This window comes from Lampris incognitus, chromosome 2 (genome assembly GCF_029633865.1).
Source record: "Lampris incognitus isolate fLamInc1 chromosome 2, fLamInc1.hap2, whole genome shotgun sequence".
Lineage (NCBI taxonomy): Eukaryota > Metazoa > Chordata > Actinopteri > Lampriformes > Lampridae > Lampris > Lampris incognitus.
This window is the reverse complement of record NC_079212.1, coordinates 117689768-117978125: the sequence shown is the minus strand read 5'-3', so window position 1 is coordinate 117978125 and position 288358 is coordinate 117689768. Positions and strand designations below refer to the sequence as shown.

The 288358-nt window shown below is 42.4% G+C and overlaps 5 protein-coding genes across 5 annotated transcripts; all 5 read left to right on the top strand.

Moving 5' to 3' along the window:
• Nucleotides 1-33687: 33687 nt before the first annotated feature.
• On the top strand, nucleotides 33688-35704 carry setmar (SET domain and mariner transposase fusion gene). Its single transcript, XM_056275116.1, has 2 exons — nucleotides 33688-33829; nucleotides 34841-35704. The coding sequence occupies exons 1-2, from the start codon at nucleotides 33725-33727 to the stop codon at nucleotides 35633-35635; spliced, it is 900 nt and encodes a 299-aa protein (XP_056131091.1). The 5' UTR covers nucleotides 33688-33724; the 3' UTR covers nucleotides 35636-35704.
• An 18001-nt stretch (nucleotides 35705-53705) lies between these two features.
• Nucleotides 53706-216515, top strand: itpr1b (inositol 1,4,5-trisphosphate receptor, type 1b). Its single transcript, XM_056275415.1, has 59 exons — nucleotides 53706-53797; nucleotides 63523-63593; nucleotides 73840-73955; nucleotides 75979-76065; nucleotides 78320-78478; nucleotides 80646-80744; nucleotides 84026-84109; nucleotides 84380-84526; nucleotides 84891-84986; nucleotides 85253-85297; nucleotides 85928-86082; nucleotides 91861-91960; nucleotides 92053-92213; nucleotides 92407-92548; nucleotides 92642-92800; nucleotides 92890-93062; nucleotides 93520-93655; nucleotides 93761-93924; nucleotides 94157-94408; nucleotides 94503-94644; nucleotides 94742-94895; nucleotides 95567-95760; nucleotides 95848-95974; nucleotides 96103-96157; nucleotides 96261-96426; nucleotides 96846-97013; nucleotides 97206-97277; nucleotides 97380-97517; nucleotides 97751-97876; nucleotides 98137-98337; nucleotides 98524-98775; nucleotides 101264-101389; nucleotides 101631-101759; nucleotides 102921-103041; nucleotides 103157-103341; nucleotides 136969-137117; nucleotides 138623-138734; nucleotides 141653-141688; nucleotides 149376-149423; nucleotides 150144-150277; nucleotides 152601-152778; nucleotides 161138-161321; nucleotides 162164-162426; nucleotides 163261-163461; nucleotides 165459-165569; nucleotides 165743-165838; nucleotides 165911-166045; nucleotides 167169-167276; nucleotides 167915-168107; nucleotides 171801-171923; nucleotides 195476-195651; nucleotides 198551-198715; nucleotides 198993-199182; nucleotides 199539-199631; nucleotides 201787-201911; nucleotides 202076-202241; nucleotides 203348-203508; nucleotides 213984-214145; nucleotides 216429-216515. Exons 1-59 carry the CDS (start codon nucleotides 53706-53708, stop codon nucleotides 216513-216515), a joined length of 8190 nt encoding a protein of 2729 aa, XP_056131390.1.
• Nucleotides 216516-221566: 5051 nt separating this feature from the next.
• On the top strand, nucleotides 221567-225351 carry bhlhe40 (basic helix-loop-helix family, member e40). Its single transcript, XM_056273403.1, has 5 exons — nucleotides 221567-222022; nucleotides 222185-222248; nucleotides 222380-222487; nucleotides 222859-222970; nucleotides 223162-225351. Exons 1-5 carry the CDS (start codon nucleotides 221946-221948, stop codon nucleotides 224022-224024), a joined length of 1224 nt encoding a protein of 407 aa, XP_056129378.1. The 5' UTR covers nucleotides 221567-221945; the 3' UTR covers nucleotides 224025-225351.
• Nucleotides 225352-227838: 2487 nt separating this feature from the next.
• Nucleotides 227839-233144, top strand: LOC130107820 (N-acylethanolamine-hydrolyzing acid amidase-like). The gene is made up of 11 exons (XM_056274584.1): nucleotides 227839-228206; nucleotides 229272-229436; nucleotides 229609-229732; nucleotides 230831-230921; nucleotides 231069-231154; nucleotides 231237-231409; nucleotides 231544-231606; nucleotides 231932-231998; nucleotides 232182-232210; nucleotides 232507-232576; nucleotides 232722-233144. The coding sequence occupies exons 1-11, from the start codon at nucleotides 228031-228033 to the stop codon at nucleotides 232740-232742; spliced, it is 1065 nt and encodes a 354-aa protein (XP_056130559.1). The 5' UTR covers nucleotides 227839-228030; the 3' UTR covers nucleotides 232743-233144.
• An 8424-nt stretch (nucleotides 233145-241568) lies between these two features.
• Nucleotides 241569-248078, top strand: LOC130106636 (ADP-ribosylation factor-like protein 8B). Its single transcript, XM_056272818.1, has 7 exons — nucleotides 241569-241774; nucleotides 243997-244077; nucleotides 244276-244349; nucleotides 245218-245311; nucleotides 245899-245966; nucleotides 246067-246137; nucleotides 246269-248078. The coding sequence occupies exons 1-7, from the start codon at nucleotides 241652-241654 to the stop codon at nucleotides 246316-246318; spliced, it is 561 nt and encodes a 186-aa protein (XP_056128793.1). The 5' UTR covers nucleotides 241569-241651; the 3' UTR covers nucleotides 246319-248078.
• The last annotated feature ends 40280 nt before the right edge of the window (nucleotides 248079-288358 follow it).

Sequence of the window (288358 nt, the reverse complement as noted above, 5' to 3'; positions counted from 1 at the left end):
CAACGCAACCACAGGAACTGCCGCGGCCGGGAAGCGAACCCGTATCGCCCGCACCGCAGGAGGCATCGCTAACCGCTCGACTAAAGGGTCAGACTCGCGAGCCAGCGGCCAGCGTGTCTTCTTATCCATGCACGTTACAATATGGCTTACCTTTCAAATTACAAGTGAGACAAAAATTGATATGCAATAATTAATAAAGTTTGCTAGCAACCAAATATTTACTTTTTTTCTTTTTATTTATTTATGTATCCCCCCCCCCAATTACCCCACTCTTCCGAGCTGTCCCGGTCTCTGCTCCACCCCCTCTGCCGATCCGAGGAGGGCTGCAGACTATCATATGCCTCCTCCGATACATGTGGAGTCCAAACATTTAGTTTCGTCTGCCATGTTTCTTCATATATGACATCACAAGTCGGCAAGTCGCGCGCCATAATTTTTGCGGACTTTCCGAGATGTTATTCCGATTTAAGGGGGGGGGGGGCGTTCACGTGAATTTTCTCAGTCGGGAACTCATTTTTCCGATTATTCCGACACCACGTGAATGTACGACGTTAGTAATTACTGTGATAAGTTTCAGTCCTATGGAGCTCCTGAGTGGCCACATCATATATTTTTTTTTCTAGTTCATGCGCTCGTTTTACCAAATCGTGCGCACGTTTTACTAAATCGTGTGAACGTTGTACTTATTATGGGTGTGGTCATATCATACCTTTTTTTTCTAATTCGTGCACTCATTTTACTAAATCAACTGTCCTTAGAGTTCGATAAAGTTGGATATTTATTCACAGATTTGAACTTCCTGGATCAATGACTCATAAGCAGACTATTGTTGAAACACAAATGTTTCTTACCATAGTAAGGTAGAAACGAGCTAAAACATTTTCACCAAAATGAGCTGTCCTCCGCAAATCAATGGGAGACAGGTCTGGACTGCAGGCAGGCCAGTCTAGTACCTGCACTTTTACTACGAAGCCACACTGTTGTAACACGTGCAGAATGTGGCTTGGCATTGTCTTGTTGAAATAAGCAGGGACGTCCCTTAAAAAGACGTCGCTTGGATGGCAGCATATGTTGCTCCAAAATCTGTATGTACCTTTCAGCATTAATGGTGCCTTCACAGATGTGCAAGCTACCCATGCCATGGGCACTAACACACCCCCATACCATCACAGATGCTGGCTTTTGAACTTTGCGCCGACAACAATCTGGATGGTCCTTTTCCTCTTTAGCCCGGAGGACGCGACGTCCATGATTTCCAAAAACAATTTGAAATGTGGACTCGTCAGACCACAGCACACTTTTCCACTTTGCGTCAGTCCATCTCAGATGAGCTCGGGCTCAGAGAAGCCGGCGGCGTTTCTGGGTGTTGTTGATATATGGCTTTCGCTTTGCATGGTAGAGTTTTAACTTGTACTTGTAGATGTAGCGACGAACTGTGTTAACTGACAATGGTTTTCCCAAGTGTTCCTGAGCCCACGTGGTAATATCCTTTACATAATGATGTCGGTTTTTAATGGAGTGTCGCCTGAGGGGTCGAAGGTCACAGGCATTCAATGTTGGTTCTCGGCCTTGCCGCTTATGTGCAGAGATTTCTCCGGATTCTCTGAATGTTTTGATGGTATTATGGACTGCCGATGATGAAATCCCTAAATTCCTTGCAATTGTACGTTAAGAAACATTGTTCTTTAACTGTTGGAATATTTGCTCACGCAGTTGTTCACAAAGTGGTGAACCTCACCCCATCCTTGCTTGTGAACGACTGAGCCTTTCGGGGATGCTCCTTTTATACCCAATCATGACACTCACCTATTTCCAATTAGCCTGTTCACCTGTGGAATGTTCTAAACAAGTGTTTTTTGAGCATTCCTCAACTTTCCCAGTCTTTTGTTGCCCGTCTCAGCTTCTTTGGAACGTGTTGCAGGCATCAACTTCAAAATGAGTGGATATTTGCAAAAAACAATAAAGTTTATCAGTTTGATCATTAAATATCTTGTCTTTGTAGTGTATTCGATTGAATATAGGTCAAAAAGGATTTGCAAATCATTGCATTCTGTTTTTATTTAGGTTTTACACAACGTCCCAACTTCATTGGAATTGGGGTTTGTACAACACAAGAAGCATCACATGTATTATAAACCATAAACATTACACCCATCAAAATTGACTGTCAGCTTGAAAGGCATGTTTCTTATAGTATGTACTAACAGAGATAATAACAAAACCCAGGCCTATATGTTAAAGTGCCAGTTGAATTTTAAAACCATCAAGGTCATTTAAATTAGATATCAACTTAGGAGGCAATAGTTTCTTGTATGCACTAATGTAAGTGATAATTAACAACAAGCAATGTGTTCCGTGTTCAAGTGCCAGTTGAATTTAAAATGTTATGAATTCACAATGTTCATTATGTGTTCATTACGTGTTCATCACAGAACCCCATATGCACCCGAAAGGCACAGCATATCTAATGTTCTGCATGAGGGGGAAAGGGCTGGGAACAAATAAACCCTACTGCTGTGAGAAAACTGAGACAAAAGTCACACACTAGCAGTCCAGCGAGGAGCAGAGCAGGGGAAAAAGGCAGCTCTCCATTTGCCGACAAGCAGCACACAACCAAATCCCTTGATATGCCTGTGAAACAGCCTCGCACAGCTGCCACAGGAAGTAAACAAAATGCAACTGTGTTAATTGTGTTAATCTTTTTAATGCGTTAAATATTTCAAATTAATCGCAAAAATTAATGCATTAATTTTGACAGCACTACAGTTGATATTCAATTCTACAATTGATCACTACAGCTGATCTTTTTCTTTTGGCTGCTCCCGTTAGGGGTCGCCACAGCGAATCATTCGTCTCCATCTCCACCTGTCCTCTGCATCTTCCTCTGTCACGCCAACCACCTGCATGTCCTCCCTCACCATATCCATAAACCTCCTCTTTGGACTTCCTCATTTCCTCTTGCCTGGCAGCTCTATCTTCAGCATCCTTCTCTCAATATACCCAGCATCTCTCTTCTGCACATGTCTAAACCATCTCAATCTTGCTTCCAAAAAACCCGCTAACATCCCCCTCCATTGTACAGGAGGATGTTAGCGGGTTTTTTGGCCAGTGTGAAAAAGGTATTTTGCTTCAAGCCGTCCATCCTAAGCTGTCCCTCTAATATACTCATTCCTAATCGTGTCCATCTTTGACACTACCTACGAAAATCTTAGCATCTTCAACTCTGCCACCTCCAGCTCTGCCTCGTCTTTTTGTCTGCCAATCCATACAGCATAGCTGGTCTCACTACAATATTGTAAACCTTCCTCTTCACTCTTGCTGGTACTCCTCTGTCGCAAATCACTCCTGACTCTCTGCTCCACCCATTCCACCCGGCCTGTACTCTCTTCTTCACCTCTCTTCCGCACTCCCCATTACTTTGAACGATTGACTCCAAGGATCTGAACTCAACCACCTTCACCACCTCTACTCCTTGCATCATCATCATCATCATCCCGCTGTCCTCCTTCTTGCTCACACATATGTATTCCGTCTTGCTCCAACTGACTTTCATTCCTCTTCTCTTCAGTGCATACCTACATCTCTCCAGGCTATCCTCAACCTGCTCCCTACTCTCACTACAGATCACAGTGTCATCCACGAACATCATAGTCCACAGAGACTCCTGCCTGATCTCGTCCGTCAACCTGTCCATCACCACTGCAAACAAGAAAGGGCTCAGAGCCAATCCTTGATGTGATCCCACCTCCACCTGGAACCCGTCACCCCTAACACACGCCTCATCCTTGTCACATTGGCGTCATACATATCCTGCACCATTCTTACATACTTATCTGCCACTCCCGACTTCCTCATACAATACCACGCTTCCTGTTTCGGCACCCTGTGATATGCTTTCTCTAAATCCACAAAGACACAATACAACTCCTTCTGACCTTCTCTATACTACATCAACACTCTCAAAGCAAACATTGCATCTTCAGTATTTTTACAGGGATGAAACATACTGCTGCTCGCTAATCATCACCTCTCCTCTTGACCTAGCTTCCACTACCCTTTCCCATAACTTCATATAACTTCATGCTATGGCTAACCAACTTAATACCTCTGTAGTTACTACAGCTCTGTACATCACCCTTATTCTTGAAAATCTGTACCCGTACACTTCTTCCCTCCCCAGGCATCCTTTCACTTTCCAAGATTGTGTTAAATGATCTAGTTAAAAACTCCACTGCCATCTCTCCTAAATATCTCTATGCCTCCACATGTATGTCATCTGGATCAACCACCTTTCCACTCTTCATCCTCTTAATACCTGCCCTCACTTCATCTTTGCTAATCTAGCGCACTTCCTGATTCACTCTCCCCACATTATCCAACTTCCTCTGTCTCTAATTTTCTTCATTCATCAGCCCCTCAAAGTACTCATTCCTCCTTTTCAATATAGTCTCCTCACTTGTCAGCACATTTCCATCTCTATCCTTTATCACCCTAACCTGCTGCATGCACAACCTTCCTATCTTGCTCCCTCTCTCAAGCCAATTGGTACAAGTCCTTTTCTCCTTCCTTTGTGTCCAAACTCTCACATGGCTCACCATGTGCTTTTTCTTTGCCTTTGCCACCTCTCTCTTTGCTTTATGGCACATATCCTTGTACGCCTGTCTACTTTCTTCATCTCTCTGACTATCCCACTTCTTTTTTTGCCAACCTCTCCCTCTGTATACTTTCCTGTACTTCCTCACTCCACCAACAAGTCTCTTTGTCTTCCTTCCTCTGTCCAGATGATACACCATGTACCTTCCTAGCTGTCTCCCTCACCATTTCTGCAGTAGTTGTCCAGCCATCTGGCAACTCTTCACTACCACCCAGTGCCTGTTTTAACTCCTCCCTGAACTCCACACACAGCCTTTCCTCTTCAACTTCCTCAATTTGATCCTTGGCTCTGCATTCACTCTCTTCCTCTTCTTGATCTCCGAAGTCATCCTACAGATCACCATCCGATGCTGCCTAGCCACGTTCTTCCTTGTCCCCACCTTGCAGTCTCCAACCTCTTTCAGATTGCATTTCCTGCAAAATATTTATTCCACCTGTGTGCACCTTCCTCTACTCTTATATGTCACCATGTGTTCATTTCTCTTATTGAAATACGTATTCACCAGTTTCCATACTTTTAGCAAAATCCACCAAAATCTGTTCTTCCAAATTCCTCTCCTTGACACCATACCTACCAATCACCTCCTCATCACCTCTGTTCCATTCACCAACATGCCCACTGAAATCCACTCCAATCACCACTCTCTCCTCCTTGGGTACACTCTCCACCGCTTCATTCAACTCACTCCAGAATTATCAGGCATGAAAATCACTCACCTTTAGGTGAAATTCGCCATTTTGAATCCAAAATAGGTGACCTACGTGAATCGTGTAGATCCGATGAAAAAAATATTTGGGGGGGGGGGGGGGGTGTGGACCGGACATGGAGTTATACACGAGAGCGCGGAGCCATGGGGAGCTGGCCTATCGAATTCGAATTCGCCTTTTTCATTGACAAAAATATTCCCCCTACGAGCGCGAGGGGCCTCGCGTCACCAGTCTTCTCTGGGAAGGTACCGCTACCCAATTGGTTCGTGAAGTGCTCGTGCAGCGAGTGTTTGTGCTGACCAAGGCGATTATTGGAGCAGCGCGTGGGGCTGAGCATTCCATGGGGCTGAGGGAAGATGACTCTTTGGACTAACGTTAACTGACTGATGCCTGCCTGACTGAATTTGGTGAGCGTTTCAATAATTTCAATATTTTCTGATGAATAACGTTACTCAGGAGCTCTGTTGACATAGCCTAGTCCTACATGATTTCAGGTAGCTAATCTATCACTAGCTAGAGATTTAATAAAGAATCCACGTGTCATCGACGCATACGTTAGCTATATTCCACACAGACAGGTGGAGAGATTTGCGTCTTGTGGAAAATTGTTAGCTAGCTAGTTAGTAGGGTAACGTTAGCTAACGTTAGCTTACACCGTGTACGTGGCAGATTAGGTTGTATAGCTAACGTTATCCCACAAAAAGAAACACGATGAACGTTAACTGTTGGCTAATTCTCAAAATCTCTAAAACCCATTTCAGGACGTGTGGACTGAGGAACTGGTGCGGTGGGAGGCTGAGGTAATGTTAACGCTAGCTAGCTAATGTTAGCTATCTTTTTGTGTTCTAAGTTAGCTAACTCACATTGTAAAATCTGAGTCAACAAATTAGCTAACGTTAAGTTAGCGAACGTTAACAATATCATAATTTCACTGTCCTATGTGTATGTGTCACAGGACAGGCTTATATCAAAGAACTGGACTGTAACCGTCGATTTATGAGTGGCGCAAGCCTGGGGGCTCTCTAGTGCCTGGCTGTTCCAGGATCACGCTAAAGCGCAGGCGTGCGTAGCGAAATACATCATGTAAGTTTACATTCACAGAATTATGTTGAGTAATGTTAGTCAGTGGAAGGGATGTAATGTTACTTATTAACCTACTATATTGTAACTGTAAATACCAGATACCTTTTAATCTGAAATCCAACTATGTATGTAGGCCTAACGTTGTGTGTAAAACAATTTTAAATTTTACTCTGTGGGTTAGGGTAACATTAGGCTTATAGTCTAAGTTACTTATCTGAACTTGTGAAACACTCGTTTACACATCTGATTTCAAGTGGACAGATATCTGTATAACATGTAATGTCAGATCCAAGTGTGAACAACCACCACTTATCAATTAAGCTAGAAGTCAACCCTACTAACGTTAACATTGTTTTTCCAGAATGAGTGTGTTAGGAGAGAAAGATGCTCTTCTTGTGAAACAAGTGGATGCAGGCATCAAATGCAGCTGGAATTGGTCGTGGCTTAAACTAGAAGGGAAAATAAGAGTGAAAGAACAAGAGCTCTGATTCCATCTGTCAGATGTCTTCCGGAAGATCAATGAACAAGGATTTGCACGGTGCATTCTCTGCCAAAAAGATATAAACTACACCCATACACGTTGTTAGTATTCCTATCTTGTTTTGCCACTATTACCCTATATTAAAGCTGCGTTCTTGCGCATTTCATAAGAGAAGTTGTCAGTCTCATTTATATAGCATAATGTGAACATATACATACTGTCTTGTAATTACGCTTGATTTTTCTCTCAAAGTGCACCAGATTGATGCATTTAAATATAAAATGTTCAAAATTTTCTTCCGGGGGAGCATGCCCCCGGACCCCCCTAGAGGGTCATATCCTTCTCACCTTTTTCACCCCTGACCCGTTTTCATGCCTGATTATTCTTTCTCTTCCATCTCACACTCAACTTGTGCGGCGTATGCACTGACAATATTCATCATCACACCTTCTATTTCCAGCTTCATACTCATCACTCTGTCCACAACTCTCTTCACCTCCAACACACTCTTGACATACTCTTGCTTCAGGATTACCCCTACCCTATTTCTCCTCCTATCCACACTATAGTAGGAGAGTTTGAACCCACCTCTGATGCTCCTGGCCTTACTACCCTTCCACCTGGTCACTTGCACACACAGTATATCTACCTTCCTTCTCTCCATCACATCCGCCAGTTCTCTCCCTTTACAGACATAGTGCCCACATTCAAAGTTCCAACTCTCACCTCCACACTCATACCCTTCCTCCTCTCCCGCTGCTTCTGAACATGCCTTCCCCCTCTCCTTCTCCTTCGCCCAACAGTAGCATAGTTTCCACTGACGCCCTGCTGGCCAACAGTACTGGTGAAAGTCATTGGTATCCTGGGCCTCCACTGTTCTGGTATGGTAATCTGATTTCTGATCTGCATATTTGCTTTAGCAAAGGCTTTATGCCGGATGCCCTTCCTGACACAACCCTCCCCATTTATCCAGGTTTGGGACCAATACTAAGAATGCACTGGCTTGTGCATCCCCAGTGGCAGTACTAGTTGATATATCTATCAAATTACTATTGACACTGTCCAACTCCTTAATCTCAGCAGCTCAAGGCCATCTGACCTTTGGTTTTTGTCCACTACCCTTTTCCCTTTTATGCTGGCTAGGTTTCCATTTTCTCTACCATCCTGCACTGCAGTACTCAAACATGCCTCCTCTGCAATAGGGGTTCTGATATCCTGCAGACTTTGGTGTGAACCCTGCTGCTGGACTTCAAAAGACTGAGCTGACATACTTCTCTACAAGTACTGATCAATGTGGGGCCCCTGTACTCTTCCATTCAAGCACTTTTATCTTCCCTTTGCTGAGGTTACCTTTCTCTATCCACATGCATAGATCCACTGCTTCTTGTCCTCTTACCTGACTGCCTTTCTCCCACTTCTTGTGACCACATCCATTCCAAGGTCTAAAGCCATGTTGTCCACATGTAAGTGATATTCCACCCCTGCTCTCGCAGACTCTCAGGGGTATCTCAACATGTAATTCTGTAGCCTGCTTGGCTGCATCCAACTGCTTATATTAACAATGGAAATTGCCACCATGAGTTGCCAGCCTGTGACATCCCCATCAAATGAATTTAATTTATTTTTGTGCCCATGTATGCTATTTTAAACTTCACAGGTAAAAATTTAAGAACATAAATCTCAACTCAGACTACTCCACTGCATTCAATATATCGACCAAAGTAACACAAGATAAATGATCTTACTGTACATTATTGTTTTATGTCAGGATATCATTATAATTAGTTTGATGGTGAACATGGTTAAAATATGAATTTGGAGAGAGAAAGGAAAACACATACCATAGTTTTTTGGACTCGGCAAAAGCCACCAGAGCATTGTTAAAATTTTGGACTTCAGTTACTGCATAAAAAGCCTCTAAAACATGTTGCAATCCAAAAACAGAGAAAATAGTCCTTCAAAAGTCCTTTTTTTTTGTAGGCCGTGCAACCCGATCGTGCCCATCGTGACTTTTAATACATCAACCCTTCCCCATCACAAAGCATTAGGAATAAGGGAGAGCAGGGAGTATGCCAGAAGGACATAATGTCACTGAGACAAGATCAAAGAAGGTGCTGATTACGGATAATAGGCACTGATAGCAAGCACAGACTGCAGCTTTATTTGACAGTAAGCAGCTCTGCCATAATGAACCAAATGATAGCGGCTACATATTCCCTGCACCATTTATTATGTAGCTTGAAATTTATAGCAGAGATTCAAGCTTGTAGATTGGCCATAACTGTGTTACATTTTTCTAATCTAATGCATTGTCACAAATGGTATGTCTCGTCTTTGGTGGAAATATGAAGCAATTAGGAAAACAGATTCTTTTTTTTGGAAACTAAACATTTTGCAATATGAGGGATGATGTTAAATTTCTGAATTTTAGAGAGCCAAGACTTCATCTAAGGCTAAATCCCAATCTCTTTGCCTCAGTGTCTGTGAATGTGGATCTCCACTGGGACGTGAGCACTCCGGTTTTTTTTTATGTTGACTGACAGCTTTGGGCTTTGTGGTACAATCAAACAATCTGCTTCTATTTTCTCCTGACAACATGGTTATTTTTCTGTTCTCCTGCAAGGTCTCTCTGTCCCCATTCTCCTCCAACATTTGGTGAAATTGAGACAAGTGTAGAGACAATAGCATAAAATTCATCATGCTTTGCTAATTATGGATGTGTTGACATACACTGTTCTGCTTGTTCTATTATTGTTCCTCCATTGTTCAATTTAACATTTTGTAGGAATGGATCTCATCAAAGGAATGCCACGTGTGTGGAGGACTGTTAAATCGGTGGTGATAAAGATAATAGACAAACTGAAGTAATCAGAGTGAATATCTCTGATATGTTTTATCATCTCCTTGACAGCAATGTTATGCTGCTGTTTGGGGGGGGGGTGTAGAGAACCAACAGCTCCCACTAGCAACAAGTTATGAATTACTCCTCATGCTTGATGATGGCACTTTTAATATTTGTATACTGAAACCTGAGCAATTATGAATCAGTAAAGGTGGTTTCAAAATGTAATTTCACTTATGCAAGGTACCAGCACTTGCTGTTGGTGAACCAGGGTGCGGTAAAACCCTTACTCATACTTCTGATTTTCTCTTCCCTGAGATGCCAGTAGGATACTGCAGGAAAAATGTCTGTGAATGTCACACAACCTTTTGGGAGACGTGCATTCCACACTAAGCGTGATGAACAGAAGACGATGCAGCAGTTTGTTGGCTTTGTTCAAATCTGTACATTGATATTGCAACAACCTATCTTCTTCCCTTTATCCATAAGGACAAGCCTTGGACAACCCTTAGTATTGTCTCCATTGGTGGCTTAGTAAAAGACTAGCAGCCAGCTCATTGGGGCAGTTATCAATGAAAGCTTTTCACAACTTGTGCAGGAGTCTGCAGCATGTCCCATCTCAGTGGCCTGTTTCCATGACAACCCATCCCTGCCTCCACTTGCGGAAGTTGGCAGCTTTGTGGAAGAAACCCCTAGGCGCAAAGACTGAAATAACACTGACAAGGTCAGCACCCCACAGGTGGGAAACAACAAAAACATCATGTCCTCTTTTAGAGGTGTGGCAAGAAAAATCTCTTATCACGGCACTGAAGGTGAGGTAGAAGGACAGTAAATGTTCAGGGCCAGACGTCATGCATCTCTGCATTCTGGGAACGCAAAGAACGAACAAGATACAATTTCATGGGTAAAAAAAACAGGGCAAAAACTATGCTGATGCAAAATTAAAATTTAAAGTTCCCCGCTAGACATTTTTTAAAGTTTAAAAATGCCCTGAGATGATTAACATATTGTTTAATATGGTTTTCCCACATAAAAAGTAAAAAAATAAAAACTCTGAAAAGGGACTGGAAGCATGTCTTCTCTTTCTCCCTCATTGAGAAATTCAGGATCTATGAATACCACAAGCAAACACCGGAGAGATTCAGCCATACATGTTTGAGCCTCAGTCAGACCCAGACTCAGACTCTGCTGTGCACCACAATCTGCAACTAGCAGATGTATCAGAATGGTAAGTGTAGTTAGCATCTTTTATTTGTTCATGTTGTTTGTTAGTTTGGCAGTGGCTGACACAGCAGTGGTCGTGAAACATACAATAATACCTGCTACAATGTTACAGTGTGTTCACATTGTCAGGTTGTTATTACGTAATTACCAGAGGTCTAATCAAAGTATGTAGAAAGATATGTTCTGTCTGGCTGAGATTTTTATATTACACTTAATATCTGTTTACCTTGATAGCCAACCACGTTTGCCTAGGAACTGTCTCGTTGGCAGTTGTCTAAAAGCCAAAACCACCGGGACGTCAGGGCGAGGTGACCCGCACCGCACTTAAGTTTGTGGTTCCGAGCCCAGAAAGCACCGGAGGTGAGGGGCACCGACGGCTTCCGACGCCGCTGCCACCGCTCCGTCAGCCCTCGGAGCAGACGACGACGGACGCCTATCGGGATCGAAGTCCAGACTAGAACAGAGGCCACCGTCATCGTTTCATGTGGCTGAACTTTGAAACATTAGTTAAATACATAGTTTACTTTTACTTTTACCAAACAGCTAGCAGCAGCTAGCAAAACCTAAAGCGCATCCCACTTCTGACACCAATGTAGCGAATTCGGGGGGCAGCCCGGCCGGACCGTCACAGCCGGGACGCGAACCCGGGTCTCTCCCCCGGTAGCCAAGGGCTAACGTGTCTACTTATTCGTGTACGTTACACTACCCCCCTCCTTCGGGAAACGCTGCCGATGGCCTCACGGTCCTTCAGGATCTCACCATCCCATTTCTGGCACCAATGTAGCGAACTGGGGGGGGGGGGGCAGTCCGGGAACTGCCGCAGCCGGGATGCGAACCCGGGTCTTCCGAAGGAAGGGGGCAGTGTAACGATCACGGATGGATAAGCTCCCGAAGGACGGGGGCGGGTCGGATCCTTTAGTCGACTGGTTAACGTTGTCACCCGCGGTGCGGAATACACGAGTTCGCGCCCTGGCTGTGACGGTCTGGCCGCGGACGCTCTTCCCGAAGGAATTAAGGGGGCAATGTAACGATCAAGGATGAATAGGCTCGGTAGCCCTTGGCTAACAGGTCGGACCCTTTAGTCGACTGGTTAACGATGTCGCCCGTGGTGCGGGAGACCCGGGTTCGCGTCCCGGCTCCGGCGATTCCCGAGCTGCCCCCCGAATATGTTCCAGATGAAGTTGAAGTAAACAGCTGAAGCTCAGTAACTCGCATAAAATTCACCAAAACTCACTAAAGTGCATCAAACATGTTACACGAATAACAGTGCAAAATATATTACAACATGTGAATCCACATTATTAGTACAAAATGGCGTCTGCACTCGGCAAAACAACAGGTTGCTTTGTTAAAGTGTGGGGGCGCGTTCTCTCTCACACGTCATACAGATACTTAACTAAGCTCGTCAAAATTCGGCTATAATTTGCTCAAAATATCACAATAACAATACCTGAATACCTTTAACATGTTAGCTAGTTACTAAAGTCACATTAACTGTTCATACTCCACAACATACCTGAAAAAGGGGTGAAATCACTAAAGTGATAAGTCGTGTGCTTCCTCGATGAGTATTTTATTGGAATGAGGAAATCACCGAGAATTATCCTTGAAAGTGGGTGGAGACAAAAGCAATCGAGCTCAGATTACCAGATCAAGACCACTCTGTAGATCACAGTTAAACACTATTACCGCTCAAATTGCACAACAGAACAAAGCAAGCAATGATCATGAACTTACTGTATTGCTAATTTGCAACAGACCGTGAATGCGCCATTCATCTCTCCAACCTGTCACAGTTACACTAACTTGCCTGGGGTACATTTTGAATCTCAGATTTTAGGGAAGTGCACAGACAGCTCCTCCTCCAGTAGAGGAATGTGAAAACACTGCTCTAGTGACAAACTTTGCACAGATACAAGTCAGAATAGTCAAGGCCATACATTTTAGGGGACACAAACGTAAGAAAAACACATTTTTGAGTGGCGGGGTATAATAAAGTTTTGTATTATTAAATTTTCATGCATTTCCCAATTTCAGGTTGGTTTTAGTTAACTGAAGATATGGTTTTTATGTTCAGTGTTTCCATTTCTGCAAGACTTGAGCAAAACCTAAGTCTCCCTTCTCACACTGGAGAGAAATGGGTCAACTTAAGAAATGCTGTAACACTTAGAGGTCAACTTTAAAAATATACATTAAGCAAGGGTCAGTGCCACCAGCTATCAGGTTTAACAGCCCTTTCTAGCCAAGTCATTTGACTGATTCATTGTGATCCATTGGTGGGAGTATAAATGTGGAGATTTGTCTTTTCTATGCATCACCCAAATTTTCCTTTTTAAGGCAGGCTTGTGATGGGCTGATGATGGGGTACCCCCTGAAATTGTGTGACCTACCTCACCTAACTGTTCTGTTGGCAGGTTAGAAATCCCAGCTGTTAATAGCCCAGGGTGAACTCTGTCTCCATTTCAGGGCTTTCAGCTCCTTTCAAGAGAAATTAATCAACATTTAATCTATATCCAATATGAAGGAAAAAGGAAAGTCTGAGCCAAAACCTAACATTCTCCATTTAGATTCCAGTCAAAGCCTAAGAAATGGAGCACCCGCTTGAAGAACTAAGAATGAACAAAAATGATTTAAATGGAGTATCAGGTTTGAGTACTACTGAATAACCTTGAATATATATGGACTGCTATTGAAGTCCAACTGTTACAGGTCTGAGTACTCTGCATGCACCAGTATACCTGAGGTTCATATGCTCCTTCCCTGAGAGAAGCTGAGAGCTTTCAGCATCACATTTTACCTTTATTTCAGAATGACCAGTTTTTGTAATACGATGAAAATTTTTTAAGCCATTTTATTTTTTTCATTGTATTGTTACAGAGAATTGTATTCTTACAACGAATTTGTCTTCTGCGTTTAACCCATCCTATTATATAGGAGCAGTGGGCAGCTGCAGCGCCCAGGGACCAACTCCATTTCTTCTTTCCATTGCCTTGGTCAGGGGCACAGACCGGATTATTAACCCTAACATGCATGTCTTTTTGATGGTGGGAGGAAACCGGAGCACCGGAGGAAACCCACGCAGACACGGGGAGAACATGCAAACTCCATACAGAAAGGACCTGGGATTGTCTGGGGTTCGAACCCAGGACCTTCTTGCTGTGAGGCAACAGTGCTAACCACTGGGACACTGTACCTGTTTTACCATTTCTTTGTGATCAGATAGGATAAGGAAGTAGACCTGTAGTGCTATAATGGATCGTTTCCACTTTAATTAGTCAAACTATATTTTTAATGAACTCAGAGGGTTGGTCCAACTGCAAGAAAGTAAACACAATTTGAGAGGAACCCGTATGTTAAAAAAAAACACCAGTCAGGACAGATGCAAAACAGTTCTGTGTTACAACCAAGGGAGTTGGTTTGTGGAGTAACTACAGTGATGAGCTGAAAACATGTAGGACTTTCTCTCAACTAAAAAGACTATTTAGAAACAAAATATTGAACGAATTATGAGATGGAGCAGTGACCAGTTTTTTGTTTTGTTTTGTTTTTTGTTTTTTTTCCGAATGGGTTGATTTGTTTGAGTCGACTGAGCTAGATATCACAGACACTGGTGGCTGTAAATTGAGCTTTCATTATCTATTATCATTAATTATCTATTATCAATGCATTATGCAGTCATGAATAATATCTGGGGGTAGGATTAGAAAAGTTCTCAACTTCTTCTTACCCCTTTTGAACATCCATCCATCCATTATCCAAGCCACTTATCCCAATCGGGGTCGCAGGGATGCTGGAGCCAACCCAGCAGTCATTGGGCGGCATGCAGGTGGGGAGACACCGTGGACAGTCCGCCAGTCCATCACAGGGCCCCTTTTCAACATGACCGGTATTATTTGAGCTGCTTACGTGCATGGATAAGTAGACACGTTGGCCATTGGCTAACGGGTCGGACCCTTTAGTCGAGGGGTTAGCGATGTCTCCTGCGGTGCAGGAGCCCCAGGTTCGCGCTGTGGCGATTCGCGGGGACGCGAATCTTGAAGGAAGGGGGCAATGTGATGAATAGGCTCAGTAGCCCTTGGCTAATGGGTCGGACCCTTTAATCGACTGGTTAACGTTGTCGCTTGCAGAGTGGGAGCCATGAGTTCGCATCCCAGCTACTGCGGCCCCCGAACTAACCCCCTGAATTCGCTACATTGGTGTCAGAAGTGGGATACGTGCGCACGCGCTTTCCCGAAGGAGGGGGGTAGTGTAACGTGCATGGATAAGTAGACACGTCGGCTGTTGGCTAACGGGTCGGACCCTTTAGTCGAGCGGTTAGCGATGTACACGGGTTCGTGTCCCGGCTGCGGCAGCTCCTATGGTTGCCCCCCGAATTCGCTACGGTATACGTATTTTTTTTTTTCAAGGAGAATCAAATCAATGATTAAGACATTCTTCCTCCGTAGGCGGTTTAACTGTCCATTGGTTTACAACAGTAAAAATTTTCACTTTTGATTAAGACTGAAAGAAAAAATTGAATAATTTGATTTTTTTTGTTTTCTTAATCGCTAAACTATCTCTTTAACATCATTCATTCATGCTTGTTATGTTGTCATTCATTCATGTCATTCATCCTCTTTCATTTATAAGTCATAACTTACAAATTACAGAATTTTTTTTCCCTTGTGCGTTTACTTAAAACAAAAGGTTGACATTTATTTGAGGGAGGATATGGTGCAGTCCATTAGTTAATTATTTGGACTTCGGTAGCATATACCAGACCCTGGAATAAATTTCCTGTTACAGTACAATTTAAATCTGGTCTCATGTTGATTTATTTCTATTTAAAGAGGGACAAATAGATACTTGGTTACATATTGGGTACATAAAAGAGTATTGGAAATCAGTGAAATACAACACAAATACATGCAAATACATCCCTGTTTATGACCAGTTGAAAATGTATTTTCCTAGCAATCGTTTCCTGGGAGTAGTTAATCCATAAACAATGCATTTCTCCAATGAGAGCAGGGTTGTTTTTTTTTTGTTTTTTTTAATGAGGTTGTCTCAAAGACTTTCTAAAACAACCCCTCCAGTGAAACTGATGTCTGTAGTAACGGTCTATGAAATTGCCTGCCGGCTGAGGAAAAGGCTACGCTAATTCGACAAAGTGAGATTGACACAAAACCAATTTTTATGAAACACATTTTATTAGCTTCACAGACATTTGTTTTCATGGCAAAACCATAAAGTTGTCTATAAACCTGTCAACTCTGATAGAGATTTCCTTGAAACAAAACATCTCAAAATTGCCAAATAGATTAACTTTCATGATGCAATAAGCGACAGAGAAATTGTTCATTTACTTTTCTTTTTTTTTTTAATGGGGTGTGTACCCAGCAGATGAATTTTGATTTATTTTATCGTCGCTGAAAAACACCTACTCACATAAAAAGAAACAAACAGTCGACCAGCATGACTCAAACTATATCCATCAGGGATAGATCTTTATGGTATTTCCAACGTCCTCTTGATTGTATTGATAAGCTGCAGTACCAAATGTTACTTTTAATGATAAACTGTTGACATTTCTTCCTTTTTCTCACTGGAGGATGCTTTTTTTTCTCAAGGGGCATGCCACCACTTGTTATCAGTGGATAACCAAATTAAGTCATTAACGTCACTGATTTCTTGAAAACGAGAGCTTTTGTACAATATTCACAGGGTGTCAGTTATTTGGCTTCATTAAAGACTGATTTTCTGATGGGATTTATAGCATACCACGGAACGGTTTCTCAAGCGGAAGGACACAGTAACGTTGGACTTCAATGCTGAGAATAATGGTTAGTGTTTCCAAAGTGCTGGCTATGAATTGGTTTGTGGTAAATTATACAGCAGCACACACTGAATTTCAGCACTCTCTTATTTTGCACAAACGTTCACCTTTCAAGTGCCTTTCAGTTCAGGTTTCATCAAATTGCAACAGACACAGAGAGACATTTTCAGGTTTTCACAAGAACACACAAACTTTTGTCGAAGGTGGTTTAAGTTGTCGGCAATTGAAAGGGTGCCACTTTACGATAAGATTACACTTATAAAGGCTTCATGAATGGCTTATATTTAGTTGATTACATTGTGAACACCTTGTAAATCATCAATAAGTGGTTACAACACATTAGATAAAAAGGGCAACAGTGACCTGTACCTTGTCAAATACTGAGCCCATTTATCTGTACTGTCAAGCCTCAGATCTCACTGGTTACTTAGCTAGCAACTAGCAAGATTCCAGATTTAACAGCATAGATAGATAAAACGTGCAGCAGTATGAGGGCGTCCAGGTGGCGTGCGGTCTGTTCCATTGCCTACCAACATGTAGATCACCAGTTTGAACCACCGTGTTACCTCCGGCTTGGTCGGGCATCCCTACAGACACAATTGACCGTGTCTGCGGGTGGGAAGCCGGATGTGGGTATGTGTCCTGGTCGCTGCACTAGTGCCTCCTCTGGTCGGTTGGGGCGCCTGTTCAGGGGGAGGGGGAACAGTGTGATCCTTCCACACGCTACGTTCCTCTGGCGAAACTCCTCACCGTCAGGTGAAAAGTAGCTGGCGACTCCACATGTCTAGGAGGAGGCATGTGGTAGTCTGAAGCCCTCCGCCGATCAGCAGAAGGGTGGAACAGCGACCGGGACAGGTCGGAAGAGTGGGGTAATTGGTCGGATACAATTGGAAAAAAAACAAATGTGGGGGTGGGGACAAAGTGCAGCAGTAACTTGATCTTGCCAAATAGTGAGCCCACATCGATGTATAAAAACTGTGTTATAACTGGTTTACAATTGTTTATTAATGTGTAAATTGATTACAACCTAATCAATAACCTTATTATATACATTTACAAATCCTATGTAAGGGTAGTCTTATTGTAAAGTGGTACCGTTAAACGTGTCTGAAGCAGGTGTAAGAAAATCGAAACTATTTTTACATCCAAGAAGGGATCAGCTTAGAAGAGTGAAGGGTGACATGGACCCTCTCCGTCTATCTTGGACTACGTAATGGCCTCCGCTCCTCCTAAAAAGTGCTCATCAACTCTGCATCTGTCAAGTTCAGTGGAAGGTTTTCGCAGATGAATTGTTTATCCAGCAGGGTGTGAAGGCTTGCATGATTAAAGTTATCATGGCTTGTTTAAGTAATGCATCAGCCTTGCACAGCCTTGAGTTTTGTTTCAATGCCCCTGGATTGGTACGGGGGTGATATCGCACCCCACGCCAAGAGGAACTGTCTCTCCTGTAGAGAGAGCACCTGTCAGCTGATTCCTCTCTTCTTTTCCCTTCTCGCCCTCCTCCCATCATCCCTCTTTCTCTTTCAATCTGTTGCGCTGCCTTTCTCTAGCTTTTCTAACCTCTCTTGCTCTCCCACCAACACTCTGAGGATTGTGAAGAATATCCAGAGTAGACGAGGCAGGCACGTAGCCAGGTAGGTGGTTTTCGTGTCTGAACCCCCCCCCCCCGAAACCCCACGGCCCGTCTGAAATGGCACCAATAATTATTTAGTTATCGTTTTGATTATTTGTCACCGCCCCTCTAGCCTACTCATACACTGCATCTATCGTGACTGACAGGCGTTAAACCTGTCAGTTAATGTTTCCAAACATGATGTATCTTATTGGTCTGTTTCGTAAAACAAAAAAATCACACGCTTTTGATTGGCTCAGGGGTCTGACGAGTCAGCTAAGCAACCTGCCACAGAAATGTGATCTCCAACCTCTGCTCCTTACTGCCATATAAGGTCAGCATGCTGAATGACAGCTCAGCTCACGCGCTCTCCAACCTGTATCCTGATGAAGTGTCACCGCATCTGGAAGTTGTAAAGTCAGAAATTGACACCTGGCGGGATAAATGGACAGATGCAATTTATGTTCCACAAAATGCCATTGAGGCATTAAATGCCTGTAACAGTGAGTTGTTTCCAAGCATCTTCAAGCTTCTCCGCGTTTTGACCACGCTTCCTGTCACCAGTGCCCATGTCGAGAGAAGTTTTTCCCGTCTGGGAAGGATCAAGGACAAAATGCGCAGTACAATGACGGAAAGATGGCTTAATGGACTGACATTGCTCTCGGAGCACAGAGACATTGTGGTGACGCCGGAAGAGGTACTGGACATCTTTTGCAGACAAAAAAAGACGATTGGACCTGCTTTTATAAGGTAAGACCCACTTTTATTTATTAATGCATTGATGATTATCTATGGGCCATTAATACGTTGAAATTTACCGTACGGCTGGGTATTAAGCTATAGTATACAGTGTGGGAATTTTATTTACCGGTAGCTTTCGGCAGTGTTGCCCGACCCCCCCCAAAATATGTTTCTGGCTACGGGCCTGAGACGAGGTGTATTTTTCTGGCCCTGTTAGACTCCTCTCAATCCCTTAATGGAAAAAATGCAGACAAAGCTATTCAGACATATTGCGTCCATTTGGTAAGCTGTTCCTGTGGTCAGTTTATGTTAGTTTACAGATATGGAAATGGAGCTGTGTGAGAAATTTTTCAAATCATACATCCATTTCAGTTATTAGATGTCAAAGACACGTGTATTCCAACAGCATCGTGCCATTTTATTCTTAGAAGAGAGATGACGTATCTCTAAAAGAAAAGAGTCCTTTATCCTTACAGCTTGAGCATCTGCCATAACACTGACCCCAACTTTCAAGGCGAATGCTGACACAACGGCCTTAACTGTCATTTTTACATTTTTAACTATAGGGTTTTTACTCTATATATTGTGCTGTCCGTTTTCTTTTTACAGAGAGTTCTTAACTGTTGATTGTAAATTGTATATTGCAAATTGGAGTGCGTGTGTACCCGTTGTACTTTGTTTGCACATCTCGGAGCTCATAACCTTTCATTTCACTGCACTTGGGACTTGTGTGTACATGACAAATAAAACTCTTGAATTTTGTATCTTGAATAATTTAATTTAAGGATGACCCATATATCCTCTACAGTACCGCTGTAGATAGGAATAATTTACTTAATTTTTGTGCAATAAACATCAGTTGGCTTGCTATTAACATGCAATATAGAACTGTGCAATGACTACAACCTGTGCAATAATTGCACGTGAACATTCTGCCACATTTTTCTTAATATACATCTGCTATATTTTCATTTTTTTCTTACGATGAGCCACATTGCTTTTACATATAAATGTACATCTCTATTCTATTTCATTGGCACCAAGTAGGCAGTTTAGTTCTTCACATTTTGCATATTCTCTATAGTTTTTTTTTATATTCTTGCTATTGTATTTTTTTATATTGTGTGCTTTTGGATTATGTGAGCTGTAATGGCACGAATTTCAATAAAGTGTCCATCTATCTATCTATCTATCTCCAAAGGACACGGAAGCCAGTTTGATGGCTTATGGTGGGTAAACACCCTCTGCATATACTCTATGTTGGTGCTTATTTTGGCAGATGCTTGCATAGTGAAATTCAGTCCCATCCAGTAAACCAGTTTGTTCTGCACAGAGACAGTCAATCGCCTGGGTGTGAGTAGTTCAACATGATGTTTTTGCATTATTACGTTTGCTGATGAGATTGTTGCATCAACACCCTGTGAACAACAGACCTTTACTGAGTACAATTACATTGGAAATAGACGCCAGTGTCAGAGTGTGGCAACAATGCATCTCAGCAACGTTAATCATCTGTTAAATGCATAATGAATTGCTGGACGAATTGTGCTAGTGATTTCTCCCAGGGTCCAATTAAAAACCTTGGCTTTTTGCCTGCAGTGTATTTGTGTGTCAAGTCTCGTTAATCACACAGCGGCTTGAAACTCATTTACATCTCTTTACACATGGCTCCTGCAGTCTTGATGCCTCTTTATTGAAAGAGCGATATAAGAGCTGAGCTGTAAAGGTTGTCTAACTCAACGGGGGGAAAAGTCCAAATACAGAAACAGTATACCTATAAGAATAAAACCAAGTAGACAAACAGGCCCCTTCCCTTCTCCAGAAACAGTACCTGACATGCGGGCTTTAACAGTGTTAAATAAAAATATCTTCAGAGATGGCTACACTCCATTGAGGTTTTGATGGCTTAATTGTCAAGACAATACAAATTTTAACATAAACCACCTCATAAGGCATGCATTTTGAGCTTGAATTTTTTTTTTTTTCCATATTTTGTAAACGGGAGGGTTCATCCGGTTATCTGTTTAGATATAGAATAAGGGGTAAATTACCTGATATTTAGTGTTTTCACTAATAAAGACAATAAGAAAATATACTGTATTATTCCCTATAAAGGAAATTCATCCTCTGCATTTAATCCATCCTAGCTGTGCAACTAGTGGACAGCTGCCGTGCAGCGCCCGAGGACCAACTCCAGTTCTTTCCATTGCCTTGCTCAGGGGCACAGACAGGAGTATTAACCCTAACATGCATGTCTTTTTGATGGTGGGAGGAAACTGGAGCACCTGGAGGAAACCCACGCAGACACAGGGAGAACATGCAAACTCCACGCAGAACGGCTGGACGTGGGACGGCCTGGGGTTCGAACCCAGGACCTTCTTGCTGTGAGTCAACAGTGTTAACCACTGGGCCACTGTGCCCCCCCCCCCCCCCCAGGTAATAATGTTCAGTATGACAGTTTTTGTCTCCAGTTATCCAGAATCAGAATCATGTTTATTGGCCATGTAGGTTTGCACATGCATGGTATTTGACTCCAGTTCCGTGGCTCTCTATGTACTTAAAACAATCTCAATATATATATACACATACACACACACACATATATATTGACTATATAGATACAGGCGAAATAAGGTGATAACGCGCAATGGTGCAGAGAATATATCAGAGATGCTGAAATAGTTAGCAGGTTACTTACATATACATGCCTGAGGTAGACAGACATGACAGAGTGTACCAGTATACCTACAATGTATAGTACAGTATATACAAAATGGTTGGATTTACTTGACAGTGTCAAATGTTCATTTAAATGACAGGCCGTGGAGAGAAGCCGTTATCCTCCCGTGTGTTTGGTGAAAACGGACTTCCCACAGCCAGTCTATTTCATTCTTGTGTACATCCTGAGGGTAGTGTGATGAGACTGAGGAAAACCAGGAGTGAGTGATTGCAAGCGATGAATGGAGTGATGAGTATGTATATCACGCAAAACTTGAGCACTGACTGCATACGTTTCCCCTCGTCATCAACGACAGTGAATACACGAGGCAGCCGCTGAATAACTGGAACATACTGTATAAATAACGAGATGGCTCAAACCTGGACTTCTCTGCATTTTGTGTTGATGCAGCGAAGAAAACCACGATTGAAAAGAAAGTGGAAATACAGGGTTCAGAGAGAGGTGAAACACATCGTTTTTTCACTTACCCAGTGAGGCGGGGAGGTGAGCCCAGGCTCATTTCTGGTGTCAAAGATCAGCTACACTTCAGCTTCTCACCATTCTTGATAAGTGGTCAGCAGCTTTGGATAGAGGGGAGTCAGTTGATTGCAAATATATGGACTTTAAAAAAGCTTTTGATAAAGTTCCTCATAAAAGACTGCCGTCAAAATTAAAATCCTATGGCATAGACGACAGAGTTACAGGCTGGATACATGATTTTTTACATAATCGGAAACAGCAGGTGTTGGTAAATGGGGCCACTTCAAAATGGAAACCGGTGACCTCTGGAGTGCCTTGCCCCCGGGGCAAGGCATCCTAAAACAAAGAACTGCAATCTTGTCATCTTTATTCCAAACAAAAATGCTAATAGACATTGTCAACACCTCACCTGAAACTCTGTTCCTGATTCATCATCAGCCTGCTCTACGTTTGTTGCTTCATGCTGCCGTTTTTCCTGGGTGCAGTGATTCATAGTTACTATCAGTTATTCACTAGTTTAACCCTTGTAATTGCTAACATTGGTTCAAAGACTAGAGGGGACACAGTTAGCTTTACTACTACCCTCGAAACGTATTAGCTACCAGTTATTTTTTCCACAGTAGAAGACTGGTGATATTACGCTAGCATGTTTGCATTTGTGTGGGACCGCATCCACGTGTCTTTAAATCGATCGGCAAATAGTACAGAACCCAGTCAGCTAGCTACAATACTAGCCTTAATTACATTCACTACACTAACACCTTAATAACACTTTTCCATAGTAGACTGGGTCTTAACGTTAAGCTAGGAGGCTTGCATTTTGTGGGTAGTTAGGAGCTAACAGCCGAGCAGCTAGTCTACTACTTACTCTCTGGGTGGTGAAAAAGCTTCGGATGTCTCTTCTCTTTTTCGGTGGCATTTTCTATCTACCAAGCAAAAACACGGACAAAAATGTTGAGGCCAAACGAAAAACTAATGAGGATTTACTTTCATGATTTCCTGGTGTATTTACGTCAACCAAGTCTGCAACAGCCAGCCTGATATCTTACCGTTAGTCCAGCTACCTTGCAGCAACTCTGCCACACACAGCGCGTCTTCTTCGGGAAAGAGGCGACGAGAGGGGCTTCGATACGTTCATGTGCTGAGAACGTGATAACCCCTCAGCCAATCAAATGGCAGCATATCTAAACGCGTTGCCTTGCAGGTTACACTGAAGATTGCGATGAGAGGGCACGTCGGAAAAATAGTTCCCTACATACTTTAATACGACGAATGAGTTTGCGAAAAAATATATTCAATGCATCATGTAAAAAAAATCGTTATATTAAAATATTGGTAGGGACAACTCTGCCTTTCCCAAACTTGGGTTGTGATATGTCCCTATGCAAACTTACGCTCGTGGTAGTTTGCCACGCCATGGGCAGGAATGGAGGAGCCAAATACACGACTCAGACAGACAGGGGCGGATCTACAGGGTGGCAGCTGCCACCTCTGGGACAGTCTTGCCACCCCAGGAAAAAATCTCTAGATCCACTACTGGAGACAGACTGGGCTACAACAATGCTTTAATAAATCAAAATAACTTCGATAGCAGGGAAAGCTCGAAACAGGACGTGGCGCACCCGGCGACCAAGAGTCCATATGTGTATGTCTCAGACGATCCGACAAAGCGCCCGGGCAATCAGGGGGAATATATAACCTGAGACCGCCAATCAGGGAAACGGGGAACAGGTGGACAGGGCAGGGCAGGAACGGGCTCGTCAATTAGGGAATGGGGAACAGGTGAGCAGGGCAGGCACCGCAAGCCAAATAAGGGGCTGGGGATCAGGTGAGTACCGCATGGGCATCAGGCAAATGGGGCACAGGTGAGCCGAAATACCAATCACGGGATGGGGAACAAGCGAGCTCCGATGACCCAGATCACACAACCATGACAGGACCCCCCCCCCCCAAGGGACGGATTCCAGATTTCCCAAATGAACAGACCATGAGCACCAAGCAGGGTGGACGGAGGGGGTCTGGGGGAGGGCTTCAGGACCAAGTGGTCTAGGAGAGGATGAATGCGACCGATGTGGAGGGTGACGAGGATGCAGGACCGAAGGGCAGAGCAGCTCCGGCGGACCGTCGGCTGCTCGGGGGCACAGGCATCAGAGGCGGCCCGACGGCTCGGGAAGAGAGTGGTCGTCGGCAGGGAAGAGACTGGTCGTCGGCAGGGGCGGCCGACGGCTCGGGAACATTAAGGGTCTCCACAGCGTGGCGCTGGGCAGCTGACACTCTGGGGCGCCGGGCAGCAAAGACGTTGGGGAAACATGGGAGGCCGAAATGCCAGGTTTGGGAGGATCAGGGACCGGGTCACTAAAGTACTGCCACATGAAAAGGGCCGTTTCCCGGGCAACTCAGGGTCCCTCTTCCAGATGGCAGTGAAGAGCTTAATGAAACCCGGCTCTTTGTTTCAGGAAATTGTCCATCGACACACGGAAATCCTCTCAGGTAAAAGGCAAGCTGAGCAAATCTGCCAGCCGAGAAGCAATTGCTTCGGTCGGAGCGAGCCGGACCAGGAGCTGCTGTAACTGACCGGCAAGTGCACTCACCTGGTTAGTCAGCGAGCTCTGAAACTCTGCGTGACGAGCATCCATCTCCCGGAGGCCGTGACAGATGACGATCAGCTGTTCTTCAAGCGGAGTGAGATGCCCGTCTTGAGAGTCGCTTCTAGCGTGGCAGAATCGGCTGGGTCCATAATTTGGTCGAATCGTACTGTTACACCGGGGACAGTAATGGAGGAACCAAATGCACGACACATAGACAGACTGCGCTAGAATAATGCTTTAATAAATCAAAAGAACTTACAGACAGCAGGGAAGGCTCGAAACAGGACTTGGCGCACCCGGCGACCAAGAGTCCATATGTATGTGTATCTGTGTGTGTGTCTCTGGGAGACGATCCGACAAAGTACCCGGCCAACCAGGGTGAATATATAACCTGGCATAGCCAATCACGGAAATGGGGAACAGGTGAGCAGGGCAGGAAAGGGCTCGCCAATTAGGGAATGGGGAACAGGTGAGCAGGGCAGGCACTGCAAGCCAAATAAGGGGCTGGGGATCAGGTGAGTACCGCATGGGCAATCAGGCATAGGTGAGCCGAAATATCAATCAGGGGATGGGGAACAGGTGACCCCCGATGACCCAGATCACACAACCATGGCATAGTTACATTTATTATTATTACTGCATTATTATATTTATGATGTTTTAGGTAATATATACGACATACTAAGACAAACATTTGACTAATTGACGCTAGATGTGAACTGTACGTAACTGTTCCGACTTAAATACAAACTCGGTTTACGAACAGACTCAAAAACAGAACTCGTTCGTAATCTGGGGGCTACCTGCATAGGATGAAACAGGAGGCAATATAGGAAACAATATAGGAAGCAATATCGGAGGAAATATAGGAGGCAACATATAGGCAACCACCCTCTGTTTCACATCGGGCAGCTCTTTACTTCCACAGAGTGTGTAAAAATTCTTTAACGCTCACTTTTGAGTGGATTACCTCACTTACACCAAGGTCACTTACCAAAGAATTAAAATAAAAGCATTCACATATTTTTCGTTGGACATTTTGGACTCACAGGCTAGCTACTAAGCTAACTTTGAATGTTTACCGCGTTTGCTATTGAATCAGTGTGTTGCTATGGTTACATAGCAACTTTGTGGCGAGCGCATGAATTTAGAAGCGTGATTAAACTTTAGATGAACTACGTGTGTGTCATACGGTTTTATATGGTCCAACACCATATGTATATATTGTATATATAACAAATATGATACTATATTTATACACAACCATATTTACCTCAGCCGCTGTACTATTCTTCTGCCATTTTTAATTTTTTCACTTTTTCACTCATATTTTTCTACCCTCATTGTTACTTTATCGTAGTTTATCGTACATTTTAGACTGTCAAATGTTACATTTTACATTAAAATTTTAGATTTTAGTTGATTTTAAGTTAACCTGTAAATACTGTTAAATCTTATATTTCAGATTTTAGAAATTCGTTTATATCTAAACTTAAATATTGTGTTTTTGTTTGTTTTGGTTTTTTTGTGCTTTTTTGAAGTTCGCCTGATGCTTAAGCATTTCATTGCCAGCAATGTCTGCCACTGCTGTATTGTTGTGCATTTCATAAACTTTAAACTAGATTTTACCATGAAAAAGTTATCACATGGTGCTTTAAGGTCTCTGCATCTGCTTCCTAGCCACGACAACAACCCTGCCTCTCTTTCAAACTCAGCTTCCGTCCCCCTTTGTGTTTGGTGGCCATACTGCGGACCTACATAAAATGCTTCTCCATCAACTTTCTATGAACTTTCCTGGGATATGAGCAACTACAAAATCATGAATTTGACAACTGTGGGTAAGGAAATGCCTTAAGTGTCATGGCCAAAGGAAGAATCAAACAAGACGTCTGTTTGGCTGTAAAACATTGGGACTGTAACTTGTAACATTTAAGGCAGGAATCCAAAAACGTGGGGGGTTCTTTGGCAGTAAATTCACTGAGTCACAAGCTTGAGAAATTTCTTGATATGAGCAAATCTGCCTTTCTGAGTTAGCAAAAGTTTAATTTAAATATTTGAAAATGTATTTATCAATACATTATGCACAAAAATTGATAACTTTAACAGAAGGTTCAGTTTCCAGACCAAAAACTGAATCGCTATAGCTCAATTCTAACCTTACAGCAAATTCACATATAAACTTGGGACAAATGTATGATATTGTTGTCATCCCATAGTTTTTAATTCGCTTCCCTGAAATAAATGTCTCCTACTCTCCTTTTTTCTACACTCAGCCACATAAAGAGCCGATGCTATTTGGAGCAACAGCAATGGTTTCCATTGTCATCTACTCCTCTTACTTCTTTGTGGCAGATATGCATCTGGAAAATGGCCATTTCTGCTGCCAGAGTAGGAGGTCCTAACCAGCCAGTCAGAGGTCAGCTAGATCTTAGATGACTACTTCCTGTAAACCTGTGTTTTTTGTGAAAAAAAAACCCCAAAAACTGTTGTGTTCAGATCTAGTTTATCTATTGCAGGGCGCAAAAGTGCCACATTCAGACGAAGAAAAAGCTCCTCCATTTGCAGATCTCCTTTTTTGACGCAGAGCCACGTCCAGTCATCTCTAAGACTTCACATTTGGCTCTCTCTGCATATTTAAGCTAAAGCTGATGCTTCACAGACAAGGGTGATGACCTAAGTGTGTGTTGCCCCCCCCCCCCCCCCCGGAGGCTGGTGAATACTCCTGACTCCCCTTAATTGTTTTGCAAAAAACTTGTCATGTGGGTGAATCACAGCATGGCTGCTGTTGCCTGGCAGCTGAGGAAGACACCCAGGAGTCTTATGAGATGTCTGTGACAGGGTGTGCAAATGCAAGCTGCAGTCATTCTACTGTGGAGCTCGCTTCACTAAAAATGGTGTGGGTGGTGTGTAAGGGGCTGATTTGAATGCAATAAATGCTATATGTATCAGTTAACCAGCTTGATTATCTTTCTTTCTTTCTTTCTTTCTTTCTCTTTCTTGGTGTTAGGGTTATACGTATGTTGTATGTGATTAATGTTTTTGGCTCTCAACACTTCTTCATGAGCAGTTTCTCTGGTATGTTTGTGTCCCTGTTCATTTTATTGTCTACACTGGACTTTTCAACGAACTCAGTAGACCGGTCAGGAATGCCCCCCTTTGAAATCCCTGTCAGGTCCTTATTATAGTCAAGCCTACATAGGCTGACAATGGCAGATGGGGGGGGGGGTGAGCTTTATTTTTCCCCCCAGTGTAAAGCTAGATAAGGGTGCAGCCATTATGCTTTTTTCCCCCCAATAAACTTATACAAGCATCAAAGGCAATTTGAGATCGAGTTGATCAGCGCAGTAGCAGAGGAAGTTCTGCAAGGTTTTCATGATCTCCCCTGAGTTCATGTCCTATCAAGCCTTCGGTTCATTTACACTCCATCCAATAGTAGTCTTCCCTCAAACTTTATACCCTTTGTGACGGTGAGTGTTCTCATTAAAGCTTAAGGGCCTCTGACAACACTACCCATTGGGGACCCCCAAACCTGTCTCTGAGAAAGGAAATGAGTGTATGTTTGTGTGTGCATGGGGGATGGGGCAGATTCTCACCCTTTTCTCATCCCCCCTTACTATGAATCAAATTTTCAAGTCATATTACACATTTTAGGGGGAGTCAACCTAAAATTAATTCATTTGAGTATAACTGTAACTCAGTAAGTTTGATTCTCTACCTCAGTTGTAGAACCAATATCCACCCGCTATATTCGCTGTAATGTTAAAAAGGTATGGCATACATAGCTATTCAGATATTATATATACATACACATACATATATACACACACACACACACACACACACACACATATATATATATATATATACACACACACATGTATATACATACATACATACGTACGTATGTAGTATGTATGTGTGTGTGTATATATATATACATGGCAGCACAGTGGTTAACGTGGTCACCATACAGCAAGAAGGTCCTGGGTTTGAACCCCGGGGTAGTCCAACCTTGGGGGGGGTCATCCTGGGTCATCCTCTGTGTGGCGTTTGCATGTCCTCCCCGTCTCTGCATGGGTTTCTACCGGGGGCTCCAGTTTCCTCCTACAGTCCAAAGACATGTAAGTCAGGTGAATTGGCCATACTAAATTGTCCCTAGGTATGAATGTATGTGTGTGTGTGTGTGTGTGTGTGTGTGTGTGTGTGTGTGTGTGTGTGTGTGTGTGTGTGTGTGTGTGTGTGTGTGTGTGTGTGTGTGTGTGTGTGTGTGTGTGTGTGTGCGTGGGTGTGTGTGTGTGTGTGTGTGTGTGTGTGTGTGTGTGTGTGCGTGAGGGCCCTGTGATGGCCTGGTGGCCTGTCCAGGTTGTCTCCCCGCCTGCCACCCAATGACTGCTGGAATAGGCTCCAGCATCCCCGCGACCCTGAGAGCAGGATAAGCGGTTAACATAATGGATGGATGGATATTTATATATATATATATATATATATATATATATATATATATATATATATATATATATAAATATCAGATATATATATATTCATGTAGTGCATGAAAATCAAAAGCTGAAAAATGCTATCCTTTAAGTCAAATGATGCCAAGGAAGTATAATACACATCTCCCCGTATCAACAAATGCTGAAGAATGTGTTCAACAAGTTTTCAGTTTCTTCAGATATTTCCTTCAGATAGATTTCTTCAAAAAATACCTATGTGGAATATTTCTTCTTGACATCACGTTTTGTTATATATTGTCAATTAAATTAAAACTGAGGAAGTGCCATTCTAATTCCAGCTGAAGTAAAATTCAAATTGCAATTTGCTGTTAGTTCTGATGACATCGATCAGATATGTTCCCATATTTGTTAACAGAAAGCACAGATATTTATTTGGTAGTTTGTTCAGTGGCACATGTTAGGGAAATCTCTTTTCCAAAATTAGATTAAACAGCATAACAGTCATGTTCCGCTTCACTTTAATTCTCCAAAGCTGGCTTAAATACAATGTAGTGTTCAGCATCTGCAGCAACATAGCTAGATGCAAAAATAACAAAATTAGTTTTTAGGACACAGGGAAACAGGCAGGTCAGCTCTCAAAGGAAAATCCTTTTGTCACTTGTATGCACTTTTGAAATCCCAACTGACACTTTGACCTCACCCCATCTGCTCCACTCAGCCACAAAAGAATGCACCTCTGTACATCAATTATACATGACAACATGGAAAAGACATCACGGCAAGGCCTGAATGAGCTATGCAACCCACTGTGTCCCCATCTAAAAGAATGAAACCGCAACAAAATGACTTTTATTTCCTGGCTGAGAGTGCTGTCGGTCACAAAGCCATCAACCACTTATGGGCAGATCAGTTTGGTTTCAAGTTCACTATTTTAATCAGTCCCCTAGGTTTTAGTCATACCGTAATATGTTAAAGGTATGCCATATGTGTGTGTGTGTGTGTGTGTGTATATATATATGTGTTATATTACACTTGACAGAACTTCACTCAGGGGCCTTGGATGATGGCTCTTCTGTTGTTTTCATATTCTCTCCTCTCACCCGATGGACTCTGAAAACAGATGGAGTTTGATGCCTCCAAAGGCTCATCATTAGAGGGATGATGTCAGTGGCAGGACAGCAGTGCAACTGCATCTCCAACTTCCCAGGCAATGGGGAGGGGTGGGGGTGAGTGGGGTTGGGAGGTGTTCTCTCTTATTGCAAACTTCACTCACTCGTCTGGGCTGTTAATATGTAGACGCCATGATGCATTATATGCTCATGTGGATTTGTTTTGTCACTGAATAGATTTTTTTTGTGTTGTTGCAAACTTTAATTAGGCAAAATACATTGTATTCAGGGAATGTATTGACCACTGGTAGAGTGGACAAGAGAAAGGATGAAAGAGACAAATGAACGGATGGATGGACGGGCACACAGATGGACAGACAGACAGACAGACACAGCCAAAGGCGTGGGGAGCTCAGAGACATGCTTACGTAGAGTTTAAGCTCATCAAAATGTGATACCATTCATTGCATTAAATCTACAAGAATGTGTTACTTGCAAAATTGCATTTTACCCGAATGTCCTAAAGTGTTTCAAGTAATTCCCCATTCCTTGAGACTAAACACATTTACATTCGCCGTCTTAAGGTGGGAGGTTTTAATTAAGACCTTTACTTTGGTTATTCAGCATCGCCAGGAGTATTTAGCTTCTGAGGTCAAATGAATTGCGGTGAAGACGGTTTTAATCTCATGTTGCCACCTGCTGGCCATATTCTGATATTGCAGTTTGGTGAATTTGACCCCGCATGCTTAGAGAGTTAGACTCTGGGCAGAATCTGTACTTTCAGTGTTTACATCTAAAGCTGGAATCCTGTTCATGGTAACAAAAGCTTGAAGATAATGCATTCCCCTGAAGGAAGAAATGGCTTCATCTGCTGCTAGGAAGCACGATGGTAAACTGATTCAATTTTTTTGCAAAGCAATTGAGGTGAGTGAGGTGTTTTTTTCCCCCACCTCATGAAGGGAACAACACGTTGAGTCTAAAGCACCAATTTAACCTTTGGAAAAAAAAGAAAAAAAGAAAAAGAAAAGAAAAAAGAAAGGTAAATCACAAAGGCTGAATGACTGGCAATTGCACTTCAAAGAATAAGACAGAAACAAAGGAATATTTCTATCTTAACATTAGGTTTTGGGATGTAAGGGATGAAAATTGATCCGAACACCAGTGGACTTCTGGCTCTAAAGCCTCACTACTAAACCACACTGTTCAGCTTGGCTGAGGCTTAAGGACTCAAGCAGCCATTTCACAGCTTTATTTCCACCACAAAGAGCAACGAGGAGGTGCAAAGCAGCTGCAGATGATAATGGAGCCATTTCTGTTGCTTTAAATAGTTTTTCCTCTTATGTGGCTGAGAATAGAAAAGATAAGATTTATCTTAGTGTATCATACCTAACACCGTTGGATGACAGCAATTCCATGTTATAGATTCATGAAATTCATACCTGCAAATTGTAAAATGAAAAAAAGAAGTTATGATTGCTTGTGATTACATATTGTAAGCATGTATGTGAGTTTTAAATTTCTTCCTCCACCATTTCTTCAGTCATCTGAGAATGTGGCTTTGGGTCTGTCTGCACATCATAATTCTTTCTGTTGAGTATCCATTGTTAAAATACGATTAAGAAAAGTTAAACTCTTGACTTTAAGCAACAACAAAGGCCCATTGAAAGAAGTTCAAGTTGATCAAGATAAGCTGATCAAATAGCGCTACATGCAGCACCCCTTAGTATTCATCTAAGGAACAGTATTTATTAAAATAACAAGTCTTGGCAAAAAAAAAAAATAGAATAAATGCACCTTACCTTAACTTTCATCACCCAGTTCCTTCATTCACCATTAACGTTTGCTGATTTGCACTGATTTGCACTAATTATGCCATAAATGAAAACATGAAAGAAAAATATTTAATGCTTAAGGCCAAATATATGAACTAGAGAGAATCCCATTTAGTTATGTGAATGAGAGCATTTCTCTCTCTCTCTCTCTCTCTCTCTCTCTCTCTCTCTCTCTCTCTCTCTCTCTCTCTCTCTCTCTCTCTCTCTCTCTCTCTCTCTCTCTCTCTCTCTCTCTCCTCTCTCTCTCTCTCTCTCTTCTTTTAAACCTCAGGGACTGTATGTAATTTCCCTCTTAGAGCTTCATCTTTCATGACATACTCACATATTGTCTAGATTCGGACATACACATTTGCAGCCGAGACCACACAGCGCTGCTCCTGGAACAGTTACCCATCAAAGTATGACAACCCTACATCTGCTCTGACCAGCTTCACAAATGCTCCATCATGCTGAGGCCATAAATATAATTATATCTGGCTGGCCACATTACTCTAAGGTTAAGTATTTTCCTTAGCTCCTGATATTGCTATTGGTCCGTTCTACATCAGATAAACAATATATTCAGACGTTGTTTGTTGTCACATGATATTGAATCTGTTTTTGAATCTGTTATTGCACTGTAAATATGCTCAGGCATACCCGAATATAGAGGAGGCCTGCCCAATAATACGCCTTAGAAATTATCCAGGGAACAAGCATGCAGTGCATGGAAACCATATATTAGTATTAATATGAACAGTACATTTAACACCAGCCCCAAAGCAGCTGTGTATTTTGAATGTTGGAAGTCAAACAATCGGGGTTTTTTTCAGTGTACTCATTTGGGCCTCATTCACCAATCATACGTACGTACGTACAAATTTGTTCTTACACACCCATGGCTTTTTTTTTTAGCCCTGAAGTTTGTCTCAGAGACCAGTGTAGAACCTGGGTAACCCCTGCATTTAGACACCAATGGGCTAACACTGATGTCTTCGCAGGCCTGGGTGATTGCTCGTTGCAAGAGGTAGACAATAGGTGTTAGGGGAAAGGAATTACTGTCAGACAACGTTAAGAGCTAAAAAAAAATGTTTTAAAAAAATCCATAGGTGCATAAGAACAAATTTGTACGTACGAACGATTGATGACTGAGGCTCATAGTTTTTTGGGGCTTTTTTGTTTGTTTGTTTGTTTGTTTGTTTGACAATTACTATATGACTTAATTTATAGACGTAAAAATGACTTAATGACGTCGCAAGAGGGAGCCAAACTGTAACAAAAGACCGGAAGTCCCGCCTTCTTGTTGTGGTTTGTTACAGAGGGTTTCCGCAACACTGCCGTGTGTTTCATTGTCGTGTATTTCACAACACATTTCGATCTGCACGTTCAGACGAACGTGTCATGAGTTTACAAAATTGCTTTTATCAGGATCTGAGCAACGGTCACGAGAATGTCCCAATTTTAATGAAAGATGATGTCAGCAGAGTTGATTTCCCCGTGTTTCAGGTAAACGTTTACACGTAAAGAAAGCGAACTTATGCTAGCGTTCTGTATTTGTAAATAAGCTAAACCTAGTCTCCAGTCATGATACCTTTCCGGCCTTCCTCTCCTCTTCTCCGGTGCAAGGTTTGATTCCCACCTTCAACTTATCGAGCCGGACCTCAACACACAATTTTAAGACATTTTAACGTCAGGAAGCAGTGACGACAACCGGTGATCAAATAATAATTTAACGGCGCCGCTATACCACTTGATGGCAGCATAACACCGCATATCTTTAACTCGAAGAAGACGAAAACTCAATAATGGAAAAAAAGTTTACCTGCCCACTGTTATAAAACACAACTGGACAACTTGCTGAGCGACTTGGCGTACTTTACAATTCTTTCTCTTGGCTCTAGAGAAATTATTTAACCAATTCCGTTTATCGGAAGGCTCAGTAACTTACAGCCAAGTTATAAACCAGAATCAGGCTTTATTGACATGACTGTGCCTTACACATGCAAGGCCACTGTCCTCCGTTGACAATAACTCTCAATGTATCTTTCATACATGCATACGCACCTGCACTAATGACTCAGAAGGGCATTCAGGTAGATCACAGTGTTTAATATGAATGCATTTTGTTTAAATATATATGAACAACTACTTCACAATAAGGACATTCATGATAATTTTAATGTGTATGTACATTTGCAAGATGAAGTTGAATGGTGTTTTTGTTCACATGGAAATTAATTTGCAAAATAAATACAGATAATTGTAAACAGTAAACAGATAGTATAATTATAACTTCAGTTGTGTTGATGGATATCAGGAAAGACACTGAGTTCTTAAATCTTTCTGCAAATTAATTTTCAGATGTTACTTAATGTTTTGGCATGGGAACAGATCTCGACCTTCAGAGGTAGAACAAAAGAAGTACCTTTTGAGAGAATCTCTTGTGTTGCTCCTGCATGAAATATTTTGGCCCATAATCTAGTACCAAGTATCTCATATACCGATGTCATTTTTCAGTATTCACCAGAAAATGTTCCAGGACCAGGATGTGCCACAGACCCCAGTGAAGTGACTATACCTGGATGCTCCTGCCTTACACATTCCTGCTTGGCTGAGAGCTGCTCCTGCCTGCAGACATATGGGCAGACATATGACAGCTCTGGCACACTCCTAGACATCAGAAGTACAGATGCTACTCACTGCAAACCTGTGTTTGAATGCAATGCACTTTGTGCTTGCAGTGAAGCCTGCTCCAACAGGGTGGTCCAAAGAGGCATAAGGTTCAGATTGGAGGTTTGCCGCACCAAGGAGAAGGGCCTGGGTGTGTGGACATTAGAACCCATTCCCCAGGGGACTTTTGTTTGTGAGTATGCAGGCGAGGTGATCAGTTTTGAGGAGGCCAGACGTAGACAGCTCATTCAGGGGCCTGAGGACAACAATTACATTATTGCAGTGAGGGAGCATGCAGGTCAGGGCGCTATTACTAAGACCTTTATGGACCCGACCATGGTGGGGAATGTGGGGCGCTTTCTAAATCACTCCTGCCTTCCCAACCTGTTGATGGTGCCGGTCCGTGTCCATTCTACAGTTCCCAGACTGGCAATGTTTGCAGCCCGGGACATTGACGCCCAGGAGGAGCTGACATTTGACTATGCAGGATGCCTCAGACACCAACGTACTGTAGAGCTGCCAACACAGAGTGCTTTTGCCTTACCAACTAACACACATGCACTCAAGAGGAAAGCATGCCACTGTGGTGCCCAGAACTGTGCCCAGTTCCTTCCACTGGACCTATCCGTCATCAACTTATGATCACATTTACACCTCAGTTATTTCTATATGCATATTTTTGTCCAGCCCTTCATGGTTGATTTATGTGAAACCTTGGTTTTATTGGGGGGGGGGGGGGCTCATCTCAGGGATATTCTGGTGGCTCAACCAGTGAGGTGGGAACCATGTAGACCCAGACCTGATTGCAGCATCTTGGGTTTGAATCTAGCCACAGGACCTTAGCATTCACCTTGACCCCTGCACTTCCTGTCTGTCTTCATTGTCCTGTTGAGTAAAGGATATAAATGCTAGAAATATATCATTAAATGAATTAGTGCCCTCTGTGTTCTTTAATTATGAAACTATTCATCGCCAATTATTAGGTGCGACAACGTGACGCTGGTGCCGCCACAAATGCAGTTTATTGAGTCATCCCTTCAGCTGTTATAATGTGTCCCATCTAGCCAGTTGACAGCCCAAGAACTTCCCTGATCCCTCACACCAATACTGCTATCACTTATCCACAAGAAAAATTTGTGACTAGTTTTCAAAGACTAGACTTTCTAAAAATCTGTTCCTTGAGTCCAACTCTCTATTTAGTCTATGCAGGGATGCTTGTACTAAATAGGACATGTCTCATCAGACCTAGCAATCATGTCAGTACCATCTTGTCCTTAGCCCATAAAATACCCATTTCAATTCATCAAACAACAATCTGGATGAAACAGGAGCATCACACACCATGCTAGTTAGAGACAGACAAAGTGCTTTGTAATAGTTAAACCAGATTACATGTCTGATACGTATGCCATCCAATCTGCATTTATGTTTTGTGCAAAGACAAGTTGTCGATGAATAAACATAAAATCCATTTCTGCTTTTCACGTAATAGTCACAAATAACCAACATCTTTACAATTCATTCTGTATTCTTCCAATGCACTTTCCTTTTGAAGCTATTCTCAGTTTCTCATTGTACTCAAACCTCAGGAGAAGCAAAGGCAATTAAAGAGGGCCAGAGGGTGTTTTTATATAGCAACGATTCTTATTCCCCTGACAAAGGAGGGTTGAAGGTGTCCCACTTGAGTGTGACCATTCTGAAATCAGGACCCTCTCCTTCCAAACTGTCCCACTTCCAGTCTAGACCTGCTTTCATCTTATTAAAATCCACATCTAGGTTAATTAGAAAGGGAGACCATGTTCCATCCACAAATGGGAGCAGTCCTTTAGTCACGTTGGGGCTTAGCGACTCCGTGTTGGGGAGCAGGAGGCCCTCTGCCTGTCACAGATCAGGTGGATTTGTTTTTGTGTTACCCAGCGGTGATATTAACTGCGCTGGATGTTGTCTTCCTCTTGTATTTTCTCCTCTGAAGATTACCTGGATCGTTCTTTTTTTTCTTTTCTTTTTTTGAGAGGCTGAAAATGAACTGCTTTTTAAAATTCCTCTCATCAAATCTGCATACAGATTTCGGAAACATTTTCAGCGATTAAAGTAATACCTCATAAACTGATCATTAATAAAACTGAAATGAAATGTGACAACTGATGTTTCAATGCCATGATACTAAAGTGGAATTTTATTGCAAAGTGACCAATTATTTTGCATTGAACAAAATTATATTTCCTACCAACAATTCACCCCAAGAGTACCTCCTAGAATGGTAGAACATGTTTCTTTCGGTTAGAGGCTGCTTGCATTGTGCATCTGCAAGGAAAAAACAAACAACTGTTTTACAGTCCTTCAACAAGTCTTATCAATTCAATGACAAAAAAAGAAAAGAAGTCTCCGTTCTATCCATGACCCATATGGAAGTCCGCTGTCTCTCAGATCCTCATGGCAACAAGACATGTACAGTAGGCGAATGGACGGCAGATGTTTGAAGGCGCAAGCAAAGCTGCGCTCCACTCTGACTGCTGCAGAGCAATGCTGGAATTAAATGGCAGCTCTTCAGGACGGTCACCTAGCAACCAGATGTTAATCATGAGGTGAACTTTACTCTTACGGTGGTCGATGTTGTCACAGCAAAAGAAAATGCAGATAGAAATGGTGCCAGCAGTGGTGGGTAGAGTAAACAAAAACGGTACTCAAGTAAAAGTATGGCTACTTTATAATAACGTTTACTCAAGTAGAAGTAAAAGGAATGAAAAGGATTTTCGTGCAAATGATAAGAAGAAACTGAGGGCCACCATGAAATCTATTACAAATATGACTCCCAGCAGGAAAACACTGCACGCAACAGACGACAGTACTATGGCAGGTGACTTGAACAACTTCTACATAAAGTTTGATTCACGTGATATCTCTTTTAAATGTGACAGTGTCATTAACACCATAACAACTGATGATTGTGTTCCAAGGGTAGACATTAGTCCCAAAGAAATCACATGACTTTTTAAAAGAACAAACACCAATAAGGCAACAGGCTCTGATGGTGTCTCAGCTCTCCTTTCGAGAAACAAAAAGTGCAGCGGAACTGACACCAGTCTGGGTCTGTCTGTCAAAGGTCTGTTGATTCACATATAGATCTATCTCTTGAAAAAAGGTAATTATTAGTCCTCTGTCAAAAAAGCCTGTTCCCCAGGAAAACAATGACTAAGACCAGTAGCCCTGACCTCTATTGTAATGAAGTGTCTGGAAAAGAAGATGGTGTGGATGAGGAAGTCAAATATAAGTGGTCAGCTAGATTCTTATCAGTTTGCCTATAAAGACAATCATGGCACTGATTATGCAATGCTAACCATCCATCCATCCATCCATCCATCCATTATCCAAGCCGCTTATCCAAATCTGGGTCGCGGGGATGCTGGAGCCTATCCCAGCAGTCATTGGGCAGCAGGCAGGGAAATATCCTGGACAGGCCGCCAGTCCAGCACAGGGCCAACACAGTCACACCTACGGACAATTTAGTATGGCCGTTTCACCTGACCTACATGTCTTTGGACTGTGGGAGAAAACTGGAGCACCCGCAGGGAACCCACACAGACATGGGGAGAACATGCAAACTCCACCAAGAGGATGCCCTGGGATGACCCCCAAGGACGGACAACCCTGGGGTTCGAACCCAGGACTTTTTTGCTGTGAGGCGACCGCGCTAACCACTGTGCCATCGTGCCACCAATACTAACCATAATATGCTTTATTTTGCAACACCTTGAGAACCCCTAGGCCTATGTCAGACTGCTGGTTGTAGACTTCAGCTCTGCTTAGAACACCCTGCAGCCACACGTCCTTCTCAGTAAGCTCAGACAGATTTCTGTTAACCCAGATATCATTGGGTGGTATCACTCCATTTTGACCAACAGGACCCAACAGGTCCAAGTGAACCAGACAATATCTCAGTCTAAAGTCATCAACACAGGCATTCCTTAAGGATGTGTAAGTTCTCCCATTCAGTTTACATTGTATAAGCAGTCATCCCAGCACATTTGTTGTCAAGTTTTCTAATGATACTGCCATCTTGGGATTTATGGCTACAGACACTGGTATTTCTGGCTTACAGTTAGAGGTTAAAAAGGTTGTACAATGGTGTGATGACCATCATCCCATTGTAAACACTGCACTAAGAAAACAGATGATTTTTGATCCAGGACATCTGGGGGATCATTCTTCACTACTGATCCATAACACTTGTATTACCCAAGTTCATTCTTACAAATACTTCGCTGTACTTATTGATTTCAATCTGTCTGGGCATGTCCATGTGAATGATGTATGTACTAGGATCCAACAGCGACTCTACTTTATACACAGACTCAGGGTGTTTGGGGTTGGAGAGAGGGAAATGATTTTACTTTATTATGCTGTGATAGAGAGTACTACTATATTACGTTTCTGAATTACATATTGGCTTGGCAACATATCAGTTAAGTTAAAATAACAAATAAACAGACTGGCCCACACAGAAATGAAAGTGATAGGTGTGAGGGAGCATCCCTCCCTCCAAATGCTCTCTGAGAAGACATAGCTAAACAGGCTAGGAAAATCATCGCTGACCCGTCTCATGTCCTGTATTCAGAATACGAACCACTCCCATCAGGTAGACACTACAGGGTTCCAAGTGAATACAGGAGAAGATACATGAACAGGTATAAAAACTCTCTCATCCCTCTCTCAGCGAATCTCTTAAACTCAGGACACAAGGAGGGGGTGAAAGGAGGGGCTGTGTTGCACATATATGACTGCACTTTATGTTTGCACTTGTCTTTGCTGTGCACTTTATGTCTGTTACCAATTTTTATGTGGCAGCCTTTATGACTGGGGGAATAGCGTGATCCTACGTCCCCCTGGCGAAACTCTTCACTGTCAGGTGAAAAGAAGCGGCTGGCGATTCCACATGTACTGGAGGAGGCATGTGGTAGTCTGCAGCCCTCCCTGTATCTGCAGAGGGGGTGGAGCAACAACCGGGACAGCGCGGAAGAGTGGGGTAATTGGCCGAGTACAACTGGGGAGAAAAAAGGGGGAAAAATCCACCAAAAAAAAGTATTCTGCAACTATTCTTAGAAGTACAATTTATTTTTATTTATTTTTTTAAATAATCAAGTACATGTAACGGAGTAGATGCAGTGTGTTTACTACCCACCTCTGGATGCCAGACAGGGCCTGGGTACACATGATGTTGACAAGAACATCGATTGTGATTCAAAATTTTGAAGAGCACTCTGAAATCCTAACTCCTCAATAGCACCAATGGCGCTTTATCACCCCAGAGCACCTTGTTGATGATTCTGCCCCACAAACTGTGTGGCGTGTGGATAACCTGTTCAAAACTGTTTGATGGCATTGATATGTATAGATATACCCTCTATTTTATGAAAGTCGAACAGCACATCAATGAACGGAATAGATTCTATTTTAGGGTGAGCGACCGAATAGGAAATGAGGGCTGGCAGTCTGTTTGGTCAGAAATGGAGCGCCTCTCTGATGAGGGAACAGATGGCCTTGCTTTGAATCCCGTGGCCAAATTTTGAAAAGAGGAAAAGAAAAAAGTTACAACAGAAATGAGAGAGTGGCTATCTGCAGAGGCACAGCTGGCAAAGGCATCTAGAAATCCAAGTTTGAGAAACTCACATGTTGTGTCAGGTATTCCAGCCAACCAAACGGCACAACAGGGGAACACAATAAATTAACTGCTTGGTGAAAACCAGCAGGAGTGTTGGTCCCCGAGAACAACTGAAAACCACGGCTCTTAAACTGTGTGTTACACAGCACGATGCATCCTTGGTGTACATATCCAGCAGACACAATTATGACTGAAGATGTAAAAGGTAACCTTTCTGTTGTGGACATAGAGATTTTGTACATGTAAGAATAATGTTGTATACGAGTGCTCGAAAGATTGGCAAATCCCCAGTAATTTCTGCGCAAAACTATAAAAGCTATAAAAATCCCATTACTGCTGCTCCCTCGGCTTCGAGGTGAAGATGTGTCTGAGCCTCGTTTTTGTTCTGGAACATAAATGTAGTTCATCAGTTTATTAAAGATGGAAATCTTACATTGCACAACAGCACATGGCGGAAAATACAAGTATGTGTAAATAGTGCTTGTTGTTGAATAGTGGTGATTAAACTTGAACTTGTTACAGAATGCTTGGATCACGGCTGGTAGTAATTGTTGTGAATTTATGTATGGCTCTTGAGGATTACATGATCATATCATATCCAGATGACTGCTGGGTACACAGACTTATTCAGGTAGCCTACGTACAGTGCATGGTTAAAATGAATCTAGTGTAGCAGTCCACCTGCCTGGCTGATCCTAGGGGATTACTTGCAGTTAAAGGAGATTACAGAAGATGTTCCACAGGTTTAAAAGGTGACTTTGTGATGAAACCCGCCTTGCATGTTGTCTATGTGGGATTTTCTGTAAATGATAATGTGTTTTCGGAGCAGCAGCGGGCTTTCTTATACAGATCAAACACCCGGTACATGATTCTTTCTGGTAACTACATGGACCAACAGTGTGTTCTGTCTCTTCAGCTGTGCTGTAAAGAAAGGGACACGATGAAGTGATGCTTCAATCCACAGACAGTGTTGTTGAAATGTCTGAATGAATAAAGACAGCCATTTAATTCAATTTCCTGTCTTCATAAAACCTCACTGTATGGGTTCATTTTGTGACAGAGGGTTGGCATGACTATCTCATGTCGTAATCTATGAGTGTCCCACCCACTGCCACAGCACACATAAGCACACACACAAATTGCTATCATCATTGATGCACTAAGTCATAGCTTTAGAACAGGACAGAATGTGTCACATATTTTATTTTTCTTCCGCCATGATAACACTAATCAAAGACCTAATTAGAATATCACAGAAGCTAGCCTAATAAGTCTATTTCCACTGGGGATATGGAGACCATTATGCCATTGTAATTGTATTTTATTTTTAGTGGGGTAGAACCTTGTCAGGCACAGTGCGTTGTCTTGACAGCTGGAACTGTGTGAGACTGCTCTTTTGATTTCTGAACTAACAACAAGCAATGTTCAAGAAAAAAAAGGGGGTGTCACAAGGAATAATTAAACGCACGGTGGCCTAGTGGTTAGCACTGTTGCCTCACAGCAAGAAGGTCCTGGGTTTGAACCCCAGGCTGTCCCAAGTCTTTTTTGTGTGGAGTTTGCAGGTTGTCCCTGTGTCTGCATGGGTTTCCTGCGGGTGCTCCAGTTTCCTCCCACCATCAAAAAGACATGCATGGTAGGGTTAATACTCTTGTCTGTGTCCCTGACCAAAGCAAGGAAAAGAAAGAAGAACTGGAGTTGGTCCCCGAGCACTGCAACTGCCCACTGCTCCTATAAAATAAAATGGGTTAAATGCAGAAAACAAATGTCATTGTAACCAAACAACTACAATGACAAAATAAAGTGGCTTTCTTCTCTTCAAAGCATTATGTCAAAACAAATTAGAAAAATATTTGCAAAGAACCCCCACAATGTTGTCCGCATAAACTCTTCTCTTATGCATGGTGGTTATAATGTACCATACGTCCTCCCATCTTACTTCCTGCTCTTTGGTCAAGTCAGCTCTGCAGAGGAGTACCCGAGAGAAGAAGGTTGTTTCAGGACCCTGGTTTCTACAGAGCAACACAACTATGGTTACTCCGACTGTGAATTTCGGACTCTTCTGAAACACCCCCCATTCAGATCTGACCACCAAAGTATGATAAGCTTCGAATGTGCAGCTGACCCTCTACATGAAGTTAAAGGGATTTACTGTCTGTATAAATATGTCATACCAGTAAGAACAAAAGGTTGCTGTAGATAGACAGTTCACTGACTGTTCCATCTTCAGCACACTGACAGCCATTCATTCATTCATTATCCAAACCACTTATCCTTATTCAGGGTCATGGGGATGCTGGAGCTTATCCCAGCAGTCATTGGGTGGCAGGCGGGGAGACACCCTGGAAGGCCGCCAGGCCATCACAGGGCCCACACACACACACACACACACACATTCACACCTAGGGAAAATTTAATACAGCCAATTCACCTGACCTACATGTCTTTGGACAGTGTGAGAAAACCAGAGCATCTGGAGGGAGCCCACACAGACATGGGGAGAACATGCAAACGCCACACAGAGGATAACCCGGGATGACCCCCAAGGTTGGACTACCCTGGGGCTAGAAACCAGGACCTTCTTGCTGTGAGGCGACCGTGCTAACCACTGCACCACCGTGCTGCCCCACTGACAGAGAATATAAGAATATTTATGTGTGGCCATTGCTATCATCACTATACAAGTGGTCCCAGTAGGAATCAAATTCCTGGCGGTATTAGTGCCATACTTGAGAAAATTACTGCTATAACACCAGATGCTTTACCAACTGAGCTACATGGAACCAGATGTGCTAATCTGTCAGTTTCTGTTCATCAAAGTACACAGTCATGAATCTGGTGGACCATTTCACAGGCGGCATCATTTAGTGAGCTAAATATATTAAGTATTTGAGGGTTGAGTCTTCAGGTGCAGGTGTGTCATTGGGTTTATCAAGTGGACTTCTTCCTCTGTGATGCTTTACTAAGTAAACACAGTAACTCAAGAAAATCCAATGTGCTGTTGTGCATTTCCTGTGCATTGCTTAAGTGACAGCTGACCAATTGAGCAAGCCAAGCTAGAGTGGAGAAGTGGGAGGAGTTATGGCGGCGAGGGGGAGGGGTTTCGTTCCCGGAAGAGAAATCCCATTCATTTTTAACCATAGTAATGTCAAGTGAGTGGCTATCCGAGCGTTTCTAGCATTTGGATGGTCGTGAACCTCTCCCAGTTGAACCATTCGTTTAAACAGAACCATTCGCATAAACATCAATATCAGAAAAATTATGGAAATAACAGGCTTTTTGGACATACACAAAAAATGAACTACGAAATTTAAAAAGACAGATCGTTCATTTTCCGTTTTTGTAAAAATGAAAAACTTAACATTTCAAATGGACTATAGATACAGCCGCTCTTTGATTACGTCACTGGCCAATATGCTGTGCTCCTTAACAGACTGACAACTTCATTTGGAGATTTACGTATGCACATTTTACGGTTTTCCCAAAGTTGAAAGTAAGCGATAACGCTGGGTTGCCGTTCACAATGTGGGCTTAGTTTTTGCCATATTGTACACTATCATGAATTCTTGGTACTACAATATAGCAGGCTAATCTCTAATCGCAGTTTTACTACACGGTGTTATTTGTCTTACTCCTCCCACATGAAATTTTACTAGCTACACTCCCTTTGTTGTCTGTTTTCGTGTTTTAAGTCGCTTTTGTTCCTCAAAACACGTCTTGCGCAATTGCCTATGGTCGCCAGACTTTACTGGACAATGTCCAGTGGACATAAAATTATACGTTCCCAACAGCTGGAAGCTGTGGGACATGCCGAGAGAGATGACCTAACACCACCACGGAGCAACAGCTGCAGACAGCGACCCTGAAGTCGAGGTAAACGAGCAATGGTGAGGTTATGACGGCCTCCTACCCGCACCTTGATTCCCATCCAAACTGGTGTCAAAACTCAGAGGTCTTGGTCTGGGGCAACTATATCTGTTATTGGCTATTTGATTTCCTGACAGGCAGACCCCAGACTATGAGAACAGGTAAAACATACACATCCACATTAGTTCTTAGGACCGGCACACCTCAGGGCTGCTGTCTTAGTCCCCTATTGTACAGTCTGTTTACACATGACTGCATTGCTAAATTTGACAACAACAGCATCATTTAATTAGCAGATGACACCACAGTGATTGGACTAATAAGTGACAGTGATGAAAAGGCCTGTAGGAGGGAAGCGGAAATTTTAACCATATGGTACCATGATAATAACCTCTCTCTAAATTTCAATAAAACAAAAGAAATCATTGCTGACTTTAGAACGATCAGAGGAAATCATGTTCCTATTTCCATCAATGGTTCACCTGTTGTTGACAGTTGTAGATTCTTGGTTTACACATCACGGACACCCTCACATGGTCTCTCAGCGCCAATTCCATCCCCAAGAAGGCACATCAAACTGTATTTTCTGAGGCGTCTCAGGAGTTTTGGTATGAGTACCAAAACTCTTATGAACTTTTACTGCAGTATCAGCAAGTGTCTTCACAGGCTGTATCACAGTGTGGTTTGGCAACCTTGACAGCTCAGGACTGCAGACTGCTGTAAAGGACTGTAACGACAGCAACAAAAATCATTGACGTGGAACTACCACAACTTCATAATCACTGCAAAAGCAAAGCCCAAAACATCATTAAGGACACCAGGCACCCCACTCATGTTCTGGTCTAGCTCTTTCCATTTAAAAAACACTACCGGAGCATCAAATCACACACCACCCATCTCAGCTATAGTTTCTTTCCACAGGCAGTCCAGTTGCTGAACAGCTGATGTACCCATGCACCTTACATTGTTGCATTATCATTTGCTGTATATTGTGTATATAATGTATGAATTCACTGTGTACACAGTCGATGTGTTTTGTTTTGGTTTTTTTGGGGGGGGGTGTCCTTGTGTTCTTTGTCCTTGTGTCCCTTGTGTTAAGGCAGAGAGAGACAGAGCACAATAATTTAATTTCATTCTAAATGTTCTAAATTATTCTAAATATGACAACAAAAAGTTGAACTTGAATTCTCAGAACCACTCATTATCCAAACTGTTTATTCTGCTCTCAGGGTCGCAGGGATGCTGGAGCCTATCCCAGTGGTTATTGGGTGGCAGGCGGGGAGACACCCTGGACAGGCCGCCAGGCCATCACAGGGCCTTATGCAGCCTATGCAGACTATGCAGCGATTTCTTATTCTAATTCCACTTGATAGCTATGTCTTTGAAGGCAATATAACAGTATACACATACATCTGTGTAAATATGTAGTTACAACTAGGTAGGGTAAAATCAAATCTTAGTGGCGTTGCTGCTTTAACATCACAATTTAGCCTGAGATATACATATATATCTCAAAAAAAATTCCGTATGGATAATTCAAGCAATTTCTCTCTGAATAAGGAACACAACCACCAGAGAGCAATGCCATCACTTTCCCTCCCAACATGCACAAACATACAATCACAAAGCTTTAAAATTCTGGTTGCCCCTGCTGGTGAAGCTTTGTAGCTACTAAACTCTTCAAATAAGATAGCTTCAGCAGTAATTTTGATCAATTCATTAACAAGAGCTACAGTATATTGTTTTGATCCTGACTGCCGCCACCAATCTGAAAGTGCATCGATGTTCATTTTACAGCTTTCCCTCCACTTATTCTGTGAAGGAGCGGTGGATTCGTCTACTGATGTAGCTAACATTAACTTATGTGTTGTCCTGTTCTCCATAATGGCCTTTGAAGCTCATCGGAACTGTAGTTTTTGACACATGATTTCTCAGAAATGAAGGGGAAACCTTTATAACCGATAGACATGAAATATCCCAAATAGTGTAATTTAATCATCTGGGGGATGCCTGTGTTTCTGTATTGAGTATTATTGCATAAATCTTTAAAAGTAAAATTTCCAACAGGTAGATTAAATGGGAAAAACTTCTGGAAACCAGCTGCTCTGCCCACTTCTCCACTCCATGCTAAGGTTGGTTATAAAACAATACCAGGAGCTCAGACCCATTAACAAGCTAATGTACTTCTGTCCTCAAGTTAAACAAGAGTGAGACAAGAGTGTTTTATTTCCTTTCTGCACATCCTAGATCTCCATTTATGAAGTTTACAGCAGCAGATATCATCATCATCATCATCATCATCATCATCATCAGTTCCGTAACCTATGGAGGTCGTAGGAACACAGTTGATGCATCAACAAGTCTCTTCCACTGTTCCCTATCTATCACAGCTCTCCCCGCCTCCACTACGCTCATCTGTAGCTATTCTCCAATGTTTTTTTACCTAGGTTTTTCTCGGTCTCCCTCTCTTCCTAGTCCTTTCTACTGGACCTTGCAGGATGTCCTTTGCAAGTGTCCTTTCCATTTGGCAAACATACCCAAACCAGTTTAATTTCCTTTTTTTACTATTATCAGTAAACTATCACGGTGACCAGTAACTTCCTTAACTCTGTTCAGCACTTCAATGTTGGTGATGTGCGCTGTGTATGGGATTTGCAGTGTTCTTCTATATGCTCTAAGTTCAAAGGCTTGTATTTTTTTCTCCATAGCTTTTGTTAGGGTCCCGGATTCTGCACCATATAGAAGAGTTGCTATTATGATGGCGCAGAGCAGTTGCATTTTTGACTTAATTTCAAGGTTTTTATCTTTCCAGATCGTGTTGAACTTGGTCACTGCACTTGTTGCGATGGTGATTCTGCTCCTAATTTCTTTTTCCGATCTTCCGTCTTTGCTAATCACAGATCTGAGATATTTGAAAGACGTGACTTCCTCAAGTTTTTTGTTGCCAACAATGATTTCCGTGTTCTGCTCTTCAATCTCCTCAGTCTCTCTCCTCGGGTGATCTTTTGTTGTCATGATTTTGCTTTTTTTGAGTACTGATCGATATACCCATGTCCTTAGCTGCCTTGTCCAGTCTTCTGGTTATTTTAACTAGTTCTTCCCTGTTGCTGGCGATTAGATCTATGTCATCTGCAAAGCGAAGGTTGGTGATTTTTCTCGTTGGTTCAAAACCTTCCAGAGCGTTGGTGATGATCTCTTCAAGGAATACATTAAGAGGCACGGTGACAGTAAACAACCTTGTCTCACTCCTACTGTTCTAGTGAACCAGTCGTTGAGTGTGCTGTCTACTAGCACTGCACTTTTAGAATCTTTGTAAAGAGCTTCAATAACTTGGACAAGGTGTTCACTGATGTTATGTTTTCTCATGATTTTCCATGGAGCCTGTTGCCACACTCTGTCGAAGGCTTTCTATGGGTGACATTTAAACAGAAAATAAGTAATGTGAAAAATTAGTTAACTACATCAAGAAAAAAACATACAGAGATAGCCTTGGCTGACCCCTTGAAAGTAATGATTGGAAAAAAACAAAATGGAAGTGTGTGTCTGCTTTGATTTTTTTGACTCTTAATAATTTATTTTCTTCACTTTCCAAATCAGCTGGTGGTCCTGAGTATGTAAGTGTGTTGGTCTTACTGTGTACTGTGATTGCCTCTTGTATGTTTTTTAATCCTGACTGTGCAACACATTTCCATCCAGGACAGTAAATATTAGACAGTTCTAAAGAGTAGATTAGGAATGTGGTCCATGCAAAGAGCCATCTGGGCCTCAGAAGATAACATCATTGCAAAGGAATTCCTTTGTCTGTGCATACATAAACACACACCCACATACAAATACACATGCAAACACAAAGATATGTCTCACAAACTGCATACCCACACAGATGTTAACAACATTTTATCATCCTCCTCCCTATCTGTTGTGCATTCCACACATGCTTAGTTAATTTGCTGTGGAACAGTGAATACTATCATAAAAAGAGACACTGTCTCCAAATCATAACATGTCACACACCAAACCTCAATCAGCAAAGATTCAGACTAAGAATCAGAATGGGGAGCATCCCTTACCACTGTCACACTGCTGCATGAGACCCAATGTTGGTGCAGTCCTGCACAGTGGGGAGATGGCTTGTCTCAGTAATTCTATAGTGTTTTGCTGGATGTTCTAGACTAACTTGTTGATGAAGAGGAATTTACATACAACAATACTATCCTACAACATCCCAAAGATAAAGAGAACATACGTGTCAAGTAACAGTACACATGGTCTTGTGTTTTTGGAGCAATACAGATCCCCTCTGATTACTGATGTTCATAAGAGAAAGTCAATTACTTAAGACGCTTGCTACTAGTAAATCACAAGTGCGGCTTTTAAAGTGTGAACCCCATTTTTGTGCTGTGTTATAGGGAAGGGGAACAATTACTAAGTCCTCTGAACACTGTATCCATGACAACTGAGAATTCATCATAGTCTGCATTGGACTTCACTGAAGCCTGGAAATGTTTTTTTTATTTTGTTGTGGGGAAAAAGGTCATTCATTCAGATACATATTTGTTGTCTGAGGAATTCTGCATACACAGAATACACAATCTCTTGCTTACAAAATTTGTGTCTAATGTTGTCTGATAACAGTGCGTTCCCCTTCCATCCATTCCCACAGGTTTCGATTAAGGAGGAGGCTTGGTTAATTTTGAATTCTGCATTTGAACTGAAATGCTCTAGTAATAATGGTAAAGACATTTGGATTATCTCGAGTGAAGGATTGTATAACCTGTGAAAGGACAGAGAGAGAGAGAGAGAGAGAGAGAGAGAGAGAGAGAGAGAGAGAGAGAGAGAGAGAGAGAGAGAGAGAGAGAGAGAGAGAGAGAGAGAGAGAGAGAGAGAGAGCGAGCGAGTGAGTGAGTGAGTGAGTGGATGCCACTTGAGAAATGTATATCCTCTCTTACAAACTCACCCAACTCACAGCAATGTTCAATTCTCTGAAACTCACATTGACTTGAATGGAAATAACTAGCACTATAAGACAAAACCTTTTGTGAGAAACATAATATCTATCTATCTATCTATCTATCTATCTATCTATCTATCTATCTATCTATCTATCTATCTATCTATCTATCTATCTATCTATCTATCTATCTATCTATCTATCTATCTATCTATCTATCTATCTATCTATCTATCTATCTATCTATCTATCTATCTATCTATCTATCTATCTATCTATCTATCTATCTATCTATCTGCCTGCCTGTCTGCCTGACTGCCTGTCTGTCTGTCTGCTTGTCTGTCTGACTGCCTGTCTAATCTGTCTGTCTGCCTGTCTGCCTGTCTGTCTGCTTGTCTGTCTGTCTGCCCATCTGTCTGTCTGCTTGTCTGTCTGTCTGTCTGTCTGTCTGTCTGCCCATCTGTCCCATCTGTCTATCTGTCTGCCTGTCTGCCTTACTGACTGTCTCATCTGTCTGTCTGCCTGTCTGTCTGCTTGTCTGTCTGTCTGTCTGTCTGCCTGCCTGCCTGTCTGTCTGCTTGTCTGTCTGTCTGTCTGTCTGTCTGTCTGTCTGTCTGTCTGTCTGTCTGTCTGTCTGTCTGTCTGTCTGTCTGTCTGCTTGTCTGTCTGTCTGTCTGTCTGTCTGCCTGCCTGCCTGTCTGTCTGCTTGTCTATCTGTCTGCCTGTCTGCCTTACTGACTGTCTCATCTGTCTGTCTGCCTGTCTGTCTGCTTGTCTGTCTATCTGTCTGTCTGTCTGTCTGTCTGTCTGTCTGTCTGTCTGTCTGTCTGTCTGTCTGTCTGTCTGTCTGTCTGTCTGTCTGTCTGCCTGCCTGTCTGTCTGCTTGTCTGTCTGTCTGTCTGTCTGTCTGCCGGTGTGGTCAACTGAGTTGAGAGGTGTTAAACTTGTTAGATTGGTGATGACATTTTGTACTGACGCTGATTTGTTGCCTTTTCACCAATAAAATTGTGCTGGGGGTGTGGGGGGGGGGTGTGGGGGGAACAAATGATGGGAAATGGCACATCTAATGAGAAGGGACCCACATGGTAAAGTTTATTAATACAACTTCTTGTGATTATCCTTATTGAAACTTACACACATTTAAAAAACAAAATTGGCTAATCTATGTTAGGGATCAACATATTTTAGTCTTTTGCTTTTTCTTTCTCTTTCTCTGTTTCTCTTTCTCTCTCTCACTCTCTCTTTCCTTCTATCTCTGTCTCTTTCTGTCTCTTCTTTGCGTGTCTGTGTTATGTTCACACACAACATTGAGCTTTTTTAAAAGGGAAATTTAATGTGATAATCTATGAGGGCCAAAGAATTTGAGGAAATAAATGTAAAGTACATATATTATTTGTTTAGTATTCTCCGGCTTATTTACGTTAATAGATAAATGTCTGGAATCAACGCTGGGCTTTCTGGCTTAGAATTCATCTTTTCCATCTGGGATTTGCTTGGTAACCTCGTAATACTTTTAGGTATTTCGGTATAGAGGAGTCTTGTTTCCAATCACAGCTGCTGGAAAATGGCAAGACGTGGTACTGCAAATAAATTAGATTGCTTTAAGCTTGTAGGGCTGACTTTTACAAAACTAACAACCAAAACCTTGGCAACAACATTGTCGGTCCTGTTATCTAACACACTTAATGATGACAAGATGCTTTCTAGTAAGAATAGTTTTATTATGGCTGTTTTTTTTAAATGATGCATTGACCCACAAACTTGTCAACGGATAGGTTGTAATATGGGAACAATGGCGTGACGTAAGTTGAACAGCCTCTAGTTTGTGATTCTCCTGACTGCTAATGTTCATATCACAGTGTTTCTGACAACCGCCTGCCTGCACAGTGTCCACCTTTCTCTCCTTTCCTTTCACGCTTTGACACCCACAGAGTGCAGTTCATTGTAAGGTGGTGTGTGAGCTCCTGGTTTTGACATTGGAAGTCATTGTGTACATAGAATAATGTAAGCTTCGGTGAAGAAAACTCCTGTCACATGGATTTGATCATCCACTGACATGTAAATACCCAACAGCATGTGACATTTCTAAATAAAAATCAGTCCACTTTATGAATAGACAATAGAGTTCTCTCATACAGCTTTAGGTTTGCCACTGGCAAACGAGACCAAAGGCCAACAATACAAAATGCCCCACAACTATTTTAAACATTGCTGGGGCTTTTATAGGAACATTTCATATTAAAATTCTGTTCATTCTGAAGTCTGCATGTCAACATTTGCTTTATAAACAATATTTCTCATACACCCCTGCTGCAATATAAATAAGGATTCTACTCTGTTCTATTCTATTCCCTTTGACCTCTCCACATGACACTTCCCATGTTAATATTTCCCATTCACCCCTGCTCTATAAATGAGTATTCTATTCTATTCTATTCTATTCTATTCTATTCTATTCTATTCTATCTGAACTGTGCATGTTACAATGTTCCATTATACAAACAGCATTTTCCATACATCCCTGTTGCGGTGTAAAAAAATATTCTATTCGCTTCTGTTCTGTTCTGTTCCATTTTATTCTGTTCTGATCTATTTCGTTCTATTCTGTTCTGTTCTAACGGAGCTCTGCGCGTGACGGCGTTTCCCTCTATAAACAACATTTCCCATACGCCCCCGTTGCCGTATAAATAATTAGGAAAGGGGCGTTCCCTCAATGAGCGTGTGGAGGAGGTGAGGAGAAGATTGCCAGTGAGGACGCGTTCAGCTGACGGAACGACACGGCTCCGCTCGCTCCACCTGGACTTTCAATACCATGGAATTAACCAAGATCAGCGCTGTGGAAATTAACATTTGCTGACCCAGCTCTTCCGCCGTCTCGTTGTGTTTACAGCGTCCTTTCTGCTGTTGAGGTAAAAAAGCTTGCCTCGCGATGTACTTACTCAATTAGGCTTGTGCATCTGTCACTGAACAGCAGCATCATGTGGAGGAAGTAGCCCACGCTCTGATAGGTGCTGGCTCTGGTGCTGTGGACGGCGGCGCGCACAGTTCCACATGCGAAGGCCTGCGTCAGGTTTGTTCGCATCCCGCAAAGCGACTCATCAATTAGAAGAAGTATTTTACAGCTTTCTAAAACTTGTCATCGGGAAATAACACCGATACCAGCGTCGCTGCATATGACTTTAGAGGATAGTCAACTCTTTGTGTTGTGTATTCTAATCAGCAGACATGTACATATGGACAAACTAAAGATCCCGTGTATGATGCATTGCACAGCCAAAGATATAACCAAAAAGAAGTTGTCCACAATTTGGACATTATTGCTCTTGTGCAGCTAAAAATGTTGCAGTGAACTGAGCCATCAGTTATAAGCTTGCAACACGAGTATTTTCTGTATTATCTATCACTTTATCACCTACGTTCTCATTTGTGAGGTTTATTTTTATAAGCAGCCAGCGCCCTTTGGCCATTTCCTATGCTTTAAAAAAAAAATAGACTACAGCCTATATGTGAGACACATGACACCATAACAAGAGGACATTACGGCATGTGACACCAAGTGTTTATTCTGATAAGGTAAAAGAAAGGTCACTGTAAATTAATTACAGTGCAAAGCAGTTCTCTTAGAATAGGCCCGTGCAAATAAGGCAGTTTGACCTCAGCCGATCCCAAACATCAGTGTAATCAAGGTGTCTTGCTCTGCTGTTTGCCATGGATCTCGGCTCACAGCACTGTTTCAGCATTGCTGTTTTTTCAGATAGTGGTTTAATATTAATTGAAAGTTCTGTGTGCATGCAAATAAAACTGTTGAAGCAACATGTTGTCTGAGCAAGATAATTTGCGCACAAGATAATGTGCAAATCCATCATTTATGTAAAAAGCGACCTCGTTTTCTTGTCAAGACTGGGTCAGTCAGTTGGTGGAATCATGTACTATGAGACCTACATTGCATTTGACACAGTCTAAACCATTTCACCTTACATCCACTCACTTTGTGGTTTGGTCTTATTGGTTAAGAGTATTGCTATGAGGTATCGTCAGACTTGATTCTGGTTCCTTGAGATTCATTTTAAGATGGATATCAGGATATCCTTATATCTTCTTGCGTTAGTATAGTCAACTTGAGTTTCATAAACAGTTAAATATTTGTGATCTGATTGAACTGGGTTATATTTAGCAATGCTTTATAGTCCTAAATATTTATGCTGAATATTTGCAGGTACAGTCAAGGGTGAGCAACCATGTCAGACAAGATGTCCAGTTTTCTTCATATAGGGGACATTTGTTCCCTGTATGCAGAGGGATCCACCAGTGGATTTATCAGCACCTTAGGGTAAGTCTTTCTCCGTGTCTGTTGCTATGACCTTGTCACCACTTTCCCCCAATACCTCTCGCCACTGTTTTCGCAAAGGACTTGATGCTCACACAAGCTGCAGAATAAATTTTCCCCTGATGTGCAGAGGACATAACTGCATAATGATAAGCCTCAGCAAAGCCCAATAAACAAGTTAAAGCCTATGTATTTACGGACAGTGTTTTCATGTTTTTATTTGCAGAGACGGCTGAAACTGTTGCTTTTCCTAAATTTTATACTTTTCCCGCCTGAAAAGCCTGTGTTGCTGTCACTGAAGTGTTTGGTTGATAATAGAAAGATTTGAAGGCTTGGTCTGATGGCTTTCACCAAAATTCACAATGCAGGCATTTACTGTTTGCTGCTGCATATATTAGCCCAATCCCTCTTTTGTCAAATAAATCTTACCCAACTCCAAGGGGAACTGCTTTTGGTGCCATCTCCTTGCCTGTCTGTTTAACTGTCTCTCTCAACAAGATGATGTGAAATATGAATGGAAGGTGGACCTGATTAAATTCTTGGATGATATCGAATTAAAGTTACAGTCAAGGTCACAAAAAAGGGTTTTACATACTTGAAATTGGCACCAGATTGTTTGACTTTCTATTTTAAAGGCATTTTCTTATCCATTGCTATAGTGAGAAATGCATTTTGACAAGGTTCAGGGATGGTGTTTCCTGACCTGCTTGTCAATACTAAGTTCACCTGCAGAAAACTGTAAACTAAAGGATGGCAGGCTCCGCAACGGCATCCATGACCTTCAAAATGTTGCTGTCTTCAGTGAGAGTTTAGTATCTGTACGAGAAGAGACAGAAAGAGAGACTTACAGTCTTTAGAGACTTATCAGGCAACTAATAGTTGCACTGGAGATGAAAACCGCAGAATGCAAGCGGTGCACCCAGGAGTCTGTCACAGAGTACAAGGATTAGAATCAGCAGCCGGGTGCATAGTTGATATTGGATAGTCCAAAATGATTTTTTTTAATCCTTTAATGTTCCACCATTTCTAACCCAGAGTATTAACTGAATATTATTCAGTCTAATCACTCATACTTTACCTGCACAAATTACCTCGTCATCTTACCAAGTGCTCATACCCATTTTATGAAATAAACTCTGAAGTTCAATAATTTGTAATAATTATTAGAAAAATGAGCAAAGCCCAAAATTCTGTCAGCTGTCTAAAAGTTACACTATGCAATGAGTAAGAGGTACTTAAATGTAAAATCTAATTAAAAAAAAAAGGAAAAAAGCTTCTGATCAGACTTGGTTGTTAATCTACTCCTGTCAGTGCCTATTACGTGTTTGCCAAGATTTCATACTGTTAGTTCAGAGCAGCTCGAGTCACTCCCGCTGCTTGCTTTCTATTCTCTACTCAGGGTGTTTGTTATTTTTCTGCCATGGTGAAAATGAGCATCCCTCTTTCTTTTTTTTAAAAATTTTCTTTTGTTTTATTTTTTAATCACAGATCACAAGCGGTCATTCCAACCTTGCTCAACACACACACACACACACACACACACACACACACACACACACACACACACACACACACACACACAAACACACAGGACCCCTCAGAAAACCTGTTCTTTCACAATTTGAGATCTTGTGTGTCACCCAACATGGTGACAAATGTGTGCACAGTTTTGACGATAGCCACTGTGACAAAGCACAATTGTTAAGTTACTCCTATGGTGTCGTTATGCTTGGTAATCATTTCCCCCTCCATTCCCTGCCAGGAAGGCTCCCTCTTACAGGACGATCTCATTTCATATGGCGTCATTATTCAGAAGAGTTGCTGCTGCGTCTGTTTATGTGACCCCTGAGAGGTTGTTTGATAATTGGCCACCTGGATTGCTGGTTCAGCAAATATGGCACCCAAAGTCACAAGAGTCCAGATGCCGTATTTTGGAAGTCAAGTGCAAGTTTGCTGCTCCCTGCTTAAATTAATGCATCCTTCCTCTTGACCTTGAGTAAGAATTATGCTTGCACCTGTTCTGTATGGGGAAACTATAGCAGCATGTGACCATTACCCAGCACAGCATCACTATGATGCAGGCCAGGATGATTTTTTTTTCTTTGGAGGAAATCCTCCAAATATGAATCAGAATTATAAGACCTATAAATACCAAATGCCCTACAGGACTCAACTTTGGTTTTCTTGTCTCCCGTATGCTAGTAATCTGCAACTCTGAAGGGGAATAATTGTGTGCAGTCAATCAATGGGGTTCTACAATATTTTAGTGCTCATTCGTACGTGTTGTGGTTTTTCAAATATCACAATATTATGACTCTTGCAGTCTGACTTTATGTTTTTTTTAAGGCTTCGTCACCTCTTATCTACAGTAAAGTGAAAACTGCAGTAATCAAAACAAAAATGTACGGTACAATATATCTATTTTAGACCCCACCTGATAGACACACGAGGATGCTTCCTTGAGTAAACATTAAAAAAAATCACATTCAAACATTCAGAGTGATAGAAATCATTGCATCAAACTTTTTCACAGTATCTGTGAACTGTGTTTCAGCATTGTGAGTAAGGGCAAATGCTGCATTATTAAATTCATCACTCGCAATCTTGTGCTGAATTGATTTCGCCCTCAGCCTTCACTCCTAGCAGTCAATGCTCAATATACTCAGGGTTGCCACCTGCAGAAAACATCACTCTTTAGCCACTTTTCGTGGACAATCTTTATTTTAACTCTCACAATTATGTCTAAACTGTGTATTCCCATTTTCTGTCATTTATAATTCTTTTTGACCACTTATCCCTTTGCAAATACTTCCTTTCGTAATACTCCTTGACCATATAGCTTACTCTTTTCAAGCAGAAATTGCAGAGGAAATTACCGGCAAGATTGCTGATGTTCTGTTTATTTTTAGCTTCACAAAGCTTTAGTTAGCCGGGGTTAGCATCGTGGTCACCAGTTCGTCACCAGGTGGCACAGCTGTTTGGATTGATTAATCATCAGCCACCGTGTAACAGTTGAAGCTCATTTGCTCCGTTATGGCATGAAACAAGCTTGTACTGTCTATTAAAGAATTACTTGAATCACTGGATTATTTTGCTCCTTGTTTGTTGAGCACTTCCCTACCATTGAGTGTTTAATTTCATGAAGTTATATATATATATATATATATATATATATCTCCAGTTAGTCAAGTAAATTCTTTATGGGACAGCCTGTTTCATGCCATAAGCAATCATCAGCTGTTATATATATATATTTAAAGCGTTTTTTTCCGAAACCGTCAATGGTGTTATAAGTGCTCAACTAATGAGGAGCGGAATATCAACACAGATACAGGAAAAAGTTTTAATGCATTGCAGTGTGTTGATGTATATACTATATATATATATATAAATACAGATGCAGGAAAAAAAAAGTTTTAATACGTAGCATTCTTTCTAAAGGTAAACATTTCAACAGTGCCCTGGTCCCTAAGTGCTTTTCAAAACAAGCCCCAGTCCCTTACCCCATTGGTGGTAATGTTTTCTACCCAACCGTTCGTTGCTATGCATCATGACTACCTACCCCATTGGTTGTTATCGTTTAAATGTTTCCTCATCTAATTGGTTGCTGTCCAACTGAAATTAGGGGCGTGACGCTGGGCAACGTAAACTGCATGTCTTTCTTTGTTGAATCACATTAGCAGCTTATGAGTGTGCGACGCACGAAACAGGCCTGTACTGCTATGTATTAAAAAATTTTTCCCTGCATCTGTATTGATATTCCACTGCTCATTAGTTGAGCACTTATAACAACACCATTGACGGTTTTGGAAAAAAACGCTATATATATATACACTACCGTTCAAAAGTTTGGGATCACCCAAACAATTTCGTGTTTTCCATGAAAAGTCACACTTATTCACCACCATATGTTGTGAAATGAATAGAAAATAGAGTCAAGACATTGACAAGGCTAGAAATAATGATTTGTATTTGAAATAAGATTTTTTTTACATCAAACTTTGCTTTCGTCAAAGAATCCTCCATTTGCAGCAATTACAGCATTGCAGACCTTTGGCATTCTAGCTGTTAATTTGTTGAGGTAATCTGGAGAAATTGCACCCCACGCTTCCAGAAGCAGCTCCCACAAGTTGGATTGGTTGGATGGGCACTTCTTTGAGCAGATTGAGTTTCTGGAGCATCACATTTGTGGGGTCAATTAAACGCTCAAAATGGCCAGAAAAAGAGAACTTTCATCTGAAACTCGACAGTCTATTCTTGTTCTTAGAAATGAAGGCTATTCCATGCGAGAAATTGCTAAGAAATTGAAGATTTCCTACACCGGTGTGTACTACTCCCTTCAGAGGACAGCACAAACAGGCTCTAACAGGTACTATTTAATGAAGATGCCAGTTGAGGACCTGTGAGGCGTCTGTTTCTCAAACTAGAGACTCTAATGTACTTATCTTCTTGCTCAGTTGTGCAACGCGGCCTCCCACTTCTTTTTCTACTCTGGTTAGAGCCTGTTTGTGCTGTCCTCTGAAGGGAGTAGTACACACCGGTGTAGGAAATCTTCAATTTCTTAGCAATTTCTCGCATGGAATAGCCTTCATTTCTAAGAACAAGAATAGACTGTCGAGTTTCAGATGAAAGTTCTCTTTTTCTGGCCATTTTGAGCGTTTAATTGACCCCACAAATGTGATGCTCCAGAAACTCAATCTGCTCAAAGAAGTGCCCATCCAACCAATCCAACTTGTGGGAGCTGCTTCTGGAAGCGTGGGGTGCAATTTCTCCAGATTACCTCAACAAATTAACAGCTAGAATGCCAAAGGTCTGCAATGCTGTAATTGCTGCAAATGGAGGATTCTTTGACGAAAGCAAAGTTTGATGTAAAAAAAATCTTATTTCAAATACAAATCATTATTTCTAACCTTGTCAATGTCTTGACTCTATTTTCTATTCATTTCACAACATATGGTGGTGAATAAGTGTGACTTTTCATGGAAAACACAAAATTGTTTGGGTGATCCCAAACTTTTGAACGGTAGTGTATATATATATATATATATATAAATAACTTTGTTAGAAGAAACACTCACTCAACAGTAGAGAAAGTGCTCAACGACTAAGGAGCAAAATAATCTAGTGAGTCAAGTAAATTCTTTATGAGACAGTACAAGCCTGTTTCATGCAATAAGCAATCATCAGCTGTCAGTAAAGCTACTCTGGAAAGAACATACCATTTACTGCCTCATCATGCACATCACATACACAACGTCTAATGGGGAAGGGAGAGGTGCGACATTCAAAAATTCAAAAACATGTGATCACTAACGGTCCAATGACAACGGCAAAATAGAGACATACTTTGTCGGTCTAACAGAGGGAATATTCAAAAAAGTTTAATGCACAAATGTGTAGCTTTAGAAACAACCGTTTATGGAATGTAACATTTGGTCATTGGTGGACAGAAACATTAATTATTCAACCACCTGGAAAACCCTCTCAAAGAATAAAGCATATTCAAGCAGTAGTAAAATGTGCAATCTATGTCTAACTGAAAAATATTTTATCATTTGCAAACCAGAAATATCCAAATTGAATAACGGGAATGAATTGGCCAGCAGTTGCAGACATAGATCTAAGCACCTATTTTGTAATTATAAATAAATCATGCCAATACACAACCCCCCCCCCCCATTGGACCCTTAGTGATGTGATCACATGTTTTTGAATTTTTGAATGTCACACCTCTCCCTTCCCTGTTGGACGTTGTGCATGTGATGTGCATGACGAGGCAATAAATGGTATGTTCTTTCCTGAGTAGCTTTATGACAGCTGATGATTGCTTATGGCATGAAATAGGCTTGTGCTGTCTCATAAAGAATTTACTTGACTCACTGGATTTTATATATATATATATATATATATATATATATATACATACACACACACACACACACACACCCATATACCCCAGTTTCTTCATACATGAAAATTACATCTCATACAAATGTATGCATCTCTATATATGCATCGCTATATATATCCACGCATCTACAAGTAAATTCTATTCAAAGGACAGAACTGTTAAGTGCTCATGACTTATGAGCATGTTTTTTTTTACATTTTTCTCTGATTTCTCCCAATTTAGTGGCCAATCGATCCCTATTTTAGTTCAAACACCCACCCTCATAATGCATGCGTTCGCCAACTGCATCTCTCCAGCCGGCAGTCTCGAAGGAGACGCCTCGTCACTTTCGTGACAAGGCGACTCCAGGCCGAATCACTGTCTCCCCCCTCCCGAAGACAGCATTGCCAATTATTGCTGCTTCATTGAGTCCGGCCATAGTCGGATCTGATGAGACCGAGGCGCGAACCCCGGTCCCCAGTGGGCAACTGCATCGACACAAAGCCGATGCTTAGATCGCTACACCACCGCGGACCCGACTTATGAGCATATTTTGAACACTAATAAGTAGGCTACTTTAAATAAGCTGGTGATCAGCTAACAACATTTCATTGCTGTATGGTTTATGAGGGGCTAGTGTCACCAATGCTGTTTTTCTAGACATAACAAAAATAGAGATAAATCATTGTTCTTGATCTCATTTATAAATCAGCCCCACATTTTCTGAAACTTCTCTTGTTTATTTTTAAGAGTGTGTGGGATTCTTTCTAAAGGTAAACATAAAGATAGTTCCTTAAACCCCTGCAATACTTGGACTGCCCATCTTTTTCCATGTTAAAGCAATCACTCTTTTTTGCTTGTAAGTAACTGTGATGTTCAGTATTAGGGGAATACACCTTTAAGGACACAGGGAATTATGGAATAGAAAACAGAGCAGCCACGAGTAGCAGGAAGGTAGACGAGAGGCAGTCGAATTATGTGCACGTTATGCATGAAGCGAAATAAACATGCCGAAGTTCCACGGCTAATTCAGAAACGGTGTTATCATCTGTGAGAGTGAAAATTAGGTCATTACAGTAACATGTTTATAAAGATTTGTTCACTACGTTTTATATTATGCCCACCTGGATAGAGGCCAAGTTAAAAAAAAACAACTTTGGCTCTAACTGTAATTTAATCGATAAAATCTCTTGCATAGTTAGTCTAACATTTTCCCAAAATTCCCTTATTTTGGGACATTTCCAGAAACAATTGAATAGTGTACTTTTACCTTCACCACATTTGGTGCATAGGTATGGAATGATAGTATTAAATTCGTTAAGTTTTTCTGGTGTAGTATGCACTCTCATTAGCCAATTATATTGCAGGAGTTTGGGCTACCTCACATACCTTGCTCCATTGTTCCAGTGTTAATTCTTCCTGTAAGTCAACTTTCCATGCGTTAAGTTTAGAGTCTGAGGATTCTGAAGACTACGCTAACAATAAGTCATAGAGTTCAAATATGATACCCTTCCCAAAGGGGTTTTTGATTAGAACTTTCTCCAATAAAGACAAAGGAGGGACCCCCATGGATTGATTTTGATTAGCTCCAATGAAGCTCCTGAGCTGTAAATATTTGAAAAAGTGCTTATGAGGGATATTATATGTAATGAAAAGTTCTTCCAACATTAAAAGACTCTCATCCAGAGCGCCAAAGACATCTTTCAGATGTCCTAACCTCCTGTCAGCCCATATTTTAAAGCCCCTGTCAGCTTTACCTGGTACAAAATTATTATTACCCAAATTGGACTAAAGCATGGAAGGAAGAAGTTATCTTCAAGTATTTTTTAACTTCATACCATACACTTACGTATGTTTTTGACTATAGGGTTGGATGTTAACTTTTTGAGGTTTTTTTGGGTTATCAGAGTAGATATATGTGGGAAGTGGTAGCTTTAAAGAGTATGACTCCATATCGTTCCATGCTGGAGAGTTTTCTGCTGTGGCGTAAAACATCTATCCATCCATTATCCAAACCGCTTATCCTGCTCTCAGGGTCGCGGGGATGCTGGAGCCTATCCCAGCAGTCATTGGGCGGCAGGCGGGACGACACCCTGGACAGGCCGCCAGGCCATCACATCAATGTTCATAATTGAGCTGCCCAGTAATACCACAGCATGTTGGGACATTGTAACCCTCCTCTATCATAAGGTAAAAATAAAAGTGATAAACATAGTCTGGGGCATCTATTATTCCATAAAAAACTGGGGCCACTTTTCACCGAACTCTCCTTGTCTTTTCAACATGTGTTGCCATGACCTTGGTACTTCAGTGCATTTGTCAAGCCATTTATGTGACACAAATGGAATGTGTATTTCTATCAAAGCTTTTAAGCACATCAGCAGTTTAAAACGACAGGGATTTAAAATTATGGCCGGTTTTTAAACTCTATATTCTGTCAAGATAAATACCCAATTGAGTTATTAATGCATTGCATATGTTAGTACGTCTGTTAAGAAACGACTGAGACCAAAATTAACATTTTAACAACTTTAATACTATTTTTTTTTAAAAATCACCGCTGTCCAACCCCTGTAAATACTGCAACGCCGAGGTAGTAGTTATGGTGCGTCGGAAACGGCGTCTGTAAGCGCGACCGTCTGCAGACTAGTTGGCAATAATCCAAAATCAAGTTTAGGCTATTACTCTGCAGTCTGCACTGGAGAACGCTAGTGTGTTTCTAGGACAGAGCAATGAACTTCGCAAAGGAAATGATGCGACCAACACATGTCGTAAATAGTGACATGACACACAATTACGTGCCGTCATTTTGATGGCTCATGGTCGTTTAAGGTAGATCTTATCATAATTTTTGTGTGCAATTGATCTAAAACTCATTTTAATGCAAATATATGTAATTTTAGGAGCATTCATGTAGTGGCAGGTGTATATCTTTCCCCCCTGCAAAGTTATTAAACTTTGAATATCCAAAACTGTCAAAATGACGACCTTGGTTGTTCTAGTGACAATCAGTAAAAACCGTTGTCTCGTGACCACTATCGTCAACCAGTAAGAATTGCAACAGCATTGGCAGCCGTGCCCTTGAGAGATGATGCAAATGACACAACTGATCAGATTCAGAATAAACTTTAATGGTCAAGTGTGCATGCACACGAGGAATTTGACTGCGGGACTATGCTAATGCTAATAGCAGCTGATCATTTCACAAGTTGCCTAATGCGGAGATCTTGCAGAAATGTCAAGTGAAGAGCTAATCATGTAACACCACATGATATGTATAATTTATCACACTTTGCAATATATGTAATAACAAGAATGCTTACCTGTTCAACAGTAGCCTGGCCAACTCGTCACTGGTTTTAAAACCCTCATAGTCACGAAATGTTTGCCACCTTTTAAACATGATACCTTTATTCTACTTTTAGAGCAGAATTTATGATGTTGTGTTTTGCTGTTGAGTCTTGCTGGATATCTTGTGTTGCAAACTGGAGCCTCCATATTGGAATGTTGAAAGGCACAGCTAAATTAATGTACTGTGGGGACTCAGTTTCGTGGAAGGACATTGGATTGGTAAAGGACGAGGCGCCCTCAACTTGTTTACAAAAAAAAAACAAAAAAAAAAAACCCTGCGTTCCATCCTGGAATGCAGGGATTTGAAAGCCAAAAATCTCAGCACTTGGCAAAGCTATCATTTGCTATGATAAAGTCAAAATTTTACTCATGGTGCCTTTAACCAAAACTGTGAAAAAAGAAAAGAAAAAGAAAGGTATATTAGGTTTGCTATTTTAGCTTTAGTCTGAGCTTTTGATTGACGGTAATGATTACTCTTTCTCTCAAGGCTTGTAGATGACCGATGTGTGGTACAGCCAGACACAGGTGACCTCAATAACCCACCCAAGAAATTCCGAGGTAAGTCCACAATATCAGCATACTTCCTACCTCCTACTTCCTGAAGTCAAAATGTAATTGACAAACACCTATAAAGGTTAATAGGCGGTTCATATGTATACCTTGCTTTTGGGGCTATTTAAAAAGTTGTCATGCAGGTAATTAGGACATGTTATATTAATATTGTTGATCTGCTGTGGCAATACTTAGTGATGAGCCTCTGTAACACTAAATTATGTGATCTAAAATCTTATTTGATGCCATTTTTTCCCCCAATATGCATAAGAACGAGGAATGTGCATAATGGAGATACCATAAACAATCACAGCAAAAAAAAAAAAAAAATTGGACCTTTTTCTTTTACAAACAAGGAAATGTCAAAAAGGACATTATAATGAGTTTTTTATGGTCAGCATTGTAGAATGCTGTGTATAATTATGTTTGCAATGATGGTAGCATGTCTTCAAAATGTGTTGAGAAATACACGAAGGATGATTATGGACTTCTGTCATGATATTAGCTGACTGAATAGCCTTCTCCAGACCCACTGTGTTGCGGTGATCCACCCAAAACAGTGTGTTGGACACCTCTACAATGATGAGGATGCCAAAACGGCTTGCTTCAGTTCTCTGCATTAATTAACAGATTGACCTACAGTTGCCCATTTGATTGGCCTCTGCTTGTTATGATGTGATGCCATTACACTGGTCCTGTGTTACGACAGAGTCTCAGTTTGCATCTCTGTGGGGAATAGATTGCCACTATAATGTTGTTAACATTAATTAACTGTTTGCTTGCCTGCAGCAAAAGGCAACTTAACATTTAATAGATATTGCATGACCATACCCATCCTCCTTTTGTTGGCAACACACTACTTGGATCCGCTTGTGCTTTTCTAGCTGGACCAAAACCTTGTCTGAGGGACCTTAGCTCATTTGGAACGATGTTTTCCCAATATATTGTTTCCTGTCAGACTGTAAAATTTAAATGATAGTTAATATGCGAAATCTCCCAGAGTTTTGACAAATTGATTTTGTGTCAACTGCTTCCTAGATTATGTTAGGGCCATAGCAGAGCTGGAATAGCAAAACTACAAATAATTCCATTTTAGATTGGAAAAGTAATATTTACTAATCATGTTGATTAATTTTTAGCAGCTTTGGTAATATTAGGCAGATTTCTGGAATAGTGCCATATTCATTGGGTCAACATGTTAATCATTAGTTTGTAGTGCCCTCTGCACATCGGTATCTACTTTTGTTCTCCTTTTTGTCATGTTTATCTCATACTATTAGATCTACGTGCGTTTTGTACTCATCTCTCTGCCTATGACGTTTTTTTTCTGAGTAGTGACATCAAATATGTAAAACAAGATGTAACTCAGACATGGATATGCATTACGATGTGTAGACGATGAGATAAACGATAATAATATTCTTACTCCGAAACAATAATACAGAGAAAAGATACAAATTTCCAAAACATGGAGATTTATTTTTGACTGGAATAATGAAACGGGCATCATAAAAACCCTGTTGCCTCTGTGCCTTATAGAACATTTTGCTGGTAACAGTATCGTTTGTTAAGATAATGTCTTTGTAACATTCAAACATGTGTAATGTCTTAAAGTTAGATACAAATGTTAACATTGAACTGGGTTAGTGTTGTTTCACATACTACATAGTATATGACACATTGACAGAGATGGGCAAAGATGTTATAAAATGCAAATACATCTTTGTCAAATGTATCAAAATAAACTACAAAGTACCAGTGTCGAAAAATGAATTTAATCAAAGTACATTTGTACTGGTGGCACGGTGGCGCAGTGGTTAGCGCGATCGCCTCACAGCAAGAAGGTCCTGGGTTTGAGCCCTGGGGTAGTCCAACCTTGGGGGTCGTCCCGGGTCGTCCTCTGTGTGGAGTTTGCATGCTGTCCCCGTGTCTGTGTGGGTTTCCTCCGGGTGCTCCAGTTTCCTCCCACAGTCCGAAGACATGTAGGTCAGGTGAATCGGCCATACTAAATTGTCCGTAGGTGTGTGTGTGTGTATGTGTGCGTGTGTGTGTTGGTGCTGTGATGGCCTGACGGCCTGTCCAGGGTGTCCCCCCACCTGCCGCCCAATGACTGCTGGGATAGGCTCCAGCATCCCCGCAACCCTGAGAGCAGGATAAATGGTTTGGATAATGGATAGATGGACATTTTGTACTTCAGATACCAAAAAAAAAAGCGTCTGGAGTGTTTGAATTTGTCAAAATACAATTTCTTCAGAGGAAGGGTACCTAAATCAGTTTGTGTTATGCACAAAGATAAAGATGATAATTGATTGTGTGAGACATTTTCCTAAAATCCTTTCATTGCTGGCTACATTTATTTAACCCACAATCTTCGGGGCTGTTATCTCCTGTTAGGTGGGCGTGATAAGGTTAATAATTCAAGACGGCATTAAAAAACACATTTACAGTTGATTGTTCAATTAGCTGTTCAATATGACCCCTTTTGTTGAAGCAAATGCACTGTAAAAGGCAGGCTGAATGCAGCCCACTTCAACATCCACACCATCTACACAGCACTGACATCACATCATCATGTGTGATTTGATGGCTAACTATCTTCATATCATTCTTATCGTCACTGTGACTTGGGTGAATAGGCTATAGCTAGAAAAATGATCAGCCGTCTTTGATCTCAAGCTGATCTCTGCTGAAAAGTATTATTTAAGTATTTTCAAGTACTAAATACTACTCCCAAAAGGAACATATTACAAATTACGGTCCAGACTGATAAATACTCAAAAGTAATTAAATATGCATTTCAAATACTTTTTAATTAAAATACTGCACATCTCTGCACACTGAACATGTTAAAAGCTTCTTTTTTTTTTAGGTGTAGCTGCAAATAAGTGCAACACAGTATGCTGCTTTGTAATATGTTTTGTTGTGGAAAAAAACACTATATTTACCTATTTGATTTTCATCAAAGTAAACGTAATCACCACCAACTTCTGTTTCAGTCTTGTTTTGGAACAGTTTGAATCTTGTTTTTCACAAAAAAGTGGAAAAGATTGAAAATATTTCACTTTTACTCACTGAGCTAAACTTTATGCTGTAATCTGCACGCCGTTATTTACAGTAACCTATTGCATGGTATGTTAGATTGATCCTTTAAGTCATGGTTGTTTCCTGCAGCAGTAGCAGCAGCTGCAGCCTCTAAGATGTGATCATTAATTAGCAAACGAGCTTCCAGAGGCTCTGTGCACTACCCTGATGTTTTCATAACTGATCAGTTTTTTTAATTTCAACTCGGCAAGAATCCAACACATGTCAGAGTGAATAATTAATTCTAGAAGAGAAATTACCTGATTACCATTGTCACTTTGATCTACTTAAAACAATTTGTGAAAATTGAATTGACCTTTTTTTTTCCTACAGATTACAAAAGTTTTGCAGGACTTCCCTTCCTTGTCTGAATTACTCCCCTAGCACATGTTCTTGAGTGAAGGGGAGGCGCACACACACGGAAATAGTCAAAGTACATTGACACATATCTTATCATTGATTGCAGATATTTCCTTGTTAAAATGACATGGTCATCTAAAACTACCAGTGACCTGGCTTGACAACTAATCTGTCTGAACAAGTAGAAGAAGAAAAGAAGAATAAGCCACTTCATCAAACATTGTATTCTTCTACAACGAATTTGTCTTCTGCATTTAACCCATCCTATTGTATAGGAGCAGTGGGCAGCTGCAGCGCCCAGGGACCAACTCCAGTTCTTCTTTCTATTGCCTTGATCAGGGGCACAGACAGGAGTATTAACCCTAACATGCATGTCTTTTTGATGGTGGGGGTAAACCGGAGCACCCGGAGGAATCCCACGAAGACAGGGGAAGAACATACAAACTCCACACAGAAGGGACCTGGGATGGCCTTGGGGTTTGAACCCAGGACCTTCTTGCTGTGAGGCAACAGTGCTAACCACTGGGCCACTGTGCTGCCCAGTAGAATAGAAAAGTTTTTGAAATTCAAATTTGACAGGATCAGTTTGATTTTAAAGACATCTTTTTTAAGGGAGGCCTGTAAGTTGAATATTTTTAAATACAACAAGAGTTAATGGAAATATCATACTACATTTTAGTTTTCCCTCTAGTATTATGGAAACTACAAAATTCTGCACTGTAGTGGCATAAATATCGATTTTTAGATACTTTTTTTTTGTTTTTTGGATTTTTCCCACATTTTCTTCCAATTGCCAATAACCCCACTCTTCCAAACCATCCCGGTCGCTGCTCCGCCCCTGCCAATCCGGGGAGGGCTGCAGACTACCACATGCTTCCTCTGATACATGTTGAGTCACCAGCAACTTCTTTTCACCTGACAGTGAGAAGTTTCACAGGGGGACATAGCACGTGGGAGGATCACACTAGTCCCCCCAGTTCCCCCTCAAACAGGCACCCCAACTGACCAGAGGACCCGCTAGTGCAGCGACCAGGACACATACCCACATCCGGCTTCCCACCTGCAGATACGGCCAATTGTGTCTGTAGGGACGCTCGACCAAGCCAGAGGTAACATGGGGATTTGAACCGGCCAACTCTGTTTTGGTAGGCAACGGGATAGACTGCCACGCCACCTGGATGCCCCGATATTTAGATACATTTAACTTCAGTTTTGCTGATCTCTGCATATCAGCTCTTTCTTTTTTCTCCCAAACCTGCACATATTTACATACCAATGGCCGTTATTTAACATCTTTCAACAGGTCATCTGCACCTTATATTCTATGCATGTGATCTCAGAATGACTGGTGTCTTGTCAGGCAGAATCCCCGAGGAGTTGAGCATCACCTCCTCCATAACAACCAACCATTACATCTACCCTCTAACCGACTGGCCCGAATCTGTTGATGGGAACAATAGACAGAGAATGTCGACCAGATAAGGCTAATAATACCTTTTGGTTGTTTCTTTTTCTTTCAGGTTGCTCTTCCTCCCTGCCCTGTGTTTAGCTGAACTGATCTGTCTTTATCTGTAGTTCAAAGAGTTATGTATGGCATCAAACTTACTAACTTGTTTATGTGATGGTGTACAGTATTCAAGAGAAAAGTTTGATTTCATCAGGGACCATAAAACAATATTGGGAATGTTGTTTTATTGGAAAATAGAATGACTGAAAATGGAAGGATCTCATCGGTTTTGAGCCTGAAATAGACATGAAATATCCATTCCCAACCAATTCTGAGTTTCTTTTTACGTTTTCTTTTGGGAGTTGTATCACTTTTATTAACAGATGGTCATATTTTGATCCCTTTTTGATACAAAGCATCACCTCAAGGAGTTCTCTTCCACTGTATCTCTAGTTAGTAAAATTTATAAAGCTCTGCCTTTTGAATCTGCACGCATTCAAAGAAGGAATCTGTTCAGTATTGTGGTCCCTATTCATTGCTTTTTTTTCCCAGTTTTTTTGGTGCGAGTTCTTCATTGAGATGGCAGCTTTAGAGTATGAACAGTTCACGTGGGTTTTGTGGCATTGAGAAAGCCAAAACATGCCTGGCTCAGCAGAGGCACACTTCTTATTGGGTGATGTCACATTGCTACATAGAAAATTCAGATGACAGAAAATTACATTTTGACAAGTTGTTTTCAAAGTATGTGCAGTAGGTACACTGTCAAGCTATCTTTAATTAATGCTGCGTTCCAAACAGTCGTGATATGAGACATTTCCGACTTTCGACCACAAAGTGTTTGGTGTCTGGAGCTCAAAAAGATTACATATACACTACCGTTCAAAAGTTTGGGATCACCCAAACAATTTTGTGTTTTCCATGAAAAGTCACACTTATTCACCACCATATGTTGTGAAATGAATAGAAAATAGAGTCAAGACATTGACAAGGTTAGAAATAATGATTTGTATTTGAAATAAGATTTTTTTTACATCAAACTTTGCTTTCGTCAAAGAATCCTCCATTTGCAGCAATTACAGCATTGCAGACCTTTGGCATTCTAGCTGTTAATTTGTTGAGGTAATCTGGAGAAATTGCACCCCACGCTTCCAGAAGCAGCTCCCACAAGTTGGATTGGTTGGATGGGCACTTCTTTGAGCAGATTGAGTTTCTGGAGCATCACATTTGTGGGGTCAATTAAACGCTCAAAATGGCCAGAAAAAGAGAACTTTCCTCTGAAACTCGACAGTCTATTCTTGTTCTTAGAAATGAAGGCTATTCCATGCGAGAAATTGCTAAGAAATTGAAGATTTCCTACACCGGTGTGTACTACTCCCTTCAGAGGACAGCACAAACAGGCTCTAACCAGAGTAGAAAAAGAAGTGGGAGGCCGCGTTGCACAACTGAGCAAGAAGATAAGTACATTAGAGTCTCTAGTTTGAGAAACAGAGGCCTCACAGGTCCCCAACTGGCATCTTCATTAAATAGTACCTGTTAGAGCCTGTTTGTGCTGTCCTCTGAAGGGAGTAGTACACACCGGTGTAGGAAATCTTCAATTTCTTAGCAATTTCTCGCATGGAATAGCCTTCATTTCTAAGAACAAGAATAGACTGTCGAGTTTCAGATGAAAGTTCTCTTTTTCTGGCCATTTTGAGCGTTTAATTGACCCCACAAATGTGATGCTCCAGAAACTCAATCTGCTCAAAGAAGTGCCCATCCAACCAATCCAACTTGTGGGAGCTGCTTCTGGAAGCGTGGGGTGCAATTTCTCCAGATTACCTCAACAAATTAACAGCTAGAATGCCAAAGGTCTGCAATGCTGTAATTGCTGCAAATGGAGGATTCTTTGACGAAAGCAAAGTTTGATGTAAAAAAAATCTTATTTCAAATACAAATCATTATTTCTAACCTTGTCAATGTCTTGACTCTATTTTCTATTCATTTCACAACATATGGTGGTGAATAAGTGTGACTTTTCATGGAAAACATGAAATTGTTTGGGTGATCCCAAACTTTTGAATGGTAGTGTAAACAAAGAAAATTGCTGCACTTGAGAAGAAAGTGGTTGTTTTGCATGTACATAGACAGCTGAAATATCAAGCGAAAATGCATGCGCCAGCCAATTTGCAGAAGATAAACGATAACATACAATTAGGACATTTGACTCAATAATGCATTTTACTAGCTAAAAACTGTCCAAAGATGATCGTATGCCATTCAAAGTATACTCTGCCCTGTATGCTGCCATGTTTGCGTGACGCCATATCACAGCCTCTTGGTGAAGAGTTGTTGAATACCACCTGAGCTAACTAATTGGAGCTCCAACATTGAGTGGCGTTCATTTGCACTTTTCCTAGTAGGAAATGAGAGATTCTGTATTTCCAATTTCTCTGGAATGCAGCATGAACCACAGTAGCAGGAGACAGATCTTAACACTGTTCACTGTTATGCCAATTGCTCATTCAATTGAAAATAACTCTTGGTAGTACAGAGTGCTAGTTGGGGACTGCCATGATAAAACAGCACCTTTCTGTGAATTTCCCTGTACTCTAGAGGTTTTCAAGTTCAGGTCCTTTGGATGATGCTGTGCAGTCGCAAGGATAACTGAGTGATGTGTCTATTGCCTGCCAATAGTGAGAAGTATGTATGCATGCCTCACTACAGTGTGCACTGGCAATGTTATTACATAATGGCCCCCAAACATAGATATACAGTTGTGTACCAATCATCATACCGAAAGAGCTGTAGACCAGACTGGATGAATCATAAATGGGAAACAGTGTTTAATGGATTTGACCAAGTGCATTTCATTTCCTTTTGATAATGCAAAGAGAGAGCATTATCTTAGCAGTTACTGGGTTATACAAATCGTATGCAAATTGACAAAATTCCACTCAAACTGTACAATAGCTAAGAGTAATGTGACATCTGAATAAGTTTCTTCAATATATGTCATACACTATTGCAAGTAGATTAGAGAAGAAAAAGGTTTGTCGGAAGGACCTTATACCAAAATCCTGCACAGTGCAGCCTACCCAAGAGCCTTTGTTTACTGGTGTAATCCTCTTTTTCATAACCCCTCACAGAGGGGAAGTTTATTTACAGAATGACTCATGGGAAAAGAAATGGAACCTTGTGTCTTGCAGACAGAATTTTCATTTACAACAGAGATTTTGCGAAACCGCACATTGAAAGGTATAGAGTGCAGTAAAACGGGAGAGCAAAGAAAGGCCTCCATCATCACATAATCTAAATTGCATAAAGTTTCTGAGGTTAAGCACACCATCCTCCGTTTAACAAGTCAGACCTAGTGCACATTTTGTGTTGCATTGCAATTTACAAATTTGAGGTGCAATTTCCAAATTGCTGAAAATATAATTTGATTAAATTACAGCCACTTAATTTCCACCATGCAGGGGAAATGAATAGGAACACAATTTAGAGAGATATTAAAATATTTGTATGCAGAAACAGCTAATGCTGTCAGAGAGAATGATACATGTTAATGGCTTTGTTTTAATTCCCAGTCTCGCCATGTCTGTTTTCAACCGGTTTCAAGATACTGTCCAGAGAGCTTATAGCACTTCAGCTGAGTCTCAAGACATCTTCATCTTCTTGCAGATTCAAATTTATAGGACAACCTTTGTACCCTCTTCCCATCTCTCCATTCTCTCCCAGTCTCCTCTATTCTCCAGGTGATCTCAGCTAAATGACTAGAACAACACCATCAGTGAGAGAGAAAGTGTGCCAGGGCTAAGTCCTGAGATCCCTGCTGGGTATTAATAGCCCACTTAATCTATTTAAAAGACCTGGTTTCCTGGGAGCTCTTAGCACAGCATTCTAAACCTTGCTTCTTCCTCTCTGATCTCATGTTAATAACATGCACTGGTAATTGGACTGATGTGTCATACAGTGTGTGTGTGTGTGTGTGTGTGTGTGTGTGTGTGTGTGTGTGTGTGTGTGTGTGTGTGAGATGGGACAGGTAGTGTCTGAAATATTTGACGTGTTGACACTGATCCCTGATCATCACAGAAACATATCATTCATGAGTGCTAATTGACCTCAGAACATGGAAAGTATTAGATGGTCTTAAAGGGTTTGTTTGGGCTGCTTGATGGCCCGTTGTATGGCAAATCGCGTGTTACGTGCCAATGAAAGCAAATATGGTTTCAGCTACGAATCATAATTCGCTTATGTGCAAAATAACATGTTTAATCCAGAGGGGACATGTCAGACAATTTATCAACATGATTTTTGGTGTCCTTATAGTTCAACCTCAACCTTGAAGTTGGATGACCAACTTTCCATTCTTGCATAAATTCTTGTCATAGACTGGTGGACAATGAGAGCCAAAATGCTTTTGATGCAGCATCCAGAATAAAAACAATAACAGTAGGTTCAGTTCACTCAGTAGATGTCTTAAAATCTTAGGGTCATTCATAAAGTGATTTAAAGAGGCCTTATTAAATGTGCAGGAACACTTGAAATGTGTTTTATCTTGTTTAACTAGGAAAATGTCTGTGGGCATTGTATTTGTTGTTTGATTTTTCTCTTTGAATCTAATATATCTATTTGTTTTTGGATCAATGATAATGACACAATGACAGACTGAAAAGAGCAGCAAAAATATTTGTCCACTGTTTTACATATTTCTTATTCCCAAATTATACATAATACCCTTACAACTTTACCTACAAGCACAGTCTGCCGCTGCTACTTATATTTGTCCTGGTTTTTTAGTGTTAGGGTTTCACATTTCTCTCCCCAAACCTATTTGCCCACATCTGTCACATAGGTCCTTCCATGCTTTCCCACTGCCCTATTTTCTCCATTGGTCCCTGGCCTCATCTTGTCCTTTCTTCCTCTCCTCCTCTTCCTATGCTCCTTACCGATTTCACAAGCCAACGCCCCATGACGGCTAATCCCTGGACACCGGCGTGTTGGCCGCATTTCCAGTACAGCTTGCCAGAGTGTCTATTTTTACCACTGTCAAAGCTTATCAGGTCTCCCATAGAAGCTAGCTAGCTAGCTGATAGCCATGGAGATTGATTAGTGTGAGGTGTGCTCCCTGTCAAAACATAGTGTCGCATGGCATAATCAGATCCTATTGGTACCAGTCATTCTATTAAATTTTGAGTTATATCACACATAATTTCATTGTTTGATACAATTCATGACTTTATCGTCTTGGCAGCTTCTCAGATAAGGCACTAACAATAATCAGGGGGAGACCAGGGGGATGGACGGGTTTCTGTCAAGCCAAATTCCAAATTCCAGTTTATAGACAGTTTTTTTCTTAACCTCTTTCTTCCTCTCTCTTCCCAGACTGCCTTTTCAAGCTTTGTCCTATGAACAGATACTCAGCACAAAAACAGTTCTGGAAGGCAGCAAAACCAGGAGGCAACAGCACCACTGATGCAGTGCTCCTGAACAAACTCCATGTAAGTCTCCTCCTCATATTAAAAGATAATTGTGTTTTTGTTTTTTTTACAACCTAGGTATTTTTTTTGTGGTTTTTGCCATCATGCATATCGGTTATGATGTAATTTTACCCACCAAGTTCACTTTATAGATTTTGGATGAGGGAGCACTGCTAGAAATCACATTACAATGGTGTATTTTGGGGCCACTGGATGCTAGCAGGCCTGCCCACAGAAATGGCTGGGCCCCTGAAAAGGTCCAGTGAATGCCCCCCCCCCCCCCCAAAAAAATCTGCTTTACACATGTGAATGCATACATGCACACTTTCTCTGTCCTACTAAACAGATACATGTAAACTGAGAGAGACTTACTCAGTTGTGGGGGCTACACACACACACACACACACACACACACACACACACACACACACACACACACACACACACACACACACACACACACACAAACAAACACAAGTAGAACTCTGTGACGCATTTAAACACACCGAGGTCAACAAAGATCTGCTCCACTCATGGTAGAAATTTCTTAATAGAAATTGCAATTTCTTACCTTATGGCTTCATTTTTGCCTCTTATGCAATGATATTCCTTGTCTTACCGGATGCAAAGTCCTTTATAATGTCTTTAAAGTCCATCTGTTAAGCCAGTTCACACTCAATGGCAAGTATTGCCATTATCATTGTTGTATTTAGGATGAATATGATTGTTGCTGGCTGGCCTCCATGCCCCCCCCCCCAGCAGCTGGACCCCAGAAAGCCCCCCCCCTTATGGGCGGCCCTGGATACAAGCATCAGACCTATTTCAGCAAGTCCATTTTAACCCAGTTAACTAAACCACGAGTTTTGTGTTGTTCACAAACTACTCAGCTCTCCACCCCCCACCCCCTTTTCTCCCCAATTGTACCCGGCCAATTACCCCACTCTTCCGTGCCATCTTGGTCATTGCTCAACCCCCTCTGCCGATCTGGGGAGGGTTGCAGACTACCACACGCCTCCTCTGATACATGTGGTGTTGCCAACCGCTTCTTTTCACCTGACAGTGAGGAGTTTCGCCAGGGGGATGTAGCGTGTGGCAGGATCACACTATTACCCCAGTTCCCCCTCCCCCTTGAACAGGCACCCTGACCGACCAGAGGAGGCGCTAGTGCAGTCAGTGACCAGGACAAATACCCACATCTTGCTTCCCACTTGGAGACACGGCCAGTTGTGTCTGTAGGGGCGCCCAACCAAGTCGGAGGTAACACGGGGATTCGAACCAGTGATCCCCGTGTTGGTATGCAACGGAATAGACCGCTACGCTACTTGGACGTCCCTACTCAGTTATTTTGAATGGCTCTTTATGAATGAAGGGAACAGTCCTGCAACAGGGAGCTGTTCTTTTTTTTTTGTCATTTATGTTTTTTGTTTTTCTTTTCTCAGTGAGTGAGCGCAAGCTGCACACGATTTAAGCAAAACTTTGAAATGCATCAATGTTTGTACTCCAGCCTGGAAAAAAAAAAGCAAAGTGCAATATTTGCAACTGGGAGAGAATAGGGGAGAATTGGTTTGGAGGGGGGACTAAGCTGATATATGGTCCGTGCTCAGATTTTACAGAACTTAGCTTTAAATAAGGACAAAATTAAAAAAATATATGTATATATAGGCTACCGTACATATTTATGTGTTACTATTCATGCTATTGATAGATCTGTTTGTGTAAGCCTGCAGCTGAAGCTCTCTACTGTATTCAGCTAGTAAACTAAGTACTCAGGAATAACTAGATAATAAACTGAGTCAAATGATATCATAACCAATACACATGTTGGCAAAAGGTATGAAAATAAGACCCAGGTTGTAAAAAAAAAAAAGCTGGATTTAACCTTTAAGTTCTGCAGTGCCAATTTATTGTACACATTTTTTGTGTTTTGTTTTGTTTACATCACCAGACCTTTTGTTTTATACTGATGACTGCTGTACTGATGACAGTTGTATGGCTGAGTAATCGCTCACTCACACACCTCTGTTTTCTGTTCTGTCTGTTTCAGCATGCTGCTGATTTGGAGAAGAAACAGAATGAGTCTGAAAACCGTAAACTGCTGGGATCAGTCATCCAATATGGAAATGTCATTCAGGTACTACAGGGAGAGGCCTATGAAGTATTAGGTAGTCAACAGCACTGTGTGCCATGCCTGCCTCACTGACAGTGTTTGCTTGATGTCTGGTATGGATCCCTTCCATCATCAATGTGAAGCTTTGACTAAGTTGTAGAACAGGGCTACAGAGTCGGTGACAAGGGCGTTTATCATTCTCTTTTCATTATATGAGGCCTGGTTTGCAAAGGAATGAGATTATCTTGCTGCTAAGAAAGGAGTTTACCAAAAATGGTTATGGTGGCTTACTTTATGACATCTCCCAGGAATTATACACTACCGTTCAAAAGTTTGGGATCACCCAAACAATTTTGTGTTTTCCATGAAAAGTCACACTTATTCACCACCATATGTTGTGAAATGAATAGAAAATAGAGTCAAGACATTGACAAGGTTAGAAATAATGATTTGTATTTGAAATAAGATTTTTTTTACATCAAACTTTGCTTTCGTCAAAGAATCCTCCATTTGCAGCAATTACAGCATTGCAGACCTTTGGCATTCTAGCTGTTAATTTGTTGAGGTAATCTGGAGAAATTGCAACCCACGCTTCCAGAAGCAGCTCCCACAAGTTGGATTGGTTGGATGGGCACTTCTTTGAGCAGATTGAGTTTCTGGAGCATCACATTTGTGGGGTCAATTAAACGCTCAAAATGGCCAGAAAAAGAGAACTTTCATCTGAAACTCGACAGTCTATTCTTGTTCTTAGAAATGAAGGCTATTCCATGCGAGAAATTGCTAAGAAATTGAAGATTTCCTACACCGGTGTGTACTACTCCCTTCAGAGGACAGCACAAACAGGCTCTAACCAGAGTAGAAAAAGAAGTGGGAGGCCGCGTTGCACAACTGAGCAAGAAGATAAGTACATTAGAGTCTCTAGTTTGAGAAACAGAGGCCTCACAGGTCCCCAACTGGCATCTTCATTAAATAGTACCTGTTAGAGCCTGTTTGTGCTGTCCTCTGAAGGGAGTAGTACACACCGGTGTAGGAAATCTTCAATTTCTTAGCAATTTCTCGCATGGAATAGCCTTCATTTCTAAGAACAAGAATAGACTGTCGAGTTTCAGATGAAAGTTCTCTTTTTCTGGCCATTTTGAGCGTTTAATTGACCCCACAAATGTGATGCTCCAGAAACTCAATCTGCTCAAAGAAGTGCCCATCCAACCAATCCAACTTGTGGGAGCTGCTTCTGGAAGCGTGGGGTGCAATTTCTCCAGATTACCTCAACAAATTAACAGCTAGAATGCCAAAGGTCTGCAATGCTGTAATTGCTGCAAATGGAGGATTCTTTGACGAAAGCAAAGTTTGATGTAAAAAAAATCTTATTTCAAATACAAATCATTATTTCTAACCTTGTCAATGTCTTGACTCTATTTTCTATTCATTTCACAACATATGGTGGTGAATAAGTGTGACTTTTCATGGAAAACATGAAATTGTTTGGGTGATCCCAAACTTTTGAACGGTAGTGTGTGTGTATATATATATATATATATATATATATATATATATATATATATATATATATATATATATATATATATATATATATATATATACATACACACACACACACACGTTTCGGTTAAAAACAAAAGGTGGTCAGTTCTGAAGATCTAAGTGTGTCATCCTGTGGTCAGGAAACTCAAAACACATTTTCTTCTGTAGCATTAAATAACAGCTATCCATGCCCTATTATATGATGCCATTTCAAATTATAAAATATTGTTTCAGCAGATGATGACTTTAAAAGGTCTGAGAATGAAAAATTGGATGAACTTTGTTGTAAGAGGCCAGAAGAATCATTTGTCATTCATTCATTAATTTAGAGCTTCCATTTAGAGCTTTCAAGTACTTGAATAATCCAGAAAGATATCATGCCATAAAACATTCTGAGGATGGATAATATTTAAAACAAAAGTAATGGGGTTATCAGGATATAAAGGGCAGCATCCATTTTATTTCTATACTTCTTTAATTATTAATATTTCAGATGTCCCTCAAGTCCTTTAGAGGTAGTTGTTTCCATTTTTGGCCACTCTATGCTTTGCTACTTTAATTTAGCATAATACAATTGCATTCAAAATGAAATGTGTGCAAATCATTTCTGTATATAAATATACAAAACCCTAATCAGAAATGTAAGAATTGAAAAAATTGTATGGGGCTTGACTGCACTGTCATTCTTAATGTCTGTCTTCCAGCTATCTAACTATGTTCCTTGTTTGGTATACAGCTGTTGCACTTGAAAAGCAATAAGTACCTGACTGTCAACAAGCGTCTGCCTGCACTGCTGGAGAAAAATGCCATGAGGGTGACTCTGGACTCAGCTGGCAATGAGGGCTCCTGGTTCTACATCCAGCCCTTCTACAAGCTGCGCTCCCTGGGTGACAGCGTGGGTAGACTTTGCTTTGGGTTTGTGATGTGGATGAAGTGAACTTGTGTGAACAGGAAATATTCACAGATACCTTGAGCCAATGAAAAATGGGTTGAAGGGCTCCACAGCCAGTAGTTGACTTTAATTGAAGGGGGAATGCAAACACGCAGTGCATACAAAAGTAAACATTAATGCATAGGATGTTGTTAAGTGTCTTTACAGTTTCAAAACATCAATGTTTAAAGGTCCAGATATCCACTTCTCCAAAGTAAACAATTTACAAAAGACACTGGGATGTTTTCATTGTTTTAACTACAAGAAATTAAGTAGAGAGTAGAGTAGTAGAGTAAACTTGATTGTCCCTGAGGGGAAATTTGTCTTGGGCACAGTGGTATGGTCCATAACATAACAAAAACATGAGGAGTATTTGACATGATTCTAAGCAGCGGCTTCACATGTAAAACATCTTAAAAACATAAAAGAGATATTTGACTATACATTTGACATTGACAACATGATGGCTTGAAAAGAAACATTCGTTGCACATTGCTCTATTGCACTAAGATTTAGCATTAGAGCTCAGCAGCTTGATTGGAGGCAGGAACAAGTGATAGCTTCAAGTGGTTTGATTTGCCCTGAGGACACGGAATATTAACTCTGTATGAGCTAATATTCTTCTCTATTATCGTCATAGCTTTTTTCTGCAGGCTGTCAGGCCTGCTTTTGGGTTGCACTGCTAGGTTGCAAAACCATGCTGCAGTTCCATATCTAATGATGTTCTCTAGGGTTGTCTGGTAGAACACCAGCATGATCTGGCTGCTCACTCCATATAGCCTCAATAGGCCTTAGAAAGTAAAGTCTCTGCTGCAGTCTATTGCACAGGTTATCAATGTATATTTTCCAGCAAAAAAGGGTTGTCTATGTGGATACCTAAGTACTTATATGAGGACACCTGAATGATTGTCTGATTTTTGACAACTACTGGCTCATGGTCAGTCACTTGCCTCAAGTCAAAGACCATCTCCTTTGTTTTGGTGACATTTAGAATGAGATGGTTGGTGTCACACCATTTGATGAAGGTGTCTATCTCATTGTGGTACACAGAAGGGTCCATGTCCTTGTGGAGGAGGCTCAAAATCACAGTATCATCAACACATTTTATAATATATTTCATGGGGTGTACTTTCCTGCAGTCATTAGTGAATAATATAAGGAGTATAGGTGATACCACACAACTTTGTGGGACCCCTGTGTTTGGTCTCTAACAGCATCCCATTGACCTTCACTTGCTGTGTCCTATTAGTTAAAAAAAAGAATAAAACTGTCTAATCAGGGTAGTGGTAACACTCATGTCCTTCAACTTCTCTAAGAGTAAGTATTGCTTGATTGATTATTGAGCAGCACATATACTGGGTTTATGTCAGATTAAACTTGAGCTCCAAACTATCGAAGAAACCTTTCCTCGAGGGGCTCGTCACCCCAGAGCTAAGACATTTTATCTTAAAACTACATACGTTAGCCTTACAGCTACACACTACGCACCTCAAGTGTCATCAGTGTTCGTAGAGAATAATAACTTAATGATGCTTTTCTGCTTAAAATGATAGGTACACATCCTCTACTCTCGGTGGCGGTTAGCCCTGATCAGAGCTAGTGCTTTATAGTCACGAGCCGCAAGTGGTGTCCTAATTCTAATCCCCTTCTGACCACCCACTATATGGTCCAGTCTGCCCTCTAGTGCTTATTTCATAGCTACTAATGTGAGGTGATGCATTTAAAAATGTAAACCTCCTGGATTTGTATCACATCTACCAGATCTCAAGCAATTGATATACTGTATAATTTGCATGTCATTGACCGAAAGTTAGTTAGTGCTCAACACTGCATACTCTCCCTCACAGCAGCAGCATTTTATATTGTTGTTTCGTTCCCTTAATGTTCACTCGTCCCTTGCTGTACGAATGCCACAAGTTGATTCTCTGTTTTAAATAATTTGTCTTGAAAGTCTCTTTACCTGTGGTCTGAACAGCACTGACGTATCATTTCCTTTTTGGTCCCAGGTAAAAGCAACAGTCTGTCTGGGAACTATCTAGCCAGAAACAGTTTTGGGCTGGGGCACTGACATATGTGAGAGTTTTGTGTGCAAGCAAATTATTTCCTTTCTGCATTTATTTTTGTTCCTCAGGTGGTAATCGGTGATAAAGTGGTCCTTAACCCTGTGAATGCCGGACAACCCCTGCATGCCAGCAGCCATCAGCTCGTGGATAACCCAGGGTGTAATGAGGTACATGAATACTTAATATACACTGATTACTTTACATGGGGCTGTAGAGTAAATGCCACAGGTGACTGCATCCTCTTTCATTTCTAACAGACGATGGTTAACTTTTGAGAGTCTTATCTCAGCTGTTAAAGACATAGCTAAATACCTTTTTTTACAATCATACAGGATCATAGATATTGTGGCAAATAATAATGTATAAAATAATAATATATAACTTTTTTTAGGGATGGCATTTTTCTTTCTTCAAATATTTTTTATTGCATTTTTGAGCAAACAATTAGGAAATATTGCTTGGTGTACACAACAAGGAGGTTTAGGTGCTGTTGCTAGAAGTTAACAGGGCTGTTCATTAGCCTCATCCACTTGGCAGGTGGTAAAATCACAAAACATTGAAGCAAACTCTTCCCACATTCCTACATTTTATACACTGATTTCACACATTCAGCTGCTATCTTCAAAGGTGTAGGTATGTCTATTTTTTCCCCCACATCAGATTTCCCACTGATAATTCAGTGGCAATACAAACAGTGCAGGGGTTCATGTGCAAGCTGAAAACACAACACACCCTACATATAGCATCAATTCATTTTCAATACAAAATGGATATTGATGCATGGACCCACCACTGAGGATAGATATCAACTGTTTTTGGTTTTTTTGGACCCCCCCCCTCTTTTTCTCCCCAATTGTACTTGACCAATCACCCCACTCTTTCGAGCTGTCCCGGTTGTTGCTCCACCCCCTCTGCCTATCTGGGGAGGGCTGCAGACTACCACATGCTTCCTCCGATACATGTGGCGGCGCCAGCTGCTTCTTTTCATCTGACAGTGAGGAGTTTCACCAGCGGACGTAGTGCGTGGGAGGATCATGCTATTACCTCCAGTTCCCCCTCCCCCCTGAACAGGCACCCTGACTAACCAGAGGAGGCGCTAGTGCAGCGACCAGGACACAAACCCACATCCGGCTTCCCACCCGCAGACGCAGCCAATTGTGTCTGTAGGGACACCCGACAAAGCCAGCGGTAACACGGGGATTCAAACTGGCAGTCCCCGTGTTGGTAGGCAATGGAATAGACCACTACGCTACCCAGGCGCCGATATCAACTTGACAATACCAAGACTTGATGGGCTTTCCACTATGACAACTCAAGAGACAATGGTTAATATGTTAACGATAGTCTGGTCATGTCATATGGCATTACACAATGATGGAGATAACATTAGGTGTGGGATAATGCTTGCTGCATAAATTAACACAGTAAAATCTGAGCTTTGTAAGTTTCAAAGCTGATTCAATGATTCAAGTGTTGGCGTCTCATGGATTGTAGATTACTATCATTCGACTTTACCCGTCAACTTCACATACCTGGCAAATATCATGTAACTTATGTTGAAACAAATCAGAGTGCACTTCTTATCGAAATGGACACTGCAAAGGAAATCCGACACTCAGATGTCACACACTAACACACTTCAGCTCCAACTGAACGAGTTGCACTTTTAACATGCTAAAATCACATGTTTTGATTTTAATCACGTTAATATACACCCCAAACAACCAAGAGAGCTAGAAAATTGTATTTTCCACTGGAATGGGCTGGTCACAAGTCACATAATGTATTTGATACATTACTTTAATATACATACTAAACATATTCACAAACAGAATTGGATGGTTATTCCCCCCATTATTACCCCAAGTCTTGTATGGTCTTCAAATAAAGCAATCACAATTTCAACATTATCTCTCTAAATGTGGTAGGGATAACAGTCCGTTAGCAGCCACAATACTGTGTCTCTGAAAGTCTTTATGCATGCTCAATAATCCAGGTAAGGAAATCACAGAAAGTTGAATCAGTTCATCTGGACACAATGTTATTGAGAGAGAAACGTTTCATAACTCATCAAAGGAACCTCTTCAGTCTCATCTGACTGCAGGTATCCCTGCCCTTATAAACAATACAGTGGCATAATGACAGAAAATAACGATTGGTTTCATATGACAATTGCCGTGAGCATTAATTAGAGTTTCAATGGCCATGTGTACTATTCACAGAGGATTTGGGAATGGTTGCAATCACAGATGGTGATAGATGTAGAACTCCGCCAGGACTCCGCAATCTACATCCATCTACAGGCCAGTGGCCACTCTTTCAAGGATGAGGATGTGCACATCCTTGATAGGGAGGAACGCTGATTTGAACGGGGCGTCGAAGAGGCCGTCTATTGCCTCTATTCCACTACATGGTACTGGCTCAACTTGACTCAGCTTTTTCGTTTTCTATTACTGGAAAGTACCGACATTTTGGTAACTGTTACAACTTTTCTGGTACCACCTTTTCGAGGTTCCAAAAAAACTGGAGCGGGTACCAAAATCAGTGCAGACCAGCTACACTGAGGGGGTACTTTTACGGTAATGGAAAACGACGCTGCGAGTCGAGTGGGGTTGAGCCGGTACCACGTAGTAGAAAAGGGGTTTATGTGAAGAGAGAACGACCATCCCTGGACCGGGGGGGGGGGGGGGGGGGCTAAGAGTACATCTGTTGCCTTTTTACAATGCTGTGATTGCAACCATTCCCAAATCCTCTGTGAATAGTACACGTGGCCATTGTAACCCTAGTTAATAGTCACGGCAATTTGCATATGAAACCGATAGTTTTTGGTCTTTTTGCCACTGTGTTGTCCATAAGGGTGTGGATACCTGCAGTCAGGTCACTTAGATGAGTGATGAAACATTCCTCTCTCAGTAAACGTTGTGTCCAGATGAACTGATTCTACTTCATGTGATGTGTCTCTGAAACACTGCTGAACTTGTGAAAACATACTTCCTAGTTTTCTGTTAGGCTGGAAGGTGTTACTTGCGTTTTCAAATTTTCTTACTCATGACATAGCATTTTTATTTATGCTTTCCATGGGCTTGACGGGACAGGTGTCTGGCCACATGGGATCAGTACTCTACCAGCTCTCTCCTATTCATGAGACAAGGAGGTGTCGCAATACTATTGTAACTGGCCCGCTCTTCAGGAAATTCAATTGGCCATGTAAAAAGCAGATAAAAATTACCATGATATCCAAGATGTTGCCTATGTATCTCCAACAAAATCATTGCAAATATATCTTAAATAGACGATATATCGTTGAGCCCTAACGCATAGCATCACGTTAGGACTACCTGATATGCTCGTTGGTTTGCTGTTATCAGAGACAAAACTGATATGATAAAGGTGATACTATTGAGATCTTCCCTTTGTATGCGTTCAAACAGATTCCTTTACCTTTCAGGTGAATTCTGTAAACTGCAATACCAGTTGGAAAGTTGTTCTATTCATGAAATGGAGTGACAACAAGGAAACTATACTCAAAGGGGTATGTACCTCGATGTATGAAAACAACATAGTGCCACCTCTATTGGCCAGCTTCTCAGGCCGTGTGTGTGTGTGTGTGTGTGTGTGTGTGTGTGTGTGTGTGTGTGTGTGTGTGTGTGTGTGTGAGATAAACATGTTCACTTATATTTGTATTTATTTATGTATATATTATATAAGTGAAAACATCTATACAACATGTATGTATGTTCACTTATATACTATATTGTCCATTTATTTTATATCTTGTTTGTTTGTGTGCGTGTGTTGACAGGGCGATGTTGTGCGTTTGTTCCATGCGGAACAGGAGAAGTTTCTTACTTGTGATGACCACAGGAAGAAGCAGTACGTATTTCTTAGGACAACAGGTCGCCAGTCAGCCACATCTGCAACCAGCAGCAAAGCCCTCTGGGAAGTAGAGGTGAACACGCTATACTTTGATATTTTAAGGTTTCCTAGTTTGCTTTTGGTGTGTGACTCTCACAGCTGAATGAACCTCTCATGAAAGACAGTAATTAAGCACAATGATTGATGTCCCTTTAATGACAATAAACTAAATAACTGAACATGACCACCCTAAACATAATCAGGAAAGGAGCCGATAACGCTGTGTTGTGTGTAACGCTGGTTGGTTGATTTGTTTGAACTTCCCTCAAGATTTGCATGTTATTTGTCAGCATACTAGGTGAACAAAAAAATGAAGTAATATTGATTTGGTGCAAAATTTGTGTAGCTATCACACCCTCTTTTTAATGTTTTTTTTTTCTTCTAATAACCATCACCAGGTGGTCCATCATGACCCGTGTAGGGGAGGAGCAGGCTACTGGAATAGCTTGTTTAGGTTCAAACATTTGGCCACGGGATGCTACCTGGCTGCAGAGGTGGGTGAGGTGTGTGTGGCCCTCTTTCTCTCTTCCTACAGTAGATTATAAATCCATGTACACCTTGGACATCAAAAGTAGGCGAAATCTGATGATACTGTAAAATTGTCTTTGTAAAACCACATACAAATGACCTGAATTTGAGGCTGTTAAAATGACGCAGAGATTGAGTAAACTAATCTTTAGACCTTGTGCATCTAATCAGTAGTGCAGCAATGTTGTTAAGAATCTGAGAAGGATATTTTAGATTTGTGTCTCTTTCCCAGGTGAATTCAGACTTTGAGGAAGAGAATGCGGAGCAGCGGTCCTCAGTAAGTCAAATTGAGATTAATTTTGGTCAGTGAGCTGCCCTATTTGTGCTAAAGATTTTGGTCTAATCTGCTCAATTTTGTACCGGATCTTTCCTTCATTCCTTAGGTGGTGGACTTTACACCCTTTAACTTCCAGGTACTAAAAGAGACTAGCTTTGCTTGGTTATACCCATGCAAACTGTCTGAAAGCTGACTATCAAAGCAAGCAAAAACTAATCATGCCTGCATCCAGCTAATGCAATCATTGACATTGCCTTTTCTATCCATTATCACTCTGCAGTGTTTGGATCAGTATCTCCCATCTTGAGTGCCATATTTCATCCATGATATGCATGCTTTTAGATTTGTTAAGGAAAGATATCGGCTAGATTTTAACAGTATTCAACAGCGACGTTAACAGTAGATTACCACAAGGTGTCATCACGCCATTCATCTGTTGCATGTACTATTAGAAATCATCAAAAGATGGCAGTGTTGACAAACTATTACTGTGGTTACTACTCCGGATAGGGGGAAAAAGTATTTTCATACCAGTGGGCCATAGCCTCTTTATTCTCTGCTTTTTTAAATGTTTGTTGCAATTTGTAGCAACAGTTTGTTCATTCCCATCTGTGTTGTTTATTGATCCAGCTGGATGCAGACCATGAAGCTCTGCGGGCACGTCTCAGGGCTCCCCAGGAGAAGGTTATGTATACCCTTGTGCCTGTACCTGACGGCATGGACATTTCCTCCATCTTTGAGCTGGACCCTACCACCCTTAGAGGGGGAGACTCCATGGTCCCCAGGTAAGAAGCCAAACATGTGACATGAATACACACACACACACACACACACACACACACACACTTTATATGCCTTGTTAGGGAGACAAAAATTTAGTAAAAATAAATTAGTAGAGGTTCAATATGACTTCAGAACTTGCAAGAATTGAAAGGCAACATCTCTCCACATTATACATTACAACCTAATCAAAAAATGACCAGATTTTGCTTCATGGTTAGCCTTTTTTTTTATATCTGTAGTCAGTAGGCCTCCAACAAAAAAGTTTGAACAAGTCCTACTCTGCCAAATATAAATGGATAGTAAATACATGAATGATGATTTGGATAACATACATAGAAGAAAGTAGTACCTATTTGCTTGAAAAAAAAAATAAAAACTACAAATTTCACCCTTGTCTAATAGTGAAAATCAACATGATCTCACCGTTCTGTCATAATTTCAAGAAAAGGCAAAACCCACAGCAAGGACAATGGAGATTTGCATGACCCAAGTTCCCTTTGAATTATAAGAGAAGTTTGAACATAATTTGTGAGTGTCTGTCTCTGACTCAGTAACCGGCAAAAGACTCTGGGTAAATTTAAGTTAGGAGATGTGAAGAAAGGCCTTGATTGCTTGTGGTAGGTCTGTATTAGAGGGAGGGGTGTGCAATATGAACTAGAATACATACCACAATATTTTCTTCTGTCTACACTATAATGATATATCGTGACATATAAGATAAAAATTCTCAAATACATTTTATGAATGTTAGATGGCAAGATTTATATTAACCTTTAATAACCTGGAGGTACATAGCATGCTGATGAAAAATTTTTATATTGTGTAATTTTATTACTACTGTGGTGAAACAGTGCAAAGATATAACATAATTAAAAGCATGTGGATGTGAGAAAATATAATGTAAAATTAAGCAAGAAAATATTTCAAATATTCAGGAGATAAAGAAAATTAAAACTATTATTGGTAAGTGGAAAGTAAAAAAAATTTTCATTTAAAATGTTACAAGCGTAGTTATTTTACAGGTAAACTGTTTTTATATGAATTCAAATTTGTTGAATGGTTGAACTGTAACCTTATCAAAAAAATTGTAGCCTGTAGCAAGTTACCTACAGCAGTTTAATGTTACATCACCATATTTCAATAACCAGAATCCCAGATGATACCTGGTCTCATGTCACGATATTGTTATTATATCGATATATATCACCCTTTCTAATTAGAGGTGTTGGTGCTAATTGATCTTTTTTTTGTCAACTGGATGCTGAAGTGCAGGCCAAGGTGATGAGAACTCTATCCATTCCTTCCTCTTCCATTAGTTCACCATTTGGTAGAGTCTGGCACTCAGTAAGCATGGAAATGTATGGCAGTTAAGCCACCAGGCACAGTGCCAGAGTGTGGGTGCTTGCAGTAAGGGCTTGAGGCGAGTGATTCATTTTGTTCATTACTTGTCAATATTTGATCATTCAGGTGCTCACACTCAATTTCTTGCCATACTTGGGAGACTTTACAAACTTGATCCAGTGCTATGCCTTGTTTGTTTGAGTCATCATTGTTAAAGCATCATGTCACTGATGCAGAAAGTTTCTACAGCACTCCGGTAGCTTTCAAGGCATGTTCATCAATTCACTCACCCAGATGTATCTTTGTTCCTCCCAGCTAATTGTTCCTGTGTACATTCTTTGTTCATTGTTTGTGTCATTTTGCAGTCAATGTGCATGAGACACAAACACAGGTTTGTGCATGTACTGTGTGTGTGTGTGTGTGTGTGTGTGTGTGTGTGTGTGTGTGTGTGTGTGTGAGGCATTTCATGGTCTGTCTGAGTTAAAGTGCGTGATACATGCCTGGGGTGATTGGGAAAGTCCCAGTATGGCTGAAACAGGAAACCATGGTGACCAGGCTGAAAGTAGGCACAAATGGTAGACACAGTTGATAACACATTGCTACATACAGTTTAAAGCGGCTGCAGACAACTTTTCAACTTTCCCCCCCTAGCATTTTCCAATTTTTTTTATTGTTTACGCTGCTGTCGCAAAGACAACCAGATCACTTTCCATTTATTAGCAGCCTGACTACTGTCCAAAGCAAGAAACAACCTTTAGAATCCCAATTTGAACTAGAAACCCTGATCTCAGTGCTATGATAAAGGCAGAATAAAACATCCGGTAGGATTAATAAATAGGCAGGTTGAGTTACTCACTGATCCAGTAGAAAGAATATCAACTGAATGTCTGTTTGGAAACCTCTCAAGTCCCGGGTATTGTATTGAACTCTGATTCCTTGGCGAGAACTGTTTTCCCCTACCCAGAGTTTGATACAACACCTGGAGGCTTGATTAACCCTAACCTAACTTCAACCTAACCTTAACCTAGCCTCAACCTAACCCTAAGCTTAAGCTAACACTTACCTTAACCTAATTGTAACCCATAGCTAACCTGTTTCAATGCGAATGCATTCATCTGGCTAGGGGGAAACATCTCGATGGGGAAACAGAGTTTGATACAACATCAGAGCTTGCTCCATCGAGGGAATGCCCATCCGAGGTTCACTCTTGTTTTATGTCTGTTCCTATCAGACTCTCTCTTCGCCTTCTTTGCCTCCTCCAACAATGGGGTTCTTTTTCTGTTGCCGGGTAGTGTTTCCACCATCACTTCCGTTGTTCTACCGTCCACCATTTTCGCTACTGGGGATGGGTAATGATAGCTACCAGGGAAGACAAAAGCGCTATCCTCTTCCCATTTTGGTTGTGCAATTGTTGACGCACTTCCTTTGTGCCATAAATCGAGCCTTCATTTTCCAGTGAGAGCGTACCTGGTGGCAGACAGAATTGCATAGTGAAAGCAAGGCTTATAGGAAACCAATCTAAATGGTGATGATGTCATTATTCTATAGCCATTACACTGTGCAATCAACATTCACTTCATAATAAGTTAAAGCAAAAAAGCTGTCTAGTCCCACTTTAATGACCCTGTCATATCCTCAAGCTAAATCCAGAAACCAGATGTTGCATTGACAATTCTCTATGCCTCTACACATTGACACATCATTTGGAAGGGATTTCTCATATTTAAGGTCATCTGCTCGTAACTCTTTAAATGAGTATAAAAATCATGATAACACATAGATTTGATGAACTGAAATATATATTTTTTAAATTTATTTCTGATTTTTCCCTTTTTTCTCCCAATTTAGCAGCCAATCGATCCCTATTTTAGTTCAAACACCCACCCTTGTACTGCATGCATTTGCCAACTGCATCTCTCCGGCCGGCAGTCTCAAAGGGGCCGCCTCCCCACTTTCGTGACAAGGCGAATCCAGGCCGAACCACTGCTTTTTCCGACACACACACACAGACACATTGCTGTGACGAACACAAGCCGACTCCGCCCCCCTCCCGAAGACAGCGTTGCCAATTATCGCTGGTTCATCAAGTCTGGCCATAGTTGGATCTGACGAGACCGGGGCGCGAACCTCGATCCCCAGTGGGCAACTGCATCGGCACAAAGCCGATGCTTAAACCGCTACACCACCGTGGACCCCGAACTGAAATATTTTGACAGCAAAAGTGTAGTGGTGTAAAACTGACAAATGCTTTGATTTCTGTAATATTTGTCTTAAATCCTTTTGCAGATAAAATGAGAATTACAAAATTTAAACTGACCACTATAAATACAGTATGGGAGTGAGAGTGTAGGTCTAATTACAATTGTGTGTTTGTCCATGTCCCCACAATCTAATAAGAACAAAGGCTCTCCATTTAGTGTCAAAGCCTCCATTGTGTCATGTCCTCAGATGCATGCCTGCATGCTTCAGGCTACTACTGCCAATGCCTCCCATCACTACCTGAAGTAACCCCTTCAGACATGGACAAGCGCTAGGGAGTGGAGTAATTAATGCCATGTACACAAAGGTAGGCCTGTTAGCCTCAGTGTGGGATTACATAACACCTGCAAAGAATATGGCCAGTGTCTGCTGTCCATGGACTGTGAGGCCCTGAGAAGGTGCACACACACCTACACAGACACATGGGGTGGGTGCTCTGTGTATGAAAGATGTACTCAGGGTAGTCTTTATCATGCATAAAGCTTTAATGCCTCCTGGAAGAGCAGCGGCAGGGAAGGCACAGTACTCACCTGTGCTAGCTGAGCTGTCTGTGGCCATGACACATTCTTCTGCCATTGGAGATGCGATGCTGATTGAGTATAGTAACCAAACCAGAAAAGGAAATACCTTTCAGGCTTGACAGAGCATTAAGTTGATGACAGTCATACAGTGTTGACACAGAATCTCATTAATGCACATTTCATGCAAATCATCATACTTGCACAACATTGACAATGTAAAATATTTGCGACAGAATATGGTATAGGCACTGGATTCAAACCGTCAGTCATTGTATAATTTGTGTTATTTTGAGTTTTATCCAAACATTAATTGTATAAGACCACTAAATTCTATCAGCAATGAAGATGTTAAAGGGAAATTTCGCAGATGGTTTTGTGTATGTGCAATCAGTACTGATGAGTAATGTAGCCAATTGAAGCAATGAAGTCCTCACTGTACTAAATTGATGGAGAAGTCAGTGTTGTCCGGCTCAGTCTTTCCCGCAGTGCCTACACGTACCAGAATGCTTTGCGCATAAGCTTCTGTATCGTCATCCATAAAATCCTCTGTGCTAGTGTTGGGGGCCTCATTTCCACCATCAGAAATGTTGCTTGGTCAAGAGAATGAGGATGTGTTTTTTGAACAGTGAGTTTAGAGCAGATTAGAGTATTAGAAACCCTGCTAGGCTGTAGTTTTTCTGGCTGTCGCGGCAAGAAAAACAAAAAACAAAACTTGATTTCACTGCTGCTACAAAGATGCAGAAACGATCAGGAACAAGGTGGGTTTTCATGTGCTAGCCCAGTCGCAGATTGACAGGGATAAGATTGAAAATCTGAATTTTCCCTTTAACCTAGACAACAGCATTTCATTATTAAAGATTTAGTTAACATTACGAGCTCACTTAGGACACCACAAGACCACATGAAAGAACAAGGTAGATACCATAAAAAATACAATGACCACACTGGCATACAAACCACACAATCAAAATGCATTTCCCCTTTTTATCTGACATTAGGTTTACTTTAGTCTAGAGCTTATCGCAATGCATGTACAGTTGGTATTTCCATATCTTGCACTTTAACTATGCAAAAGGCTATTGATGGAGATATTGGCTTTTGCAGTGGTCAAGTCTGCAACCACTGTATGATAAAGACCAGTGATTGTTAACATGGGGTCCAGCCCCCCCCCCTTAGTCCTTTTGCAGATTCTAGGCATCCCCTTGCAAATGAAGAATGAGTTATTTTATTATTACTTTATACATTTGAAGTTTGGACTTGAAGGCGTCCATCCATCCATCCATTATCCAAACTGCTTATCCTGCTCTCAGGGTCGCGGGGATGCTGGAGCCTATCTCAGCAGTCATTGGGCGGCAGGCGGGGAGACACCCTGGGCAGGCAACATTGTTTTTTCTGGAGGTCTCAATTCCCCCATTGTTGATGAGATCAATAGCAAATCACATCTAGCAGCAAAGGTCTTCTAAAGTGGTGTCCTTGGAACAAATTACTCAAATGGTGACAAACTGATTAAATGGTGGTCTGATGTTTATTGTCTATGTATTTCAGGGTCACTGACATGGAAAATTTGTGTGCCATGGACTAAGCCATTCCACAGTTCATGTTGCTCAATCTATAACTTTTCTCATTTGCACATTTTTTATTTTCATGCTTTTATTTAAGGAGCTCCTATGTGAGGCTACGGCACTTGTGCACCAACACATGGGTTCACAGTACAAACAACCCTATTGACAAAGAGGAAGAGAAGCCTGTTATGTTACGGGTGAGTACTTTAAAGGCATATAAAGAATAAATAAAGCATAACTAAACTTCCCGAAAAAAAACAACAACTATAAAAGCATTGCATTATTCCAGATTGGAACATCGGCAGTAAAAGAAGACAAGGAAGCTTTTGCTATTGTACCAGTACCACCAGCAGAAGTGCGTGATTTAGACTTTGCCAATGATGCAAGTAAAGTGTTGGCATCCATTGCAGGAAAGCTGGAGAGGGGTACAATCACACAAAATGAACGACGGTATGTATAGGAAGGGGGAATCAGCTGCTGACCCCCCATGTGCATTTCATGTCAACATTTTTCATTCTATGGTAAAGTACTAAAGTAATTTTAGATGAAGTCCTCAGTGAAATAACCCATTTTTAATGTTGTCTCAGTACGAGTTGTAAGCGTTGGCTCTGTGTACTTACATTAACAACTCTGTAATGTATAGGTTTGTGACCAAGCTCTTGGAGGATCTTGTGTTCTTTGTGGTGGACATCCCCAACAGTGGGCAGGATGTCCTGGAGATCATGGTTAACAAACCAAACAGAGAAAGACAGAAACTCATGAGAGAGCAGAATATCCTCAAGCAGGTAGAGCTCAAAACTTGATGTTTTCCATGACCTCTTTTACAGTTTGTGTTTATCACCATAGTCAATCATCAAAATTCTTAATTGCTTTTACAGATCTTCAAACTACTCCAAGCTCCTTTCACAGACAGCGGTGATGGTCCCATGCTGCGATTGGAAGAGCTAGGAGACCAGCGTCACGCCCCATTCAGGCATATTTGCAGGCTTTGCTACCGAGTACTACGCCACTCTCAGCAGGATTATAGGAAAAATCAGGTGAGTTGGCACATCAACTCCACTCTGACCCCAAATACTACTAATCTCATTTTTGATATTGATCATCCCAACTTCCCTTCCTTTTGCAGGAGTACATAGCCAAACAGTTCCGCTTCATGCAGAAGCAAATAGGCTATGACGTGCTGGCTGAGGACACAATAACAGCTCTTCTCCATAATAATCGCAAACTTCTGGAGAAACATATCACCGCTGCTGAGATAGACACATTTGTTACCCTAGTGAGGAAGAACCGAGAGCCCAGGTGAGCTTTCCGAAAAAGAGAGGCCCTGGCTGGCTTCATGAATTGGCATTAAAGGACGGGATGTGAGTTAGTTTTTGGAGTCAAATTTGTTTTCCTAGGAGCTACTAATGAATGTAAATATTTGTAAATTTATTCAAATCTATGCATAGTAGAATGAGTAGAAATATTTGTTGGAGACTTTGGCACTGCAAGTAATTTGCTGACACTATGTGCTGCTCTTGAGTTCAGGTACTGTCTACTGTGCTTCATAATCTCGGAACCAGAGTGATCCAAATGTCTGAATAGAGAGTATTTTTCAAGTTTTATGGGTAATGGTGCTGGGAGATGACATTGATAATATATTTGATACACAACTTGGGCTGATGACAACCCCAAGACTCATAGATTTAATTTGTTTGTTTGTTTGTTTGTTTGTTTGTTTGTTTGTCTGTTTGTTTGTTTGTTTGTCTGTCCCCAGGTTTCTGGACTACCTATCAGATCTGTGTGTGTCCATGAACAAGTCCATCCCTGTGACTCAGGAGCTCATCTGTAATGCAGTACTGGACCCAGCCAATGCTGACATCCTCATAGAAACCAAGTTAGCTCCTAACCTTGTTTTATTCGAACAGTTTTATTATTGGATCAAACAAATATCAATGTTTAGCAATGATGTCTCTCTGCTTCTTACCAGACTGGTCCTGTCAAGGTTTGAGATTGAGACAGCAGCAAATGGAGAGAATGCAATGGAGGCAGAGGATGAGGAGGAGGTATGGTTGTTTTGGAAGGACAACTGTAAGGAGATCCGCAGTAAGAGCATTAGAGAGCTGGCCCAGGATGCCAAGGAGGGCCAGAAAGAGGACCTGGAAGTGGTCAGCTACTATAGGTTAGATGCTGGCCATTGTACACACACTAACACGCTAATACTTTCTGGTGTCATATGATCATTGAAGGTTAGACACAGAAAACATGCATGGTCACACACATGATCAAAGATCAAGTTAAGACTGTTTTTTTGGACATTACTCAGAAGGAATGCTGTCATTTAAAATACAATGTAGTATACTCACTCCAGGATACAGGTTTCATCATAACTATGAAATTATTATCTCTATCAGGTACCAGCTGAACCTCTTTGCCAGGATGTGTCTGGACCGCCAATACTTGGCCATCAACAAGATCTCTGGCCAGCTGGACGTAGATCTGATCCTGCGCTGTATGTCTGATGAAGACCTGCCCTATGACTTGCGGGCCTCCTTCTGCCGCTTGATGCTGCACATGCACGTTGACCGCGACCCTCAGGAGCAGGTCACACCTGTCAAATATGCCCGTCTTTGGTCCGAGATTCCTTCAAAGATTGCCATTGATGAGTGAGGAGGATGTTTTTTTTTCTTGTCTGCTTGTTTAACAGATGTGTTGATATCAGTTGAACTACACCATGTGAATATCTTCTGATCTTCTTAGCTATGATAACGATGGAACCACCAGAGATGAGGTCAAAGAGCGTTTCTCCCTCACAATGGAGTTTGTGGAGAACTACTTGCGAGAAGTGGTTTCACAGAATATCCCTTTCTCCGACAAGGAAAAAAACAAGCTAACTTTTGAGGTATAAATCTGTCTCATTGCAAATGGCTTTCATGGATATTAAATCAAGTTTAAATAAATTGCATTTCTTGTATGTTATGTTTCTTGTCTTTACATAGGTAGTGAACCTGGCAAGGAACCTCATTTACTTTGGTTTCTACAACTTCAGCGACCTACTGCGACTAACAAAGATCCTTCTAAACATTTTGGACTGTGTCCATGTCAGCACCGTCTACCCTATCAACAAGATCGAGAAGGGAGAGGAAAACAAAGGTTAACGCCAACTCCCTAATCTTAGCTTTTACTTCAATGAGGCATGTAGGCATTTAATTAATGGTGTTTGTTCCAGAAGTGGATGAAAAGATGTTTTGCTTCCAAACTCTCATTACTCAAGCTGTGAAACTGTCATACATCTATCATATCATATGTGCATAACAAGATCAAGATAGAGATAACTTAATCAGTTTCTTCCCCTGCAAATTTCCCTTAGTTTCCTTTTTAAACTAGTAAATAAATTCAGCAATATATCATAAATGTGATAATTTAAAGCTGAGTCAATAACCCATGTTTTTTTCCACGTGTTATTATTTAAGAAATCATGTGCCCTTCACTGCCTGCAAATGATTTAAAGCTAAGTGTGGTCACAGCTGAATAAGACATTTTACAAGTCTTTGAACATTGTTTTTAATCAAATATGAAAATGTTGCTACTTGAGAACAGAGAGCAATATGTCCATATACTGTTGTCACCAAAACTGGTGATACCATGCAAAACATTTTCTTTTAAAAGGTTCTATTATTTAACATTTCATATCCAAAGCCAAAACACCATGCAGTATGTCACTTCCAAAATTATTTTGGAGATCAGAGCATGAGAATCAGTACTGGGATATTGCCACCAAAACGTTCCACATCTGTGCTGTTTCATTTTCTCTCTATATGTAGCTGGTAGTAATGTGATGAAGTCCATTCATGGAGTAGGGGAGCTGATGACACAGGTGGTCCTACGAGGTGGTGGCTTCCTGCCCATCACACCAGCTCTTCAACCAGAGGGCGATGTGGTCAAAACCCAGATTGAGCCAGAGAGAGAGGACATTATGGTCATGGACACGAAGCTCAAAATCATTGAGATTCTACAAGTAGGTCGGGGAAAAAAAAGATTCCTGAAAAGAAAAAAAAGAAGCTTTTTTTCTGTATTTTAACGTTGCATTTACTTTTCCTTGTAGTTCATTTTGAATGTGCGGCTAGACTACAGAATCTCCTGCCTACTCTGTATTTTCAAGCGAGAATTTGATGAAAACAACCAACAAGCAGACAACACTGCCAGTCAGGATGGTACCAATCATGTGACGGGTCAGAAACCTGGTGCACAACCACTTAAATGACAGATGACTTCACATTTCATTTAGTGTTCCCTATAAGGTTGTTTTTATCTGTTTTTTGAGTTGACTCTTTGTTGGAATTGTTTGAACTATCTTTAGGAAATCTTGACTTTGAGAACATTGAAGAACAGGCTGAGGGGATCTTTGGAGGAAGGTAATCCATCACTAGTTCAACTGAAATGTTAGTCAAAAGCTCATAAGTTGTGTTAATTAAAAAAGATCTGGTTTATACCATTTGTGATCCTGTCTCCTTTTAGTGAGGAGAACACTCCATTGGACCTGGATGATCACGGTGGCCGTACTTTCCTGCGGGTGTTGCTGCACCTGACCATGCATGACTACCCTCCTCTGGTGTCCGGTGCTCTGCATCTACTCTTCAGACATTTCAGCCAGAGGCAGGAAGTCCTCATGGCCTTCAAACAAGTATGACCCAACACACCAGTGCCCTTCATTTTAATTCTTCTATCAAATTTATTAACAATGTTTCAGCGGTCAAGCCTTCATCCGGGTTTATCAAGCTAAGGTCATACAGACGTGTATATATACAGTTGCATTCACAGGTGTAAGCCATCAAACACAAATTGCATTCTGGGTAATCACTGATCCAAACAACTAAGTCACAACCATTGCATAATACAGTAATAAGATTCATTAAGAGCAACAGTTCCAAAACCTAAAAAACAGTACTTTGTCTCATGTATGATTATATTAATACACCAAGCACCTGGACGGATAGTCATAAGTGCACATTTTTATACATTGGGAAAGGAGTAAATAAATACTTTAAAATTAAATTTAAACCCCAAGCTTTAGTAACTCCACACACCTTCCTCTAAACATAGGTCCAGCTCCTGGTGACCAGTCAGGATGTGGACAACTACAAACAGATCAAGTCGGACCTCGACCAGCTGCGTTCCATTGTAGAGAAGTCTGAACTGTGGGTCTATAAGAGGCAAGGAGAAGATGGGATAGATGGAGATGGACCTTCAGAGTCAGACAACAAGAAAAAGGTAGGTTTCAATGAAAGGAGAAGCCTGGGAAAATTTTGCAAACAAGTAACAAAGGCATTTTTGTATGAAAAGTTATAAAGAAAAATGTGCTGCAGTTAGGGAAGCCTGTATCGGGATCAGTCTTTGTCCCTTCCCTGGTACTTACGTTGTATTTTTTTTACAATCTTTTCTTTGCTATCTGTGGGGGCTCAGGGAGATTTGAATGGATCAGATAAAAAGAAGACAGAAAGCACCAGCAGCTACAACTATAGAGTTGTAAAAGAGGTACGCTTGTTTGACTTTTAATGTCCTTCAGTTTGTGATACTGTGATTGATGATTGTGTTAAAAAAAACAAACAAAAAAACTCTCTTCCTGTGTGGATTCAGATTCTGCTGCGCCTCAGTAAGCTATGTGTTCAGGAGGGCTCCTCGGGGAAGAAGAGTAAGAAACAGCAGCAGAGGCTGCTGAGGAACATGGGAGCTCACAGTGTAGTGCTGGAGCTCCTACAGATTCCCTATGAAAAGGTGCAACACTGGAATCCAATATTTCATCATGCATGCAAAATGAATTGAAAACTCTTGTAAAAAAAAAGAAAAAAAAGAAAAAGTGTTTATCTGAACTTTAATCCCTTGTAAATCACCTGTGTTTGGTATAGTACTCCTGTTTATTGTAGACTGTAATAAAGTCACTGTTAGTGTAATTATAAGCATTAGAATGGCACACATTGTTTGTCAACATTAATATTGATGTGCACTAGGGTGAGGATGTCCGCATGCAGGAGATCATGAAGCTGGCTCATGAGTTCCTGCAGAATTTCTGTGCAGGAAACCAGCAGAACCAGACTCTCCTCCATAAGCACATCAATCTCTTCCTAAACCCAGGGGTAAGTTAGTATTCCAGGACTTTGTATCTGGACTTAATCAAACCCGGAGAAGCCATCTCCACTTCTGTCAGCCAGTCATTTCAAAACAATCTATTTCCACCATGCATTCTATGAAGGTGTTTCCGAGAATTTAAATGATCTTTTGCTTTTTTTTTGGAAGAGTATTTGCTGTTTTTTAAAGGGGTAGACATCTAATTTTTGAGTGAAAATGTGCTGACACTGATTTGCTTACAGTGGCATGACTCTTCTCTCTTCCACAGATTTTAGAGGCTGTCACCATGCAGCATATCTTCATGAATAACTTCCAGCTCTGCAGTGAGATCAATGAGCGGGTTGTCCAGCATTTCGTCCACTGCACAGAGACCCATGGTCGACATGTGCAGTACCTCAAGTTCTTGCAGACTATCGTCAAAGCTGAGAACAAGTTCATCAAGAAGTGTCAGGATATTGTCATGGCTGAGGTGGGACTTGGTTTTGTATTGGGTCATTAAGAGATATAGCCGTCATACTGATGGCAATTGAGAGAGTTAAACAGCGAAACTGAAATAGATGTGCTGGTAGTACCGACCATAAAAGAGCACAATTTTCTGTTATACCAACTGGAGGTTTACATGATACGAATATTTTGCTCTGTCCCCCCCATTCAGTTGGTGAACTCAGGTGAGGATATTCTGGTCTTCTACAATGACCGCGCGTCCTTCCAGACGCTGGTCCAGATGATGCGCTCAGAGCGGGACCGCATGGATGAGAATAGCCCTCTGATGTATCATATCCACCTGGTGGAGCTGCTGGCCACCTGCACTGAAGGCAAGAACGTCTACACTGAGATCAAGTGTAACTCCCTGCTACCACTGGATGACATTGTACGTGTGGTCACCCATGAAGACTGTATCCCTGAGGTAAAAATATATATTTTCAAAAGCTTTCTGCAGACATGTTTTTGAAAAAAAAGAAGTGTAGTTCTAAATTGTTGCTGACCAATTACATGCATAAATTGAAGAAAATTTGGAAGGGTAACTTACATTGGGTGTAAAAAAAGAAAAAGATAAAAAAGCATGCGGTCTGTCACTACAATATTCAAGATTCAAGATTTAATTTGCCATTTTCACTATGTACCTGCGCACATAAATAAAAACGAATTGCCGTTTCTCCCAGCCCATAGCAGTGCAATAGAGAAGACAAAAATACGCATCCAAAAAATTCCCTAAAAACGATACCACTAAAAACATAAAAACAGAGAGAACAAAACAAAAAAGCACAAACAATTAACAACACGGTCCATTCAAGTGCAGCACAGTCCATTTAAGTGCCATTTCAGTTTAAATGTTGACAGCCGGTGTCTGTCAATGAGTGACCAGCACTGTTTTTTTGGGGGGGGGGGGTAGAGGGTAGTTGGATGGGCATGACTGTGGGTGGGACACAGTTTGTTATATGTTATATGAGAGAGAGAGAGAGAGAGAGAGAGAGAGAGAGAGAGAGAGAGAGAGAGAGAGAGAGAGAGAGAGAGAGAGAGAGAGAGAGATTTGAGTTTTCAGCCATCAGATTGAGGTAATTTTGCAAAGTGAGGACTATTTAAGATTAAGGGCATGTAGTTCTGATGGTTAAGGGTTGGGAATGAATGTAGTAAATGAGGGGTCCCTATAAAGATAGAAGTGTGTGTGTGTGGGGGGGGTGGGTGTGAGAGTAAAAAGGAAAACTGCTATTCCAATTTTGAAACTTGCATGCATTAGCTCAACCAAGGTCTCATTTAGTAGTTTCTCGGTGGGGACAATCAACAAACAATTGCTTTAAAGTGACTGTTTGGCAACGTCCTAGTTAGAGCAATCTTTGTCAGGTTGACTGCTATTATTCTATATGTGAAGTCTTTATTATGTATTATGTGAATTTTTAACAGCTGTCATTTGGAATGATTAAAATGAACATATATTGCCCCAAAATGGTACCATTTGCAATATGGTGTATAACATAATCGACGGTGATTAAATTATGCCTTAATCTGAAAGGAGAAATGATGAAAACTGTTGAACATTCATGTGTTTATTCTTTAATTCGTTCTCAATACTTTTTTTGAAACCTCATCATGTTCACCAGTGGCAATGCTTCATCATCCCCTCCACCTGTTTCCCTTGGTGTTCCCAGGGACTAGTTTTCAGTCCTATCCTTTTCTATGTGTACATGCTCTTACTGGGCCAGATCATTCTTCAAAAATATATCTCTTCATTCTAATGTTACACTAATGATATGCAGTTATACCTTCTGATAAGGTCCAACAGTTAGTGCTTTTGAACTGGTCTCATACAATGCATTGCAAATATGGAATGCTGAATGGGACGTGATTTTCTTTAACTGAATGAAAACTTTTTTTTAAAGTTTTATTTGGCTCGCCATATTCCATAAACATGATCAATAGAAATCTAGGTCAATTTTCTACTTACATCACATCACATTTGATGAACACATTTATTCTGGTGTGAAATCCAGTTTATGTCAGCTAAAAATTGCATCTGAATTAAGATCTTGTCCTTCTCAGACCTTGTTGTCTCATCATGCCTTGATTATTGCAACTCATTGTAGGCCTATACTGTAGTCACTCCAGCCTCTATATCTCTTGCCTCCAACTTGTTGAAAATGGTGTACTAAATACTCCAGTGGTGGACTGCAGGCCAATCAGATTAGAAAAGAGACAGGCGCCCCGGTAGCCGAATGGTTACAGCGCATGCCACATAACTGCAACGTCCCTGGTTCGAGTCCAGCTAGTGACTTTTGTTGCACATTGCACCCATCTCTCTCACCTTGTTTCCTATCTACCACTTCACTATACTCTATTCAATAAAGGCACAAATACAAAAAAAAAAAAGCAAAGAGAGACAGCTCCTGTTTGTGAATATTTGCACTGACGCCCTATCAGCTACAGAATTGAATCGAAAAACTTGGCTTTTTATCTATGAAGCTTTGCATGGTCCTGCACCTGATTGACGTCTGTGAAATAAGTGCCCATACCATACTTTTATGTCCCTTAGATCCACGGATCAAAGTCGGTTATGGGTTTGTCACACTAAATCTCACCCGAAAGCTTTGGATTTCTTTTCCCCTGAATGTCAGATCAGCTGAACCTGTTGACTCTTTTGAAACACATCTTAAAACACATTTTCTTGATGATTTTGAATTGTCAGAATTCTTATTTCTAGTTTATTCTCATTTTACTGAACATTTGTGTGTGCATGTATATATACGTACTTTGTTGAATTTGCTTGACTTGAACAAATCTAGTGTGGGCCAGAAAACTGATACGTTGGTGTATTTAACTGTAAAATGTTTCAGTGAGTTGGATGGCTAACTGACGTTAAAGGCCTCATCAGAGTTGTATGTCCACACCTTTTACTCCAGGTGAAGATTGCCTACATCAACTTCCTGAACCACTGTTATGTGGACACTGAGGTGGAGATGAAGGAGATCTATACCTCCAATCATATGTGGAAACTGTTTGAAAATTTCCTGGTGGACATTTGCAGGGTAAACACAAATTATCACTCAAAGTACTTCGACATCTCAAAAGTGAGACATGCAGCTTTAAGACAGAGGGATTGGTAGAGAAGGCTGTTTTGAAATACCAAGTCATTATTATGTCATAGTATCAGATGGTTGTGTCAACATGGCACGGGATGAAAAGCTTTTAACTGCTATCATAACGGATACAGGAAGTGCAGTCCAGAGATTGTGCATCCAGCTAACTCTTTATCTATCCGATACCTAGGTGTGTAACAACACCAGTGACAGGAAGCATGCGGACACGATGCTGGAGGGTTATGTAACTGATACAGTCATGAGCATTGTCACGTGTTTCTTCAGCTCTCCCTTCTCTGACCAGAGTACCAGCCTGCAGGTAATCTAGACTGTGGCAGAACATTCACACATTAAATGACCAGCCTTAGATTAAATGACTTTATTTACCTTATGATCTAACTTTACTATATTTACAGTCTTGCCATTGTTGTTCATTTATTCTTAAGTTCTTCTTGCACACATATATTGTAACATATGACATTTTCCTCTCTGTGTAGATGTCTCGTCATATGTATGTAAGTAACAGTGACACTCCCCTGTGTTGGTTTCCCAGCCCTTGGGTGTGGTCTCTTACTGAAAAGCTCTGATAAAGTTTATCCTCATTGTTTTATTGTTTTTTTCTACTTGGGGGGGGGGGGCTTAGTCAGCACACAGCCAGACTCTATTGTTTCCAGTTCTGTAGAAGTGTTGCACAATGTTTTGCTGGAATATGGTGCAGATGCTGCACTGGTGCAACACAGCCACTTTTAACTGTGACTGTGGTGTGCTGGGGTCCTGTAGCCCACCACTTTCCCTGCTTTACCTGTAAATCATTACACTTTCCCCCATAGATTTAGAAATGCCGACTAGAGCGAGTTTGTGGTTTGGTATTACATATCCTAAATCAATCCACCGCCTGTTATATTTATGGTGATATATATGTTTAAGTTGGCTTGATTAGTGTTCCTTGATTTTTATTTTTTTATTTAATACTCCTTCCTGTCTACACTGAGAATTTTGCATAATGAAATCTTTAAATATGGGATGAAATCAAGACAATCTTTCTCCCGTGACAGGCGTCCATTCTGGGAAAGATAACTGAGGTATATATTTCACTGTAGGTCTTTGGCTGGCTCAATGAATGTTCTTTGGTCAAGGTGTTAGAGATGAATCAGTAATCTTTATTAGCCAGTAGTCTGATAAACTTTGTTAGATCACAATACGATTACTGACAGGCTGACTGGACCTGTTGTAGTTCCCTTTACCTTAGGTGTAGTAGTATCCCTGACATGTTGAACACACACTGATTACTGTGTTTTCATGAAGTAGTCCAGGAAATGGTAAAAGGTTTTGCAGTCACATCATTGGTTATTCAATTCTTGGTCCCATTTCTAAATCTCTCACTGTTTGTTCCATTATTCCATTTCTTCTGTTGTCTTTCCCTTCTTTCTTCGTGTTTTAGTGCATTTGTCCTCATCTTTCTCTTTCCTCTGTCTTCTAGACCCGCCAGCCAGTATTTGTCCAGCTGCTGCAGGGTGTGTTTAGGGTATACCATTGTAACTGGCTCAACCCTCTACAGAAGGCCTCAGTGGAGGCCTGCATTAAAGTGCTCTCTGACGTGGGTAAGATGAGAATAAAATTCACCACATGTCCTGTAAATAATGTTTTTATCCTGAAAAAAAAAATGCATGTAAATATCATAAATTAGATTAACATTGCATCCTTCTCTCCATTCAGCTAAGAGCAGGGCCATTGCCATCCCGGTGGACCTCGACAGTCAGGTGAACAACCTGTTTGTCAAGTCCAATAATGTCGTGCAGAAGAGCATTTTAAACTGGAGGTTGTCGGCCAAGAACACCTCACGGCGAGACTCTGGCCTGACCACTTCCAAGGACTACCGTAACATAATAGAGAGGCTACAGGTCAGAGTCTGCATAATTTTATCATAAACTATCAGTATAAACTGGATATCCATAACAGTAATACCAACACTTTTATAGACAACATAAAACATAAGGGCCACAACATGCAATTGCTAGTAGAAACACATTTTCATAGAGTGCATGAACATATTAAACATATTTTGATGGTAGAACAACAAGAATTTAACAATTTGGTGAGACTTTACGTCAATCTGCAGATAAAGTTTACAGATTAATCTTTATGTCTATTACTAATCACTTCATCTTCTCAATCACAAAGGGTTGAGTGAGCCATACTTGAGTTAACTAATGGTTTCAGTTACCAATGGAGTAGACAAAATTCTGTGGAAATGCTTTCCAGTCAAATCCTGGGAACATATTAAAGTCTTCACTGTTTTTTTTTCTTTCTGCAACCTTCCTTGCAATCTATTATGAGTCATTATTCTCTAGAAGTTTTAGGTTCGTGATTTTGTGACAGATTCACCCTATCAAACTCTGAGGTAACATTGTAAATGTTTTCCTGGAAAAAAAGACAATGTCTAATGTCTGATTTATTTCCTGACCAAAATAATAGTAATATAACAATTGTAATACTAATCTTTGTTCATAAAGCACTTTTCAAGCAGAGTTCAAGTGGTTAACGGAAGCATTAATAGGGAGAAATAGTAAGATTATTAAAATAGAATTAAAAAGGTGGTTCAAAACATAATGTAAGATTGATAAAAAAGAGGAGTGAATAATAATAATAATAACAATAACGAATACTTAAGATATGCTAGAAGATAAAGTACATTTTGGGAAGTGATTTTCAAAAGATGACACTGAGTCAAGACAGTAAATCCTGTCAATCCTTTAATTTTTTTACTTGGTATTGATGTGTAATAACTTCTTCTCAAATAATGTTGCATAAGCTCTTTGTAGCTCAATCTCAACCTCCCCTTCACCAGATGGCATTTACAGTAATGAAATCAACACCAGATTATGATGAAATTCATGACAGGGAGCGTGACAGGGAAGTGGGAGCCGGTGACGGTACTGCACATTTTGACTTCCTTGAATTGGCCTATAGAAAACCTTTCCTGCACTGACCCATGCAGCAACCAGAGGAGGTCATTTTCAGTTCACCAGCGTAGGAGTCTGTTGGCAAAATACACCATTCAGCATTTCCAACTGCTTTAAAAGGGAATGAGAGCTGTAGGCTCAACTGTCAGTGAACTGGGTTTTTTTTTTCATTTTTAAATTAACTATTAAGGTGGCACAGTGGTTAGTGCGGTTGCCTCATAGCAAGAAAGTCCCAGGGTAGTCCACCTGTAGTAAATTCAATTGATTGGACATGATTTGGAAAGGCATACACCTGTCTATATAAGGTCCCACTGTTTACAGTGCATGTCAGAGCAGAAACCAAGCCATGAAGTCAAAGGAATTGTCTGTGGACCTCCGAGACAGGATTGTATCGAGGCACAGATCTGGGGAAGGATACAAAAAAAATTCTACAGCTTTGAAGGTCCCGAAGAGCACAGTGGTCTCCATCATTCGTAAATGGAAGAAGTTTGGATCCACCAGGACTCTTCCTAGAGCTGGCTGCCCAGCCAAACTGAGCAATCGGGGGAGAAGGGCCCTGGTCAGGGAGGTGACCAAGAACCCGATGGTCACTCTGACAGAGCTCCAGCGTTCCTCTGTGGAGATGGGGAACCTTCCAGAAGGACAACCATCTCTGCAGCACTCCACCAATCAGGCCTTTATGGTAGAGTGGCCAGACGGAAGCCTCTGCTCAGTAAAAGGCACATGACAGCCCGCTTGGAGTTTGTCAGAAAGCACCTAAAGGACTCTCAGACCATGAGAAATAAAATTCTCTGGTCTGATGAAACCAAGATTGAAGTCTTTGGCCTGAATGCCAAACATCATGTCTGGAGAAAACCAGGCACCTCTCATCACCTTGCTAATACCATCCCTACAGTGAAGCATGGTGGTGGCAGCATCATGCTGTGGGGATGTTTTTCAGCGGCAGGAACTGGGAGACTAGTCAGGATCGAGGGAAAGATGAATGGAGCAAAGTACAGAGAGATCCTTGATGAAAACTTGCTCCAGAGCACTCAGGACCTCATACTGGGGCGAAGGTTTACCTTTCAACACGACAACAACCCTAAGCACACAACCAAGACAACGAAAGAGTGGCTTCAGGACAAGTCTGGGAATGTCCTTGAGTGGTCCAGCCAAAGCCCAAACTTGAACCCCGTTGAACATCTCTGGAAAGACCTGAAAATAGCTGTGCAGCGACGCTCCCAATCTAACCTTACAGAGCTCAAGAGGATCTGCAGAGAAGAATGGGAGAAATACCCCAAATATAGATGTGCCAAGCTAGCTTCATACCCAAGAAGACTTTAGGCTGTAATCGCTGCCAAGGGTGCCTCAACCAAGTACTGAGTAAAGGGTGTGAATACTTATGTACATGCAATATTTCAGTTTTTTATTTTTAATAAATTTGCAAAAATTTCTACAAAACCTTTTTCGCTTTGTCATTATGGGGTATTGTATGTAGATTGATGAGAAAAAAAAGGAATTTAATCCATTTTGGAATAAGGCTGTAACATAACAAAATGTGGGGAAAGTGATGGGGTGTGCATACTTTCCGGATGCACTGTATATATATATATATATATATATATATATATATATATATATATATATATATGTGTGTGTGTGTGTGTGTGTATATATATATATATATATATATGTGTGTGTGTGTGTGTGTGTGTATATATATATATATATATATATATATGTGTGTGTGTGTGTGTGTGTGTGTATATATATATATATATATATATATATATATGTGTGTGTGTGTGTGTGTGTGTGTGTGTATATATGTGTATTATTATTTTTTAAACAGTATCTTTATTTACTTTTTCTTTTAGAACATACATGTAAAAAACACCAACAAACAAGAGAAGTGAAGGCCACAAAAAGGAGGGAGGGTGGACACTACCACTCCTACATAGCGACATTCAGCTACTGTTTGAATTTAGAGCAACAGCAACGATAAAATAAGGAGAGAAAAAAAGAAGAGGACATCTTGTGCCTCAGAGTACAAAATCCAAAGCGAAACATTTATACACACATCAACCCATGGTATTAAATGTCTCTCTTGCAGTCTGTTAAACCCTTTAGTACAATAGCTGCGAACTTTGGACCTAGTATGTAGTTTAGAAAAGGGGATCATATCTTATTAAATACATTTACCTTACACTTAGCTCTGTAAGTCAAATATTCCATAGGTATAAATTCTAATATAACCTTATGCCAACCTGCTATTGTAGGAGGCTTTTGATCTGTCCATTTCAACGCGATATTCTTTCTTGCACAGAAAGAAAGAACACATAAAAACCTTTTGGAGTAGGATCTTTTAACGAGTTTGCTTGGCAGAGCAGAAAGTAGACACAAAGGATATTTTCCAAGTTGATCACCAAAGATTGTTTATCCACAATATTCTTCCAATAGTCATTTTAATGTTGAGTTTATAATGATATTATTCCCAATGATACTTTTAATTTTTTTCCGTTCAAGAGTGAGCAGAAGTACCACCAATGATGTATTGATCTATGATGAGTCTAGAGCTAGCCATATAGATTCTGAATCATTCTTTACCCATTCAGCAATATAATGTAACTGTGAGGCCAGTTGGTAAAGCCCGATGTTAGGGACAGACAAGCTCCCCTTCCCCATCTCCTGCAGCCTCCCCAGTCTAGCTATCCTTATATGAGGCTTCTTCTTGTTCCAAATAAAGGGGCTAAATTGCCTATTTATTTCTTTAATCACTTTAGTTTTAAATAGAATTGGGATCATCTGAAAGAAGTAACAAAACCTTGGAAGAATGTTTATTTTAATTAATGATATCTGTCCATCATACAGCTGTTGTAGTGAAGGGGTTATATATATCCCCAAGTAAGTGAAGCCCTTAGGTGACCACTTCAATGGACAGGATAAGGGAGGAGGTAAATCTCTAAGACCACCCAGGGGGAGTGCCTCTGACATGGTGAAATTAATTTTGAAGCCTGAAAACTTGCTAAAATTACTTATCAGATTCAAGACTGCAGGCATGGATACATCTGGGTTAGTAAGAAATAGCAGGATATCGTCCGCATACAATTAAATTTTATAGTTCCTGTTCCCAACCGAAACACATGAGACAGAGGAGGAGCATCTAATAGCTTCCGCCAGAGGTTTGATAACTATTGCGAATAATAAAGGAGAACTGGGGCAGCCCTGCCTTGATCCTCGACCCAGGCGGAAGTATGAGGACTTTTTGCCATTTGTCAGCACAGCAGTTAACGGGTTATTATACATAAGCTTCACCCAGCTGATAAACCCCTTCCCCAGACCAAATACGTCAAGTGTAGAAAACAAATAGGGCCACTCAATACGATCAAAGGCTTTCTCAGCATCCAAATTGACAGCTAAGGCATCCAATTTACGAAGTTGGGAAAGTTGAATAATACTGAGAAGCCTTCTCATATTGCTACAAGAATTCCTACCAGTAATAAAACCTGTTTGGTCATTCTTTATAATAGAGGGCAAGACTTTCTCTAAGTGTAGGGCCAGGGTTTTGGAGAGCAGCTTAAAGTCTGCATTTAACAAGTTTATGGGCCTATAATAAGTGCATTCATTAGTGGGTTTCCATATTTTAAGGATAAGGCTGACATTGGCCTCTGTAAGTGATCTTGGGAGGGAGCCATTCTCTAATCAATCATTTAGCATTTCAAGTAGGGGTCCTATAAGTAAGAATTTGAACTCCTTATAAAACTTGCACCCAAACTCGTCAGGGTCTGGAGCCTTGCGTGACTGCATAGTTTTCAAAGCGTCCAAAATTTCTTGCTCTATAATCCGTTTATCTCATTCTTCCCTCTGCAAGTCTGTTGCCTTAGGTAAATTTAACACAGAGAAAAAGTTATCTAATAAGGTCTGATTATCTGTGGATTGTTCACTTGTATATAACTGACTGTACAATTGTTCAAAAACCTTATTGATACTGTCTATATCGGTTTTACTCTGCCCATTGCAGTCTTTGATGGATGAAAGGCATTGAGAATCAGGCCTTTTATTCACAAACCTGGCAAGGTACTTACTGGGCTAGTTGTCAAATTTGTACAACGTCTGTTATGCAAAATATAATATTTTGTTCGGCTTTGTGTGTAAGTAAGGAGTTTAGTGAAGCTCTGGTGGCCAACATTGCCTTCAAGATATTCTCTGATGGATTTTTAATATAGCCCTTCTCCAATTCCGAAAGTTCAAGTTCCCTCTGAGCCTCAAGTTATTTCCGTTGCTTACTCTTCACATATGATATTATTAAACCTCTGGCGTATGCTTTGCTTGTTTCCCATAAGATTGAGGAGGAAATGTCAGGTGTCTTATTAATTGTATAGAAAGCTTTGAATTCGGAATTAGAATATAAAATAAAATTTGGATCACTGAGTAACTGAGGATCAAATCTCCATGTCCCAGTACGAGACACATCCCCCTCTTGAAGAAGTTGTAGAAACATTGGGCTATGATCAGATATGGTGATACTTCCAATAGTGCAAGCGGTTAGTAACTAAAGCATCATCTTCGGGGCTAGAAAATAATCTATTCTTGAACTACTCTTGTGGGCATTTGAGAAAAAAGTATATTCTTTCTTTCCCGAGTATAAAGTTCTCCAGACATCTAAGTATCCCATCTCTTCACATGACTCCATTATTGCCCTGGCTCTTTTTGTAGGGTATGTTTCTCCACTGGGAACTTATCAATCTGGGGATCCATCAAGCAATTTAAATTTCCACTTATTATTGAGTGTTCACATTCGAGTTCACCAAATTCTGAAAAAGCTTTAGTAAGCAAATATGTTGGATGGTTGGGTGGGTAATATACAGTTGTGTTCAAAATAATAGCAGTGTGTAAAAAAGTAAGTAAAGCTCAAAATCCTTATAATAGCTTTTATTTCCATACACGCAAATGCATTGGAAACACTGCACATTCTATTCCAAATCAAAACATGAACAAAAAAATTATCAAATTTGTTATTCCTTTACAGAAAGTGAAGAAAAAGGAATATTAGGCTGTTCAAAAAAAAAAAATAGCAGTGTCTGCATTTTTCTTTACAAACTCAAACATTTATGTATAAACTGAAAAATGCTTGAAGATTTAGCTTTCCTGTGAATCACTGACCTAATATTTAATTGTATAACCACTGTTTTTGAGAACTGCTTCACACCTGTGTTGCATGGAGTCGACCAACTTCTGGCACCTGTGAACAGGTGTTCCAGCCCAGGACGATTGGACTACATTCTACAATTCCTCTGCATTTCTTGGTTTTGCCTCAGAAACAGCATTTTAGATGTCACCCCACAAGTTTTCTATTGGATTAAGGTCCGGGGATTGTGCTGGCCACTCCATAACGTTAATCTTGTTGGTCTGGAACCAAAATGCTGCTCTCTTACCAGTGTGTTTGGGGTCATTGTCTTGTTGAAACACCCATTTCAAGGGCATTTCCTCTTCGGCATAAGGCAACATGACTTCTTCAAGTATTTTGATGTATTTAAACTGATCCATGATCCCTGTTATGCGATAAATAGGCCCGACACCATAGTATGAGAAACATCCTCATATTATGATGCTTGCGCCACCATGCTTCACTGTCTTCACAGTGTACTGTGGCTTGAATTCAGCGTTTGGGGGTCATCTGACAAACTGTCTGCGGCCCCTAGACCCCAAAAGAACAATCCTGATTTCATCAGTCCACAAAATGTTGCGCCATTTCTCTTTAGGCCAGTCAATGTGTTCTTTGGCAAACTGCAAGCTCTTCAGCACATGTTGTTTTTTCAACAATGGGACTTTGCAGGGGCTTCTTGCCGAAAGCTTGGCTTCACATAGGTGTCTTCTAATTGTTACAGTGCTCACAGGTAACTTTAGACTTTCTTTGATCTCCCTGGAGCTGATCATTGGCTGAGTTTTTGCCATTTTGGCTATTCTTCGATCCATTCGAATGGTAGTTTTCCGTTTTCGTCCACGTCTTTCAGGTTTTGGTTGCCATTTTAAAGCATTTGAGATCATTTTAGCTGAGCAGCCTGTAATTTTCTGCACTTCTTTATACGTTTTCCCCTCTCCAATCAACTTTTTAATCAAAGTACGCTGTTCTTCTGAACCATGTCTGGAATGACCCATTTTACTCAGATTTTCCGAGAGAAATGTACTAGAACCAGCATGTACAACATTTGCTGCCTTTGTCCTTAAATAAGAGCCACCCATTTCACACCTGCTTTTTCACAGCTGAATGACCTCCCTGATTGAACTCCACACTGCTGTTATTTTGAACACGCCCCTTTCAATTAATGATTCAATTACACAGAATTAGCAGCATGCATGTCATGACTGTTGGGTCTGTTGGTTTTCTATTACTCTACTACACCTACTAGTAAGTTATTTGCCATGTAGAAATATAAATTCTACCAAAAACAGTGATTGATCTGCTTAGTGATGTTGGACTGCTATTATTTTGAACACAACTGTACATTCATAATAGAGATATTTTTCCCAAACAGTGATCCCCTCACAATAACATACTTCCCACCGTTATCTCTGACATTTTTCAAGCTTAAATGGTAGCGATTTATGAATTAAGATGCAAACCCCTCTACTGTTTGAGGTAAAGGATGAAAAAAAACAAAAACAAAAAACACCTGACCCACCCATTCACGTTTTAACTTAAGATGTTACTCATCTTTAAGGTGGGTTTCCTGTAACAGAGCAATTTTCACATCCTCTTTTTTACGGAAAGTTAAAATGTTTCTTTCTTTTTACTGGATGATGAACTCCTCGCACATTCCAAGTACGAAACTTCACAGCAGATGCAGTCATTGTTAGAACGGTGTTAAATCCTAAATCCTTATTGCTGTTGCCCATAATAAATATTCTATCCATTATCCTGCATAATGACCTGCTGAGTGAGCAATCTTGTTCATGGTAACTGAATGTAATTTCCTTACAGAATAGAATTGTGGCCTTCTCCAAATAAAAACTATGTACAACTACTGTTACTAGGTCCTTAAGATATAAAACAAGACAAGTATGAAAAAAACACACTAAACAAAAAAATCTCTCTTCTCACAGGAACGCCCCTGAGGGAGTGACCCTTAACCTTATGCTAGATGCAAGCATAGTACTTTAGAGACAGCACCTCATTAAAAAAACAAAAAACACGAATTAGTTAAAAAATAAATAAAAAAGCAACATAAGTAGAAGGTAAACAAAAAGGGGGCGAATATCAAATGTCAATGATAGTGATAGTGCTTTGAAATGAAGGATGTAATGGTAACATAAGGTATAATAATGATTACGACCATGCCCTTCTAAATTAGGGTATTGTGCAGAATAGGCAACACCCTTGAGGCAAATAAGCAAATAACAAGATAAATAAAATAAGTAGAAGGTAAATAAAATTAAAATAAGAAAATAAAATTAAAGTAAAAAAGTGGCAGAATAATACTAGAATATCAACGTCAATATTAGTGATAGTGCTTTAAAGTGAAGGATGTAATGGTAACATAAGTTATGATACGACCATGTCCTCCTAAATTATGGTATCGTGCAGAATAGGCACTACCCTTGAGACAGATAAAATGTATAGCATTGAAAATACAACAGCTTTATTAAAGTTCAACATGTACAGACGCATGTAAGGTTTCCTGTACATCAGCACAGTGTTTCTGTTCCATGGATGTATCCCGGATGTATTATAGTTGCTTTTTTTGTAAATAATTTTATTTTTTCCAAAATGATACATCTTGTATAGGAGAACTGAGCACACGGTGCAAACACAATTACAACCTAAGCAAAATAAGAAGTAAACAAAAAACAAGCAAAAAAATAAAGGGTCTCTTCTAATAAGTGTAAGGCATCAATAATATTCATTAATTTCTTGGCAATTTTCTTTTCCATAAATTTCAGTGATTTGCAATACAGTGGTAGTTCTCTTGTAAAGACCACCAATAAGGGTTGTGTCTTAATGCATTTACGTTTATGAATAAAACATTTACATAAATAGAGTATTTAACAAAAGTTCAATTTTCTTATCCTCCATTATAATTCCAAATGTAATCTCATTTCTGTTACACTGGGAAAGAGAAAAGATTCTTGGTTCAAGCCAATCATACATGTCACACCAAAAAGTATTGCTATAAAGACAAAAGAAAAATAAGTGATCTGTGGTCTCTATTTCTTCATTACAGAATATAGTTATTGTGATCAAAGTTGAATCTTTGTCGAAGTAGTTCTCCTGAGGGCTATATATCATTAAATACTTTAAAGTGTTGCTCTTTTGCTTTCGGAGGTAAAGGTAATTTTAAGAAGTTAATGTGTAATTTCTTTAAAGTAGGCTGGCTGAAAATATGAGTAGCTGCTATATTGCATAGGATATGTCATTTGTGAAGAAACCACATATCACTTTATTTGGCAACGTTTTACCTGGGAAATCATGTCTATCAATCATCAGAGAAGGGGGATGGGCGGGCAACTATATAATAAAATAAAAGTAGTTGGTATACTTTTAATAACCATATTGTATTGATTACGGTTGCACTGGAAATTAAATCTTAAACAGGATTCCTCAAAGGGTAAGACATTCCCAGATTCATCTAATAAATGGGTGACAGACTAAACATCTTTCTCCATCCATTCATTGAAAAATAAAGACCTTTTTCTAAAAAGAATGAATCTGCAATTCCACATAGGAACATCATGTGGTGTGAAATTGTGTTTGTACAATAGTTTCCAATATAACAGCACTTGTGAATGGAATGAGGATAAATTTATAGGTAACTTTTGAACAGAAAAATCACATCGTAAAAGAAAATCAATTCCACCGATCATTTCAAAAACTTCCCTGGGAACACAATAACAAAAGCTGTTGTTGTTTACAAGATAGGACGTTAACCATTTAATCTTTAGAGTTCCATTTATACAGTCAAAGTCAAGACCCTGTAGACTGCCCTCTTTGTCATTTTTTACCATGGTTGAGATTTTCTTTTCCAAATGTCATCAAAGTTCAATTTGTTAAAGGTTTTTATCGCTTTGTTTGATATGGAAAGAGAACATGCTGGATAAATGCACCTTGATAAACTTTCCATCTTTGCTACGTATATGCGATCAAAAAGAGAAAGATCTCTGTTCAACCATCTAATCGTAAATTTACATTTATCCACTTTGTTCCGTATATTCAAAGTTTCACTTAATTTAGTCTCCTTTGTAATATGCACGCCTACGTATTTAAAGGAATTTTTAATGGGGATACCATATGCTGCCAGAAGGTGGCTGTTATGTATAGCTAGTAATTCACATTTCTTCAAGTTCAATTGTAAACCAGATGCTTTAGAAAATAAATCTATAAGTTGAATAGCCTATGGAACCTGCTTAACATTTTTCAAAAACAAGGTTGTGTCATCTGCCAGCTGACTTACGATTATTTGGTTCTCAAATACATTCAACTGCGCAATATCTGAGTTTCTGATAAAAAAAAATCGTGAGTATTTCCGCTACAACTAAAAAGAGTAAATGAGAGACTGGGCAACCTTGTTTTATACCTCTGTTAATTGTAAATCGAGGGGAAGTACCATCCGATAAAGATATTGAGCTATTAGTGCCACTATAAAAGTATTTGATTACATTCCTGAAGTTCTCTCCAAAACCACAGAGCTCCAACGCCTTGAAGATAAAAGGATGCTGTACCACATCAAAGGCTTTATAGGAGAGATCAGAATGTTTGTAAACAAAGAGCGCCAAGCTACTTCCGGGTGGATTCTAGTAGCTGGGTAGTGCCTAGTAGCTAACGTACATAATGGTTAGATAGCACTAGTTGAACAGACAAATTAATTTTCAAAATGCCGAAATCATGCTGTGTGTGGGGCTGTAATGCCAAGTGTACCCCGGCAAACAAGTGTTTAGGCTTTTTCCGTTTACCATCAGATAAATCTAAATCTACCCAGCAAAGTATGTGGGTACAGAGGGTAAAACGGACGTAGAGCACTGCTAACGTTACAAAGTTAGTGAAATTGCCAGGAGGACTTGCTTGTGCTGAAACCATCCATTCATGACTGGATTTGTGGGAGACATTTTATTACAGGTAAAAATTAATATTGTTGCCGTTGTGTAGGGGGAGATTAATGGTGGGCTAGACTCAGGCTATGTAGGATAGTGTCGCGGTTTTTCTATAGCCCGGATAACTATGGATGGAGGCGGGGACTTTTAGGTGCGACAAACCGGGCTTCACCACCGTTAGCTAGATAGCTGCGCCAATGCTAGGGCTAGCCTGCTAGTTAGCTAGTTAGCCGTGTGCTAATGGGTTAGCAAGCTCACCTTGGGGCCAGGGCTGGTGATGGAACAGGGCGGCTGAGCTCTAGGCGGGGCGGGAGATGGATGGCTGCTCTCCGGGGTGCGTGTCTCTCTCTGTACTCTGGCTCCGGTGTGACCGGGTGAATGTCTCTCTCAGTCTCTCTGGGGAAGCTCTCGGGGGTAGTCAGCTAGCTACAGGTACCGAGGCAGTCTGCTGCTAACACTACCACTGCTAGCCACCGTATCTACTGTCTAGCCCAGGATACGCTAGGTTTCCCTGCTCTATCCCACGCTAAGGTGACAGTCTACGATATGGTTACTAAACAGTTCTGGCGCTTTGTCTCTCCCGCGGTGTCTAATATAGTTGCGTCTGTGACAGCGCGAGCTAACCTGTGATTGGTCCTCTAGCTGCACGAGCCCAGTGCAACATTCCAAGTACATCCTCAGGCATTTCCCACTACACTGCCCCCCTCCAGCACTGTTGAGTCCCTTCAACATAAATGAACAACAGACTACAAAGATCAGTCTGATTAATCTAACACGATAAACGGGACAGAACACCCGCGAAATGAACTAGGCCCGGAACAAAGGGCGTCAAACAAATGTGGGTGGTCGCTATCCATACTGGAGTCTTGTGACTAGCCTAGTAACCCCCAAGTCAACTAGTCACATCCGTCAAAGTTAGTCTAGGAGCCAGGCGGGCCTCCGGACTGGCCGGCCCTGTCTGGTGGTGTACGGGAGATGGGACTCAGCGGCGTCGGCTTCGTCTCCTTCTGGGTCAGGGGCGTTGGACTGCCCGCCCGGAGCACAGGCTGCTGTCCCACGACGTTGGGTGATTGTCGACTCGCCTGAAGAGTAGCTGGCAGCAGTGTGTTGGAGCAGCTGGAACCGAGCCGGGGAGCCTGGTGTGCTGGGTCCTCCATCGTCGTTTGCGTGGAACAGGTCCTCCAGCCGGAGATCAAGGTCTTCATCGATCTCCTCCTGCTCTGTCACTCCTTCGTACTCCTCTGTTCTCTGCGCCCCCGGCTCCTCCATGTCAGCAGCGGGAGGACCTCCTTCAGGTGTTTCCTGCGGCCCTATGGCTGGTGCTGGAGCAGACAACAGAGCATGGCGCCTCCGCTGAATCCAGACCGGCACGTCGTCTGAGAGGTAGGGTAGCAGTCGATCGTGGTGGAGGACTCTCTCCTTACGACCTTCCTGGACTCTGTACAAGACGTCTCCCATCTTCTCTGTGATGAGGCCGGGACCCCTCCACCGTGGCTTCAACTTTGGAGATTGACCCTTCTTCCTGGTGTCGTCCCGGACATACACTAGATCTCCAGGGTGAAATGTGCGTTGTCGAGCACGTAGGTCGTGGTCCTTCTTGTTCCTGAGCTGGGCAGCACGGAGATGCTGGCGCGCCACTTCGTGGGTGTCCCGCATGTTCGCCTCCAGGTCAGCAACGTACTCGGCTGGGGAAGTGCGATGAACGTTGGCTTCCTGCACCCTCAGGGTGAGTCCTTGCGGCTGGTTGACTTCTCGCCCAAGCATCATCCGGTTTGGTGTGTAACCCGTACAGGCATGGGGTGAGCTGCGGTAAGCCCCGGCGAGGAGGTGGAGGTGTTGGTCCCACTCGCTCTGGTGTTTCCCCACGTAACAGCGGATCATTTGCAGGAGAGTTCGGTTGAACCTCTCGACTTGACCATTCGACGCAGGATGGTAGGGGGTCGTTCTGGTCTTGGCCACCTGGAGAAGTTCACAGAGCTCACGAAACAGGGCACTCTCGAAGTTGCGTCCCTGGTCTGTGTGGATCTCCAGGGGTACTCCAAACCTGGAGAGGAACTCCTGTAGCAGCTTCTGAGCGGTGATCTCTGCAGTTTGCTCGGGGATCGGGGCCACCTCCACCCAGCACGTGAACTGGTCCACCATCACAAGGATGTATCGGTTCCCCATCTTGGATACTGGGAGCGGTCCAACCACGTCGATGTGAACCCTGTCCATAGGAGCGCCGGCCTGGTACATCTGCAAGGCAGCTCTGCCTGTTCTTCCAGAGGATTTACACGCCTGACATTCAGGACAGCGTCGGACGAACTGGTTCACACTGTCAGTCAGACCAACCCAGTAGAACTCTCTGCGAACTCGATGGTAGGTCTTCTCACGGCCCAAGTGACCGGACAGCAGGGCGCAGTGACACAAACGTAGGACCTCTTCTTGGAGCGCTGTTGGAACAATGAGACGGAGGATGGATGGCGTGTCAGCTCCTTCGTCCCAGCGGTAGTACAGGACTCCATTTCGCCTTTCTACTTGCGTCCAGACCAACCAGTACTTCCGTGCAGCAGGTCCTTCCAGCGCCATCTCCTCCTGTGACGGTAGCTTCCCCTCATCCTTCCACTGGTGCAACTTCGCTAGCACGGCGTCTCCCCTCTGGCGCTCCGCTAGCTCGTTGGTCGAATACTGGGCTAACCAGTTGATAGCAGGTGGTTCACTCTCTTCAGCACCATTCTGATGTTCATTGACAGGTTGTGACATCGTTAGGCCTCCTGCCTCTCCTCCTGGAGCCGATGGTGGAACGCCCTCTTCTGCCGCTCCGGAGGTGTTCTCTTCCGAGTCAGTTCGACGGATCGCTAGCGGGACCACATCATCCACATCGTCGCTGAACCTTGCCCAATGGTGGTGTTCACGGTGACAGTAGGAGCAACCTCCACAAGGCAGTGAGTCCAGACTCTCCCCAGCATGATAGCAGTCACAGGCGGGTTTGGGTGACCTGGACAGCGCGTCCGCGTTGCTGTGCTTGACTCCTGGCCGGTGTTCGATTTTGAAGTCGTACTGGCTCAGCTCCTCGATCCACCTCGCCAGCTGGCCTTCTGGGCTCTTGAACCGAAACAGCCAAATCAAACTGTTATGGTCCGTCCGGATGATGAACGACCGGCCCAACAGGTAGTGGCGAAACTGCCGTGTGAAGCGGACTACAGCCAGAAGCTCTCGGCGTGTGACGCAGTATCGCTGCTGTGTGCTTTGCAGATGTGCACTGGCGTAGGCTATGACCTTTTCTTCTCCTGCTTGCATCTGTGACAGGACAGCTCCGACGCATGTGTTGGATGCGTCAGTGTCGAGCAGAAACAGTCCATCTCGAGTGGGGTATGCCAGAAGAGGTGCCGTGGTGAGTCTTGCCTTTAACTCCTCGAAGGCTACTTGTTGTGTGTCGCCCCACTTAAACTCCTCCCCCTTTTTCTGAAGTTCGTAGAGGGGGCTGCACAGATGGGCAAATCCTCGCACAAACCGTCTGTAGTAGTTACACAAGCCGAGAAAAGCCTGGAGCTCAGTGAGGTTTCTTGGGGTCCTCCAGTCGTTAACAGACTTCACAAGCTCCGGGTTCGGGCTGACTCCGTCTCCGCTCACGACATGCCCCAAGAACAGGACCTCCCTCCACAGCAGGTGGCATTTAGATGGCTTGAGTTTGAGACCGTACGCCCGGATGCGCTCCAAGACCTTCCCCAGGCTCTGCAGACCCTCTTCGACTCCACGCCCCAGCACAATGATGTCGTCGAGGTATACAAGCAGGTGTCTCCACTGTAACCCTCTCAACACCACCTCCATCGCACGTTGAAATGTGCCGGGCGCATTGCACAGCCCGAAGGGCATTCGGGTGTACTCGAACAGCCCATAGCGTGTTATAAAGGCTGTCTTTCCACGATCATCCGGGTGCACTCCAATCTGCCAATATCCACTTTGCATATCTAAAGTCGAGAATACAGTGGCCCCCTCGAAGGTGTCCAGACACTCTTCGATCCGCGGCAGTGGATATGCATCTTTGAGAGTCAGGTCGTTGAGTCTTCTATAATCTATGCACCACCGCACACCTCCGTCCTTCTTTCTAACTAACACCACTGGAGAGGCCCATTCCGAAGTGGATGGTGTAATCACTCCAGCCTCTAGCATGCTCTTCAGGTGCCGCTCCTCTTCTTGTTGAAAGCCCAGGGGCGTGCGCCGAGCCGGTTGTCGGACAGGTTGGCCTTCGCTAGTGTTGATTCGGTGCTGGACCGCATCGAAGCGCCCCAGGTCCGCGTCACTGGCCGCGAACATGCCCTGGTGTTCAATCAGGAGTTGTTGCAGGGCCCTCCGCTGATCCTCATCCAACCCTTCACTGGCGGACTCATACAGGGACGACAGATGGTCGGGCAGACCCATAGTTGGTGACGACTCCATCCGTCGGACTGTGGCTGGTTCATTTTTTCGGCTCATGTCGTCCTCTTGTGGGGCCTGAAGCTCCTCTTCCGCCTCCACTAGCACGCCGAGGCAGGCTCCTTTCTTCAGCCTAACTTCTTTCGGCATCAGGTTACACAGTCGCACAGGGACGTGTGGGGCAACGTTGACCAACACACTGCCAGATGAAACTCCCTCGGTGAGGCCAGCAGGCTCCAGGACGGCGGAGATACCTGCCTTGGGGCTTTCCACCACACCCCAGACGTCCTGCTCGCTCTCCGCTGATAGTGTCAAAGAGTCCTGCAGCAGTACGCGAGAGACGGCGTACTCCCCCACGGACGTACCCACGATAACTGTGGCCACTGGCTCCCCTTCGACGTAGACCTGGCCTCCCCCGGATACAGTGACATGAGCGGCCAACATGAGATCTAGGCCCAGGAGGAAGGGGTCGCGGATGGGCGCGACGAACACATCCCATTCGATGGTCTTGGGGCCCAAGCGGATGGTCACCCTATACTTCGGGGTTTCAGCCATGTCTTTACCCTCTTCAGCGTTACGCAGAATGGCGATTCCGACGCTCGGCTGGTCGGCCAGATTTAATCGTTGGAATGTGTCTCGGGACATCACCGTGGCTTCGGCCCCTGTGTCAGCGATGCACTTCAGCTGCAGGCTGTTCACGGTGATGGGAATGACGAGACTGGGTCCATTCCCCGAGGCTCGGCCGAGATTGACTGATGGCTGCTCGCTGACCCTCCTCGGAGCCCTCGGGCTTGGTGACCGTGAGTTACACTCTCGCTTGAAATGGCCCTCCTCTCCACACTGGTAACAGGTCCCTTTGCTGCGGGAACTTGGGCTCGGGGACCGCTGCGCGCGTTGCCCCGTGTGCGCGTAGGTAGCCCGCTCAAGCGTCCTTCCCCGTTCCACTCCTACTTGTTCTTTGGCCATGTACCGCTCGATGTTTAAGAGCACCTTGTTAATGTTGTCGATGCCACTGGCCAGGGTCTTGAGCTCGGGGGTGCTCATGCTGTCTCCTACCGGCGGAGGACTTGGAGAGCTATCGCGACGCCGCTCGTCTTCCCATGCTACTCGCCGGATTCTCCCTTTTCCTTCAACCTCTCGCCCCAACGTCGCTTTAAAGTCATACTCGCGTGCCTCAACCTTCCTGATTGCTTCAGCTAGTGTTTTGGGTCCTGCCCCCAGGACTTCATACGCGATGTTTTGGTTCTTCAGCCCGCGCAGAAAGGCTTCTGCAGCGTAGGCCTCCTGCAGTGTAACACCAACCTGCGGGTATGCCAGTGTGACAAGTCTCCTCACTTCCTCGCCAAACTCATAGAGGGTCATCTCTCTGGCCTGCTTAACCTCGCTGAGTTTACGGCGCGCAGTTCCCTCAGGCAGCTCTTTACCGTAGCGGCGGCGTAACTGGGTGATGAGCGCGTGGTAGTCATCTTTTATCGGAGCCGGCTGCGCGATGACAAAAGACATGGCGTTGTCCCTCAGTCGGAGATACAAGGCGTCCAAACAGGTCTCGTCGGTCCAGCCCCTCTTTCTCGCCATCCGTTCGAATGGTCCAACGAAACTATCCCAGTCGCCCTTACCATCAAAAGTGGCGAGGAGCTTGATGTCATTTTCGTGTCCTCGGTCGGGACCTTGTGAGCTTCGGTTGCCGCTCCGACTTTGAAGGTCTCCTGTCTGGCTCTGTTGACCTCTAGAGGAACCTGCCTGCCCTCCAACGCTATCATCCAGCAGGTTTCGGCCGCCGTTGCTGTCCAGGGACATTTGGCCACCCTGCATCCCGTCGGGGGGTGGTACTGCAGTCGCTCCATTTTTTCCACCATGACCGATCGGAGTGCTGGTAAGTGGTGCGGGCTCACTGGGTCCATTTCCTGTATAGCGCAGGGCTGCTGGGGCCGCTTTGCTGCTCGGCCTGGCTGGCGTCTCCTCGTTGCGCCGGTCGCTCAAGTTAGCCACTGCGGCCATAGCTGCTGGCAACAGGTGATCAGCGCCGTCTCGCTGTCTGGCCCCTGGGTTCTCCCGGGCCGGGGTGAACTGCGAGAGTAGGCTCATGTCTTGCACCGTTCTGCTAGTTCGTTCTCCGAGCACAGCCCCTGCCGACCCTACACCACTATCGCTTTGAGGGCTACTAGGAGAAACCCCTTGCTTCACTAGTTGAGCGATGGGCGACAAACCGGGAGGCTCACCTCGGATATCTGAACGATGACGGGCCCAATCGGTGCGCTGAATGGGAGGTGTGGGGGGACGAGATCGCTTAGCCACCGCTTCCGCTAGTCCATCGATACGCGCTGTGAGGGCCTCCATCTGCATCTCTATCTGGCGTTGCATCTTAACCTGGGTCTGGCGTTCCATGTTTTCCATCTGGCGTTGCATCTGAACCTGGGTCTGGTTCATGGTTTCCATCTGCGCCAGGAGGAGCTTCATCCAGGCGTGCTCTCCGGGGTCCTCTGTCCCCACACCAGCACCATCCAGACTCAACTCAGACTGTTCTTTTACATTTTCTTTGTCCTGTGACATTTTTATTTTTCACGTTATTCACAGCAAGTTGAAGATAAAATGAACACAAAAACAATAGTTTAATTTAATCTGCACTCAAAAGTACTTTATTATGCTCTTTATTTCATACACACATGGGACAAACCTTACAGACCCCTTGCTATAGACGCGTTTTGACTCTGCCTTCTGTGTTGTGTAAACATTGCACTCCGCGAAGCTAGCCACCCGGAAGAAGGTTGTTTGTTGTTGTGACGTCACGCTGATCTCGTATAGAAATCAAGAAAGAGAATAAAGCCATTCCACATAATTACTATATTCAAGTAGGTCTAGGACTAGGTGCACATTATTATGTATTGATCTACCTTTCATGAATCCTGACTGAGTGTCACTTATTATCTGAGAAAGTCCTTTGAGACGATTTGAAAATATGTGCATGAACAGCTTGTAATCAGTGTTCAGGAGCATTATTGGTCACCAGTTATCCAACTTTTTTTTTTTATCTTTACCTGGTTTTTGGAATAATAACTATTACACCTTGCCTCATAGTCTGTGGAAGTGATAACATTTCAGTAGTTTCTTTTAGTGTGTCAAAAGTACTTTGATATGTTCCCAAAAATGTTTATAAAAATTTGCTGTAAGGCCATCTGGGCCAGGAGAGTGGTCAGGAGTCAAGCAATGCATTGCTCTCTCTAGCTCCTCGTATGAGATCTATGCCTCACAGGCATTTCTGAAAACTTCATTTATTTGAGGAATGAAAACTTCGATTTTGTCAAAAAAGACTTCTGCTGTATCAGGTGAAAATTTAGAAGAGTACAGATTACTAAAAAAGGAATATGTTTCATTGGCTATCCTCTTTGGGTCAGACCATTCATTGTTATTGATGAACAATGTTCCCATATTTTTTTTCTTGGTGGGTTTTCTCTAATCTGCAAAAATAAGAATTTCTCTCTCCTTTCTCAATCCATTTTGCTTTAGATCTAATGAAAGCCCCCTTTGCTTTCTTTGTGTAAATATCATCCAGTTTGGTATGTAGTGTAAGTAACTTCTTTTTGTCAGCATCGGTAATTGTGGGTTTATTGCAGCACAGACACATTTCTCTCGTCAATCAGGCCTCTTCCAACTGGGTGGAATGTTTCAGTTGTTTACTAAAGGATATGGAAAATTTTATTTTAAATTTAAAAAAATTCCCATTTGGAGATATAAGAAGGCTATTATCTTTAGAAATTTGATTTTTAACCCCCTGACAGTAGACCTCAGAATGTAACAAGCTGGCATTAAACTTCCAATAACCCTTATTTCGCTTGTATTAATTAATAGGTTTCAAAGTTAAACTAATAAAACAGTGGTCTGATAAGGGAGTGGTAGATATAAAACAGTCAGCAACAAATTATTTTATACAATCAGAATGAGCCAAAAATCAACCCTATATTTACTTGAGCCAGCTGGCTTAAGCCAAGAAAATTCTTTTAAATCAGGGTGCGTAAAGCGCCATGGGTCAAATAGATTGTGGCCACTACAAAAATGAACCAAATGAGGATTATATTGATGGCTATGATACTTTGTGGGACAGCGGTCCAACCACTCAGTATGCACCATATTGAAGTCCCCTCCTAACATAATATTATCAGTTGGGTATCTCAGTTTCAGATCCTTAATATTATTATTGATTTCAGAGAGTAAGTTCTTATTCTGGTTTATATTATTGTATCCATACATAGTCCCCAAAATAACAAAGGAATGCTCAATTGACAAAACATAGGATCCAGTGACCGTCCACACTATTTTTGGAAGTAGTAATTTTCCCAGGGAAGCTGTTCAGTAGGATAGCAGTACCTGCAGAACGATTAGTTCCATGACAAAATAACATCTTACCCCCCCATTGGTTGGTCCAAAACTTTTCATCAGTTTCATTAGAATGAATTTCTTGTAGCAGAACACAGTGCTGCTTCTTGCTTTTACATAAAAGAAAAAATGCCTTTCGTTTAATACTATCTCTGAGACCCCTTGCATTAAGTGAAATGAAACAAAAGTCTGAATTAAGAGAGATCAAAGAACAACTTACAACTTAAAGTAGTAACAGACTAACAGGAAAAGGGTTGCTTTGGAAAATAAATTTAAGACAATGTCCCTTTTTAAACATTCAACTGAAATATCCCTCTTAAATATGAGAAAAAAACATTTCAGGTATTAAGTCAATAAAGTGACTTGAGTCATGAATTTAAATGACGAGGTGATTAGGGGACCTCAATTCGTTCACCATTTATGTAGCCAGCCGGTCCTCTGAAGTATGCTCGCCGACCTGCTTCTCTGGCTTGCTTGATTCGTGGCACCCTCTGGCTAGGATGTGCTCTGCAAAACTTAACTTCAACTCCTTGCACACTGCAGAGCCCTTGGTCAGACGCCAGAGCTCATCTCTGAAGTGCCTCATGGTGAACTTTATGACGAAATGGCGATGCCTGCCTTCCTCCTTTTTACCCAGCCGATGTACCGAGTCAACAATGATGTCAACCTTGTCAATCCATTGTGGCGCGAATCTGTGGCGCCTTCTCTCGCTCGTATTTTCATTTTCTTGCTCCTTGAGCCCGCGTAGCTTCAAATTCCAGCGGCGTTTATATCTCTCGTAGATTTGGCATTTTCTTTCTCGATTTTTGTGGCCTATTTTTCCAGAGTAAATATTTTAGATTTACAGTCTTTTATTTATTTGGCATTAAACTCCAAACTTTTGGTCAATTCTGCAATCACGGCCGTGTTGTTTTTCATTTGCACGTTCAGCTCTTGTAGCGTAACAGAAAGATTGTTCACAGCGGCAAATATGGTGGCATTTGACGCCATCTCTTCACCTCTCGTTTTCTTGAGTGAGACTGGAATTTTGGGTGGGAGTATCAGGTAGAGGACGTGTTACCTTCAAGCATGAGGTTTCCATGCCATCTGCGTAAGTGTTGAACATGTGATCTAATGCAGTCTCATCCACGCATTGTCAATGGCCAGCTGTTTGATCCTGTGAGGACCCGTATTGTGTATATAGATCTGCGCATGTGTCAAATAAATATTGTAACGTGCATGGATAAGTAAACACGCTGACCACTAGCTCGCTGGTCTGACCCTATAGTCGAGCGGTTAGCAATGCCTCCTGCGGTGCGGGCGATACGGGTTTGCTCCCCGGCCGCGGCAGTTCCTGTGGTTGCGTTGTCCCCCCCGAATTCGCTACAATATTTTCTTCTCTTGTTCGAACGCAAGAGCACGGTGTGGTTTTGTGTCATTTTCCGCCTGAATGGCACACTTTATGTTTATGTCTTGGCAAGACAATTAATTCGCTGTAGGATGGCTAACGTTAATTCAACAGGTTACGGGTCCAGCACTATGTCTAGCCAACGATTTAGCCGGCTGTTGTTTGACGGCGATGAAAGGTCGTACGAACTGTGGGAAACGAGATTCCTCGCACATTTGGAACCGCGCGGGCTTTCGGCAACAATCAAAGCCGAGCCACAGGTTGGCGAAGATGAGGACGCCAACGCTGTACGAGCAGCCGACGTTGCGAAGAACGCACAGGCATACGCGGAACTGGTGCAAGGGGCATTATGCAGGCAAAGGAAAGCCGCGTGTAGTAAGTTTATACTGCGAGCTCGCGGCCCTCCACATGCAAAGCAACGAGACTGTCACAGAATATATTGTTCGCGCTGAGACAATATTCGCTTCGTTGGCGGGGGCAGACGAGAATATCAGTGACGGGTTGAAAGTTGCGATGGTAGTGAAAGGCCTGCCGGACTTATTTGAACTATTTGTGGTCCATATTACTCAGACGGGCGGGAATCTGACGTTCAGTGACTTCAAGGCAAAGCTGAGGAACTTCGAGGACACCGAAAGATTCAAACCGAGTGACCTGACCGAGGACAACGTGATGCGAGCCGCGGGGACAGCCAGCTACCAGCCACGGTGACGAGGCAGAGGACCAGAGGACCGGATGACAGAGGACCAGATTCGACCAACGTTGAATGCTGGAGATGCCACCGTATGGGACACATTTCCAGGACGTGTCCCAACAACAACCTACCTGACGAGAGGAGACGAGACCACAGGAGTGACACGCCACGCCGGGGAAGACAGCGGGACTCCATGTCGCGGGCGATGGGAGAAGAGCCACAACGAAGAGCCGCACACCAGCATGGGCGAAGACGAGACGCAGACGATGGGGACTGCAGTGATAACAGGTCGTATTGTTTTAAGCTGATCGATAGCGGTAGTCCAGTGAAGAGGACGGTTATTAAAGGCTTAATGGTCGACTGTGGTGCGACATCGCACATGATAAGTGACTTTAAGAAGCTTAAGACTATCGATAAAGCTTTCAGACCTGAGAACCATGTGATTGAACTAGCTGATGGTACTTAAGTTACTGGGGTTGCTAAAGACAGAGGAGAAGCAGACATATCACTTGTAGACAGTAAGGGTCACAAGGTGACAGCACTACTGAAAAATGCTTTGTATATACCAACCTTTCCACAAGATATTTTCTCTGTGAGGGCAGCTACAGGCAACGGGGCAGAATTGCATTTCAAAGAAGGTGATAACTGGATGGGTGTCAATGATGCTACAAGGTTTAACATTGAGGTATGTGGTAAACTGTATTATCTGCCCACGGTTACTGATGAAAACAATGACAAGGTCAAGGTGTGTCATGATATTCAAACGTGGCACAGAATACTTGGACACTGTAACTTTGATGATGTCTCCCAATTGGAGAATGTGGTTGATGGCATGAAAATCAAGGGAAAGTCTGATAAGTCCACTCTCAACTGTGACATATGTATAGAGGGCAAAGTGTTGAGATGAGAAACAGACAGGCTGAGAGCAAAGCTACAGAGATACTAGAACTAGTTCACACTGACCTGTGTGGTCCTATGGACCCAACCGACAGAGATGGGTATAGATACACAGTAGCCTTCACAGATGACTATAGTGGTATGACTTGGACCTATTTCCTTAAGACAAAAAGCGACACATCCAGAGCCACAGAGAAATTCCTAGCTGATACTGCCCATACGGGAAAGTCAAGAATATACGCTCTGACAATGGTACAGAATTCACTGGGAGAGAGTTCCAAGACCTTCTTAGGGAGAACAGGATCAGTCATCAGACTAGTGCTCCTTATTCGCCGCATCAAAACAGCACAGCAGAGAGAAATTGGAGATTATTTGACATGGGCCGGTGCATGCTTATTGAGAGTAAATTACCAAAAAAGCTATGGAGGTTTGCAGTGCAAACGGCTGCACAGATACGCAACAGATGCTATTGCAAGCAACTTGGGCAAACTCCATATAGTGCTTTCACAGGTAAAACTCCCAATATTGCTCACATGATGGTATTTGGTACTGAGTGTTATGCTTATAAGCAAGACAAAAAGAAACTTGATCCAAGGTGTGAAAAGGGCATTTTCATAGGGTATGACAAATATAGCCCTGCATACAACGTGTACTTCCCAGACACAGGGAGAGTGTCAAAGCACTGACAAGTCAAGCCCATATTGAAGGGCAGCCAGATCCAGACAGGTCCACATGACTATTCTGATGATGATTGTTATGATGAAACTGAGCTGAATGGAGCACCAACTAAGATGAGTGAACAGCCCCAGGCTAGTCAGACAGTGCCTACAGAGGCAAGGGGTGAAAGTGGCACATCACCTAGGGTTCAAGGTGATAGTGGGGGCACACGCCGCTACCCAGACAGAAGTAGAAGACCACCAGCATATCTTAGGGACTATCAGTGTAAGACTGAACATATTGAAGATGAACAGGAGGTGGATTATTTCTATAGAGCTGTCTATGATGTACCCAAAACATATACAGAGGCTATTAACTTTGAAAGATCTCAGAAGTGGGTCAAAGCAATGGAGGATGAATTTACCTCATTTGAAGAGAATGACACCTTCACCCTGTGTCCACTGCCAAAGGGAAAAGGAGCAGTGGGGGGGGGGGGTTTGCTGTCAAAGAAAGCCCTGACCAACCCGAGACTTTCAAAGCTAGATATGTAGCAAAGGGGTACAGCCAAGCAGAAGGTATAGATTACAAGGAGACCTTCTCTCCGACTGCTAGCATGACCTCAGTGAGGATTATTATGCAGAAAGCTGCACAGAATGACCTTGTGCTCCACCAAATGGATGTCAAAACAGCTTATTTACACACTCCAATAGATTGTGAGGTTTACATCGAGCAACCTGAGGGATTTGAAGTAAAGTCTAAAACTAATGAACATTTAGTATGTAAACTCAACAAGTCTTTGTATGGTCTAAAGCAATCTGGACGTAATTGGAATAAGCTATTTCATTATCACCTGGTAGAAAATGGTTTTGAACAGAACGCAGCAGACAATTGTGTCTATGAAAAACATTCTACTGGTGTATGGGAACATGGGTGACATTATTTTGTTTTTGTTTTTTTTGTTATTTTAACACTGCTGTAAAGATGAGCCCGAGTGGGGGTGTTGAACATGTGATCTAATGCAGTCTCATCCACGCATTGTCAATGACCAGCTGTTTGATCCTGTGAGGACCCGTATTGTATATATAGATCTGCGCATGTGTCAAATAAATATTTTCTTCTCTTGTTCGAACGCAAGAGCACGGTGTGGGTGTGTGTCATTTTCCGCCTGAATGGCACACTTTATGTTTATGTCTTGGCAAGACAATTAATTCGCTGTAGGATGGCTAACGTTAGTTCAACAGTAAGCAGTACCACAGCAATCGTGCGAGGACATTGCTGTAGCAACATTGTTAGCTTTCGTCTGGTTGGGTTTTGGCATTATAGACAGTGGCAGAAAATGCGTTAAATTAAAAGTCGGCGTTTGATCGTTACACGGCAATATAAAAGGATTTCCGATGATAAGAGGGACTAATTATAAAACTTTTGGGGGACAACGATCGGTGCTCTCAAAATACCGTGCGATCAGTTCGCCATTTTGCCCGGAATTGGACGCTTGTTTGTACTCACGTGATTCTGATGACGCGCGAGATTCAAAAGGTGGGCAGGGAAGTGAAAAGCAGAATGGACGAGATGGTGCTAGTTCAGCCCGAACTGTGCTAGTTTAGACAATATTATGAGAGAAAGGTATAAACAGAAAGTAAGATATGGTGGACATGATTCTTATGTTATAAAGAGTGATTTTTTTTTTGACGAAGTAGTCACTGCACGCACGCACGTTATCCGACTCCTCTCCTGCCCACCACAGACGACGGTTCGCAAGCCATTTTTTTCCGGCGTTTTCGGTCAATTTCTTGCGCCCCCCCTCCTCCTCACGAACAACAACTTTTGGTACTCGGTAAAAAAAAACTCCTTGTGGTTTCTCAGTTAATGACGCCAAACAGGAATTTCGAAAGTTTGTGATAGTGCTTCCTACGTAGAAAATCACTTACTGCCCTCCATCTGTAGTTCTTGACGTCATATATACAGCCATGTTCCGTTCACATATTCACCTGCGGCATTAATATATGTGTGAACAGAACATGGATGTATTCTACTATGCTTCCAGTGCTTATGTCAGATCATTCCCCTGTCATTGTTTCTATCAACTGTATATCGAGATCATCTGGGTCGTAAAGGGGGTGTTTTAACACCTTCATTGCAGAACGCTGAGTTCTTGACCAAAATAAACAAAGAGGTTAAAGAATTATTGGACATTAACTTACAATCAGGAGTTGATCCACATACTTTATGGGAGGCAACAAAGTGTTGCATAAGAGGAGGCGCTTGTCTTTCCTTTTCTTCTCATAAAAAAAAAATGTTGGGTTCACACAGCCATTGTTCATCGTGACATGTGACCAGCCGGGATCTGGGTAATGTAGTTCAACAGTTTGCATCTGTGTGGGCTATGCCCGCCATTCTCTAACAACTACAATTCACAAGCACCATTATCTTCAGTTACTGATTGAACGCAAAGCCTTTGGAATGCCAACCGCCGCAAGAAAAAAAGAAGAGGTTTCAGACTCGGCTGTTGAAAACAAGCCCTCGCCAGACGCGTGTGTTGGCCATTTTATAATGAGTCGATAAAGGCTGTCCGGAAAATTGAGAGTTTTGGTGGCGTTGTTCATGGTTACCCTAAGAGATGCTGGGTAAATCATGCTGTAGCTCCGGGAATACTCTGGAGCTTCTTTTTGACATCGGTATATTCCCTCCGTTTTTTGACTGTCTCTGCGGCAAAATCCTGGAAGAAAGATGTTTTGCTTCCTCACAATTAACTTCTTTCTGGCGTCGAGCAGCATCCATGACTGTCTGTCGAAGAAATTGTGAAATCCCATGATCATAGCTCGGGGTAGTTTGGATGTGGAGGGACCTGGGATCCTCTGAGCCAGTTCAAGTTTTACTCGACCGGTCTTGGTCTCTATGCTCAAAACCCGGGGAATCCACGTTTCCATAAACTTAACCGCGTCGGCACCCTCCATCGTCTCGCGTATACCAATCACTTTCAGGTTTTTGCGGCGTCCTCGGTTCTCGTAGTCCTGTAGGCGCTTCGACATTTCCTTCACCGTTTTAGCCAAGGCACCAATGCGTTTGTCCACCGTAGCTGCAGCCTTCTCCACCGCCAATATTCTTTCTTCTGCTTCTCTGACTCTTTCGTTAACGTCCTTCAAATGTTGAGAAATGTCGTCACTGATACTATGCAACATGTGCTCCAGTTTTTCATCAATCAAAATTGTTCTATTAGCCGTCATTAGCTCCATAGCTTTCGCCAGTGCGGGGTCCAATTCGCGCGTTGCCAGCATCTTGAGAAGTGAAGCATCTCACCGGTAAACTTGCCCCAGAAGTGCTCCAATGTCATAACCTGGAGTCAATACTCCGTTCTGTGCTATCTAAAATGCCGCAAACAAAAATAAATCGTATTAAATTAAATGGAGTTGCTGGAGATCCTGTGGCTACTCGGTTGCTTGCATCACCGGAAGTCCGTCTGAGAATCAGCCCTATTGTCACTAGGTCTGAATCATGGATGTATTATAGACTGGATACACTACGGGAAACGCCCCCCCCCCCCCCCCATTCATTCCTATGAAAGTTGCTCAATGGCGCATGAAGCCAGTGCTCAGTAGCGCATTTAATAGGGACCAAGCTCGGTACTGCACCTGGGGCCAAAAATACTTTTTCACGTCCGCCAGCATGGGGAAAGAGAAAATAATTACGAGAAAGGAAATTGTTTGTGGTTACTAACCAAAGTCGGAATCATCTATGTATATTGTCAGGTTTTGACATCTGAGTGTTTTTTTTTTCTTTTTTAATTCGCCATTTAATTCACCACCTACCTTTAGGAACCTACTTCTGGGCGCCGTTCATGTGCTCGATCTTGCACGAGCCTGCCGGCCCCAGCCTGCATGCACCCGTTAGCTAGCACTAACAAGCTAGCCTACGTTAGCTAGCATGCCGAGCACGCTTTGAAATGACGATTTTAGCTACTTTTTACTTTTTGCCAATAAAATTTCACTTACCAGGACAAAGTAATCTTCGTCCCAGTTTGGGTCGTGCAGTTGAAGGCAGCACAAGTAGGCATTTTCGTCTTTCTTCTCTCTGCATCCTCAAGCGAGTCCAAGTGCACCTGTGTAATTGCCACTGACTGGGGGAAAGGGGGCAGTGACGTAGTGTTGCGGGTATACCTAGCTAGGAGCGCGCAGGCTGGGCTGGGGCCATGGAGCGCGCAGGCTGGGACCAGCACGTTCACAAGCACATTCCACACATTCTTTCTGGCCCCAAACTGCAGTACTGAGCTTGGCCAGTACTACACCAAGCCCCCAGTAATCGCAGGGGGCTTGGTGTGATGTGTCGGCCCTGTGATGGACTGGTGGCCGGTCAGGGGTGTGTCCCCGCCTGTCATTCAACTGATGGGATAGGCTCCAGCATCCCCGCCACCCTGAAAGCAGTATAAGCGATTTGGATAATGGATGGATGGATTAACTATTAATTTTAATCGCCCTTTTGCATGCTAATATAACTGCATTAAAGTGTTTATATGAAACTGTTTGTGGAAAGACGATCCAAATTTACCTGACTTCAGATCGGGGGGGGGGGGCTGATTTTAAAACTAGCCTTTCTATTGAATCAAGTGCAACTGGACTTGGTATATGTCCGTGAAGACGTTCCGCCTCTCATCCAAGAGGCTTCCTCAGTTCGTGCCTTTCTGACTAGACCAAGCTAGTCTGACTGGCTGGTGATGAGACTCAGAATTTATCCTCTATGAGTCGTTGTCAGAGCTATTGATATGCGTGGCTCTTTGTGATTCGATGTTTACTAACGCCCGTCGCTAACAGAGCCATAGATATGAGTGGCTCTTTTGTGTACCGATGTTTGGCCGCGCTCGTCGTTATCGGAGCTATTGATATGCGTGGCTGTCCTGTGCTCCGATGTCCAGCCGCGCCCGTCGCCATCGGAGCTATTGATTTGCATTTGTTTAGCAGCGACGGCCGTTGGGGGTGTTAGTTTCGACTTCATTATTCAGTGGTCATGAGAGTCGTTGGAGCCGTTAGTGACTGACTGTTGTTCTTGGAGGCTAGGCTTCTTGAGTCTCCTGGGTAGAGATGAAAGGACGGTATTGTAAGTGGGAGATAGGTGGTGTCGCAGACCTCCTCCTCTGTTGAGGGATGGTTTTTCCAGTTTCGCATAGATGGCTTCCTTCACCCCTCTTTCAAACCATCTATCTTCCCTGTCCAAAATGTGTACATTGCTGTCCTCGAAGGAGTGTGTCTTCTCCTTTAGGTTTAGATAGACTGCTGAGTCTTGTCCTGACGAGTTTGGCCTTCTGTGTTGGGCCATCCGTTTGTGTAGTGATTGTTTGGTTTCTCCTATGTATAGGTCAGTGCAATCCTCATTGCATTGTACAGGATACACCAGATTGCTTTTCCGGGTGTGTGGTACATGGTCTTTGGGATGAACCAGTCTTTGTTGGAGTGTGTTGCTGGGTTTGAAGTATACCGGGATGTGGTGTTTGTTGAACATTCTCCTGAGTTTCTCGGAGACCCCAGAAACATACGGGATGACTGTGCTATTCCTTCTGTTCCTTTTCTCCTCGTCGCTCACCTAGTTGGTCTTTTTGGAACGTGTTGCAGTTTTCACAAAGGTCCAACTGGGGTAGCCGCAGGCTTTTAAAGCTCCCCTCAGGTGTTTGTTTGTGTTCTTCTCGTTGGGCCTGAGTGCTGCTGGGCACATTGTCAGCTCTGTGTTGCAAAATTCTGATGACGCTCAGTTTGTGTTCCAGCGGGTGGTGTGAGTCGAAAAGAAGATATTGGTCTGTGTGTGTAGGCTTCCTGTAAACCCCAATGTGGAGGCTCCTGTCTTCCCCAATGTGGACGTCACAGTCCAAGAAGGGCAAACTGTTGTTCTTTACGTCTTCCCTTGTGAACTTAATGTTCTTGTCCACTGAGTTGATGTGTTTGGTAAACACTTGCACCTCTTGTGTTTGGATTTTGACCCATGTGTCGTCCACATATCTGAACCAGTGGCTCGGAGGTGTTCCTCTGAAGGAGTTCAGGGCCCTGTGTTCTACCTCTTCCATATATAAGTTGGCCACAATGGACATTACTGGTGAGTCCATTGCACAGCCATGTTTCTGTCTGTAAAACTGGCCCCTGTATTGGAAATATGTAGCGTTCAGGCAAAGGTCCAGTAGTTGGCAAATCGGGTCTGGGCCGAGGGTGGTCCTATTGTGGAGAGTGTCGTCCCATAGCAAACGTTGCCTCACAGTTTCCAAAGTCTCCATGGTTGGGATGCAGGTGAATAGCAAGGTCATGTCGTAGGATACCATGGTTTCATCCGGTTCCAGTTTTACGCCTTGGAGCTTATCCACGAAGTCAATGGAGTTTTGGATATGGTGAGGTGTTTCGCCTACTAAAGGGGCCAAGATGTTGGCTATATGTTTGGCAATGTTGTACGTGACCGAGTTTATGCTGCTGACGATGGGCCTGAGGGGGGTTCCATCTTTATGGATCTTAGGGAGTCCATATATGCATGGAATGTTATCTTGTGGGTAGAGACGGTGGTATTGTATCCGATCAATGGTTCCTCCTTTCTGTAGTTTCTGTAGGTACTCTATTATTCTCCTCTTGTAACCACTAGTGGGATCGCGCGTCTCAGAGGTTCATAGGTGTCGCTGAGTAATGACGTGATCTTGGCGTGGTAGTCTGTTGTGTTGAGGATAACCGTGCATCTCCCCTTATCTGCTGGAAGGATAGAGATGTTTTCGTCCTTGCTCCTTTGGATAACCATGACCTGGATGAATGAGAACATTCACAGACATAGCCTTTCCATTGTACCAGTAAATGTACTATATGAGACATTATTTTTTTCTTCTTCTAGGAAACAGTTTGTTTTGTTTTCACTGTGAGGTTCAGCAAGAGTTATATTTGAAATTGAAATTTCATCTTGGGGACTTTCTTGTCAATTATTTTTACACGTTACCTTAAACGATGTGTTAAACTTATTGAGGCTAAATAAAATATCTCTGTTATTCAGCTTTTTACCAGTACATTATTAAAGAGTAATAGCTATCTGGTGCACATTACTGAAGGTTTTTTTCAGCAGTTAGTAGAGCTGCTCAATTGGGCAAAAAGTTTAGAAAATAACTTCTCCTAAATTTCCTTGAAATATTAAATGTACTTTGACACTCCAAGGACAGCAGCTGAGATAATGGAGGGACAGTATACATAATAATAATCTTGCTTTGGCTGCTCCCGTTAGGGGTCGCCACAGCAGATCAACCATTTTCATCTCTTCCTGTCCTCTGCATCTTCCTTGCTCTCATTCATCATCACACCTTCATTTCCAGCTTCATCCTCCTCACTCTGTCTGACTCTTCATCTCCAACACACTCTTGACATACTCTTTCTGCATCAGGATTACTCCTACCCCATTTCTCCTCCTATCCACACCATGGTAAGAGTTTGAACCCACCTCCGATGCTCCTGGCCTTACTCCCCTTCCACCTGGTCTCTTGCAAACACAGTATGCCTACTCTCTCCCCTTACCAGTTATAGTGCCAACATTCAAAGTTCTGACTCTCACCTTCACACTCTTACCCTTCCTCCTCTCCCGCTGCCTCTGCACATGCCTTCCCCCTCTCCTTCTCCTTCGTCCAACAGTAACATAGTTTCCACTGGCAACCTGCTGGCCAACAGTATCGGTTGTTGTCACTGGTAACCCAGGCCTCGACCGACTGGCATGGGAATCTAATTTATGATCTGCATATTTTATTTGGCAAAGGTTTTATGCCGGATGCCCTTCCTGACGCAACCCTCCCCATTTATCCGGGCTTGGGACCGGCACTAAGAATGCATTGGCTTGTTCATCCTCAGTGGCTGGGTTCCATTGAAATAATAATAATTAATGTGCTGTCAGTATTAGTAATGTGTACCATCTCTTTAAGAGTCTTTTGTTCACTGGTGATGTCACCAGCACCACATTGACAGTACAGGAAGTGCAGTAGTCAAAAGAAAACTTGGTAAAAGCCTCGAGACGTTTTGTTCACGATATTGCTATTCTCTACATACATTTGATGCTTTTGGTTGCACTGTCGTTTTACCCTACTTCCAGTCAACCATTAAAGTAGTGGAACTCAGCTCCCTCTTCTGCATGGTGATTGGAGGAGGAGTTGTCTATCAGCCGGCTTATGCAGGGCGTATGGGGTGGCAGAATAATTAATAATAGAAAAAAACTTTATTTATATAGCACAATTCATGCATAAAATGCAACAGAAAGGGCTTGACATAAAAGCAGAAAATCAAAATATGATGAAACAATAAAAACAACGAAATAGTAATAAAAATGAAAATATTTAAAATGACAGGGTAAGACAAGATAAAACAACCATCAGGTAAAAACACTTCAGCAGAAAGAAATGGTTAAAAGATTTCATTTAAAAGTGTCAATAGATGTAGATCCCCTTAAACCCTCAAGCATACTGTTCCAGAGTTTTGGGGCAAAATTAACAAAAGCTGCATCTCTGTACCTTTTAGTTCTGACCTCAGGAACAATCAAAGCATTTGAACCAGAGGAGCAAAGGCCCTGTCCAATAACTAGGATCTCAGTTTTGTCTTGATTCAGCTGTAAGAAGTTCTGAGTCATTCAGACTTATGTCCGAGATGCATGCAATCAAGTTGTTGATAGAGCTGTAATCATTTGAACTTACAGAGCTTTATAGCTGGGTATCGTCTGTTTAATTATGGAAATTGATATTGCGAATTCTAATAATACTACTGAGTGGTAACATATACGGACTGAAAAGAATTGGGCCTAACATAGAGCCCTGTGGGACACCACAGGGCTCTATCTTAGGAGATTGGTCTGTAGTTAGAGATGACAGAAGAGTCTGTTATCTTTTTTAAGCAGTAGTTTAATTAAAGTGGTTTTAAAAGCTGCAGGTAAGGTGTCTGTGAACAGTTAGTGATTAATTATTTTTAAAACTCTTTTGCCAAACAATTTTTTTTTCAAGTTGGTTGGAATGTGATAAAGAGCACAGGTAGAGAATTTTAACACACAGACAACTTTTTTTGATTATTTCCAAGTCCACTGATGTAAAAGAGTGCATGGTGCATTAGAGGTTTGGGGCAGTACTTTGTGGTACATGGTCCAGCCTTTTCTGAATAATGTTCATTCTGATGGCTGCAATTTTATCCCTAAAATAGGCAGAAAATTCATTGCACTGCTCCTAGCTACACAGATCACAGCTATGATGGGTTAATTTGCAGTAACGGAAATCTCCCCAAGGGGATTAATAAAGGAAACTTAATTATTGAATAACTTAATTAATATCATTGTGTGTCTGAAGTTTTTGTCTTGCTCCATCTCTGTTCAGCTTTGCGACAGTTTCTTTTGAGTTGGTTATTCTGTTTTCTCCATGATGGTTTGTGTTTTTGAGGGATTCATTTGTACCTGACTGGGGCAATATGGTCAATAGCTGATTGTAGTTTTGTATTTAAAATGTCTGCTCAATCATCAACAGATGAGGCGAGAGTTGGCAAAGACATTATTTATATGCAAAATAAAATTTTCTGCCATTTCAGATGTAAGAAATTGTCTTTTTACAGTGCATCTAGAATTAGAATGCAGCACATTAAGAGACACTGAATTCAATTAAGGAGTGATCAGACAGAACCACATCCATAACTGTCAGCAGAAAGTCCCTGTGTAGTGTCAGGGTCTAAGGTATGACCATAGCTGGTTGGTTCAGCAACATGTATGAAGCTCAGATCTTCCAATAGATGTGAAAAATCAGTAGCCTTCTTGTATGTGTTATTGTCAATGTGTAAATTAAAGTCACCAATCATGATTACATTGTCATAGAGCTGATGATGGATAAGAGCTTGGGGAAATCAGCCAAAAAATATTTAGGCAATGCTTTGGTGGTCTATAGACAATAACTGCAAGAATAGGTACCTGACATTTCAGTATGAGCATGATACTCGAATGAACCCAAAAACATAAAAAGAAATATCCCTTGGCCTCAGAGCATGGGTACATATTGTTGCTATCCCTTGAATTACTGGATAGGTTAAGGTTAAAAAAACAGCTTTGGTCCACTGCCTAAGCTCTAGTGTCATGTCTCTCTGGTTCATAGGACATAGTGTCAGCCCTGGAGGATCGTTTGAGGCCTCTTGTCCAAGCTGAGCTCTCAGTGCTGGTGGACGTTCTTCATCGCCCAGAATTGCTCTTCCCTGAAAACACAGAAGCTCGGAAAAAGTGTGAAAGTGGAGGATTCATCTCAAAGTAAGCCCTAAATTACCCACAACTAGTGGACAAAAGTAGAAAAAGCATGCGCACAACATGCGGTCAAAAGGTGTTGGCAAATGGCAAAAGCATAATCATAAATAGAAACTATTTATGATAACCCACAATTAGTGTTTAGGTCATCATTCTACCCAGAAAGCCACATAATTAACAGTTTGATAACATATGCATATGGTTAATGTTTTTTGTTGTTGTTTGTGTGGATTTATTTTAGTCATCCAGATAGTAAAATATCCAGGAGAGGTTAAATCTATTCACTGGACATTGGTTTTCAGTTTGAAGACATTTTGCCATTCATCCGGATGGCTTCTTCAGTTCTGACGGCAGGTGGAGAACTCTGCCGTTGTGCCATACCTCTTTTTGTAAGAAGATGCGAGTGGGGACAGCTGTTCAATGTGCACGTTCTTTCAACTGGGCCTCTAGCCAAAGAGGTGACCCAGGCTGTGACCACTCCTTCTCCCCGTCTGCCCCACTTTCTCTGGACTGGGCCAGGGTGATGTGTTGGGGGAACTGCCAAGGCACTGATGTTATGGCAGCGTTATAAGCAGTGGAAAAATGATGCTGTGACCCCCTCGCCCCCTACATGTGCATTGCTGTACATATGCAAATATTAACACAGACAAAATCAGTGTTGTGTTGTTCCTAACATTACCTGAGATTGGCTTACGGGAGACTAGGCAATTGTGCTGTCCTTTGGCAGGAGTTGTGGCAGGGATTAACCTACAAGTAAAGGCTGCAACAATGGATGAACCCACATCTGGTGTCACTCATTTACAGAAGTACAATGATTTGCTGTACTAGTGAAGCACTGGCAAACATCAGGCTCCATATAGAGCCCTCTGGTGGGTAGAGAACATGTCCATTTGAGAAGAGCTAACAAGATGGACCCCTCGACCAAACTTGCTGGATGCTGATTCATCTGAAGCTTTATGTCTTAATTGGGCATGAGCTCTAATACATGGCTCAATTACAAATGGATGCTTCCATTTTTTTTCTTTTACAATGTTGTACATTAACATTACAGTGTTGAATAGTAAGATGAAGATAAGCAACTTTTTAAAAGATATTTCTCAAGAAATCATGTGACCATCTTTAAGAAAGGTTACAATACTGTTTGTGTGCTTCATTGTCTGTTGCTACACTGTAGTACTGGCCTGCAATAAAAATTAAGGGACAGCTATATCTTGACATTACTTTAGTTGTGCTTCATTAAAGAAAAGAGATGACTAGAAAAGAGAGGAAGAAAATTGAAAGCATTGAGAGAGTGTTTTAGACCCAAAACCAGTAAGATATGTATTTCACTTTGTATCCTTGTACTTGCTCTCCATTCCCTGATAGAAATCAGCCAAAGTAGGTTTGTGTGGTCATCAAAAGACCTAGATTTTAGGGTGCTAGGAAACCACCTGTCTACCTACAGTATATGAACAGTAAACGTTGGAGAAAAACTAGTCTTTTTTTCACTCTTCTTTTTCATCCCCGGCCAGGCTGATAAAACACACCAAGCAACTGTTGGAGGAGAATGAGGAGCGTCTGTGTATCAAAGTACTGCAGACCTTAAGGGAGATGATGACCAAAGACCGAGGCTATGGGGAGAAGGTACCTTCTCTGTTCCTGTTCCTGATTATGCAAAATCCACACGCACTCTTCCCAAAGGTTCCTCCCCACATGGACTTATGGAGAGATGAAGCTGACACATAGGAGATATTTACCCTGTCTGTTACATCGTAGTGTAGGGCTGAGGGGTTGAGACCTGGAATCAGATTTGTTTCAAAAAGAATAAATGCAGAGAAACAAAACACAAATGCAGGTAACAGGATTCAATTCTCTGACAAACAAGTACAGTAAACCACAACTGTTTTTTTCCCCTTAACACAAATCCCTAATCGGTAACACTTTAGTATGGGGAACATAAAAAAACTTAATTACTAGTGAATTAGTAATGATCAAGATGTCACTTTAGTATGGGGAATATATTCTAAGTAACAAAAACTTAATTTAGAGTAATTTAACACTATTAACACTTGTAGTTTTGTGTTTTGTTATGTAAGAACAGACCATATTCATTAAGTGTTAGTAAGGGAGAATAACTCTTCTTGTGGTACTAACACCTTATAAAGTCCATACTAAGCAAAGCATATTGAGATGGTACTACTAATAAGCAATAATTCTGAGGTTACAGAGGGAAAACTCATAGTTAATGGCTTACTGGTTGTATAATAAGGCCATGCAGAATAAGGCATTAATGAGTACGTAATAACCGATTAAGAGCCAATATGTTGCTAATTTGCATGCTAATAAGCACCTAATTAATGGTGACTATGTTCCCCATACTAAAGTGTTACCCCCTAATCATAGCTATCTGAAGAAAACAATTCCACAAAAATAATTCTAAATTTAAAATTATTCATATGCAAGTACATTTTTTATTTTGTATTGAAAGTTTTGAATCTGTGTTTGTGAATAACAAATTACATGTGGATTGGCTCACATTTGTATATGGGTAAAAAGATGCATTAGTGAATCTGAGAAATTGAGCTCATTACAACATTTGCCTCAAAACCCTGTAAACAAATGTGAGCCTGCCCACATGTGATTTGTTCATCACAAATGCAGATTTAAAACTTTAGACACAGTGCAAACACAATTTGATAAATCATAGAAATTAAATTTAGAAATATATTTGTGCATTTTCTTCATATTTATGAGGAGTTTTTTTTTTGTTTTTTGTTTTTTAGAAAAAGTTAGTTGTGGTTTCCTCACTCATTTGCAAGACATGATGGAAATACGTAAAGTTTGTAAATGTTCTCCACATTTATTTATTGTTTTTTCTGGATTTATTTTATTTTAATACAATCTGATTCCATATTACAAAGGCACAAGAGGCTTTGGTCTCCTGAGATAACTTTCATTGCGGATGGTAGGATAAAAGGAAATAACCTTTTAGTCATTAAGTATGTTATTCGATAGGTATGCATCGATTTACTGCAACCAGGGAAACTACTGAATGCTCTTGAGTGCACTAAGTATAGTTTTTCAATGGCAAATGTCGGCACATAAAAAAGTGGATTCCCTTATTGCGCTCCCCAAGTTACTGACTAATTAAAACAAACTATTAACAACATAAGCATGCTCCACACTAATATTATTCACACCTCATTGACACACTGTTAACACACTGTCAATGGCCCCCAGTACTAATCTCAAATTTAAAAAACTCAATCTATCAGTTTGTCCTCTTAATAGTGTTTTAAAGCCTTAATCCACACTGGCAGTATAGTGCCATCCATTTAAGTGCAATCAACCAGTAACGATTTATAAATAAGTAGATATAATTTATTAATAAATGAGTAATCGGGCGGCACGGTGGCACAATGGTTAGCGCGATCGCCTCACAGCAAGAAGGTCCGGGGTTCGAACCCCGGGGTTGTCCAACCTTGGGGGTCATCCCAGGTCGTCCTCTGTGTGGAGTTTGCATGTTCTCCCCGTGTTTGCATGGGTTTCCTCCAAGTGCTCCGGTTTCCTCCCACAGTCCAAAGACATGTAGGTCAAGTGAATCAGCCATACTAAATTGTCCCTAGGTATGAATGTGTTGGCCCTGTGATTGACTGGCGGCCTGTCCAGGGTGTCCCCCCACCTGCTGCCTAGTGACTGCAGGGATAGGCTCCAGCATCCCGCAACCCCGATTGGGATAAGCGGCTTGGATAATGGATGGATACGTAATCAGGCACTTGTAAACTCTTCCAACGCAGTTATTAAAATTAGCAGACAGTTTAGAAATATTAAGTCTTATTCATATAGTTTGGACTATTGTGTCTAGCCTTCCTGGTTTTGCTCCATCTAAAATTGACCTCTTCCCAGTAGCTCTTAACAGACTAGACTGTTTGGACCAAAGTATATACCCAAACCTGAATCATTTAGTACTCTTTGCCAAAACTCAATGTTTTGGCTTGTATTACTGTTATTAGAAAGTATTTAGAAATTATAAGGCTGTTATCATTTCAAGTATCTGCTAATTTCAGCAAGTGTGTTGTGTAAGAGTTCAGAAGTGCCCTATTATGCATTTGTTCATCACTATTTACAGATACTTATTATAAAGCATGAGTGATCAACCCGCTTTTGCTTTTGTTTTTTGTTTGTTTTTCTAGGGGGGGAGGGGTGTTTTTAAACTAGCTTAGAGAGTTTTTAAATTTGTGAAGACATTAATGGACTGCTGCATGAAGTTTTAGAAGAATTCAGAATCCATAAACAGTTTGGGGTGCGTTAGTGGGATAGTAGATTATGGAGATTTGGGGAAAAAAAGTTTGCATTCCATGCTATGGTCAAACTTTTTAATAAGATGTGTGAATAAAGCTGAAATTTAAATAACAAGTTCAGAATTGAGGCTTTAAGATGCTGTTTTTGCCCTGTTTTCACTAACTGTGTGTGTACTGTATGCATGCATTGACCATCTGAGCCACCATGTCTCGCTAATCTAGCTCTACTAACTCTCTGCTCCCTATACTTTTCTCTTCCAGCTGATTGCCTTTGATGATGAAATGGATGTGGCTGAGGTTGATCATTTTCCTTTTTACTCTTGTGGCACACATTTGATTTCTGTCTGCTGCTAGTGCCGTAGGTGTAGCTGTGCTGCAAATAGACTATTTAGCATTACATTTTCTGTTTGATATCTGTCAACAGCTTGATCCATGCCTCACCCCGCCGTGCCTCTAGGAGACCTTCCTAGTCTCCACATCCAGTTAGAAACATACCTTCAGCATGCCTAGCCTGTCTTTTGTGTCTGTGTGCTCGCAGGTTTATTTGCCGGCCTGTTTACTCGAAGCATTTGTATTACATTGTGCTGAGTAACGCAAGCCATAAATCAGAAAAATCCCGTCGAAATCTGCAGATTTAGGAGCCTTTTTTTAAACTGAGAGTTCCTACACATACCAAAGGGTTTAGGCATTGTGCTGAATGCATTCATTTTGGTATCTAACCACTACAAATTCTTATCAGGACAGTGGTTTGCATATTTTTTTTCTATCAAAATCGTAAAAACACTTGCATATAAAAGTCTCTTTAATAGACTAATGTTACCCAATATACAATTTAAGATGATTGCTTTCAGGTCAGGGGTTATTTAAATCATCAGTAGAGAGTGAAGGTCTTTTCTTCTCATATACACATGTACAAATCCAGTTTGTTGTGACTATGTGTAAACAAATCGTATGCATAAAAAAAAAGTAAAAATATTCCTTTTAGAGCTTTAGGGCCCAAGAGTTTGTCTTTTCAGACCCGCTGTGTTTTCTGCTCTGGTCGAATAGGGAAGAATGGCATTGTGATATGTTTGACATATTCAGAGATCGAGATAGATGTACAGATTTACTGCCTAGGTCTGAACATTGATTGGAAAAATTCCTTTAGGTTGTGTTGACCATTTCCTAGATGGTGGTTGGATATGTTAGGTTGTGTGCTTGATGGTGGGGGGTGGATCTAAGAGCCGCGTTAACATGGCATCGGCTCCTCTTGATTGATGGCAGTCAGGGGGAGTGCTCTGTCTCTAAACCCTCTGCCACCATGCAAAAGCAGGTGTGAGTGCATATATAGCCGGCGTTACTCCATTTATGTAGCGCCGGAAACCGAATACAGCCTCACCCCATAGCGACAAGACCGTGAGTATGGTGGTACGTATGACAGACGTGTGCATTTTCTATATGAATGTGTGTGTGTCAATGACTTTTGGCCTAGAGAGGGTGAATACAAGGGACTTCCCCATTCTGGTTTGTGATTGTGAGGAGAGCTCTTAGGAAATACGGGACAACTTTGCCACTGGGGCAGCTGACATTTAGGCATTGGCTTTTAATTGGTGACAGATGCCATAGAACACTCGATCTTCTCAGGAGTGTTCCTGGAAGCATTATTTATCAATTTCTTTATCAGTGTCAGCAAAACACAAAATGATATTTACTGCCTATTCTTTGGCTTAGAAAGATTTGGAACAGAAGGGTGACACTTTGGTTTAAATTCTATCAGAAGCCTACTCATTATGTTTGCTACTAAAGTTGACTGTTTTTCTGCGGAGTATACCACGAGCTGTCTCACTCGATGGTTAAACCACAGCTGGAGGGAAGCATGTGGTTCGAGTATGAACGTGTGCAGGCAGGAAAACAGCGCTAGAGAGTGAAGAATAGACTAGTCATTAGAGTGAGAGAAAAGGAAAAGGTGATTTGAGTTGGGAGGGGTGTGAGATAAACAGTTGTGACTGTTTCTCCGCAGTTGACAGGAAGTGCATAGCACTTATTTTCTCTGTTCATTTCTCGCTCTCTCTCTCTCTCTCTCTCTCTCTCTCTCTCTCTCTCTCTCTCTCTCTCTCTCTCTCTCTCTCTCTCTCTCTCTCTCTCTCTCTCTCTCTCTCTCTCTCTCTCTCTCTCTCTCCCACCATCTCTTATGCTAGTGATGGAAATCCCCAGCTGCGTCTCTTGCCTCACAAAAACGGGATTGTTTTAAGTTAAGCGCTCGCTCGGTCGCCTCACCGACTCCTCCCATATGTAGTATTTTAAGAATGTATGGGTTCTACCTCATTCTGTGAAAAGCATACCGTCTCTCTCTCAAACACGCACACACACACACACACACACACACACACACACACACACACACACACACACACACACACACACACACACACACACACACTGCATATGCACCACTGAATAAAACTTGCAACTAGGGGCCCAGGAAGGGCCTAGGCAACCCTAAGGCTGACACGCAGACAAGCAAGCAAACCAAAGCCCTGACTTACCCCATCTGCAGCAGTTCGAGACGCACTACTGTTCTAGCTGTTATGCAACCCCAGGGTTTAGCCTGCTGCTCATCTCTGACCTACCACAACAGGAGAGCCCAAACACACCCACTCCCCACCGCCAACGAAATGTCCTGATGTGTGAATGAAGCTGTCTATTTATGACACTGTTTGAATGACCCTGGCATGTTTGTGGTTGCATTTTACCTCACGTGCCCTGTCTCCTGGGTGTTTTTTATTTTATTTTTTTGTGTGTCTGTTCATAGCAAGAATCCCCTCTTAGGGCAATTGATTACATTACCAGAAAGAGATGTTAGGCAAAGTGTGGGCCAAGGGAAAGCAAAAATTACTCTGCTCACTTCCCTTTCACTATTTTCTTTTACGTGTTCCTGGGTCATTGTCCAAGTACATGTGTGCTCTTGTTATGATGACCACTGAAGATTTGAAAGGTCAGACAGGGATATGGTACACTCATGTAGCAGTGATGTAATCAGGTCTGTTGAGATAACGTGGCTTTAAAATGGTGATGAGTTTCATGGCCCAGTTATATAAGGGAGATAATTTCTATGCAGGAAGAGAATATGTGTGTGTGTGTGTGTGTGTGTGTGTGTGTGTGTGTGTGTGTGTGTGTGTGTGTGTGTGTGTGTGTGTGTGTGTGTTTCCCCCATTCTCTCACCATGTTTATGCCCGTGCCAGCTGATCACAATCTCCACATTATCGTGACCCACAACTGCCAGCTGCCCTGGTACATTATCTCTACTTGCACTCCTTCTCTTTCGCACTCCACAAAATCTTTGACATTTTTGACTTTCCCTGTCGCCCAGTCAATTTCTCTTCCTTATTTACTTTATTTTCGTTTTGCACCATCTGCTCAAATTGTGTCTATTTGGAGAGTTCCGTGCTACCCGATGTTTCAATGAATTTTGAGGACTCAGTCACGTCTTCACTTAATCTATTCATGTCCTCTTTGCTTCTCCATTCCCCTGTTTTGCTTGCCTAACCTTATTTTCCCTTTCCCCCTCTACCCCTGATATTTTCCGCTCTTGTCAGTCGACGACTCCCTCTGTGTTGCCACTCCCATCTGTGCCTCTGCTAAGTTTTCTCAGTGCATACATATCTGCTTGTCCTCGTCTATCCCCTTGTTTGCCCCTGCGGGTGAATTTGGGAGACCCTGAGCAGCCTTTTTTTCCCCCTCGCACTCAACAGGGGGCGCGGCAGAGGTTCCTCTGGGCTGTGCAGCATTGTCCCAGTTTCCTTACTTTAGTGCTGCATGATTTCTGGGCTCCAGCTCTCAGGCATCAGTTACATAAGTCTTTTTTTTTCTTGGAATTTCAGGTTTCCTGCTGATGTCTGACCTCGTAATTGCCCAATAAATGTGTAGTGAAGTTGTTTTCTAGGAGAACACAGAGGACTGGGCCTGGGATGGTTGGGGTGTTGTTGGCGGGGGGGGGCTTGTTCACATTGGCCCACGCACAACACCTTTTTACAATTTGAGGCCTGTGTTTGTGACAGAGCTGGTAGTCAATGTGTGGTTTTCCGAAGAGCTAAACCAACCATCCTTTCATTTCTCTCTCTCTGAAGAGCTCATTTTCTGTTTGTGTGAGTGCGCGTGTTTTTCTATATTCTTGTGGACGTCATTTTTGAAACCTTCCTCTTCAATGTACGTTTGATAGATCTTGGGTCCTCAAGAATGGAAACACTTGGTTGGTGTAGGAGAAGTGTGAATATCATGTGTGTTTTGTGTGTGGGTGAGTTTGAGAGTTGAGTTTGGGTTTCAAATTGTGTGTACAGTCTGATGTCGATGGAAGGAGGGACTGCTAAGTGCCAGATGCAGGTACCATGGATAAGTGCCCAAGACAGGTGGAAAATCAAAGGAAACGTTGTCTTATATTTCCACTAGCATTCCACGTCAATGATATGACCCAATACTCGCCACAGTTGTGCAGATGAATTCCAGCAGCCGCCTTACTCAACACTAAACACCCTACTCTTTGTGTTTACTTGCCCTGCACCACCACTATGAAAGTTTTCTCATTTACTCTGGTGAGAGGAGCATGTGGAACTGATATCCATGGTCAACTGATCAATAATCACCTTTTGCATATGAGAGAAGCATTTGTGACCATGCCATGGTAGCGAAAAAGGTCAGTTGAACAAGTTTCCCACAATCAATGTCCTGCTGTCTAAAAACTGTCGCACAATGAGCTTTTTTATGCTGTTAAGCCTGTCAGGTTTTGAATTTGGTTGTTGGTGTGTAATGCATGATAAGACACCATTGCTTGGATTTTGACAATGCTTAGGGCAATGAGGCCTCTCACCACTGCACCCCGTGCACTCTGTCATTTTTTCCTTTAAGTCTGATTGTTTTTTGTTTTTGTTTTTTTTGGTTTTTTTTGTTTTTTTTTTTGTTTTTTGCCTTTTTTTCCCCTTTTTTTCTTCTTAATTGTATCCGGCCAATTACTCCACTCTTCCGAGCCTCCCCGGTCGCTGCTCTCCACCCCCTCTGCCGATCCAGGGAGGGCCGCAGACTCCCACATGCCTCCTCCGATACATGTGGAGTCGCCAGCCGCTTCTTTTCACCTGGTAGTGAGGAGTTTCACCAGGGGAACGTAGCGCATGGGAGGATCATGCCATTGCCACAGTTCCCCCTCCCCCCTGAACAGGCGCCCCGGCCGACCAGAGGAAGTGCTAGTGCAGCAACCAGGACACATACCCACATCTGGCTTCCCACCCACAGACATGGCCAATTGTGTCTGTAGGGATGCCCGACCAAGCCGGAGGTAACACGGGGATTCAAACCGGTGATCCCTGTGTTGGTAGGCAATGAAATAGACTGCTACGCTACCAGGATGCCCGTCTGATTGGTTTAAGAAGTACGCCACATTGTTTGAGCTGCCGTTTGTCATCTATATGTATCATGCAAACCATAAGCCACCCCTGATTAAATGTTGATATGGACGGGGGGCAGTTGATGATGCTTACTACTAAGGTCTGGTGCTTTAACATTCATGTTTGCCCACGGGGGCGATACATTAGTTACTTGTTTATTGACCACATCATTGGAGCTATCTAAGCCATCACTGAACCAGTTTGTAAATGGTACATTTCACCATTGCATTCCAGTATTCTATAAGTTACAATAACAAATATTATTGTAAGGTGTCTCCGCTAATTGAAGCGTTTGTTTTTCCAAATCAATTAGAATTAAATGCAATTAAAATCTCTAAGCTCTCTCTTGTCAACCACCAAGTCTTAAGTCTGGTCCAAGTCTGGTCTAAGCTCTGTAGATCTATGCCAAATTTCAGTTGTGTCAATAATTCATCATCTATTTGTCAGTTGAATTGCTTTTGCTTATTCATTTTGCATGTGTTTTTCACATTAACCGTATTTCTACTAGACCACAAAATATTTATCTGTAGTTTTGTTTTATTATTTATTGCTTTTTAAACCTCCTAGCCTCTGCATGTTAACATTAATTGTTCAAGTTTTAAATTCACTTTGAGAATTAAACTTAGATAGAGCTTTTATTCAGTTAGTCAGTGATAACCAACATCAATGAATTTTACCTATGGCCCAAAAAAAAAGAAAAGGGGGCAATATCATTAAATCTATTATATCCGCGCAATGTGCTGCTCCCTAAATGATACTGAAATGATCATATGCTTGTAAAAGTACATTTTTATTTAGCAATAGACACCTCATTTGGCTTTTGAATGTTAAAGTTTGGACAAAACTCTATGCTCTAGGCTGCACATTACTACAACACCATAGACTAGTCTTAGTTCTCCAGTTTCCCTTGTATAAGTTCTACCCTTCTCTTGTATAACCCTAACCCCAAAGCTGAGGATTAGAACATCAACACTTAACCTGGGTTTTGTTACCCAGCTTGACTTTTTCAGTCAGCCAAACACTGGTTATGGGGCTGAACCATCAGCGTTTTTTTTTTTTATATATATACATACACCCATGTTGTTGTTTTTTCTTTTCTTGTTTTATTACATCCCACATCCATAACTTTTGACCAAAAAATAAAAATTTTCCAGCTGCAGGCAAACTCACTGCACTTGTCATCCACTTTGCGCCATACTGTTACCTCCTTGATTGCGATCACCAAGACACAAAACTAAAATCCAATTTCATACCTACTGTAAACATTACATTTTCATAGAGATATCAGATAACAACATGGTTGTTGTCTTCTTTTTGCCCCTTGCTTGCAATATGGCACATATTGCAAACCTGCATATTGCAAGGCCATAACCTATGCCAAATGGCAGAGGGCATGGCATTGCTGCATTACTAGCTAGGAGCCTAGGGTTATGAGTTGTCAGTGGCACCTAAGCTAGGGCACCAATGGAGGCTGCTGCTTTTTGGAGCTCTAAAAGGCAGTGACAGCATGAACCAATTTAACGTCTTTAATTCTTGACTAACAACAACAACCTTTTATTTCCAATCAGCTGGCACCTCCACCTGAGCCTGAAGTACCTGCTGAGGTGTGTTCAAGACTCCTTTTTCTCTCTTGCAAACTGATATGGGTCATTGCTGATCAGAGATCAGCTGTTGTGTCTTCACACTGGTGTTACTCCATTCTATTTCTTTTAGAAGCTAGTAGAGTCAGAACCCTTCCTTACATGCACCCATTTTTGTCGTTCACCTCGCTCCAATACATGGTTTTTTTTTCTCTCCCCTCCTTGAGACCTAAGTTTCATCACAAACTGACCACTGTTTTTGTCCTGTTGACTTCCTTTCCATTAATCTATTTTTCACTCCCTCCATTCATCCGTCCTTCCACCCCTTAGTGTTTGAGTGAAGTCCAGTTTTCTGACCTTCTTTTTTCAGTCGGGGTTTTGGAGTCATGGGTGAGGTGTTTTTCCATGGCAGATTGGAACATGAGGGCTTCCAGTCAGTAGCGTACGGCTCCTATTATGTAACCTGGATAGAGCACCATTTTTTTCATTCCCCCCTGACACTCCCAGTCTCACAGCTTGCATTTCTCCCCCTGGCAGCTGTTCATTCTCTTATGTAATTAGCATCATTTCTTTTGCCACTGTGACTGCAAAGTAATGAGGGAGTCGCCATGTGCCATAGAGTATGTTGTTGGAAATGAGAGCACCCAAAATTCAAAGGGAGGGCTGCATGGTCTTCAGCTTTTATAATGTTTTTAAAGTAAAAGAACAGATAGTGATGCTGAAGTGCAAGTTTTATAAAGAATTGAAAAAAAAATTTTTTTTTACTGTCAGTACAGAGACTCAAGCTCACATCTATCTGACCCAACCACTACCCTCTATTAACTGCATGATCTATTTTGCTCCCAACCCTCTGCATGCGTGATAAACTGACTAATCTGCACTGTGTTAACAGCCTGTTTTGTTTCCTATTTTGTTTCCTGAAATTTCCTCTCCCAACATTTTATTTTATTTATTTATTTTGCTTTCTACTAATTTGCATCACCTTGTAAGGAGCTTGATCCCAACCAGCCACAGAAGCAACTGGAGGATCAAAGGAGGGTAGGTAATAAACAATCTGAGTTTGGTCCTCATCAGGTCTGGTTCTGACTCAATCCTCCTGCTTGCCTCAACACCAGTTGTTCTTGTGCAATTGCAGTCACTTTGGTTTCATAGCATGGCCAATCACTGACAGGGTTTAGCATGTGAGATGATAAAACAGGTACATGTTTGTTTCAGTGTTCTGTACACTGAGAATGTATTATGGGACTCTCCCCAGGTGATCCTGGTGTATAGAGCATTGCAGATGATTCCACATGGCTGTACAACATTGATTTAGTCTAAATGAATACAAGGGCTACTATGAGTCCAGTGAGTGTCCGCATGTTTTCAGAGGTGAGGGGTCAGTTCTCTGGGGCCTTTTTTAATAGCTCTGTCCAGCAAGACCAGAAGGCAGAGGTCAAATAGGAAAATAAAGTGCATTGCTTTGCAAAAGCTCATGCATTGACTCTGACTTGTCATTAGGTTCCGAAGCTACTCAAGCAAGGGTGAAAGTTGAACACAGATCATTGCTACTAAAGAGGGGAGCAGAATGTATTTTGCTTTTTTTTATTTTAATTTGTTTACTGTATTACTGTACTGTCATTACATTTACTTTTTACTCTTAGCTGCCATCAGTTACTAAATTGTTTCAGTGATACTGTTGCTGGGCTCTAGCTATACTCCTTTGTCATGCCATATGGATTGGGACTTTTACCCCCTAATATTCATTACCTGCAATAGGGAGAAGCTCTCCGTCAGATTTTGGTGGATCGATACTATGGGAATTTCAAACCTGGCAGTAGAAGAGATAGCCTCACAACTTTCAGCAATGGTCCCCTCAGTCCTGGAGCACAAGGGAAGCCTCCTACAGGTGTGTTTACCAGTTTTTGTGTGTCACTTTGTTGCCTGGCTATGAATGTTTACATGAGTTGTCATCATTAAATTTCTGCCTTGCTTTCTGTCAGTTGCCCAGTGGGCCCTTTGCCTGAACGCTGCCTGAATCCACCAAATTAAAAAAATTGTAATAAAATGGTTACTATTGACTTGTTTTTCATACCAACGAGAGGCTTCATGACTTTAATCACAAAAATGATCCCTGTCCAGTACTTAAGTCTGAATTTACACTCAAAGCACTAAAGTTGTCCAGGTATGAAGCATGATAGGATACCTGGCAGCGGGAGGGAGGCTGGCGGCTTAGCGAGAAAATGTTGAAATCAGTAAACTTTGACCCTGTCACACAAGAAATTCGCAAAGCAGCAACCAATTGGATTTCAGAGAAAAGTTTGCTGAGCAAATTCTCCCTTGACAAATAGGCTATTCATTTTTAACTTTCTGTCTCACTTATAGTTGTATCTAATGTATCAGAACTATATGTTGTGGGCATCTGGGTGGTGTGGCAGTCTATTACATTGCCTACCAACATGGGGATCGCCAGATTGAATCCCCATGTTACCTCCGGCTTGGTCAGGCGTCCCTACAGACACAATTGGCCGTTTCTGCGGGTGGGAAGCCGGATGTGGATATGTGTCCTGGTCGCTGTATTAGCACCTCCTCTGGTCGGTCAGGGCGCCTGTTTGGGGGGGAGGGGGAACTGGGGGTAACGGTGTGATCCTCCCATGCACTACGTCCCCCTGGCAAAACGCCTAACTGTCAGGTGAAAAGAAGCGACTGCACATGTATCGGAGGAGACATGTGGTAGCTGCAGCCCTCCCCAGTCGGCAGAGGGGGTGGAGCAGTGACTGGGATGGCTCGGAAGAGTGGGGTAATTGGCCGGATACAATTGGGGAGAAAAAAGGGGGAAATCCAAATAAAAACAAAACTATATGTTGTTCTGATGCACTAAAGAAATGCTGTTTGGGGAAAATTGCAAGAAATTGTCAGCATTTCTGGTATGTAAAAATGATGTACAGAGCAATCTTATCCACATTCCATGAATATCGGTCTCATCTAAGTTGTTTATCTGAAGTAGGCTAATTTCATTCATTCAATTTAACATTGTCTATCGGCAAGATGACATGCCTGCAGATGGCAGATAGTAGCAGGCAGGAGCGATGCCAGACTATTTCGCCGCTTCCAATGTATCTTGAGTATTTTAGAGTAAAGAAAAATGAGTCCCTTTTAACAGCCATGGCCTTGTCCTCCATTAAGTCCTTGAACCTTGGCTTTGTCTCTAAGCGGACAGGCTCTCTGAGTCCAAAACAGGCCGTGCTGTTGCCAGGCGACCAGACAGCCATGATTAGACTGAGTTTTGGATACACATGTTTACCTAACCAGAGGAGGCTTGAACAGGAATCATCATTTTTTTCATTTTCTCTGTGTGGCTGGCAACAGTAGAAGGATACACATAGCCACATTTGAGAGATACAGTGCATACAAAAATATATATTCATATAGTTGAAAGGAAGGGCTATACCTGGTGTTTATGCATATCCCAATTCTATAAATGATAGCGTAACTGAATATATTTCTTGTAACATTGTCCTGAATAGGGAAGTGGGCTGTGCCTGGCGCAAACATTCACCAGGGTTGAAGGCTTCATTACCCATTTGGGGTACACCATGTAAAATGCTAGTGTCATATTAATGTAGGACGCCACAGAAAAAGGAACCCACCAAGCAGTAAATATTATATTATAGGAGCAGTTGAACTTCCAAATTATATATTTAGTACCCAAATTTGATTCATCATTTGCAAAATTTCTCCAAGTCCTGCCTCCCCTAGTGACTGCTGCTATATCCAATAATCTTTTGAGATGAAGCTCGGCTGTTATTACTTTTAGTGTCACATCAACATGGTAATTGGACTAGGCTGACTGTTGCCTCTGAGCAACTGTAAGTGGGGAAAGAAATAAAGAAAACATTGCACTCCATGAATTTGTTTTGCAAGTTCCCCCAGCAAGACCTTTTGCCTGTCCATTGGCAATATGTTTTTCTGTCATACACTGTCAAGGCTACTTACTCAGTAAGTGTTGAATATCAGAGAAGGTTGAGATAATTGCTAAGCATTGATTGGTGGATCGCTGTGTCAGTCATTATTTTGCAAACAGTCTGTTATCGCCTAGCCGTCTGTAGTTTTTCTCTCACATTTGCATCTGTCACAGGGTTGAATTGAGTAAGTTGAATTAAGCACTGATGTCGGTAAGATAACCATTTAACTGCCATAACATCTTTTGCTCTGCCCTGTTCACCTAGTTGTCAGCTCAGGAGTTGGAGGTAGGGGAGAATTGAGCTTGGCAGAGGTCCAGTGTCACCTGGACAAGGAAGGGGCTTCTGACCTGGTCATCGACCTCATCATGAATGCAACCAGTGACCGCATCTTCCAGGAGAGCATCCTATTGGCCATCGCACTACTGGAGGGTGGGAACACGGTTATACAGGTAGGCTGGAAGGCAATGGGTTCAAGAACACATAGTATGAACACACAGCAAGACAAGAATGATGGGAAGAGTGAATGAGGAGCCACACTCACATGACTCGCCTACAGATGACTGACACCAAACAAAAACAAAGCTTTCAGGGAGGCATAAGAGGAATCTCAATGTGTAGATGTTACCTCAGGCATTCCCAGCTGTGGGGTGAAGAATGTAGGTCGTTGCGCTGCAGCCAGTGCTTTGCAGTAGATCAGCGGTGGCTAACTATGTGCCATGGAAAGCCATGTGTATCCAGGTTTTCATTCCAACCCGACTCCACACCAGGTGATTTCACTGATACATTCTTCCTCTTTGGTTGAAGGGTTGCTAATCAGTGAAATCACCTGGTGTGGAGTCCGGCTGGAATGAAAACCTGCGTACACATGGCTCTCCATGGCCCATGGTTAGCCACCCCTGCAGTAGATAACTGAAATAACAGCGGATGATCAGATGAAAAAGAAAAGCGATTTAGGACAGACAGTGTAATAAGCCTTTAAAATGTAGCTCTCAAACAATCCAGAGACATTTGAACTCAGACATTTTGAATCGCATCTTGCAGGTTGTGATAGTAGGGAAGAGAAAGAGGAAGTGAGTGTGCACCATATAGAGAAAGCAGGAAGCAAAATCATAGAAGTGGAAGAACCGTAGTCTGCTAGATGAAGTCCAAGCTGTGGAGCCAAGGGCGTCATCACCTCCTGGCAATCAGCCAGTTTTCTAAAGCAACACAACTTAACAGCAAGTTTGAAAAGGGAGGGAACTGTACTGACTGCAAGGCAATTGCATCAGCTCAGTTTTGTGGTGTTTGTGCGTGTTGATGTCTATGTGTGTGTGTGTGGGTGTGTGCATGAATGTGTGTGTTGGTTTTTCTCACAAGTTGTGTATCTGAGTGTTTTGGTTTGTGCGGTTTGCATATGTGTGCTTTTGTGTATTTTCTTGCATAAACAAGCCCATTGCATAATAGCCCCTATTTGCATAGTGTCACTACCTGACAGGGCATGACTTCCCACAGTGTGTACACAAAGGCACTCACATGACTCCAGTTACATAAGCGTTTGCCTATCTCTTTGCCTGAGCGAATAATGCCCAGAGCACCAGACCTCCTTACATTCCTACAGGGCTCTTAACTGGGTCATGCTGTGCCAATGGAAAGGGGGCAATCCAAGTTAGAGCCCTGTTTGGGGCTTCAGGACCATCTAAATCCGATAAACTTAAATATTGCTCTTGGGATTTCTACCTAACAGCCTTTCCCTACTGCCACTTTTCCCATCCCCAGCTCTCTTTCATCGGCATGCCTCATGTTTGATGTGTTGTTTGACCTGTTGGGTCAGCAAGGCATAAATGAGCTAGGTGTGTAGTGCTTAAAGCAGCCTGTGCTATTAATTTCTGTTGTGTGATGGCTATTTTGTGTGTTTTTCAAGTTGTTTTGTTATAGTTGGCTGGGTTTTTCTGGATGTCAAGCCAGGTCAATAGTAGAGAAATTTTGAGCAGAACATATACTGATTGTTCTCTATTGGAAAAGCCAATTCAGAGAATGGATTTATTTTGTTATTTATCAAATGTTCGGTAAATCTGGGATTCCTGGTGGTCTAGATCCAATATATGTTGAATAACATAATAGAGAAAAACATCAGAGGCAGCTGGCTTCCACAATGTACTTCATAGCTGGGGTACTTGATATCTGGCTAACCAACACACGGAGGTCTAATTTTATAGGGCTTCAGAATTTCACAGAGGGTTTTTTTTCCTCCTCTGTAAGTGCTGCAGGGACAATAGTGCTTTGTTAACAGGATCATGTATGATCCAAGGTGAATCTTAAACATATCAGCAGACTCATCACATTTCCCTATCTTACATAACAATGGGTTGCCTGCCCCCCCCACCCCTTTCAAGACAGAAGACTTCTTGTTGTCCAAATAAAAAGCAGGACACAAGCAACCCCGCAGGTTTCTCCATTAACTTAATTTGTTTGTTTTCAAGGCAATCCAAGGTCGTAGTCCTAATAGTTCAGGGAAAGGGTGAGTAAGGCAGAAAGAGGTAGACAGAGATAGTTTTGTGGCTTCAAAATGGATCCACAGCCCCGATCTTTGTGCTGCCTGGCTACAACGAGCTGGATATGGTAGCTATGATGACAATGACTAAGCACATTAGTAAACACATGAAGCAGTGGGCCAGATTGCAGCCATATCAGTCTTATGCAGGGTCATATCTTGCACGCAGCAAGCAAGAGTCTAACTATACCACTGTAATATAGGGCCTTCTTGCTGTACCACAAACTGGAATATTGGCCACATCTCAAATACTTAGAAAAAAATCGTGGAGTCTATCTTTCATATAATCTTGTTTTTGTTTTATTTTTAATGTGTTCAATTCCACGTAATTGCATTTGCTGCGTTCCCGTTAACTCCCTTTATAGCTCTGAACCTGTTGCACAACTTTTCTCTGCAAGCTTCGGAGCAGAAAAAGGAAAACAAACAGAGTATCATGTTGTACACCCATATAATTCGATGCCCTTGATATTTGGGAAACAAACAGAACTGGTAACTGCTTCCTTGACCCAAAAGACCTAAGTGTAATCAGAAAGTAGGTCCTCCTTTGCAGCAAATACGTGTTTGACAGTATTTGCAAAATCACTTTAAGACATGGTGGAGTCAAGCCAGCAAGCTAAATCCCAGTTACTTCCAACCCAGGTACTTCCAAATTGTAACCTGCTTGGTGGGTTTCCATTGCATAGCTAGTAAGCAGGTTACTCTGGAAGTGGTTATGCTGCAGCGGATAGAGACCATGGTATAGTTGCTGTTCTGCCTTAAAAAGCTTAGTTTTTGGGGGGGGTTTGTGTGTGTGTTTGTGTGTATGCATGTGCGTGTGTGTGTGTGTGTGTGTGTGTGTGTGTGTGAGTGAGAGACACTGACAGAGAAGAGGGGAGATGCTCCTCTTTAGCTAATAATGCTGATTTCCCCATCCTTGAGTAGTTTTCATGTCTGTGGAGTTATATCAGAACTTGATTTTACACATTAATTAGCCAATCCACAGAAATAAATTATAACCCACGAAAACGAACCCTTGAAATACATGTAGAAACAAGTAAAGCACAGTGCAACGGCTGACTAAAAGCCTGTGCCTCACATAGGACAGAGAAACCGACCAAAGCAAGACATCTGGAGCACTTGATTAATTGCAAAAAAATGTGAAATGTGCAAACAATTAACTGCTGTTACAACATTGGCGTGTGATGTAGACACTCCGGGTTGCAACGGTAGTTTGTTTGCGCCTATCAAATTATTTTTGCTATTAATCATGTGCTCCAGATGTCTTACTTTATCCAGAAGTAAATGCATTACCTTGTAAGCAATCGTAAAATCTCTTCTTCATAAAAAAAGAAAGAAACATTTAACAATGCTCATAATATAGTGGCAGTCTTTCAACAGGAGCCGAAAAACTGATGTCACATTTGGACTATGAAGAGGAAAGTATCCTCCAATTTCTAGTCAGTCTGTCATTTAGCAGGAGCACATGGCACTCCTTGTGCACCTGTCAGTACCTCTACAACAACAAACAACTCTATCGAACATTTGCTCCTGACCTACGTAACTTGACAGAATAGCCCTCAGATCCTCCTGCACCTAACAACAGATTGGTCTTAAAGTTAGTCATTGGAGAGGCAGCAATCCACCAGCATTACTATCCACCAGTATGTCACGTAAGCCGACATGCTGCGTGCACATCACATGCACAGGCACATATCTTTGTGTGTTTATTTGTTATGTAAGACCTCAGGCTGTCACTGTAGCAGTTCCCTACACCTGGTCGTCCATTAATCCAACCCTTTAGTCCCCCTCCCTGACCTCTGGACGTAACCTGTCACAGAGGCAAACAGGTGCCACTATTCTTGCTCAACAGGCACGCCACAACACGTCGTCACCAGCAGCCACATCCAGTTTAATTTATCCTCCACCTTCTCTGGTTTCAGATTCACTTTACAGCAGGCTCTTGGAAAGCTTACTTAAAGGCCTGGCCTGCAAATGGAACGTTCTGCCATCAGTGTCATTAACATACCAAAGCTTTTTGACAGCAACGGGGGGACAGGAAATCCCCTGATCACAATTAAATGTCACTCTGTAGTACTTGGAAAATGATCAATGTTTCCTCTCACTCCTGTGCTGTTTTTTTTTTTTAACCAGATGCAACTTTCTCTATCTTAACTGCATAATCATTTTAATGTAACGCTAGGTCTGTCATGTGCATCTTGAGCATCTCTATACACTCGCATGAGAGATCCCTCTGGAAAAACACGCACGTTTTCTTTTTTACTTCTCGCTCCATGCAACGTATACATCTGCTGCAATTTGAAAGAGCCAGATCTCAGTGGTTACCAAGTGGGTGGTGGCACAGTATGCCACAGATGCCCTCCAGTTATCGCAGTCACTCACAGAGGTGTCAGTAGGAAAAGGAGGGAGACGAGTGAAGAGAAAAAACGAGCGCAAAGTATAAATAGGTCTTACATAACTGGACCTTGTTGATGCCAAGAGCCATGATGGCAGCGGCGGGGTAAAGGCAGAGAAAACTAGGAATGTAAACTGGCCTTTTTTTCTTTTCTTTTTTTTTCCCCTCTCCATTTTTTCTCCACTGTCCACTTATGTTGACTATCTTGAGAGAGTGTGTTGAGCGAAAGAGGGCTTAATCGCTCTGGGATGTGTAAGGGGGCGAGTGGGCTCAGGGGTTAAGCTGAATAACCAGCATGCTGCCAATTTTCCATGAGGGAATGAATCTGCAACCACTGCTGCGGCAGTTTTTAGGAAATACTCTCTAAAGCTGCTCTCTTTTGCTGTGGCTTATTGTTGCAACAGGTGTGTGTACTGCACCTTGACTACATATTGCTGAAACCTGTACTTGTCAAACTTGTTATCTTTATCTCTTTCCTCATCTCAGATAATGGATCCCAGAACTGCACTCTGAACTTCCATGAACTTTCAATAGCTTTGTCATGGGTGTGTCAGTCAGGAGACATGTTCACAACAAACACACGCCTATGCTTTATTTGTATTTAATTGCAACTGACTTTAGCATCCAAAACATAATTTGACTTAGGCATTTGTTCACAATGAGTGAAAAGGAAACTACAGAACTGTAATGGCAGGCCTACCTCGGGCCCACTCTCTTGTGGCCCTTTGCTGTGAATATGAATCGGTACCTGATGTTACTATAGCACTCATATTAAGTTAAACACCGTTACTACTGAGCCCTTTTCTTCTTTTCTACTTGCACTTGACTATTTAATTTGCCCGTTTTCTGACTTGTGGCAATGTCCATCTACATTATACTTAAGAGTCCTCTGTTCCCTGTCTCTTGATGCTACAAGGTGGACCTACACTAAATGCACTCCACATGACATGCAATCTTGGCTATGATCTGATACTTTGCTACTTAGCATTCTATGATACCAGTTGATAACATGCAAATTTATCTGCATATTGCTGACTCTCTTGCAAGTCGCTTTGGATAAAAAGTGTTAACTAGATGTCAATGTAACGACTTGCACAGATACTCCACATTGATTGTCACAGCATAACTTTTTTCACAGACGGGTGAAAAGCAAATCTCTTCAACATAGTAGTCATTTCCTTCTGATTCTCTGCAGACAGAATACAGGGCAAAAGTTGTAGCAAGCTGTTCCCTCTTCCCGTAGGGTTTCTTATTGTTTTCTGCTTATTGTCATATGGCAGTCAGGTGTTGACTTCAGTATTGTCATGCAACTAACTGGAGATTAAATTGCGTTTATACGATAACAGTCATGAGATCCTATCATTTCAGCACGCTAATGTTATAAAGCTGCTGCTCTGAAGCTCCTGTCTTTGCGTGATGAAGTTGGCCCGCTTGCGTAAGTCTGCTGCTGCTGACTTCAGTCAGATCACAATCAGTGAATGTCCTCATCTTGTCAACAAGATTATGTCAACCGCTTAAAACATGAAAAAAAGCAAACTAGTCAACAGGCAATATTGCATAAAAGGGAGAGGGGAAAACAACTTGGATTTACTTAACTCATTTAAGGCTGGCGTTTATTATCAAATTAACCTCCCAGGAGATAGTCCAAGGTGATCTTCCCTTAGACGTTTTAAAATGCATATGCTTGGCAGTTTATTTTTTATTTTATTTTATTTTTTTATATTTCCCCCTTTTTCTCCTCAATTGTCTCCGGCCAATTACCCAACTCTTCCGCGCCGTCCTGGTCGCTGCTCCACCCCCTCTGTTGATCCGGGGAGGACTGCAGACTACCACATGCCTCCTCCGATACATGTGGAGTTGCCAGCCGCTTCTTTTCACCTGACAGTGAGGAGTTTCACCAGGGGGACTTAGCGTGTGAGAGGATCACGCTATTCCTCCCAGCTCCCCCTCCCCTTTTAACAGGCTTCCCAACTGACCAGAGGAGGCGCTAGTACAGCAACAAGGACACATACCCACAACCGTCTTCTCACCCATAGACACGGCACATTGTGTCTAGGGATGCCCGACCAAGCCGGAGGTAACACTGGGATTCGAACCACCAATCCCCGGGTTGGTAGGCAACGGAATAGACTGCCACACCACCCGGATGCCCTGCTTGACAGTTTACATTAATAATATTCTGTTATTCATTGCATTTTCTTAGTGTTTCTCACTGAACAATCAATGATTGTATTACTGATGGCTTTTTTTTAAATGTCCAAAAAACCCAAAAGATTTGTGCTCAACCTGGAAATGGAGTTACATAACAAGTTTTCAAAACTGCCAAAGAATTTATGCATGTGATAACTCCTGTTTGCCTCTGTCTGTCACTCCCCATCCCCTCCACCCATTTTCCTCCCAACTTCTGCCCCCTCCCCTCTCCACCTCACTCACTTGCTCACGGCGTGCCGTCCTGGCAATGAAAATTAGAGCAGGATTTTCCTCCTCTCTTCTTTCCCGCCCATACCTCATCCTGCTCTCCATTCCCCCCCTCCCTTTGTGAGGCTGATGTAACACTGTTTAAGCTGAGGCGCTGTGTGCCCTCCCTTTAACCACTCAGCTGATTACAGGTCTTATGCAAGGAGGGATTGTAAAGAGGAAAAATGGGACAGGATATACTAGCCATTTGCCTTTTAGAAGGGGAAAGACAAAAAAAACAATGCAAAAACCCAGACCCAAAACCTTAGAAACAATAATAGCCTTTGTGTGCATTCGGCTGTAGGCAGAAAGTCATACCATATCACTACACTGGTCTCTAGAGAGCAAAGTGACCAATTACTTTGCATTTTTGTAAACTTCACATTAAGAGAAATCTGCCATGTACTTTTTTTTTCATATTGCAGGGCAGGAGAGACAAAACTCTGCAGTGTGTGAATCTGTTTCTTGCAGGTGTGTTTTAAATGCTTTATTTTTTTGCCCACCTGTATTCTGACAATTTCTGCATATAGTTGGTTACACTTAGGATTAAGATTTGGGTTTCAGTTTAAGTTTAGATATTGGTTAAATTTAGAGTTAAGGTAAAATAGGGATTAAAGAGTAAGGTTAGGTTAAGGTTAGTTTGTCATTGTGTTGAACAAGGCACTTGATTGTGTACAGGTAAGAAAAAAATACACTAGAATATTTCCTTGTTTGAATACCTGTGTGCGTGTGCGTGTGTGCGCGCGCGCACGTGCACACGCGCGCGCGTGCTTTTGGTGCATTTGTGCCGTCACCCTGTTAGTGTGTTTTTAAGCCTTTTTGGGTGTAACGTGTTGACCTCAGGGTGCCAGAGCTCAATGAGCCCTAGGTGCAGAGCTCAGATGCTGCAAAATCAGGTGAGCACTGTAAAGCCCTCCAGGTAATCTGACTGGCACTGAAAGGGGATGCTTATATAACTCCACTCTGAAGGGAACTTTGGGCTACCACTGCATACAGACAGAAACAACAGGACTGGCAACAAACACAGTATACAGCAGGTCTGCACAGGCAAAATCTAACAACTGCCTATGAATTCAATATTCTTGATAGAGAACTTTTATTCCATGGAAGGTTACAATTGTAAGTTATGATTCTGCTGGACATGTGACTACATGTGCACAGAAGCACACTTATTTACCTGAAAAAAGTCATACTTTACATACTATACATACTACATACATACAAAGTGTATTCTTTCAAAGTATTGCATCTACTTTTGTACCTAAGGATGATAATGTAGCTAATGGTGTGTCGGCTATTATATCATTAAAAACTGCCAGCAATCATTCATTAAACTCCGTCAAATCAAAATGACCTTAAATGTGCCTGGAAGAAAAGGACCAGCTTATGATTTATTGGGTTTTTTTTGTGTGTTTTCCTCCATCCCCAGCGGTCATTCTTCAACCGTTTAACGAGTGACAACAAGTCAGAGAAGTTCTTCAAGGTGTTCTATGAGCGTATGAAGCTGGCCCAGCAGGAGATCAAGGCCACTGTCACAGTTAATACCAGTGACCTGGGCAGCAAAAAGAAGGATGAGGAGCCCCCTGACAAAGACACCCCTGCACGCAAGAAAGGTTAGGGGCCAAGAGCTCAAAAGTCCTGCTCAAAAACAAGTCTTAAGTCTTGCAAAATAATTCATCCATGGTACAATTTAAAGTGGCAATCTCAATGTTTTCCACCGTCTGTTAGATTATTTCGCTAGCTGACTATTTTTGATACTGCTCTCTATTTAGTCCACCAGAGAGGAAGTTCCACCTGATCCCCTCTGGTGGCCCAGTCACTGCTCGCAAGCTAAATAAATGTCTGTTACTATCTTGTGTTGATATTTGTGTTGGACCAAGCTGACCTTCTCTCTGGTTGCTCCACAAGAGAGAAAGTTCTACGTATCCCCTTTTATGGACCAACCACTGTTGACTGAAGTAAAATGCGTCACTACCTGTGCGTAGTTTGGGATTCCCCAACCCCCCCCCCCAACTGTCACCACAGACACCCCACTTCGGTGTGCTTCAAACACAAAGGCTTTCATTATTAGGCTGATAGGCTGAATCATCATAGTGTTACCTTCTATGATGGAAGATAGTATCTTAATGGACATTTACGCATAAATCTTCGAGATTGCGATTCATATTTCGCAGAATTTATGACGGCAAACATGGCAGCTGCTACGTGTAGCTTGAGATTTTTTTGTGGGAAGGGTCGGACCGACAGTTTTTTTTTTAATGCAAATGCTTTCATGAATTGAGAGCGAGCTGAATCATTATTGTTTTACCATTGACGGTGATGGATCATAATGAAATGGACATTCATTTATATGAGAAAGTTCGAGATGACCAGTTTGAACATGCAATGTAATTGTCAGACACATAATGTGAATTGGTGCATTTGAATGCATTTGAATGTTCCGTTTTCATGTCAGTCAAAGATGTCCCAGTGGTCACTGTGGTGACAGAAGAGGCGAAGGAGCAGTTGGTGGAGGCGTCTACCGTCACCAGGAAGGCCTTCACCACTTACCGCCGCGAGGCTGAGGCAGAGGAGCACCAGGCAGCAGCAGATGGGTCCGCCATCCCTACTGCTGACAAGGGCCAGGAGGAGGGCGAGATGAGCGTGATCATCACCATTATGCAGCCCATCCTGCGGCTCATGCAGCTACTCTGTGAGAATCACAACAGGGAGTTGCAGGTCAGCCGTCACACCAGGGGGCACTCTTAATCAACCTTTTTGTTTTTGTTTGCAAGGCTTTTAGTTTGCTGAAATTACCACCCTACCCTGCTCATGGCTGTATTTAATTACCTAGGTCATGAAATTCAATCACCAGACACTGTTCTACAGAAATGAAACCATGTTGAAAAATGCCACTGCTGGTGGAACAATGTGACGCAACTATGTTTCCATATCTGATCTGTCTTGGTCTGGTTTCACTATGAGGGTGTGATTGTGTTTGGCAACAGTCAACTCCCGCGTCCCAGACTTCCTTCTTACAGTGGATCTTGTTTGTATACACAGCCAGAGATACGGCCATATTAAAAGATAGCTTGCTGGCTGCTAAATCACTGGCTCAGCCAACCTGGCCCTGTTGGGTTGGTCATATCGACTTACTGCCAGCAGCATAGCTCAGATAATCAGTACATTGAGACATCCCTTGATATATTATTAAAAATACTGCACATCTCTGCAGTAACAATCTTGGAACCAAATAGGCTGAAGTACTCCGAAAGAAGACTAGAGGAAGAGACTGTATGGGCCAATGGGCCATTGTAGCACAAAAGTTTTCATCTTTTTTTAACATCCAAATTCTCCAGGTTGGCTTAATATTCTGGCACTGGAGCACGAGGATTAAAGAATGGCAAAAGAAATATCTAGCATTCCTCAGCTAGAAACATCAATGAGTAGTTATGGTGCAGAATATCTGTCCTGAAACCACAGAGAGATCTTAACTTTAAGAATAATTGAAATAGAATTACTTATTTCATTCTTGCAGTTATTTTATTCATTGTATCTTTACCCTTTGTCCAGAATTTTCTTCGCAACCAGAACAATAAGAACAACTACAACCTGGTTTGTGAGACGCTGCAGTTTCTGGACTGTATCTGTGGTAGCACCACGGGAGGTCTTGGGCTGCTGGGACTCTACATCAACGAGAAGAATGTTGGGCTCATCAACCAAACTGTGGAGAGTCTGACCGAGTACTGCCAGGGACCCTGCCACGAGAACCAGGTGATTCACACATGCACACATCCCGTGCATACACACATACTCCCCTAGCATAAAACAATGTCTGCATGATACACACTGCCCAAAGTTTCTCATCATCGTTTTGCTCACTGTCACACTCCAAATTTTGAGGTTTGCTTTTATTCACATTAAAATTTCTCTACCCATATTAAAATGTTGTTTTTATTCCCAGATTTGGGGTATACTGATACCGATTTTCAAGAATAAGGGCGATATACAGAACTGTAGCAACTACAGAGGTATAAAGTTGATCAGCCACAGCATGAAGATATGGGAAAGAGGAATAGAAGCTCAGTTAAGAGAAGAGGTGATAATCAGCAAGCAGCGGTGTGGTTTCATGCCACGAAAGAGCACCACAGATACGATGTTTGCTTTGAGAATGGTGATTGAGAAGTATAGAGAAGGCCAGAAGGAGTTACATTGTGTCTTTGTGGATTTAGAGAAAGCATATGACAGGGTGCCGAGAGAGAAGGTGTGGTATTGTATGAAGAAGTCAGAAGTTGCAAAGAAGTATGTAGGAGTGGTGCAGGATATGTATGAGGGAAGTGTGACAGTGTTGAGGTGTGCGGTTGGAAAGACAGATGGGTTCAAGGTGGAGGTGGGATTACATCAAGGATCGGCTCTGAGCCCTTTCTTGTTTGCAATGGTGATGGACAGGTTGACGGACAAGATCAGGCAGGAGTCTCTGTTGCCTATGATGTTCGCGGATGACATTGTGATCTGTAGCAAGAGTAGGTTGCAGGTGGAGGAGAGCCTGGAGAGGTAGAGGTATGCACTGGAGAGAAGAGGAATGAAAGTCAGTAGGAACAAGACGGAATACCTATGTGTGAATGAGAGGGAGGACAGTGGAATGGTCAGGATGCAAGGAGTAGAGATGACGAAGGCATATGAGTTTAAATACTTGGGGTCAACTGTACAAAGTAAGGGGGCATGCAGGAGAGAGGTGAAGAAAAGAGTGCAGGCAGGGTGGAGTGGGGCGAGAAGAGTGTCAGGAGTGATTTGCGACAGAAGGGTACCAGCAAGAGTTAAAGGGAAGGTTTACAAAATGTTTGTGTGACCAGCTATGTTATATGGTCTGGAGACAGTGGCACTGACGAAAACAGGAGGCAGAGCTGGAGGTGGCAGAGTTGAAGATGCTAAGATTTTCATTGGGAGTGACAAAGAAGGACAGAATTATGAACGAGTATATTAGAGGGACAGCTCAGGTTGGACGGTTTGGAGACAAAGCAAGAGAGACAAGATTGAAATGATTTGGACATGTGTGGTGGAGAGATTCTGAGTTTATTGGGAGAAGGATGCTGACTGGAGCTGCCAGGGAAGAAGGAAAAGAGGAAGGCCAAAGAGGAGGTTTATGGATGTGGTGAGAGAGGACATGCAGGTGGCTGGTGTGACAGAGGAAGATGCAGAGGACAGGAAGCAATGGAAGCAGATGATCCGCTGTGGTGACCCCTAATGGGACCAGCCGAAAGTAGTAGTAGTAGTAGCTGTGATCATTTGTTTTCATGGAAGTGATGTTTTCATATCAGTAACAATGGGCCTTGTCATGTTAAGCAGTTACTGCTGTAATTAGGACTGTACTTGACATGTGTCTTTATAAGCCAAAGCAGGGTGCTCGTATTGTAAACAGAGGCCAAGTGATGCAGTCTCTGCCCCTCCTTAACGATCTAACCTGAGTCTTTTCTGGCCTGTTTATGTTCATTTTTGGCAACTGCCACTGTTTTGTCCCCTCACCCTCTGTTACTTCTAATGACTAGATAATCCATCAGTTGGCAACTGTATCTACAGTAGCTCTGTTGGAAATAACCTACACACACACACACACACACACACACACACACACACACACACACACACACACACACACACACACATAAAACACACACATAAAACACACAATAAATAGAGGATCTGTCGACAAGAATCTCTTCACAATAGCTTCCCATTGTTTTCTTTCCATTTCCATTATATCTCCCCCTCAGAATTGCATCGCCACTCATGAATGCAATGGTATTGATATCATCATTGCCCTCATCCTCAATGACATCAACCCTCTTGGCAAGAAGAGAATGGACCTAGTGCTGGAACTCAAAGTAAGACCATCTTCACTTTTTTATTTGATTCTATGATTTCAGCACTCACAAAATACTAGTCCCTTGTAGTTAGAAAATTGAGGGACTTGTTCAGGGACTTGGGACTTGTTCAGAGAATCAGAGAATTGTTCATTCTCTGACACAAAATTCTGTGCTCTCCCATCCCCATTCAGAATAATGCCTCAAAACTTCTCCTTGCTATTATGGAGAGTCGTCATGACAGTGAGAATGCTGAGAGGATACTCTACAATATGAGGCCAAAAGAGCTGGTGTGTATGGCATCATCCAGACCATTCCCAAAACAATAAGTGGACATTGTCTGATAGTCTTCATTGTTTCAGGTGGAGGTGATAAAGAAGGCCTACATGCAGGGTGAGATCGAGGTGCAGGCCACTGAGGATGGTGAGGATAGCGAGGAGGAACACTCTGCTTCTCCACGTAATGTCGGTCATAATATCTACATCCTTGCACATCAAGTAAGCCACCAAATACCTAATTGTTATGGAGAAAGACATGAGTGAATGCTTCCAGCACATTCATTACCACATAAACAAGCGTAGCTTACATATTTTCCGATTTCCTTGACCATTAGTTGTGTCATTTCCTAGTGATTCCACAGGTAAGTTATGTCAGAGGCCTGTTACGGCTCTCCTCTCTTTCAACCTTCAGGCTATGCACCAGATTTCTTTTCATACTGTGGTTAAGTTGACAACAACAGTTGATTATGCAACATCTACTGTCAGTCAAAACCCATGACACCATTTAGCTTTGCAGATGAATGAACTGTGCATCTTGATAAATAAAAACGATTATGATGTTTAACATTATATATATATATATATATATATATATATATATATATATATATATATATATATATATATATATATATATATATATAAAATGTGCGCATTGTAGGGATAACACTCCATTAGTAGCCATAATACTGAGCAGTCTCCTGCGTGTCTCTGATATGCCACCGAAAAAGCTGAGAGAAGTGTCAGTGAATGTGAAACTTAACTTCTTGGTTTGCTGACAGGCTGCCTTGTGTATGAAAATGCGAATAACAGATCTACACACAGCTGTATAATTTAGAGTTCACATTTTCTTCCTCGACTGTATATAGTCTTCACATTTTATTGCAATGCAAACTTTTCAGCAAACCAGGAAGTAACTTTTCATATTCACTGATTGTCTGCCAGTGACATCACCAACGGACACTTTTCTGTACAATTTCAGTGGCGTTTCATAGACAGACGACTGCTCCATTTTATGGCTGTGAAGTGTTATTCATGCAACAAATGTGTCTATATTACCTTGCAACAAATATCTAAAGATCATTTTGAAAATCATTATTGATTGTTTCCCTTTAACTGAAGAGAGAAGGAACCGCTAGTGGCATGTATGTAACCATTATGTAAAATATCAACTTAACTGAACTGAATGGTTCGTCTGGTTGTTGTGCAAACACCCAGTGGTTTTCTGTGCCCCAGTTAATGCAAATCTGTCTGACAATGAAAGAAACTATTATGTATGTTATAGCACATTTCCAGTCGATCTATTTATCACTGACTTGATGATTTAATGGTGATATTTCAGTTGGCCCGTCACAACAAGGAGCTTCAGGCTATGCTGAAGCCAGGAGGGACCTATGGGGAGGGTGACGAGGCTCTGGAGTTTTATGCCAAGCACACAGCTCAGATTGAGGTCAGTCATTTGGGCCTATGAATTTTGAATATGCAGACTTGAAATACATTAAAAAAAAAAGTCATTCGGGCTTAAATCCAAACTTGAACTCTGTTTTGTCAATCCACCACTTCTGTTTTCCTTTCTTTGTGCTGTTGTGTGACTTTGTTTTATAAAATGTATGGCTCTTCCACTACCTGAGATCTGTTTTATCACCTCAATGTCAACTTGACTGGATTGCAACATTTTTTGGCATTGGTGTTTATCTGAACCATGTGATTGTCGCTTTTTATCCTTGACCTGCTTTTGAGTCCCATACTTTTCCAAATGACGAGCAACCTTGGCATGCTCACACGTGTTCTGGTATGTTTCTAAAGAAGGGAGAGAATGTCATAGGTTTTCAACGCTCAAAACTTCAAAGCAAATGAGGGATGATTGGTTCACATTTGTCAGCCTCTAATGCAAAGCTAATAGCCCCACTGTTATTGTTGTGAGTTGACTTTTACACTAGTGCCAAATAACTGAGACCAGCTTACAAAGCACACACATTGCATAGCATTAGCATTACATCTAATAAAACTCACTGCAAGGGAAGAGTGTTGACTGCCCGCCACAGAGAATGTATAATGTATGACTGCTGCTGCTGTGGTTGTGTCCAGATTGTACGACTGGATCGCACTATGGAGCAGATAGTCTTCCCTGTGCCCAACATCTGTGAGTTCCTCACCCAAGAGTCCAAGCTACGTGTCTACTACACCACGGAGCGGGATGAACAGGGCAGCAAGATCAATGACTTTTTCCTGCGTTCTGAGGATCTTTTCAATGAGATGAATTGGCAGAAGAAGCTGCGAGGTACTCAAGAGGCCACCGGTAACGCAAACACGGTTCCCTGTGCGTCCCTTTCCCTACCTCTCTATCTCTTAATGCCTGCTTTACACGCCTTCTCCTGGTACCTCCCCAGGCCCCTCAGAACCCTCTCTGTTTATTGAACTCACATACACATACTTTAGCTAAGTAACTCTGAAACCTGGAAGGAAGCAAGGGGAGAGGGCATGTAAACTTTGCCGAGTTATTTACTAACAAGCATGAGTTAGCCAGTTGCATGAGTTAATTAAAGCCTAAGGTAGGCTAAGAATGTCTGCTCTCTAAGGATGGAATGACAAGTTTTCAAGCCAAACAAGCAATGTGAGGCTAAGACTGTGGCTTCTTGCATTTTAAACATGATCGATGTGTTTAATTTTGCTCATGCTGCAAGCCCTTACAACAATAATAATGGTTTACTTTGGAATGCATATGGCTGCTCTACTGTCTTGGTCCATTTGTTTTTTGTTTTGTTTTGTCTTTTTTTTGTTTTTTTATTTCTCCCCAATTGTACTTGGCCAATTACCCCACTCTTCCAAGCCATCTCCGTTGCTACTCCATCCCCACTGCCGATCCGGGAAGGGCCGCAGACTACTACATGCCTCCTCCGATACATGTGGAGTTGCCAGTTGCTTCGTTTCACCTGACAGTGAGGAGTTTTCCCAGGGGGACGTAGCACGTGGGAGGATCACACTATTCCCCCCATTCCCCCCTCCCCCCAAACAGGCACCCTAACCAACCAGAGGAGGTGCTAGTGCAGCGACCAAAACACATACCCACATCCGGCTTCCCACCTGTGGACATGGCCAATTGTGTCCGTAGGGATGCCTGACCAAGCCAAAGGTAACACAGGGATTCGAACCAGCAATCCCTGTGTTGGTAGGCAACGGAATACACTGCCACGCCACCCAGACACCCTACTTGTTTCCTTTTTTTTTTTTTTTTAAAGGACACTAGGCAGTCAATTCCCTAATCTTTGCTTTATTTTCTTTAAACTGTGATGACCACAGATCACAAGACAATCACAAAGCAGGGGCAACATAACAGAGAAAGTGCTGGTGGAATTTAATTCCAGACAAACGGGTACATATGGTAGCAGAGGCCATAGAATTGAACAGCCCTGATGGTGTTCAGCGACCAGCTGACACCCTCCATTTTGACAAATAAATAAGCATATGCAGAGGTGCAGGTTATGTGATTATGTGTGGTCTGAAGGAGTAGCAGTGCAGATAGGACCATGAGACTTGGCTATGTGATTTATTGGACTGGAGGGTGAGCCCAGGCTGTCCTACCTAGCTGACAGTTTGAGGTCATTATTAGTTCAGAAGTCTATGCATTTTTCGACATATTGTGTGAAGCAGACCTGGTTGGAGGCAAGTCAGGGTAGAGTGCAAGGCAGGGTAGAGTGAACAGGGAGCACCCAATGGAGCACTGTTCCACAGGTGTGATATGGAGAGGAGGAAGCCAAGGCAGGAGGGCCAGCTGTATTGGAACCATGTGGGCCTGAGCACCATCTGGCATAGCCAGTAAATATTTAGAGAGGAGATTTCCAGTAGGAGTAAAATATCCACAACATTCTCTTTGGTAGCTGTTCACACAAAGCCACTTAAGGTCTTGTAAAGTGAGATTGCACATAGTAATCATGTGATGGTCCCCGGTTTTGTTGTCAACAAGTGCTCTAACCCTTATCTTGTTCCCCCTCTGGCAAGGCATGTCCCGTTAGACCCCCAGCTGCCTCTTCCTTAGCCAGTGCACTTGCATGACTGCTCTCTTTGTCTCCTCAAAAGGAGGCGTGTTGTTGCCTGTCCCTTGGCAAAGTCGTTGGGAGGTGGTCTGTGTGCACTATGCCAACACGTGATGTCAACCTCTCCCTTATCTGAGTTACTCAGCACAGCCAAGACCATGTTGTTCCATTGGCATAACCACTAGTCATGAATGTGGTGACTTCTGTTGCTTAAAAGTCCCCACCTTCAGTTCTTCTTTTCTAATGAGCAGGATGATTCAAAATAGCCTCTGCCATGATACTGATTTCTTGATGTGTGTGTGTGTGTGTGTGTGTGTGTGTGTGTGTGTGCGCGCGCGCGCGCGTGCGTATGTGCGTGTGTGTGTGTGTGCGCGCACACACATTTATGCTGATTTTGTAGCATTTATTAAATGTCTTGCTGTTATTTTACTGCCAAATATCAAGAGCATGGTGTTTTAATTTGAAAGCACAATGTCTTAAGTTTGCATACAGATTTCCAATACCCTCACTCACAACCTTGTCCTCACACTCAAATATACCCTTCTCTCACATGGGTTTGCTCTGCCCTTGCTCAAAACTGTATGTGCACACTCAGATATACTCTTGCTAGCACATAGAGCTCCTGTGCTCCTGCTTGGGTTTAATTTGCTTGGTTTTTGCTACTCGCTCTGGGATTTTCTATCCTTGCACTCAGATTTTCTGTAGAACAACACTACCAAAAGTCCACAACAAATAAGAATGTGTTACGGTTTTGACCAATGAAATCACTGCTTCTGTACATTCTCATTGGTAGGGGAAATTGAACCACAGCAGAGCGGGAACACTCCCCACACAAAATGAGTTGGGAGTTAAAAGATGGATCACCCAATCTTTTGTGAATGCCAGCTTTTTTTTGGAGATATATAGATGTAACAACATCAAAATGAATTACTTACTCGAGGTCATTGACTTGGCAATTCATCTTGTTACTACTAATACGGTTTGTCTGGAGAAAGCTCCTGCTCCAATGCAGTTCAGCTGTGACTTTATTGGCCTTTTGGCAGTGTTGTTGCACAGAAAATTCGAGAGGAAGGAGTGAAATCCAAGCGAGAGAACAAATTAAATCCTAGTAGCAGCAGAGGAAATCTCTGTGCAACCAAGAGTGTATTTGAGTGTGTGCATACAGTTTTGAGTGAGAGTAGAACAAATCCCTTTGAGAGCAGTTTATATTTGAGTACAAGGAGAAGGTTTTGAGTGAGCGCATTGGGAACCTGCATGTGTGGTGAAGAAATCACACTCTCGAATCAAAATACCATATTCTCAAAATTTGGCAGGAAAACAATACTTTACCTTAACCCATGAAACCATGCTCTTTGTGTTATCCAGTTATCTAATCCTTTTTTATAGTTCTAGTGGTTTATATGGTACTTAAGATTATTACTTTGTAATTCTCAAACATTTGTGTTTCATTCCAAATTCGGTATGTGTAACTCCAATGAAGAGACCCAACACATGGCTTGTGAAAAACGAAATATGGAAATCTGAGGAAATCTGCAACAAAAATCTTGCTTTTGCATAAAGATATTCAGATGTGGTTTCACTGAAAATAATTGTCTGTGACTAATAAAGAAGGAAAAGGTGTACATTGGTTGACTGATTAGGCATATGTTCTACTATGTTAAATATGTTCTACACAACTACTACAATATAGCTGACCTCATCTCTACATGGCCATCAGAAAAATCACAAATTTTTACCAGTTTGATTTAAATCATGAACTAGTGGTCAAATTTGTGATGGTTAGAATTTAGTTATTTGCTGTGATGTGTTCTGTCTTCAGCTGTATTGCACAGTGAATGTAAGGGTGAATGCATGATGTTCTGATGCTGTCATGTCCCCTCCTGCTCTGGGTGGCTGTACAATGACTTGTGTTACCCTTCTTCAACCTCCTCCTCCTTCAGCCCAGCCCATCCTCTACTGGTGCTCCAGGAACATGTCCTTCTGGAGCAGCATCTCCTTCAACCTGGCTGTTCTCATGAACTTGTTGGTGGCCTTCTTCTATCCCCTGGAAGGTATTCGCAGAGGTCAGTCGGATAACCTTTTCACCTTTTAATGCCTTCTCTTCCCTGTCTTTCCACCACTCCCCATGTGAATAATCAGCAGACTATGACACGTTTGGAGGTCAGATGCTGATCTCTCCCTATTTGTGATCATGTCCTGTGGTTGATGCAGTGACTGTGACTGACTGACTGTTACAAAACGGGAAATGGGAGCAAGTTTCATAAACAGGAACAGCTAAAGCAAGGACAGGGTAACGGGTGGGAGGCTTCACTATATATAGACACACACACACACACACACACACACACACACACACACACACACACACACACACACACACACACACACACACACATACATATATATATAGTGAAGCCTCCCACATTTTTCCCCCAACAAAAAATAAGCAAGAAAACAAAGAAAAACTGGGTTTACAGCTGTTACGGTCTTTTTCCATCCCACAAGTCTTGTGATTGCTCTGTCCTGTGCCATACTGTAATTTTTTTACATTCGGTTGACAAATTCATGGCTACTTGCATAGATTGAGCATAGATTGCATAGATTCTGTGCTACACATCTTAGTTTTCCATTTGAGGTAAAGTAAAGTAGATTTGGGTGGCACAGTGGCCACAGCAAGAAGGTCCTGGGTTCGAACCCTGGGGTTGTCCAACCTTGGGGGTCATCCCAGGTCGTCCTCTGTGTGGAGTTTGCATGTTCTCCCCATGTCTGCGGCGGGTTTTCTGCGGGTGCTCCGGTTTCCCCACTGTCAAAAAGACATGCATGTTAGGGTTAATATTCCTGTCTGTGTCCCTGACCAAAGCAATGGAAAGAACTGGAGTTGGTCCCCAGGCGCTGCGTGAAGGTGGCAGCCCACTGCTCCTAGCGACACAGCTAGGATGGGTTAAATACAGAGAAAGAATTTCCCCATAGGGATTAATACATAAATTCATAAAGTAGTTAAATAAAAGGAAGTACTTGTCACCATTGCTGCAGCATTTGTGGTTGTTTGTGCCAACCAAAAAAGAAGGGGAAACTGTTTATATTCATTTATAATGTTGTTTTTCTTTCTAGCCACCATTGCTTTTAGCCATGCAATGTTTTACATGAGAGCAAAGGACTTCCAACTCTATCAAGCATTTCACTTCCACCGGAGAGCTCGTTGGCTGTTTACCACGGACACGAGAGCACACTTCTGAGACTGGCGAGAAAATCAAATGGATTTGATTTTGTCACAAGTATGTTAGAAGCCGTTAAGAGTGCTAAAACCAAGTTGTCCGGGGTGTCACACTACACAGCTGTCTGACAAGGAAGCACGCTATGACTGTCCTGAAAACTCTTGATTATGCAAATGAAGGCTGAGACTGGACGTTTTTGCGAAAGTCACTCTAGGGTGTAACCTTATCGTGTGACAACACACAGACACACACACACAAAGATAATATTATGCCCAGGGGTGCACATAACTTTTTTGGTCTGGTTCTCAATGGAACATCTGGAGATGTTGCTTGGTACTCAGTCTTTACACGGCATGGTTATCCCACAAGCGGTCATCATCACTACCCTCCTGACTGCTCTCCTCGCTGTCTTCCTCTCTTTCAAACATGGCAGATGAAGATGGAGGCCTACTTCTTTCTCCCTGGTTGAGTCTGCGATTAGCTGTTTGCATCCATAAGTCAACAGCTGGCTTCAGGTCAAAAGTCTCTGTTGTCATCTTAGACAAGTGGATGTGCATCAGGGATGAGAGGCGAGAGTCTGACAGGCAGGATCTGTACTTGCTTTTTATTGTATTGAGATGTGAAAATCCCCTCTCACATGCAGCACTGCTCAAGGGCAATGTAAGGGACAATAGAAGGACTTTATGAATGTTGGAGTAACTATCTGGATTACTTATCTTCACTGTATTGACCAAGTCATACACAGAGGAGGCTGCGAAACGTTTTCCTGCTTGCTTTAAACGCATCCATTCTCTTACAGTGGAGTCTCTGTCAACAAGCAAGCTGGCCTCATATGTCTGGAGGATGTTAGTACATGTTGTGTTTCCAAATCTGTGGAGGTCTTGCATTTCTTGAGGCCAAGCTGAAGGATCCATCCATTATCTTAATTGCTTATCCTGCTCTCAGGGTCACGGGGATGCCAGAGCGTATCCCAGCAGTCATTGGGCGGCAGGCGGGGAGACACCCTGGACAGAACGCCAGGCCATCACAGGGCTGACACACACACACACACACCCATTCATTCCTAGGGACAATTTAGTATGGCCAATTCACCTGACTTACATGTCTTTGGACTGTGGGAGGAAACCGAAGCCCTGAGAGGAACCCCACGCAGACACAGGGAGAACATGCAAACTCCACACAGAGGACGACCCAAGTTGAAGGATAAAAAAAATTAAAATTGATCACATGACTTAAAGGATTCATATCTGCTTTCAAACTCACGAATTAGACCTCTCAATCAATCAGCCTTGTCCCTGTCAGCATCAGCATTTGAAACGGTCTCTTTCCTGTACTTGCCTTCACTGTCAAGCCAGAGTGTCAGCTGTCTAACAGCTACCATGAGCGCATCTTTGCATTCACCAATAGTTAGTTTATCTTGCTGGAACCTGAGGGAGGTGAACTGTAAAATGTTACCAGTGTCAAGCATGTTGGCTAGGAAACACAGAAAACGCTCTGTGCAGATGTTTTAGGTCAGGGGTTCCCAAACTCTTCCATGCCAAGGACCCCTTAATAGCCGTAGCCTCTGGCTGGGGCCCCCCTATTGCGACATGGCTTAAAAAAATTAAATTACACTGGCAAATATAAAAAATCAAACATACAGCTTCTTAATATTTCCTTATTTTTATGAATGCAATATTAATTTAATTTACATTTCAAATAATTTCTCAGTTGTATTATATTCAATATTCTTTCTTTTATTAACCAAACATTTATTGTCATTTGTGCTTTACAATATTCATCAACAGTTCTTTCTTTTAGTATTTTTTTTCTTTCTTATTATTCATTTAATTTCCCCAAATTACTATTCAATATTTATTTCTTTTTTATTGTAAACATTGGACACGTCCGTGCTCTCGTCCAGCTGAAGTGCGAAATACTGGCTGGCTCTCACCTGTTCCAAAAGCTGAACAGACACGTCCTGAGCCACGTCACCTATCCGCCGACTTACGGCATTGTGGGAGAGTGGTACAGTGTTGATTTTGCTGGCGACATCCTCACCAAGCAGTTCTCTTGACAGTGGTAGCTGGTAGAATTAATTCTTCTCCAGTTGTGTGCGGTTTCTTAGCACGGGCAATGTGGTATGAGGTCAAAAAGGACGCCTTCAGTGCCCATTCAGAAACCGTAGCTTGCTGCCCGGAAGTAGCCGACTGCCTGGCCAGATGTTCTTTTCGTTTGAAAAAGTCTACTGATTTGTCGGCCTCTGACAGGTGCTTTTGCTTCAAGTGTCATTCAAGTTTAGACGCAGGGCTCTCAAGTTTTGAACTGAGTTCAGAGTGAGATTTTGGCGGCGGCGGTGGTGGGGGTTTGGTTAGGGTGGGGACGGGAGTCTGATCTGATAAATGACAGATCAGACCCCATGCAAATAAAAATATTTATTTAATTCATCATTTTTTAGTGCAGGTAGAACTGGTGACCTGAACGAGAACAGGAGAATGTCACTTAATATGCGCAGTAAGCCAGTATACATGCTCATTATGAATACAAACGACAGGGTTGATGTCAGGTTACAATCTGTCTTACAATAAAACACCAAGCTCATGAATCTCACTTTTTTGAATATTCCAAATGTATTTCCATGGAAATGGAGAACTCATAACAACCAGAAAAAAAACAACAGTAAATTATATGAAGTGAAAATGAATATATCCCACCATGTACTTATCTCAGATTGTGTTCTTATAAGCTAATTTCCACAGCAAGTGGGAATGAGAGAATGAGGCCATTAACTTCAAAGAAAGACACAGCTGTGTGTGTGTGTGTGTGTGTGTGTGTGCGCGAGAGAGAGAGATAATATTAGTGTTGTTTATTGTAGGTGTTGGTGGCATGTTTTGAGGCCTTCAGCACAGGGGTTGGTGGCTCCCATTTGAAGCACTGTGGTTCCAGGCCAGCCATTTTAACTGCCATGATGGATGACAGAGTTCCATCAAGTGCCAAGCTGTTCCTCGTTTTGGTCTTGTTTAGACCAACCATGGAGAAAACCCTCTCAGCATCTGCATTTGAATGAGGGAGCACTAAAACTAATGCAGCTATCTTGGAAAGCCTCCCAAACTGGCTCAAACCGGTCACCTTTGAAAAAACATAACTTCTGTCACATGAAATGTTATAATAACATAAATGTATAGAAACCTGTAGGTAATCTGCTGCTCTGTAACAGCTGCTGTGAGCTTTTCTATCCTCACCTGAGATTCTGGCTTTCAGTTTGTGTATTTCATGACACAGACCACAGTGACGCTCACACTATCTCAAAAACTTTGTATTATTTTTCTTTCATTCAACTCCTGAACTAAGATCTCAGATCTTTCACCATGGCATCACAGCTCACCTGAGAGGCTGCAGCTCACCTGTCTGTGTGTCTCTGTGCTGCTCAGGCTGCTGCTGACAGGATTTTCAGAATAAAATGATGCCTGATAGTCAAACAAATCAATTGGACAAGCTGTGACTAGTTTAGCTTATAAATAATACTCATGTCTTACTACAATACAAGTAGCAGCACATTAATGTCACATATACTATAATAACTCTGCTCTTGAGCCACTAATGGAAAAGGACGGGTTGGCATTAAATAGTAAATAATTCTCACACTAATTTCAAAGATTAATATTTGGATTAATTACAGAACATTCTCAGTTAATCATGTGTAAACAGTTACTGACACTTTGGTTCTTCTTTAAAAAGGATCAGATGTCTTCATTTGCTTTTGAGAGGAATTTTCACCAACATTAAAGTTGTTTAATTATCAACATGTCTGAGCAACAATCGCAAATTAGCTAACATCACCTAACGCCAGAAATTAATATAATATCAATATCTTAGTTTAGTTTCAGGGGAAGTCGTTTTAAATTCTGTGACGTTTGAAATGTTTAAACTTTAAATACTGACCGCTGCAGATTCTCCACCTCACAGACGCCTCTGCACCTGTTGCTAGGCAACACGTAGCAGTGTCTTGCCATTAACATCGCTGATAAAGCAGCTGGCTTGCTTGAGATCGGTAAAAAAAATATAATATATAACAGTTCAGCAACACGCAAACCTACCACAGAAAACCGGTAATTTTCATGAATTTATAACCCCCCCCCCCCCCCCCAGGACATGTCCGGGGAAAAGAGGCCGTTTGGTCACCCTAAGCTAGCTAGGCTAGTTCACACTGGTTAAACCAACTGCCTGGACACAATATTCATAGAGAGTAAAAAGAGACAATATTCCCCAGCAACGGAAATCAAATGATGAGATAACTTACTGTACACATAGGATATGGTCTTCTCCCACGTCGTTGTCGTCCTACTTCGGATTTTTGACTAAGTTAGTAGAAAGCTGTCCTCTTCTGTCAAGTTGTTGTAGCGGGAATATCTAAATCTTACCCGGATACAGCAATGCTATTATTTGATTGGCTGTTCGGCAGCTATATTCTTTAATTTGATTGGCTGGTGCGTGGCTGGCCCTTCTCAACGCTATGGGGAATCCACTTGATTCCTACCTGTTCCACTGTTATAAAAATAGCGGCGCAACTTGGTGGGCGTTACCCTGGTTCTCTGCGTGAGAAATGCAAGGTGTGGCGTGTGAGCGTGTGAACGAGTTGAAATGCGTGTGTCTCGCGCTCAATACGTGAGACTTGAGAGCCCTGTAGACGGCTTCAAACACTCATTCGAGAGGGTCTCGACGCAGAGAACATATTTAAGAATATCATGTCCGTTTTTACTTGCGGATGTAAAGCCATACTTTATGTACGCTTGGTCGAATCTTCGCGTTTTAGTTGGCCAGGAGTTCCGTGTTCGTGCGTGTTTTGCAGCTGAGCTGCTGCCTCCAATCTGCTCGTCTGACGTTTTTCTCTTCAAAAACGTCTCCATTATTTTAAGCTAGCACACACAATTGGCCGTGTCTGCGGGTGGGAAGTCGGATGTGGGTATGTGTCCTGGTCGCTGCACTGGCGCCTCCTCTGGTCGGTCGGGGCGCCCCCGGGTCGGCGGAGAGGAGGTGGAGCAGCGAACGGGAAGGCTCAAGAGGAGCTGGGTAATTGGCCGGATACAAATTGGGGAGAAAAAGGGAAAAAAAAATTTTAAGCTAGCACCAGCTAACTAGCTAAATTTCATGGCTACAGAAAAAAAGCTAACGTTAGCTCGCTAGCGCAAGCAGCAGTCGTAAGCTAACTTGTGATTTGATTAACACGCTCGGGCAGCAGTTAGCAGCTAAACGTAATGCTTTGACTGACAGGCAGATGGTTAGTTATTTATACGCCCATTTCACGCCGCGGCCATCTTGGATTTAAAAAAAACCAAGTGGTGGGAACTTAGCCACGCCCCCTTCTTACTCAATCGGAAATCAATGCAGCCGGGGCCAGCAGCAAACATGGTTTGGACTACCAACCTCGCGCACCTACCGTCATTTACCACAATATGAAAACTAAGCTGGATCTTTTCTTTTTCGAGTACTTTCTGCCTCTCCTGTGCCAGTGAGGAGAGACACACACACAGGGCTGTATTCAAAGAGGCTGTTTAATCACAATAAAATAAAAAATAAGATACATTTCATTTGTATACTGTACATTCAATATTTATACGTTAGATTGTCCCATCTACAATATTTTAATTCTTTGTCCTTTAACTTTAACAAAACTGTTGGTTCATTTTAAACTAAAATAAGTTCAGTCAACTCTCATTCTGTTGTAGCAATAAACTGGAACTCGCTACCAACTCAAATCATCAATTGTTTACTAAACCAAGATAGTGATTGCTCATCTCAAGGTGTGGGCTAAAAAATGGGACTGTACTGAAATGAAGTTAAATATGTTTCAATCTATCTAAGGTTTGTGTGCACTATTTTCTTGTCAGCTGAATTTAACAAAGGTTTAAAACAGTGGTCCCTGAAAATTTGTTAGGAGAGCACACAGTCCACAGTTGGTTGACTGTTCCACTTAGTGAAAGGGGTATGACTCCATCAAAAATGTGGTACTCCTTTATGCGTCTTATTGACCGTTCGATGTGTATTCTCAAGCCAGCAATACTCTGTGTGTCTGTGAGCTCATCACACCTAAACTGTCCACTTGGGCCTAAAAATGCAGGGATGACAAGTTTTACATCTATTTCATCGAGCAGGTCTTTGATAAGGAAGCCCTTACCAGCCATGACCTCATCACCTGACTCTAAGAGGTCCATAACACCTGACCTCTTAGTTATCTCCTTATCAGAAATACATCCTGTGTATAGATTACTTACCAGGCTAACTGACCCTGAGGGAGTGATCCCAATTAGGGATTTCAGTGTAGTGTTACTTTTATAATGGGAGTATGTCATGGTGTTCAAAACCTTCGAACTAGCTGTCTCGATGCGAATCTCTGTGCAGTCTAGTATCACTCTTGTGTTTGGGTAGAATTCCCTGAATATTGGTGGCATTGGCTCGTCTACTGCTGCTCTACTAGGCCATATTGGGAGGGTCCCTAACATAAAGAGCAAATAGTTGGCCCACATCGTACAGTTCCTGCTGACTGTGGCCTGCGACACATTGAATCGTACAGATAAATCCAGAGCAAAAAAGCCCTGCCTCACACGGCACAAGAACAGGAAAAACTGATCAATCAGCGATAAATGCTCTGCATGGAAGCCAGACACAGAAATGTGTTCTAGGTTATGGCTGTTCCTTTGCTTTTGAGTCCATCACACCATGGACTCTGCAGTAGGCTGTAAAGCTAGGAAGAGTGCTTTGAGGGTGTGGTAATCCTTAAAACCAGTGTAAAACCTGATCAGATTGGGCGCACACTGGAAGCGTTCTAGACCAAAACGCTCACTTTTCAGCATTTTATTTTCGTCCTCCAGGAAAGCGATGTGTTTCTTTACTGCGTCAAGCTGGTCTTCCACAGAAAGGGGCTTCACGTCGTAGTCATGATCAGGTAGAGTCGCCCAAACCTCACTGGACATATGAGGATATGTCATACATGTGGGAAGCAATATAAATCCACACATTTTCCTGTTATCAAGATGTTGTGTCAGAGCAGAGCTATCCACTATTGAAAGATTAGTGAATATATACACTACCGTTCAAAAGTTTGGGATCACCCAAACAATTTTGTGTTTTCCATGAAAAGTCACACTTATTCACCACCATATGTTGTGAAATGAATAGAAAATAGAGTCAAGACATTGACAAGGTTAGAAATAATGATTTGTATTTGAAATAAGATTTTTTTTACATCAAACTTTGCTTTCGTCAAAGAATCCTCCATTTGCAGCAATTACAGCATTGCAGACCTTTGGCATTCTAGCTGTTAATTTGTTGAGGTAATCTGGAGAAATTGCACCCCACGCTTCCAGAAGCAGCTCCCACAAGTTGGATTGGTTGGATGGGCACTTCTTTGAGCAGATTGAGTTTCTGGAGCATCACATTTGTGGGGTCAATTAAACGCTCAAAATGGCCAGAAAAAGAGAACTTTCATCTGAAACTCGACAGTCTATTCTTGTTCTTAGAAATGAAGGCTATTCCATGCGAGAAATTGCTAAGAAATTGAAGATTTCCTACACCGGTGTGTACTACTCCCTTCAGAGGACAGCACAAACAGGCTCTAACAGGTACTATTTAATGAAGATGCCAGTTGGGGACCTGTGAGGCGTCTGTTTCTCAAACTAGAGACTCTAATGTACTTATCTTCTTGCTCAGTTGTGCAACGCGGCCTCCCACTTCTTTTTCTACTCTGGTTAGAGCCTGTTTGTGCTGTCCTCTGAAGGGAGTAGTACACACCGGTGTAGGAAATCTTCAATTTCTTAGCAATTTCTCGCATGGAATAGCCTTCATTTCTAAGAACAAGAATAGACTGTCGAGTTTCAGATGAAAGTTCTCTTTTTCTGGCCATTTTGAGCGTTTAATTGACCCCACAAATGTGATGCTCCAGAAACTCAATCTGCTCAAAGAAGTGCCCATCCAACCAATCCAACTTGTGGGAGCTGCTTCTGGAAGCGTGGGGTGCAATTTCTCCAGATTACCTCAACAAATTAACAGCTAGAATGCCAAAGGTCTGCAATGCTGTAATTGCTGCAAATGGAGGATTCTTTGACGAAAGCAAAGTTTGATGTAAAAAAAATCTTATTTCAAATACAAATCATTATTTCTAACCTTGTCAATGTCTTGACTCTATTTTCTATTCATTTCACAACATATGGTGGTGAATAAGTGTGACTTTTCATGGAAAACACGAAATTGTTTGGGTGATCCCAAACTTTTGAACGGTAGTGTATATATATATATATATATATATATATATATATATATATATATATATATATATATATATTATACAATGCAGTAATCTACATGTTAGAAAAATTGTATTGTACTGACAGTAACAAATCACCTATCTCCCTCATGTTCCTCTTCATGTTCCTCTTCATCTTCTTCTGCTATTAAGTCACCAATGCGACTACAAACAGGAGCAAACATTTTTCAACGTCAAACTTCTGTCTCCCTTCTAATGTTTTAGTCACACTGAAACTGGTCACCCCAATATTATTTAACTGGCTGTACATGGTGCAACCTCTGCAGCTCAATGCATACAGTAACGTTAAATGTACATGCAACCTCTGCAGCTCAATGCATACAGTAGGCCTACATGTACATAATTTCTGTTGCAATAATAGTAGGAGGAGTAAACATTTAGCCATATGGCATCTTAATGTGTCAGTTGAATTTAGGATGGTACACAGCAGTACGACATGTTGCTTCCAGCAGTGTTTTCAATGAAGTAAGAAGGGGGCGTGGCTAAGTTCCCACCGCTTGGTTTTTTTTTTAATCCAAGATGGCCACGGCGTGAAATGGGCGTATTGGCTACGATTGAAAGAAGGGCGTGGTTAAGACCTCATTTCGGTATGGAAGAATTTGTAACAATTGATATTTTATTTTAAAACGGCACAATAATGTTATGAACTGAATTTGAATTGAAATTTATTTTTTGATATATTTAATTTTATTTGTATTATTAGTTTTTTTTAACTGCATTTTTCATTTTCCTCTCCCGGACCCCCTAGCGCCTCCCGGCGGCCCCCACTTTGGAAACCCGGGCCCTAAACCACAAGTATGGAAGAGCTGCTCCAGTCTGTTCACTATGTCCTGTGCCACTCGGTTCACACCCAAATGAATTAATCAAAGGAAATCTGAGGTGAACTCTCCATAGCTAGTCAGAGACACAATGTACACAATTTCTTGCTCCACTTGTGTTATGTCTTCTGATCCTTCAAAGAGCACGACTCAAAATTCAGCTGCCTTCAAATTTTCACTCAATTCTAAACTGATTGTCTGTGCAATGCTCTGCATGATGCTGCCCGCCCTTCTTGTGAATGATATGCACTCCCGACATTAACTAGCCTCTTGAAAAGCGCAATATCCTCCTCATATGAACGCATTGGGCGTGCATGGTTCGCTTTGTGAAAGGCCAACAGAAAAATACCACACAGTGCTTGACACTGTTCTTCATTCAGTTTGTCCTGCCACGTGTCAAGAGGGCGAGTGGATTTCTGATCCTGGCTGCACCTGTTATCAGTAGTTTGCACTATGTTCATGTGCTCTTTACTCTTCTCGTGCTTTTCAAAAGCTGGATGACTGAAATTGTTTGTCCCTATATAAAGCTGCTGCTTTTATCCGCAAGATTGGGATTTTGATGGCATATTTTGCACCACATCTCTGTGCGGTCATCATCTGTTTGGAGTCAGGCTACTTCCTGTAGCCACTTTTCCACGAATACATGTTTTTTATGTACAGGTTCAATCTGGCATTTCTTTGGTGGTGCAATACCAAAGTAATTACTTACGGTAGCCTGCTTCTTGGACATTTTGATGAATAAATGAAAATACTAAAACCAGAGAAAAAAATGTAACGTTAAGCTAGTTGTAACATAAGCTAACTATTTGCTGGAGCTCAAGGTTTAACAGTTAACTTTGTTAACTTTGAAAAAAACCCACATCTACTTAATCAAGAACGAAGGCAAAAAGTTGCATGATTAACAACTGATTATTAAAACTGACGCATTTGTTTTAATGAATTTCTTACCAGTGATATATGGAGAAACTCCTGTTGTTTCAGTCAGTAATTGTATCCCAAAAATGTTGGCACACAAAAGCACCTCTACGTATCATTTATTTTGACCACGCACATGCACCTGCGCACCAGTTATGTGCACCTCTGATTATGTCAAACAAGATGACAGTCTGAACTCGGCTTATGGAAGGCCCTTTGTAGTCATCCTGCGTTCAGGCATCTCATCTGAGAATTGGGAAAGTTCCCATTTGGGAATGTCCCACTTCCTAGTTGAGAGCGTTCACATTACGACAACAACAAACAGGCCACTTGGTATGGAGCCCGGGAAATCTGCTCTATTTCCACGGTCAGAATACAGAAAAGTGGCAATCTCGTCATCACCCATATAAATCAACACAGGAATGAAATAGAGCTCAGGAGGTCAATCTTATTTGTACACTACATTAGTCACTACATTAGTAATATGCTTAAATTCAGTGGGTTTTCTCATTTGATCTGAGGTCGTAGTCGAATGGTGTTTCAGTTATAGTGTGTTTCTCTGCCAGCCACCACTCCTGCTGCCAAAGCAAGAATGGGTCGTAAACTGTACAGTATCTTTTAACATCACAATCACCTGCGCTAATGAGTATGACCTAAATTAACAATGAAGTGACATCCGTTGCCTACCAACATGGGGATCGGCGGTTCAAATCCCTGTGTTACCTCCGGCTTGGTCGGGTGTCCCTACAGACACCATTGGCCATGTCTGTGGGTGGAAAGCCAGATGTGGGGATGTGTCCTGGTCGCTGCACTAGCGCTTCCTCTGGTCGGTCTGGGCACCTGTTCGGGGGAGAGGGGGAACTGGGGGGAATAGCGTGATCCTCCCATGCGCTACGTCCTCCTCGTGAAACTCCTCACTGTCAGGTGGAAAGAAGCGGCTGGCAACTCCACGTGTGTCGGAGGAGACATGTGGTCATCTGCAGCCCTCCCCGGATTGGCAGAGGGGGTGGATCAGTGACCGGGACAGCTCAGAAGAGTGGGTAATTGGCCGGATACAATTGGGAAGAAAAAGGGAGAAAAAAATCCAAAACAAAAACCAATGAAGTGACTTATTTGTGTGCAGAACAAGTGCATTCTTAAATTTCACTACAAATGCTGCCATATTGAGTGACGCCAAACCTACTTTTCAGAGCTCTCAAAAACTTTCCATTTTCCTAGTGGGATGTTCCTAGTGCAATAGGCGTTCAGGTGTATTCTCCCACTCGGCGGTTGGAACTTTCCTACTTCCCAGTCGCTCATGATGCACTAGTCTTTGTTGTGCAGTTAGAGTACTGATGTCCCTTCGAGCACTGTGTATTCTCTTAATGCCTGTGGTTTGGGTGTACCTTGTCACCTTCCAAACTAAATTGAATTTCATCACACATATCTGTTGGTTTGGATCTTAAACTCAGTGTCCTCAGTGTCGTAACGAGAAAAAAAAATCCAATCGCATCTGCCCCCATTCAGGTCATGACCTGATTATTGATACCTTTTCTGAGCTTGACACCCACACATGACTTGACATGAGATTCCCCTTCTCTTGTTAACACTGGTGTCATCTTTAAATCCTCTTTTTCTGCGACTGAACCATCATCTCTATTAATCAATTGTTGGTGTTTATCTGTGTGTGTGTGTGTGTGTGTGTGTGTGTGTGTGTGTGTGTGTGTGTGTGTGTGTGTGTGTGTGTGTGTGTGTGCGCGCGTGCGCGCGCGTGTGTGCACGTGTATGCGTGCGCTGTTGTGGTCCCCACATAAGCCCAAGTTTGCTGTCAGGAAACTCGACACCGTGCCACCAACTGTGACGTTTTGGATACCGTGCAAAGTGACACCTGGCTGAGGACAAGGCTGTTATGTTACAGGCTGCTCTTACGTAATTTCCAATACTGTGTCTTTTATGACTCTGAATAATTTGCATCAGAGCACTGAATGTGCAAGGGAAGTAAGTCACAATGACATTTCACATAAACCAAGTTTGCAACCTAAAGCTCCACTACGATTTAACAACCATGAAGAAATTTTAAACTTTATTCTTTGATATAATAGTTTAGTAACATAGCCTTGCATCTCCATTTTGATACTGATTAACCTACTTTGATACACTGATGGCTACAAAACGAAAACTTGAAAAACTTCTGCATACACACTTAGGTTGCTGTTACAATTAAAAACAAATAATCGGTAGAGGATGATGTGGACTCAAGAGAAAAGATAAATTAACAATGATCTACTAACACTTGTCTGCTCTGTGATGTCTGAGTAATGGATTCACAAAAAGCTTAAAAATACTGATTCAGACTAAGTTAAACAATATCAAATTACAGCTCAGCAAATATTCAGAGAGCCAATACCTACATTAGTCCTTAACATTGAGTGCATACAAAAAGAAAGTGAACAAAAACACTGGTGTTCACTAACGTTAACATAGTAGCATGTATGACAATGGTGAGAAGTAGTTTACCCCCACAGCGGGATGCCTGTATTCCACCTCATTCCCCTGTCCTGTGATCCAGCTCGGCCCTATTAACCCCTGGCCAGCCAGATCCCATCATGTGGACAGAGATTTACAAGGTTAGGCCAGGAAAATCTGTCTAATTTTTGCAAGGTCACAGGATAGAACCCTTTGCCTTAGGGGTATGAATCTCGTGGTTCACAAAACTGACAACGGATGTTGATTTTATTTAGTTTTTTACCAATATAGTTAAGTGAAAACAAATTCTGCAAACGGATTTCTCCAAACCAAAAGAATGATTGACTGAATTTATTATATATTCTACCTAAGATCTGTTTGTTTGCAGTTTGTTTTTGATGTCTCTCATTCCTCAGTTCTTCTTGAAGGCTGTTATTTGTGGGGATGAGCAAAGCACCAGCCATTAGTGCCTCCATTGTTTCATTGCAGAGTTGCAGAGAGAAGACGCACATTGTGACTCACATAAACTTTCAATTGTTCTGTGGGGTCAAGCAGCGAAGTCCCTTTTGTTTGAACTTCCTCAGAACCATAGGGGGAGGGGGAGGGAAATTGTTAGGTTTAGCGCGAGAAACCCTCATGTGGATTCTGGTATCAAAGGTCCCCAGAGAGCTTAGCAGTTCATTCCAGGACATTAAGCCATGTATCATGTGAGCAAGAGAAAAAAACTGACCGTGTCTAATGTTTAAAAATTAAATCTTAAGACACATACATGCGCATGCACAAACACACATGCTAACAATTTACTTTGTTATGGATCCATGTGAGTTCATGTTTTGGTTAATATTTTAGCCATCCCCATATAAACCTGAAAGGAACTGATAAATTACTATGAAATTATAATATAGTGCAGGTGGTTCAGGAAAAAAAAACTGTATTGTCACATTTGTGCAGTTCTTGAAAGACTGCTTCAGAGGCAGACTATAAACGCAGTTTAACTGATAAAACTGTAAACTCAGCTTAAATATTATGTAGGTGCATGACACACTCACATGACAAACTTCTAATCATCCCTTGGAGGTGATTTGTTTGAAGAGAAACTGCAGGCTGGACCGTCGCCCAGCACTGTCCAGACATGCAGATGTCCTAAAAGTGCATTTTATAGAGCTTCAGGCTGTCTACTTCCTGTGGGCTTCTGAAGGTAGCTAAGCCAGCCGGTCCCTAACAGAGTGGAGTGTTTGTGTGGGCCCAGGTTAGCGCAGACTAGCAGAGTTCAGAGTGAGTGCTAGAGACAACACCCACTTGCTGGCCCTGTAGGAATGTGACCACCTGACTAAGAGCAGACAGAGGAACTAGGCCAATTGATGCTGTCTCTCAATACACAGCAGAAAAGAGCTAGCACAAATAACTAGTGAGGAGCCTAACCCTAACTTAAACATGCAGAGTGAAATCCTTGCTTTTGATCTTTGCAGTCAACGATAAGACTGAATTTCCGAAGAATGGAATCAGCCATTCTTACCTAACATGAGCGCTTGGCTGTGAAGGAAGAGTTAAAGGTTATTCTCCTATTTTCCTAGAGTTAGTTGAATGGAATCACAAACATAAAAATGAATGACCTTGTGTAAAAGTGTGTAGGAGTGCGTGATGACCCCAGCTACTGTATCTGCTTTGGTTGCCAAGTCCACATGCCTGAGCAGGCTGTTAGGCTGCCATGCCCAGAGTCATTGTTAGACTGTTCCTCGTGAATGTGTGTTGTGCCAAAGGTATTTTTAGCTAACCAGAGTTACGTAACGGGTATCTGTCATGTGATCTTCCCGCCAAGAGGTTAGGAGAAAGGGGACCCCTAAAGAGAGGAGAGAAGAGATTAGAGGGAGATGGTCTGAGTCTCACCCTTGGTGTATTGGGAAGCATGGTACCTAACTAACACTGTTTTTAACCTGACACGCACACAGATCTATATTCACACACAAAGGGTTAAATTTATAAAGCAGCCATTTCCTCTATTGCACATGGGCCAGGAGTTGGCACTGAGTTAGTGTTTGGAAAGCAACCTTGCTTGGTAATAGTTCTATGAGCTAAAATGCTAGATTTGTCACATTTATGGTTCTGCATAAAGACATAGCGACTGAATATATTGACAGACAGCGAGGGTGTCAAATATTTTTCTTAAAACCAACTTTCATTGTTGGAATAGAGTCAGAGATTTAGGGATGGAACAACACACATCTTGGTTGTTGAAAGTAGTCGTGTTGGGGGAACAGCACCTTAAATGTTAAGAGTTTGAGAGCATGCTAATGACTAGAGTGTTCACCGTTTGAATCCCCCAGATTAAAAACGGGGGAAATTGAGGTTTGTAAGGTGATAAACAAATGCTCTACCCTCCCTAAAAGCTAATTTCAAGGCACTCAACTCAATGTCAACTCCCAACTGCTCTGGTGGAGCTGCAGACTTATCCCCATGGTTGAAATGGGCACCTCTACAATAGTGCGTAACTTAGGGTGACCAGTTGTCCCCATTTTGGATTGTCCTCTGGGACATTTATTTAACTATTATAAATGAAAATTAACAGTACGATTTATTTATTTTTGATTTATTTATTTTCTTTCAGAAAGTTTTTTTTTTAATTATGTGTCAGCCCACTTGACCATGACTCAAATTCCTGTCTCAACTTTCAGTACCCATTTTGCTCCCAAAAACCTGGTCACCTTAAACCGGGATCAAACTACACAATATTTTTTCTTTCACGATGGTCACCATGTCAGGTAAGGCAATCATAGTACCATACATTCTTGCCGTGTCTTGGCCTGGAGATTGGCAACACCCCAAGTATGACCCCCAACCAATCATTGTATGCTGCCTTTCATGATCTTGTGTGAGTTCATAGGTCATCGGGGAGGAGGGCCAGGAAATTGTCAATCATGGCTACAGAAATGCAATATATGATGCTGGCGGTCTTGTATTCTGAAACGAAAAAGTAAAGAAAGAAAAAGCGATTGTGGATGCTGTTGCAGCTAGTGCTACTGGGGAATGGTAACCTAGCATAGTTTAACCAGCTACTCACCGGGTTGCTGAAGCGCCTCTGCTATTTCTCACAACATTCTCACCAACATATCTTTTTTGACTTTGTCATGGTTCTCCCTCTAGAAAACCTCAAAAAGGCAGGGGTATTGTTGCCACTGCTCAACAAACCTTTCCTCAGTTTCATCGTTCCATCTGACAGCAGCAACAGCAGCATCACTTTCTCTTTGCCATGTTTACATATGTGCACCAGAGCGCACTCTGTCATCCTATTGGTCAACATCAAGGAAAGGATGTCAAACTAAGCAGGAAAATGCAAAAAAATTCTGACATGCTAGATTTTCCTTGGGGTGTCGTGGGGTTCCTCAGATGCCACATCGCTGTTCTTCGATTATGTCACCCCACACGGGGTAAAAATGCCTTTTTGTCGTTCCTAACATTCATAATCGGGCCCGACGCTGGACCTTTGTTGGCAACAACAAAATCGTGTCAAAATCGGGCTGAAATCATGTTGTCAGATCCCAGCATTAGTGTATTTAGACGAGTGCCATCCAAACCAATGATGGGTGGAAAAAAAAACCATGCGTGTTCAGTTGTGGATATGCTGGGTAACAAACATAATGCATCTACAGTGGACACCAGTTATTAGTGATTACATCTGTCTAGGTCAATATGATCGCTATAACCAGTCAATCACCTTAAGCAAAGGTTTTTTATTTGTTCTGTTTACTTATTTACTTGGATGAACATAAAATTGATAGTGTACACTAATTAGATAAATAAAATGGAATGAAAGACAATTTCTCTAGAATATAATTGACCAAAAGACACCCTGCCATCAGCTGTTGTACTGTAACAAAATATCAGCTGTTTCAGATGCTTTTAACGGAAACTTGAAGATAAACTATAGGTTACAGTAACATAGCTTGTTGTTGCATGAAATAAATTTTTTCCCCTTTTTCTTCCCAATTGTTCCTGGCCAATCACCCCACTCTCCGAGCCGTTCCGGTCGCTGCTCCACCCCCTCTGCCAATCCAGGGGGGGCTGCAGACAACCACATGCCTCCTCTGATACATGTGGAGTTGCCAGCCCCTTCTTTTCACCTGACAGCGAGGAGTTTCACCAGGGGCACATAGCATGTGGGAGGATCACGCTATTCCCCCCAGTTCCCCCTCCCCCCCCAAACAAGCACCCTGACCAACTAGAAGAGGCGCTAGTGCAGCGACCAGGGCACATACCCACATCCAGCTTCCCACCCACAGACATGGCCAGTTGTGTCTGTAGGGACGCCCAACCAAGCCAGAGGTAACACAGGGATTCGAAACTGCGATCCCCATGTTGGTAGGCAACAGAATAGACCGCCATACTACCCAGATGCCCTACTTTTTTAAAAGCAGTAGGCTGAGGCCTAAAAATGCCCCCTTGACCATGACTCAAATTCCTGTCTCAACTTTCAGTACCCATTTTGCTCCCAAAAACCTGGTCACCTTAAGCTGGGATCAGACTACACGATATTTTTGTCTTTCCCGATGGTCACCATATCAGATAGCAAACACAGTACCATAAATTCTTGCCGTGTCTAGAGGCGCTAGTGCAGCGACCAGGGCACATACTGTTGTAATACAGTAATTTGACAATGGGTGTCGCTAATGTGATGGACTGTCCTCTAGCGTCTGCTTTTAGTTCCGGTTTGACTTTCTGAATAAACACGTGAAAAAGCAATAGGTTGTGGGCCCAGAGCGTCGCTAAAAGGCTGTTTTACACAGAGTTTTGTGTGAGATAAACGGTGTTGTGGAATTCACAATGGAAGATAAGCTGTTTATTGACCAGCTGAGCGGACCAGAGAACTGGGCAATGTGGAAATTTCCGATCGAACACTTGCTGAAAGTGAAAAGGACTATGGGGCATGCTAATGAAGACGGATATCCTAGCCGCAGATGCTAATGCACACACACAAGCTGAATTCAGGAAACGGAGAGAGAAGGCATTCTCTGTGTTAGTGCTGAATGTAAGTACACCGCAGATGTGCCCGATAGTATGCTGCCAGACTCTAAAAGAGGCGTGGAACACGCTGAAAGGACATTTTGAGAGAGACACTTCGGCAAATAAACCGTTCCTGAAGAAAAAATATTTCAGATGTGAAAAGAAGGAAGGAGAAAGTTTAAATGAACATTTAAAATGAATGAAGGAACTGACTGATTAGCTAGGAGCAATAGGTTCTGTGATAGAAGAGGAAGACCAAATTATAACACTCTTGGGTAGTTTGCCACCAAGCTACGCTACAATTGTCACTGCGCTAGAAACAAAGATTGATAATTTGACACTGCAGTTTGTTTAGCAAGCATTAGTAAATGAAGAGCAAAAGCGAGTGAATGCTAATGATAACTCCAGTGGTGCTAGGTCAGTTGGTGAATCAGCCATGTCATCACAATTTCATGGGGCTATGCATGCTAACTCCCAGGCAGTGGGAGCTGAAAGACCAAGCATGTGGAGATGTTACAAATGTGGGAAAGAAGGACATATAAAGTGCGACTGTCCAAGTTGGAAAAAGAAAAAGAAAACCCACAAGGCCAAAAGCATGATGTGTGAAGATGCAGAAGATTCGTCTGAAAGTGCCTTTGTTGCTAAAGAGGCAAACCCGACTGAGAGGCCACAACAGGTCGAATGGTTGATTGATTCGGGAGCATCAAAACACATGACATGTGATAAAGAAATTCTTCAAGACTACCAGCAATTCTCAAAAGCACAGTCTGTGAAACTCGGTGACGACAGGGTGGTTGACGCCCTAGGACTTGGCAATTTCAAAATGAGAATGACTTTCAAAGTAAGTGATGTAAAAAATATCACTGTATGATGTGCTGTATGTTCCAAAGCTATCTGGGAATCTATTCTCAGTGGGAACTGCTGCCAGAAAAGGAAATATGGTGCAGTTCAAGAAGTCTCGCTGCTACATACGTGGGAAAGATGGAACTCTTCAAGGAATGGGAACACAAAGATCTGACGGACTGTATCAGCTGGACGTCGAAGGAAGTCCGTCTGTCTGTCATGGTGCATCAAGTGCATCAGTAGCAGTCAGCCTGTGGCACCAGCACCTGGGTCACACCACCAAGCTGAAGGAACTAAAAGATCTGGTGAACGGAGTGGACTTCTCTGCAGAGAAAGAGGTTCCTTTCTGTGAAGGATGTGTGGAAGGCAAGATGTCTAGAAAGCCATACAAGCCAGTAGGAGAAATCCATTCCAAACACAAGTTGCAGCTGATCCATAGTGACGTCTGTGGTCCCATACAGACTGAGTCTAGAGGTGGAGCAAAATATTTTGTGACTTTTATCGATGATTACTCTAGATGCTGCAAGGTATACTTTCTGAAACAGAAGCGTTACGTCCTTAGCAAATTCAAGGAATTTGAGAAAACATTCTCCAATGAGTGTGGGCAGAACATCACAAGACTGAGAACAGACAATGGTGGTGAGTACACGTCAAAGGAGTTTCAAGAATATTTGAAGGCTCAAGGTATCCACCATGAGATGACTGTACCTCACTCACCACAGCAAAATGGTGTTGCAGAAAGAAAAAATAGGACATTAATTGAAGCAGCTAGAAGTATGCTGTCTCATGCTAAGTTGCCGCAGCTTACATACAGAACAGGCTGCCCACATCTGTCCTGAAGCAAGAGACACCCTATGAGAGATGGTGTGGCAAAAAGCTGGACATGAGTCACATGAGAGTGTTTGGCTGTGTTGCTTATGCACATATCCCAGACATAGAGAGAAGAAAACTGGACAAGAAGGCTGTGAAGCTTTGTTTCATGGGATATGCAAACAATGCCAAAGGCTATCGTCTGTTTGATGAAGAGAAAAAGAGGATTCTAATTCGTCGTAATCAATAATGTCATCTTTAATGAATCAGACTTCGACTGGAAACAGGAAGTGGAAGTGACTTGCTCAGAGAACAAGGTAACCTTGAACACAGATGAGAGTGGAACACCAGATGACGAGGTCACTGTCAATGAAGCCGCTAGAGAAGGCGGCAGAATCAGAAGGGTTCCAAGGAGATATGGATATGATGAGCTTGCTGATATAGTGACTGTTGATCATTATGCCAATGTGTGTCGTGTCATAGAGCCAAGCACACTGAAAGAAGCAATGATGAGTACTAATGCAAAGGAATGGCAGGAGGCGGCTGACTTGGAATATGAGTCGCTGCTGGAAAATGAGACGTGGGACTTAGTGGATTTACCAAGGGATAGAAAGTCCATAGGATCAAGATGGGTGTTCAAAGTCAAGCATCATAGTGATGGACGAGTGGAGAGATACAAGTGCAGACTCATCACCAAGGGCTACTCACAGTTGTATGGTGCTGACTATGATGAAACTTTTTCACACGTAGTACGATTCAGCTCAATTCGTACATTACTATCCATTGCCATCCAGAACAATCTACATGTGCACCAGATGGACATAGTAACTGCATTCCTTAATGGACACCTGGAAGAAGAAATCTACATGGAGCAACCAGAGGGATACATCAAACCAGGGCAGGAACACCTGGTGTGTAAACTGAACAAATCAATCTATGGACTGAAGCAGTCTCCTCGCTGCTGGAGCAAGGCTTTCACGGAGTTCATGATGGAAATTGGATTTAAACAGAGCACATCAGACCCCTGTGTGTTTGTGAGATCAAGACAAGAGCTTGAGATACTCACTGTTTATGTGGATGATCTGATTCTGATTACGGAGTCGATTGCAAGCATGAATGAGTTGAAATGGCTCTCAAGAAGTGCTACAAAATGAAGGACATGGGTGAGCTGTCCAATATCCTGGGCATCTCTGTTGTCCAAGACAAAGAAAAGAACTGTCTTACTTCATCAGAAGCATTACATTGAAGCCATTCTTCAGAAATATGGGATGGATAATGCAAATCCTGTTGCAACTCCTGCTGATGCCAACGTCAAATTGAAAAAAAGTGATGGTGTCAGTAAGCCTATGAACCAAAGTACCTATCAGTCCATGGTAGGAAATCTGCTGTATGCTGCAATGGTTACACGAACAGACATAGCTCAAGCAGTGAGTGCTGTGTCAAAGTTCAACGTAAATCCAGATGCTGCACATCTGACTGCTGTGAAGAGAATACTTCGATAGTTGAAAGGTACAGTGAACCTTGCTCTCAAGTATGAGCGGTCAGAGTCTGGAACTTTGATCGGCTTCTCAGATGCTGACTGGGCCGGTGATAAGGATGACCGCCGCTCAACAACCAGCAACATATTCTTACTGAGTGGAGGAGTAGTGAGCTGGCTCAGCAAGAAACAGGCAACAGTTGCACTTTCAACAGCAGATGCCGAGTATGTCGCACTCAGACAAACTGCTCAAGAGGGTACCTGGCTGAGACGATTACTGAATGATCTCGGAATGGATGCTATGCCCACAGTGATCCTGGAGGACAACCAAGGAGCCATTGCAATCGCGAAGAATCCAGCGGATCACTCAAGGACTAAACACATAGACATTCGCTACCCCTACATCTGTGAATGTGTGCAGAATGGACAAATAGAACTGCAATATTGCCCAACAAATGACATGAAGGCAGATATCTTGACCAAGCCACTGACTAAACAGAAGTTTGAATATCTTAGGAGAGAGATTGGGCTTTTCCCTACGTAATTCTGTTTACTGTAATAGGCACTGTTTTTCTGTTGAAAATGGTAAGAAAGCTGTAAGCAAGGTAAAAGGAGTAAGAAAAGGAATCTTGCAAGTTTTTTTTAGTTTAAAGATTTATTATCTTGACATTATTTATGAAGGAGAGCACGGCTCTTAGTAATATAATTTAGTGTGAAGTGCCTTAATGCCATTGTAAAATTTAGTGGGAGTGTTGTAATACGGTAATTTGACAATGAGTGTCGCTAATGCGCTGTACTGTCCTCTAGTGTCTGCTTGTAGTTCCGGTTTGACTTTCTGAATAAACTTGGGAAAAAGCAATACATACCCACATCCAGCTTCCCGCCCGCAGACATGGCCAGTTGTGTCTGTAGGGACGCCCAACCAAGCCGGAGGTAACACAGGGATTCGAACCTGCGATCTCTATGTTGGTAGGCAACAGAATAGACCGTCATGCTACCCAGATGCCCTACTTTTTTAATAACAGTAGGCTGAGGCCTAAAAATGCCCCCTTGACCATGACTCAAATTCCTGTCTCAACTTTCAGTACCTATTTTGCTCCCAAAAACCTGGTCACCTTAAGCCGGGATCAGACTACACGATATTTTTGTCTTTCACGATGGTCACCATGTCAGATAAGGCAATCATAGTGCCATAAATTCTTGCTGTGTCTTGGCCTGGAGATTGGCAACACCACAAGTATGACCCCCAACCAATCATTGTATGCTGCCTTTCAACCTGCGATTCCCATGTTGGTAGGCAACAGAATAGACCGCCATGCTACTACTTTTTTAATAACAGTCTTCTGAGGCCTAAAAATGAAGGTACGCCTATCCCACATCAGGCTATCTGGCTTTATTTGAGGTAGATTTTCAGAGCGGGGGTGGCGCTGTTTGGTAACATCAGAGCTAGTGCAAAAATAATTGAAAGTTTAACTTTAGATTTCCAGAATTACCTTGGTTTCAAAATAGGTTTTTTTTTCTTAATTTCCCATGTATGAAAGACCCAAAATGATCGTTTTAAGTGGACTGCTTGATAGCAATAACCAGATTTTTCAAATAGTGTCAGTGCTTCCATCTGGCGAGCTTTGATCAATATAAAGAGTTGATCACTATAACCGCGATCACTATAGGCAATTTCCATTGTACTTTTTTGGGAGAAATTCAAAGAATTTAAAAGGTTTCAGTGTTCCGCTCCAACCACCTTTCACCATCCCCACTTTATTCACTTTTCTCTCCTCGTCCTCTTGGTCCTCAGGTAACCTGGAGCCCCATCTCTCTGCCCTGCTGTGGACAGCCATGCTGGTGTCCTTGGCCATAGTCATCATTTTGCCTCAGCCCCACGGCATCAGGGCCCTCATTGCCTCCACCATCCTGCGCCTAATATTTTCTGTGGGCCTGGAGCCCACCCTGCTATTACTGGGAGCTTTCAATGTAAGTGTGTGACTGTGTTTAAATATACATGTCTCCTTTGGTAAAGGTACGCTTTTTGAGTCTCTTCAGAGCAGCCTCCTCTGTCCTGACACAGAGGCAGGGGCACCGCTAGAGATTCTGGGCCCAATGAAAGAATATAATATTGGGCCCCCATCCCCCCCACCCACATAAACCACCCATCAACCCAGAAAACCCAGTTGAATTTGATGTTTGATGAAGAACATGTCATCGATAGAAGATTACTTGACGCACTGCAAGAAATCCATTGAAGGCTATCTTTTGTAAATTTAATATAATACAGTAAATACAGTAATCAACAATCCAGTAAAAAAAAAAACAACCTCAACATTCATCAACTTATTAAATTAAATGAAGATTTAAACACAAGGACAAAAAGTACAATCATACAAAAAGTAAAAATATAAATTCAATGGGGTGGTCTTTTTATCTAAATAACAGAAGCGCTACTATAAAACTATGTGGAGTCCGTGGCTGTTGGTTTACCATACAGCTCTTGGCTGCATGGTCTTGGAAATATTAATCTACACTGTCAAAGGTGAGGAAATACGTTTGAATTATAAAGCTTTAGCCTACTTTACATTCTCCGAAATCATCTATTTCTGGCCTAGTTTATCTCCAGTTTACAATGTAATCAGAAATGGGGAAGACGTAGGCTATTACAATGTAACAATGCTGGGGCAGTTGTTACAGTAGGTCTATAGCTGTGAAACTAAACTTTATTCTCCCAGCCCATGACTTAAATGCCAAAAGCCAAACGCCGGGCCTTCTTGCTAGCAAAATCGTGAATCAAATCCCAGAAGTTAAGTGATAAAGCCAACTTGCTTTTGATTGACAGTATTGCAAGGTTGTTCAACCTCTCCTGAGACATTGTTGATCTCAGATAGGTCTTGATCAGTTTCAGTTTGCCAAATACCCTTTCTCTGCTGGCAACGGTAACCGGGAGAGTGCAAAAAATCCTAAGAGCAATGCAAACCTCTCCAAAAATGATCTGGAGTTGCATTTTATAGATTGCATTCAGGAGAGCAAGAGAGGTACAGTCAGAGGGGAAAGCAGCAGAAAATATTGTATTAAGATGCCTGATTTCACTCTCAGACCGAGGTGTGAGGTCCTTTGTGTACTTCATTATCAGTGGCTGACACACAGAAGCAATATTACGGTCACTCAACTGCCCAACTTTTAAGTATGGCCGCAAATTCTTCGACAGTATTTGCTGTTGTTTGGAAGGGAGTGTCCAAGTCACTTATTATCTGGTCCATGGCAGTGAAAAACACAGTGTTATGAAATGTTGTTTCTGGCCTGTCCTCCTGAACTGTTTTTTCGGAGGTCTCATCATGGAACCTCTTCCACCTCCTCATCTGTGCTGCTGTCACTGTCCTTTGCCTCTTCTTCTGCCTCTGCCTCTTTACCTCTGCTCTCTTCTCTGGCTGCCTTGCTTGAAGAGGGCCCTGGCTCTAGAGTATCCATAAGGTACATCATTCATAATCTGTCCCATAACAGTATTAACATAGTAATACATAAATATATTACACCAGAAGAGCTATCTTAAATGTTATCTAGCTAGCTAACAATCATATTTTAACATGCCAGTGGTCAATGTTATTGCAATTACTGGAAGAACTAGATGAACTAAATGTGACTATTAGCTAAAGTTGTATTAAATGCTTGCTTGCTTGCTTGCTTGCAAGCTAGCTACCTGCTCACATGGTAATACATCATACTTTAAAATATTCAAAATCAGTTTGTATGAGCCTTAAATCCCAAACCCCTCTCCTTCTACCCCTCTCGCTCACCTTCTCCTTCAACTGGGAGGTGGGTTGAGGGAAGGGTTTCTGATCCTGAAGCTTAATCTGTGCATGATGAGGGCAGACGTGATTAAGGAGTGTACAAGCTTGCGAGCATGTAGCGTTATGCTAGTTAGCTAGCCTAGCATACTAGCTGCTGGATATAGGCCACAGATTCACTTTGCTCTAGTTATATTTGGAGCAACGGTGGCAATAAATATTTAACTGAAATTACCCTGACACTGCACTGTAAGTTAACTTTACTTGAAGTTAGCTAGATCATCCACGCAGTGATTAAGCCACACAGAATAGCTATGTTGGCTAAGTTAGCTAGCTACATGTTATGGGCACCAAAGGAAGGGGCCGTGAATAAATACCTTTCTTTTGAAAAGTCTTTGTGGCTCGCTGTTGCCCCTTAATGTCACTCGCAGCTTCTTTTTTTGTCTTTCTTTTCTTTTCTTTTCTTTTCTGTCAACCTGATTTAGGTTTGAACGACATCTCTTCACTCTTCACCTAACGTTATTCTACTGGAATCAACTGTTCTAGGCTAGCGTGCTCTGTAAGACTGAACTATGCAATGCATAGAGAGAGGGGTGAAATAAGGCCAATCCATCCTGATAATTTTGCCAAAAATGGAGAAACAAAACACAAGTTTGTTTCATTTGTAACTTTTTAATCCATAAAATTATAATTTTAAGTACATTCACTTACTTATGATAATAATAATAATAATAAGAGTGTTCTCTGAAGGGCCCCTGTCAGTGCTGGGCCCTTGGAATTGTCCGAACTCCCCCCCCCCCCTTTACGGAGCCCCAGCACGGAGGTTTAATGTCTCTCCAAACTGTTAGGTGTCAGGATGTATGCACCAGGGAGATTCCACATCACTGCAAGACCCACTAACACTGATGTGCTAAGGCTTTCATAATTCTTAAGTGTATTTATTGAGCTATGTGAAAATCCTATTATAACAATGGCCATTCTAACAGCTATAAAAGGTGTCATGCTGCCAATCTCATTTCATAACACATAATATGGTCACTGTGTTTAGATGAAGCGGTAACACAGTTACATTGGCCATGGTGTCCTGCGTTCCTCAGGTGTGTAATAAAGTCATCTTTCTAATGAGCTTTGTGGGTAACCGAGGGACGTTTACGAGGGGCTACAAGGCAATGATCACGGACGTGGAATTCCTCTACCACCTCCTTTATCTGATCATCTGTAGCCTCGGGGTCTCTGTCCACGTCTTCTTTTACAGCCTACTGGTGAGTGTGCACATGGACACACACACACAGGAAAACATATGCACATGCATACAATGTACAGCATGTAGATTTGCAATGTAATACACACAGCCCCACATAATGTTGTTTACATATGTACATGTTTGCTCACAGGTATACACGCTCAAACATGAGGGCCAATCAGTTCAGAGCTACACATGCATACACACATTGTCATCTCCCTCACACTAACCCGGTTTACCGTGCTGATGTCCTTCAAATGTCTGTCTGACTTCTTTTTTTCCCCCCTTCACCTCAGCTCTTTGATCTGGTTTACCGAGAGGAGACCCTGCTAAACGTAATAAAGAGCGTGACACGCAACGGTCGCTCCATCGTTCTGACAGCTGTGCTGGCTCTCATCCTCGTCTATCTCTTCTCCATCGTGGGCTACATCTTTTTCAAAGACGACTTTATTCTGGCCGTGGACAGGATACCCAACAAAACACTGGGTAAGTTCGAACACAATCACCGGTCTTGCCCTGTGTGCTAACTGGAATGAGCATAATTTGGTTGTCCCTCCCTGACCCTGGCCGACACGCTAAGAGACTGAAAGTTGCTGTTTTGTTTTGTTTTTCACGTAAACATGCATACCAATAATGCCTGTCTGCCAGAAAATAAACCTTGATTGACCAGTACTTGTCACAAGAGTTTTGTCTATGTCCAAAACATGGACACATCATGCACCAATAAAAATGAATACCAGATACAAAGCTCTTGTTTGATTACCCCCCCCCAAAAAAAAAGATAACTAAATGTGTTCTTGTTTGAAACTGTACTTCTTATACCATGTGTATCCCATGGATAGAGCATGGTGCCAGTATGGTTGGGGAGTTCCTTTCTGGTGGAGTGTGCCAAAGGGGAAATGGAGAGAACTGCTCAGCAGAGATTATGGAGGATGGTAGGTAGAATAAAAAGAAGTTTTTCTTTAAATGGTGTGCGTGTGCGCATTGGGGTTGGGGTAGAAGGTTGAAACTGGATTGAGGAGGTCAGCAGGTTCTTGAGTTGGAATCCCTATACATGTGCTTGCATGTGTCTCAGAGGTTCCCATGCTTGTTTGTGTCTCTGTGCCCTAGCTTGTATGTGTGAGTGCATGAAGGGCTCTGTGTCCTCACAGACCTCTGCCACAGGAGGAGGAGATTCTTCCCAAAGTCCCATTGAGCTGTAAATCTGAGCACCTGAGCAATCACAGTATTAGATCTGGCAGGGATAACTCGGGTTTTGGTGGGGGAAGTGAGGTGAAACAGAGAGGTCTTAGACATTGCATGTGTGTGTGGTATGACTAGGGCTAAGGCTTAATGTAAGGACCCCAGGGTGAAAAGGTCACAGGTTAATTACTATAAGGCAAAAGCGGGTCAGTGGGTCCATTCATTGAGGCCACTGAGGGCTCAAAAATCCCAGCCACTGAGTTCCAGAAAACCTAATGACCTTCATGCAAGAAAAAAAAAATCAGCAATACATGCATGAACCATCTAAAGGGTTCAAAATGCTCAGACTTCCTTATCCATTACCACCAGGCCTGCTAATGAAGGTGGTCTGGTGACTTGTTTCTATGGGGCTTGTTTGAGAACCTTTGGGATTTTATGGCTGGGTTCATATGATTAATTTTTGAATAGGCTGGACCAATAGATCAATAATGAATTTTTTACGATGAAGTCGCAATTCATATCTACACATTGTACCCAATAGATAAATTGTGCTCTTCTTGGATCAGTTTAAAGGCCAGTTACACTGACACTGCCATAAAGTCAAGTCAGTTTTATTTGTATAGCCCAATATCACAAATTACATATTTGCCTCAGTGGGTGTAACAAAGTGGGTGAGAACACACCATTTGTCCCAGCATCGCAATCACTGCAATACCAGTCTTAACAGATTTGACAATGCTTGTTTGTTTTAGCCATATTTCCATCATTTATCCATAATGTGAATACATATACTATCCCGGGTTTGTTTGTGTTTTTCATTATGTTTGATTATAGTTCACATACATCATTATTTCTGGTTAAATCAAAACAAAGACAAGTATTGTTAAATTTAGTTATTGTTTATTGGTTTAGTTATATGTGTTAAATAGCCTAATTCACACTGGCCAAAAAAACCTGCAAAAAACCCGCTAATGTCCGTCTTTGGTCAATGTAAAAAGGTTAGCGGGTTTTTTTTGTTTGTTTTTTTTTTTTGGCCAGTGTGAAAAGTAAGTGTATCATTTTCTTTGTTACTTACCACCTCCATGTGTTCCAGGGCCAAAAGGAGTATTTGCTCACACACCTAGTTAGACACTGGGTGACATCATTAGTGATGTCACAGGAGTAGATCAAGTATGGGGGGAGGTTAATTGGTTTATTAGATGTTGTTTTATGTTGATTTGTGATTTGTAGGTAAATTTGTAAATCCTTTGATATCTGGTAGGTTAAGTGAAGGCATTTTCAACATTATGGTTGAGAATAAATAACTTTATAAAGGTAACTTTATTTACCTGTTTTCAGGAGAGGTGTTGGCTTTACCTGCCACAGTGGTGCAGCTTAAACTCAGGTGCTGCTGATTGACTCCAGGAGTATTTAAGCAGTTGATTTGGAGTTGTTAGGGTTTTGGGATGTCAGGGTGTAGTTGTGTGCACCCGATGTTAATTTAAGCTCAATTGTTATGAGTTGAGTTTTGTTCAGTTAATTGGAGTTAACTGTTAATTTGTTTCTTTGTACATATTCTTTTATTTCACATGTAGCTACACCCTGTAAATAATCACTTTTGTTAAATGGAAACAGTTTTAAGCCTGCCCCCTATGTTTTAGCCACTCTGGTCAGGCTTCCCCCCAGTGGGCTTTTCAGCAACACAACATCCTGTCCTTAGACCCTCGCATTGGATAAGGCACAACTCCTTAAAAAAAAAAACCTTTAACAGAGAGTGTAACAATGAACTTAAATAGCTGTTTTAGAGACAGATGGAAATGTAGCTGACTGAACAGTTGGGCTTTACATTCACTGCTTATGCCAAAGGACTACTTAAAAATTTCACATGGTCCTGTCCCTCCATAGCTGCCCTTGTCACCCAGCCATCAGCTGTGGTGATTGAGGACAAGGAGCGGACGTGTGACTCTCTGCTCATGTGCATTGTGACCGTCCTGAGTCATGGCCTGAGGAGCGGAGGAGGTGTTGGAGATGTCCTGCGTAAGCCATCTAAGGAGGTACAAAGGGAGACAACACATTTTATTGAATCCCCAGAAATCGAGTGTGAAATAATTGTACCGTTAAACCTAAAATTTGATTTTTTAATTTAAAAAAAAATGTTTTGTGTCATCAATAACTTGATAGGTAATGTTGTGCTCCACATGTACTTCTCCATCCACAGGAACCCCTGTTTGCAGCCAGAGTCATCTATGACCTGCTGTTCTTCTTCATGGTCATCATTATCGTCCTCAACCTCATCTTTGGTGTCATCATTGATACTTTCGCTGACTTAAGGAGTGAAAAGCAGAAGAAAGAGGAAGTCTTGAAGACAACATGTTTTATTTGCGGTGAGGAACCAGACAGAAATGGATTTTCAGTATTGTCCTGTAGAGTGACACTACGGAACAAGTTTCTGCTTTAATCAAGACATCAGGATCTAAGTCTTGACTGGGTGGGTTGAAAATATGACGGCTGCACATTTGGTTAAGGCAAACACCACAAGCACAACTCAACATCATGTCCGAGAATCAGGGCTAATGAAAGTTTGTCGCATGTCATTTCCTCTCTCTCTCTCTCTCTCTCTCTCTCTTTCTCTCTCGCTCTCTCTCACTCATCTTGACTTCACTCTATAATGTGTAAAGAAGCACGAATGCCTAAACATGCGAATAAGTCTAAAGCTGCAATGGGGACTTGGAACAGATCTTTTAAGGTACAGTTAGCATGATGTTTACGGAAAAAAAAAAGGAGTTGTCTGCTCTGAACCTGCTCTTTTGCGAGCATGTGGCTGTTGTGTTGCAGCTTCGCATCAGACAGCCTTGCAAAATGGGGGCTGTTTTTCTGGGTAGTGTAAACAACGAAACGCCTCCTCTTCCCAGAATGGCTCATTAGTCATGGCTGGTGGTGCTGCTGCGGAGGAGTGTCTCTTCCTGTTGCCATACAGGTCTTGACCATGTTAGACTGTACACTTGCATAGACATTTACCAACACTCCAGGCAAAACATAGCATCACTCATGTCCATTGGTTCCCAACCATTGTTGATCATTATTTTATTGTGCCGTCAGTCGCATTGGTGTCGGGTCTCAATAATGAATTGGTTCTTCCTCTTGTAGGCCCACAGGTCTCTGTTAAGTTGAGCGAGATTGGTGTTTGAAAGATTTTAAACTGATTTGAAAACACACAGAGCAGAAACATCTCTAGTCAATCCCTACATCCTAACCCTGTCTATCCCCTCATAACCCCTCCAGTGCTGCTTCTTGGTTTTGTGGTACGATCTTTTCCTTCCTTACTCACAAGAACTATTAAATGAGTAGAAATAATTTCCTCTGGCCAGAATAAGCATGTTTTTCTCCAAGAACAGTTGTACGCCCCATTAATTAAAGGAAAATGTTTGTTTCCGTGTGTTGTGTGTGGTTGTTTGAATGTATCTATGGATGTATATTTTTTCATTTCCAGGTTTGGAGAGGGACAAGTTTGACAACAAGACAGTGACCTTTGAAGAACATATCAAAGTGGAACACAACATGTGGCACTACCTGTTCTTCATTGTCCTTGTGAAAGTGAAGGACTCTACAGAGTACACTGGACCCGAGAGCTACGTAGCTGAGATGATCAGGGTGAGAGCTGGCTTTGATCGACCCATAAATCCTCTGTCCCACTCTACGAATGAAACCCCACCTCTGACCCAACCTAAATGCAACTGTAGATATGATTATAGAACAGTTTATCTATGTCACATAAGATGACTGGGCAGGCAATAATATTTTACAAGCCGTCATTGCAGACCTTCCTGAAGCTGACCTTAACTCCTGATCCACACAGCAGGGTTTTAAGAGAAATGATCACAGTGGCTTTATTGTGTCTTTGCACTAGTAACCGGTTATAAATTGTGTCCTCATTTGCCCTGGAGAGTTAGCATTGCATTTTATAATTGCTGCCTTCATCAGCTTTCTGAATGGATGATTAACTCCCAAATAGTGCTTCCTGTTGGTGTCGAAATTTGTTAGTGCCCAAAGCAGCTGTATATAGCCTTAAACTTTCAACACACACACACACACACACACACACACACACACACACACACACACACACACACACACACACACACACACACACACACACACACACATCTCACACTGAACATTGATTACTTATGGTTAAGCCAGCAGATGCACTCATGATTTCTCTGCTGCGTGTATGGAAAGCCTGTCTATCTCTTAGCCACACTCTAGCCCTTTATGGCTGTCCAGGATGTCTGCTTCACCTTCACTTGTATTTTTATCAAGCTACAGACCACTGAAATATCAATCCACCACACCAAAAAATGAGGAAAATTACTTATTTTCAACACTGACAAAAGGTCATTATAATTGCTTTATGGTTACTTGAATTGCTATAGATGTAATTTCTTGAAAATTGATTTGTATCATTCATACATGAGATTTTTTTTTCTCACCGTGTTATTTTTACATACAACTTGGTTCATAAAGATTAACTCAGTCATACCAATGGATTTTTTATTAAATTATTTAGTTTAAAATTGTTTAAAAAGGTTGTGCATTAAGACATACAAAGTTTTTTTTTTAAGATTTATTACTTTTTGATATTGCAAAGCTAAAAATGAGCATCTGATCTACAATTTACACACCTCCACACGCAGTGCTTCATTTTTCACTGTTTGTAATTAGGAAGACCTCTAGGGAAATGTACCACACAAAAATCGGTTTGCAGAGAAATTAAGCTGTCATATGGCATGGTTTAGCATGGTTTATTTTGTTTTGGAGCAACTGGATAGAGCTTTATGAGTGCCAGACGAAAGCCCTTCCTTACTTTCTTGATGCATTTATACCATCATTCATTAGCACGGGAAGGGGGGGCTGGGGGTCTCCAGCTCCCCCTAGCGGTAGATGCAGCCCCCACCAGTAGTGGCAGGTGGCTGTGTAACATCTTAGACCCAACAGTCTCATCTCATCTCATCTCAACTCATCATCAGCCGCTTCTCCGGGGTCAGGTCGCAGTGGCAGCAATTTAAGTAGGGCACTACAGACATCCCTCTCCCCAGCAACACCCTTCAGCTCCTCCTGGGGGATCCCAAGGCATTCCCAGGCCAGATTGGACATGTAGTCCCTCCAGCGAGTTCAGATCTACCCCAGGGTCTCCTCCCAGTTGGCCGTCCCCGTAAAATCTCCAAAAGAAGGTGCCCAGGAGGCATCCTAATCAGATGCTCGAACCACCTCAACTGGCTCCTTTCAACGCGAAGGAGAAGTGGCTCAACTCCGAGTTCCCCACCCTGTCTCTAAAGCTAAGCCCAGACACCCTATGGAGGAAACTCATTTCAGCTGCTTGTATCCATGATCTCGCCCTTTCAGTTACTACCCAAAGCTCATGACCGGAGGTGAGGGTTGGAACGAAGATTGACTGGTAAATTGAGAGCTTTGCCTTCTGACTCAGCTCCCTCTTCACCACAATGGTCTGGTATAACGTCCGTTTTACTGCTGATGCTGCAGCAATCCGCCTGTCAATCTCCCGCTACATCCTACCCTCATTCATGAACAAGATCCCGAGATACTTGAACTCCTTCACTTGAGGCAACAACTCAACCCCAACCCAGAGGGAGCAATCCACCATTTTCTGGTAGAGAACCATGGCCTCAGACTTGGAGGTGCTGACTCTTATCCTGGCCCTTTCATACTCAGCTGCAAACTGCCCCAGTGCATGCTGGAGGTTACATTCTGATAAAGCGAACAAAACCACATCATCTACAAAGAGCAGAGATGCAATTCTGAGTTTCCCAAAATGGACACACTCCTCACCTTGGCTGCGCCTTGAGATCCTGTCCATGAGTATCACAAACAAAATTGGAGACAAGGGACAACATTAGCGGACTCCGACACCCACCAACAACATGTTTGACTTTGTGCTGAGAATGCAGACACAGCTCTCACTTTGGTTATACAAGGACCGGATGGCTTGTAGCAACTGTTCCAGTACACCACAATCCCACAGTACCCCCCACAGAGTGCCCTAGGGTACATGGTCGTAAGCCTTCTCCAAGCCCACATTTAAATTGGCTGGTCAAACTCCCATGCCTCCCTCAGCACTTCCACAAGGGTAAAGAGTTGGTTTGTTGTTCCATGGCCAGAATGGAATCTGCATTGTTCCTCCTGGATCCGAGGTTCGACAGTCGGTCAGAGCCTACTTGGAGTCCCCAGGCGGAACCCTATCCAGGACACTACCCAGAGACTCCAAGGAGGCTGGATACTCCAAACTGCTATTTGGTGCATAAGCACACACAACAGTCAGAGCCTTCCCCCCAGCAACTCGCAGTCATATAGAGGTGATCCTGTCATTCCTCAGGAAGAACTCCAACATGGCGGCACTCAACCGGGGACTTGTGAGTATCCCCACACCTGCCCGGCGCCTGTCACCTTAGCCAACTCCGGAAAAGTAAAGAGTCCAGTCCCTCTCCTGGAATTTGGTACCAGAGACCATACTATGTGTGGAGGCTAGCCCAACTATATCTAGTTGGTACCGCTCCACCTCCTGCACCAGCTCAGGCTCCTCCCCTGCCAGAGAGGTGAAATTTCATGTTCCGAGGGCCAATTTGTGATGCCAGAAGTCGGCACACCCCAGTCCCCGCCTTTGCCTGCTGCCCAGCCTGCATTGCACCCTACCCCAATGCTCATCCCTGTGAGTGGTGGGTCCACGGGTTGGTGGCTCCATGTTGCTTTTTCAGGCTAGGCCCGACCGGGCCCCATGGGCCAAGGCTCGGCCACCAGATGCTCACCGGCGAGGTCCCTTCCCAGGTCTGGCTCCAAGAAGGGGCCCCGGTTTCCCTTTTTCAGATGAGGTGCTCTAGATCTGCTGTTGTAATTCCATTGGGTTTCTTGGGAATCACTCTTAGTCTGGCCCTTCCCCTGGGACCAATTTGTCTTGGGAGACCCTACCAGGAGCTATTGCCCCCAACAACACAGCTCCCAGGATAACCGGGACACCCAAACCCCTCCACCACATTAAGGTGGTGATTCTCTGAGGGGAGACCCAACAGTATGCCTAACTTGTCCTAATGTACAAATGCAAAAAAATAAAACATACCTTTATTTTGAACAGTGGGCTAGGGTTGCGTGGCATGTGCATTTTTAATAATAAAGTGAGTAAACACTCCATTCCAAATCTGCTACACACACACACACACACCTTACAAACAAAACAATGACGTCAAACTGTAGCGATCAGGGGAGGCGGTCACTGTGACTGTCAGTGGTTCTGCGCTAGGGGAGCGCAATGGCTGATGGGACTGTTAATGTTAGATTTGCAATTGTATTTTAATGATGCGGTGTTCGTGTTGTGGTTATTCTTGTGTTGTTGTTTTGGGGTTCGAGTCAGATTAAGTAGGAGACCGTTTACTGACTAATTGACTGAGGACCGTGACTGGGACTGATGTCGCCACTTGGGACATGGGGGGGACTCGTAACCTTGTTGTCATTTCTGGTCCGTTCTGCCCGGTGTGAATAAAAGAGCACTCCCAGGGTCGTGCAGTATACGGGGCACGGGAGTTGCGATTAAAGAGAGATCTCTGCCTCTCGACTCATTCTTCCATGCCAGTTTGCCACAATACTTAGTTGGCAGCCCCCCTACTTAAAACATCTTCCCATTATGAGACATTCTACTTTAGCGGTTTCTTGATCATCCCATGACCTCCCGTTTTTTTCTGTTCTTTTTTTTCCCTTCTTTTCTGTTTGTTGTCTGTTTTTTTTTTGTACCTGTAATGAAGAAGATATTCACAAATAAAAAATTTGGGGAAAAAATCTTCTCGCATGCCTGCCATCATTGGTGAGTGAATGTTTCTGATTGGGTTCCATTTGGGCCTTTTCTAATCCTTTGCTCTTGTCTGCAGCAGGCTACATTTGGTCTTGTTAAAAATCACCTGATTTTGAATTCAACCCCCTCAGTCCTCTCCCATTGTCCTTACAGCTACACCTATAGGCCAAAGGGTCATTAAAGGCAACCTTTAAGGGCTGCAAGGCCCTGCTGACCCATTAACCGACCTACTAGTCATGCTTAAGGGTTGTTCCCCAGCTTCACATTTAACTCTGACTGGGGATGTGTGGCTAATTAAGTTGTCAAAGTCCCAAGTTTTCACAAACCTCTGCAAAGTTGCCATGTTTATCAATATATCCATGACATGGAGATATATTTTTAAGAAGAAAGACTTAACTCTTCTCTTACTTAAAACTCCCAGGTCTCTTGTGATAGTCTACATTATGTGTGCCGCGTTACGAAAAAAAAAAACAAGAATAAATTCAACTCCAGTTAAGTACATAGTGTTAAATGATCGATGCACTGATTATATCCTTTATTCTTATAAGTAGATGTCTCACTTACTGTGGTTCAAACTCCTGTAGAGTTTTACTGCATTTTCCTTATTTTCACTGTATTGAAGTTTAAACCATGCATACAGTGCAACATAAAAACAGAACAGAGAATAGATCACGTTACAGCAATGGGACAAAAATTGATCAAACTCATAAAATGAGTGTGAAATAAGGAAGATTAAGGGAGGGAAGGAGATAAAACCCAGCACTGATTAAAGACCATCAGTAAGGTAAAGCAAAGTTGAAAGCGTGAACTTGTATTGAGCACTTAAAACCTTCAGCCTAACTTGTTTCTTGCAGATCTACAGGCAGACTGTTCCAAAATCTGGATCCATACCGAGTTAAACAAAAAAAGTTACTGGGGAGGAATTTCAAGTGCCCCTTTAGTATGTGTTTAGAATAACGATTAACGATTTCTGTGATCACATCAGAAATCAATTCTCTGCGATGATGGCATCATTGGTGCTCTGTAGAACGAATTGTCAAACGTGTTACTCACATGAATTCAAGGCAAAATGCCCTTTGGACTGGTCACTTTAGAGGTGCTGTTCACAAATCACCTAACTGCACTTCGTCATAAAAATACCTTTTTATTGATCTTATTAATGCACTAGACACTAGATTTGTGAGCTGTGCCTCTTAAATCTGTTCAACTCCCCTGCACAGTGCCGTGTTTCAGTGCGTTTGATACTGCTGTAAATGTGGGAGAAGCCACAGGAGAGAGCAGGGGGTGTAGAAGTCAAAGCACTCTGAAAATGACTGGGACTGACGTCAATAGCATAGGCCTCTGGCTCAAGTGTCAGGTCGAAGACCTAAATGGATAATCCTTGGCCCAGAAGAACCACATACGGCTGCCCCCCCCCATAATATAATGTTCCAAAACTACAAGATATTGGCATCAAAATTCAGAAGACGCCATTATCAATTGTATGGCTTTTTTTTTTTTCATTTAGGTAGTAGGGGTGTAGAAAACAGTGGGCTGTCAGGTGGCTTGCGGCTTCAGTGTGTCTTTTTCTGTTGCTGTTTAAACCTCAAGTGCATCCTGTTTCTGTCATGGCCCATGTGGTTTTAATAATGAAAAATGTACTTCTGTCACTTCCATTGAACTAACGTGAGGCAGAGTTTTGAGTCGTGACTTCACTCCATAACTTACTGGAAGTGTTTTCGTTTGTAAACAATGTAAAATGAAGGGGGCGGATGCTGATGCTAGGGCTGTTGAAAAGTCTTGCATGCTTCATGGTTGGCTGACCTGAACTTGTGGGGAAGGGAACTTGTCTTTTTCTTGCTCATTTTACTGCTATCTCATCAAGATTGAGTGTAGAGGGTAATATTGACAGAAAGGATTTTCACAATTTGTCAATCTGAAACGGCTTGCAGCAAGCCACTTATGATTAAGCACTCTGTGTGTTGTTTTTTATATATACAGATAGACTTTCACTTTCCAAAACTGGCCATTCTTACTCCGTCTTTTAAATAGTCAATAGCTATGTGAAGAATATGATCAGCAAAGGCTAAACTTTTTTCATATGCATTAGCTTAAAGGGGGATGCAGCAGACAGATTAGGTAAACACAGCATTTGTCTGCATGCAGGAAGTGGAACAGCAGCTCTCTCCTTCTCTCAGAATGAGTGTGTGCTTCTCATCTTACTGTTGTGTGATTCCCCTTGGCTTTCTGTCTGACCCAGTACTGGTTTGTGGTAAGATGTGGCCACCGCACCTACCCCCCACACCTTAAACTCAACCACTGAAATTTAGGGACTTTTCCAGTTTTTCTGCAGCCATTGCACTGATACCAATCTGCTGGCAAGCTGTTCTAAGCAGCATGCTGCTGTCCATTCATCACACCTGTAATAGTTAATCTAATGCACTATAATACTTGGAAATTTAGCATATGGAAGCATGTTTGTGTTGAAAGGAGTTCAAGGACCATGTATTTGGATGACGTTGGATTATTTACACACATGTTGAAACAATGCACAATAACACTGGCATGTGGTGGCCCAGTGCTGGGAAAAGAAGAGTGAAAGAATTTGGCCAAATGGTCTTGAGCTGCCTACTGGTTTGAGCAACATTTTGGGCTTTCACTATCTATAAAGCCCCGATGACACAACGTTTCACTTTAAAGGATAACCTTAGTCAGTCATCTCTCAATAATTAACATAATACAGTAAGGCAGTTGGCTATTCCAGAAATCAAACTAACTGAAAAAAGAGCTCGTTAAATAGAGGATAGTATTTGATAGTATAACATCTGCTAGCATACCCCACCCCCCAAACATCCGACCATGAATTGCAATAAGTGTGCATAACAAATAAATGAATCAATTCATAAAAAAATCAGTGTAACTGAAAAGTTGAACATAGATATGTGATTTGGTTCAGGATAACGTTACAAGTATCATGCATGCAAGCAAAATGCTAGGACTGTAGCTTCATTTCAGGGAATCCCTACGCAATGGTCCAGATAACTCTTGATTTACTCAAGACATAATATTTCTACCCTGGGAGTGAGTTTTACTCATTCCATCTACAGAACAATGCTCTCTCTCTTCTCTCTACAATGATGCTGATGTAGACAGGGTTTGAATGGGACACTTTTTCTTTTTTTTTACCATAGGGGTTACACGGTCATATTAGTGTACTCACGGTTGCTTGTAGTCCAGTGGAATATTCATGAACTCTACGTGTTGCATGTTTATTTAACAGAGGAAAATGTCATTGTCTTAGTATATGTCTTCGTATATTTCTTGATTTTGTCCTGATGACTGAATTATATGGTGTTGTGCCAACATATAATGAGGCTATACATGACAAAACGACCCAAAGATAAGTGAACTATTTGTTAAGAAGGATTTCAAGAGAGTCCCCAACTGTCATGTGATTTTGATAAGGAAAGTCCCTAAAGATTAGTTGAATTAAGCTCTCAGAGTATGCTTGATAACAGTGCACACACACACACAGCACTGGGGCTTATGATTTAAAAAAACCAAAAAAAAACCACGCAGGTTACAGGAGGCTGGGTCTGCCATGTAAGGCAGTAGAGCACACTTGACTGACGTCATTCTGAGTGCATGCAACAGCTAAGGCATTTTCCAGAGAACTGCATCCTGCTGATTCACTTGAAAAACTCACTTCCTAACAAGAGATAATTCCATTTTCTTTTTTTACAAACCTGGTCTTGATTTTGTATTTTCTTTCCCCATCATATCAGTTATACCATTTTACGCATAGGCTTCATCATTGTCAAAATTTTGGATATGGGACCACCACTGGACTCAGCTTATCATTGGCATCTTATGGGGCAACAGAAAATATATATATACAGTGTTTTTTTTCCCCCGGAAACCATCAATGGTGTAGATAAAAGTGCTCAACAAATGAGCGGAATATGAAGATATATATATGTATATATATACACATACGTATATACGTATATATATACGTATATACGTGTATATATATGAAAACGTTCAACGGTAGGGAAAGTGCTCAACAAATGAGCAAAATAATCCAGTGCGTCATAAAGAATGTATTTGACTCACTGGATTATATATACACTACCGTTCAAAAGTTTGGGATCACCCAAACAATTTTGTGTTTTCCATGAAAAGTCACACTTATTCACCACCATATGTTGTGAAATGAATAGAAAATAGAGTCAAGACATTGACAAGGTTAGAAATAATGATTTGTATTTGAAATAAGATTTTTTTTACATCAAACTTTGCTTTCGTCAAAGAATCCTCCATTTGCAGCAATTACAGCATTGCAGACCTTTGGCATTCTAGCTGTTAATTTGTTGAGGTAATCTGGAGAAATTGCACCCCACGCTTCCAGAAGCAGCTCCCACAAGTTGGATTGGTTGGATGGGCACTTCTTTGAGCAGATTGAGTTTCTGGAGCATCACATTTGTGGGGTCAATTAAACGCTCAAAATGGCCAGAAAAAGAGAACTTTCATCTGAAACTCGACAGTCTATTCTTGCTCTTAGAAATGAAGGCTATTCCATGCGAGAAATTGCTAAGAAATTGAAGATTTCCTACACCGGTGTGTACTACTCCCTTCAGAGGACAGCACAAACAGGCTCTAACCAGAGTAGAAAAAGAAGTGGGAGGCCGCGTTGCACAACTGAGCAAGAAGATAAGTACATTAGAGTCTCTAGTTTGAGAAACAGACGCCTCACAGGTCCCCAACTGGCATCTTCATTAAATAGTACCTGTTAGAGCCTGTTTGTGCTGTCCTCTGAAGGGAGTAGTACACACCGGTGTAGGAAATCTTCAATTTCTTAGCAATTTCTCGCATGGAATAGCCTTCATTTCTAAGAGCAAGAATAGACTGTCGAGTTTCAGATGAAAGTTCTCTTTTTCTGGCCATTTTGAGCGTTTAATTGACCCCACAAATGTGATGCTCCAGAAACTCAATCTGCTCAAAGAAGTGCCCATCCAACCAATCCAACTTGTGGGAGCTGCTTCTGGAAGCGTGGGGTGCAATTTCTCCAGATTACCTCAACAAATTAACAGCTAGAATGCCAAAGGTCTGCAATGCTGTAATTGCTGCAAATGGAGGATTCTTTGACGAAAGCAAAGTTTGATGTAAAAAAAATCTTATTTCAAATACAAATCATTATTTCTAACCTTGTCAATGTCTTGACTCTATTTTCTATTCATTTCACAACATATGGTGGTGAATAAGTGTGACTTTTCATGGAAAACACAAAATTGTTTGGGTGATCCCAAACTTTTGAACGGTAGTGTATATATATATTAAGATAAATGTAGGAAAAAAATATCCTGCTCCTCATTTGTTGAGCACTTTTATGTACACCAGTGATAGTTTCCGGAAGAAGAAAAACACTATTATATATATATATATATCGTTTTGTTTTTTTTTTCTTCTGAAACCGTCAATGGTGCTGTTATCAGTGCTCAACTAATGAGGAGCGGAGAAGCAATACAGATGCAGGGGAAGAAAAAAAAAAGAGGCCCCAGAAAACCTCCTGCTTCTCCTGTGGAAGACCCTTGTCAGTTATGTGAACCCAACAATAGTCTGCAGGCAATTTTAATATTTACTGCAATGTATTAAAACGTTTTTTTCCTGCATCTGTATTGTATCTGTATCTGTAACAATCAGTACAAGCACCAGACATGTTCCAATAAGTCCAGTTTGACCCGGTTATCTAAAGCATGTATTTGGAGTTGACGAGTTAAAATTATTCCCTGAAATGTCCAATATTATCAATGGTTGATGGCATTGCTGAGCTGCTTCCTGGTTCAACCTGCAGGGATGACCAGCCTATTTTTACTGCATGTCGTATAACCATCGACTGACTACCAAGCAAGCACAATGGAAAGGTCATGAATAATGGGAAATTATGTACACACGTCTAAGGCACTAGGGTTTTTTGTTGTTGAAAGGACAAGTTCAAGGCTTGTGTTCAGTTGCCTGGTAAGACGCCATTGTAAAACTGTCCAGCAGTAATCCCATGTCTAAAATGAAGCCGGTACATAAAATGATTTCATCACTAATATGATGGGGAAAACTGAGAAGACCCAGGTTGTAACAAAACAAAAAACAAAAACAGAATTATGCTTTAATGAAGTTACATCCTACAAATGCAGACATTGATACAACCCATTTATCACTAATATTTCAACCCTAAGTGTTCTTTATGCATGGATTCTTGCACTGATCACAACTATCTATATTTCTGTTGATCCAGGAGCACAACCTGGACTGGTTTCCACGGATGCGTGCCATGTCCCTGGTGAGCAGCGATGCAGACGGGGAGCAGAATGAGATCAGAAACCTGCAGGAGAAACTGGAGTCAACCATGAAGCTGGTGTCCAACCTCTCAGGCCAGTTGACTGAGCTTAAAGAACAGGTTAGTTGAACTGAACTGAAATTTCCAAGTTTTTGTCCTGTGATTTCCACTCGGCAGGAAAATTGTTATGACCCTGTTGTGGTGTCTATGCAGGTCTAGAATCGCATGGGAAAAGAATTTTAGAAAATGGATGCTAAGATTTCCTCAAAGAAGATGTCTAAAAAATGAAGAAACTGCATAAAATCCTGGAAAAGTACATAAAAAAAATCATTGTGTCCAGGCCCAATACACATGACAATGCACATGTAATTTTCATGTAGCTGTGCTCTTTGCCATTTGATATGTTTTTTGTTGCTGTGAAAAGATATTTTCAGCTACAGAAGTATGTGGCATACATATACAGTAATTTTGTCCTACTACAACTGGCATTGATATCCAGATGAGATGAGATGAGATGAGATGAGATGAGATGAGATGAGAGATAAAGGTCAAGAGAAAAGTGCAATTTTTACATTAAAAACTAACCGGAACCCCAAGTTGCCATGGACAGGGGTAGAAAACGTTGCTTAAGGTTTGTTTGTTTGCTGCTCCTTGCCCTTTAGATGTAGAGCTTACTAAAAGCAGAAGGCAGTGAGTCATAGTTCACAACACAGCTCATGAGGCGCTAAACCTGATTTTATTTGCGTCATTGAGCAAGGGCCCATTTTGAGTTTGCATGCACAGCATTATAACCTTGTTACAGTAGTCAGAACTGGAAAATTGTTGTTTTGAACAAAAACTTTATTGTGAACTTGATGAATTGAGAAAGAATGTCAGGAAAAAAATTCCCATTAACTGTGAAACCACTTGCCTATGATCAGATTGGCTTGTAGGACAATTGGTCTCCCTCGGATGAGTAGCATTTTTTTATTTAGTCAACTGTTTTATACGTCCATTTAACCACAATTACAAAGTACTGAATTGTTTAAATCCGTAGTTTATATCTCTACAAATGCAATAGAAGTCCTTAAACCTATGACTGAAAATGTGTTACTCGAATATCCATCAAATGTTGTATTGACTGACATCTAGGTTCAGTAAATTATCTTGCAGTTGCTGCAATCCACTGCTTCCAGTAGACATAAATAAATAAATTACACTACTGTTTCAATGAGAAGTACCAATGAGGAAGCGAAGAGTGCATTTTGAGCCAGACAAGGGGAAATGATTGCTTTGTGACAAAGCTTTGAGGGAGTCAAAGTATTGGTCACATTTACCCCAAATTATTGATTAATAAGATATGCATCTTATTAATGATTAAAGTAATCGCTAGATGAATTATTATTAAAATAATCTCTAGCCATTACTTTCACACAGTCCTCTTCCCCAGTCTACACTCGCACAAATATCTTACAATTACCAACATGCGTTGATATACATAACTTTGTTAAAAGAAACACTCAACGGTAGGGAAAGTACTCAACAAATAAGGGGCAAAATAATCCATTGAGTCAAGTAAATTCTTGACTCACTGGATTATATATATAAATAAAGATATTAATATTATCTTAATGTTCCGCTCCTCATATTTGTTGAGCACTCTTACCAACACCACTGGTGGTTTCCGGAGGGGAAAAAAATGCTATATATATATATTAAATGCTTGTCCTCTTTTTTTTTTTTTCCTGTCATCTGTAATGATCTTGGGTATGCCCAATGACACAGTGACTACATTACAAACAAGAACACAGTGATTCTGAACAAGGAGGTCAAATAACAGCATATTATGCTGCATCATTTCCAAGCGCATCTTCCTATTTGGTTAATGATGTAAGCAGAGCTCGGATGTTTTATATGTATGAATTAGGTTTTCCTCCTGCTCCTTGCTCGTAAGCAGGACTGTGTCTTTTTACAATGCTTTATTGACTATGCTTATCCCACTTCTGATATTATTGCATTTTAATATCGGGGTGCAGAGCCCCATCCTCGGCTGATTGCGTTAACACTGCAGAACCAGACTTGTTCATACTGTCATAAAGGTTAACTCTGTAATGACTCATGAGCAATGCTTGATCTCTGAAATTTCTTTTAACTGAGTTTCATAATGAGTGGTTTGTAGACTGTGGCATTTTAGATGACTGGGACAGCAAGATTTAAGATCAATCTCTTTTCAAATCAGAATTATGTAGCTCTTGTAGGTACCACTACTTTTCTGTACACTTACAACTCGTAACGCAAGAAGCCGCTACACTGATCTATATTCCAGTGGAAGAGGACATGTGTTAACAGAGACGCAGGTACAGTGATCGATCTGTCTGATTTTTGATGGTCTAAAAGTTTGTGTGTCCTTTCTGTTCTCTTTAGATGACAGAACAGAGGAAGCAGAAGCAGCGGATTGGTCTTTTAGGACATCCTCAGCATATGAACGTCAATCCCCAGCAGCCTGCATAGGGTCTACAGCTCAGATATAGCCCTGTAGTTATTGGAAAAACACAGCACCGGCTTTGTGTTTGCATGCTGGACAAACAGGGCAGAATCTTTGCTCAGAGGAGGTTCCACACAATGTATATTGTAGCTATCCCTGAGTGAGTTTGGGATAAAATAATAGGGAACACTCTGAACTAGTTGATAATGTTATGTGTGGCTAGTCTACCCTGCAGTGGTATTATGCCAATCAACAACACTTACCCAATCCCTTCTATTTATTGTCCAGCTGGGTTTGGTGCCAATTTTTTTCTATGTCAAAGTTGTCTGTATTTTTCATTACATGGCCTTGAGTGGGTGAATTTGAAACATAACAGAGGAAAGAAGACAGGAGGATTTAGCCCCATTTAATTGGGTTTTTTTTAATTTATACTACAGGCATAATAAGCAGCATTTAATTCATATTTTTATATGTTGGGCAACATTCAAAATTAATATGCAACTTTGTCGATGTGTTGATTAAGTTCTGTAAATCATGTTGTACTTGATGAAGTGAGCCTGAGATATTTGTTTGCACTGTTTTGTTTTGTCCATCTGTATAAATTAGGGACTTGTTGGTTTTGATTTAGGGAACTATAGAGATAAGAATTATTATGCTGGCCTTCTTAATTTCACTTGTTTTTGGAAATTTTCTTTCTTAAAGATTATAGCATATTGTGTGTGATACTGTAAACCCAACAGTGTCCTATCTCAATGGTGATTTATGATAAATTTGCCTATTTAGCTGTGAACTAGGAAGCACTTAATGCAAGATGTCTGCTTGTCAGTCAAAGCTAGAACATGTTCAGCATCAATCATGCTGCTACCGTTTGCTCAGGCGTTGTCTCTTGTTCATTGCAAGTTGATGACTTGTTCCATTTGTGCCTGTGTTGTTTTTTTTGTGTCTTGTAATTTATCAGTTTCTTTTTAATTGTTATTGCTGTGTACATATTTTGTTGCTTACGTTACTGCTTTTGTAGAGGGAACTACATTTCTAGAGAGATGATGTGGGGTAAACAGTTCTTGAAAATGGCTGCTCTGATTACTTAATTAAAGATGTAAGCACGGTCAATTTGTATATTAAAGTAGAACTATTTATTAAAATTTATGTAATTATCCTTTATGTCCTGAGTTTTTAGCTTCACATAATGCCACAAAGCAGTGTATAATGTATCCACACATACATTTTTGCTTTGACCGCATCCATGAAATTATACAAATTCAAAAACTGAATATGTATTTAGCCAGAAACTTGCACTACAAGGGCCTAGTATCTTCAAGATTGTGGTTGTCTGAAAAGAAATGCATTTGGAACGGATCACCGTTATGGAACCAAACCTTTTTCAATAACATTACAACATATTAAGTCAAAATTGAACACACGGGGGATGATAATGTCACATCCTTTCCATATGGTATTAAAAATACAGAAAAAAGACATGTAAGGCGTTAAACTCTATACAGTTAAATTAATTTGGGTTTTAGCACGAGCTAAATGTCAACTACAGCCGAAACCCTAGATAGTAACGTATAATATTGGTTTTATTGTTTGTACAGAGCAAAGTGGTAAAACTTAAGAATTAGTTTCTGCTTTTTGAGAAACCAGTCAATTCTGAAAGCCGCAGTTTTACGTTTTAGCAAAAATAGGTAATGTGTGTAATTGGCTGGAACGAAAACTGCACATCCTCATTATATGTGGGGGTTTCCTGAAAGATTCCCTGCATGCCGCGTGCCTAACCAAGTCGTCATAACTCAATCAGCTTCCATAGATAACCTGATTATCCTCCTTAAAATGTTTAACTAAATATACATAGATACAAACCTCGAGTCCTGCAGATTGAGATCAAAGGATTGTACCGCTGTGCTCTTACTCGAGAGTAACTTAGTGGACCCAAGTGTCCCGTCCGTACAAATCAAATGAGAGTAGAATGGACATTTCCATTCAAAAAAACACCTAAATAAACATTGCAGGACGGTCAGCGCGCCGGCCATTTTTATTTGAACCGTTGCCATTGCAAAGAACTGACTGATCCGTACCGGAAACCCGATTTGTTCAACGCATGTGCGAAAATGCGTCCACTTCCTGTGTTGTAGCGGCTAACTTCCGTATACGCCAACTTGGGGCAAGTTGCAGTGGGGTAGTTGATCAATTCTTACAGAGTAGCGACAATATCAGCGTTAACCATTTCAGTTTTACCTTTTTGGCAGGAGGTTTCTTAGGAGTGACTTTTCTCTTCCCACTGGAGGTCGACATAACTTGCTAAAGTTGCCTTAAAAGTTCAGAAAAATAACATTGACAGAGGCGATTCAATATTGGAGCGAATTCGGGGGGAACCGCAACAGCCGAGACTCGAGCTTGTATCATTCCACACCGCGGGCGACAACGTTAACCAGTCGACTTAAGTATCCGACCCGTTAATCCAAGGGCTAACGTGTCTTTGTATACGTTACACTACCCCCACTCCTTCGGGAAACGCTTCCGATGGCCTCCACGATCTCACCATCCCACTACTGACACCAATGTAGGGGCAACCCGGTCGGGCCGTTACGCGAACTTCCCGCACCGCGGGCGACAACGTTAACCAGTCGACTTAGGGTCCAACCTGTTAGCCAAGGGCCACCGAGCCTATTCATCCGTGATCGTTACATTGCCCCCCTTCCTTCAATCGCCGCATCCAGGACGCGAACCTAGGGCTCCCGCACCGCAGGCGACAACGTTAACCAGTCGACTAAAGGGTCCGACCCGCTAGCCAAGGGCTACCGAGCCTATTCATCCGTGATCGTTACAATATTGTTTCTGAAAAAATATATTGTGTGCCGTAGAAAAGCCACTTTCACAAGTCAATGTCGAATTTGATAGCTGCACTCGAAGAAATGTGAAGCGCTTTGAGTAGCTGTTGCACCTAGAAAAGCTCTATATAAAATGCAACTTGATTGATTGATTGATTGATCGTTCACAGCGCCGTTTTTCAGGTCGAGCAGTGCAGTGGTACGATCATTCACAACCCCAGTGACGTATGTTGTCGGCATAACAACTAACAACAATCTCCATTTTCTTTAGAACTACTCAAATGACCACGGTAAACAGTTCAATGTCCGTCCTGCTGTCATTCAATTTCTATGGTCACGTCTTCCCCATACCGGGGGTCGACAGAGAGGTATCAGCGGGGGCCTGGACTTAAAAATGTTTGGGGACCTGGTTTTCCTAACATATCTATAAAGGAGTCTTTACAACTTTGGTCCACGCAATGGGTAGCTAGTTGTAAATAAGAATAAATTCATAATAGGGCACGTGTACGCTTCTTACAACACTTGTTAACATTAGCAGACAGCTTAAACATATCAATAAGGCTTTTTTATCATTACGCATTTGTACTTTGTGCTATTGGGCTATACAAATAAAACTGACTTGACTAATAGTATTACAAGTACATTTGAAAACAAATTTCAATTTGAACCCGACATTTCTGAACCTGAAGGTTCAGTTAGGGCACAAATCCTAAATAGTATAAACGGTCTAGTCTGGTAAGTGCTGTTTAGGAACTGATTAACTTTAGATTTTTTAAAAGGACCCGTATGAGATTTATTTCGCCGTATGTTAACGTTAGCTGTGCTGTGACAGTTTCTACGTTGTCATATCACTCGTCAATTAATCACCATTTGACCAATAATGTAAGGTGTGCTCCATACACTGGTACGATTCAGCTTTTAAACGTGTGTGTAATTGCGCTGGCTATTTATAGTACTGCGCCCCCCACCCCCAACCCCAACCCCACCCTCCGGTCGGCGACAGTGGTCGTCTGGGGACGTCGCCGATAGAACATGGGCTGGCTGGCTGGCTGACGTCAGCCACTTGGATTTGCTGCCCGTATCTCAGGGCCATGAGGAGCTCAACGTGACCGGCTCAGCCAGTAGTCGGTACATCCGGTATCAACAAACCGAGCTGCCGCACCGACACACTCATCTGGCCGCAGGTGCACGTGTAACAGCAAATGGGCACAGTGCGAAATAACACGGTGTCCGCTGCGAGCCCTGGCTGGGCACATGAGACACAAACGGACTGAGTAGGATAAAAGATAAATTTGCAAAGGTTGTCGCTTGTGTGCGACTTATCTCACACGTTTTGTCAGTACAGGCTGCGGTCTGCATCGGGCTTTATTTGATAGAATCACCTGTTCACTGCACATGACGTTTAGTCTGCTTCGGGACATTCAGCCTAAGCCTTTTCAATCATACTTATATATTCGGCTTTATATTGTAGCGAATGCGGGGGACAACGCAACCACCTGCGGCTGCGTTGTCCCCCGAATTCGCTACAATATTAAGACATTGGACTATACCTTACGTTGGAGGCTGTTTGTGCTTTTCGAGTCTCTATAGCCATATGTGCACTATCGCTCGATAAGTGTAGCCCAAAGATAAATTAAACCCAATAACCTGTGAATGTGACCAAATGATCTAAAATCTGTTGTTATTGTTATTATTTCTACAATTATTGTTGTTGACGTTATTGTTATCGTTATCAAGCAGTTGTGGGGGGTATTCCTTGTCTTATTTTGATGATTTCTTAAGATTAAGCGTCTTCGCTGTTGTTTGTGTTAGTCCTCACCACAAGCTACGGTGAAAACGTTCACACATCCAAATAAATCAAAGGGTTTATTATCAAACAATAACATCTGACAGCTCGGGAAAAGGAATTCTGCCCTACTTTCTGTCTATAGTAAACATGATCGGCTCGCACGTTCCGCACGAAGACTTGATGTGGGTGTACATAACCGGAGCATGGTGGTACACGGGACACGTCCTGCTGGAGCAAGAGAGAGGGGAGGGGTGGTGTGTGTGTGCGTGTGTGTGTGTGTGTTTGTGAGAGAGAGAGAGAGAGACAGAGAGAGAGAGAGAGAGAGACAGAGAGAGACAGAGAGGGAGGGAGGGAGGGAGAGCGAGGGGGGGGCATTCCCGTGCAGATCGTGTCGACTACACAGAAATGGGTTGTACTCTGAGCAGGGCTGCAAGCGCCGTCCAACACGTGAGCCTCATGTGACAAGAGCTGGGTCAGTCTCCAACCGAGAGACGTGCCTGTAGTCACAGGGTTTATCTAACACGTAGTCAAAACCACCCTTGCTCTCCTCACACATCTATCCGGGCGTGGATCCTCTCTCTTAGCTAATAGCGAGCCTGGACCTCCGAGTGACAACATCGTGCGAAACCCCGCGCGCTCCGTCGTAAGAAAAGTGGGAGTAGCTACACTCTGAAGCGAAACTGCGGCCGGAATGGTCGGATAGAGGAGCGAAAGTCGTTTTTACACAACCAGCAGCAGGGAACTTTGTATCCTGGCGCCGAGAAGAGCAACTTACACAGACGCGTTTTGAGCATTCTGAAGGTTTCTCTCACAATATCTTAGGAGGCGACGGACGCGAAATGAAGACGATCACCAGTGCGCAACCGCCTCCTTGCATGTCAGACCCGTCATCTTTGGATATAACAGATATGCAAGGGTAAGAAAGTAAAAACACATTTTTTCCAAACATTCTGTCGTTTTCTATTTTATTCTATTCTATTCTGTTTACTCTATTCTATTGTGTTCTCTTCTATTGTATTCTATTTTACTTTATTCTACTACAAAAACGACTAATTTGATATATTTTCTTTTCCAACAGAATGGGTTTTCCATTGTACGTGTACAAACCCAGGAGGGGCATGAAGCGTGGAGATGACAGTAAAGTAAGTAAAATTAAATTGGTCAAAACTTCAATGTCCAATTTAATGCCTTCGGTACTAGCCACATATTATAGGGTCCATTTCTGCCATTAAAAGTGGGTAACCTGGAATGTATTGTTTTCCACCCTGCTCAGGAGACATACAAGTTGCCGCACCGACTGATTGAAAAGAAAAGGCGTGACAGAATCAACGAATGCATTGCCCAGCTGAAGGACTTGTTGCCAGAACATCTTAAGCTTACAGTGAGTATATTATCTGCTATCCTTGGCATGTCATATAACAGCCAAAAAATGTGAGATGCCACATGGCTCCACCAAAATGGTTTGTTTACCCCTTTGCCTCAGATCTTTAAATCAGCAGATATATGTTTTGGCTTCTCAAATATCAGAGCAAGGGAGGGGTTGAAGATCATTTCACAAAGTCGATATTTAAAAGCTGTGATTTTTATCCACCCGTGTTTTTAAAATTGTTTTAGATGATGCTATGCTTTGCTGTTATTTAGTGTGCATGGATTGTCGGGCTTCCTGACCCATAGAGGCCTGTCCTCTGTTCAGCTGCTGAATGTGTTACATAAGAAAGATCAACATGCTTATCGAAGGTCTTCCTGTTTTAGACGCTGGGTCATTTGGAGAAAGCTGTGGTGTTGGAACTCACTCTCAAGCATGTGAAATCCTTAAGTGCACTCCTGGAACAGCAGCAGCAGCAAATTATTGCACTGCAGAATGGTAAGTTTGACAACATTACAGCGTCACACAAAATATTAGATAACGCAAGATTATCTCTTAGAATTGCATTGCATTTAACATCAACAGACTGACCCACTTGGGGTTCTCTTCAATTTATCAGAAATAATTCACTGAAAACCATGCAGACAAAGCTCAATTTGACATTTAAATCTTCAAATGTATCCCACCAGGTGACCAGGGTGATGACAGCACAGAAAGCAGTGAAGACATGTTCCGCTCTGGCTTCCACTTATGTGCAAGTAACATCGTCCAGTACTTGGCCAGCCAGGAGAACAGCAGGTATCTGAGCCCTTCCCATGTCATAAACCATATCCAAAAGATCACAGCTGACGTTCTGCAGCATCCAGTCAGTCCGCGCCCAGAGAATCCCATCTACAAAGCTCCCGAGAAGCTGGACAGACCTGCGGAGCAACCGCCCAGAGCATCCGAAGGCCACGCAAAGAACTGCGTTCCTGTTATTCAAAGGACTCATCCCCATGGAACAGGGGAGCAGAGTGGCAGTGACACAGACACTGACAGTGGTTATGGGGGGGAGCATGAAAAGCGGGACCCCAAAGCATACAGGTCGGGATCCCACACCAAGGAAGATGAGCTGAAGTATATCATGTCAGACAGGATGGCTGGTGCCATCAAGCAGGAGGGCAATGAGCCAAAAGCCAAAAAGTCCAGATTTGATTCTACTGAGGATGAGACTCTCCCCAGGCAACTGGCAGGAAGTTCTGGCAGCTACATGAGTTTCTCCCCAAGCCAACCCCCATTCTGCATGCCCTTTTACCTCATCCCCCCTACAGCAGCAACAGCAGCTGCATATCTGCCCATGCTGGAGAAATGCTGGTATCCCGGTGGCATGCCTGTATTGTACCCGAACATGAGTGCCTCTGCTGCTGGCTTGCAGCCAGAGACGCTCCCCCCATCTCTGATGATGTCCCCAAGGGCCGGTTCCCCAGTGCCCCACCAGACTCCCATGGACTCCCCTGCTCTTCTCCATGCTTTAAAGCAGGTTCCCCCAATTAACTTGGAAACCAAAGACTAAACAGATTTGACATTGCTCAAATACTGCCCTCTGAATGTTGTGGGGTTGAATGGCTGACCCCGTGGAAAGCACCCAGGAGAGGGTGGATGAAGACAAACGCACTGCCATGATGTCAACACCGCCCATGGAAGCTGTTGAGTCTATTAAATCTCTCTCTGTTCTGATTGCAAACAGTGACTTTAGCAGAACCCCGGTGGTCACCACCCTCTACCATCAGCTCTTTATACACTGAAAAGGGTACAGCTGGGGGCACCCTGAAGCTCTGCCCACATCAAGGCTCGCAGATCACCTGTTGCATAGCTCTGAAACTAGCCCTGAGAATTAGATCGCAAGAGATTAGATGTGGGTTTTTCAGCTTTTAGGCTTTGCTTCTCTGCACTCCATGTTGAATGTCAGATATTCACCCAGAATGTGATGCACACAGCCCCTTAACCATTCGGACACGTCCTTTGCACACATACCAGTTTGTAATGAATGTAAAGATTGAGCGTTAGCCCCCTGCACATGCTGCTTGAACTATTACCTGCTGTAGATAGGTGACTCGAGGATCTACCTATAGCACCTGCCAGTCCAACAGACCGATGTTTATTTTTTTGGACTAGAATGTTACCAAATAGATCTCTGGCTCGTGGCGACCAGAGATCTCACAAAATATATTGTTTTTGTCACCAACCACCTACCATGCAGCTAAATGGACGCAAGCGTTTATTACTGTTCAAAGAATTCAGGGCGTTGTCACTGTACTAGACGTGTCGCTCGTGTCTGTCGAAGAGTGATGCAGCCGTACAAGCTTCTTAGATTTAGGTTTTGTGACTTATTACTATTTGTTCAACTAGATAAAAGTTCCTGTGAAGAAATTTCGTGTAATTATTTTGTTTATACTACTTGTACATTTCTATTTTTGATACGTGACCCACTGAGTGTATTTGCATTGCTACTAGAGGGAGTTTGACAGAGTTGTTTGCTGTATGCCAAGAGAAAATGTATATTACATAGCATTATGCTCAACCCACTTTGCATCATGCTAAAAAAAAAAAAAAAAATCTGGTCAAGTCAAGTGTTTATGATGTTTAGTTTATGATGTTGCCTTTACTTGCTTAAAGCAGACATGGTGATTGTAGATGATTATACGCATCTGCATTCAGTCTCAAGTCTGGCGAAGAAAGAGTGAATGTAATGTTCAAACAAAAATAATAGTTTTCTATAGGAAGAGGTACTTTTTAATTTTTATTTTGAGATGTAACACAAGGTTATGTGTTGTATATATTTTGTCTATAAAGTATTGATATACCATTAAAGATATTAATAAAGCTTTCTTTCTGTGGAACTGCTGTTTGTGGTGCAAGACTAGATTGCATTGACGTTTTGAAGCCACCCAACCTGACAGCTCCTCATAACAAGCCTTACATAACACTTACATAACCCATAAAGCAGCAGCGCCTGTGTAAATCAATAGCACGTTTTAGATTACAACCTCAAACACTGCGAATTCACAAGCTTTGTAATTGATTATTCACAGCATTTTTCTTCTTTTTTTTCCAAATTTGACATTGGTAGGGAGAATACTAATAAACTAGAATTTATTTTAAATTATTCTGCCAGCTTTGAATATATGTATCTAAATATGTAAATGCAATGTGGCTGTGATAATCACACCACACACTCAATACTCTTTACATATATTCTCACAAGCGCCACATTTATAGAAATAGGCCAGTTCTTAAATCCCAAAGGTCAGTTTAGAAAGTGGAAGCGTGTGTTTGTTTCCACATTTATTTTTTGAAACGGACCTTGTAAAGCAAAAAAAAACAAAACAAACTAACAAACAAAAAAACGCAGTGTATATAGTATGTGCATTTTTTTCTGTCAATGGTGTTGATAGAAGTGCTCAACTAATGAGCGGAATATCAATACAGACGTAGGAATTTTTTTCTAATACATAGCAGTACAAGCCTGTTTCGTGTGGTGCACACTCATCAGCTGCTAATGTCTTTTTTCCTGCATTTATATATATATATATATATATATATATATATATGTGTGTGTGTGTGTGTGTGTGTGTGTGTGTGTATTTCAATAGTTTAGTTAATAGAAAACAAAAGACTAAAAAGATGCCAAGGTGTAGAATGCTTACATATACAGAGTTCATGTGGCTTCCATACTCTGTTAGCTAAAGATGGTGGTGAGGGAAGAAGAATGTGTTGAGACCCCGCATTGAATTGAAATTTTGGTTTGTTGGTTTGTTTGTTTGTTGGTTGGTTGGTTTTTAAGGCATCTCACGCTATTTTTACCAATGTTTCTGTAGAAAATTTAAGAGTGCTATTATTGTTATTATTATAATTATTATTATATTTATAACAATATTAATTGCAATACTTATAATAGCAGGCCTGCGTACTTTTTAGAATCTTATTAAAAAGAGTACGATACTCTGAAAAAACAAAACAAAATAATGTTTGTTCTCTTTTCTAATACCCAGTCATGTCATTTGTTGAGTCAAATTATTAGGGTTTAGAGCAATTATTTCTGTTCACGTTGCCAACAGACTTCTTGATAGTACAGCACCAGCGCCACCTGCTGTTGTTTCATGAAATGTCATGTTTCTGAAGCAGCGACGTGCCATTTTAAGTACGTTAAAAGCGGCACTGCAACATTTCTGCAACGTAAAGACCCGGATGCGTCACGTTTAGGCAACTTATCCGCAATGTTGAACATTTCTCAGTTATTGACGGCCTTATTAAAAAAAAATCTAAAACCTGAACAACAGACAGGTTGCATTGCAATGCTGCAATGCCCATGCTGTTAACGGCAATAACGTTGCATAAACGTTGGGGGGATTGGACCGAAACAAACATTTTACTAACGTATTTCGACTTTACTACTCGTCGCATCGCAATAACCTGACGTGAACTGGAATGCGGCATGCACGACCGTCGCAGGGATTTGTGGTCTCGTGTTCAGACGGTAAACCCGGATTTGCGAAAATCTCGCACATGCGCAAAGTAAATTGCGTTAAAATCAGGTTTATAATGAGGTTTGGTTAAGGTTAGGCTAAGAATCTCGCGAGAGTTTCTCAAATCTTGGGTTACCGTCTAGACGCGGCCGTGTTGTGTAAGTATGCGTATGTGTGAGTATGTTTCTAACTCTAAAGAGCTCAGAGCGTCCGCATATGGGGCCTCCTCTGCTCCCGCCGGCGTCCACATGTAGGCTATGTATCTCATTTAGTAGAGAGCCCCCGGCATATGTGAGGTTACTCAATGACAAAGAACAGCTAATAAAAAAGGCTTTTACCGCGTCTTAATTTTTTGTATAGTATAATCAATAATGATTATAAATAAATTAGTATAATTCAATACAATAATATCATAGTGGGCTCTACAAGTATTAATGAAATTAGTAAAGCGTTAGTAGTATATCAGTGGCCTTTTATAAAATCAAAGTTAACATAAAAATCTAATAATATCATCGTATTAATGTTTTAGTATACCTTAATTATAATTTGCATTGCCTATAATAATTATGTTATTAGAATCATATTTATTTTATTGGCATATTGTTTATCTGCTTCGTCCGAACTGGCCACAACATATGAAGTTGCCTTTGGAAAAATAAAGCTATTCTATTCTAAAAATTAATATTGTTAGGAACCTATTTCCTATCAAAATTGAGTTTATTGTGATTTTTGCGAGATTTAGCCTCAGCTCCTCAGACTCATCAGCGCATTTGCAGCGCCGCCGTGCGTCCACGTTTCCGCCTCTACGGCTTCCTGACGCTGCATTCAAGAAAACCATTTTTACAACCCCTGTGGGGGAAAAAAAAACACGACCATTGAAGTGGCAGTACAAACTATATTGAAAGTTGCGGCCAGCGACAAACAACAGACTGCATCCATTAAGCTTCCAGGGTCAGCTGATCTCCGAAAGCGTAAAAAAACGGAAGTTTGCGAGAACGGCGGAGTTATGCGCCCTTTGAGTGCGTCTAGTGCGTCGAGTCGACCGGGCAGACGATGATGTTGTCTCCGCTGATCCTGTTAAGTCTGACCCTGTCCTGCTGCTGCGGGAGGAATCTCCCTCCACCTGTCGTCAACATTAGCTTGGACGATAACCCCGAAATGCGATGGGCGCCCCTATTGAAAGTGTATGACATAGACTACTTGAAGAAAGCTGCCGCTGAAGTCATTGAGTAAGTTGCGCAAGGTCTCTGCTACTTTCACTTTAACCACAGGCTTCTTAAAAAAAACAACTCCAAAACAACAACAACAACAAAAAAACAAACAATTTCCGTAACAGTTTATAGTAGCTCCCTCGCTGAAATGTCTAATGGGGAACTCATCTCCAGTTCTACTATTCATGTACTCTTATTACGACGTAATTACGTAAACCAACGTAATGAGGTGAAAAATTGCATACTGTGCCGTTGAGTGTTGTTGTTCGGGTCCAAATGAAATATTGTTAATATTATCGATAATTGGGGTTAGGATAAGATAGACGGGGAAAATATTGCGTTTTAGATCCGTTTTACAATGACATTGCTATAAAATCCAGAGATCTGGGTCAACAGGTGGCCTGCGAATATTACATCCTCAGCTAATAAGCGAATGAAACATGGCCGCTAAGGTCATTCATTTCATGTTTATTACTGCATTTCTTCACTAATATTGTCCTAAGACAATTTACAAATAGATATTTAAATGCCACGAGTGGTGTGTAGCCTACTCAGGAAGTTCATTTTGCCTACAAAAATACAGTTTTTACTATTAACACTTTCTTTTACGTGTTAGAAATTGTTAGAACTACTTTGCACACTGAATCCTGCTCATAACAACTGTTAAAATGGACTGCAAAGTGCATGGTTGTCTGTTCCAGACAAACATAATACTTCCTTTTTCCTGAGAACACATGAGACCCACATTACCGTGTAATAGCCATCTCCAGTCATTCACAATAGAAATCACGCATGCATAGCACACAGTCGGTTTGTAAAAGCAGAGATGGTTCACAAATGTCAAAAAAAGATCATGTTGTCGTTAGGCGACACTTAGAAAAAAAATCACTTGATCTCACCAGTTTGATCAAATGTACAAACTGCTCCAACTGCACTGTTTTTCTCTCTCTCTCCCCCAGATTCTGAGTGCCAATTTAAGCAGCAGAAACATAAAGTCCGCACTTGTTTTCATCACTCTTATCTCTTATAAGTGGCAAGATGTAGCATAGTTATTGTATCTCACAACTTTTTTTTTCCCTGTAGTACCACAGTCCCAAAATGGGTGCATCAAGCTTTTGCCCCTGTTGTGGTGGCCTTGGAAAAGTACATACCTCAACCCTATGCTGGGGAAATACGTGGCATGGCTTCACACTTGGGAGCGCGCCTATCAGATATCATCATGCTCAACTTTGCCTATGAAATATCTGCGTACGTATTATTTCGCACATTGTGATCAATTTGAGTATCCCCACTCAAACAATGATCATTTTCTCAACACGCAACACTTATATAACATTTTTAAGGGATTCCATACATTTAAAGTATGTAACAGTATTCTCTTCAGTATTCTTGAAAAAAAAAACTTGCTTTTTTTGTCTAGGTTTTGCACCAGCATTATAGCTCAGGACACAAATGGACATGTGTACCACGGCAGGAATCTTGATTACCCACATGATGTTCTGAGGAATCTGACTGTCAATGTAAACTTTCTCAAGAATGGGGAGGTATGCTACAAAGGCTTTATTAACAAATCTATGAAATTCTGTTGCATATCTGTGGTCGGTGTTCTGACAGTTTCAAAGTATTTATACATGTAATTTCTATAAAAACTTTTGTACACCCCATAAAACATAGATAGCAAAAAAAAATCCTTTTTTACAAACTTAACAATCAGTAACTTAGGCATGGTGACCCAGTGGTTAGCACTGTTGCCTCACAGCAAGAAGGTCCTGGGTTCAAACCCCAGGCTGTCCCAGGTCCTTTCTGTGTGGAGTTTGCATGTTCTCCCCGTGTCTGCGTAGGTTTCCTCTGGGTACTCCAATTTCCTCCCACCATCAAAAAGACATGCATGTTAGGGTGTCCATGTGGCATGGCAGTCTATTCTGTTGCCTACCAACACAGGGATCGCCAGTTCGAATCCCTGTGTTACCTCCAGGTTGGTCGGGCGTCCCTACAGACACAATTGGCTGTGTCTGCAGGTGGGAAGCCGGATGTGGGTATGTGTCCTGGTCACTGTACTAGCGCCTCTTCTGGTCGATCAGGGTGCCTGTTCAGGGGAGAGGGGGAACTGGGGGGAATAGTGTGATCCTCTCACGCACTACTTCCCCCTGGCGAAACTCCTCACTGTCAGGTGAAAAGTAGAAGCTGGCAACTCCACATGTATCAGAGGAGGCATGTGGTAGTCTGCAGCCGTCCCCAGATTGGCAGAGGGGGTGACGCAGCGACCAGGATGGCTCAGAGGAGCGGGGTAATTGACCAGGTACAACTGGGAGAAAAAAAGGGGGAATTTCCCGAAAAAAAAAGACATGCATGTTAGAGTTAATACTCCTGTCTGTGTCCCTTACAAAGGCAATAGAAAGAAGAACTGGAGCTGGTCCCCAGGGGCTGCAGCTGCCCACTGCTCCTATACAATAGGATGAGTTAAATGAAGAGAACACATTTCGTTGCAACCGTACAATGACAAAATAAAGTGGCTTTCTTCTTCTTAACTTCAAACGGTCCAAAATCAGAGTCCTTCCATGATGATGTGACGTTTAACTGTGAAATATTTATAGGTGATGTATTAATTCCAGTAAGAAGCCATTTTTAACAATCCCTCTTAGGTGGTTTATTGTGGGACATCTTTTGCCGGCTATGTCGGCCTGTGGACAGGACAGAGTCCTAACAAGTTCACCATCTCCGGGGACCAGCGTGGTAGGAGACTGCACTGATCACCCACTTTCCTTTTTTTTCACAAGGCCAGACACTGTCGTTGTGTGTATGCCATGTTTGTGTCTGTTTTGTATGCCTGTGTGTGTGTGTGTGTGTGTGTGTGTGTGTGTGTGTGTGTGTGACTATCAGGAAAGGAACACTGGTGGGAGTGGTGGAAGAATGTGGTGTCGGCTTTTCTGTTGAGGAGATCTCCAGTCAGCTGGTTGGTGAGGGAGGTGAGTGTGTTTTGGGAAATCGAAAATGACTGAAAGATTTAGATGGAAGTGAAGGACTGACTGTCAAATCTGAACTACGCAGACCTTGGAGGGAGCAGAAAACTTTCAGGATGCAGTGATGAGGCTTTCCAAAATCCCCATCATTACAGGAGTGTATTATATTGTGGCTGGTGTGAGGGCGGGCGAAGGGGCTGTGATCACCAGAGACCGAAAGGGACCCGCTGATATCTGGCCACTGGAACCTCTGGATGGAGGGTAGGTGGGGAAAAAAAGGGCATCAATCAAATGAATAGAAACAGAATATGATGTTATCGGGCATTTGGTTAGGCTTAACTACCATGATACTGGGCAAGTAAATTCAATTTTATGTATTTATTTTCCAATTCTAGATGGTACAGAGTAGAGACAAACTTTGACCACTGGCTTCCGCCCCCCGCCAGGGATCATCGCAGGTGTGTTCACCTATCTCTGTCTCCCATTATCAGTTACAGAAAATAAACAATGATTTGAGAATAGTTGAATCAGTTCATCTGAACACAAACCAGTCGTTGTCTTTGGTCGTTATGCCACTGTATTGTTTATAAAGGTGGGGATTCCTGCAGTCAGTTGAGACTGAAGAGGTCACCTAGATGAGTGATGAAACGTTTCTGTCAATAAACACTGTGTCCAGATGAACTGATTCAACGTTCTGTGATTTCCTTACCTGGATTATTGATCATGCATCAAGACAAATATTTTGAGAATGTATTTCAATTGTTTTTTCTGTTTTTGTTTTAGGGATACAGCCAACAAAGCATTAAATGCTACGGGCCAAGCTCACATCAACATCGATTCACTTTATCAGGTAATTGTGGTGTACTGAAACAAGCTCCCTAGCTTTCAGTGGGGGAGTTCTGCATGTGGAATTGGAAAGTCTTGCAAATTTTACAACTGGAAATGGAGAACTTGCAACTGAAATGCTGCATACTAAGCATTTGTTATTTCAATTATTTCTTAATTCATTTGTAATGAAGGTTTTTCCCACCAGGTTTTGTCGCTGTATCCGGTGTGCAATAGGTAAGAAGTAGTATGCTCTCATTTCATTGTTTCGGTGTATCACGTGATGAGTTACTTTGTAGAATTAGGGCCCTTGTGGTTTTCGGTTCCTTCTGCTTCCCTTTCACAAAAGACATTCATCGGCATAGAATTGATTTCACAGATAAAAAGTTGAAAGATCGCTTTACAGAACTGCAATTAGAGTGTCACAACGATACATAAGGATTAAATTCAGACTGTATGAACAGATTTACATGAACAATGTACGATTAATTGTGAAGACAGCTCTGTTTCATATGTTGATGCTTGTTTCTCAGAATTACTGTTTACACAACAATAATGAGTGCAGCAACACCTGAGAAATACAAAACCGTTGTTAGGACACAGGTACTGGTCAAAGTTTTTAAAAAAAATTTTTTTTACTTATTATCTTGTCTCAGAACAATAGACACTGAGTCATTATATTGAAATAGATAAATTAGTATAAGGCTACCCTGTAACATTTTTTTCCTTCCACTTTTTTTCCCCCAAGGGCTGCCATAACACTGACTGAATGTAAGATTAGGACCATAAAAGCCTTCAGAAGTCTACACAAAACAAAATTTTTGCTTCAAAAAGTCTTTGTGTTGTTTGAACATTACAGCATGGTAATTTTCACATAACATAGTCAATATGATGGCATTTTAATTGAAATGAGCGTAAATATTATTGACAATTACTCTTTTCCTTTGTCTGGTTAAAGCCATTGACTGCAATAATTGATCAATTACAGATATTTTCCATCCATCCATCCTAATAAAAAATATTACTTCAGTGACTGTCATCTACAATCGCATGCATTTGTTTCCATGTCTCACAAAGGTCAAGATATTCTGTACAAACTGAGTTAATTCAAGTTGAGAGCTGAGATTTGAAAGGTGAATAAAATGAAAACTGAATAAAAAAAAGGGAATAATCTAGTAATTGTATTGTGTTGGGAACTCAAGGCAGACCTTTTATGTGAGAGACTAATATGGTATTTTTATTTGTGTATTAGAATGTTGTAACGTCACATCTGTTGTTTTCCTTATTTTTGACCATGACATGTGCGGGTTTTGGGCAAAGAATAAAACCAGTAGTTTGCCATTGCTTTCTGGAGTGGCAGTGCAAGTACTGTGCGGAGGCCCTGGACATTGTTCCACTGGAATCTTCTGACCACAGCTGTGATGACAAAAGTCGTTACCAAAAACCAAAACCGCTTCTGCCGCCTTCTGACATCATCCGTCACCTGCTTACCAGGACTTGGTGTGTGTACCCTTTAGTCTGGCCCCTCCCCTGGCGACCTGTCCAGCTTGGTTGCACCTGCCAGGGGCACGAGCTGGCATAGCTTCCAGGATCGAAAGGACATGCAAGCCTCTCCGCCACAACAAGGCAGGTACACAAGGAGAAGACAAAGGCAAGCTAAAGAATATGAAATTAAACGCAAAAAAAGACCAAAGTAATGCACATCAGGAAAGGCACATACCAACCCATCAAAATAGAAGGCGAAGAACTTGAAAGAGTTGGAACACTTCAAATACCTGGGCTCCTTAAAATCTCATGATGGCTACTGCGCCAAAGATATCCAAACACGTATTGCCATTGCAAAAACAAAAATGATCGAACTGAAAAACATCTGGAAAGACAAAGACCTATCCAACAAAATAAAAATTCTAAAGGGAATAATATGGCCCTGACACATGGGGCAGAAGGCTGGACATTAAGACAAAAAAAAAATAAAGATAGAATTCAGTCTGCTGAAACGTGGTCCTACCGAAGACTCTTAAACATCAGCTGGCGAGAGAAAAGAACCAATCAAAGCATCCTATAACAACTTGGGGTCAAACGAGAACTATATGGTGCCATTGTTAAAAGAAAGATGAGCTTCTTTGGGCATTCTAGCCGTAACAAAAAATGCTCTCTCACAAGAGACATCATACAAGTGAAGATGGAGGGTAAACGAAGACGTGGCCGCCCCAGGATGAAGTATATGGACAATCTAAAGGAGTGGACAGGACACTCTATGGCTGAAACTTCCAGTGCCATAAGAGACAGGGGAAGATGGGGCAACATCATCAGGCAGGCAGCGTGAGCAGCTAACGCCCACAAGGACGACACTGCATGAGTGAGTGAGTGAGTGAGAATGTCACATCGGCAGCTTAACTAACACCTCATGTCTGTCTTATTGGCCAAGCTACGCAGGAATTGTGTGGGGTCCAACACAAAGTATCCACCTTTGACTTCAGCTCTTGATCTGCACATCCAAAGAAACGACATTGGTTTTAGCCCGACATTAAGATAGAGCACATTAACATTTTAAGTTCACAGATATGTAAAATAGTAATTCAGTCTTCTAATACCATTGAGGAGTCTGTGGTGAGATGCAAGATTTTTTTTCAGTAAAATAATTTTCTTGACCACAACATTAATATTAGTTAGCAGTCCAAATGTTGTACCTAACTACAGATTATAAGGCCCCAGTGGATAAATTATTATTATCATTATTATCCATTCAATCCATTATCCGAACCGCTTAGCCTGCTGTCAGGGTCGCGGGGATGCTGGAGCCTATTCCAGCAGTAATTGGGTAGCAGGCGGGGAGACACTCTGGACAGGCCGCCAGGCCATCACACAGGGCCGACACACACACACCTAGAGCAATTTAGTATTGCCGATTCACCTGACCTACATGTCTTTGGACTGCGGGAGGACCTGGAAGAAACCCACGCAGATATGGGGGGAACGTCTCCTTGGCGAAACTGTTATGTCTGCACAAATCGACAGTGCTGCATTTGATTTGGTGCTGTTCGATTGTGCTGGGATCGATTGGTGATGCCTGCGGGATCTGGGTTGTTTGATCGGGTCTGCCTGTGATGCTGTGTCAGTCTAAATAAAGAATGCAACGTAGCGGTTGTGTCGAGCGACAGCGCTGTGTCCTGACGTGATTTCTAAATACAATATTGGCGACGAGGATGGCTGATATCTCTCTGCCACCACCTGCCCCCTTCCTGGCATTACCTGGCGGACCTCCGGTACCATGGACTCGCTGGCTACATAGTTTTGAAAATTACATCATCGCCTCAGGGCTCGACGACGTGAGCCAGGCTAGGAAGACGGCTCTGTTGCTACACTGCTTGGGAGCCGAGGGTCATCGTGTGCTCGGGACTCTGGGGAACGTCACAAACTTTGACGAGGCTGTGGGACTTATGAGCACCCATTTCGCTGCTCCACAGAGTGCCCTCCTTCGGCGATTTATATTCCGTCAGCGACACCAACTGCCTGGTGAGTCTGTGCAGCAGTATGTAGCTAATTTGCGAGGGCTAGCTAGCTCATGCAAGTTTGGCGCGCTTCAGGACGAGATGGTTCGTGACCAGCTAATCGAACACACCAACAACGCAAAGGTGCGTGAGACTCTCCGGCTGGAAAAAGACGATCTGCTGCTGTCCAGAGCAATTACCATCGCACTACAGGTTGAGGGAGCATCTGAGTGTGCTGCTATGCTAAATACACAGCAAGTGGCCACCTCCAGTCAAGCTGCCAACGACTCCTCCCTCTACTCACGGCTGCCCCTCGGGACGCAACCCAGCCAGAGCGAGGCGGGCGCCGACTCCACTGGGGTCGTCTTGCAACTGCAACGACGGCGTTCTCGGCCCCGCCCTCAACAGTCCTGTGGTAACTGTGGATCTCGGTCTCATGTTTCAAGGGCTCAGAACTGCCCTGCCCGTGGCCAGACATGCCGTAGCTGCGGTAAGCAAAATCACTTTGCCAACGTCTGTCGATCTTCCCCGGCTGGGTCAGAGGGCCACACCCCCCAGTCTTTAACCGCCGTCATTCACAAGGTGAGCTCTGGGCCAGTGTCATTCAAATCATGCACAGTCAACATTAATGATGTGTGCATCCCCCTGCTGTTGGACACCGGTGCAGGTGTGTCTCTCCTGAATGTTGATACCTACAGTCAATTTTTCGGTTCACTGCCACTGTCCGCACCCTCAGCTGTCCTCTGTGGGTATGGTGACTCCAAAATCGATCTGGTTGGCTCTCTTCAAGTGACTGTCCGCTATGGAACCAAACTGGTGCCCAATGCAGTTTTTCATGTGGCACGCCGTGGGGCCAACCTGATGGGCCTGGACCTGTTCTCCGCTCTGGGGTTCTCCCCCTTAGACACAAGGGGGGCAGCAATCCTGACTGTTGCCACACCTTGGCAGCAGAAGTGGCCATCGCTGTTTATGGGGCTGGGCTGCCTCTCCGCCTTCGCCCATCAACCTCTCCTCAACCCTGCTGTGAAATCTGTCATCAAACTACTGCGCCGCATCCCGTTGGCTCTCCGTGATGGGGTGTCCACCGAGCTGCAACAACTGCTGGAAGCTGGCATCATTGAACCGGTGGACGCATCACCTTGGGTCTCAAACCTCGTGGTGGCTAAGAAGAAGTCGGGGGGCCTGCGTGTCTGCGTCGATCTACGTGCAGTAAATAAGGCAGTGGCCCCTGATAAGTATCCACTGCCCACCTCAGAAGAACTCACTGCTCAGTTCTATGGCTCTGAGGTGTTCTCCAAGCTCGACCTCAGACAGGGGTACTTACAGGTGCCCCTCCACCCCAGCAGCCGAAACCTCACAGCCTTTGTGACACATGCAGGAGTGTTTCGCTACACCAGGATGCCTTTCGGTCTCAGCTCCGCCCCTAGCTGCTTCCAGAAAATCATGGTCTCCGTGCTGGCTGGCATACTGGGCGTGGCCATTTATCTGGACGATATAGTGGTACACGGGCCCACCAGTGAAATCCACGACAAGCGCCTCAACATGGTCTTCGCAGCCCTGTCCAAGCACAAGCTAACTCTCAATGCTGAGAAATGTGTCCTCTCCGTGCCAGCCATCGAGTTCGTGGGGTTCCGGCTGTCAGCGAGCGGTGTAACTCCACTACAATCCAACGTGGACGCCATTCAGGCCATCCCTGAGCCCAGCTCGGCCGCCCAGGTCGCCTCCTTCCTGGGTATGACAAGTTACTACCTGAAGTTTCTTCCCCAGTACTCTGCGACCACAGCCCCCCTGCGCCAGCTGCTGCGTAAGGACGAGCCATGGGTGTGGTCAAAGGCATGCAGTGACGCTGTGCGTGATCTCAAGACTCAACTGACTTCACCACCAGTGTTGGCTCACTTCGACATCTCCAGCTCGACCTTTGTGACCTGTGACGCATCAGCCACAGCGATAGGGGCTGTGCTGTCTCAAACCCAGAACGGTGTGGAGAAGCCCATCGCCTTCGCCTCCCGTGCCCTCAACCTGACCGGGCAGCGGTGCTCCGTGGGTGAGCGTGAGGCGTTAGCCTGTATCTGGGCTTGTGAAAGGTGGCACCTCTACCTCTATGGCCGCTCCTTCACCCTCAGGACAGATCACCAGGCCCTGACAGTGCTGCTGTCCACATCTGGGACAGGCCACAAAACCCTGAGGTTGCACCGCTAGTCTGACCGCCTCCGCCAGTACAACTTCAGCCTGCAGGTCACCCCAGGCAGAGACAATGTTGTCGCCGAGCTGCTCTCTCGCTCTGTCTCCACCCCAGCTCCACAGACGGACACTGACTGTGTGGAAAAGGACATTGTCCAAATGCTACACACACCCCTTCAGGCCACTGTCTCTCTGCAGAAGCTGAGGGCAGCCTCCGAACAGGACCCTGTCCTCTCCCAGCTCCGCACCTACATCCAGAATGGCTGGCCTCACAAGGTCCCAGAGGAGCTGGCTGCATTCGCCCGAGTCAGACAGGAGCTCTCCTGCTGGAACGACACCTGCGTGGCACGTGGGTTTTGCACAGTGATCCCAGCTGCTCCCCGTGCACGTGTTTTGAATACGGCGCATGAAGGCCACCTGGGCATTGTGAAACTGAAACAGCACTGCCGAGACCTGGTGTGGTGGCCGGGGATAGACAGAGATATTGAGGCTCTGGTGAAGGACTGTTCTGCCTGCCTTGTGAGTGGCAAGACTGGCCACCAGGCTCCCCAAACCCCTGCAACCTCTCGCCTGGCCCTCTCAGCCCTGGGAACACCTGCAGTTGGACATTTGTGGTGAGATCCATGGAGTTCCCCACCACCAACACTTCATGGTGGTCGCCTACGATCTACACTCAAAATGGCCTGAACTCACCTCTTCCGGCACTGTGACCTCACAGATCATCATCGACTTCCTGGACTCTCTTTTCTCTCGCTGGGGCCTCCCAAAGACCATCACCACTGACAACGGCCCTCAGCTGGTCTCTGCTGAGTTCGCTGCTTATCTCGAAAGCAAGGGCATCCGTCATATACGCACTGCGTACTACCACCCCCAGGCCAATGGTGGCGTTGAACGTTTTCACCAGTCACTGAAGAACGGCCTCAGAGCACACATGGCCCAAGGGTGCTCTTTCACGCAGGCCATCCGTCACACTCTGCTGCACTATCGGGCCACACAGCACTCGACCACAGGCGTCTCCTCAGCCTCTCATGCTAGGCCGGGAACTGTGCATGCCTCTTGACAGGCTCCGCCCCTCCACACCCCAGGCACCTCCCTCTGGGGTCAGAGCCTCAGTCACTCGTCAGCAGACGCGGATGAAGCAACGGTTTGATCAGTCAAAAAAAACCAGGGTGCCAGACATCAATGTGTCAGACTGGGTCAGGGTCCGCAGGCCCCACAGGGACAATAAAATGGCTTCATACTGGTCCTCTCCTCTCCAAGTCACCCGTCAGCTGGGCCCAGCCACTTACCTCCTCAGCGATGGCACTCGGTGGCACTCCAGTCGTCTACGGAAGGTGGCAGCTCCGCCACACACAGCTGGTGACACAACCTTAGCCATTCCCTCAGCATGGCGAGACGCCCCAGGGCTTCATGCAGCTCCTACACGGGCCCCAGACATTCCTGGGCCTCAGCTTCCCCTGCCTTCTCCCTCCCCACCTCGGCCCACCCAGCCTCAGGCTGCCCCGCGACCTGTTCGCACACGTTTACGCCCTGGCCACCTAGAGGACTTTGTGTCAACCTTTCATGTTTGAAATCCTGCCAGGGGGGGGGGGATGTTATGTCTGCACAAATCGACAGTGCTGCATTTGATTTGGTGCTGTTCTATTGTGCTGGGATCGATTGGTGATGCCTGCGGGCTCTGGGTTGTTTGATTGGGTCTGCCTGTGATATTGTGTCAGTCTAAATAAAGAATGCAACGTAGCGGTTGTGTCGAGCGACAGCGCTGTGTCCTGACGTGATTTCTAAATACAATAGAAACTCCTCACTGTCAGGTGAAAAGAAGCGGCTGGCGTCACTAGTTCGATCCCCAGCTCCTCCAGAGAGCGTGTCATAGTGTCCTTGAGCAAGACACCGAACCCCTAACTGTTTCTGATGAGCAGGTTGGTTGGTGCCTTGCATGGCAGCCTCTGCCATCAGTGTATGAATGTGTGTGTGAATAGGTGAATGTGAGGCATACACTGTAAAGCACTATGAGTGGTCAGTAGACTAGAAAGCGCTATATAAATGCAGTCCATTTACTTACCATTTACAGCTACATTGATATTCTCAGGGCTCAAGCCAGTCACTCGGTGGTAGATCGTCCAGTGCCCTCATAAAATTGAGAAACTGAGCTGGACAATACCTGGAAGACAGCATGTTTACCATCCAATGCCCCCATGCAGTTAGGGAAATTCCTGCCCAAACCAATTCCCATCTGCAGTCTTTAGTTGGTGTAAACTCCTCAATAAGACTGTCCCATGCAACATCTGGCACAATATCTGGCACTGTAGAAATAATCATTTAATATCTGGAGGCAATAGTGGTTTACCCATTGCCAGGTCTCTGAAATAAATGGCCGAATAATGCCAGAGGTCAAAATATAACTGAGGTGTATGCATATTCAAAATTTGATTGTTTGTCATAAAAGATTTGGTCAAATGAATGCTAATTAGAAGACAGCTGAAGTCTTAACAAGTCAGACTGTATGTCCAGTATGTGTGAATAGTAACAGTGCATACTCAAGTAGCTAGTAAGTAATGAATCAACATGGCCTGTAGTTACTGAATGGAACTTGATTCACTTAAAATCATCTGACGCCACAGATAATTGTTAAGTCACAAATGATATTTTCACCCTGACATTGTTTTCTTAATAATAGAATGTGACAGTTATACTCAGTGTTATGATATGACATGGAGAACCACGCATATGCTGATATTATGTCCAGCCCAAAATTTCACTAATTAACAACCAGACAGGGGAGGACTGATCAGTGAAGTCAGCTTGTGTAATGCGGACTTGAATGAAAACAGACATACACATTGGCCTTAACGGTGCATGACTGAATATCACTGCCATATGAGAATATTTGTTTCTGATTATAGGATTCCCTCGCCACTTTGTTAATCCCCGCCTATGATTTGAATTGTGGAACACGTGACTCTGGTGCAAGTTCTAGGGGCCAAATCTTATCAGCGTTATCAGACGAGGATCTCGATAGTGTCATGTAAGTGACCCGGATGTTAAAGGGGGAGACTTAATTTACCATTCAAGATAAAAGGAGAAGAATCAACACTGAAATAAGCCATCTGATCAAACAAAATTCAAAAAGCTAATGTATTTTTTATCATCATCCGTTCAGTTTTTTATCAGTTTACATTAATTTCTTTCTCTATTCATTTGCAAACAAAAGTTTAAGTTTTAACATTTTCTGAAGTACTTTTTTTAAAAATTGACAATAGAGTTGGGCATCATTTGAGCTCATACCTGGTCTGTTTAAAAAGGATTATTAAGTTATACTAACTTTGAAAATGCAATCGGAAATAAAGTCCCTTTCGCTTTCTTGTTGATACCAATACACAGATAATCAAAATAACTAAAAGGGCTATCATTGATATTTGAAGGTGTGGTTTATATTACTCCATCCTGAGTGAATTTTCCAAACGTCAAGCATTTAATCATATCAAAGGTACTTGTTGGGCACTTTCGAAAACATCTTATGTCTATATACAGATGATAAAAGAATGAACTATTAGGTAGAAAATAACACAAAAACCTTAAAGAATCACACTAGCCCTAACTCGAACTCCAGCTAATAATTGTACCACAAGTTTAGATAATATCGGATTTTTACTTTTAAATCGTGAAACATTCATTGCAATTTAAAAGGCAATAGACACGGCTGTTTTAAAACTGCACAGAGCAACTTGTCTCAGTTGTCCACGTCCGTTACTAATTGACTCGGTTGCTCAATAAAAATTATTATTATTTATTATGTATCTGTCGGCCTGTTTGTGAAGTTCATATCCATGTATGACGGTCCGGACGCTGCTGTAACGGCGCTATATGACCAGCGCAATTTGTGCAGTTGGGTCACGTGAGGTGGCGAAGAGTTTCTACTTCCTGTTTTAGACTGCTCGCCGATTCAGGAGAATAGACGGCGACCGCGACCCATATTGCACCGACAGCGAATACTGTGCCATTCAAGATGCTGGCCCTCATAAACAGGCTTTTGGACTGGTTCAGATCTTTATTTTGGAAGGAGGAGATGGAGCTCACACTAGTAGGACTGCAGTATTCCGGGAAAACGACGTTCGTCAACGTGATAGCAGTGAGTAGCAAACAAGCACAGTCAGTATGGGTCCGGGCTACTGCCTGGAACAGAGAGCCTTAGGCTCTATGAACCTTGATACTAATCGATTTTTTTTGGGTGTTCAAGACCGGAGCCAATATTAACAAAATTACTGGATTAATGTTTGCAATAGCTTTGGATGATTGCCGTGTGTTTGAGTGCTCTTGATAGCCAACTTTCTTCGCATGGCACTAAGCCTAAGTGTAATCTTTCAACTGTTTGGCTAGCTTAACGTTTAAATGACGAAGTTAGGTTATGTTGCTTCACGAATTGGTGAGACCTGTCATGTATTGAAACATCTGTAGCCAACGTGGCACGCAGTCATTATTAGTAATGGGTTGCCATCCCAAACCACATAATTTGTAAACAAGCCTGATGCCAACGTCATCAAGGGTGCAGCCAAGCAGATGCTCAGGGCCTGTGGCCATGATGATTTAGCTCGAAGATGAAATGTGAGGATGAGTGAGTTTATCTGTAACTTAGCCGTACGAGTTCACCATTTTCACACTTGTGTCTTCTTGGTGTTTCCCAGCAGATCATTTTAAGCAGTTGTTTGATCTTTGATTTTTTACTTGGCACTGTTTCTTTCACTGCGTACTATTTTTTCTGAAAGGGCTTCCCGCATCATTCGAGTCAAAATATTTAACATGGCATTTTGGGGCTGCATACTTGTATGTTTAGCTGTGACTCGATATCCTGAGCAGTTAGTGTTAAAAATGATGGGCCATAATGTTGTCTTCAGATGTGACCATTTTCCAGCTTGAAGGTCACAATACATTGGGGACCCCCATGCTTAGAGTCATCACGAGAATACATCATTCTTTTCTGCTTACTGACTGTGAGGTCAGCTGATGTGTAATGCGGTTTGGACAAAGCTGCCCTCTCTTTCACCATATCATTTGCAGGCTATTAGAGTGGACGTAAGTCCTATAATACCAGCAAGGCAACCAAGCCTTTATGTGTTTTGCATGTTGAAAATTTTCTAATATCTTAGTCTCTCAAAAGGGTTCAGCTCAGTCTGCACAATTAAAGGAAGCCTTTCAGATAGATGCCTGAGCTGGCTATTCTGGACTTCTGTTTTAAGGTTACATGACCAAATCAGCCAGCATTATGAATTGGTACAGTGTCATCTTTGTTGGAATATTATGGTACATAACATTAGATTGCTGATGAAAGGTAGATGACGTGTAGGTTTAAACTTAACAATGCTAATTAAAATAAAGCACCATCTCAAATGATTAGTACAGTAAATGGGCTAATTACTTCGAGTCAATTTAAGCGTCTAAAATTATGAAATTGATGTTTATTTTTGATAACAGTTCACAGTGGTGACTGTAAGTTACTTGTGTCATCAAGAGTATTGATTTACATGGGACATTTGTGCAAATATATTGATAATTTCGAGACTTTCACAGTACATGTGAAAGTCTACCATGTGGCACACATGGTAGTTGGAAGACCTGCAGCTCAAAGGGAGAATGCAGGGCATACTGGGGAGATGGTTATTCATACATCTCTTTCCCTATGTAATTTTGTTATCCCGTTTCATTGTTGTATCCTTTTTTCCTCTCCAATGTATGACCAATGTCTTTTATTGTCTCCTCTGCCGTGTATGTAAATGGTGTGTTGTGAGTCTCCCCTGTGAGCCTGTGTAGTCTTGTCCTCCTGTCAGATCTACATGGTGATGGTGGTTGCGTGGCTCAGCTCCTAGGCTGTACCAGTGGCATCTGGACACTGCTTGGCATCCTCCTCATATTCTTCATGTATCTTATAATTCCGTTATCCTCTTTCAATGTTGTATCCTGTAAATTGTGTTTTAAGCATCCATTGTATGTATGTCCATCTTGGGAGAGAGATCCCTGCCCTGTTGTTCTCCCTGAGGTTTCTTCCTATTTTTTCTCCCTGATAAAGTTTTTTTTAAATTTTTTTTTTTAGGGAGTTGTTCCTTATCTGATGCAAGGGTCTAAGGACAGGATGTTGTATTGCTTTAAAGCCCCCTGAGGCTAATTTGTGATATTGGGCTATACAGATAAAATTGACTTGATTCTCTCTCTCTCTCTTTCTCTCTCTCTCTCTCTCTCTCTCCCCCTCTCTCTCAATCTTGGCACTAAACTACAGCGTGATATATGTTGTCTTTGGAGCACATGCAGTACTGATTCTGTGATAGCATTAACATAAGGTTCTCTATTTGTCTCTTACAGTCTGGCCAATTCAGCGAAGACATGATCCCCACAGTTGGCTTCAACATGAGGAAGGTTACTAAAGGCAATGTGACAATAAAGGTGAGCTAGGTTTGCCAGCTTTTTACAAGCTGTTTCAGCTGTGTCATTAGCTTCTCTCTGCACCATTGCCAGTTTACAGCTTTTCACTCTGCATTCTAGAGCTGTTAAGAGATGCAGGCCTCTGTATTAAGGATAGAAATGTTACAATACCTTTTCCATTACAAGCCATGTGACCATATATGTGCTGTCTGCTGGCAGATATGGGACATAGGTGGACAGCCTCGCTTCAGAAGCATGTGGGAGCGCTACTGTCGAGGAGTTAATGCTATTGTGTAAGTATCTTAACACTCCAAAGTACTGCAGATGGACTTAGTGAAGAGGAAGCTACTATCACAGATTCTAACATATTAAAAAATGAGAAAAGCATGGAAATTTAAGCCATGTTTTATAGAAAGTTGTAGAAATTCTAAATAATTTGTTGCAGTCTGCTAATTTGGCTTGGCTGATGGTATATACAGGTGTCTTTTCAAAGGATAATTATCCAAGTGCAACTCATATTTACCTGATTCCAAAATGATTATAATATCTTAAACAAGATCTTCAACATTTAGACCATCTGTTGAAAATTTAAAGTTGGGTGTAGATATAGAATAGAGATCACAGAGTGTACAAATAATTACTTGCAGAAAAGCAATGTTTTTGATCTGACAAAATATGTAAGTAGGAGCCCTTTATCATATGGAAGAAAAGTGCTTCCTTGGAACTGATATCAGAAGGATTTAAAATAAACACACATTTTAAAAAGCAAACTGATAAATTATTTTTCCTAGTATCTCCAGTTCTTAATACATCTACTCATCTGTTTCCTGTGTTTGTATGAAATGAAGAACAGGGCTGTGTCTGTCTTAAACTTGATCCCTCCCACTCATATGGTTCTTACATGTTTATAAAATTATATTTAGAGTAAGAATAAATGACCATGTCATTTCTGAAGTATAGCCTTGAATTACAACATGTTAAACAGCTGTATAGATGCCAGCACCACTAACAGCTCTTTAAGACCTGCTTAAAAGTGATTTCTTAAGACTGGTATTACAACGGTCAACATTTTTTGCACATCTCATTGGTTAGGTGTTTACAGACCATCCATGTATTTGAATGCTGCTAAAAAAAAGTAAGTGCTGTTTCTTTCCTTTACAGTTACATGGTGGATGCAGCAGACCGAGAAAAAATTGAAGCTTCCAGAAATGAACTCCACAATCTATTAGATAAACCCCAGCTACAAGGAATACCTGTAAGGCGAAGGAGCCATTGGCTGCTGTGTCTTTTGGACCCAGATATTTTGATTTTAATAATCTTTGGTCAGGAAATTGATTTTTATTTATTTATTTTTGAGAGTGCAGTGACTCCTATCACACGTGGTCAATAGCCTTGTAATTAGTGATTGCTGCAACTAATGGGTTGTAGTGAGTCACGCCTGAGAGCATTACATTAAGTGGTGATTTGAACCCAAGCCAAGATATTTAATTAGATTTCAGTATCTCATCTAACAGGTTTATTGACATGATGGTCTCTGACATGCTGACTCAATAGACTTCCAGCAGCTGTGACTGCAGACTGCACATGAGCTTTCTTCTTTACCCTTAATAGGAAGTCTCTTGTAATTATTGAAGTCAAAGTCAACAGAAATCCTACACCTTTTCTGATCACATCATGTGATAACGCTGACACGTCAGTAGACCATTAAAAAAGACTTAGTGTTTTCATTTTGCTTTTGTGCTAGCAGATTGAGAGAATTTGTTATCTCTGGCGATTTAGTGAATTGTTCCGCATCCTTATGGCTAACATTGATTTTTTTTCTTCCTGTGTGTTGTGTTTCAGGTTCTTGTTCTTGGCAATAAAAGAGACCTACCAAATGCACTTGATGAAAAGCAACTTATTGAAAAAATGTGAGACATTCCAAATATTTCTGTTTTTAATCCTGTATAGCCACTCTTTGCATTTTGGACAAAATCTCATGCCCGTTTATGTGTTATAACCCCTTTATAGGAACTTGTCAGCCATTCAAGATAGAGAGATCTGCTGCTACTCTGTGTCCTGCAAAGAAAAAGACAATATAGGTAAGGATGGTATTGAATGTCAGTACCCCTCATGGTTGTGACCTGTTTTTGTTGACTCATGTCAGTTTTGACTATTTTTGGTACCTCTTGATACCAGAGAGTGTTAGGTTTTTCTGTCATTTCATTCTCAGATATCACACTGCAGTGGCTCATCCAGCATTCAAAGTCACGGCGAAGCTGAAAGTGAGGTCCCAAAGTCCCAACTTTGGCTGCAGCACCCAATGGCCATGGGTCCTTTACAGTCATCCCTTCCACTGCCTCTGTGATGTAATTCAGCTTTTACAGTTACTACCACAACCTGCACCACCCAGCACACTATCATAGATGTGTAGTCCCTGTACAGCACCACAGCCACCCTAGCTATCTGGAGTTTTGAAAAGTTGTCTCTATATTGTGCTAGAAAGTGGATTGTTCATACCCATCATGCCTTATTAACTGTCACTGCGGAGAAGCTCTGTGTCTTTTTTTCTTCTTCTTCCATTTAAATTGGTTTCATTCTGCTCAACACAGGGATCTTAATGGGTGGAACTAGTCTCTACCCATCACCAAAGTTCCATTTCTATTGCCTGCCTCATTTGGCTTTCATGTGATTGTAGTTTTTCTCAGTTATTTGCCAAATACCCTCAAATCCTGACAAATTCTTAGCAATCTACCCTGTGTTTTATTTGTTGGAATAAAGGAATATCAATTTTGTAAACTGACTTAAAACAGAGTTTACAGGTGAAAAATTACCCAAGGAAAATTTACCTGTGTGAATGGTTGACGTTTCTAAACCAATCCCGAAGATCAGTCAGCAGAGTTTTAAGTGCCTTCTGCTAAAATTAATGCTCCATGAGACAGTTTTTGCCTAGTGCAACTTCAGAATGACTCTTCTGAATAACTTAGTACAGACACAGCCTTTGTCATATTATAGTTTCTCTTGGTAATCCCATTTTAATCCCATTGTAATGTAATCATGTAATTGGCCAAAAAGGGCTGTTATGAAAAATGTCTGAAAATTGGAATGGAAAAATGGAAAAGAGGCTTGTAGCTATACTGAGTTTAGGAAAATGGTACCTTTTGTTTGGTCAGCAGATGGATTTGAATTCTGTTTTGCTGTCGCAGGGACTATTAAATGTAGCTTGAAATGGAAGATGACGTCTGCTTACAGTTCTCAGGTTGAAATAGTATTTTTGGCTTTCCTGAATACAGTATGAGTATGCCCAGATATCAAGTTGACATTTCATAGTGTTCAGGTTGGAAAACAGGCAGTCAGGTTTGGTCATGCTTGGGGGCATAGAGGATAGTTCATCAGATTTAAATAGGGCATGTCCATTGTCATCAATGCCCAACATCTCTTACACGATTGCCTGAGTCATGATGGCTTATATTACGCCTTCCAGGCCAAGGGCAAAGCTCAAAGCTTTCAGAATGACGTCTTGATCAAAAGCTATCATTTTTTTTTCTGCGAGAAGACAATGATTTTCAATTTTTTTTCGACTGCTGGTCGCAGATGTTGAATTGCAATAAGCCTACTTTATGGATATTAATAAGTCCCTTGCTTGGTTAAATTACCTTAATCAGTTTGAATTTAATTTGTGCTTTTTATGTGTACATGTTGGAGGGTGGGGTATGAATTGAATGTCACTATTTCCATAAAAGCCTACATGACTTGTGCTTCTTCATTTCATCTAGCCATCTTGTCAGTCCTCCAAAATACAGATTATCATATTGTTTTTTGTTTGGTCATATGTCTGTGTCTACTGGTGACTGTTGTAATCCTGATTGTTGATTGTTGGGACCACAGCAGCAAATTGGGTGACTGTGTGGGCAATTCAGTAAAGCTTTGTTACCTGTGTGCGATTTGTATGTGCATGTGCTGTATGTATCCACATTCAATTGCAGAATTTGTAAATAAGAAGATAGAAGTTTTTATTCAAATAAATGCTCTTGTAGATGTCATGCTTTCTTCCCCTGTGATTGCTAATAAATTTTGTTTTTATTTTTAATGATTTCAAGTCTGAACATCAGTGCACAGTGGGAAGTCCAGAATCATTTTCACCTCTAGGTGGAACTAAAGGACTCTGGGAAAAAGTTAGTAAATGCAAAGGGGTTTGATGTCTCCATATAAACTCTTGACGTCTGTTTCAAGCTCTAAGTGAAGTTCTTTTGTTACATGTAAGAAAGGCCTTTTTACTAGCTCTCTGAAATTGTACAACGTGTGCAAACTTAAGAATTAGATGACATCTGATGTAATTTGCAACCTCTTTCATTTGAGATTTGTTAATATTAAAAGCTTTTTTATGTGCCAGTTGGATTGCCTAGTCAACACTTATATTGGTCAGCCACTCAGAAAACATATCAAACACAACCAAAATCTCAAACGTTTAATCAAAAAAACATTAAAAAATTCAGAGAAGCTGTTATAAAATGGTTTAGGTCATTGTGCGTGAGTTTTTCACCTCCTGCTATTGTGTCCTGATACAACAGAGGATAGGACACAACTGCGCTACATTTTCATTTCATGAGGACAGATGCCAATTTAGAAAATGACTTCATCCAAATGACTAAGTTTTCTTGTGCAGAATTTATGATGAATACATAAAAAAAAAGCAGAATGAAATAAGGTACTGTTCAGTCAGGCTAAACAGATTTAACCAATCTGTCCTGCTATCATTATTTGCGTAATATTCATTATAACTAGTGTAAGTACAGAAATTATTTTGAATTTTTCAAGAAATGCTCAGTTACTTCCAGACCTCTTAAGAGACTCGGCACTTTTCCAGGTTTTTTGGCAGAGAAGTGCTATAATGCATCTTAAAAGAGTAGTAAAAAGTGGAGGAGGTGCATGCAGCAAACAAGGGGGTAATAAAGCAGGGCCTGTTCACACAGCTGGGGCTGTGCTGAGTCCTCAGAGGGAATGCCTGCCTGGTAAAGCAAAAACACCTTAATTAATCTCATTTCTTAACACAGGTTATAATGAACAGCTGCTGACCTTTATTGTATGCCAGGGGCAGTAGTTTGAATGTGTGGACAGATGCAGGTGTTATCTGATGTACTCCATGAGTATGCATTGTGTGTGTGTGTGTGTGTGTGTGTGTGCATCTGCTTGCACTGGAATAGGTAGAGCTGTGTGCATATAGGCCCTGTGAGTTTGTGTGTGGTATTGCATGGGCTTGTGTTACAACTGCAGCGGACACATAGGATTAAGGTGTTTGTTAATTGGTCGTGGTGTGCAGAACAGGTCATGGATATGACCCGAAGGTGTGACATAGCAGTGATGTAGTTACACTCCATTGCCACTGCTAATGAACACTCGCATGTAATCTGATAGTTTTCACCTACCACCCCTCATGCTGTTTTCATTTCCCAAGCATGAATTGAAGTCCCGCTACATAAATGGATAATCATCGCCCAGATTACAAGAATTACAAGCAGTGAACACTGCATTGCAGTTTAAGAGCAGCTGTGAATTTTAGATGTAGTCGTCTGTGCTCCTTATCCGTGTGAAGAATACTGAATTTATTGATCCTCAGCAAAATAACACATTGTATTACGCATCGCTATCAAACTTCTTCACTGGAACTAAGCTGCCTTTCTAATACACACTGTTGGTTCCAGATTGAAAACACTGCTGCATACCGGCCGGTTGAGTTCTGTCTTTTCACCAAAAAAAAAAAAAAAAAATCTGGACAATGTCACCCAACACCTAGTCGAGGAGCACTGCTTTCAGACAGGAAAACAGTGATGTCACTCAACAATGCTGTACCAAGTTAGCACAAGTTATCGTTGTTATACAACCTTGTAATCCTTTTAACACATAGTCTCTGCAGTATGGTGCAAGGGGAAGGCTAAACCCTACTTGTGAGAAAGGCGTTCAACACTATTTTAGAGGAAAGTACCTGATTTTCATATGCAGAACATTTCTAGGTGTTTGTTCCTGTTTTGTTTTTCTGTGGAGAGCAGGCTGTGTTTCTTATGTGTCTCTGGAGCAATCACATTTAACATGCTAATTAAAGGCTACAAAACCAAGATATACTTACAAATTCTTTCCCCTAATCCCATTTTCATCATTATAAACAGTTTGTTTTCGTCTTGTAAGTCGGCATCACAGTAATATTTAACATTTCATTCATTCATTCATCTTCAGCCACTTCTCCGGGGTAGGGTTGCGGTGGCAACAAGCTAAGTAGGGCACTCCAGGCATCCCTCTCCCCAGCAACACCCTCCAGCTCCTCCTGGGGGATCCCAAGGCATTCCCAGGCCAGATTGGACATGCAGTCCCTCCAGCGAGTTCTGGGTCCACCCCGGGGTCTCCTCCTAGTTGGCCGTGCCTGGAAAACCTCCAAAAGAAGGCGCCGAGCCCAGGAGGCATCCTGATCAGATGCCCGAACCACCTCAACTAGCTCCTTTTGACGCAAAGGAGCACTGGCTCTACTCCGAGCTCCCTTTGGATGTCCGAGCTCCTCACCCTATCTCTAAGGCTGAGTCCAGACACCCTACGGAGGAAACTAATTTCAGCCATTAATATGCCATCCGATTGATAATTAATTAATCAAGTGTATTGGGGAGAAAAAGGGTGGATTTAAAAAAACAAAAAACAAAAAACAAAACAAGAGCAAATAAAAAAGTAAATGCAAATAACAAGAATGAGAAAATATCTGTATAGCTCTCCTCTAAAACAATTTAATTAATTTCACGGCACGTGTGTAACCTCTCTGTAGAGTAAGTGCACCTCATAACTAGGTTCATAGGAGCAGTGGGGAGCTGAATTGTGAAGTAATAGGAGCCGGACACTGAGTTAGAAAAAGGTATAGAATATTGAATTTCAGTTCAATATAAAAGTTGAATGAAACATTAGTTTCAGGACAACATACAAATGATAATTGTCTTAATAACAATGCTCTAAATCCTCAAAGACCCAGATCCTAAACAATAAGGCCTTTTCAAATTCAAGAAAATAAAAATAAAAGTGTGTGTATTTGTGTCCTACCACACCGGAGAGTGTGGCAGATGAAAGATCAGTGTGTGTCTCTTCTTTCTTTCTATGTGTTTCTCCTGGTCCTTGGGTGGCTCGCCAGTTCCTCGCCAAGAACACTCAATCAGTCAATCAATCAACACAGCCAAAGACCCAACCAAGACAAATTTGATACACAACGTGCATCAAATGATTCACAAGACATTTCGCGGATAATACTGATAATATCTAGCAGATGACGTAGTTTTTTTCCTATTATTTTAACAGACAGATACACTTTTCAAAGTGAAATGTGACTCTAGCGTGGGGATGCTTCTGGATTATTTTCCTGGAAAAGAACAAACTCTGTCACAGCAAAAGAACTAAAGTTAGTGTGTTCTCAATTGGGGTGGGGCTTCCCCAATAAACACATCTCTCATTGGTCCTAAGACCTGCTCTCCTATTTAATACTCAAACAAACATTGTTAACCCTTTATTTGACTGGGTTACACCCTCCCCTCCTTAATCAACATGAGTCCCTTCATGTTCTTACATAGCCATACATGGCTCGAGGTAAGGTTTTGCATTAAGATTTTGGTTGTCAACAACATCAACAGTGCTTTGTTGAACCCCTCTAATAGGGTTTGAGCAAAGGAAATAAGTGGATTTCCCAGCTTTGGATACGTGAAGCACCCAGGTGCTCCTCTTGAACGCTCAGATCTCTGAGGATTTTCATCAGTTTCATCTCAATTTTGAAGATTGGTTACTTCAGGTTCTACTGAAGTGATGTCACTGGTAGTGACTCCTTCCATTGCACCATTGTCCTCTGGACTAGACAAGTTGGGCATTGGAACACCATCATCTCCAACATTGTCTATTTCCACTTCTGTAGGAACCTCAGGAATGTTTTCACCTTCTTCAGTAGGAGATTCATCAGGTGGAGATATGTCAGAAGGTTCACTGGCTAGTTGCTCTTCTTTTCCAGCATCTTCAGAGGATACCTCAGGTAGGTATTTTGTAAGCTGGACAACCTCAGCAGTGGGACTTGCAGGTGAAACCCCCATCTGCGGAATGGAATTTGCGACCTCAGTCGTCTTTTCTATAATTTTGGGGATATGAAAGACTGTAGTGAATCTTCTCTCTGCAACAGGATTTGCAGCATAGAACTGAGAGTTGTCAGCTTCATCCTCTGAATCATATGATTCCTCCTCTGATAGGATATGATTCTGCCTGGTCCTATGCCTACGAACTGGTGTTGGCCTACAGGTTCCTCTTTCTCAGTCTCAGACAAGAAACCACAAGGGAGTAAGAGGTTGAGATGCAGCGTCCATGTGGGACCTCCTTGACCTTCAGGACAGACTGTGTAGATGGGTAGATCTCCTGCACTCTTTCTCACAATATAGATTGTGGACTCCCAATGATCAGCAAGTTTATGCTTGCCACGGTGATGGAGATTTTGCACTAGAACTCTGTCACCTACTTCTAAAGTGGACTCCCTCACTTGCTTGTCAAACCTCTGTTTGTTCCTGTTTGCTATCTTTTTGGCATTATCAATAGCAAGTTGATAGCTCTCCTCTAAGTGAGACTTCAAGTTTTCCACATACCGTGAATGCGATTTTGACGACTGGTTCCTGACTGGTAAACCAAAGGCAATATCAATAGGCAGCCTGGGCTGTCTACCAAACATAAGCTCATACGGTGAGAAACCAGTAACTTCATTCTTTGTACAGTTATAAGCATGTGTGAGGGGTTTTACATGGTCGCGCCAATTTGACTTCTCTTTGTCATTTAGAGTGCCAAACATACTTAACAGTGTACGGTTAAAGCACTCTACCGGATTTCCCCTGGGATGGTATGGATTCATTCGCACCTTACATATACCAACTAATGCACAAAGCTCCTTGATTGTCTGAGATTCAAAGTCACGACCCTGGTCACTATGGAGACGCTCTGGGAAACCGTCGTGGACTAGGAACTGCTCCCAAAGGCATCTGGCAACATTATTGGCCTTTTGGTCCTTTGTTGGTATAGCAACGGCATACTTTGTAAAGTGGTCTGTGATCACCAGAATATCCTTGGTGTTGTGACTATCTGGCTCTAGAGACAGGAAGTCCATACAGACCATTGGTCTGCTGGTTTGAATGTTGACCAAAGGAGCCTCCTTATCTGGTTACCTCTTTCTTCAGAAAATGATTCCTCCAGATTGGGAAGTGCATAAGCATCCTTGATGGTCTAGGTGTTCAGTTTTCTGTAGCCAACACAAAACCTGATGTCACCATTTTTCTTCTTGACCACACTATTGGTGATGAGAATGGAGACTCAGACTCTCTGATGACTCCTGCATCAGCAAGAGTTTGAAGATGTTTTCTGACTGCTTCATAGTCTTGTGGATGAATGGGACGTGCACACTGTTTGAACGGCATTTCATCTTTCAGCTTGATGTGATGCGTTACCTTTGTTGCATGACCAAAGTTCACGTCATGATGAGCAAAGACATCTGAGAAAGTGTTCAGCTTCTGAGTTACTCTAGTCCTCCGCTCTTCAGACAATGGAGAATCACCTAAGTCAAATGATAAGTTTGAACTGTTTCCAGTTGACTGCTGACTGGAACACTCAGCTGTAGCATCTTGATTATCAGTGTTCTTTTGGATGAGCTGCTCTGGTACATTTAGCTCTGCGACAACACAGTTAGTTGGCAGGCTAATATCATGGTCAATTTCATTCCTAAGCACTACAGGGAGTTTGTAAGGATACTGTGTTGGCAGGGTAACTAGACAGCTTTCTGCGAATATCCCTCCTGGTAGAGATGAGATAGTCGTTCCAGCATCCTCTGCACACTTGTTTGAGGAGCTGTGCGTCTGCGTCACTTGGAGAGATTCCTTTTTTGTTTACAACTGTGTTCAAGGATGTTTTTAGCCTATGTGGGTAGTTGGAGGGTTTCTCTCCAGCATTCTGGTGATTGTTGAGAAACTTGGCAAAAAGCTCACCTCCATCTTTGACATTCACATAAGCTGAGTCAAGTAGTTCCAGGGAAGCACTTGGAGAAGCCTGTGGACCTAATGGCTTAACCACGGTGGCGGCTGGCGGTAACAGGCTATCAGCGATTTCCCTCACTAACTGCGCGTTGGATACAGTATAATCAGACAAGTGGAATTCTACACTGCTGCGCCATGTCTCGTAGTCAACCTCATGGTTAGGAAGCGGTGACTTCACTGAGAAGGGTCTCAGTGTGGACTTGTGAAACTGGGAACCTATTTCTCCACTCTTCACAATGTGCTCTACTACTACACGCTGTACTTCAGAAGTGCTTAACTGATCAAGGGGTAACTGAAAAGCGTGTGTTTGTTCTCTTACCCTAGGGGAAATTGCGGTTACACGATCCCCCTGAGACGGTGTTCCACCAGAGGTCCGGTTTACCTCTACAGAAGTTGGGGTGAAGCTTTGCTGAATATCACCAGCAGGTGTCCCTGACCATTACCCGGTAGTGGGTTTGGAGCTGGTTCATCACTTGGCTCAACTTCATCATTGGAATTCTCTATACCAATAGACTTAGTAATCCTAGCCAACTCCTCTCGCAAAACCTCTTCAAACGGTTTACCACTCAGTTTGGCTACACTTTTTAGCTCTGACAGGAACGTACCAGTCACTACAGTACCTACTTGGCTACTGTAAACGCTAAATAGGGTCTGGATACGATGCACAACCTCGGGATCTGCAGAACACTGTCTATCATATGGTAAGCTACTCTCAAGTTCTTCTATAGCAGTGCCGTATTGAAACTCAACTATTACCTGGTCGTGATATTTGGATTGGGGATCTTTGATCTTGACTATCCTAGAAATTGACCCATAGAACTTCAGGTAGTCAAAAACTTCCTCATCTACAATAGTTTTAGACAACCCACTAACAATGAGAGAGTTGGGCACTTTGATATTCTCAGCTGCAACGATATACATATTACAAGGCAGTTCACTCTAAACATATACCCAGTAGAAATAAAACCTTCAATACAAAATTTCAAAAACCGAATACACAGATTTGTACATCTGTCTGCTGCTCATATATATTCACAGTACAGTCACACACCACACTCCTGGCTGGCTCGCCAAATTTTACCATGTAACCCTTCTGTAGAGTAAGTACACCTCATAACTAGGTTCATAGAAGCAGTGGGGTGCTGAACTGTGAAATAATAGGAGCCGGACACTGAGTTAGAAAAAGGTATAGAATATTGAATTTTAGTTCAATATAAAAGATGAATGCGTTGTGCCCTCTAATGCTTGTGTAAGGTAGTAATGTAAATCCGCCACAGGGTGGCACTGTTACGCTGTATGTTCCCCTGGGAATGCCGCAAATGGCGATGTTTGTCCCTCTTGCAACACCGTACCCCTAGTTCTTTTCCCGGGCAAAAGGCTACGTTGATCAAATGTTTTTTGTTTGTCTGCCGGAAGGTGAGCAGTGTTACTGGCGGTCTGCATTATCATAAAAATATTGATTTATATCACACATATTGTCTAACTTTATTCTGTGGTGTTAATAGACAAGTTTGCTTATAACCTAGTTAAAGTTTGATGTCGAACATTGTATTTGGCAAGAGAAATGTGACAAAAAGTGTTGGCTAGCCTGTTGAGCATTAGCATAGCATATAACGCAGGATGCAGTATTATTTGAGCAGATTATCCATGGTTTTTTGTTTAATTTTATGGGTACTAAGTGCCTTATTTAATTTATAATGGATGCCATTTGCTTTGGTTTTGCCGTAAGGTAGCATTTTGATATGAGATGTGTTTATTTGCACATTTGCACTTTTTATTTTAATTTTATTTTGAAAGAAAAATGTTTTTTGTTTGTCTGCCGGAAGCTGTGAGTATGATGAGGCCAGCGGCCAGCTGATTGATGAGAGGTGAAGTGTAAGCGAGTGCCAGTAAAGTGTCCAGGTCTCAGCCACGATCCCAAGCCTCCGCCTCCTTCCTTTTCCACGCAAACATCATACTACAACAAACACAACGCAGAGTCCCAGGGCGTGTAGGGAGACGACGGCCGAACGCAAAGTGCGGGTTACACTTGTATTATTATTTGGTTGTATTTTCATTTCAACCACTAGATGTCAGTGCTAACTTTTGAGTATTGTTTTTACCAGAAGCGTTGTTGCGCAGTACAAAGGAAGTGACATTCAGGGGAAACAGGAAGTAGAGACTGGTAGACGTCCATGCTGCAAGATGTTCATTAAACCATAAGCTAAAAGTCATCCAAGTTGTCCTGCGTGCTTTATATACCATCCACCTCTACAAAATGAAACATTACTTTCAGGACAACATACAAATAACAGTTGTCTTAACAACAATGCTCTAAATCATCAATGACCCGGGTCCTAAACAATAAGGCCTTTTCAAATTCAAGAAAATAAAAATAAAAGTGTGTGTATTTGTGTCCTGTGGCAGATGAAAGATCAGTGTGTGTCTCTTCTTTCTCTCTGTGTGTTTCTCCTGGTCCTTGGGTGGCTCGCCAGTTCCTCGTCGGGAACACTCGATCAAGCAAGACAGTCAAAAGACCCAACCAAGACAAATCTGATACACAATGTGCATCAAACGATTCACGGGACATTTCGCGGAGAAAAGTTTTTTTTCCTATTATTTTAAGAGATAGATAAACTTTTCGAAGTGAAATGTGACTCTAGCATGGGTATGCTTCTGCATTATTTTCCCGGAAAGAAAACAAACTGTCAACGCACAGGAAGCAAAGACGTGCGTTCTCAGTTGGGGCGGGGCTTCCCCAATAAACACATCTCTCATTGGTCCTAAGATCTGCTCTCCTATTAATACTCAAACAAACATTATTAACCCTTTCCTTGACTGGGTTACACGTACCTTCAGGGTTTATTTGCATTTCCAGAGCGGAGGCATTGCAGGCGAAACCATGACTTTTATTTCCCTTTTAAATGAACAAAAGTAAAAAAGAAACGGAAACTGATCAAGCAGGAACTTGGGGTCACACCATCTGAAATACGTGAGTCGAAACTTTGGTCCTCTGTTGTAAATGTGTTCGGTTAGAGAACAGCATTTTCATGGTCAGGCATTATAATGGGGGGAGATCAGTCAACCGTGGTTCAAGCAGACCAGAGAATCGAGCAATTCTGTGTCAGGACCACAGACTTCCTCTGCCAAGTTTTCGACAGTGACGTTACAGATGATTCGTCTGGGCCCGGGTAGTCAACTGTTTATTTACTTCTTTGTCACCACTGTCTGTCAATAACTCATCTCTGTTCATTTAACAGCGATGAGATCAGAATGTCACCGTCTTTTACTTGTCTGATTATGGGGTAATTTGTGCCAGGATCCAACAGCCAGTGATTGCCTCTGTTTTATGAGAAGCAAATAACTTGTTTCAGAGTTGTAAAATTATAGTTCAGGGGATAGAGGTTTGGATACCCCAGGCATCGACAGGCATCAGCAAACACCTCATTTACGTCTCTGTGTGGGCTATAATTTGGCACTAATCGCTACATGTGGAATGCCATGTGATTCATATGCAGCTGCGTGGCACATATCACCGTCCTTTACTGCGCTGCACCTCATAAAAGACATATGGCTACACATGCATACTCACCCTGCAGACTTATAGTCAGACTTAATAGGGCCGCTTAGGTGTAAATGTTCCTAAACTTGATTTGTTGTTATTTATAGGTGGGGATACGCGGATTGGGATGTTTTACAGGGAGCAATTATGCTCACACATCTTTTTACACCACCTATTATCGATTTGATAATTTTTTTGATGTACAGTCGTCTGGAAACAAATCCGGTTTATGACTTTTGGAAGAAGTCTTTTCTGTTTGAAACATGTTTGAATATTTTAACTGGTCTGAGGCGATAAGAGGAAATATAAATACTATCATGCACTAGACAGGAAAGATAATTTCCAGCAGCAGGTAAATTCCTTAGTGATTACTGAGTCCAAGCCGGCAGTTCTCAGAGTTAAAGCAAATATCTACCTGGGCTAATCAGCGTCTAAATCAATCAATCAATCAATCAATCAATCAATCCAATCAATCAATCAATCAATCAATCAATCCAATTCAATTCTTGACACGTTTATTAACTCATCAACACTTGTTCTCAACCTTTGGATCAGGATCACCCAGGCAGTCGTCACACAATTGTGGGGTTTGCATGTGAGCATTTTTGAATTTGAAACACATTTATTAATAAATATCTATTTCAAATATAAGTTCTAATCATGTTTTTGATGTTACTGATCAATATATTTTTTCCTGTAAAAAATAAAGAGAAACAATATTTGCAGCCTCAAGCCTTCTTCCAATAAATTTCCTGAGTAAAAAAATAATAAATCTTGAAAACTGAAACTAAAACCATCTCTTGGTGTTAGAGTTCACCGGCGTAATTTTTTTTTTCACGCGCAACAGGGTGCCGTGTGATGTGAAGCCCTTCACTTTGCCGGTTTTGCTGCTACTTTATAGAGTAGAAGTTGTTTTCTTTTTTTTTCTTTGTTAAACCGACACATTTTTTTTTCTTATTCAGGCAGCAGAGTAAAGCTGCTGAGACCTCCAGAAGCAATAATTCCATTTCTACTTGGTGAGAGTAATCTCTCCGGTCCCTTCGGTTATCCTGTGTCCTCTCAGATAGCCTGCTCCCCTGTGAATGCTTCCCTTTCCTCACCTCCCGCCTCCGATTCCATTAAAAACCACAACCTCAGCTCCCAGGCCTCTCATCAAATAGGATGGCTAATGCGTTTCTGCTGCTTTTTGATTTTTTTTCCTGACGTACCTCCATATTTACATATAGATTGAGTATTTATCAGCCCGCATTTTAAGGCAGTCTCACTGTAGTCCACTTTATTGAACCATGTTGGAGTTATGTATGTATATTTAATGAAAAGTTGATTTAGGGAGTGTAATTCTTTGAACAAGGGAGTACATGGTTTGTGGGTAGAATAGTAATGTGAAGGGTCGAGAACAACTCAACTTGAGAATAACCAACTTTTCCTCCTGGTCTTTTTTTTTCTTTTCTTGGATGTTACAGTATTTTGTGTTTTTCCCTCATGACTGCGATCTAACAATCGAAATCGAACTGCCAAAAATGTTTGACTATTTCCAAGGGGCGTCTGGGTAGTGTAGCGGTCTATTCTGTTGTGTACCAACATGGGGATTGTTGGTTCGAATCCCCGTGTTACCTCTGGCTTGGTTGGGCGTCCCTACAGACACAATTGGCCGTGTCCGCGGGTGAGAAGCCAGATGTGGGTATGTGTCCTGGTTGCTGCACTAGCGCCACCTCTGGTCAGTCAGGATGCCTGTTCAGAGGGATGGGGAGCTAGGGGGAATAGCGCGAAGCTCCTCACTGTCAGGTGACAAGAAGTGGCTGGCGACTCCACATGTATCGGAGGAGGCATGTTGTAGTCTGCAGCCCTCCCCGGATCAGCAGAGGAGGTGGAGCAGTGACCGGGATGGCTCAGAAGAGTGGGGTAATTGGCCGGGTACAACTGGGGAGAAAATGGGGGGAAAAAAAAGTTTGACTATTTCCAAAGCGTTCCACTAACACGCGAGGTAGCATAATTAAAATTGTTTTAACATAGCATTGAGATCAGGACAGCGGGTGACACGTGTGCCCAGAGCCAATACATTTAGAGTTTGGAACTAACAAGACTTTTGTACTGGCGGGACTCGTTGTCCCGTACTTTGTCCCACATTTGTTGCCAAGGGTTGGGCTGTGGCCTCCCCCCACCACCACCCATCCCATTAATCCATGGTGCGTTCCACCGACATGTTTCATGAACATAAAAACACACCCTGGAGGTAGAACATCAAACCTTTGGCTTCTTTATCCAGCCATAAGGGGGACAGAGGTGAGATGGGCCCTCAGCCAGGCCTGTATCCAGCAAGTTGGAGCAAGCTTTATTAGATTCAAATTCCCTGTGGTCACATTTCAACTTTCTCCCACTGAGATGCCAAAAATATATTTGTGTCACAGTCATGGATTTAAACAGAGTCCGCGAGTGGGATCCCGCTGTACTTTTGAGAGTCTACATAAAGGTCATTTGTCTTTCAACTCGAGCAACATAAAGCCTGACTGATCAATTCTGGAGAAAGAAAAAAAAGTGTGGTGAATACAGGTAATATACATTCAAGAGACGACACTATGAGAAATAATCAAATGAAATGCAACAATTCGAAATGGGCCTGATTCTTTATCCTACGCCAGGCCTTCGTCCAAGCTCACAGTCAAGTATGGTCTACCGATGTTGAGTAAATTTGTCTCTTTCCAAAGCCAATGACCTCTGTGTCGCTCTACTGACTGATATGACAGCGCCCCAAACTATGGATCTCTGAAAATAGATCCTCCGTCAGGATTTACTTAGACTGGATTATTTATCAATCTTTAACAGTCTCTGGGGAGATCCACAAGCTGAACTAGACAATTGAAAAGAAAACATTGTCACTGAAATCCATCCCTTTTTTTCATGAATGTTTCCAAAATCCCTAAAAGGTCTTCAGTGTGAGTTTGCAGCATTCCTGAGTTAGAAGCTTCAGGAATCTGCTGGCCATTGTCTGAGTGCATCATCACGTGTATGTGTGTGTGTGTGTGAGAGAGAGAGAGAGAGAGAGAGAGAGAGAGAGAGAGAGAGAGAGAGAGAGAGAGAGAGAGAGAGAGAGAGAGAGAGAGAGAGAGAGAGAGAGAGAGAGAGAGAGAGAGAGAGAGAGAGAGAGAGAGAGAGAGAGAGAGAGAGAGAGAGAGAGAGAGAGAGAGAGAGAGAGACAGACAGACAGACAGACAGACAGAGACAGACGGGGAGAGAGAGAGAGAGAGAGAGACAGACAGACAGAGAGAGAGAGCGAGAGAAGACTTTGTTAGAGCTGTATGAGTCTTTTATCCTCCAGTCACTGTGTCTGCAGGTTGACAATGGCTGAAAACCCTGCAGGTTATGAAAAGACGGGCTGACAGGAGAAATGGTGCACAGCAGGCTGGAATGTTTGGGGAAAAAAATGATTAACAATGGAGGGAAAATAATGTTGTGCACACAGTGTAGCAACGTACAGGCTTTGAATACCCCTGAGAGATATAATTGCCCAGGTCAGAATGCCATTTGCCAGCTGACAGAAATAATTTTGTGTGTTCTACTCAGACTTGTTGATTCAGAAGACAAGAAGAGAAGAGAGACTTTATTCTTCTGACAGCTACACACTAGAACCTACACACACATGCAGGGAGAGGTGGCTGAAGATATGTTCCTTCTGTATTTTCCCATCCTGCTATCCTTCCTCCAGGAGCAGTCAGGAGTAGTGGGCAGCCCTTTTCCTTCAGTGCCCAGGGGTCAGTTCCAGGTAGATATCCGTGTGGTGGTCAGGGACAGGACAGGAGAGTGTTCTGCATGTTTTTATTCGGGTTCTTTTTTTATGTTGGAGGAAACCCATGTAAGTATGGGGAGAACATGCAAACTCCACACAGAAAGGCCCCTCGTCAAGAGATAACCCACCTGAGCCTGGGGAGAACATGCTGAGTACACACAGACAACCACTACACACGATAGACCTGGGGAGAACATGGAAACTCCCCCAGTGCCGACACCGCCCCAGGCGGGAATCACACCCGGGACCTTCTTGCTGCGAGTCAGCAGTGCAAGCACTGTGCCGCCGTGCCAGGCTACAAGGTTTTTCATCGAGGATTGGATTTAGTTTAAAGATTTAGTTGAATGAACAATTTATACTTCATATATGTCTTTGGAATATGATTCAGGAGACCAAAAGGCTCTACCCTTCTTACAGTTTTTGCAAAAAAACAAAAACAACAACAACAACAACATAACATGTGTCTTTTAGGCCAATTAATGCTTAATTTGGTATAAGCTGTTTGGGTGTCTAGAAAAGAGCTATATAAATGTAATTATTATTATTATTATTATTATTATTATCATTATCATTATTATTATTGCCATTATTATTATTATTATCATTATTATATCCACAGCGAAAATCCTCCAAGGAAGTGTTAACCGTTATCCCCCCCATTCCCACCTCTGCTCTGTCTCCCTATTGCTTGCCATTCTGAAGACAGCTTTGATGAGACTTTGAAATCACCGCAGTGAGAAGGACAGATGTTCCCTTGGTGCAAATGAGCTGGGTGGGAACCTGGCTAGTCTGCTGGTTTCAGACCAGGTAACCTGCCTTTGATATCTGCAACCCCCCCCCCCCCCCCCCGCCACAGGTAGTGGCTGGCTTTCACAGTAGTATAAACACCAGGCTGCTGCTCTTCTAAGTCAAATGCTTCCTATGGCCATCTTCAGCTGGGTCTGGACATCTGTCATCACACCTTCTGTGGCCTTTCTGGAGTCAGAACAGAAATACAGGGGCTGTCGTGCATACTCACACACTTATATTCCGCGATGGCGTTGTCATATAGCCAGACAAAAGGTGAGCTTCAGGAATGTACAATGTCATACTGAGAGATAACCATCCTCTCCCACTCCTCTATTGATATAATCTTCTAAGAAAATATCTATGATTGCAATTGTCTTTTTTCTTCTCAAGATTATTATCATTTCCACACTATCTGTTGAGCAATGTGCTTTACCCTTGCACACACAATACAAACAGTAATTTTCCTGGGGGTCTCCACCGTAAACTGTTCGATGGTTGAGGTTTACTAATGGGAAACAGCCGAAGCTCCTCATTCTGATCTCTCTACCTCAGCTACAAAAATAGAAGAAAAAAAAAAAAAAAAAAAAAAAGAAGACATTTCCAGCTCTTCAACCACCTGTGTATACATGCACAAGCTCTGCAGACTAGGCTCACACTTTCGCCTGCAAAGAAATTTCCCATATGACAACTTCAGGGCTCTCATTAAATCAAAGCTATCGAGTTTCAGTATGACGTTTTTTTTTCCTCCTTAATACCCGCTCATGTTTTCCGTAGCGTATTGTGTTTGTTTGAGTTTAACAGGCTGTCCGTTTCAATTTCGCTAAGGCGAAGGCCGTGGTTTCCAAGTGGCAGCTTTTGCCTTTGCGTGTTGGGGTCGAGGTTTTTCCAAAGCAAACGTTCCAGTCATTAATTCCGCTGCAGCATTATGTGTAAAGGATCGCCCACTCAACTGTCTGTCTAAATGTTGGAGGCAATTATGAAAGTGTTAGAACAAGATCTGACAAAGACGGGAGTTTAGATACACAGGAAAGGAGACGGAGCATTGCAATCACAGCTGAAGAAAGAGATTCATTCCTTGACATAGTTAGCTATGTTATGTTCTTCACACTTATTCTGCTGCCAGGGCAAAAACATCGCCAAGAATTTTATTAAAGGTTGCTACAACAGTGCCTGTGGTTTACTCTTGGTATTGAATGGTGTGGTAATTAAATACTCATGCCTTGCTGATGGCATTTACCGCCAACCTGGGGACTAATTTATCTTTCTGTCGTGGTGCCTCCCAGTGCAAGTGTAACAGATTTAGAAATAATCTCTGTTATGAATTTCTACAACATTGATATGCTTGTTTTACATGTGTATAGTTCTAGAGCCACCTGGTGGGTTAATAATGCAACTGCATAGATAGTTTCCTCCGCGCACAGTACGTTGCGCCTCACAGAGTAAAATACTGTCAAGCCAGAAGTAAAGTACACATGAGCAGTGTTGCAACCAATATTTCCACGTTTAATGCCTTAAATTTGTTTTTGCAACACTTAGTAGCATGTATGTATACTGTATGAACTACTACATACATTTAGGTGCAGGAATAGTAACTTCATCCACGAGTAGCACTTTTGGTTGCATGCTAAGCTAGTTAGCTATGTTATGTTTTCTAGTAAGATAGAACATTTTCTACTCTTTGTTACACAGCCCTGAATGCATGCAGTTGCATAACACACTGCTGATGACAACTGTGTTGCTGATTTTTTTTTTTTTTGTACCAGGTAGGCTTTGTTAAATGTTGGTTTCACATATTGTCATTACATGAAAACCTCGCAATTTAGTGTTCCGTGTAAAATGAAGGCTTTTGTTGTCTTTCCTGGGCTAATAGTGTTTCATATCCCATGGTTAGCCCATTGTAGAATTTTAGAAGTATATGGGCAACAGTATAAAAGTAAACCTATTTTCTTGATTCCTAAGATGTTGATAATGAGGTTTTTGTACAACAGGAATAACATGTTGCACTATATAGGACACAAATTGAATGCAACTGAATGTGTGCAACACTGTTGATGACAACTTTGTGTTGCTTATTTTTGTTCCAGAATAAAGAGAACCAGAGTGAGAGCAAGTACTGTGTGGCAGTGCCGTCCTTCCTGCACCATAGCTATAAGGGGACACATCCACCAAAGGTCCACAAATAGACACAACCCATCAGACAAGGTCACAATGAGAAAAGCCAAGGAGCAACCATGCACCACAACGCATCCCTAAGACACAAAAAGGCAAGAAAATTATTGAAAACGATTAGTTGTTGATGCCCGGTTCATTAGTTTAGTTCTATACCAGTCAATTCCAAAGATGAAACTTTTTTCATGTTAAATGAAAGCATGTTTCATAATAGTTTGCTCTGTTTTCTGAGCATTATCTGTGTGCGCTATTTGCTATTTCCAGATATAAGGCCACAATTATTTTCTACAAAGAAACTACCTTGAAATAGTTGCAGATGTCCTATAGATTCCAAGAAAACCTGATTCTGAATTTTGAATGTTTTTGATAGGTCTAATTCAAAGTAATACTAAAAAACAATATAATCCCACTATTGTTTTCAAATATTGCTTCCAGCCCTAATGACAAAAGGACCCTCGACAGCTCTGCCCCAGTTCACAGCTCCATGGTGAATTGGAAACAATAACATCCAAAGGCAAACATAGAGCTGTAGAATGAATTCAATTTTGGGCGGGTTCCTCTCTTGTTTGGAATGTCATATATCATACTGTCCTGTCTGAATGCTTGGTCAATATTTGATTATAAAAAAATATTTGAAGTAATTTATGACTGAGTGAACATGCACTTGAATTTGACACTCAGAAAACATTAATCATTTACATACTTGCAATAGAATGAGATCATGCTTGCTGCTCACTTCTTTCAACTTCTTGCAGTTTGTGGATTAAACAAGAGGGAATTCTTCAAAGGTGCCTTTCAAACAGCCTGTTGATGAACAAAACCAACAGTGCAAAGTGATTTCTCTTAAAGCTGGACGAATATTGTTTGGTATTTTCTGGCCTTTGACCACCCTACAGTACAGAAACACATATAGGACTTCATTCATCACTCATTCATACATAAAAATTTGTTCTTACACACCCATGGATATTTTTAGCTCTCAAGATTGTCTGACAGTCAGCAGCAAAACCTGATGGTTATTTGTAATTCCTTCCCCCTAACATCTATTGTCTACCTCTTGCAACGAGCAATCACCCAGCCTTGCAAAGACATCAGTGTTAGCCCACTGGTGTCTAAAGTCAGGGGTTACCCAGGTTCTACACTGGTCTCTGAGACAAACTTCAAGGCTAAGAAATTCCATGGGTGTTTAAGAACAAATTTGTACAAATGAACAATTGACGAATCAGGCCCATAGTGAGGATATTCCTGTTTAGGTACTTTTTTTTTCTTGCTACAATCTTCACACTGTATAAACAAACTTGCAGTGTTTTACTTATTTGTAAATATTCTTAACTGTTTTTTTTCCAGATTCTTTGCTCCTTGTCAAAGGTGTTGTCATATTTTTCTTTCCCAGTCATCAAATCATGCAGGCCTATTTCATGAATTAAATTTATTTCTTTTTTTTTTTGTATGTGAAATTTTGTTAAAGAGTCATATACAAACATCCTTTTACAGGGGGCAGTTTGTGATGGTCTTTTCTTTAATTTCCTATTGTGGCACCGGCTTTGTCTGTGTTAGCACAGGCATGATGTGTGGAATGTGTCATGTGACATTCAGTTTTCCTTGGCTTATCGCATTGTCATTAGCCTGTTGTAGTTCTTATGTGTTTGTCCGCTGTCTGCGCTCGTGGTGGTCTCTTCAGCTCGAGATGTGTCCTATCTCCACCATTGTAAACCACCATGTCCACCCTCTCACCCGAGAAATGGCATCTCTACCGCTTAACAGGGTTCATGTCATACACACCCACTAATCTCTATGCATGACTCCCCAGAGAGGGTTCACTGCCATCTTTGTTCTTCCCACTGCTCCCTCTCCAGAGCGAGAGCTTCCTTGCATTCCACAAGTGGATGGCCATTGAGATTTCTCTATTGAGGCCGAACAACGGGTCCAGCTCTCTGTCTCCAGGCTGATGGATGGCCTGTCTGAATTTATCTGTGCAGGACAGCCGTGGCACTGGCTGAGGCCCGGAGATTGTCAATCCTGACTGCTTTATCAGGACCCGACTTACACAGTTGTCATCCTCTCGGCGCAAGGTTCCCAGGCACCTCGTCCTGCCCCCCCCTCCTGTCTGTCACACTGCCACCCAGGGACCTTGGCCTGCCCGCCTGGTTGACAGGCTTGGCGCCTGCCTATCAGCCTCTCAGGGGTGGATACATTAACAAAGTTGTCTTGATCCATCAGCTCCACTACTGGGAGTTAGGGGTGGCCTGATGGTGGAGGCTCTCTAGTGCCACGTCATATTAACTCCAGATGAGGTGCGGAGCTACTTGTTTTAGCTTCAGATAAGCCTTGAGTGTCATTAATGATGCATGTTTCTCATACAAACACAGGCACAATTTCTTAATCGGGCAAGCACTCAATGCATCTTTAATATTTTTGATAGTGGTAGTAGTAAGTTCTCTCCCATTCAGATTTTGATGCCCCCACATGAAGGACCCCCCCCCCCCACAAAAAAAAAAGGGGAAAAAAAGACAGAGGCCATGTTTTAACTTGGCATGAAACCACGGCAGAGTTCCTTCCTTATTCTCACTTTGATGAGCCATTTGAGAGCTTCGGGGGGAAGCCAAAAGTAATCTAGGGCCTCTCTCACACTCTGATGTTTTGTTTTAAACAGTGCGGCTTTTGTGTGCCTGTCAGAGTGGGAACATTTCACTCAGCGTCAGAGCGTGTTTAGTAACCACAAACACGCGGCGTTTATTTATTTTTCTGATTTGGTTTTCTTTGTGGTCATGTAGACAACGTTGGACATTTGGTTTACACTCTTTCGAAAAAGGCATCCTTGATTAAAGAAATATTGGATAATTTTCAAATATGGTTCAACCTTTTTCCAGACTCTGTATGTGTATAGTTGTTTGTGTGTGTGAGTGTGTGCCTGCATTTTGGTGTGTACTGATGTGTACGCATTGAATAATAATCACCTCCAGACCTCAACTCTGTCTTTGCTTCCCTTTTGCGGGCAGCCATACCAACATGTACCCTGGCTTTGCCAAATGATGGAAGCTAAGCAGGTATGGGCTTGGCGAGTACTTGGATGGGAGACCTTCCGGGAAAACTGAGTTGCTGCCAGGAGTGGTGTTGGTGGGCCAGTAGGGGGCAGTCTTTCTTCTGGTCCTAATAAAAAACGACGAAAATATAAAAAAAAATCCAAATGTCCCAGTGCAGTGACGGGGACCCTGTGCTGTAAGAGATGCTGTCCTTCAGATGAGACATTAAACTGAGGTCCTGACTCACTGTGGTTATTAAAGATCCCATGGCATTTATCGCAAAGAGTAGGGGGTTCCCCGGAGTCCTGGCAACATTCCCAACCCAGCTCTCTCCATCTGGCCAACTAATCATCCCCCCATGTAATTGGCTCAATGATCCCTCCCTCTCCACCTCAAGCTGATGTGTGGTGAGCGTTCTGGTGCAAAATGGCTGCCCTGCATCACCCAGGTGGGTGCTACACATTGGTGGTGGTCGAAGTGAGTTACTCCCTTCAATGTGAAGCACGTTGAGTGTCAAAAAAGCGCTATATAAATATAATGATTATTATTATCAACAGAGCATGACACCCCAATCAGTGTTCATTCGCAAATAACCGTAAATGCTACTATGACTAGATTGATAATGTCCATGTGATTGTCATCATTTTCGGTTTCACCGCGTTCCTCAAAAGTGTTTGAAATTTTTCCTTAACCCTGCCTCTTTAGATGCCGCCAACATTTAATAGTGAGTTCTTTGCACTTTGCAACTGAATTTCAACTGCTCACCGTTTGCTAGTGTTTAATAAACATGATGCTCAAAACAGAGACAGTAGAGACTTCTGCGGTCAGGCCGGATCAACCGTTTTCCCGTTCTCAGCATCTCATCAGATGGTGTCCAGAACAGCTCTCAACATGTGCCTACCATGTTCAGAATTCAAATGACCACGTATTGAATGAATGGTGATGAACCTCATCAGTAGTATCCAATGACAAAGCTATCCCTTCATTTCAGACTGTTGGAACGCCGAGGTCAGTTTGGGCTTCCTGGAAGATAAAATGATGATAAAGCCCATTATGTGCAAACAGTAAGTCTGACATGGCCACGGCACAGCCCTTATCATTTATCAGGAAGCACAGATCCATCTATCATAAAAAGCTCCCCATTGTGCCTTCTAGTACAGCTCTAGATCAATGGGTCAACATGTTAGTATTGTAGAGTTAAAGTTGTGGCATGACCCTTTCTATTAACTTGATATATGACACAAGATAGAACTTTAACAGGCAACAAACAGGTATGTGCTACAAAATTTTGGTTAAAAGCCCGCACTTATGTCTGAAGGGTAAAGAATGGGGCCAGTGTGTCAGCCGGAGTCCTTCCAGACCGGCTGTAGTCTCTTCTATTGGCCTCTCCATGGCTCCGCTCTCCATCTAACCTGCAACGTATGCCTTTAATAGTGTGTAATCTCCTAAGGGGAGGCGGGAGATTTATTTCCTCTGCCTCTGGATTTGAGGCAAGGGAAAGTAGGGGAGACTGGGTCGAGGCTTTCATGGGAGGCAATGATCCACTTCCTAAAAAGAGAGATGAGGGAGGGCAAAGCCACAAAACAACATGGAAGACTGAGCAACCATACAAATCATAAAAAAGACTGTATTTCTCTACTTGAGCCAAAAAGCTAATGTGAGAAGATGCATTTATGAAGTAATAAGAGTATAAATAATAAAGTGCATGTATATATGTATATGTATATATAAAAGATGACAAATGTGAACAGCTTGGCCAGCAGCCTGTGGCTTGTATTACAGTTCTCAATAGCTATATTGTGCCACATCATCCTTGTAATTGTTACTGTGATGATTCTGTGAAATATAGTATTGTGCAAAATGATGGAGTTTTTTTTTTTTTTTTAATTTTTTTGGAGCCAATACACATTTGTTAAACTTATGAAAGAGTAATATACCCTGCTGATGTATGACCTTTCTCTCTGGTGGGTCAATATTGCTCATAACGTTGATGGACTAGGTAGTTTCTCAATAACATGCCATGTCAATGCACCCCCGGGGGGTATAGAGCTACGCTGTATATTTGTTCTGGCAGACCAAGACCAAATATAAACTTCATAAAGGGTAAAAAAAAAAAATTTTTATATGTATCTGAGGCAGCTGAAAGATGCGCATGCCAAGCATACGGTAACTATAAAAAGTTCTGAGACTTCAAAGAGGCAAAACAATTTGCATGGCCAGATAACGTCTATTTGTTGGTAAATATTGCAGTATTTGACACATACAAGGAAAATTACCTATTTTCATCTTTCATAACTCATCGCATCTCAACATACAAGATTGTTTTATAGTAACATCATCAAACATTGCAGCGACTAAAAGATATTTTACTGCATGCAAATGCATTCTACACTAAATAGCCATCACATGCTGTCAATCCTTGTATCATTTATGCTACCAAACTGATAAAGCATTAAAACAGTGTTCAATGTGATAACTGAAAAATCACACAAAGCCAGGTGGAGGCAACAATCTTTTGAGAGGGTGCACCATCCAGCTGTTTGAGGACATGTACAGTATTGTGTCTTTCTTCGGTCAAGATAGACTTCTCTTTCTGAAGCAAATCAAGTGCATCAAATATTAATCCCCTGAAGTCCATTAATTTAAGCAAGGAGACCGTTGCTTGTATTCTCTTATGTCTCTGCACAGTGGACTATCAGTGAAATTCCAGCCTTTATAGTTTTGCTCTACAGCGTATGCATGAATCATAGGTGACAAATGGCCTCATCTTTCAGGGATTTCACAGTCCCATCACTGATGAGCAAAGAGGTTGTCGGATAAACTTTGAGGGTCATAGTTTGTAGCCCTTGATCTCTCACTTTGTGGCAGGTCTATGAACAGGGATATTCCTCCTTCAGGTTTTCTCAGCCAATATGTAGGAGCTGAATGTGGCTGAATGGAGACGCACATCTTCTATTTCTTCTACTTCCGTTTGAAGTTGGAGCCCGAATGCCCCAGAGGTGTTTTTTTTTTCATTGCTTTCCAAGATTTCTGCTTCAGAGAACGGCATGTAGTCCACCGTGTATCAGACGAAGCGCCATTTTGGTATACTACTGTACTAGTACTCACTTTTTACTTGCATTAAATGTTTGATAGTATATGATACAAAGCTTTGCTTCATCGTCAGAGGGCTTTGTTGGAATCTTGCTTAAATCTGAAATGAGATATGTAACCCCATTGGCTATGCTAACACAATATAGTAGGTAAACTGACAGTTCAGTTTTTCAATACTCATCCTCCAAAATCCAGTGAATGTGACTTTTAAATAGCCTTGTGTTATCTACAATCACATCATTTATTTTACCCTTTATCATTTTCTTCATGTTGGGGAGATTAGTGGCACGGTGGCAGAGTGGTTAGCCCTGTTGCCTCACAGCAAGAAGGTCCTGGGTTTCGAACCCCAGACCATCCCAGGTCCTTTCTGTGTGGAGTTTGCATGTTCTTCCCGTGTCTGCGTGGGTTTCCTGCAAGTGCTCCGGTTTCCTCCCATCATCAAAAAGACATGCATGTTAGGGTTAATACTCCTGTCTGTGTCCCTGAGCAAGGCAATGGAAAGAAGAACTGGAGTTGGTCGCCGGGTGCTGCAGCTGCCCACTGCTCCTATACAATAGGATGGGTTAAATGCAGAGAACAAATGTATTCTAAGAATACAATTCATTGTAAGAACATAAGTACATAAAGTGGCTTTATGTTGGATCAATGACCTTTCAATGAAAACTTTTTTCCCCCCAGTAAATATCTATTAATCTAATATCACTGTGTAGTTCTCAACAACTGCTGGAGGAACTTTTTTTTTGTATCTTAACCGTTTAAGTGAAATCCTGTCATGTCTTTCTGCCTAGCCCTGGTCTCCATGCGGTGGTTAAACATTATCCATTCGCAAGAGGGAATAAGGTGCAAGGCAGTCTATTGCAATATCTGCTTTATCAAAATATAAGGGGATCAAAGGGTTCATCACGTCGCCTGAGGCTCTTTTACGTGTTAGTGCTTGAAGCCTTCTACTTTCATTTGGCTGAGAGAGACTGTTTTAATCTCAGTGTCAATGAGCCAAGGCTAAATTCTTTTGTTCACATGCAAAGACAAAAAAAAAGAAGAAATGCTTCATCTTGGTTGAAGATTAATATACAGACACTGTTTGCCCTGGATAAAACATGATCAAAGGTAAATTTCAGAATATTACCTTATAGCTTCAGGTTGTCCCGACATTTGTCAGACACCAAAGGTGTATTTTGGATCTCAGGCTGGTTTGGAAAAAAAAAATTGTACATTATCTGATGAAATTCTCTCTCAGCATGACTGTCATTTTGACAGCAATAGATTTCTTTTATGATCATTTTGTCCCCTGTGTGACGGCAGGAAAAGTACATCTGAGTGCACAAATAACCTGTTTGACACTGTGGCTGTGTCCATGTGTCTGACCGCAGTCTTGACCCATGTGACCTGGCAGAGTGCCATGCGGGTGCTGCCACCCTCTGCCAAGGTGACCTGTCACCACAGGCTTTTACACAGGCCCTCAAACAGTCTTGTGTTGCGCAGGGGAGTAGTAAATGTGTTAACACCAGGCTCACTGGCTGCCTGGTTACGGGGATGACCACCTGTTCCACCGCTCTCTTGACATCTGTGCTGCCTGTCCCCGAATTCTCTCTATTCCAGCACAGACATGATAGATACACTGTGGTTGGTGCACCTACCTACGGTACGGTTCCCCATTTTAGTGCGTAATCTGGGAGTGCAACAGCTGGTAGCAATGGCTCCTGCTCGAAACAGGTCGTGTCAACCGAAGTTGACTCCAGTTCCTATGCAGATGAGCTTGGCTGTGATGTATGATTAGGAACAGGAGTTGACTAACTGGGAGCTGATGTGCAGTAATTAACTGCGCAACATTCCCTGAACGTTTCATTCAGGGACAGGTGGCCAGTTGTGGTTCAACTTGCACAAAGAATGAGACGAAATTCTGTTTAAGTTCATGAGCGGATTCTTTTTTTTTTTTGCTGCATTCGCTGCAAAAACAGACATCGGAAATAAACAAAACTTGAAGAGATGCCTCCATATTTGCTGATGATGGATACCACGTTTACACCTGCGTGATATGTTCAGTGCAAATATTGTGCTATTTCAAACTTTCCCTGTTGCATGATCATGCATGTAAGAATTCTTGGTCTTCTAAATTTGTGTTTCTGTATGGACACAGAACACAAGTGACTCCATTTAAAGTCGAACACTGATATATGTCTAACATCTGTCCAACATCATGCATTGCTTTAATCATCCATCTCTTGTACCGTCTCTTTCTACGGAGAAAACAGAATTCAGTTTTTCTATTTTTCTCCTTTTTTACGGGTTCCCACTTCAGCTTCCCTCAGACAATTGTCAGGCACACTCATTTATATACAGCCAATCAGATCAAATCATCAAAATGTGAAACACCGCCCACTCTATGCTGCCTTGTTTGTGCTTGTCACTCAAAGGCTAGCTCGTGTATATGAATGAATTGAATGAATCTTCTCCTGGATCGCCACCTTGCCGTGGTGGAGAAGCTTGTGTGTACCAATGATCCCGAGAGCTATGCCACCTGGATCTTTGCTCCTGGGAGGGTCACCCAAAATGGATAGGTCAAGGGGGGGTCCAGATGAAATGTGATCCAACAAAGACCTCAACGAAGGAACTGGTGTAAGATGTCTCCAGGTCACAACGGCAGTGAAGGCAGATGAAGGCTGCAACAGAGCTTGGTCCCCAATCGTCTTGGTTCTCCATGCCATTGGACTCTGGCCACCCCCTGCCAAGGACCGTGTGGTGGCTGCAGGTGCATCAGCCATTCCATGTAAAAGCTGTCATGCTCAGGCGTCCTCCAATTATGCAGCTCCAGGATCAGCCTCTACAACCACCTGAGGACCCAGAGGGATGCAGAGGGCGGACGCTCATACTCGACCTCGACCCTGAGTGACTGCTGATGATAATGATGATGAATTAATGTCTTATAATGTTGTCTTCAATGGTTTTAGACATGAAAATTTAAACTAGATTTCTGATTTTCGGTCCAACTTTGATAACTTCAGTAGTCGAGCCCAAAGAACCAAATGTGAGTGGGGTCACAGAGTAAAAGGTTGAAGTCATAGAAACAGGGAGCCAATTCATTCCTCCCCCCATGTTACCCATTCATAGAAAGTCATCTTCTTTAGATAACCAATAAATCATATTGTAACATATTTTGTATAGTATTTGCCAACCTGTCAGTTAAAATGACAAAAATTAGAGTACGTCAAATAGTGATGGTAGCAAATTTGCTCTCCATGGCCAGAGCCTATCTATAGACCAAAGCTGTCTCATCTCTCCTCAAGTCATGGTAAATGGCACACACACACACACACACACACACAGAGAAATAAGGTATTTTTGTGTTTGACATTCCATCTTTCACTTGCATGATAGAAATAAAATCAACCTGTTTGACTCCATGTTTCATTCACTTGCCGTATGTCCATCATCAACTGTAACCATTTGCTTTTTAAAGAAAAGTTTGTGATGCCTGTCTTCACTCTGTACTTGGTGACTTGTTATAACGCTACATGTGAGTTATATGTATTTACTGTAGGTAACTGAGTAAAAGCCAGATTTTTTTTCCTACTCGTAATTACAGATTCAGTCAACTGTATCATGCCATTAGTCAAATTCAGTTAAAGGTGTTGTGTTAGTAAGCTGTTCAGTCTGTGTTTTCTTAGTTCAAAGTGATTCACAAGCCTAATTTGCTGAATTGTGCACTTTCCACTGAAAGCAAAGCATTTAATCATCCTGTCATCAGTTCTGTTTTAACTGAATGGGTCTTTCCGTACAGTAATATTAGGGGGGAAATTAGAGTTTGAGTTTATAGAAAGGTTTGTTTGGCCAACCCTTCTTTCTTTCTTTCTTTCTTTCTTTCTTTCTTTCTTTCTTTCTTTCTTTCTTTCTTTCCTTCGATGTTGTCATTGTTAATCAGAATGGATTGAGCTCCATATGACTGATAAGAGATGCTAGTTATGTGCCCTGTATGTGAATATATCCACTGCATGCTAGCAATGGGAAGAAACAAATATATTTTGAATAAAGCCAACACTTGAGATCCTAGATTTTAATTACAGAATTTGGACTTCAACAGGTTGATGTGGGACAGTGGTTCCCAATCCATCCCACCCACTATCTTCTGGTATAACTGTTTTTTTTTTCTTTTTCGTATTCTGCTGGTTATACAGCCATTTCTGCTTTCGGTGTGGGAAGATGGCAGCATGAATTCACGTTTGCAGGGGCATCACCCAGTACCGGTGTGGGAAGATGGCAGTGCGAATTCACGTTTGCAGCAGCCTCACCCAGTACCGTCCATGTAGTGTCTTTGTCCACATCCACATCTAAGTTTGTGTCTTTGTTTGATGGCTGGGAGAGCTGGCACTGGATCGGCTGAAGGAGCCCGGTCTGCTGCGTCTGGTGGGCCCTGTCTGGATGGGAGAGCTGGCATTGGATTGGCTGAAGGAGCCTGGTCTGCTGCGTCTGGTGGGCCCAGGGACCACAGCCCTGCCAGGAGCTGCGCCCAGAGAGGAAACACTGAGGGCGGTCTGACAGGATGTGGAAGCGGGACAGGCTAAGCTAGCTGCTAGCTCATGCAGACTGGCAGTTCCAACAGTCATCCTGGCTGGTTCTCTTGGACAGTGATTTTTTTGTTTAGTTTGGGTATATGTGTTGGTTTGGATATAGGCATTAGTTTGAATAGATGTGTTCTTGTACTTTTTGGATATGTGTTTTTGTCTTTGTGTTGCACTGCTGTGGGCTGGGGGAAATGATATTTCATTTCATTTCATGTACGCAAGTACATTAAATAAAATGACAAAGTGGTTCCTGATTCCTGATCTAATCAGGGACTTGACACAGCAGGTGAACATAACCAACTACCTGGCAGAGCAGAGAAGCATAAGTACTGGGTGGGGTTGCAAGGTCTGGGATTGAGTACCACATGTGTCGGGAAAAGAGCACAGTCCATTTTTGGTACAGTCCTGTCACCGTGATAGGGCGATCTGGAGCCAAAGTCGTTCTGTCCGCAGCTGCTGGTGGGACGTTCCTTTATAGCTTATTACCTCACCATAACTGGGTAATGAAAATATCAGCACTCTTTATGCATCTGAATGACATGGGGTGTGTGTGTGTGTGTGTGTTCACTTAGTGCTAAACTGAGAGAATTGACGTACCCTCTTGGTCACTATCAGCTAGTATGTAGACTGAACGAATAAGATACCTTGAGGTTTCTTATGTCTTCTTCTCCTCTTTTTATTTAATGGGACTTTTGCAAAGCATTGCTTACTTGCTTTACTTTATTATTATACAGGAAAAGATTAAAAGTGACATTACTGATGTTAAAATGTGTTACATTTAACCTGACCTGACTCAGTTAAAACTGGTTTACAGCAGGTTCCTGTTCTGCCGCACATAAAAAAACAGAATCACATTACAATACAAAATAAAAGCAGAAAAAAAATGCAGAAAAAAACCTAACAGCGAACCCTACACAGCTACACAGACACTACAGAGGAGAGTATATGTGAGTTGAATCCATGTCTGAGGGCGTGTCCTTCCATGAGATTGTGTTTATATGCATGTTTGAAGTGTATAATAGAGGTTATTGCTCTAATTTAATATGGGATCTCGTACCAGATTTTAGTGTATGTGCGAAAAAATGATCTCTGAAGTACCGGCTTACAAAAACAAATATGGTCAGTTGGAATAAGTGCATGTGAGATTGAGCTAGTGATGCGTTCCTGTTTTGTGTTGTTTTCTTGGAAGTAACCTATATTGTAAGTGTTGTAGGGGAGTTGTTGCTTTGTAGCTGAAAGTAAAATTTAATGGCCAGATTATTTGTGCGATTGTGAAAAGTCTGGTTGTTAGAACGTGAAAGTGAAGTGCATTGGTGAGCCCAAGGGGGAATGTATCCGTCCTTTGTTTTCTTAGTGTTAGTTCTCTTTACATAACGTTTTGCATGGCATTTACCTTTGTCGGCTTGGTGGCATTATACAGTAGATGCCATCTTTTCCCCACCTCACAAGTTTCCATTCTCCTCTCCAGCATCGTTCATTGAAACGTTGATCTCACCCTCATTTTCTTTTCTGACCCTAATTTTCTTTTCATCATATTGGAATATGATGCCAAAAGTCTTCCGAACATTACTTTCAGAGCCTGCCTGCTCGCTGGAGCGGAAAGTGCACCGCAGTCTTAAAATGTGCCCGAGACAGCCTCTGAACCGAGGTAATTGTGTCAGAACAGAAGCATTTTTACTCAATTATCTTCTAGTTTTCTGGTGCAGTGAAGGGCAATTACAGTGCTTTAAAATATATGACAGAGAGTGAGAGAAAGAAAAGGGGGATGAGAGTCATATTTGGACATAAAACAGAGCAGTGTATGACAGCGGAGGAATGTGCCTCCTGAAGACCCAGAAGCCATTATTTCTGGCTATGTGCACGAGTGCTTTGCTGCTTTCCTCCTCAGCTGTCCCTACCACCAGTCCCTGGGATGAGCCTTTAAAATGTTTTCGATTATTTCTCCTTGTCCCTAGCCTCCATCGCAAATTAGTGTCAGTAACATCCCCTCAATTTGTGTCTCCATATGCACATTTGTGCACACGTTCACTGCCATTCAACCTCAAACCTTAAAAATCATACCTGCTCTCCTCCGTATTGTTTTTCTACTCCTGGAAGGTCCTTCTAGACAGCAGAGGCTCATCCCACTTCTTTAGAGTAGGCATGCAGGAACTTAAAGCTTGATGGACCCGTGAGTTAAAATCAGTGCCAAACCCCCGAATGCCTACCCACATAAACAACATGAATAGGCACGTGCCTTCAGCACTGAGCAGAGCATAAATTAACCAGTGGTTTTCTCCTGGGGCCTCCAGCCTGTCAGCTGTGTGTGTGTGTGTGTGTGTGTGTGTGTGTGTGTGTGTGTGTGCGTGCGTGCGTGCGTGTGTGTGTTCGCACGCACGCGTGCGCATGCGCGCACGTCTGCATGCGTGCCCGCGGAGCAGTGGGTAATAGATTGTCCGGGTTTGGAGAGAGGAGGCTTGGATTTAGGGGGGGACAACAAAAGGTCCCTCTCACCTTGGGGCTCTGCAAAGGGGTGACGGTAACTAGAGCAGGGTAGCAGTGAGTGTAAGTGGACCCTAGGGGATAGTTGAGCATATCCGTAATACTGGAAGTTGTGGCTGAATTGCGTGTACAGTTAATTCCCTTCGCACAAGGCAAACGTGTGTGTGTGTGTGTGTGTGTGTGTGTGTGTGTGTGTGTGTGTGTGTGTGTGTGTGTGTGTGTGTGTGTGTGTGTGTGTGTGTGTGTGTGTAATATGTTCACCAATAAGTCAGAGGACAGAGGCTGCGCTTGCAGGCTGGTCATAGGAGGTCAGTTTTTTTCTTCTGATGTCGGGGAAAACCAGGAATTTTAACTCCCAATTTCTCGGTGCCTCTGGTGGTCGTATAACCAAGCCACTCTGACAACTCTCCGTATGGGAAACTTTAAATCAGCGTTCAAAACAGTTGAAGCAAGGTTATACTTTTCACTGATTAAACAAAGTAAGGAACCAGTGTGCTGTTGAGTCATAGCCCTGAAAAAAAATGCTGTAAATGCAAGCAAAAGTTGAAGAGGAAGTCAAGCTCAAAAAGGGTCGAGCATAATCAACATAATAACTTAGTGCTAAAAAAATCTAGATTTGTGATTTTTCAGGCGTTATATGGAATGTATTGTAATTAAGTTTTTTTTGTAATTAAGATTTGTATCATATCCTACCCAATCCTTCAAAATTAGTTGTATTTAAGGTCTTGAGCCAAAAGACAGCCCAACTGATGTGTGCTTTCATTGTTAAAGGCAATAAATATTTTGCACAACCAAGTTTTATGAGAATGTGTAGCACACACAGTCCAAATGGTTTCCAGGTTTGTACTTTGTAATGGTTTGTAGAATTAAAAAAAAAAGCTGCAGCTTCACAGGATTTGAACATTTGAACACTGCAGGTTTCATTTTGCAAAAGCACACTGCGACGATATCCGACTATTCGTTTGATTTCACAATCAAATCCTGAAATTTATTTACCCAAAAAAAAACAAAAACAATGGAAAAACCTGACATTGAGTTGAAATAATGTCACCCTGTGTTTCCAGTGTAAATCATCATTTGTCTGGAATTCCATTTAAATCAGGGATCATTTTCTTGCTGCTAGGGGAAGTGATTTCTACGAGTTTTAAAATTACTGTGAGATTGACTGAAACAAGCAGAGCCAAACTGGAGAAAAAAACAATTCCTCTCTCCCCATTATCTGAACCTTTCACTTGTAATGCAAAAATATATTTTCAGACTAACCATGAAATTAGATGACAAGTTAGAACTGGCTTCTTTTTTTCTTTTTGCAGTGTATTTACAATGGCTGTTAATGCAAAACAGGCTGCAGGATTATCATGTTTCTTTTACGTCACAGCCCAGCTCCCCTTGTCTGCCAAAAACTGCTAGTAGTTGCATTTTTCAGTCAAGAAACTGAATAGTTTTGTTTACATTTGTATTTCGTTCCTATCAGCATTTGCACGTGTTTGTAGCCCCACATGACATGATGCATGAACATTTCTTTTCAAAGGCTACCAAAATACCCGAGGAAAAGACATATCTCCTGTAACAGAGGGCTTTTTTTTATCCACCTCTAATATCCCTCCCTGTATAACCTTAAAAACGTATAAGACTACTGTTTATCTTACAGTAATAGTAAAGTAAAAGTGGTGAAATCTTTGCTATTCCATCTGAAAATCCATGACATATGAGCAGACAATGAGCCATTCCTTGAAATATATCAGCAGAGGTTGGGGTGAGGATGGAGGGATCGGACCCCCAAGGGCACTATTTTACTCCGTTCTTGGCATTTGACGAGCTACTCTAAATCTGTCAGTTTGATGCTGCATTACTGTTATTTATACTTTTTAACCACACCGGATCCAGTATTTCTTAGAGTCATCCCACAGTGGGTTTATTTTTCTTCTTTTCTTATCAAGATGCTATGGATAAGCCAAAAAGTATCTCCTTCTGCCAATCTCATTACAGTGCAAACTGAATGGCCATCTGTGTTAATTTATCTGTCCCTGTATACAGGATACTTTGAGTCGTGTATGCATCATGATACCAGTCAGGAATAATTTGCTCTACCTCATATTTGGATGCTATTAGGGAAACAAGTCAAGTCAATTTTATTTGTATAGCCCAATATCATAAATAACAAATTTGCCTTTGGAGGCTTTACAGCAACACAACATCCTGTCCTTGGAACCTTGCATCAGACAAGGAACAACTCCCTAAAAAAAAAAAAACCTTTAACAGGGAGAAAAAATAGGAAGAAACCTCAGGGAGAGCAACAGAGGAGAGATCTCTCTCCCAAGATGGACAACATGCAATCGATGTTGTATTTACACAATTTACGGAATTTGTGTAAACAACGATATCTGTGGAGACGTCAGTTTGCACCAAGAAGATCCCAGCTGTATTCTGATAGATACACCCTGTCTGTCCAAATGTACATGTCTGACGGTACATCTGTCTGCTCCCATCATTTTGATTTTCCCCCTTTTTCTCCCCAATTGTACCTGTCCAATTACCCCACTCTTCCAAGCCGTCTCGGTCACTGATCCACCCCTCTGCCGATCTGGGGAAGGCTGCAGACTACCATATGCCTCCTCCGATACACGTGGAGTCGCCAGCCGCTTCTTTTCACCTGACAGTGAGGAGTTTTGCCAGGGGGATGTAGTGTGTGGGAGGCTCACGCTATTACCCCCAATTCCCCCTCCCCCTCGAGCAGGTGTCCTGACTGACCAGAGGAGGCGGTAGTGCAGCAACCAGGACACATACCCACATTAATGTTCGCTAAATTTCCTTTGCATACAAAACTTCCAAAACAAAGTTTCAAAATGGTCTTCGTTTCAAGCATTAAAGCTAAGTGATTGACCTGCTGTTTTATCTTAGATGGTCTCAATAGAGAGATTTTTACTTATTTATTTACACAGGCATCATATTTTTTCCACCCATGTTGCTGAATAGCACTAGTGAATAAATAGTATGGGAAAAGGACATATTTATTTCCACACGCCATGAAGGGAACCTTGCAAACTCTGCTGTGCAGCAAGGATGAATAATCTCCAAAAGCTCAGGTTAACCAGCCATATGGATTTAGTTGTAACTATTGGTGTATGAAATGCCATTTTGTTTGTCCCCTGTAACCTGTGATTATGCACTGAAGAGCAGAGCACTGAACAGGATCGGTTTACGGAGAGACTTTTCCTAGCGGGGCACTGTAGTTTTCCTTTATTAAGCCCTAAACTCAGAGCAGCAAGAGGATTGGGTTTCTCTCATGCTAAAGGGACTGGTGCCAGGCCTGACTCAGTTTGGGCCGTAAAAAGAGTTCCTTCAGTGTGTGCACACAGACAAATAGATCTGCACAAACATATACACACAGGCGTAAATTCATGAATGGAAAAATGCGTACAGTATATATGCACACATTCACACACAAACACATATAAAGGGAACAGCAATCATTCTCTCTCGCTCGCTCGCTCCTCTCTCTCTCTCTCTCTCTCTCTCTCTCTCTCTCTCTCTCTCTCTCTCTCTCTCTCTCTCTCTCTCTCTCTCTCTCTCTCTCTCTCTCTCACACACACACACTACTTTTTTCATATTTCTCTTTGAAAACATAATTGGGGTTGTCTGCAGCCATAAACAGTCGCTGTAAATCAACAAAATACTTTTCATATTTGTGATGCAAAATTAAAGTCCCCTTGGCCATTTCAGTCATCAGAGAAGTTGTGTCAGTCTGTGATTACACCCCATTTAATGTTCTGAAATGATGCCAGCAGATTTCTGGCTGTCTTTTTAAAGTGTTATATGCACTTATATACTTTTGAGTCCGATGCCAGCCAGTGACATGGCTGTTGGTGCCTGTGAGAAAGGCTGGATTTACTCAGGCACATAGCATCATATCAGTTTTTGGTCTGGTATCCCAAACACATGTACATAAAAATATAAGACCTGTGCCACAAAGGATAACCATCTGATTTTCTTTAAATGCATTAATGCTACCACAGAAAATAATACTCTTGTACTACCCATTGATTCCTCCATACACCGATGGGCCAAAATATTAAAACCACCTGCCTAATATAGTGTAAATCCCCCTTGTGCTGCCAAAACAGCTCTGAGCCATCGAGGCATGGACTCAACAAGACCTCTGAAGGTGTCCTCTGGTATCTGGCACCAAGACGTTTGCAGCAGATCCTTTAACTCCCTTAAGTTGCGAGGTGGGACCTCCACGGATTGGACTTGTATTTTCCAGCTCATCTCACAGATGCTCAATTGGATTGAGATCTGGGGAATTTGGGAGCCAAGGCAAAACCTTGAACTCTTTGTCATGTTCCTCAAACTATTCCTGAACAATTGTGGCACATTATCCTGCGAAAAGAGGCCACTGCCATCAGGGAATACTGTTGCCATGAAGGGGTGTACCTGGTCTGCAACAATGTTTAGGTAGGTGGTATATGTCAAATTGATGTCTACATGAATGTCAGGACCCGAGGATGACCAGCAGAACATTGTATCACAGAGTATCACACTGCCTCTGCTGGCTTGCCTTCTTCCCATAGTGCATCCTGGTGCCATCTCTTCCCCAGGTAAATGACACACATACGCACCTGGCTGTCCACGTGATGTAAAAGAAAACATGATTCATCAGACCAGGCCACCTTCTTCCATTGCTCCATGGTCCAGTTCTGATACTCATGTGCCCATTTTAGATGCTTTCGGTGGTGTACAGGGTCATCATGGCCACTCTGACTGGTCTGCAGCTCCACAGCCCCATGCGCAGCAAGCTGTGATGCACTGTGTGTTCTGACACCTGTCTATCATAGCCAGCTTTAACTTTTTCAGCAATTTGAGCTACAGTAGCTCTTCTGTGTGATCAGACAAACAGGCTAGCCTTCACTCCATGTGCATCAATGAGCCTTGGACGCCCATGACCCTGTTGTCAGTTCACCGGTTGTCCTTCCTTGGACCACTTTTGGTAGGTACTGACCACTGCATTCTGGGCACACCCCACAAGACCTGGCGTGTTGGAGATACTCTGTCCTAGTCGTCTAGCCATCACAATTTGGCCCCAGTCAAAGTCGCTCAGATCCTTACGCTTGCCCTTTTTTCCTGCTTCCAACACATCAACTTCAAGAACTGACTGTTCACTTGCTGCCTAATATATCCCACCCCTCGACAGGTGCCATTGTAACTGGATAATCAATGTTATTCACTTATCTGTCACTGTTTTTAATGTTTTGGCTGATCGGCGTATCTCCTAATGTACTACAGCTGAGTGTCTCTTTTTTATGTAGGCCAAGTTCGTCTTTTCCATGGCCTAGTGGTCTCCTTCACCCAGGCGCCAAATCCCAGTGGTTTTAAAGGTTTTACCCTCTGTTACCCACTGATACCACTCTTTACTGAAATTCTCCAGCTCCTACAAGGCCAAGTGATTAGCAGCAGCAAAAAGCTTTTCGGGCCCTCTATAAAATCCATTCCCTCCCAAACCAGACAGACTCCTCAAGATTTTGAGACACATCTCACCTTTGACTATGGCTTCTGCTGTGTAGTATACAGTTAAAATTTATTTAGCTTCACCAACGCATCCATCCATCCATTACCCGAACCGCTTATCCTGCTCTCAGGGTCGCGGGGGTTCTGGAGCCTATCCCAGCAGTCACTGGGCCCTCTTAATTCTTTATGTGCACCAGCTCCAAAGCAAAATGTGAAAACATCATACATTTTAGCTCAAAGTCACCCTTCATTTAGAACAGCTGGCATCAACATGTTGTGGTTACACCACCCCGAGCTGCCTCCCCGGCACGTTCAAGCCACTCCCCCAGTTCGGACGTGCCGGAAACATCCGAGCGCTCGGCTCGCGCTCTGAGGAGACGAGAGCTGCACTGCACCAGGTGTTTGCCATCATCCATCAGGCACACCTGTGGCAATCAGGCAGCCCTCTACAAGAAGTCTCCCAGAACACCACTCCGGGCTTCGACGTACTGAACCCTGCGGTAAAGTTCTGACAAGCCCTCCAGTGTTCCTTGCAATTTGTTTATTCCCCAGTGTCTTATCTTCGTGTCTCTGTTTCCTCCCAAGACTCTCCCTCCGCGACTCCCTCGTCCCCAGCGACCTTCACGTTTTTCCCCGGACCTCTCCTGCGATCTCCCCCCCCCCCCCCTTGTCCCTCTACCTGGACCCCTCATTTCGGACTCGACTTCCCGGATCTCGGACCCGGACTTCCTCGGACAACCCCTCTTGGATCACGGACTGGACTTTCTTGCCAGGTGCACGCACATTATTTTAACACCTCCTGGTCATTTACATACCGCACCACACATAGGCTAAAAACACTCACACATAGTTATACACGCAAACCACGGGACACCACACATAGTTTATTCACACATCCCACTAACGGAACGTTTTTCGCACCATACATTCCCCTCCCACAATAAAACCACCTTTTTGGATTTTGAAGTCATCCTGTGTCTGTCTGTCTTGGGTTTCGCCACACGGGTCGGGTTCTGGTGCGCGAGCATAACGGAACGTCGAAGCCATTATGGACCCAGGCAAACCCAAGGAGCACACGGTCCCTGTGACGCCCCAGAGCCCCGTCCCCCTAGAAGCAGTAGTAAGTCACAGTTGGCAACTTGCCTCTCTCCAATCAGAACTTACTACTGCCTTCACCCATGTCACCAGAGAGATCAGCGATCTTCAGTCCGGCTCCCAGGCCGCGACGAGCGCGTTAGACGCCTTCTCAGCGCAGATCGCTGCACTCTCAACAGCGGTCTCCAGGATGAGCGACCACCCTGCTCTCGCCCCGGTCTCTGCCCCCAGCTCGGTGTAACGGGGGCAGTCCTATGCTGTTCTATGCTGGTCAGCCTGCTGCATGCCCGTCACTCTCATCAGTAGCTCTGCGTTGTGTTCTAGTTGTGTGGGGCCCCAGGTGTTGTGGGGGGCCCTCAGTCTCTCATCATCATCATCATGATCAAGGAAGGAGCGGGGACACACAGGACTCTATTTGGCCCACCTTGCCATTTATTTTGGTTTCAAACCCTTCGACAACCGTCCAGTCCTCCAGCGGGAGCGGTGTTTCTTACGGACGTGGGGGTCGAAGTTCAACCACTGCCCGGACTCCACTCGTGTGCGTTAGAAGTAGAAACCGTCCACGGGACTCCGATGTAAGAAAGGATAAACAAGTATTTTATCCCACAGCTTGCAGTATCTTCTTACAGGGATACTCAAGGTTACGTTCTCCTCAACCAGCAAAACTGTCCCACGGTAAGAAACACGTGTGGCTCGGCTCGATTGCTGCTTGAGACTCCTCCCACAAAACAAAAATGGCCTCTCCCGCGTTCCCTCTTCCGTGTACCCACAAGACCTCTCTCTTAAAGCGACAGTACACGTATATGACGGTCGTTGTAAAACATACATAAAAGTAAATAATGACATAAAATGTAGTAAACACAAATAACAGCACACAGACAGGATTTGGTGATATTTCATACTCAAACAAAATAAACTAAAAACATTAATTTTAACCTGGTTACATTCACCCCTCCTGAAATTCACCAACATCCTGACAGCAGGATAAAAAGAGGAAAGGAAAAGCCCATCACTGACTACTGGCACAAGTGAAAAGAAGGACCTAGTCCTCCAGTCAACTTAGGAGCTACCTCGGTTACGAGGTCCAGAAAATAATGAGGTTGATCAAGCCTCAGAATTCCCTTAGATCAATGTGACGCCTGATACGCCACACCATGCACGTGGCCCAAAACAACCCTGTCTGATAGACACCTAATAACTCACATTAAACTAGTTTGAATGACTCCAACCTCCATCGAAGTTCAAACCCTCACACTCCGTAGAAATGGCATCTGAGCCATAGATTCTATTAACCTGTTCACTGACCTCACCACCCTCCCTGTGCGTGTCCTAACCCGACCATCGCTCTCTACTTGTGTGCGTGAGACAGTGCGAGCTGCAACATCTGTATCGATTGAAGGTGGTTCCCCTGTGTGCGAATCAGTGTGAGATATAACACCTACATCGAGTGAGTGTGATGCCTCTATGTGTGGTGCATGTGTGTTGTGTGGTGCGTGTGTGTTGGGTGGAGACTGAGCAGTGGCCCCCACAGGACTGACTACCAGACTAGACGGAATGAACTCTTCCGCTTCTGCCCACTCAGATCTAGGTGAGTCTCCAAGTGATGAGTCTGCTAGCCCCACTGCATCCCCTGAGACCGTCAGGCCATCTGCACTGTCCTCCTCATCGGACTCTGCGCAGTCAAACAACTGACTGGTTGTACTGGACTCCTCACCCTGATCTAACTCAGGAAGGGGCAAGAAGTTGACCTCCAACAAACGGTTCCTGTGCACCACACTGGTGTGCCCCTCTGCATCCTGAATCTTGTAGACGTGGATATTGGGGTTGACACCGACAACCGTGTACACTCCGTTCTCCCATTTGTCAGCCAACTTTCTCTTCCCTCGCTCACTCTGGTTCGCAACCAAAACACGATCCCCGACAGACAGGACAGTGCCCTTGGCATGTCTGTTGTACCGCGCGCCTGATGCTGCTGCTCAGCCGTGGAGTGCTTCTGAGCGATCTCCATTGCACTCCTTAGACAGGAAAGCAGAGACTGAGCATAAGAGTCATAATCAACAACGTGAGGGTCATGCAAAACCTGCCTGAACATAACATCCACCGGCAGTCTTGGGACACGCCCATACATCAGGAAGAAAGGCGCGTAACCCGTGGTCTCGTGAACAGTGGCATTGTTCGCGAGCGTGAGAGAATGGATCTGCTGAGGCCACTGTTGCTTCTGCTGAAGCGGAAGGGAACGGAGCATATTCCCCATCGTGCGATTAAACCGCTCTGTCCCGCCATTACCCATAGGATGGTAGGCCGTCGTGTGGGACTTCGCTACACCCGCCAACCTGAGAAGCTCTGCAATCAGGTTGCTCTCAAAGTTTGTGCCCTGGTCAGAATGTATTCTCTCCTGAAACCCGTAAACACAGAATACATGATCCCAGAGTTTCTTGGCGACCTGCTTCGCTGTCTGATTGGCGCAGGGGAACGCGTGAGCAAGCTTAGTGAAGTGGTCAGTAACCACTAGGACATCGACCGACCGCTGCTTACTGTCCTCAGCAGACCAGAAATCCATACACACAAGCTGCATCGGTGCGGAGGTTTTAATGCTCTCCAGGGGCGCGCAAGCAGCTGGCTCTGGGGTCTTCCCAAACACACATCTCCGACAGCATCTGACATATGCTCTGATATCCCTCTCCATGTCAGGCCAATAAAAACGCTGCCTTGCAAGAGAGAGAGTACGGTCCTGGCCCTGATGACCAGCGTGATCGTGGATGCCAGACAGTGCCTTGTCTTTCAGACTCAGAGGTAAAACATACTGAGACCTCCTCTGCTTGGACACTGGGTCCTTTGTCACCCTGTACAAGACACCATCATTGACTTCCAACTTCTCCCACTGTTTCAGCAGCCTGAGGACCTTCTGGTCAGCACCATGCCTCTCACGTCTCGATGGCCGCTTCCGAACAGCGACAAAGGGCAACACCTTGGAGATGCAGGGGTCCTGCTCCTGACTCAACCTGAGCTCCTCGGTGGATAACATTGGCAGTGTATCCTGACCACCCGACAGATGCTGAACGTGCTGGACCAAACTGAGTGCTGTGAATACTGATGCATCAGGCCAGTCACATTTGGCTTGACAAAAAGCCCTGACCTCAGCTGCATCACAAGCAAACCCAGATCGCGCACTACTCACTGTTTGGGACTGGCAACTGAGTCTGAAAACATCCTGCACAGAGTCCCCCTCAACCCCGTCGGCTTCCTGAACAAGGGCCGGGTAGGGCTCCCTAAGTAGCCTCTGACTGACGGGCTTGGAAAAAGGGTCGCGACTCAAGGCATCCGCCACCACGTTTTTCTTCCCTGGCAGGTGTTTGAGATCGAAAGTATAAGACGCCAACTTAGACACCCAGCGGATCTCACACGCGTCAAGCTTCGGCTTCGTTAGGAGATAAGTCAGCGGATTATTATCTGTCCAAACGGTGAAGCTTTGACCCTTCAGCCAGTGGCTGAACTTTTCACAAACACTCCACTTCAGCGCCATGAACTCCAGTCTATGAGCTGGATACTTCCGCTGTGAGGCACTGAGGGACTTGCTTGCAAAACCAACAGGTCTGGTCTTGGACTCTCCTCGGGGCACTTGAGCACCGCGCCGAGTCCGTCCAAAGACGCATCGACCGACAAAATGAAAGGCACCTCAAAGTCTGGATGGGCAAGCACCACACACTCCAGTAACATCGTCTTCAACAGATCAAATGCTTCCCCACATTCCACCGTCCAGTCTGCGGAGGTAAGCTTACGGAAGCTGCCATGGGGCTTCTTATCCTTAGCTGACCTCCCCCTCCTCTTTTGTCCAGCTGTAAGGGCGAACAGGGGCTTAGCCACGGAGGAGCAGTTCGGGAGGAAATGCTGGTAGTAAAATACCATACCAAGGAAAGATTTGATCCTACGAACAGAAGGCGTGCACCCATCACCTTCCATGAGATCCTGCACTGTCATGTTGGAGATGACCTCTACTTTGGAGGGATCGACAGACACAACTCCGCCATCAACCACGTGGCCCAAAAACCGCACCAGCTTCTGCAGCAGATGACACTTTTTCGGAGCCAGTTTCAAGTTGTTCTCCCTCAACCTCTGAAACACAGTGCGGAGCCTCGACAGAGCCTCAACCTCTGACGGCGCGAAGACAAGAAGATCATCAAGATAGCACAAAAGCTTCGTGAAGTTCAGCT

What these genes read in the sequence shown, in the direction of transcription:
- bhlhe40 (XM_056273403.1), top strand. Translation starts at nt 221,946, where the DNA reads ATGAAGACGATCACCAGTGCGCAACCGCCTCCTTGCATGTCAGACCCG. An exon ending in GATATAACAGATATGCAAGG is followed by an intron (nt 222,023 to 222,184) that starts GTAAGAAAGTAA and finishes CTTTTCCAACAG; the next exon opens with AATGGGTTTTCCATTGTACG. An exon ending in CAGAACATCTTAAGCTTACA is followed by an intron (nt 222,488 to 222,858) that starts GTGAGTATATTA and finishes TTCCTGTTTTAG; the next exon opens with ACGCTGGGTCATTTGGAGAA.
- itpr1b (XM_056275415.1), top strand. Translation starts at nt 53,706, where the DNA reads ATGTCAGACAAGATGTCCAGTTTTCTTCATATAGGGGACATTTGTTCC. An exon ending in ATGAAATGGATGTGGCTGAG is followed by an intron (nt 141,689 to 149,375) that starts GTTGATCATTTT and finishes TCACCTTGTAAG; the next exon opens with GAGCTTGATCCCAACCAGCC. An exon ending in AGCAGAGATTATGGAGGATG is followed by an intron (nt 199,632 to 201,786) that starts GTAGGTAGAATA and finishes CCCAGCCATCAG; the next exon opens with CTGTGGTGATTGAGGACAAG.
- LOC130107820 (XM_056274584.1), top strand. Translation starts at nt 228,031, where the DNA reads ATGATGTTGTCTCCGCTGATCCTGTTAAGTCTGACCCTGTCCTGCTGC. An exon ending in ACTTTCTCAAGAATGGGGAG is followed by an intron (nt 229,733 to 230,830) that starts GTATGCTACAAA and finishes AATCCCTCTTAG; the next exon opens with GTGGTTTATTGTGGGACATC. An exon ending in CATCTCCGGGGACCAGCGTG is followed by an intron (nt 230,922 to 231,068) that starts GTAGGAGACTGC and finishes TGTGACTATCAG; the next exon opens with GAAAGGAACACTGGTGGGAG.
- setmar (XM_056275116.1), top strand. Translation starts at nt 33,725, where the DNA reads ATGAGTTTACAAAATTGCTTTTATCAGGATCTGAGCAACGGTCACGAG. An exon ending in TTGATTTCCCCGTGTTTCAG is followed by an intron (nt 33,830 to 34,840) that starts GTAAACGTTTAC and finishes GTCATTTTTCAG; the next exon opens with TATTCACCAGAAAATGTTCC.
- LOC130106636 (XM_056272818.1), top strand. Translation starts at nt 241,652, where the DNA reads ATGCTGGCCCTCATAAACAGGCTTTTGGACTGGTTCAGATCTTTATTT. An exon ending in AAGGCAATGTGACAATAAAG is followed by an intron (nt 244,078 to 244,275) that starts GTGAGCTAGGTT and finishes GTCTGCTGGCAG; the next exon opens with ATATGGGACATAGGTGGACA. An exon ending in CCCAGCTACAAGGAATACCT is followed by an intron (nt 245,312 to 245,898) that starts GTAAGGCGAAGG and finishes GTTGTGTTTCAG; the next exon opens with GTTCTTGTTCTTGGCAATAA.